This window comes from Accipiter gentilis, chromosome 18 (assembly GCF_929443795.1).
Source record: "Accipiter gentilis chromosome 18, bAccGen1.1, whole genome shotgun sequence".
NCBI lineage: Eukaryota > Metazoa > Chordata > Aves > Accipitriformes > Accipitridae > Astur > Astur gentilis.
In genome coordinates this window covers 14,886,923-15,130,715 of record NC_064897.1, presented here as the reverse complement: position 1 = coordinate 15,130,715, position 243,793 = coordinate 14,886,923, and the positions used below count along the sequence as shown (strand labels likewise).

Here is a 243,793-nt window from a genome sequence, read left to right as displayed (position 1 = left end):
TATTGTGGGAACGTGCAGGGGTGGTAAACATATTTCCTCTTTGTTTCTGAAACAGCAGCTGAAGATGTTGCAGTGACAGTGGTGGGAGACTCAGTGCTACTCGGTAATGGCCACGTGCACAATGTCAAATAAAGAGAAGAAAAATAATTCTGGGAAGCTCAGTAACAAAAAGCGTCTTCATTTTGAAAAGCAGAAGATTATCCCTCCCCAAGTACCCCAAAGACTTTTTCCAGGCAGGGAGCACAGCTCTACTGTCATAGCTGCTTTGGGAAGAAGGCACTCGGAGGACTGGAACAGCAATAATCCAAGCGGCCCCTTTGGCTACTGCTGCCTGCTGAGTCTTGAGGGCTTTGCAGTGCCAAAATGGAAGTTCTTCAGAGTAGTTGTATGCAGCAACCAGACCTCCTTCCCAGGGGATGATTTATAGTGTACTTTCTAGACCACAGACTTACCTCAGCTTTAGATTGTAAATTTTGTAGGAAAAATTGATAAACCTGAGAGAGCCACAGAGTCTCGACAGAGATTTCCAGGTGCTTCTAACATGATTCTTCTGAGGGAGTGACTGCAGGCTTAGGTCTCCAAGAACGCACCAAGTGTCTAGCACGTACAAGCACTTTGGCTCTTATCGCAAGAAGTCCCACCCTTGCCCTGAGTTATTGAGTTCAAGAGCTTAGCAATGAGCACTTGCAGGGCCCTTACTTACCATGATAAAGTATTGGTATTAAAATTGTGCTTGGTTTGGGGGTTTAATTTCTGTGTACTGTTTTTTCTGTCTTACACGTGCAATCATAAAACAGGAGTTGGGTTATTCAGCTCCCCAAAAGGTTTTTAGCTCTGTGCTATGATACAAAGAGTGTCTGATTTTTAAAGTAAAGGGGATAGGAAGGTGTGGGTAGAGTGGCAACCCTGGTGATGAGGGAAAGGACCACCATGATAGTTCTCTAAATTCCTACACTTGTGGATAAAGGCATATTATAACTGCGTGTTTACAGCAGGCATTTACAGGTGTCTCCTAGTCATAGAAGTCAAAGGGGCACCCACTAGAATTTAACTCTGCATTTTTCATAGCTCAGGTTTCCAGTAATACCTCCAGGAAAACTATGGTATCTGTGCCAGTTTGTTGGCTTTGAAGTTTCAAGTTGTGGAATTGAAAGTTTTCTCCAAGTGAAATTCAGCTCAGTAAGAAGGATGCAAACTTTACTTTTCATGATGTCATTTCCCCAAAGCAAAATCAGGCTTTTCTGCAGCATTTTAATGGAAAAGTGACTTGGAACACAAAGAGTTTGGGATGCTTTGACAACTGAGCATCAAACTCATGGTAAGTCTTTCTCAAAAACCCCCAGACAAACAGTTGCTTTTGGCTTTAGGTAGTGTATACTTGCTAGCTCCCTGTTGCAGTGGACGCTGAGATTGTAGGGGTTGATGGCTATGCTGGAACGATAACCTGAGGGTACTTCTAACATTCACTTTTCTGTTCTGACCGTCAGCATCCCTTAATCCCATTTATTTCTCAGCTGGGATTCTTCAATGTTTTATGTTCTGAAAATCTAGGGGCTGATAAGATCCAGTAGAGATTTGTAATTTCTTCCTAAATAATGTCACTATCTCTTTTTATTTGTTCACTGATATATAGGCTAATAATTTCTATAGTTAATGGAATGACTGAGAACAAGGATTTTGTTCTCCCTTGTCTAGTAAACCCTGCAAAACAAAGTTACATGTGCTGTATGTATTACTTTTAATATTTAAAACCATCACGGCCACATGATGGGAGATGTCTGGCATCAGAAGAAGTTTCCAAAGGGTTGTTAAAATGAAGAAAAAGAAGGTGCCTTCCAAAAACAAACACCACTTTTTACTTCATCTAATAAGCTGTGAAATTTAAAATACTAGAATAATTATGATTGCTTGCTGTAAATCTGCATAGATTTAGCTCTCTTTTTTTTTTTTTAATGCTATAAAGATAAGTTTACTGTCTGTGGACTGCATCCTTCTTGCACTACGCATGTGACTAAATCTGTGGGGCCCATTCAGCTGCTAAGTCATCTTACACATATTTTCCTCCTAACTGGTTTTGCGTATATTATTGTCAAATATGAATCTGCAGAATATCTCCTGGTCTGGAATCCTGTCCTCTTAGAGCAGTCAGCAGTTCTCCTGCAGCCTTGCTTAGAGGCTGGTACCTGCACATGTTAGGACCTATGTACTGTGCTGTTTTCCCAGGCAATAATTTTCATATATATTTTCACACTTTCTTAATTAGTTTATGTAACTCATTTGTTTCCGGCACCAGTCTGCATCTGTTCTTTTATTTTTTAAGATGCCTGCATAATTTGGAAAGTTATCAATAGCATGTGATCACTAAAGCAAAACAAACAAAAGATAAAAAGTAATCTAAGCTTGCTTTTATCTATGGTGTTCAAAGACAATGAAAAGTATTGGTCACACTATGTAAATGTAGGGCTATCCTCACTGTAAATGAACCAGTTTTAATGTCTAGATAAATAGTTGTATACCTATAAACTAAACCTGTGTATCCGACTAGTTCAACTTGCTAAGGATCATCATCAAAGTTTTGAATCCCTTTAAAAGTTATTTTTCAGAACACAGATATTCTGTATGTAACTTCTGTTGTACTATTTGAAATGGAAACGGGCTGCAAAGCCTGCCAACTCATCTTTCATGTGCCTTTCCCACTGGTGTCTGTCTCTTTCTGCAGAATCAAGCTTGCACAGCACAGCCTTTCTGTTCCCTTTTACATGTGGTCCTCGTTAAAAAAAATACAATGAAGTTTAGCTGTGGTGAAATTATTTATTTGATTTTTTTTAAACTGGTGCAAAAAGTAAATATGTTTACTGTGTCCCATTCCATTCAGTGTATTTCCTTTTTTAAGCTCCATTTGTGTTCAACAAGACAGCCTCTTTCTCCAAGATTAACATTTCTTATGATTGTTCCTGACAGAGGATTTACTTTCAGAGGCCCTGCTAAGGATAACCAAAAAAGGGCATGTAGCAAGACAGTTTTGGCAGCTTGCATGAATTTTCGGAGCTTTTTAGGTCTTGGTTTTCTGATGAGTGGCTTCCTGAGCATGCCTAGGGAATGACAGGCATCTCTGCAGGCAGGCTGAACCCACCTTGGCTTGTGCGTAGTCATTGGCTGCCTATTAGAATAAATTGAGGACAATGCATACCGCTGCCTGCCAATTGTAAACATAAGGGATATGTATTCACTTAGCATTGACTTTTGGGAGGGGCCAAGGAAAAGCTGTAGTTTTATTGAATAGGGCTGTGTGTGAGGCTGCTGGTGTGCCTTTCTTGCTGTGCTCCTGCCCAAGCAGCCAGTTATTCATTTCCTTCCTACTAGTTGAAAACTTTTCAGCCAGAGGTAAGGGCTTAAGATATGTATTTGTTCGGGAGTGAGCTGGTCTGACTGCATTTGCGTTACGGCTAGAGATTAAGCAGCATGCGAAATCTAATGAGCTGTGGAAATAGTGCGAAAGTGTGGGATACTATTTTTCCTCCCTTCCTCTCTCTGTGCCCCCCTTTCCAGATGTTTGTGGTGAACTAAGGGGGATATCTGTGCCGGGCGGGTGGAGGGGCTGCATGCTTGCCCACCCCAGTGGACCCTAAAAAGGAGGTGTGGGGGCAAGGCTTTGGGTGCAGAGCAGGGTCTGTGCTGGTCCTATTCCATTTGAGATCCTGCAGCAGGCTTGTTAGGGGAGCAATAACCTATGTGGCTGGTTGTTGTGGTTTTTTTTTTTTTTTTCTCTTCTTTTTTCTTTTTTGGAAAAGGAATTGCAGTGAAAAAGTTTTTAGCGTGGTAACGGCTGGTGAATTGCTTTTAATTTTGCAACTTAATACCTGGGCTTTCAGAGCAGCCTGACTGTTAAGGCAGTCTCCCGGCGTAACTGATACAGCTACAGTAAAGCTCTGGTTAATGTAACTGATCTGATACTTGCTGAAGCAGATGTCCGTCATGGCAGCCTTTCATAGAAGTAATGTTGACAATAGATGGCATCCGTTTTTGTCTTCAGCCTTCAACATGCGCAGCAGCATATTGCCAGAATGTTTCTTGTGAAGTTGTCTTTCCTGTTAAAAGGGGGAGAAAAAAATGCACTTGGGTGGGACCGGAGCTCTTAAAAGTCTGGGTCTGTATTTGTGTCAGTCAGAGCGCTGCTGGGGAGAGCCAGTGAGCAGGCTTTCCTTCCCAGCTCCTTTGACATGCTCGGACAGATTGAAAGCATTGTGCAAGGCTGGCTGCTGATAGCACGATATTCTGCATAGCAGGGAATTTCTCAGAGAAAGAGCTGGGAAAATGAAGGGAGGGATGAATTTAGCTGCAGATGGATACATGGGAGCAGCAGACTTTGGCCAAACTAGTAACCTCCGGCGAGACCTGCAGCAACAGAATTGATTTTTCTCGTATATATTGTTTGGCATAATGGGCGAGATAACTGTTTTAAAATGACTTTTTGTGGAGTATTTGTTTTCAGAGGAGTACTTATTTTCAGAGTATGCAGCTTTTATGCAATTTTGCCTAGCTGAGAAGGCTTCTCTTGCTAAAAGGCGTACAGGAGAATTATTTGTGAAAATAACACATTCCCTCCTTGGCAGCGGCTCAAAGAAAATAAGGAGGCAGAGTGTTTCTTTTGTGAGAACTGTGTATTTATTATAATTTGTCTATTTTAGGTACCATACTGTGAATGACTGTGCTTGTATGGTTTGCTATCAAGGAACCCTGGGACCTTGCATCCATTCTTTCTCTGTCTCACTAAATGTAGCAGTAGGTTCTGTGTGAGTGTACGCATCTGCAAACAAGTTTCATACCTTTTTTTTTCTCCTGCCATGGAGAGGCAGGATGGGGTCCTAAAACTACATACACCAAAACCAATGAAATGTGCTGTTTTAACATAAATTGCAAATAGAGTGATAGTTCAAGTAAGTGGTCCATTTGCTTAATTAAGTTGCTTTTAAGGTAAAGAGGGTCTGAACTATTCTCAACATATTTGAAGAAAGTACAGGTCTGTCTTTCTTTGGCAGATACCTTTCTGATAGGCAGGGATCTTAGTCAATAAAACCTGCACATGTTAATGTAATATCTAAATTATGATGGCAGGGGAGAAAGACCGGATAAGATGCCTGTGAACAAGAGACTAAATTGAAATAACTTGTATTTCCTGAAAACTCCTCTTTGTTGCAGCATGTAATGACAAGAGGATCAATTCCACAGCCTTCATTCACAGGATTAGTCTTGGTGAAACCAATACCATCATTAACAGATGCAGGATCTGATGCGAGGGGAGTCCTGTGTACTCTGAATACGCTTTGACAGTGAGTGATGTAAGCATGTATTAGGAGAATAAAGGATTTTCCACAATTGTTACTTCTTATGCTCACAGCATTATTCTGACACGGAGCAGCCTGAGAAAAGAGTGACTTCCCTTGTGCTTCTACTTCTTGTCCAACACTGATACACAATGCAATAGTGACACTGAAAGCTAGGCGATTTGAAAGGAAAGGGGGGCTGTAAGTTCCTCTGGCTGACGTTAGAGGGAAAATTAAAGTGCCTTAACATGGGAAGATTTCTTATTCCTCAAAGTCTCATTCATGGGCCCACATGTGGCATGGAGGCACGGTGGTCAGCATCCGTCTGGACCCACATGGGGTTAGGGCGCAGTGCTACTGATTCCAGATGGTGCGACTAGAAAAACAGAGCAAGGCTTTTTTTGCTGGCTGCCTGCTGGGTGGTAGCTTCTGTCATATGAAAAGAAAGACGACAGGGAAGGTCTGTCAAGAAGTCTTACTTGTTTCACCCTTCCTTGTGTGCAGCTGGAGTGGCCCTGCCTATGGGGGTGATTTTTTTTCATTGCAGAGAAGTGGGAGCCTGCAGGTCTTCCCTCCTGCAGGATAAATAGCACTTGAATGCCCCGGGACTGTTTAAAATATTCTTTCTCACTGGTTGCTTACATGAGACCTATTCTGTTGGCTGCCTGAATTATAATTTGTATTAAAGATTGGTGCAGTTGGTAACCCCTATCTGCCAAGGGTACAACTTGGTCCATTTGATTGCTGAGTGTGAACAAAGAGGGACAGGAAACCATATATGCCTACGAAAGAGAGGACCAAGTCAGCGGCATTAGCTGTCCATCTGCAGTGCTTGTCTGGACTCTTCTGAGTATCAGAGAAAGCACCAAAAAAGGTAACAGGGCAGAATGGCAAGCACAATCCTGTGAACCTTTCGTTGCCTTTGAGAGGAGCTTTATGGGGAGTTTGCAGGATTGGGCTCCAGGTGTACAAAGCCTGAGGCAGACAGGCCTGTGAATGCAAAGAGTGGGAGTCTATCTTCAAAGCAAATTTCATTCTTTAAAAATTGTCTTTTCTTAGTAACTACCCCCTGGCAGCTTGTAACAAGAAAGCTACTTCCTTACTAGAGCTCTCACCCTCAGAAACGTGCATGTGCAGAGGCCAGTTTGCTGGTTTTGTTTGTAGCTCCTGGGTGGTTTAAAGCCCCGTGACCTGGTGAGAATGGCTTTTAGGGACATCTGTACTGGAAACAAGGCACCTACCTACATGCTCGCACTTACTCTCTTGATGCTGGCATTTGCTGGGAAGCTGTAGCCGTTGCATGCCTCCAAATGCTTTGTCAAGGATTTGGCTAAGGCTGAAATTTGACTCAAAGGCATTTGAGGATCAGATTAGGTCTGACCTTTCTGGATGAAACACTGAGGTCATGGGACAGTTGAACTATGTAACAATTTCTTTTGGCCTTTCCTGATGCTCTTGTACAGTTCAGCTAGCCCAGTGGGGAAGGATGCTCAGTACATTGCGATTTAGGATCCCTCCCACCCCCAGGGGAGCTTGCTCCTACTTTTCTTGAAACAGATTTGATTAACCAAAAAGGTTAGGGCATGTAACACCGTTATTTAGCTGCCAGCCCTGGTATGTTAGCTGCATGGTTTACATCCTGCGTAAGAAAGCGCTTCTTCTCATGTGTGGTTTTTTTTTTTTTTTTTTTTTTTCTTTGGAACTGTGCTTAGTGCTGGTAAACAGTGTGGAGCTGGCAGCCTGGCTGCCAAGCAGATAACCAGCATTAGCAGCATGGTCCCTATCGTGTCCCTCTCCCTGAGCATCACTAGCTGTCCCTGTGAGGAATGCAGTCTTCTGGACTGTCTCACTTGCAAACCTCCTGGCTACCGCTTTGTCTTGCAGCAACTGCTGTGCATCCAGCTACAGCCGTGACCAGCCTTGCTGGGCTACCTGGCGGTGAGGCAGCTGGGCTCTGAGCTGCGGTACCCACCTCTTCTGTCTGTGGTCAGCAACCACCACTGCTAACTGATGCCTCTTTCCCCCTCCCTGCCCCTTGTATCTGCCCCTTGAGAGAGGAAAATTGTCCACGAAGCATAGGGGCACCTCCTGATCAGAAGACCCTGCCGACAGCGGTGTTTATGGGACTTTGGGTTGAAGCCAGGAATAAGTGTTTGCAGGGTCTGCCCCGCTGGCTGGCAGTGGGGGTAGGAGCAAATAACTGAGGAAGCAGGGGGAAGAGAGAAAGGAAAGAGGCAACCATATCTTAAGCCACTGGAGTAATTTCTCCTTTGACTTTTTTCCTGTGGTCATAAGTACCTAGCGAGTCACTTAATGCTGTGTGTCTGTTTCTGTATTTTCAAGTAAAGAATAATCTGTGCCTTTTTGTATTTAGCCCATGGGGCGGCTGGGCTTAATTCATTGGTGTTCATGAAGAATTTGTAATACCAAAATGCCAAGTTTAAGCACTGGCCAAAACCTTATTTTTGACTGATTTTCCAGCAAGAACATACACTTTTTCTTGTTTGTTTGTTCACACAGATATGTATTCTACTAGAAAGTAAATTCTTCTAGACAGTGGGCATAAAACTGCTGAAGCCCAGTGAATGAGGTGCAAGGTGGGCCAGGCTCAGTCGTGACACTACTCTGCCATGTCTGGAGGGAATTTCTTGGGTGTTTGCTGCATCTGAGACAGAGCCTTCCTGCAAAGTTTTCATGCGTGTACCAAAACCGTGGGATGACAGCTTTTGCTTACAGACCCGCCATAGTTTCCTAAGCTCGGAAGATAAACTACTAAGCGAGCTGCTGAACCTTATCTGCTTGTCCAGTTTCACGTTGATGAGAGCATTTGAAATTGTAACTCCTGGGGCCAGGCCAGGCTGCAGTGGGGAAAATATTAGGGAAAGATTTCAGGCGATGGAAACAACATTACATGTTTCCACACCCTCTTGTGTACAGAATACAAATAAAGAGCATTTCCCTCGAGACTTGCTGTGGAGGGTGTGAAGCAAAGTGGAACCCACCCGTTTGCACATTTTCTGGTTTATGTCCTTAAATGGCAAAAAATATCTTTGGAATTTATCTCATAGAAGGGTTATAAATAGATCTGTGGAGATAAAGTTTTGCTGTAAATGCTCTGGTTTTGGATCTATTTAGAACAGTAACTCTGTAGGCCAACAAATATGAAAAGGGGTGGTATTGCTAAATGCAGGAAGACAATTTCATTGCACATAGATGTACTTGTACGTGCATGTTGTGCATGCACACCCCTCACCACCTGCACGGACCTTCCCAATTTTCCTTCAAGTATGTGGAAATCTAAGGGGCATGGAAATCACTGTGTGCACTTCTAAATGTTAAATAACTTGGGGTGAGAGAGAACTAGCATTCACGATTCATCAAACTGTTAAGGGAGCCTGAACCCATGACAGCTCTGTAAACAAAGGTCCTGAGATTTGTTGGCAGCTTGTTTTATGTCCTTCTCTGAAGCAGCTGGTCCTGGCGAGGGAGAAGCTCTGTGGGGCTGGATGAACCCTCACAGAGCGAGTGCAGGAGCAGTGGTTCCTGTGCTCCTTCAGAAGTCAAGGTTCAGTCCTGCAGGCTCGTGCCAGTTGGATTCCAGTCATCTTCAAAGGCAGCTCTGCTCAAGTGAAGGAGTCTGTGATCAGGCCCTTGTTTGTTTCTTATTTGCAAGGCTTTGATGTTCCCCTTGTCTTTCTGACTGCCACAGGGCATGTTACTACCCTTTTCCCACTTCATTCTTTTCTTTGACAGTGAGCTCTCTAATGGTGAAATGGTCCTCCTCCCTTCCCCAATTTTTTTTTTTTTGGCCACAGTGTTCACCCTGGTAAAATCTCTCTCTCATCCTAGAAGCAAAGGCAGGACCTTTTCTAATTCTTCACTGTTTCGGAGGACATGACAGTGCTCATGTGATAGCCCGGATCATCACTCTCTGTACAACAGCTTGTATTAGAGGAAAACTTCTGCTCAGTCTTGTGGGATCAGCTGAGATGGAGCATAGGCTAAGGACTTGCTGTCTGCATCTTCCTAATGACCTAGTGATAACCCGCTTTCTCTCAGCAATTTCAAAAGCCACTGAGCCAGGGGAGAATCTGGATTTGCTCTGGCCTAGTTAAAGCTGGTAGGTTTGGAAAAGAAATTCCTAGAGCTTGGCTACAATGTTTGGAAATGGGAGCAGGCTGGGTTAGCTCTGAGATCTGGGGGAGAGTTTGGTCAGCTCTCATTTACCTGCATAGCTTAGCCTGCTGGTGCTGGAGGATGCTCCCAGTCAGCATCCTTCATGGGAGGCTTTGGAGTGCTGCACCCTTGGGTCCTCAGAGAGGAGTGAGTTTGCTTTGTATGGCTTTAGGGAACAGCTTAGCCCCATACACAGAGCCACACCCCTGCTATGAAAATGAGGAGTTTAATTCAGATGTCTGATAAGCCACAGCTGTTGCTTTGCCACTTCAAACAAAACTTGGATTATAAAGACTGAAGTGCAGCGTTTTAATTGCTGTAAATATGAATAAGAGTGTTTAGGCAATCCAGATGATACTGAGCCAAACGTTTCTGTGGCTAATGTATATTACACTGACAAAAGCAGGCCAGCTGAGAATTTCCCCACCGCTATCCCAGTAACTTAAAACATCAATTGTCTGTTTTCTGCTGCATTGGTGAAAATGAGGGAGAAGTTTTTACCTGGGCATTAGTTGGCCTGAATCTGATCTTGCTTTCAGCAGCTGTACAGTGATGTAAACTGTATTGTTTAAAAAAAAAAAAAAAAAAAAAAAAATTGGGTCTGATCTCGGTTATCTTTAGTGTAAATCTGTTTGATTTCCTTGAGTTACTCAGAATTCACAGTGGGCTGCTTGCTATCAGAAGTCGGTCCTTTTTGTTTGGCTTTCTACACATCCCCTGAAGGACAACGGCAGCAGGAAATGGGGTCAAAATCCCAGTAACGAGCATGCACGGGGAAATGATATTTCATACAAGAGAGGGCACTGCAAACCCAGAAAGCCAGTAAAATTCCACTGCTCGTTTGCTCCCTGGTGATTAAAAGGCCCTGCCATATATGGGAAAGGTCTGAGCTTCATTCACTCCAACCACAATAGTAAATGGCTTATTCACTGGACACAGTATGCAATCAAGGAGCAATGCCTTATGACAATAAAAATGAAAAGCAGCAACTTTTGCTTGCAGTTTGTTTGCAGTTTTCTCCACTGTGTGTTATTAAAAGCTCTGTAACTATTTTTTTGTTGTTGTTCCTTTATTTAGAGCCCTATAAACTGCAGTCAGTTTGGTTTGCCACTTAACCCTCCCCCATAAAACCAGACACACCAGCCTATTTCCTCTCCTTCCCCCTATATAACCCAAACAAGAAAAAGACATTTCCTATACCAGTATATATATATAAATATAGCTCCTCTGTCTTCAGTGCATCTATTGTGGATTTATATGACTAAAGGCTGGGATTAGCAGACAAAATCTTATCCTCACCAGGTATAAAGCACTAGCTTTAGCAAAAGCAATGATTAAATGCCAGTATTTCAGAGAGCGTGATGGGACCACAGGAGTGAAGCAAATAGGAAATGTGTGTGTGAATAGGGATGAGTTTGGGGGGGGGGGGGAAGGGAGCAATGTGCTTTGGATGAGAGTTGCAGAAGGGGTCCCTAGTGTTCCACACACCCATCAGATTTTCCTTCCACCACATCAGTTTCTGCAGTGAAACCCTACACAGATGACATTAAGATGTGAAGTCATTGGAGCACATTTGTGTTTACATTCTTGCTTTTCAGTTTATTTTGTTTAGGGATCAGTACTCTCTCTGCCATCAAAATCATGGGAATAAAGTCGTTGGTCTAGTTGTGTCTTGTTTCATAAGGAGAAAGACAGTTAAGTGACTGAAACAATGGAGCTACATAAGGTTCTTTGCTTGCTGGAGAATTTCTAGAGTTTTTATTGTTCGTTTGTGTTACATAGAGTACCTTAGAAATATGCTGTTTGTGTCATATTGTAGACTTAGAGATTATGTCTGGGATCCTACCCCTGTGTAATTTTGATGAAAACCCACATCTCTGTGGCCAGAAGGGCTGATGGATTAGTCTGATCTCCCGGACTACATGCCTCATTGCACACCATCCAGTTACTCATGTTTTGAGGCCACTTAAACTGAGGCAGTTAAACTGGATGTTGCAGTCAGCCACAGGACAGGTTGGTGGGATTTGAAGCCAGTCTTCTGCTCCTCCAAAATGCTGTTGTGCCTCCCAGGAAGGACCACAGATCTGTGACAGAGGTGTGGTTCAGCTTCTATTTTCATATACATCTGGGCGCCTCCACAATTTTCAACAAGTGTATTTTTTTGTCCATGTCAAGAAAGCAGAGTTTCTTGCAGGTGACCTGCCATGGGGTGATAACAAATTTATGTGGCGGTTTAGGTTAGCTAGACTGGCAGCCTTCAAGTGGTTTGGCTTCTCAACACCAGAAAATTGCTTTTTGACACATGGCAATGCTTCTCTTTCTAGTGTTAGGGAAAACTGACCTTTCTGTTTGGGTAGTCCTTTATGTCCGATACGTCTCTTCAGTGAGAAGAGGTGGGTTTGGGTTTCTTTAATTATTATTCTTCTAAAGGTGAAACTGGTTCCCTTAACTGCATCTGAAAGGTCCAGATCTTTTAAGTCAGAGAGGGAGGGTGTAAATTAGGCTGCCTTTGAGATGTTGCTGCTTTTCACTTGTGGACAGCAGTACTTCTGAGGAGATATCATTTGACTATTACCATGAAGTCATACTAAGACATGCCCACTGCAGGACCCTAATGTGGCTGAAAGCAGCACTGTCAGGTTGTGATAGCTGGGTAATGCAATAGTAACACATGCAAATACTTCTGTTTTCCAGCTCTTGGAAGGATCAGGGATAGCAAATTTGGACACCAAAATAACTAGATATCTAATCGCCTTCATATTTTTTTCATTCAGGATTTGGTTTGTGAAAAACCTTGCATTATATCAGCTTCTTAAGTGGTATCTGGAACCTCTGGAGAAAGTCCTTGAATAATAAGCACATTGAACGCAATAAATATTATTGCATGGTTGAAAAACTTTTTATTTCTTCTATTTTTGCTATCTTTGATCTTCCTGAGCCCACATGGAAGAAGTGAGACTGCTTTGTTTTTCTTTTTCCTCTTAAAAGAGGAAAGTGTAAATTATGCATGCTTTGGAGTAATTTTTCCCCGGCTTTTCCCTCCTCTAAGTGATTTTGTGGCCAAGCTCAGTGTTTGTGCAACCTCCTTCTGGCTACCTGTAGAGAAGTTTTGCAGAAGTTCATGATGTTCAGCTCTGCTGCTCCACGCAGGCCACAACTGGGAGCTCCCCTTCCCTCTGTTTGTTGGGGTCCTTCAGTAAAGGCTGTCAAAGTCATCATTTTACAAGATAAGTTTTGATTTCCATTAAAGTTTTTTAGAACAACACCCTTCCCTATTGTGCTGCTTGTGAACTGCCTTAAAGCTTCAGTCTATTGTCTAATAAAGGACTTCTATGGTCAGTAAAAATGTTTGCTGCTTTACTTGTCAAACAAAAAGTTTGTTGGGCCATCTGCTCTAACCGCCCAATTGTTTTTCCAAAATAAGCAGCATTTCTTCTTTCTGTTCACTACCTTGTGTAATAGATGTGAACTCCTTTCTTGGAATCAATATATAGCAAACTTAATATTAACAAGAGGGGAGGGAATAATGCTGTGTTTGCCTTCTGGATCAGCATATCTGATAAAGATCAGTTCATCTTAGTAAAAAATGAAAGGAATTTACTATATGTGTAGGAAATATGTTTCATTATAAATGAACAGATTGAAGTGGTGACAGACTATGAATCTGTCTTATATGACAGAATACAGTTATACAGTTCTGAAAGCCTGGAGACTGGTGTGATTAACTGGAAAAAACATTATAATCAGAGTACGTTATTTCTGTCTCTCCTGTGACCCTTCAAGGCAATGGAAAGTCACTGATGGAAAGGCTGTTGGCATTAGCAGGCATAGAATCGGTTTCATCAATCTTGGTTCAGTGCTTTCAGGTCACTGAGGCTGAATTTAAATATTTAAGTTCAAGGTTTTTCTCTGATTTAGAATTAAATACCAGAAGCTATAGGCCACCCCCACCCCCCACCCCCCCCCACCCCAACCAAATCCAAAACTAAAAATGAAAACCTGTGAAAGACCCATTAGGTCATCTTGTCCCTTTCCTCTAGGCAGTGCAGGATGATTCCCTAAAGTATATTCACACATGTTTTGTCCATAAACACTTCTGTTTATTAACAAAATACAATAAGTTGTAGTTTTTCAGCGAGGATTGGGATAGTTTGCTGCACTTTCTAGTTTTTAGCAAGGGGAAATAGCTATCATTCTAAAATGTGTTTCTTGGCCCATGGACATTGCTCATGTGAATTCGAGCAAAAAAACCCTAATGAATGGAAACTTGTAGAAGAGTTAACAGCAGCTGGTTTTATTATGGACCATGGCTCTGACATGATCTCACACGAGTTTAATACAAGTGTTACCTCACTGACTTCAATGGAACTGCTTTTCATTTGCAAGGGAGTAAATGAGGCCAAAATGAGATAGAGACCTAGGGAGACTCTCTGAGAGAGGCTTTTAGTTTGGGGAATGTGCTTTACATACATATAAAATACACGGGCATATCTGCACATTGCAGTAAATGTGTCAGCCTGCCTGGGAGAAAGGGGCCAAATTCTGCTTTGAATAGCACCTGTGTAAATCCAAAATGAACTGTAGGGCTAATGTGCCAGGGAGGGCCAAAGAAGAATCTAATTTTTCCAAGTGCTGGGCTGAGTTCCCTTCTCGTTGGCTTTCTGATGTTTCCTTGAAATATGGCAGAATAAGACTGTTTTGTAGGGACCTTCAGTTTTTTTTGCCGCTTAATTTCAACCATACAAATTAAAAGAGCAGTTGTGTTGACTATTGTGAAGCCATCTCAGATGAAAGCACCACACGTGCCATTATTCTGCCTTGAAACTATCAAAGGAAGCAGTGAAATAAGAACCGTACATTTCTTGAGTCAAACCTCCCTTTAGAATTGTGCAATATTACATCTTCTTTCAAGCTCAGCCTTCAGCTTAGCTAAATCTTGCAAAATTGTAGGAAGGTGGCTGTGCTCTATTGAAAGTATAGCTTTGGTCTCAAAAGGGAGAAGAGCTTTAAAACTTCTTGAAGTGCAGTAGAGGTGTCATTTGAAAGCAAGTTGCTTGGGTGCTACAGCAATAGTCCCAACAGTGAGATGGGCTTTGCTGTTGCTCTGGGTTTGAGGAAATGCAGCTGAAGATGTGACAGATATTGATTAAGAGCGAAGAAAGGCCAGGAGCGAGGTTTTGTCATTTTGGTTTCTTGCTTCTTGTGTTTTGGTGGTTCGGCTTGCTGTTCTCCTGTACAGCAGCACCTGAGGTACAGGCACATCTGGAACCAGAGTCTGCAGCGTCTTTGGTGTGAGTTTTGAAATGTTGTGGTTTAGAATTAAACACGGCTCCCTTGATTTTAGCAGGATTTCCCGCCAGTGTAAACACTGGTTTCAGATGCTTTTTGCTTTGCTCTGTCTTTGAAATGGTGATGTTTACAGGCGTATGGCTTAAAGGTTCATTGTAATGTCGTTTGCAGTGTGATGCTGTGTACGCCCAGTGATGGAGGGAAAACTTTTTAAGACTATGACGTTATGTAGTATTAACTTTCATTTTCACTTGAAGTCTTGAAGGAGAGCAGAATGATGGTAATTTAAGCTCGATCTGTAGGCCCAAATTGAGGGGGGGAAGGCAGTAAAGTATGGGGAATGTTTTAAATGGCCCTATCCACTTGTTTAGAAGGGAGTTCTTATGGAGTGGGGTTACAAGTCTCTTCTCAGTCTATTATAGGGTTCTTGCTGTTCACTATCTGAGCCAAAGCTAGTTATATTGTCCACAGAAAAAGTGCAGCAGAAGCTAGTGTCCCTGTGGTGATACAACTGCTAATTATTCCCAGTGGTGATGCAGAAACATATTCTTACAGAACTGGTCTGAGATCATCAACTTGTTTCACATAGGATGCTGTTCTGCCGTCAGACAGAAATGACTTCTGCTAGCTGCAATGCTTTGCCAGATTCACAGTGGTTAGCATGAAGTAGAGGCCCTGTTGCTCAGAGGATTTGTGACGAGATTTTTAGTTCTCTCTGGATCTTCCTCCTAAGCAAATTAAGTGCTGCTGAGAGAGAGAAACTCCAGTGGGAGAGCTCTCGTTTGAATACAGCACAGAAAAGTTTTCTCCTACTTGCTTCCAGCATGCTTGTGTCCTAAAAAAGCTATTCCTATTCCTGTTTTAATACTGTCTTTAGCTGAACAGAGCTTGCCAAATTCGAACTGGCCTGTATATGTTAAAAAATGTTGTGCATGTTGTAGGTCCCTTCACTGAGACAAAAATGCCTGAGGTCGTGTGGAAAGTCAGTGAAGGAGGTAGGGGCAGAGAGCAGGACTTCTGTCTCCTACAGCAAGATGCACATATCTAAACTATGCTGTTATCCCAGGGCATAATATTTGTAGGCCTACTATTTACTTACCTTTTTTCATGTAGTTCCTGGGACTACCGTACTGACCACAAAGGAATAGATAAGTAAGCAGGAGAATTTTTGCCCGTGAAGAATGATTAAAATTTAAGAGCAGTTTAAATACATTTAGAGGTGTTAGAGGAGGAAAAAAAAAAAAAGCCCGATACTGAATCTACTGAGCATTCTTCTATGAGAAGAGGACCTAAATAGATGTTGTCTAGTGACTTGGATGTCATGAGATGTGATGCCTTTCAATATATGCTGAATTTCCCCTTTGCTGTTTCATTAAGTATAAGGCTATTATGGAGTGTTACGGTAAACCTGTCCAAAGTAGCCTGGCCACCCTTGATCAGTTTTATTTTTGATCAGTAAAAGTACAGGGTAAGAGATGCTGAACCGGATTTCTGCTGCTGGATACTTGCTGCTGCTGGGAATACTGAGGTGGTCTACATCCATGGAGCTGTATTAGTACCACACTTATTGTATTGGATGCTTTTAAGAAATTCTTTTATTCATAATTTCCTGGAGGTATTCTCAGCAAATGGGCAATAGACTCTGTTGGTAGTGCATCTGTCATGCTGGTTTCAGAAAGCAGAGGTGGCACAAGGTTCTCTGGTGCTAGAATGGGACTTCAGTGAAGGAATGAAAACTGTGGGATGGAGAGATAGCAGAAGCTCAGATGGGTGGTGTTGCATCCATTTTTGCCATGTCTAAAAGCATCACCTTAGTTGAAACGAGCATGTCAGAAATGAACAATTGCAATTTTATGCTGAAACATGTCTATGACAGAGATGGACAAGAGGCTACATGGTAATAGCTGTGTTCTCCATACAACTTCTGTGTTGCCTGCTGCAGAAGGAGCATAAAAGTATCTTTCTGAAATACCAGGAAGAAAAGCTTTCTGTACCAAATGTGACTTTGCATTTATACAGGTGCAACTGGCTTCAACTGAAGGGCCGTTTTTGATGAGAGATGGAATGTCTCATTTATATCATCGATATAAATTACATTTTGACATTTACGCCAGTGGTAGAAAACAAACACACACACTTCACTTGTGTTGGTGTTCTTGTTGTGTGCATAAAAGACGACCTGTCCTCCTTACCCATATATGTTTTCTGTAAGGACATAATGCCCCTATTCATTATTCATAAACAGGGTAGTGGCTACCCAACTTGGCTGCTTGATGAAGAGAGGCAGTTGCAGAATTCCACCCAGCTGAAATCACTGATTTTTGCGAATGGAAATTGTTTATACATTTTTTTCTTCATTAAAAAGAAATGCAATTAGTGGTTTACAATGTTTATATGGATAGCATCAGTTGAATCTTGTTCCAGTCCATTGCGTGCTGTTTTAATGTGACCTACAATACGCGTTATGCAAAACATCTGACTGGGATGCCCAACGTTAAGTGCAAATTCCCAATACAAATATGAAGCTTTGTCAAGCTGAATTAAGCTCTGTAGTAAAATCAGGAAGGGCTTTTTTTGGCTGGTGTTTTTTTTTTTTTTTTTTTTTTTTTTTTTTTTTTTTGTAAGGAATAGGAATGGAGGAGACTGGATAGAAGTAATATGGTATGCTGCAACTCTGAAGGATTAGATCTTGAATTAGACTGTTGTCTTAAATCTAAAGACTTAAATCACTGCCCAACGTTCACCTTCTCAATTCACTGATCCCTAGAAACTCTTTTGGGGAGCTAGTCGTGCTCTCAGCAACTTTCTTCCTAACAAGGCAAGGGTGTCAATTCAAAACTTTTGGGTGTGCCAGCAGTACTAAAAGGGCATGAACCCTGAAACGGGCCGGTTTGTACAAAACTGAGTCACAACGCTATCCCAGATTACTTCCTCTCTTACTGGATTTTTTATGTGTCTTGCTTCACTTCAGCTTTATTGATCAGATATTATTTCTGGTTTGATAATATCAAAGCAATATAAAGCTTCTGGACAACTTATTTAAGTAGCTTTTGGGCAATTCTACTGTAGGGTTTTACTGCTTATTGCATTTGAAACCTGAGCAATCTCAGGCCAGGTTTACCTCTGTCGAAGCTTATTTCGTTTCTAACTACTTATCACACTACAGGATACATCTCTGGAAGTGATGCAAAAAAGCAACTGTCTCCCCTCTCCCTCAAGATTAAAACAAGCTATTGCGTTCACTAGAGTACTAAAGAAAGAGTTTACTAAAGAAAAATGCCTGTTCTGAAAGTCCCCAGCACATTATTCAGGGATGATCCATACAGACAGTGAAATACCTTATTAGAGGTGTTGCACATCAGAAGTGATAGGTACTCTCCTATTTATACTCTGAGGCATGGTATTTCCAACAGCTTTTGGAAGTAGTCATTCCAATTTTGGGGTGTCCCCATGACACACGCACAATAAAATCTGAATTGCCCCAATACAGTACTTTTAGCAACTTTTAATTGTCATAGTTTGGATTGGGAGTTACTCTCATAGAAGAGCAGTTCTTTTGCTGTTGTGGGGGTTTCATCAATGCCTGTTCAATTCTGTTTCAGCATTTCTTCTACAGCTGATGCAGGCTGCCCAAAGAAACATGTGCCTGGCTTTGACTTTTACCCATCTGAATGTGGTCAGTGGCTTTATAGTTTCTAGTTTGTAGGTGTGCTCACCACTGGCGACTGAGGGGAACAGGACCTGAAGTTTCATTTCGAATGCTGCTTTGCCATCAAGTAGTTCAGTCACTGCTCTGTTGCCAGAAGTACCAGATTTTGTTAGGAACCTCAGGTATTGACTCAGAATAATGTCATTGCTTGTGCATAAAATTATGTGGATTGAAAAAAGCTTCATTTACAGGAGACCAAAGATTTAGACATTTAGGTAATTGCTGTCTAACTGTCATAGCCTTGTTAATGTGATGAGGAAAGAGAGAAAGGAATATAAGGTACTTTGAGCTAGCAGATAAGAAATATAAATTCTCTAGTACATGCTAGCTACAGTATTTCACTTTTTAAAATGTGTGTATGGTTAGCAGCTTTAAGCACTGGATGCTGTCTTTGATTATAACAGTGCTGAACTTTATCTGCAAAATTGAAACCTCTGATTTTCTAGTGCATCAGTAAGTGAAACCTAAGCACATGTAATCTGTAAAAATAAATGTAATTACTTTAGCAAATGTATTACAGCTGGCCAGGTTTAACATTAAGGTACCTGTTTCTTATAGCTGACTAGTGTTAGAAGACAGAGGTGATGGCTTGAGCTGTCCTATGCAGACAGAACGGAGGAGAAAAATTATTGCCTTGTATTCTTCTGCGTGTACATTAAAGTGAATTAAACTGAGTTGCAGTTCTGACCTTTGACATTTCTTCCCACTATTTTTTTCTGTTTAAAGCATCTTGGTGAGAGTAGCTGTTTCAATTTCAAAAGCTCTGGTAAAATTGTAGCTAAGTGGACTGCTTCAAAATTGAACACTTGATAAAATCTTCAAGAACACCTAAGGCATCTGAAAGGTGTCAGCGATCTCTTTCGAGGTGGTAGTATGCTAGAGCAGGAGATGGGACTCTTGCATTCCATTTCTGGTGCTGCTTTGGTTTTGCTTTAGCGGATGTTTTGGCCTTGTCTTGTTTACTTATGTATAAAACATGTTTCAGATTTCTGTAATAGCGGAGGGGTGAAGGACTGACTGCAGCAAAGCACTTCAGTGTTGGTCAGTGATTGCTATGGTGATAACGATAAGCTCATGAAAGGCTGTGGAAGATCTCCTTCTGGTCAGACCACTGGCATAAAGCACTGCTTGCATGGGTGTAGCTCTCTTCATTATTCTCTAGATTCTCCCCAACAAACTTTGGTGTCATTTCCTCTTGTGGGTAGGACCTTACTCATCTGCTACAGAAGTATACTTATTTCCTGATCTTTTGGGAATTTCAACAGCTAGAAATCCTGTTTCTCACAGGAATATTGGGACTTGAGGCTTAATTAGTGTCTACAAAGTGTTTAGAGGTCCTTTAATGAAAGGTGCCCTGCAAGTGGTAAGTGCATTGTGATATTGTTAACTGACGTGATGCCCACAAGAACTAGTGGCTAGATAAGGCTATCATCAGCTGCTAAGCTTTTTCTGTTCCTGCTCTTTGATCTTGCAGGTTTCTAATTCCTCCTTTTCAGCGGTTTTAAATCCCCCTTTGCAAAGAATGCATGTTGCTGAAGTAATGGGGACCAAGTGATTTTGGGTCACCAATACAAACAATTGGAGCAAGTTATTAGGTTTATAATTTCAGTCTCAACTTAGAGCACTGGGTTTTTTCGAATTGCACTCTGGGAGGCTTAACAACATTTAGAAATTACTGCCTTGAGTAATTTCAATTCATGAGCATTACACTGGGAGGGGGAGGCATCATTCCTACTGCGTGGTCCGTACTGAGGCACAGGTGCAAAAAGTTGCAGCCAGTTCATCTCTTACCCCTACAGTAATTCTGTTCCCTGATGAGGCTTCTGTGGCAGTAACGTAAGCAATAACAGTCCTTAGGGATTCTCTGCCTCTGACGCAGGGTGCATAAGTTGCTACCTCTCTGTCTTTTCTCCAGTCTTGGCTCTAGGACCAGGATGGACTTGGCTTCTGGTGCGTTAGAGTTGAGGCAGGTGTGGCTCATCCCTCTTTGGGCTGCTCTGTGTGGAGTTAGAAGAGAGAGGGTACACAAGGGACCTTGCTGAAAGGTGACCTCTTTCTTGTACTCACATATTCTGGTCTTTCCAAGACTCGTTTTCCTTCTGTGAGATGTTACTGGGAGTGTTTTGTGGTATTAGTAGCAACTCTGTATCTTGGTCTTAAGTCCCAGACCTCTCGTGCAGCATCTGGAAAGAAAAGCTGTAATGGAGGCGTAAACTTTGTGGGTGTGTTTTTGTTTTGCTTTGGGTTGCTTTATTTTTTAAGATGGAAAACTGTAGTTTTTGAATGACCTGCAGACATTACGTGGGCAAAATTCCTGCTTTGAATGGTTCCCAGGGTACTCTGCATTGTATATGGCCCCTAACACCAAGCAACTTGTAGCTGAGATTTGTTTTGTTTGCTTGCAAAAGAAAATTAATATATCATGATGGGTAATGAATGCATGGCACATAAGTCAAACTACACAAACAACTGAGGATTTTTTGTGTTCTTATATCTGTCTATGGATAATTTAGAAAACAAAGTCCTTTGAAAACCTTAAAGAATTTTGGCTGCCTTTCAGAAATGGTAAAGTCAATAAAATGCTCAGTAGAGATTGTATGTCCCCAAACATATTTTATCTTGACAGGTTATATACTATTGAGACCTGCAGCCATGACTTGAAGCCAAGTTAGGAAAAGAACACTTCTGTTACAGGGCTGCATTTGATGGGAATCTGAGGAGGGGAAAGGAGAGAATAGCGTGTGCTCTGAGAATGCCAAATGCAGAAAGCTTCTCTAAGCTGAACTCCTGCGTTGTATAAATCATTGTAACTGCTGGCATCAGTAGGTCTTTACTGATTTACATCTCTTGGGCATCTGGTTTGTTTTTTTTTATTTTACACAAACCTAATTGCTCTGGATGCATGAAAGCATGGGTTTTAATAGAAGTTATATTGATGGGTAGTAGCTTGGAGTCTAAGTGTTAAAGTTTCTAATCGTTATCATTTGCCTTAAAAAAAAAAAAAAGAAAAAAAAAGAAAAAAAAAAGGGGGGGGGGGGGGGGGCAAATGGGGTAATGTCTAGCCTCCAAGACCTCTGCCTGAACCAAATCCATACACCCTGTTACTCTGCACTGACTGGCTTTATTGAAGTTTGCTCATCAAAAAGCTTGCTTTTATGTGAGAGTCTGACTGGAAAGAGTAGGCTTTCGGGGTTACAAGGAGTTACTAGTTATGTGACGGTAGAACAGACACTTTATTGCCCTTTGGGTCCTCCCATCTGGAAGGGTCATGAAGAATTCATTCTAATAGCAGGGAGGATAAAATCTGGCTCTCGGTGATACCTGTTAAATGAAGCTCAATACATCTAGTCACACTATTGCATGATTATAATTCTTTGGGCATATAGAAGACAGAAAAGTGGTGTCTGTGTAGCAACAAATGGCCTAATCTCTGTTCTGTTACATCTAGCCTGCAAATTAGTAATGTGAAGGCCTGCTCTCTCTTCCCAATGAGAGATTTAATGTAAAGATAGTAGTCGGACACTGGGTGTTGCATCCATTGATGGGAAGGTGTTCACTCACCTCTTTTTTTAGGAAGATAGAATTCACTTAGGTACTATAGGAAAATTATATGCAGGCAGCATGGCATATATATATGGGCTATAACAGCTTACTGTTGAGGGTAGGGTAACTCTGAAGTAAATTTGGATGGTACCTTTGACCCACTTAATTAGCAGAAAATGGAACGGGTTTGGGTTAAAGTAGTGAAAGAAATACAGAGGATTTAAACTCACTTCTCAGCCAATCTATATGAGCATTGGCAAGACTTTTAAGAATGGAGTTTAAAAAGTTTGATTTCAAGGGAAAACTGTGCTCCTGAAGCCCTTTAGTGCTTTGGGAAATCTTTAGTATTTTAGATCTTGTAAGAAGACACAGTGGACCGTTGGTGGTTGGTGACTTCTTTTGCCTGTCCTCTCAGAAGCCTGACTTCTAAAAGACCCTGAGCACCCTTAATGTAAGGAGGACCTACAATTTGAACGTCCATCAAGCTGAGTGTCTTAAAAACAAGTATGACCATAAGTCACACAGCAGTATGTACTGCCTTATAGGGTTATGTAGAAAAGATGGTATTAAAAAATTAGTCAAATGATATTTACTCTTATAGGCTGAATTGGTTTTCCTTTGTAGAAATACCTTGAGAAGATGTGGGTTTGTGCTGCTACTGTTAAAATAGATATTTTTGACTTTTATACTTCATTTGATTTAAAAGAAAGTTGGAGGAATATTTATTTTTTCCTTCTTAGATGTTCTGTCCTTGAGGCAATGAACCGTGGTTTGAAGCTGATAAGGGATGCAGTTGAAAATGCAGCTGTTGACTGCAGTGCAGAGGCAGCTGTTCAGAATTAAAAACCTTCAAGGGCCAGCGCTGCATCTGGCATAAGATGGCAATAGATTTTGGTGGCTTTGCAATGTAATTCCAGTGCTCAGCAGAACTCCCTGTATTTTCAGTTCTCTCACATTTTCATTTAAAGTTATAATATAATTTATATCATTGGAGCAACTTGGTCTCTTTGGAAATCTGCTGGGAAGAAAGGCCATAAGTTAGAAGTGTCTTCCTTGTCTGCTGCAAGCTTCCCAACAAGTGACCTGAAGATTACTAAAGTGTCTTTTTTCCTTTTTCTTTCTCCCACACCCTTCCCCTGCGTGGCTATGCGTGTTGGGCTGGTAGAAGGTTTTATCTTTCTCTTGAACTCTTCCTTTATCCACTTAGGTTCAGCCAGATGAATCCTATGGGGGGGGAGAGTGTGCACATAAGTGAGATTGACCGCTGTGAAATTAATTCTCTCCTATGCAAGAGGAGAAAGAAACACATGTGACTTGGAACTGTATCTGAACTAAATGCAACGCATACCCGTTCATTTGTTTGGGGATGGGGGGCATCCAAAGCTGGTGGTGACATTACTTACAGGGAGATTTTAACAGGATGCAAATGATAGCTTTCCCTGCCCTCCCTAAACTCAGCTAGTGCTGTGTGATGTGGTGTGCTCTCTGTGTCATGAGGTAAGTTCCAGATAAGCTTCTTTTCTTCCTTCGAATGCTTATGGAGCGGGGGCAAAACTGGACTGTGCCAAAGCCATTTCACAAGGGCTGGGGCATTTGTCTTGTACTGTATTGTACTGACTTCAGCTAAAGCAGGATCAATTCCTTAAGGTCCAGGAGTAGCAATTATAGAGCATAACATGTTGAATAAAGTGCTATTTTTTTGCTTTGTGGAGTGGTTCTCCATTTGAATTAGGAATTCTCACTAGCCAAAGACTTTATTGAGTCTTCATTGGGTTTTTTTCTTCTGATGATTCTCGATCTTGAAAAATATTTAATTAAGTGGGGTAACTAAAAGACATTAAAACATACCGGGAGCTTGTAATTAGATATTGCTCTTGAATTGTGTTCCTGACCTCTACTTGGATGGCTCATTTTTAGAGAGATATCTGCTGAATGAGACTACATGATCTGAAGTTCTGAGGACTGAATGGCACAGTGTGGTGAAGAATTGTAAGGTTAGAGCCAGCTGATGTCAGAGAAATTACCAAAAGTTGTTGCTGTCTGACAGCTCCACAGTGATTTAAGGCATGCAAAGCAATATATTCCAACAATGTTCAGGAAATGCTTTTGAATTGAGTTCTTAGGACATATTCTTCCACTACACCCATTTATAGTCATTCTAATCATTAGTAGATTATAGCTCAGGATTTAGTTTTGTCTTTAGGGAAGCATAATGAAATCTGCATTGCTTAGCCTCTGCCATAACTTTTTCTGAATAGAGGACTTCACCTTCAGGTCCGTCTATCCAGCATCTTTCATCACCAGTGAATTCACTCAGTTTGTCATGCCGCAGTAACCTCTGAAGCATGCATGTACAATGAGGTTGTTTTCAACATTGTGCTGAAAGAGTGAAACCTGTAGTGCTATGAAACAGCAATATAAAGTCAGGCAGGTCCCCCAGAGAGAAAAGAGTTTATTATAATGCATATACTTAAACAGATATGGCTATGGTTGCATAGGACATGACTGGCTGTTTTACTTTTGAAGCAACTTACTGATTTTTGTTTTCACAGTGCCATTTGGACTAATTCCTCTAAATGCAGAACTTTCCATTGTTGGACAAATTTTGCACTTGGCTAAAAATGTATGAATATTATCTGAGGCTTTCATTCCTTCACATGTTTTTTTCTTCCTAGTTGTTGAGAAATTGCACGATGCTGACTGGCAGGGTAAAGAAAATCTAAAGCAAAAAGGCTGCAGGGAATGATTGGTCTATGATTGGTACAGATTTTTGAATGTGAAAATTGCCACTGTGAGCCAGCTGAAGGTAGTGCTGTTATTCCTGAAAGCAAATGAAACCATCATGAACCAGTTTAAGTGAAGTGGCATTTTGGGTGTGGAGTCAGGGTTTTTCAGAAGTCACACCTCACCAAAAGCAGACATTCTTTTTTTGCTTTCACTGGTAAAAATCCAGATGCATGTTTTAAAACTCAGTTTACTCTGGATCTGTACTCAGATAAGCAAAGACAGAATGTTGGTCCAGATGGGGATGCTTAAATCACCAGCCCGTATCTTCATTTCTCTTCTTTTCCTTCAGTTTATTCTTGCTTTGAAATCCTGGCCACCCAAGAAAGTTTCTAAATGCTGTGATCTGGAATATTCTCTTAAAACAATACCTGCAAAGTTATTTTAGATTGCTGATTCATTGCCATCCTTCCTAGGGTTTTTTGCTTTTCAATTCTTTCTGCAGTGATTCTTGATGGTTGACAATTCCAATGCAGTAATAAAAAGAAGCAGCGAGTCTTTCGCTTAGTACTTGGTTGTCCTGTATACTCTAATTTCCCTCATGGCAGAACTTGCTAATGGCAAGGTACCCCGGTACACAGCATGACCATTCATATCATTTTTCTTTAAAAATACAATTTCATGGAAGCTTGCTTATAAGTAGTGCTGGACGAGCTGTGTTGAAATGAAATTAATTTTCTTTCTAGAAGAAGATAGCCTAAACAGAAGCTTTTATCAGACTTCCCTCCTGCCCTGAAAGAGCCCAGCTGTTAGGAAGAAGGAAAGGATGCGGACTTCATACTCATGCAATGGTTGGCTTTTTTTATGCAGACTGTCAGTAGGACTGCTCATTTATAACAGCAACAGTTGTTTTTCTGGTCAAGTAAAAAACTGTCAGGTTGTGTCTAAGGAAATCACGTTCCATTGGCACAAAGCATCATCAGGTGTCATGAGGTAGGTTAGAAAAAATAAATCTGCAATTTTTTCCAGCCATTTAGCCCTTGACTGTTGTTATAAAAAGACTAAAGATACTCAAAATACACATTCCATTGGGTTCTCTTTCCAAATCTGAAAAAACAAATAGTCTATCTAAAGCCTCTTTAATGGTAAACGATTCCCAAGGGAATAGAAAGCTTCTGGTTTTTTTCCAGTAACTAAAAAGTTAGCATTGAAACAGGAAGTGCATATAAATACCTACTCAGCAAATATGCTACACATTTATATAGTTAAGAGCATAGAGGTTAAGAGTGTCCAGTTGGCACTGGGAATGCTCCAACTTCTCCAGGCTTACAGTTTCATTATTGTGCTTGAAACCTTAGGGAAAAATATAAGTACTTATCAAATATTTGCATTTATCCACCCTCTTGCAAATCACTTGCAAGAATGATATTTTAAAGTTTTCCTTGAGCTTACTTGGTGGTTGTGGAAATTCTGTGGTTTGCCCTGTCCAATACCGACAAGTTTTGGGGTTTGCTTAATTACTACTTTTTAAATTTACAAAATAATTCAGTAGAAAAAGAAGAAAAATTAACACACTGGAACAAGGAGAGAAGCAATCTCCTTACCATGTCCCCTACTGAAAAAGGTTTTTACAGAGTGGGGGTGGCCCACTTTTACAGAGTGGGGAGAAGTGGGGCTTGGAAGGTTTGTACATAAAATCAATGGTGGGATGTATTCCAGGGTCAGCAAAATATACTGTGGATCTACTTCTGTAACCCGTAACTCCTATAAACGAGCCTTTCCAATATGAAAAGTACCACAGCTCTGGTGGGATTATTCAAGTGAAATGGGTTAGCAGGGGAGGCTTGGCTCTTTCTGACAGTAGTTCTCTTTGGTAATCTTAAAGCAGATGGTCCCTCTGGAATTCAGACGTGATTTTGGGAAACATGTATCAGACATGCTAGTCTTTCTTGAACAGTTATTATGATAACACACTAGTACTAGAAATCTCAGGAAAAAGTGAAGTGAGGAGCAAAAGTTAAGGAGAGCTACTACTGGGAGATACTACAGCTGCTACTACTTATGATTCAGATAAAAAGCACAGATGATACCAGGATCGGGACAGTGGGCGGATAGCGAGTGGTGATGAAGATAAGGCAGCTGTATAGTGCAATCTGTATCACTTAATAAAGTGAGTCTCTTCAGATAAATTGTTGTAATGCAGCCAAAAGCAAAATCATATATCCAGGAACAAGAAAAACAGAATGAGGGATTGTATCTTCTGTGTATGAACAATATAGAAGACTCTAATAAAAATCAAATCTTGGTGCCTCCTCGGGGAGGGATATTGGCTACTAACAGGCTCTATGATTCTAGCAGAGAAAATCCTATCTAATAGCTGGAATCTGAAGCCAGACAAGTAAATTAGACACACATTTTTACACTCAGGGTGATGAACCACTGGAAGAATAAGGTTTGGTTGATTCTTCATCTCTTGGTCTTGTTAACAAACTATGACATCTGCTTTATGTTGCAATGCCCCACAATTCTTTTTCTTCTTTCTTTCAGTTCAGTAGTCCCCTCAAGTGTGCTATGTAAAAAACTGATTTTAGGGCTATGTGTGCACTAGGGTCATGAGTCCTGCTAGACAAGTTAGAATCTTTCTGATCACGCCTAAAGTGCGAGTGTGTTGCAACAGGAGTGTTAAGCTTGTTTAATTAAAACCCCGATAGGAATACTTTCTTACAGTGATTAATAAACTGAGTTATAGAGCCTGTCTGGAGGAGTTCTCACAGAAAAGTTGTCCAGAGACATCTGGAAAGACAAGTAACACAAAATAAAACACATGGAAAATAATGAGTTCTTACAGAACAAACAGAAAGGCTGATAATTGGCCTGTTGCAAAATGGCTTAGAGGTCCTGTGCGTTAGGGAACCAGAAATTGGGAGCAACCAGCAAGGTACATGCTAGAGGCTTTTCTGAAGGGGTGCTCTCATGGGAGTTTTTTAGACTGCACTTTATTGTAGATTTAACTTCACATTAATGACTCATATAAATTGGAGAAAGATAACAACGCGAGATGTGCTGCTCTGCTGCATCTCCAGAATGTAAGCAAGCCATTTTAATAACTAATAATGAGATAATCTCTAATTACAAAATGCTTCAATAGACAGTAGGTACCTCAGTGATATAATAGAACAAGAAAATGTTATTTAATACTTATTTTAATCTACAGCTTCTACAGAATGGAATGAATTCACTTTGAGCTATCTGCGCCTTTCATACTAATTTTGCTTTTAGAGTTTTAGGAATAAAGTATTACTATCTTGTACTATGTATTTATCACTAGACCCAGTTAGTGACTGCTGATTAACAGTTCTATAGCACAATGTGGGCGTGACTTAAAACAGAAAACTAAAACCCATTCCTTTTTAGAATATATACTGTCTAACTTTTTTGCAGAAATCAGGGTGGATGCATTTTTTTGGTAGTTTTTTTCATGTGTGATATGGTCAGAGAGCAGGAGTGGGTGGGAAGGAAGGCCAATTCTGCTGTGGCATTTAGAATCCCAAGTAATTGGGAAGGTTGCAAAGAAAAGCAGCTATTAAGAAGAATCAGCAAAGTTTAGGGCGTAGTGTTTTGTTTTAATTTTACATTCATGCTCCTGAGGAGGACTAAGAGAAAAGAAATGTGAGGAAATGGCAGTGGAATTTGGCAAGAGACTGTTGAATTTGAGAGGAAAGGTGAGGAAAAAATGAAGACAACATTGGATCTGCAAGTTTGGGAGAGAGGAAAGAGAGCCGAGCTGTCAGGAGTGATGGAGAAGGCAGGCAGAAACAAGAAAGGTGGGTGCAGTTTTTGAAGAATCAGTCTGAAATAATGCTGTGTAAAAGAGGGTAGGAAGGAACGAATAGAAGATGAGCAGGTGATTGGAGTGATTCATGGAGCTGAGATCAGAAATACCAGCTCTGGGCACTATTGGAGGTGACAAACTAACACAGATTTTGAGGGCTGTTGTATTTCTGTTTAAGTGTGGTTTTATTCAGTATGTCGTAGCCTAGTAGTGGGTGTTTTGTTAATTGTGACACTGTTCCACCTGGTGGAAAATATATTTTTCTTGTTTAGCATGGACACTTTACATATCTGATGGTAAAAAGTGATTCTGAGTAGAAAAAACCTCCATATTTTTATGGACCAAAAGCAAGTAATAACATTTTCCAGTCCTGGGGAAAAAAAAGTGCAAGACACTTACATTATGTTAGCTGTATGTTTTTATATAAATTCCCTGTTCTCTACTCCAGAAGTTCTTGATAATTATACACACTATCCTCCTATTCATCATCAGTCTTTTGGTAATGTAGGTTTGTGTCTTGCACTTTTCTGTAAACTCCAGTCGATTGCCAGTGCACTACAGCTGCATGTTTTGGCAGAAGTGGAGGCAATCACATTTTGTAAGTCCATGACAGCCTTTGCCCAGTGGAGCGAGTCATTATTTGAATGTCAGAATTTCCTTTAGTATCAACTATCTGGTTATAACTTGAGCGTGGCACAGTGGGCTTGCACTGCAATATCATCTCCGGTTCATGCTTGATGAGAGCTTGCCATGCACAAGAAGTTGAAACAGGCTTTCGATGAGAGAAGCTGGATGCCATGAGCTTTGTCTTTGTATGTCCTTAGCATAACAGAGCTGATCCTTGTGTTCAGTGTTATCTGTCATTGTGCGCTTGGTGTATGTAGGCAGCATTAACACTTGCTATCTTCTGTGACAGGTCTGGTTGTAGTTCCCTTGTTTGTGTAAGCTGAGAAAAAACTTGCTGATAACACTCTCTTTACAAATTTTAGGCTTTCCAGCTTTTTCGTTCCTTGAAAAGCACTAAAAGATGTACAGGCTAAAATGTTAAATCTATTTCTATGTATCTGGCCCCAGGTGAGTGTTCCACTTAGTTGATATACTGGGCAGGACAGGTCATGACAGAGTATCAGTCTTCTGCTCTGACCATGACTAACTGGCTAATTGTGGACCTCATGCAAAGTAACAGAATGTGGATCTGCCACCACATGAGACTTCAGAATTAAGTTTCCATCAGAGTGGGTTTGGGTTAGCTCGAGACAGACAGACCCATGTTTAATGTAGAACTTGTCATCTTCTTTGTATCTTCAGAATTTTTGCTTTCATTGTCTGCCCATGAATTTGATGAGGCTTAACTACTCGATAGGACTCCATGACAGATATTTAAATTGTTCACTTGTGACTCGAAGCTGTATTTTTAAATGAGGGCTTGTATAGGCTTCTCTGTTGCATCTTTCATCACTTTTTCTTGATGTCTCCCTGTAAATGTCAGGCAGTTCATCAGTTCTGTGACTTCATGCACCTCCTTGCAGGGCTGGTGACCTGGGATGTTCTACAAATCTGCGTATGTCTTGTCAACACCAGTCGTGCTTTGGACTGGGCCTGCTCCTAAGCAACGTATTCAGATGGCTGGGAGTGATTTCAACAGAGCTCTTGTTCTGTGCCATCCCTATGCCTAAACTTGCCTTGTTTGTTTTGCCTACTGTTGGATCTGACAGTGCTAGTGTCCCAGGAACAAGGACAAGGGGAATATTAGCCCCCTGTGACTGTTAGTTGGATAACATGTTTCCAAAGAAGTTTCTGGCTGCTTCAAGCATGATATCATCTTAACATCTCTGTAAGACCTGTCACTCTGTTGAAACTTGTGATGCATTCAGCTTTCTGTTTGCCCATCTCGCTGTGAACTCTGAGGCTTTTTTCAAGATGATTCATCTTGAATTTGTTGCACGTCGTCCTCTGTTTGGTTTCAGTAGCTCATCACACAATGATTGGCAGGGCTACTGAAGTGGTAACAGTGTGATAAGATCCACCTAGTCAGCGCTGCTTGGGTTCATGTGGTTGGTCACTCTCAGCATTTCACAGAAAGCTTTGATGTGTCTCTGCTCTTTTTGAATCTTAGGTAGCTGCATGGTTTTAACCAGTTACTACTCAGTTGTACTCAAATCAAATTCTCCTTGTTCTCTTCATGTATTGCCAAGCAATACATACAATTTTGTTGCTACCTTCCAGTTTATATAATATGCCTGGATCTATGAGTTATATTACATTGTAGTATATCTTGCATACCTTTCCAAGCTTTGTAGTCTGGCAGAAACAGTACTGCGATGTGGATTGGCTGGCGTTTTGCTGGGCTGGATGTAGTGAATAGAGACTGATCATGCGAGGCAGTGTTCTTCCCTATAGATTATCAGTCAGGTTTGGCAGTGTTGTTTCAAGTTGAAGTAGTGGGCAAATATTTGCTGGACTTGGAGTGACTGACACTGTGGTATCTCCCATTTTTTGTGTACATCTAACTACAAGGGATGAAATGGAGAAAGTAGTAAGTGTAAAAGACATGATTTCCCTCTGCTGTGGTGGTTTTCAGTTCACATAGGAACAGTAGTTGATGCTGACTGGAATTAAGCCTGGCTTAAAATTTGGATACTAACTGCAGTCCACATGCATGGAAAAAAATAGAGAAATAAATTCCTTCGTGATAGCTGATTTTTGCAGAGATGCCTTTTGGTTTAAGTACTACATGCATTTCACAAAGTTCATGTACCTCTGCAGTTTATTTTAAGAGATCTGAATGTATTTGGTGTAGATTTATTTCAATTATCTAATCAGAAGCAGACACATAACTTCTTAGGCTGTCAAAGGTATTCGGGAATGTATGACAAACTTCAAAGGAATGCATAAGATCTTGCTACACATCTTACCATACATTTTTATAGAAAACTTAATTAAATTTTCTCTTTCTGCCCAGAAATTACTTTTAGGCTAAATTAAATATGTGGGGTTGTAAGGCTTTTGAGTGTTCTCTCTCTCTGCTTTAGCTTTGTGACTGATTAAACAGCCAAATGCTTATCTGGATCAAAGAAGTTAATAAGCAAAGGGGCATCCTTAGGCCAGTTATCAGTTGAAAACAATCTTAACTGTCACGTACCCAAGTTTTAAAGCGCATGCTCAACTGAATGGATTAAGCAATGGGGACTATGTGTAATACTATTTACTTGCAATGAAGAAACTTCCAGGGGGAAAGAAGTGCTGTTTCCTAGTGCATGTTTCTGCAGGCATGGGTTTCTGGGAACAAAAGGACTGTACCACCCTTGTGAGTCCTGCCTGGGGTGGCATGTGGTCCCAGTCAGATGAGACACGAGTTTCTTGTTATAGCACAGCCTTCTTTCCTGCCTGCAAATTGGGAATGCAGCTTATTCTTGGGTTAATTCCTGTGGAGACTTAATTTATGTTCACTCACTGAGAGGGAAGGAAAAAAAAAGAGCTCTGGTTAGCTAAATATACAGCATTCAAGCAGGGACAATATTTCAAGTTATTAGTCTTAGCAATTTAGATAAGAACATGTACTTTCCTATGAAAGACAAGGCACGGTGTCTTAATATTAATACCTGACACAGAGTAACCCTATGTGATAAAGTGCTTAGATAGCTCAACAAGGGGTGAATTAGGAATGCCTGGGAAGATATATGATGCCATTAGTAAAACATATGGATTTATGTGTGACATTAACACCTCTAAGGTAGCAGAAGCAGAATTGTACTACTAAAGCTGCATAAATGTTTTGCTTCCCCACAGATGCAACAACAGAGATCTCGGAGAAAGTGTTATCAAACGGGTAAAGTACTGCCTATGATCTGGCAGACCTACCATTCCTTTCAAGTTTTCCTGTGTATCCTCTGGCAAATGACTAGGATTCAAATTTTTTAAATCTATGGCTGATGGCCATAATGATAGTGACATTTTTGGTGTGATTGAACACAAGAGTTGGGTTGCCCTTTCTTGTCATTTAGATATCATTTAGATATCCCAGCACCTGATGGGAATGCCTATGTTCATCGGGGGGAGAGTTAAGCAGAAAGGATGGTCCCAGAGGAACAGGGCTGGCCAACAGTAAGCACCAAGCATAGAGATCTTCTGAAGTCCACTTCTTGAGCTCTTCCACACCAGTGCCAGGAAACAGATGAATATTAACTCCGCTAGTCGGCTTTGTGGCATGCTTCACCTCCAATGGCTGCAGGATCGGGGGATGAGAGAGTTGCTGCATCCGCTCTGGCTGAGCCCTTTGCTATTTTATATTGACTACTGCTGCTGTGAATTACTAATGTTCTTTTTGTCATGCCCAGTCAGGCTCTGCTTTGCATGCACATAGAGTGGGTCAGTAGTGACGCGTCCTCATTCAGCCACGGGGCAATCCTGTACCTCCTGCCAAGAGGGAAGTTTCATTGTCTTGTATTCATTATAATACAGAGAGATGGAGCCACAATTATAATCCTCCCACAGCCCTGGAGTTTGAAAATGTTCTCTTTCCTGTTGGGAATTTCTTGCTGTACAAAGTGAATTCAGTTGAGGAACAACTTATTTTTTAAAAGATAGTTTTTCTACAATGCAGAGAAGGAGTTAATGATCTAGGATTGTAGCTCTCACTTGTTTAGAGCCAGTGTGAAAATCAGTGGTCAATCTGTATGGACTTAAAAGCAGAGGTATGAAAAATTGTCATGGTGCCTTGAGTATGGAAAATTTAAGGAATAGCTCAAGTAGAGAAAGCGGGTTTCTCTTGAGCAGACCATCAGTCTGTGGTAAACTGAGGCATAATTATTTATTGAAACTTTTTTCCTCTAAAAATCAACTGTTATCATTTATATATAAATAGAAATTCTGCTGGTTTTGAGGAAAGGCAGTTCAGTTTTGATACAAAGTATCGGTCATTTGGGGAAAATAGGTGTGCACCACCTTAAAGAGTTTTTGTTGAAACAGTTGTTAAGTGTCCCCAGATATTTGGGGATCAGAAGTTAAAGCTGACCACACCCTTTCAAGCAGGTGGTTAGTTTGCTGAAGGAAAAAAACAAACAAAAAAATGCTGCTTGTAAGAAAGAATAATCTTCTGGCATTCAAATACAGAGTCTTTTTACATTTGGTGAAATGTCATTAATAATACATTGCATGTAAAAGCACTTTTCATCTAAAAGGTCTCAAAGATCTTTACAAAAGTGAATTTTGTGTCTAACCTCATTGAAATTATCATTTGGATTACACAGAAGAGACTGAGGCATAGTGAGCCTGAGGATTTTGTCTTAATTTACACATGAAATGGGAAAGGGAAAACTAGAAACCTGATTCAGGACTAGTAGGCTAGTTACATGGTAATCTTTGGGTGGCTTTTTTTTCTGTCAGCTGGAAAACAACCCTAATATATGCCGCTGCTGCATACAGAAAAGGTACAGATAAGTTGACAAATATCAGAAATGCTGACTTTGTGCATTTCTGGTGCATTTTTCATTTTTTTTAATGAGGAAAGTTGACCAGAAACAGCTCCATGGTGCATAACCCTTTATTGTTTAGGGGTTTGTAAATTCTATTTTATTGTTCATGGCATAATTTTTTTTAATCTTGTAGTCTAAAATGGAACAAAACCTCACTTTTATGATGTGTAAGCACATATTTTACATTTATTTTCATAACTTCCAATGTAAAGAATCTCTCCAAGGAGCTGTAGTTGGGTTAATAGAGCTGGAGTCTGAGGCTCCACAGAGCAGGGAAGTCCTTTAGCTCTGTTCCATAGCATGGATGGTCCTGGCTGCTTTACAGAAACAAAGCTGTAAGGGTGTAATTTGGCAACACTTCTTCTCAGTAGTCGCAGGATGAAGGGCCTGATGGAAGGTCTTCAGTGAGTTTTGGATCAGATTGTGAAATAGTTTGCCTATGAAACATCACAGCATTTAGATTTAAAAATAGATTTTATTGGAGACCAAGCTTTTTATATATATGTAAAAAAGCAACCTTCAAAAATATGGTCAGAATAAGTATACATGATTCCTTTAAAATCAAGAAATGAAACTATTCTAATGATTTCTAAGAAAAGTGAAAGTTAGCATGTAAGAAACAGATGCTGAGTTTTTGGCCCTGTTGAAATTGATGACGAAGCTTCTCTCCTATGTATTTGTAGTCCTTTCTCAGATTTGGCAGTCTCACTGATTTTTGGCTGTTGACTGTTTTTAGCAATAATCTCTGGCTATAATACACCAGCTTTCTGGATGTCTAGTACCCTAGGCTACTAGATGTCTAAATCCTGTATGAATGGTTAGTGCATAAATGCAGAGCTTTTTCATTTCACATCCTAGTATGCCTGATGCTTCAGATTGATTCCAATTGAGTGCAGTGTCAATCAGAGCAGTAGATAGTAATTCTAATATAGAAACGTTTTGGTCTTACTTATTTTGACTTGTCGTTGGCAGATTTGAGAACTCTGCACAGAAATTGCAAGGGTTTAATCAAAAATCGCCATTCTTCTAGAGTAAAATGGGCCAGTTGAACAAAAAAACCCATAAAAATCTTGACCCCACCAGAATGAGTGTACATGCATAATTTAAAGCTCCCAAACAGCCTTGTTAAATTCACATTTTATACTGTCACAGACAGTCATGGGATGTAAAACAATAGTCTGGCTCTTGCGATAGGTCAAAGGTCTGTTTGCTCTTTCATATTTCTCCTTACTTAATTTGGCAAGTGGACACTCTTTCTGTCAAAGAGAAGAGACCAAAACAAAGGGCAGGTTTGTTCCAAGTTATTTTTGAAATGCCTTGATTCTTGGATGTCCAATTAGGATATTTTAGACCTGGCTGTCATTACCCTGGAAATCAAATGCTGTTACAGCAGCTTAACACAAGCAGCCAAAATCTTCAAAAACTTTTGAAAAAATTAATCTTAACATACTCAGGTTTTGTTCAACAGCACAAAACAAGGCACTAATAAGCCTAAGAGAGGATTCGTATCTTCTCTCTTACATATAAGTTTTTAACCAAAATTAAAGTGTGTCCTTTAAAGAGCTAAAGATGGAGTCTACTGTGTTCTCCTTTCAGTTGTTCTCACGCACATCCATACACCTTTTTCTATATCAGAAATACATTTTTGTCCTTGGGTTATTTCCTCTTTTATGTGTATATATAATAAACCAAATAATGAAGAGCTGTGTACTATGCTTATGTGACATTCACACAAGACAGGGCTTGAATTCTGTAGGAGCTTGAGCTGCAGGATCTAGCCCACCGTAACAAGCTGGGCTGTGTGCTTCCCCCACCACCCAATGACGAGGAGTATTTCCATGGGGTAGAAGCACCTTATTTGATGTAAAATTTTTTTAGCATTGTCAGGACCCTAATGGTCTGGAAGTCTGAGGAAGTGAGCTCAGGTCTGTCTGATGCTTGCAACATGGATCACTGGGTGACCCATGAGCAACGTTGTTGTATTCAAAGGAGGAGATGTTTGACAGCTCATTTGCTGCTTTTTTTATGCTGGTCCTTAAAATTCAACTTGGGATTATTCATGACTTGTCACAGATCTGACAACATAGTTGCTTCCTGTGTTTTAAAGCAAAGGTTGCTCTTTGAATACATTTTTCCATAGACTTTTTTTCCCCCCTCAGTATTTCTGCAATGTTTTGCTTTCTGTATCTGCCCTTGGCATAAAAAACATGAAGCTGAACAACTCTAATCGGAATTATTTGTTGGGGAACTGACAAAACAACAATTTATTTGAGATATAATATCAAATTCTTTTCGTCCCAAAGCAAGCATTGTTACAGTGAATGTCTTTGGGTTTAGAAAATTTCCTGTACACTGATGCCAATTTATCTCACTTTGGACTCCAGTAGGTCATCTTTCCTGGACTCAGGTTATCTACCTGCAGAGAATAGGTGGTTATTCTCAATAACTTTCAACCCTATGTAGCTATAATATGCTAAATAGCTTTCTTATTATTTATTTTTAAAGAAACCATTAAAAGATACCTTCTTTCTGTAGTGTAAAATGGCATTAAGATTAAGCTGTCAGGCGTTGCTTTTTCTGTATTGATCTCAAAGTTCTTTACAAAGCAGCTTGGCATTGTTTTCCCTTTTGTCAGTCTGAGAAGTTGAAGCACAAAAAAGAAAAATGACTCCTGTGACAGCACCAGGCTGGATTTGGTGCCAGTCAAGTGTTTTGTCCACTATGACATGCTGTGCTTTGAAGGGCACTAATCCAACAGTCCAACTAGTATCAAACATGCTACTAAAACCATTGAAATATTGTTCATCAAGGAGACGGATGGGATAGGAAAACAGGAAAAATACTTTTTACAATAGTCCATGGCCTCATAGAGCTGTAGCAAATAACAAATCTTTTGAAAAATCCAGCAAAGGACAGATTTAGATTAACTTTTTAAAAGAGATTCAAGTAATAGCATAACTTGTGCTCTGTCACATGACATTTTAGTGTGCACAAGTGAGCCAGACAACTATGTTATTTTAACCCATATTCAACATTCCTATCAGTAGATCTGCACAAAGGGCCCCATATCCCTATCTTGTGCGGTACTATCATTAAATCTCTTTCTCTCTTTTTCTCTTTTTTTTCCCTACTGCCTGGAATTTCATTATGAAGCATTAGTGATGTAATACTAAACCTATGGAATCTTAAACATGTCTTAAAATCTATGGAATAACGTAGACTCCTACCAAATAAAAAATGCAGTACCAACAAAAAATGCTGCATCTTTTTCAAATGGCTCATTCCAATTTTTTCCTAAACATGTCAACTAAGATGTCTCAAAATAAACTTGCCTCAGTAGATCTGTTTTCAAATAAATGTTGTTTCTCTTATCTTCCCTCCCCGGTTCCCAAGACACTATTTGCTGGTTCATTTAAATACAAAATGTCTGTTATATGCTGCCCTCTCTTGCATAAAGAGTGTTTGAGTTGCTTCTGATTGCTGTAGGTGCCTGTCTTTGGACTTTTCCTGTAATTGTGGGATTCTGTGAGAGAATCTTTCTCTCCTTATGTTCTGAGATCTCCCAACATTTCATTAATAAGTTATGTGAACCATACTAGTCTGAAATGAACAGAGTGAAATTTGTGTCTTTAAGAAGCTCCTTGGCTCACAAAAGAGGGTATGATTTACACCATAGCCACTGGTAAAAAGAAAAAAGCTTTAAACTCTAAGAATGTACCTTTAATTATATGGGGAGCGATTCAAGGATGTTCTGGATCCTCTGTGAAATATTTAGCTGGTACAGAATCATGCATCTATCAGAAATAGGAGTCAAAATTTAAGGGTGTGCATTAAAAGCAGCAGATCTTCAGCAGCCAAACAAGAAAAGAACTGCCTGCTTCTGATTTTTAGTCTATAGAAAGGCATGTGCACGTGTTTTTTCTGGAAGTGCTACAGAAGCTGTTCTGCTGGAGTTGGTGTTTAGCATCGAACCAGTGCTGGCTAGAGGTTGAAAAGCGGGATGGGGGGTACTGGCAGGAGTGCAGCGTGCTTGGGGGCTGTCGGGGTCCTGCTGACTGTGGGGAGATGCTGCTCCATGGACCCTCCTTGCACTGTAGAAGGATGTGACGAAGGATGGACCATTGGGCAAGGGACTGTGCCCTGCATGCCCACGTGTATACTTGACTGCTAGGATCGATCAGCAGCTATGCTTAGGAAAAAATGACTCACTGCTGGCTCCCTTACTGCAATGTGTGGGAATGAGCTGAGGGCCAGAGTGGTCTCAGCCAGCGTGCGAACATCCATTAATACTCTGTCTTCAGTGCGCCCGCTGCCATATCTGCTTGTCTAGCTGTCCTCGCTCCGGAGCAACAAGTTGTAAGGCTTTGCCATTAGTTTGCTGCCTTATCTTGGGATGTGCTTTTATTGCTAGACGTGTGGCTTTGACAGCTTTGTGAAACTATTATGCCTTCGTATTGTTGACACAACTCTTAGCCTGTCCTGAAGCTATGCTGGGTGCCTGCTGTCGACACAGCATTTGTTAAAATTAAGTATTTGATGCTCAGTGCATTCCCCACTTGTAGAGCTGTAATTGTCCTACTGATGCCTGTAAGATGACCTTTGCTTCAAAAACCTTACACTTTTTTGAACAAAAGCTAAATTTCAGCACTGTAGCATGGTCTCATACTAGGTAAAATGTTGTTTGGCTTGTATTTTATTCCTTACATCAGCACAGATTGAAACTCCAGGGAATTAAGTTAAGAAAATGAGGGATGAAGTAAAAATTATGTGTTTTATCATATAGACTGCTAATGGTCGGTTTAAATGTGCAAGGAGCACTCATTAGCTCTGCCAGTGTGTACCAAAGTAGGAGTAACCCCAGGGACAGGAGCTGGAGTATGGGTGAGGTGTTCAGCATGGTGTGAACATGGGTGCTAGAGATCTTTCAGAACAGATGATGCTTTAAATTCTACTCTTCCTTTGTGAGCCTGATGACAAACTTGTCAAAAACAGCTTTGCAGATTTAAACAACAAAACCAAACAAAACCTTCCTCACACAGACCCCTGTCTCTTCAACATTTTCTTTCCGTTGAGCTATAAATTCACTGCTGATATTGGCTTAGGAGTTGGCTGGCTGCCCAATACTGTTGTCCCACAAAAATGCACAGAATCTCTATCTTTTGGTCTCTTATAAAGAAAAACATGGAACAAAAAAGTCAGGGGAAGAATGTGTAAAATAGGACATGACCTTCTTCAGAGTAAATATATGCAAGACATAAAGGATCTTTGAAAAAGCCATTCTTTTCTAAAATGCAAATGTTTCTGTTGATGATTGATGCCAGAATTGATAGAGGCAATATGATAGAAGGGTGGGTGGTGAGAGTTTTAACCAAAAGTATCTGATCAGAGATTTTAAAACAGGGTTCTGTCTACACATGCAGCATTTGTGCGTATGCTGTGTTTTTGTAGGCTGACAAGGAAACAATAGATAACCTGCATTGCTTTTTTCCTGTTATGTAATTGAATATCACATGTTGAGTTGTCATCAAATTATTGTTAACACAAAATTGTCAGAAATTAAGCTTTGTGTTTGAGTTATGAAAGGGACTAAAAGCTGTACTTCAAGCAAGGATATGGCTAACTGCTTTTTCACATCAGCGGTGAAAAATACTGTGAAAAAGTGCTACTCTAGTTCAAGTAACAGGAAAAACTGCTTTAGGTCTCTTTCAAATGCTGCTAGAGGAGAAATTAAAGGACAGACTTATTTTAATAGGTAAGATGCACGTGTAAAAGAAGTTACCTTGCTGTGGCAGGCAGAATTATTGTTTTGCCACTTTAACTATGTCCCTTTAACCAGTTTATATATATATGTGTGTGTGTATATAGCTTGTGAAAAATGAAATCTTAAGGGAGATTTTCAAAAGCACCTGAGAAGTCTAAGCTGTAACCTATTACACCTTGCTGTCACACTTCTGTCTTCAGCCTGGTCAGTTGTAAGAGTTGGGAATTTGCATCTGAGGATGACTATCAAGCATTTCAGGTGTGGTTGTGTATATGTGTGATTCTGTACTCTGGATTGCTTGCTATTAGGACATCAAAGAGGAGCTGCTGTCTGTGATGGGTGGTGGTTTTCACTTTGTTGCTTCAGGTGGTCATAAGTGGAAGATGGTGTTGCTGTACACTGAAAGATATTTTTGCCATTTGTCTCCTTTAAAACGTCTGCAGCCCAGATCCACTTAGGATGTGATGTCTTTTGATCTCAGGATCTGAATAAAACCAGGCCAAGTAATCCCTGGGAACTTCTGCAGCCAGAATTGCTAGAAAGCAGGGTAATTCAGCATATATAATGCTTTCCTCTGAATCAGCGCTATACCTGATATGCTTTCAATGAGTTGCTTGGCAGTTGTTCATGCCTTCTGCTTTAATAACACTGAGTCAGGGCTCCAAAGATGTTAAAAAAATCGAAGTTTGATTTTTATAGGTATTTAAATATTTGTGCCATTATGGAGGGAGTTGTCCTCAGCACTTTGGCCAAACAAAGCTTCAAAGTATATGGCATTTCATGGGTGTGGCAATGAAGTAAGGCATTTTGTTTCCTTATTTAGGTTATAGAAAAGAGGATCAAGCCCCTTCCCCTACTTCCAGAATGGAAGTAGGTAGCCCTTGGTGCCATTGCTTTCGTTTGCTAATGCAGGCTCGACTATCTAAGTGTTCCCACTTTAAATACCATGGAACAGGCCCACCAGGATTGCCCTACTGTGAGAGACTACAGTGCCTCAACCCAGTTTCCAATAGGCATGTAACATCCTGGCACTAGTACTTCCTCGTGTGGGAAGGGACCAGTCTGTAGGCACCCATCTTTGTGAAATGGGATGTGTGCGAAGCCTTGCAGCTCATCTTCCTCAGAGCTCAGGCCTGATTCGACAGCTCCTGTGCTCACATCACCTAGGCTGACCTGATATTAAATAAGCAGCAGTGTAGCAGTGAATGAGATCTCGTGTTCGTTCATGTCACCAAAATGGCCTAAATCATTGAAAAGTTGTGCTCTAAGTTGATCTAGACAACTTACAGGCAGTCCAGGTTTTAAGGACTAGCTCAGAAAACTTACCAATTTTTCTTGTAGTGTGCCATTAATTTTTGAGGAAGAGGAGAGTTAGACAATGTATACTTGGTTGTTTCACTTGACCTACAAAGAATTATGGTGCTATACCATGTTTACACAAAGTTTATTCCAGTATGCAAAAGTGACCCACAGAATCTAGCTTGCTTATTGTAGCAGTCAAGTTAAATTGAAGGGAAGGAATATCTTGAAAATATTAGACTAATGCCTTATGGTCTAAGCTGTAATAAGTTTATTTTCTGATAATGTTCATTTTGCCCTTCCTACGGGGAACAGAATTTCACCCTGGAAAAGAGCAATGGAAAAATATGTTTTAGTTTGCTTATAAAAATGTAAATGGTCTGTTTGTATGTTTAGAAGTAGCCCCCTCTAGCTATAAAATTATGAAAGAAAGATAGTACTGACAACTCGAAGAGGAAGAGAAAGTTTGTATTTCTACAACTCTTTGGGTTTGGTACCCATACCTCCATTTCCCCAACCTGGTAATTACTTGATCAATATGTAAGTAAATATAATGATGAGATGATTTATAGGAAAGATTAAAGAAATCCATTTGTATCACTTTTTGGCCTTCTTTAGGAAAGAAATGCAAGATAATTAAGTCTCAGCTTTTCTTTAGGTGTGGCATCCAGAGATTGCTTGAGTATGAACCAGATAGATTAGTTTTATACTATCTTTTTAGTTGGTGGTTTGCCTTGACTTTGATATTTTGCAGGCTGCATGGTATAAAACGGTATAAATGTATATCAACAAGTGGATGAAACACTCCTCTGGCTCAAATCCTGCCTACTCATTAGTGTTTACTCATATGTAGTCTTTCATTTCATAGATGTTTCATTATTGTTTTCGTTTAGGAGAGAATTCAGGTTTTGATAGCTTTGAGGGCACAAATACAGATTTTACATGTGGAAAATATCATTGCAATTAGGAAATAAATGGTGTAAAATACATTCATTAATTTTGTTTCACTGAGGGATTCTTGACGAGATGTGGTATAAAGGGTTTTGGGTTTTTTTGTTGGGTTTTTTTTTTTTGGTACTGTGCTTTGGACTACAGAATAAAAATCAGCCCATGAAAGAAAAACATGTCCTATGTGTGTGCATGTATGTTTTGGCTCTGCCTCAACACGTGTGTGCCTAACTTTAAGTAGGTGAGTAATCTTGTTTGGTTGGTGAGGAGCATGCTTAAGTATCTTGTGAATGTTACCACTTAAGAATGACTTGATGTTAAGGTACTGCAGGAAACAAGACTAAGTGAAAGCCTTAGAATGGAAATGAGATGTTCTTCTGATTAAGACTAATTTTCACCTTTGGTAGAGCTTTATCTCTAAAATAACTCAGCAGTGAGGAAGTTACAGAATTTAATGCTGTTTGACTCTACTATATTGCACCTTTAAATTTTTATTTTCCTCATCTTATGTAAATTATAGTGTATTTCTTTTTTTCATGGCTATGGTAGTTTATGTAGGGTGAGCAGTGTAAAAGCTGAATTCCTACTTGAAAGAACTAGGTCACCTCGTGTAGCTACATGACCCCTGAATGGTGTGTCAGTCATTGGATTTTATTAATGGCTGGAGCAATTTTGAGTTTTATTAATGCAAGGATAGATCTAGATTTTTCTCTGGATAAGAGCATTCAACTGCTATTGACTTTAATAAGAGTTTTACTGAGGCTGAGATAGTCCAGAATCCCGGATCTCTGCAATGCTCAAAGGCAATCTGTATTCCTTTCACCAGATCTCCCGGATTTGGCAAACCTCAGAAAAAATGGAACTCTTCAGCACTTAGTGTGATGCAGTCTTAGGAAGGTCCAGAGTAGAGTTTCCTGCAGGGACTGACACCTCAGCTGGACACAGCTGTGATTTTCCGTCTTGGTAGTTCTTGGGCCAACAAAGGTGTTGTTTTTGTAAAACAACAGGGTACAAGTTGTGTTTAGCCATGGTGGAGAACAGTATTGTATGTGTTGTGGAGACTTTGACTTCCTCATTGTGCCGTCACATGCTGTCTTCATAAGACCTCGTTTGGCAGGCAGTATAAAATTAAAACAAACCCCTCAAAAATCCCCAAGATAAGCACACCCCCCACCCCCCCCGCCGCCAATACTACTGCTTAGGGATTTAGACGAAATGGCACAAAAATGCAGTGTCACTTGCAAAAGCATGATGTATTTTCTCAGAGCTCTGCCAAACCTTCTGTTCAACCCAGTTAGTCTACTGAAGACTGTTAAACATGTCTGTTGATTGTGTTGATTAGGTGGAGAACAGGGAAGGTAAACTGTGTATTTGTCTAATTAAAGGCTGATTGTGAAGCCAGCTCATTTTTGAGAGATCTTTCTTCACCTGGTTTAACAGATAAATGAAGTTTCTCGGGCCTTGTGATACCAGTCTTTTGTCTTTTGTGAGTATATAGACATTTGGAAGTTTTGTCTTTTCACTGCCACTGTAGATGAAAGGGGATGGGAACCACCGGAGCCCCTGAGCAGCTTCCCAGTTGGCTTATGTTACTCCAAGTGGGATATCTGAGCCTGTTCTCCCAGGAACTCCCTCCAGTTCTCCTGTTGAGGGATTGCTCAGAGGCAATTTCCAGTCTCACCACACACTGCCCAAGCTGCCATCATTTATCCTGGCTATTACTCAGAGGTGGCTGTTCTATTACTCTTAGTCAAAAAGTGGCTAAGTACATGTAAATGCAGACAAACAACCTGTCATCAAAAACTGTGTAAATGCACTCCAGCAGCTATGCAGAAATAGCCAAACATTTTTGCATCTTTGACTGGAGGCAGCCAGCAATCAAGGAACCGTGCTGGTCTACAGCCAAAACAAATAGGGAATTCCCTCAGATATTTTTTGTGAAGTGAATCATGAGGACATAATCAGGTTTGGCTCCATATTAATCGGTGCAGTTTGGCTATTAAAATTCTCAGTTCTGTGGCTGATGCTTCCCAGGCTGTTCTCAGGATTTCATTACACTGATTGAGTTACGGTCATGGCAGCAGGATCAGGTGAATGGAGCAGTTTTCCCTGCAAGTGGAAGCAACTCTTTTCCCTTAATGGGACTTCGGATGCATAGTGCAGTCTGCCCTTTCTCACTTGGGATTTTCTTCCTCCTCACGGAGGAGTCACTGGAAAAGAAAAGGAGCTGCTAGTCAGCTTAGTCAGTGGTGCAACAGTACCTAGAAAATGCAGCAAGGATAGAGATCTGGTCTGCTTTCTAGATCATCCTTACTCTAAAGATGTTCCGTCTTTGGTGCCCTCTTCATTCCCACCCATAAACATTTCTGTCTTTCCAGTGCCTGTGGTAACCGTTTGGTCATTCAAAGAATCCCTTGGGAGCTGAAGACGCAGCATCTTCCAGGCTCAGGGCCATCATAACTGGTGAGATATGCTATTGATGCTTTTACATATATATGTATATAACTTTTTTTTTTTTCCTGGAGGTATTTTCTCTTCAGTTGAGAGAATTGCTATCATAAACAGCACTTTAGTGTTAGCTCAATTTCCTTTGAAACTCAAGGTCTGATGTGGAAAGACGCCATTCGGGGTGGTTAGTTTTTGGTTTAATTTAACACATTGGGAAGATACTTTATGGCAGTCTGTGACTGCACTGACTGTCAGAGGTTGCTTGGGTATTAGGGAGTCTTGCACCTTGATGTTTCCTTTTGTTAGTGTTTTGCGTGCTAAGGATTTATGAGTAAGTATGCGTGCGGTAATCTTTCCCTCTGAAACACTGGAGAAATTCTTCCACGTTGTGCCTCCCACGGTCCCTGGACATTACCTGAATGGAAAGGGAGCATTTGTTCCCTTGAGAGGCCTAACTCTTATTTGTCTTTGTCATTAAACCTACATGTGGTCATCTCTGCACACACACATCAGTTGTACACGCAGGGTACAGGCTGGGGTAATTATTTCAGCTCAACAGCCATACTAGTCTGTCTCCTAGTGAAAGGTTATGAATATGGAGACTATTATATGTCATTAAGATAATGTTGCTGAGTATGTCAGCAAAATCAGTGACTCTATATTCCCTAGGTGTTCTGGTTTTAGTTTGATAGGGACATGAAAAACACTTCTGCTTGCCAGGTGGGAGGAAATTTGCCTTTCAAAAGACTGTTGCTTCAGCACTTGATAGGAGTCTTGCTAAGCAATGATAATAATAAGAAGTGTTCCCAGGTTACACTTGTTTTATAATTGCTGTTTAGCACAGATTGCTCCGAGTGAGGGAACTCCATCATTCTGACTACACAGGTGGAGGTTATGACGTCATGTGTAGCAAATTCACTGATCCAAAAGGATGGGGCATTTATATAAAATAGTAATACAATACAGAGTTATAGTAGTGAAGACTAAGGAAAACAATTAAAAGGGATTTAAAACTTAAGTGAAGAAGCCAACCTTGATGAGGAGGTGAGGAAGGGACTTGCCTTGAATGGTTACCCTGTTTGTTGAACACCTCTCTGAAATGACTGGCCACTATGAAGGGCTGTGTCTTTGAGGGATATCACAGATCTGATTTTGAGTTTTCCCATGAGGTTAATGTTTTTGTAAGTGTCCTAAGAAGTCATGGTCATATACATGGCAGAACTGATGGGCTATTGTGTCTGCATTAACTCTTAGTGAGTGAATAGCAGATAAAGGCTTGCCTTTGAGTCGTGTTGCCTGTCTTGTACGATTTTCTAGTCTGCCTTTTATGACGACTGGTGTTCATCAGGCAGATATAAGAGTCCCAAGCAAGGCAGAGTCCAGAGTAGGTACTGAGTTTGTGTGATCAGCCGTAGCTTGCCTGGTCTTCTGGGCTGCGGCTGTCACACCTTGTGTCAGGAGATGAGGGAAAGGAGAGGCAGAGTGAGCTGGGCTAAAGCCAGGAGTAATGGAAACCTGGAAGTGATAGTTTGTTGAACAGTGTTGGCTTCCAAACACTTTTTTTATTTGCACGTAGAAGTGTAAAGGCTCCAGTTTCAGTCCTTGGGAATAATTAATCCTTAAGCAGTGGAAAACAATGTTATATGCAATTGGTGAGCTGTCCTGACAAAGGCATGTCAGAGTAAAATGATTTTTTTGAGGCTGTTAACTATGCTGACTAACAGAGTTGGTTAATTCTGTAAGGATAACATTTTGGGTAAATTCCCAGCCTCCAAATGCCTGCAGGCAGACTTGTCCATATTTGTGGTATATTTGAGGTCTAGTGTTCCTCCTTTGGGCTATATATTTTAAGAAGAAATTTTAATGGAAGGAAACATTGTTGCAGAGTAACAGTCTTCTCTAAAGCACTTTCCAAAGAAATGTGAAGGTCAAAGGTCTTGTTTTTTCAGGGCAAAAGATGTGAATCCTCTAATATTTACTCAGTTATAAATAGCGACAGGCAAGGCTCTAAGGATGGATTCCTGGGAGATTGTATCAGGGGTGGTTATTCCCCGAACTGAGCAAAGGCAACAGTTGTCTTTAATTGTTGCATTCTCTTTGGCACAGAGAACAGCATTATCATTAAACAGATAGCAAATAATTATAATAAATTTGTGGGTTTTTCATTCCTCTGCTCAGGTGCCTCTTTTTTTTCTTCAGTCCCAACAAGAACAAAAATGTGTTGTGTTTCTAATAAGAGATAGCAGTTTGACAATGGGGGAATCTTCTTTCTAAATATTTTGGTTCTCCAGCCACAGCAGCAGTGATGCAGATAATATTAGTGTTCGGACCATGCAGACGGTAGGAGAAAGTGCAACCTGGTGCGGGGAAGCACTTAATTAGGATGCAGGAGGTGCTGCTGTTGAACGACCGATTGGGCTTGGGCAGGTAACTGCATTTATCCATGCCTCTCTTCCCCCATCTGTAAACAGAAGGGAAGATTATTACTTTTCTTTGAGAGCTGTTATTTGAAAGTGTTCTGTTACTTTCAACAGAAAGCCAAATCTGCTAATATTGCTAATAAATGGATGGAAGTTAGCTAATTCAATTAACAGATCAGTCTGCCTCCCACAGTGAAATTCAGCCTCTTACAGTGCAGGTCTTATAAAGCTCAGCATGCAGTATATACATCATCAAAGAGTTAACATGAAACCCAAGTGACGCATAAGCCTTGCTAAAGAGGCTGAAAGCCGGGGCCTTCATGTAATGCCTTCACACTTCCAAACAGAGTTACAGCATCTGAGGTATGTTTCTAGACTCATGGGTCTGTCTGGAACTGCAGGGCAGTCCTGGTGCATGTGAGGCATCTGCCTCATTAATATGCATCACCAGAAAAATAATGCCTAGATGTAAAATTTTAAAAAATAAGACAATGGACAGCATTAATTCTTAGAAAAGGAATGCAGTTGCTGGTTTGCTTTCTAATTTTCAGTATCAAGAATGAATGTATGGTAACTAAACTGACTGGAAAATTTGTTTGGTAGGAGATGCATTAGCTAAGACCTCAAATACAAAAAAAAAAAAAAAAAAAAAGTATTTTCCAAGCACTGATGTGGTTTTGTGTAGATGTATGTTTTTCTGTTAGTACTTATTGGAGAAGAAACATAAAAATTGGCCTTTAGTTATTAAGTATCATTCCAAAATCTTACAATGTAGCATTATTTTTTTTTTTTTCTACCTATGAAGACAGGTATTTAACATTTTCTGAAGTTGTGGCTAAACTTTGCAGGATGCTTTAAAGTTTAAGGAACCTAACAGATATCCCTTTGTAACCTGTTGTGTGCTATTGACACCCAGAAAATTACAATTAATACTCAGTACTCTTAAAAAAAAAAAAAAAAAAAAGAAAAAAAAAAAGTCACAGGGATTAAATGACAGAATTGCTGCTTTTTTTTGGTTGTTGTTGGTAGTATCATAAATGCTAAAGGCATTCCAACCAAGGGCATGTGGCTGTGATAGAATTTGTTGTACAATCAGTTTTAGGGAACAGCCTGTGCCTTGTTAATATAATCCATAAAAGGCTTCCAAACTTCCTAAAACCAGTCCTTTCTGTTTCCAAGTCTGCATATGATCTCATAGGAAATGATCTGGGAGAGGCCAGCTAACCCTTTTGCATAATCAAGGTGGCATTGTTCTTTTAATGCCTAAAGTGACTTGTTTCACTGATATAAGCTCAAGGATCCAGTTTTCCACTGTTGTCAAATCCCTGTTATCAGACTTCACAATGATTTCAGTGGCGTTAGATTAAAGAGTGAGAGGACTGAACTGTGACTTAAAGACTGGCCTTGATAATGTCGTTCATTTGCTTTGTGACCCTTTTTTGTCTTACTTTAAAAATCCTAAATCACTTGCTGCCCAGTGAAATTTGAAAGATGGAAATGCAAATACATAACATGAGTGGGCAAGGCTTATTTTTCAGTGGGCTCAGAGGCAGGCAAGCAATCTGCACCTTGCCAAGTTTCATAAATGGCAGTAGTAGTGAGACAGTGAGGAAAATACCTGCCCTGCATATAGATTTGATATTGTAAAAACTCATGTATACATTAGCAGTAAATATAGAAAGCGTGTATTCTTGTATTGGAGCCCTTTAAAACCTTCATTTTCTGGGATGTTTACAAAAATGCAGAGTGCCTCATACAGTGTATGTTCTTTTGTATCCTCAGGATGCCCGGGATTTCCTTAATATATCTAGCCCAAGAAGGGAAACACTCCAATGAGCGTCTATCTCTGAAAGCCTTGTATGGCAGCTAGCATTAATCTTCATTGGCAGGGAAGAGAGAACAAAAGTATCTGGGTTTTGTAACTGTGCAGAAGTACAATTATGGTCTAGCTTATGTGAATAGGTAGTAACTGCACCAAACTGAAATTACAGTGAGCCTAAGCAGAGGGCTCTGTGGCATTCTGCTTACTGCAGAGTTGTTAAATTTGGCACTCTGCTCTGGGCTCCAGTCAAACATTTTCTTACCCATATTAGGTTATATGGAAATTGGCCAACCAGCAATAGGCTTTTGATGTACTTATTGTTGTGCTCATATTTTATGGAGTAGACAGCCACTGTTTTTCTTAAGAACTAGCAGGTTTAATAAAATAAGACAAATAGAACCCTTTAAAAATTTTCATTACAGTTTGGTAGCAAAAAAAGAGAGCATTTCCCAAGACAAAGGAACCCAGAGTTGACATTATTATAACACAAGTTTGTGGTTCCCTTGTGCTTTTCATCCATAGATCTTGATCACTCTGTAAATCTGATTCCAGTGAAAGCCCACTAGTTAATTATTATGCTGTTATTCAGGTGAAAAAGAGGAGTGGAGTGAACCTGACTGGGTAAGGCGCAAGCATACCCATTTGCTTTGGTAGACTCATCCAAAGCACGATAACCCCCGGCAGAACAGCAGGGTGAACAAGTGGATCAATGACTCTCTAAACTGTTGCAACAAGATTTGCTTGAGTTTGGCAGATGGAGTCTTTTGTGTTGAGAAGGTTCACTTTTGTGCCTGTCCAGTTTCCTGGAGAAAACGAAGAGGAGAAACAGAAGATACTAAATATTGAGTTGTTTAGTTCCCTCATAATTGCAAATTATTCCGAAGCCAAGTAGAATAGGATCTGGTGTTTATTTTCATGATTGTTCTTCAGGATGGTTAGATGAGAGACAGGAGCCGCTGCCCATTTGGGACATTGCTCATCAGTACATGCAGGTGGGTCTACTTGTGTCAGGGAGTTCCTAATCAGAGCTGTAGCTTATACCAGGGGTAGTGCAAAAGCAATGGGCCTGACATGTCTGTGTTGCTTCAGGGTTAAGGATGTGTGAAATTTCCCGAACCAGGGATAGAATATTCAACTAGGAAAATTTCAAAACTCGTTTTCAACCTAAAATTTCTAAGTAGAGTGTTTTCAGGATTTAGCTGACAATTTTAGTGTTCTTAAAGGACAAAAAGTTGAGAAGCAGTAGTGTTGGTTAAGCATATTATCAGGTCTACTCCATACTCTAGTATAATTTGCTATTAAAATGACTTTTTTGATCAATAAATGTTTTCATAATTTTTAATTTCCTACTGCTTCCTGTAGCTGTAAACTCTTGTTTCACTAATATTATTCTTTGCCCTTGCTAATCCTCTTCTAATACTTGCAGACAGTTGTCACGTCCCTTTCTTAAGTATTTAGTCGGTCGATGCATCCTTAGTTCTTTAAATCTCTCTTTGTAAGTCAGTCCCTCTCTGCTTGCTTAACATTTTTATGGTTCTCTTGTGATCTTCCTCCAGGTTGTTATTGTCATTCAGGAAATGAGTTCTCCAGAGCTGAATGAAGTATTCCAGGTGTGATCACCACAGAGCTGTGTTAGGGATATTACCTTTCTGCCTTGTGAGGTTGCCTTTGTATTTAATATTTCTTGGACTCTTTTTGCTTTTGACCATATCATGCATTATTTGATGTTACTCCCAAGAAATGGGATTAAATGAGGTCAACGTTACACGCTTTGAGCCTTTTGATTGTGAATTTTGGTAACATCTTTCAAAGATGCAAAAATGGCTGAAGCCATGGCTGTGGTTTGTAGCTAAAGACAGCACTGTGCTGCCAGGAGGCTGGAGTCTTGTGAGTTCTGACCCTGCTTTTTGCTGATGATGTTTATGATCTTATACAACTCATTTGACTTATTGACCCCTGTTTCTGTATGAGTTAAAGGATGATAATGCTATAGTAGCTGCTTTTGGTAAGGCTGCTGTGAGGGTCGGTTCAAGTTTGTACATGATCTGGAAAATATAAAGAAGTGGAAATGTAAAATATTTGGGCAAAGGCCTGCAGCAAAGCACATTATGTGACCTGTAAGCTTATGTTGTCCAGGCTTGTGGAAACTGAGGAAGACCATCATCAAAAATTCTGTTTGCACATAATAATTTGTTACCTTGTTTGCTAAAAGAAGAGGGGAACTGAATCAAACAAAAAGGGTGAACTTTATATTGAGTGTAACCTCTGCAAAGTTCACTAGAGACCTATTGAGAATATAGTTTTAACATGTCCAAATTTGCTTTGTTGTTTTGCCCAGATGTTGATTTTTGAGAGACCTGCACAAGCAAGTATACAATCAGCCAAAAATCTTGGAAAAGGAAGTGAGCCTGTCTTTTGTTTAGGTGTGTTTGTATCAGCACAAAATGAATGCAAAATCATCAAAAAAATGTAGCAGAGCTAGGAGTGTAGCATGGAGAGAATAAAATATTATTTTTACATGTACTCTGACCTCATGTGAATGATGACACATCACAAATGCTTCTTCTGAACCCAGGCTGGTAATCCGCTCACTGGCACAGCATACGGATTTACTGGATTAAAGAAAACTGTGTCATACCCTGCTGCATGAAGGGTAGATTTGTCTAACTCTCCTCTGCCCATCATCTTTGTAAGATACAAAGCTGGTGAAGTTTTCACTGCAGAAACATCCAGTTGATCTTCCTTTGTGAGGAGCTGGTGTTTACTGGTGGTATATACCTGGTGAGGGGTTCTCAGAGTATTGTAACATATGTGAGATCCAGACTGACTCATGGGCAGTCTTTTTAATCGGGTCCAGTGCTGATAATGTGAGTTGAGAAATTTGCAGTAATGGTCCCTGAGGTTTATAAATACATTCATGATTTATAGTTTTAGTAAGCTAAGTTTATATTTGGAAGTGAATGCTCTGAGGTGGTTAAGGACAAACATAGCTGAAAAAAAAGTTTTCTTAGTGATAGCTGAATTTTTCACTGTATGTAGCTGCTTATAGTTTGGTGATTGAAAGATTACAAAACCACTTGTGTGAAAGTTACTACTCAGGTGAAGGCTTTTGCCATAGACTGGAGCCATGGGTGAGGACTGAAAGGTGTGTGAAAGGTTTGAAAAGTGAAAGGAGGTTGTGCAAAAGCACGTGAGGTCTTGGGGCAGGAGGGAGGAGACTCTTGGTGACCATTTGTGTTCTGCATTCTCACAACACATTGGACTAAGACAAAATAGATGTAAATGCAGCCTCAGTGCTGAATTCACTCAAGGGAAATGGGGGGAGGGGGGACTAGAGAGAGAAACACTTCTGTTGGTTCCCATTTTAGATCCAGTACAGAGAGGAGCTCTGATGTAGGGCTGTAGTTCAGCTCTTGCAAGAAGCATTTCTATGGAATTTTGCCCTTAGGTGGACTTCCCAAGAACAGCTACTGTCCAGAAGATATTCCAGCTAAAATCTTCTGAGAGCAGTTTGAAAATGTTGGCACTGTTTCATCTGAACTCTGATCCAACTTTAAGTGTGAGAGGAACATAAGAGGGTCTGATTTGAATCTAAATGTATCCTCTCTAAACTGTCCAGCTTGCACATAAAATGTGCAAACAGAAGAACACCCCAACCAAGCAGCCCCCCAAATGGCCACTTATAAAGAATATGAAAGTAAAACACATTGTAGAGAATTTATGTTTGACTAGACTAAGGCATAGTTTTAACTACGGATAGTTATGAGCAGAGGACAGCATCTCCTCAGCAGTGAGAGGGGAGATTGTGGCAGGGTAACGGGGCACAGAAACTAAAGTGACCCACACTTGCTGAAAGTGTAGCCTGTGTTTTGGCTGGCTTTTAGCAGCCTTAGCAGAAATCCTTCCTGCTATAGTTTTGTTGTAGTCAGCACCGCAACTAATTCAGTTGTAACTGGCATCTGCATGTGGACCTTTCCTGGCTTAATCCTAAACTACCAGGGCTGGGCTAGTGGATTGAGCTGTGTGAGCAGAGAGAGGAATTCAGCAAGACACCTTGTTTTTCTGTACCTCAGTTTTCCTTTTGGGAATAACCTGACATGGCAGAACCAGTTTAGGCAACATATGCTTTATCAGGAGGAGTATTGGTATGTCAGTGACACTCTACAGCTCTGTTCGTGTGAATATTTAGTGAGATGCAATTCCCGCCTGAAGTGTTTCCAACCTAAACCAAACAAAAATAGGCATGTGCAGAGAGGGAGCAGAGTTGCAGACTGCCTTGTCTAGGGGTCATAGAGTCTGTTTAGAAGAGGACTGGGTTTGGAGCCTGGTCCCCAGAAAGGTCTTCCAGTGGCTGACTTGGTAAACCCCACAGTGGCCTAAATATTAACTAGCCTGATATAGGCAAAAGACAGTTTTGATTTAAGTTGAGGGGATCTTGGACCCTCAGACGTGGTCCTTTTAAGGCCAGGTGACTTTGCTAAAGGAATCACCTGTATGAAATGAATATGCCTGCGACAGCAGGAAGGCTAGGGTGGCTGGGCTTACAGATAATGCAGGTCTTTCCCAAGCCTGAGCATGAGTCTGGATGAGCTGGCCTGGACCCAAACTTCAAAGTCTTCAATGAACTTCTAAATAACCCCGTAGGAGATTTTGGGGTTTGATATGTTTTCCCAGAGGTAAGCCAGCAGTATGAAGCTGAGATCTGGATGTGTTCTGGATTCAGCCTCCTATTCTATGTGTATAAAAGGCAGCTATTTTGAAATACTGATTGATTATGGCCCACCTGTGTTCTTTTTGGGACAGAATCATGGTGTTTCTTTGGATGTTTTTTTTCCCTGTATGCCTCCTTCCCTATGCTTATGGCATGTAACAGAGTGAGTTAGAGTTGCTACTACATTTACTTGTGTTTTGGGGAGAAAAATCTTCCTATTGCTGTTTTCCCCCCTCCTATCTGTTCCAGAATTTTAGTTAATAATCTTGCCAAGAATTTGATTAAGTAGCTTGGATATAAAAGAAGATTTTGTTTTATGACTCTTGATGTGTAGATGTGCCCGTGAAGTTAAAGGTAAGCAGATCTCATGCTCCAGAGTGTAAGCTGAATGCTGAGGGATTCAGAAAAAGAATTCACCTGTCTTATCCTGCTTTTTGTTGTGTGATTTGATAGGTGAATTGTGGATTTGTTTCATCTTCTTCTGAGAATCTCATAGCCACTGTTGGAGGCAGAATGCGGATGTTGGTAGAGTAGCAGCTACAGCTGGTATCACTGATGTTATGCTTATGATCCAAACAAAAATAACAGATCAGAGTTCCATAATAATAGGAAAATGAATTTTATAAACAAATTAAATACATGGGGAAATCCAAGTGAAAATAGTAGTGGTTAGGGGGAGAGTTTCAAGGACAGGAAACAGGCACTCAGTGAAAGTCAAAGCTAGTAACTGTCCATTGTATCTCTTTAAAATCTCTCTTTAAATTTTCAGGTTCAGATTTTTTTGCTTTAAGGAAAAGAAATTGAATTAATGGACTTTAAAACTGTATGCTTGGCAAGAAAATGTCTGCATCTTGAGTTCATTATACTTATACAGCTATCCCAATCTGGCTTTAGATTGGGGTTTTGTATGTTGATTTGATTGTTATCTATGGTTAACAGAATGGCCATAGTCAAAGTATCTTGAGTTCTGGTTTTGTTACATCTGTCATCGATTTTTTGATACCTTTTGGCTATGAGGATGTGCTGAATTGCCAGTTGAATCCTTCGGAATCTTTCTCTGCAAGTGCTTCTGTGGAGAAGGTAATGACTGTGCACTTCCTCCTCCTTCCTGTGGTCTTCTGATGAGCTCCAGCTTACTGCAGTTCTTGTTGAAGACACACATATAGCACTTATGCTGAAATTGGCAGGTTGTATTACAAAATATAGAAGGTAGGCTAGAAAAAACGTCAGCAAGTAATCCAGTCCATTGTATTGGACCAAACCAGAGGTTACTACTTAAATAATTTTTGAGTGGTGCATTCTGTTCTGGAAGTGTACCCTGCAGAGCTTAGCAGTTTGCCTCATTTGACCTGTAACAGTGTTTATCCTTCTCTTTATGTAGTTTCCATAAGTGTCTTAATTGATAGGGAAATTACTCGTTTCAAGGGAGAAAATCAGTCTCCATTGCTCCATCTTCAGCACATTGTGTCTTGTCTTGCCCTCAGTGGATATGAAGAGGTTATAATTCTCTTCGTTAATATATGTGAGGAGAATTAGCACGTCTTTTAGGCTCAGCAAACCTGACCTTTCCAACCTCTCTGCGGAGACCATGTTTCCTAGATCTCTGAAAACTTTTGTCATCTTCTTCTGGACTCTCCAATAGGCCCACATCTTTCCTGAAGTGACGTATACCTGCAGATGGACTCAGGACTCCAGACAGGAACTGACCAGTACTCAATAGGAAGGGAGTGCTGTTTGCAATTGCTGTGTTTCCAACCATATGACATTGTTCCTACAGTACGATCCACTGATACATATCAGCACTGGCTGTTGGGTTTTTTCCCCTTTTTATTTTTAAGAACTGAGAATTACTGCCTCAGTTAGTAAATCACTATCTAGTATTTGTGAAAGTAATTATCAAACCACTATCATGTTTTTTGGAGAGATTTAGCATGCATATTTAGAAAGCTCAAAGTTGAAAATTGCCTGGCTTTGCATGTATTTGTACTAGTCAATAGTGCTTTCACTTGCAATTCCCAACTTTTGTATTTTTTAAGCTATTAATAGCAAAATATGTGTCAATGAAGAATCTTGATCTTTTTGATCAATGATTTGGGCTGCCTAATATATTCGGCCACTTCATGACCAAGTGGCTTCACGGGATAGGTCAGGCTGAAAAACAAACAGGCTGAAATAGGAAGGCAAGCCCTAGAGCAATGAGAGAAGTGGAAATGCATGCATGAAATGCTTTAATGAGTTTTTGCAAGTGATTGGAACAGCCATTAGAGAAACACTTTAGGAGAGCAGGATGGATCTGGAGCCAAGTTTCTTCAACACATGTGGGTGTGCTTCATATTAATTTTTAATATCTGGGTTTAGAAACCTTGAGAAAGAAGAGGCAATGCTATGACAGAAGAGCAAACATATTTTGTTGAAAGTAGAGCGAGTCCTGTGGAAGATGTCATGTTATTAGAGTGGAAGCCATGCTCCTTTCATATAAAACGAACACTTTAAGGTGAGGTGCTTGCTCCTCTAATCCTCCTTGCTACCCCATGACTGAAAGACTTTGGAGTCTTTGAAGTGAATTTACTATAGCAGTGAAAGAATCATCCAGATCTCCTCAAGCTTGGCCTTCTGGAGGTTTCCTAGATGCCCAAGATGATTGTTAATGAAGAGGACAGCTCTTATCACATACATCTAAAGTAGTAAAATGACAACATCTGCAATAGTAGCAAAGAGATTGTCAGTTCCTAACATCCATTTGCCACAGTTCAAATATGCTGAATTCAAACCTTGCAGTGGAAGGTCCATATATGTTCCTGAATGGTACTGAGCCATCTGCTCTATTCAAGCCAGCTTTTTCTACTTTGTAAAGGAGGGGGTGGGGGGGGGGTGGGGGATGAAAAAGAGTGTCTGTCATTATAACTATGCAGTAGAGAAAATGCTTTGGAAATACAAGGCTAAGGAAATATAAAATTGGACTTGTTACTGTAATGAAGCATAATGGTAAGAGTTCACAATGGGTCTGTTACTATAATCAAGTAGAGAAAAGGCTCTAATCCTTTGAAGAATACAAGTTTTTTACATTATTTGCCCAGATGTGGGTGTGATGGATGGGGCCAGATGTCCGTGGCGCAACTTTGTGGGCTCTGTGTGGGTCAAGCTGAATCTGGCCAATATTCTCAGAAGAGACTTAGCAAAGGGATAAGCTTTCTTGCACTGGTGACTGCCTAGCTTACAGTATTCACCTTTAGAAATAGCAAAATTTACTTCTTAGGGTGATAACTGATACACTATAGTCTTTCACTCTGCTAGGAATAGGAAATAACTTCTGTTTCCAACTTTCCCATGCACTGAATGAATAGCGACATATGGTTTTAAGCTCACTACCTTGTCTTTCTTTTTGAAACTGTGCTGAAAGTTTTCTGTCTGAACCTAGGAGTATCTTGTACACATTACTGTGGTACGTACATATGTAGACCTCAACTGAGTGCTAGGTCTTTTTAATAAAATTCCATTTGTGTATTAGGCACACTTACAAAATGTTAATTGAAATCCATGGAAACATGAAATAACCTTTTTCAATAGGCTCTGAATTAGAATAAACATATTGGTAACAGTCAGTTGTGTGAAGGTAAATACTTGTTTTCCTCTTCAGTGTAACAGGAGTGTAAACACATCAAACATTTACTTAGAAAAATCAAATGTTTTCCTTTTCCCTCCCCACCCTTTCCTCTGGGGCATTGTTAGACCGTGTGCATATTTGATCTGACCCAAACCAAGAGAACTGAAACAATTTTTTTCCACTGACTTGATAGGTTTTGGTCATTTCCCCAAGGCTCAGGCATGTTAGTCGTGTCACTTTTCTTTCCTCAGAGCTGCCTTTTAAGAGTTTGTGTCTGTTACAAAGGCTGTAATGGATATTCAAGGAACATTTAAAAAAACTGTGGAAGCTGAAGTCCCCATCTTACCAGTAGGTCATGGTTTAGTGATAAAGTTAATTGTGCATTAGGGTTCCTAGTAATTGATAAGAAACATTGTGGTTGGATGGTGTAATGTAACTGTAACACAAATTCTCTCTGTTGATTCCCATTACTAGCAAGCAAACTCACTGGTTAACTTCATACTGGCAGGATTTTTGGTGGATTAGGTATTGCCTTTGCATGCAAAGCGGGCACAGAGTTGGTGTAAAAGTGTAATGCTAGTGTAAACTCCATAAGATAAAAGGACAAACCTGTGATCACAGATGATCACATTTGCAGGATTTGGTGGTATGTTTGTGCACAAACCTAGTGGTTATGAAACCTCAGTCTAAGTGTAACTGGTCAACTGGTTATGAATTCAAACTGCCTCAGTTATCCTTAAAATTACAGGTGAACTAGTGCACTTTCAAGGAGGAGTGTGTGAATGAAAAACTAACTGCTCGCCATTACCATTTTGTATGAAAGCTGCTTCCATCTCTGCCCTTTAAGCACTGTAAACACCCATTAAAGTCTTGCTGTATGATATCAATAATATATTTTTAATGTTATTTTTCATTATATATCATATGTCTACTCTTGAAATCTGGTTCAGATGACTAAACTACACATGTAAAAATGTAAAAAGGGTGAATCATTTAAAATATGTTATGAATTATAACAATGACACCTCAGATATTAGTGTCCCTGTTTTGTAACTTATGATCTTGAAGTTTCTAGATGTACCTATTAGATCAGGACCTCACAGCGTTGACATAAGTGATTGCTTTTGTCATACTGAAAGCTTTGTCTGTGCTCTGCAATAGTAATGGTGCTAGGAAAAACAGGATGAGTTGTTTATTGATGTTTACATAAGGCTGACATTAGACTTGAGTGTCATGGCTGCTGTAGATGTGCCTTGGCCACAGGATTTTCCTGTCTCTAAATACAAATAAAGTGAAGTCAGCTAAAACACACGGCCAGTTAAAAAACCTCCAGGATGGAGTACAGCTTGGCAAATAGAGAGCTGAATTGCATCTTAGAGGACCAAGGTTATCTTCTCCCTCTTTCAGACTTTTTCCATCTCTCAAGTGGGAGGGCTTTGAATAGCTTGTGTTAATTCCCTGGGATTTGATCCTGCAATGTGTCTCGGTGAGAAGCAGCTTGAAGCAGGTTTCAGCACATCATGTTACTGAGCTCTTAGTTTCTGGGTGGATTATACAGTGCTGGAGGGATTCATCCTGAAGTTTATGTTGCAGTTAGGCAACCTTTTGGTTAGTATGTTGGATGCTGCATATTTCATGGTTGATTTAGCTGGGTTCACAGAGCTTTCTGTAAACCATGAAGTTCTAGAAAGAAATTTATGGGTTTGAATGAGTAACCAGTTACATAGGGCAAATGGCACTGTCTCCGATTACCGTATGAAAGGAAGTTTGGGTTTACCACTAATTGCAGATAAAAATTAATATTTGCAAAGGAGACATATATGATTTATTTATAAGTGTGTTCTGTTTCCATAATGAAATTTCCTTTGGGTTTAAGTACAGTCATTTGGAGGAAAAAGCGGAGGTCTGTGGCTCATTAGTTTCTGGTGGTTGTCATAAGCCATTAATCAATTGCCCCTTTTACCAACATAGGTTCTAATTCAGCAAAGCATTTAGGCACATGCTTAACTGTAAGCATGTGTTTCAAAGCACTTTGCTAAATCAGGGCTTTAATGTGATTCAAGCTTGCTGCATTTCTTTCCAAATCTAAGGTTACCTTGAAATGACAGGAGTAGCTAATACATCAGGTAAGGTGCCATGTACCTTCCTCACCTGTCTTTCTAAGAAGTCATACACAAGGGGAAAAAATGGGTCAGTTTTTCCCTCTGCCCCCTTTCCCTCATCCTCTTCAAATCCTACCTCAAATGGGGGCTTCTGTACTGAATAGTAGGGCATGTGAAATGGTAACAAGTCAGGAGCAAGGAGAGTGAAATGAGGGGAAAGCAATTTCCACTTGATTGTTTTGAACTCTTTGATCTCTGTTTTTGCTAAAGCCCACTTGACTATGTGGAGGAAAGGAGAAGGCAGCAGAGCTATATTCTGATATGGCAAGATGAATCCTGGTATGCAGGATCTTATAAGTCTAGGTAGGGTACACATACACCTTAATCAACAGAGGAGATGTAGAGTGGGGGAAACTTGAATTGAATTCTCCTAAGCACTTCTAATCTTGTGAAAATTACAGTGGGACTTTCAGTAGTGATGAAAGGTAAAGACTGAGCATTATGTTCTCAGTCCCAGTCTTGTCCAATTTGGTGCAAAAAGGATGCAGTCCAACCACAGCTATCCTGCAGAGAAATTCCCTGGCAGAAGTAGCACCCCAAGTGGCACAATGCCAGTGTAACTGGCCCCCATGTCCACCCTTCCCATTTTTACTCCAGTAAGAGAAACCAAGGGACCTGAGGGTTTTTTTTTTCCTTATGTTTATTTATACATGGTTCATAATTTAGTAGAGACGATTGAGAGCTGTCAGAAATTGCAGAAGTTACTAGACCAATATGATTTTTATGTATCAGCAGGAGGTTGGATGCCTTGAGAGCAAAGGCAACCAGTCTTACAGTCCCTTCAGGATTTGTTTGGCATGGGGGAGAGTATAGTCCTTATGCACTTTTTCCCCTTTTTTTATGAAAGTTAAAGCTCCCCAGCAGTGACAGCCATGTATCACACATAAACCTTGATTCATTACGGACTTCACAGTAGGGATGCTGTCTGTTGATCATCAGCACCACTTTTTGATGAACATAGGTTTCCTTTGGATTTTCTCCTCTTAAATGTTGCTGCCACTCAAACTTGTTTTGCTTGTGAAATCTGGCATCACCTCAGCCTGAGGTTGTATGTGGGAAGGAAAATTACTTCATTGATTCATGTCTCCATTTTCTTCCCTTTCTGTATTTGGCAGCAACAAGAACACGTGATGGGACGTCGCGCATAAACCTTTGCTATGCACATTACGCAGATGGAAATGAAAACTGCACTTTGCCTTTCAGACTGAAGCAAAGCCTCCATTGCTCGTAATGGACCTTGACTATGCAACACGCAGTCAGTAGATTAGTGTGGAAAATTTTGTGTGCTTCCTTTGCTTTCTATTGGTATTTTCTCTATCCCAGAGAAAAGAAACCAAAACACTTTCTATTATCTGTATTAATAGTTTTATACCACACTTGTGGGGAGCTCAAGCACTGTTTATGTTGAAAAGCATTCCAAGATCTTAAAGACTTAAAATCTAACCAGATGAGACTCAAAGGGCAGCAGGGGAAGAAGAAGCACTGAGGCAAACCCCTGCCCCCAATCTCACCCCAAATCACGTGGCAGAGTTAGGCAAGTCTCATCTTCAGTCTCAGGTCACAGCTTTCTCTTTTGGTGGAAAAAAGGGTGTCTTTCAAAGGCTCAAACTGTTTTCTGTAGCTTTACTGATAATGGTGGCAGTGGCTGTCTCCTTAGAATGCTTTTCCTCCGGGACCCTAAATAGAATTGTCACCTATGCCAGTGGTGGAATCTTTTTTATGAAGATTGTTTTGTCACCCTAGCATGAGTTACTGAGGCAGGTAAAAGCAGAGACTCTCTGTGGTGCTTTGTTTTCAATTTGGAACACGTTTCTTTGAATGATTTTGGTTTTGGAAAGTCCAAGCAACACTTATGGAAGTTTTAAGACAGTTCTGAGTTTTCCTTCGTGCTTTGATCATGTGTTTGCTTAGAATTCCTACTTGCCTTGTGCTTTTTTTCAATGTGCAAGAGGTTTAGGGTGCTTCACATCTGATACATCTGCTCTATGGTTTGCTAAGCACTGTGTGTTTGGGTATTGCAGATCCGCCAGTAGCGGAAGCTGTGGGCTCTGTGCAAAACTGTGCACAGGGCAAGTCAGTCCTTTAGCCTATATGTGTATACAACTTTGAAGCAATCACTTTTTGCTATTTGAGAATCCTTGCTCTAGAGAAAGCAGCATATCTGAGGAAAGGGATCATTAATAGTGAAATGATTAATTATTTGTCAAGATAAACCATCCAGTCCTGACAGATGCTGAGCAACTATAGGTGGCACCGGAAAGTGTGAATCCTTAGACATCCACAGAAGACACTCAGTAACAGCAGAGGTGTGACCTTGAATAATTAAATAAAATGCCTGTATTTGTTTCTGGTCCATGAAGTTTAACAAAAAAAGAAAAGTGAAAGGATGGAAGGGGAACAAAAGGAGAAATGGTGGGATATGTGTGATTAATACAGATTTAACTTTGCTGTCTGTGATGACGCTATGCAGTGATGAAGTGGATGTGTTCCGTGATTTATTTTCTTCTACTTTAAAGTAGTGGAGCTTTAAAAATGAGTAATGAACCTCCTTTCAAGGTTCATATCTATGACGTAATTCATATGTGCAGGAATCTTCTCTTCCCCTTAACTGCAGCAGAAAGTTGAGGGTTGCTCATCCAAAGAGCGCTAGAGGCCAAAGCAGAGACCCTGGACAAGATCCAGCACAAATAGCTGCATTCCAGTGAAAACAGGAATCAGATGTACAGTGCACATGATGGTCTAATTGGCAGATGCTATTTACCATATGTTAATTGCAAGTTGTATTGTAAGTTATGATGTTGATTAAGGCAATAATTAGAGCAGTTGTGTGTAAGATGCTGAGTCGTTAAAAATAATTGTTCTAATAGAAGCATTTTTATCAGGATACCATTGAAACTTATTCTTTAGAACAAAACCTTGTTAATGTGCGTTGTTCATAACTTCAACTGATGCAAATTGGAATAAATAAGACTAGTTTCCACAGAGAAGTTATTACCTAACCGGCCTCTGTTGTACTTTTATGTCATGGAAGATAGTATGGTTTGTATGTTTGCACACTGTACTTTTGTGCTATGTATATTGCAAGATGTATCAGTGTATAGTCATCATGAAACTCTACTGTAAAGATGTATTAGTGTATAGTTATAGTGAAACTCTACTGTAAATGCAGAATCACAGAACAACTGAGTTTGCAAGGAACCTCTGGAGATTTTGTAGTCCATCCCACCTCTGCTCAAAGCAGGATCAGCTAGAGTAAGTTGCCCCTGCTTGTGTCCAGTTGGGTTTTGAATACCTCTAAGGATGAAGACTCCATGACCTCTGTGTTGAAATCATAAGGTTCCTGTTGGACCATTTCTTCAGCTTGTTGAGGTCCCTCTGAATAGCTGCACAACCATGTGGTGTATCAGCCACTCCTTCCAGTTTTATATTGTCTGCAAACTTGCCGAGGGTGGACTCTTCCATCAGGCAAGTCATTAATGAAGATGTTACACAGTGTTGGTCCCAGGGTTGACCCTGGTGTACACCGCTAGTGACTGGCCTCCCACTGCATTTCATAAGACTGGTATCAACCCTCTGGGCCTGACAGTTCTTCCAGTTTTCAATCCATCTCTTTGTTTGTCTATGCAGATGTTGTATGTTATGAGACAGGTGTCAAAAGCCGTACTAAAGTTGTGATAAACAACATCCACTGCTCTCCTGATCTCAAAATAATCTAAAAAACCATTAGACTAATTTGTCCATGCTTGGAGTGTAATGTCATCTTTAAATGTAAATATGTGTAACTGGGAGTAAAAATTAGGTTATCTAAACCTGATTCTTTTCAGTCTTTGTTGAAGGACATAGACTTTTTTTTTCAAAGAAATTTTCAAAGATACAAGGTGCATAAATCCTATTAAAACTTATAAGGTTTAGGCACTTAACTGTTACTTATGCCTTCAGAAATCTCTATTTTCTGTCTCCCTAGAAACATGCGTGTTGGCCAAGCCAAGTGCTTGTCTGTCAGAACTCATTTTGGAGCTTGATAGCAAGGCAAGGGTGGGCTGCAATCTTGAAGTACTTCTTCCAGGGCTCTGTGATCAAAGCTTCTCCATGAAGACCATTTCAGTACTTTATTGCCAAGTTTATTTTATAAAGGGCTGGTAAATGATCACAAGAAGTTACAGTCAAGTTACTGATATGAACAATGTATCTTATAGATATCAGTAGAAAATCACATTGCTCATTAGTCATGGTAACTAACAACTCATTAACATGCTGATTTCTCTTTAAGAATATATTCTACCCCATTGTAAACTGCTTATGACTAGAACACTGATAATTCTTAGTAGCTTGTTTATTAATATTTAATATTAGCATTATCTGTGTTTTGCTTTCTATTATACTATCCTGCATCAAGAACAAAACTCTTGACATTGAGAGTTTGTATTTACTTTGGTGAAGTAGGTTGGACTCAATGATCTTAAAGGTCTTTTCCAACCTAAATGATTCTATGACTGGTTACCCTGGGTTTGGACTCCTTTAAAATAACTCATTACTTGATGCAACCATCTGTAGGCATAAACAGGGATTGTTCTCTTAGTTACTAGGAGCGAATTTTATAATACGTAGAGCACCATATCCCCAGTGGGGATGCTAGTATATAAATGGAGATCAGGTTATGTCTTGTAGACAAACTTCATTTATGATGTGGAGGCTGAAAATCAGTCTTTGAACTGTGCAAAGAGTGTGACAAGCCTCATGTTTTGTATTGTCTGTGTGGTGTTGGGTATTTCATAGTAGAGGAAAGAGTAGGGGAAAACTGTTGCAAGAAAAGGATCAAAATGGTGTTGTCATCCTTCAGACCAATCCAGCAGGCACAGTGCTGTAGCTGCTTTCTAGTACATAGTGGTCCTAGGATTTCTTTTTGTGGGAGACCAGCTGCAGCTATGGCTGTGGTAGTTTCTATCATTAAGGTTGAGTGGTGCCTCAGCTGTATCTCACTGCTCACACTCTTGAAAGGACTTCTGTTCAAGGAGCTGGGCTGGCCACCTTCACGTGGCACATATAAAGACATCCCAAAGGGAACAGAGCTAGTCATCTGATTGCACTAATGAACATAGTGGGGAAGTAGCAGAGAGTGCAGAGGCAGAAATCTCATATGACTTTTAGCATATCGTCTTATTCTCAAAAACGTACTGAAAACCCCACTGTTGGCACATGCTTGTGGGTACAAGAGTACTCGCCATGTGTAACCACACTTCCTTTATACCATAGTGCTGAGGTTTCCCTTTGCATTTAAATTGGAAAGAAGCTGACTTTCTATGTTCTGCAGTCAAGTAGTCACCCAGCACTCTGTCATTATAACAAGTTTTTAAGCTGTACCAGCAGAAATGAGGAAAAAGGCTTCTTTTTCTCTCCTTAAAAAAACCACCAAACCCAAACAAACCCCCAGTACTTCCCACAATCTAGTGAACAGTGTGTATTGCTTTCAGACACTGATTTATATCCATTCTATCAAAGTGGAAGGAACTCCAAATAGGGGAAATCTCCATGTTGAAGGAGAGGCTACTTTGATTTACGTCATCTTCAGAGTGTTTGGACTTCCAGTCACACTCAAGCTCTCAAACTGAAATAACTACATCTACCCAGGGATTTGTAAGGGCTTAGCTGCATCTGTTCAGAATTGTACCTGTCACTGAAGTAGTGCAGCTTTCTCTTCCTAGATGAACCTGTTTGCATATCAGCTAAAGGCTACAGTTGTAAAGGCAAGATTGAACTAGTGAAATTTTATGTGGTTTTTTTGCTTTTCTGCTGTAGCAGGAAAGTTTACTTAGATGGTGTTGAGGATTTCTTGGCTGGGCGAGAGCATGTGAGCAATCCAGCTGTTAGGTGGGAACGAAGCATAAGTTTACAAGTGCTGAAGCGGACAAGGACGCTGTGTCCTTGTACGCTGGGAAAAAGGAAGATAAGACGAGCCTGACAAACAACTCCTGGATGCCGAAGAATGAGATGCGTAACTGCTGGACACCTCGTGAAGAAGCTTGCACAGCCAATAGAGGATAAGATAGCGTCGCGTGAAACGGGGTATTGTACCAATTAGAGTATTGTATAAGGCACGTGCACAAGTGCATAAGGTATATAACTGCTAAAAGTTGTAGTAAATGGGCTTCACTTGATCACATTGGTCTGTGTGTGATGTCCCCTGTGGATCCTCCGCAACAAGATGGTGTGGTCCATAATTAGTTGGCTGTGGATATGTTACCAGGGAGGTGATGTGTGGGGCACCAGAAGAAAGCCAACAATTCTATGACTTCTATGTAGGACCAAACACTCTTTGTATTGAGGCAGGTATTTGCAAACGGTGACAAATCAATCCACAGAGAACGGAGTCATTTTTATGAGTGGTTGTCCGAAAACTGGGAAAGCTTGGTTTGCAATTGGGTGGTCTGAAGTGCAAACAGTTCAAGAAAACTTGAAAGTTCATCTCAGAGTGTAGATGTACATACCACATACTACTTCCGAATGTACTCAGGGAATATCTTCCTCTTTAAAAGAATGAAGAAAGTAGATAAATGGATACTTTTTAAGCTTTGTGTCCTGATTTCAAGAATCCCAGTGGGGCAAGAACGCTTAAAGTCTGTTTGAAATTTTATTAGATCTGTCTTGAAGCAAGAATATTGCACAGTTTGGGGGCTGATAAATCCCAGTCTCTACATTAACTATATGTAGATTTTTGACCATGTATGATCTTTCAGAGGTTTGGTCAATTACCAAGCACAGGTGATCCTACTTGCAGTTCCAATAGGGCACTAAAGATATTACTTCTGTTTTGGATGCTTAGAACAAGACTACTTGGGGCTTGCCTGAAGCTTCTTCTCTTTTCTCTTTCCTCCTCCTCCCATTATTTTTAATGGTTTGAATGTCGTGTATGGATGTATAAAGAGGCTATTCAATCTGTGTAAAGTGTGTGCTTTGGTTCTGGCTCAAACAAGGAAGTTGACAGCAAGGGAATTGCTATTTCTAGAGAAGACAGCAGTTTATCATCTTCTGCCACATTTGCCACTGCCCTCTCTCCCTTTTCAGAGCATACTATTGAAAGAATTTGACAGAAACCAGTTTTGTGTTTCTAGCAAATGAAGCATTTGTTTCTTTCAGAGAAAGTTGCTCCCCCCTCCCATAAAGAAAACCAAATGGGGGGAGGAGGGAAGCTGGTCCACTGTTTGACACACTGGGAGGCCCCCATGTAAGGTCTTCATTCAGAGAACATGTCTGTGACTGTGCAAGTTATTTATTTTACCTTTGTTACAATCAGTTTATTGTAAAATGAGAACAGAAATTACTGCTTTCTTCATAGGTTTGTTGTGAGATTGAAAACTGTGATTCACTCAGTATTGCAGTGGAAATCATATGCATACCATAGACAGAAACAAAAACTTTACTGTGGTTGAATGTTGACTAAAAGTGATTAGAGATCTACTTGTGCTTGTGTATTGCAAGAATCCACACAAATTTAGCCAGGGAAAGAGATAATGTATTACCTGAAGCCTTCCCTGTGTGGTTTCAACCATGTTCCTCTCATGCTGGGATGCAGCTCTTTTGATTTCCCATAGATATGCAGAGGGCAATGCTGTGTACAGAATCAGTGATTTGCTACTAGAAGGATCAGTAAAGCTACTTTCCCGCTCTGGCGCCCTGGATGGAAAATGTGAAGTAGCCAAACATTAATTGGGAGTCAGTCTGTGCCTAGCTGGGCTGACATAGCTGTCACTGGTACTCCATCAGCTTTGTAGATCAGTGAAGGTCTTCATTCTATGACACTGCTAATCCAACATGACTTAAAAATTTTGTAATTACTTAGTTGCCCGCCGCCACTTCAAATTCATCTTAGAAGGAAGTTATTGCTCAAAACGAGAAGTGTGAGCATACTACTAGTTTTCACAGTCTTGCTGCCAAGTGATTGAATTTGACGTTGTTGCACAGAAGGCTAGTTTCTGCAGCATGGAGCTGGCATTCCAGGCATTGCACTGCAATAGTGAGGTCTATGGGAAAAAGTTGAGGAGCACTGTCTGGAGGAGTTATGTAGGCCAGTCCAAATTCCAGCTAAGGAATCCCTAGATGATAATTATTTAGAACATTTCTGCTCTCTAGTGGGTAGAAGTCAAAAGTAGAAAAATATCTGAGATGATGAATGGCTTGGAGGAGAACCATCTAATTGTTTTGACAAAAGCTGTTTTGTAGATCAGACTCAGAGCTACAACACTAGCCATCTAACTTCTCAAACCCTCATTCTTCTTTTTTTTTTTTTCTCCTTCTTCCTCCTCTTCTTCTTTGATTATCTATTTTTAATCTCCTGTTTCTGGAAAGATAGGTAGAATGAGGCCTGCTGCATGAAGTATTTGTTATCATAAGGCTTTTTATGCAGTCCTCCTATCTGACAGTAAATCAACACAGATTCCTTCTCTGTTGGTGTGTGGGCCTCCTTTCTAGATGCAAAATCAAGCAGTGCAGATCATCTGTCTTTCTGGTGTCTATAGAGGAAAAAGCACCACTGAGGATACTATAAATACAAAAGAATAATGTGATAATATCTTGAACATGACACCGTGTGGCTGCAACAAGCCCCAGCCTTAAACTGGAGGAGCTGTAAGAGTTGCTCTGGCCTCTAGTGTAATGGACCTAGCTCAAGCCTATTGCTAAACTTGTACCTGCTAACCAGTTCTCAGTCTGGTCTCATTCCCCTTGTGCCAACTGTTCTCCCTATCTTTTTCATTTTCTTTGATGCTTCTGTATGACTGCTGCTCTTCTATTTTTAACATCCTCTTTCGCATCACTGTAATTTTCCATGTCCCCTTTTCTTCCCTATGTTGTGTGTTTTGGGTGTGTGTTTTATCTAAAGCATAGGGCAGATTTTTCTATAGCTACTCCGTCAGCTTCTTGCACTCAATGACCAGTGGTAGTGTTATTTTTAGTCTGCATAAAGTAGGTGCAAGTTGTAATAGGTAGGGTCGTCCAATAGGTTTAAAAGCATTGGGACTGCAGAGACCAGAGTTTGTCTCTCTGACTTATATCAAAACAAATGAAACTAAACTGGTGCATTGATGGTGTCATCACTAAACTGGTGCCATTGCATGATGTGACATTTATTCTGATGGTGTAGGGCTCTGCTATTCCAGTTAGAATAGTTGCTCTCTGAACTGGGAGAATTCATAACTTGATTTCCATTGAATGGATGAAGCTAGGCATCATTTCACATACAAACTACTTCATTCCCAGATTTTCAGCAGGATCAGGAAAAGATGATAGAGCATTCAAATGGGAATGTTCTTTGAACTGTGGTTTTGTATATTATGCGATAGCTGAAGTTAGTGGAGTGGGAGACTATTGTTTAGATTTGTATATTTCTACAACTTAAAGATCAAGGAAGTACTGAGGCTGATGAGGGTTCTATTTTAAAATAAGAAATACATAAAATTTAAGCATCAGTCTTCTTGAATTCCACTTAGTAGATGAATCCTGACGTCTATATGATACTTTGCTGTTTATTAGTCTAATGTGACCCTTATACTAAGGTTGTTTTGGACAAATGGCATCAAGACATAAAATTAATAAACTGTCCATGAGTGTTGTTAACGATGAGAGCTGACAATAGACAACATCAACTAATTTCCCGTGAGAAACAAAGAAATATCAAAGGGCTGTAAATAGCATTCCATTTTCTGCTTGCCAGATGAAGATGGGACATGTGGATGGTCTTAAATGTTTTACCCATTTTGGCATATGCCTGCATTTTCAGTAGCGTAGCTTCTTGGTCTGAGATTTAAAAGACAAAATAGTGCTATTATGATAAGAAGAAGCTTGCAGCCTTTTAAAACACAGCGGAATCATTGAGTTATTCTTCACTGATATGACTGCTCTTCTGAATAAGAAGGCTGATGGCATTTCTAAGTGACTTTATTGCAGCTCTTTCCCACTAGACAGGTTTGCTTATTTTCCATTTGTATTTTTTAGTTTCATTTTGGTTTCCCTGTCCTCCTCAGTATTTGTGTGATTGTACATACCTCCCTGCCATTTATACTGGCAATGGAACAAACCTCCCAAAGCTTTTGCTTTGTTTTGGTTTTTAGATTGAGCTGTTGCAGCTATTGAAGAACAGCAAAAATAGTGTAGGAAGGATAATAGAATCCTCTTCAGTAGTCAGAATTAGGAAGTTCCTATTTTGGTAGTCAAATAGTCACCCTATCTGGAAAAGGAAAAGTTTAACTGAGAAGTCTCTTTGACTTCTCTATTTTCTCTCCGACTTCTTTATTTTCATGTAAACCTTAGACTCAGCAAGTGGCCATCTGAAAGATAAAACCATTCCTCCAGTCATGTTTAATTCAACTAAATTCTATTCTTACATGGAAATCGATGTAAAACTCAAGGAGGCTGAAGCATAGTATGTTTAGGTTCTGCCCGTATCAAGCTATTCTTCACCCCCGTATTATTTTCTAATGCTGAGTCCAATTTTGTGTTGCCACAAAGAAGAATTAATGTTCATAGAATGTTTCAGCTATGCTTCGATGCTTAATTACCCAGAAAAGTAATTCTCTGTTGTGTGCTGTTGGTCACTAAGCTGTTGATTTATTTCCATTTGGTTGGGATGAGGAATAACATTTGAGTTCCAAAGGCTTTTTATTTTATTTTTTTTTTACATGGTTTGGGCAACAATAACTTGAACTCTTACTAGTTGCAGCAACATTTCTTTGTGAGCCAATGTCCTTGAGACAAAACAAATACATTGCTTTGCCTAATGTGGTTTTCTTTTCTCTTCAAAAAAATATGCAAAGCATAAAGAAAAACATTTTGCAACCCAGTATCCTCTTTCTCCTGTACTTACTGTTGCATCGCAAATAATATGCATTATGCTATTTAGTTAGCTAACCTTATGTTCTGTGGTAAACCACAGATTTTTCACTGGAGTCAATGGAAGATTCAGATACTAGAGGAATCTGGATGTGAGTCAGCAGATACTGACCAGAGGTGGGTGAAAAATTATTTCTGCCTTTATGTTTTCACAAATTCAGAATCTTTCTGGAAATGCAATGGGATGCATAGGAAGACCTCATAAGGTAGAAGAGCAGATAGAGAGACACTTTCAGTCTAATCCATTGGCTAGGTCTCCTTGCAAGATTGAAGGTTTAAATACCACTTTGTGCAGCTGGGATGGAGGTTGGGTCTTTCTCTTGTGAAAATATGGGTGCATTGACCATCCTGTACTGTATTGTTCTGGACTCTTTCTTTTTAGAGATGCTCTGCACTGCATAAATAATTAAATATTCTATTCCCTTTGTCAGTGGACTTTTAAAATGCAAACTTGAATGATTCCAGAAAGATGCAGGCAAGTCCTACTCCAGAACAGCTCTTAGGCTGGTGACTTGCTCTGCGTGATGGCCCTTATCCGATGTGCAAAGATATATGCAAGTATTTTTACTTCACCTGAATTCTCTTTTCTCACCAGTCAGCTAAATGACCAATCATTAGAGAGATCTTTCTTTGATTCAGCCAGAACTGATTCCTTTACTCAGTTGAAGATGGAAATTTCTATAGAAAATTTAATTGATCTGTTTTGGGGGAAGTTTTCCCCATCAGGTCTTATATATTTTATCAGAACAATTGCAACTGTCTCTGGAAATGTATTTCACATGAATTATGGCCTAAAACATCTTAAACAAAATGTAAATAATCAGTAAAGCAGATGGGGAGAGGGAAAGTAAAAGTTGGTTAAGCAAGATAAGATTTTGAAATGTGATATGGAAGCAGTGTGGAGAAATAATTGCCATAAGACTCGTCTGTGGCTAAGACCTCAGTAGAAGAAAGCTTCTCTGAGGTCAGGCATAATAAAAGCACATGAAAAATGTATAAGGTAAATGAATGAAAAACATAGGTGGGAGAGGCTAATGAGGTAGTCAGCCCTTAAAAGTAGTTAATCTTTGAGCCCTTGGAATGTCTGAAAAGCCTGAACTCAATCTTTGGAGTCTTTGGTTTTTCTTTGCTAGTGACTTCACACTCCTGTTTGTGAAGTGAGGACTGCAAAGAAACAGTGTAAAACCTTTAGTGGTCTTGGACACAAGCAAATTCCATAAAAACTAGGACAAACCCCTATCCAGGCATGAATAAAAGCTAGTTTAGTATTTGATTGAAGAGAAGCAAGGCTGAGCTTAGAAGGATTAATGTGGGTCTCCTGAAACCTTCATTAAAAGGGCTGTCCGAAAAGGGCCTTTATCATTTACACATGTGCAGTCTCAGGCAGTGCAGTCATGCATAATTGTATTGCTAGCAAGGAGGTCAGCAGTGAAGATGAAATAATTAACAAAATCAAAATGATAATCTCTGACTATTTTTAATCAAGGAGGCATTCATGTGAGAGAAAGAGAATGCCTTAAAAATAGGTGGCTCTGTGCAGTGCTGCACGCTGACCTAAATTTTATGACCATGTTTTTTTCTGCAAAATCTATAAATACTTGGGGGGGGGGTGGGGGGGAAGGAAGGGGCAGAAGAGGGGAGGGAGGTTAGGAGGGGAATGAGAATGAAGTAAACCAAAATTCCTTCTTTTTCTTCCTTTTTTTTTTCTTTTTAAATGGAATGCTAACCAATCCCTTGGCAACAAAGCCCATGTTTATTTTTAATTAAAAAATAACATAGCTGGGTTGACTTCAGTTTTCCCAGCTGCTATTCTTCCATCATAACAGCTCTCTGGCCTCTTTTCCCTTGCTGATTTCTTTCATCATTTGCACTTAGCTTGTATGTGTTACATGGATTTTATGTAACATTTCCTACCATTGAAAGTAAGGCTAATAGTCTAAACAAGTAGCTGGGGCTCAGTCATCTAGATTCTCATCTACAGTACCTGAGCATGCCCTTCCTTTTGGAAAAGTAATAGGTGTGACTAGGATAACTTTTTTTTTAAATATGCACATTCCTTGCTGTTTATATGGCTGCCAAGCGAGGAGAGATTTAAACTGCATATTGAACTTGTGAGTTGTAGTTCATTAAAATAAATGGAGTGGGTTTGGCAAAGCTCAGGTATCACTGAACGCACAGGTACTGTTTGAAGGTTGACAAGCCGCCTTGGTGTTTTTTCTTTAAATGATCGATTGCAAACTGCCAGTTTTGTGTTTGCACGTTAGGTGAAAAGTTAGAAAATAGACATGCTTGCCATGCCTTCTCCAGCAACTTCATTTCCTTTGTCTGTGGGGCAGAACAGGAAGAAGGCAGGGTGATGATCCATTTCGCAGCATGTCGTGACAGAGCTGGTTACTTATAGAGTGGAGAAGATGGTCTTCATCTGTAACAACCAGTCTGGTTTCCCGAGTGAACTAAAATTTAAGTTTTTGTGTGGACATTTAGAGGCCGTTGAGTATTCAAGAGCATCTGGTACTTTCTGCAAGCATTTTTAAGCTAATTAGAGTTGAGACAGTAATGCTGTAGCCTTAAATGTTCACGTACCAGACAACCATGCTAAATGTTGCCAGCAGCAGTGGGAGCTGACAGCATCAAAGCTACAGCTATTCCCAGACAGAAATGTAGTAGCTAGAATAAAAGCAGTGGTTTGTTGGGTCACTGGAACCAGACCATGAAAGAAGATATAACTATATGTATTAATCACCAATAATGTTACTGCTGGGACAGTCTTTGCGATGTGTGAATTGCAAGCTTTCCATATATAATACAGCCACTTTAAAAACCTGTTATTTGCACTGGTTATTCCTGAATAAGTGGCAGCTTTCTGGTGTACTGTGGTATTTTTCCTCTGCGGAAGTTTAGCTCTGCTTATCTTGCCTCAGTTAAAAGCCAGAAAGGCAAAGACAAATGTATATGAATTATCAGAATCTGAAAAAATGATATTATCCAACCATTTTTAAGGCCGCAAAAAGATTTGAGAGAGGCTGGAGATTTCTGGAAACACTTCTGTGATGACTTATTTTATCTGGACCAGTTTGCTCTTCCCTTGTATACTTCTTGAGAAATGCATAAACAGGTGAAATATAAATAAGATGGTATATGCCAGTCTGGGCTGAGGTGGATCTATCCTAATACATGGAACAGTTGACAACTGTTGTGATGCTACTGTGAGCCTTATGATGTTTGTTCTGAGAGTTCTTAAGAAATGATTCAAGACTTCTCATTAATTTCTGATTTCTGCCTCATAGTATTTGCAATTATTTTCCCTGATCAAAATGACCATGGTGGGACTGAACACGTAAGTTAGAAAAAGATGTTTGCCATGTTAACCTCTCATAGGTGATAAAGTTTGGTGTCATGATGAACTATGGGATCAGGACAAGAAACTGAGAGGTAGCAGATATCAGAAGGCTAGCAATAAGGAGTAGGAGGAAGCAGAGCAGTGGGATCTGGGGCAAAAATTGGCTGAAGTCTGGTATAGAAAGAATGTGAGCAGGAGTGAGCAACAAAGAGAACAGTACAGTGGGGGAGGCATGATGGATGTGAAAGCAGAAGAATAGTGGGGAAAATATGGGGCAAGAAAATGAAGATGATATGCAAATGAAGTGCCTGAAAATTGCTGGGAAGAAATTGCTGCATCTAAATTACTTTGTTATCCTGCCTGAGGAAAGTGATTGAGAGGGATGGAGTAAGTGGAAAGAATCACATTTTTTCCTTTCCTTCTTCCATTTCACCTATTTCTGGGAGATGGTTCAGCAAATTGGTGGGTGCTTTCTGTGTGAACTGGCATGCTGTGGTCCTTCCCTTGCTTTTGCAATGGAGTGGCATTGGCTTATTTCCAGTTTCTTGTTTGGGCATGTGATGCTTTACCCCTTTTAAAAGATGGTTTACTTGGGTTAGTACTTAAAGAATTGACAATAATCAAATAAAATTAAACGCTTGTGATCAATTTAATAATTTGTCCCAAGTCCTTATAAGAGATTAGAGCAGTGAAACTGTGTTTTGGACTAAGTGTCACTGGGAGAATACTAGAAGATTATCTTAATAAGAAGGTGGTATGAATTGGAAAACAAAGAAAAGGTATTCAGGACAAACCTGAAATAAATCCCGAAGCAAAGAAAGTGGAACCAAATGTTGCCCTCCACGAAGTTTGGGAACATTAATTCTTAGAGTTTCATTTTGGCTCCTTATAGAAACCTTCCCCAAGGACTAACCTAGAACACTTGAATCAAGCATTCTGCACCCAGGGGAGAGTGTTCTCCAGGGACATCTTGTTATCCCATTTCCATGGAAAAACCCATGTGAAGGGAAGCCACAGAAGAGGTTCACATGAACCTTCCCTGCTGAGGGAATGCCTTCATTTGCACAAAGCTCTTTTCTGAAGTGCTTTATTTTTATGGGAGCTGTGAGCTCTGGGATCCACAAATAGTAACTTTTAGTGCTGGCACTAATCCTGTCAATCAGAATTCTTCTCAGAAACACCATTAATTAAACTTCCCTGAAAAGGATACAGCTCGCAGTATTTTCCCTGCAGCTCCCTCTCTCCTGATACCCATCCCAGCACTGTGTTTACGTTCAATAACCGAAGAATACACAGAAGAGGAGAAAACTGAGCTTTCACAAGAGACAACCGTTTTGTTATTATAGACTAATTTTAGCTGCCCTACTCAGCTTGTTTTGAGCAAATTCTTTCATTTGCATGTTGAATGATGCTAGCGGCTGTCAAAATATGCTTTAAAGCAGCCAGTTTCCATTTGCTGTCTGTTGCAAGTGACTATTTTCTTAATTATTATGCAGTTTTCTTGATGGATTATTAATAATTTGGATTAGAGCTCCAAGCTTTCTGTAACCCTTTTCTGAAAGGGACAATGAACTTGCAAGGAATTTGGGATTTCTTATTAGCAGTAAGTGGTTTCACTCAGTAGCATGTTCTGTAGCAGACATGTCTGTACCCACTGCCAGTGATGTAGGGAAGCTTATGTTCAATCTCCAGATGTTCAAAAAGGGATATGGCAAGCCTTGGTTTTTAAGTTTTAAAAGTTTGTTCTTCCAGGTCACAATTTGAAAGGGGAAAGCCCTCCTTGAATTGCCTTTTCATTGCTGTGCATGTTGCTGTTCTATTGGGGAGATAGGTTTACATGAGGACAAATGGCTATCCTGGAATAGGCTTGGCCTGTTCTTGCTGCCATTGATGCTCATGTGAAAACAGCAGACCCTGCGTGGAGCAAGGGAAGAACACAACCCTCTGTTTATTCCTGTGGGCAGTAACTGCTGATCAAAGCAGGAAGAGACGAGGAGTCTGGTTTTCTGCTAATGTGAATGCCACTGCTGTGTGGTTAGCAAATGGGTTCTGCTTAGTAGCATGAACGTGTCCAAAGAAGGAAGCAAGTGCTATATTTGCATGGCTGAGGATGATGTTCCAGCCCACAGCTGCTCAGATGCACACATACTTCGCCTGTTTCTTGGCCTTTACTTTCAAGAATAACCATGCAAAGATCTTGCAATCTACTTCCACTCGGTATGAGCTGTATCTAGTCCTCCTTTTGGTTGTCTTCAATCTCAGGAAGCAGTTCTCTTTCTTTGCTCTCTCTCATGCCAAGACATGCAGAATGAAAGCCGGTGTGTAGGGCAGTCATTGTATCCAAAAGTTGTTCACTTCTATTGAGGGAATATCACTGTGCGTGTGAGAGGAGTGACTGTTCTCCAAAGTAGTAGTGTGCTGTACTGCTGAGATCAGTGTAAATATAACTGGTGTTTGAAGATGGCAAACAAATATGCCATTTTCTGAAACTTTGTAGGTCAGATGAGTTGCCATTTAGAAGGATATTAGCAGCTTGGCTGAAGGGAAGGTACAGATCTTTCTCCTTCACAGACTTTCTCCCCTGATGTGTGTGGCTGCCTGGCATTACTTTAAAGGCCAATCATTATTATAATCTCTGATTCAGATTTGTAATAATGAACATTAATTGAGCAGCTTAGTACATGGAATGGGGTGTTCTCAGGGTGCCACCAAGTCCTTCTATGGAGAACCATTCTGTGTTACAGCTACACCCCTGGCATTGGGAGTGGATTGAAAGTGAGGTCCAGTGAGCCCCCAAGAAGTAGAACTGCAACGTGTGGGTGGATGTTGGAGGAGGATTTATTTCCTCCCTGCTCTTCAGATTTCCAATATATTCTGCAGGTGGGCTGGAAGAAGCACTGCCAATGGCATGCTTTTCCTCTCCCTGACTCTACCTCCAGACCCTGACCACATGGGGACAATCAGAACTGTCGGACCTGTACGTAATGCAGCCTGTGTGGTTCAACCAGAAAATATGATGGGGTGGGAAACTTTTTCCTAAAGCTTATAGTCTCCCTATGAATCTGTACATAATGATACTTCTCTGCATCACTGAAATCCTCGTCAGATGAGACCACAGAAACATGAAGCTGTAACGGTCCAAGTGCTTCATAACATTTGAAAACTAACAAGGGTATATACATGTAGCTACGTGTTTGAAAGATGAAAAGTATTTCCTTGAAGACCTGTGGGCTGTGCCTTAATTGTCATTCTTCAGCTGAGATTAAGATGGCCTTGAACTCTAAACGCTTTCTTTAATATGTTAACATGTATAGCATGATGTTATATTAAGTTCATTGAGAGTAGCTATTAGATTAGTTTCTAATGTGTAGCTTCATCCCTCTTGTGCCTGGATAATAAAGTCTTTGGGATTAAGAATTACCTTTTTGTCCTACTGTTTGTATAGCACCCAGAAAGCTGGGTCTTGGTAATACTACCACACTCCTAACACTGACAGAAAAATTGATAATTAGGAAATGGCTGCAGCCCTCTGGGAAATAGAGCTCAGGTACTGCAAACTGTCCATGTTCAGCAGAGCGTGTAAATGTGTGCTTAGCCTGAAGTCAATAGGCTTTGACTACAGTTTTTAAATTAAACTCTAACTTAAGTGTATTGCTGTGTGAGAGGTGGTTTTATTTATTTTGAATGCTGATGTTTTGTACTGATAAACTGCTTGTAAGTGGTTAGGTGAGGAGTTCACAGGAGACAGCACACCTCCCCTTTTTAGGTCATCCTAGAAAACAAATGCCTTGGGTATCTGTTTAGACAGTAACGGATAAGTTCAAGGCTTCCTGTTCCCCTCTTCTGTTGGCAACACTTGTTTGCCAAATACTAATAAAAAGTCTTTATTTGGGTGCATAGCACATCTGAGGAAAAGTTAAAAAGTTTTATTTCGGTGCTCCCTCTGTAATGTCTTCATAAGTAAATAAACTACATGGCAACCCTGACAACATAAATATCAAAAGGAGAAAAGGAGATCTGGAAGAGATGGGTAAACAAAGAAATAGTTCACCTAGACCATTTTTTAAAGAGGTGGTTTCCTGCTCTCATTTTCATGACTCAAAGAAAAAAAATAATTTGCACAAGAGCAAATACTGAAATCTATGGGTAAAAATTCCTAGCTGTAACTGGAATGAAATTCAAGTTTAACAACCACTCTATGGCTGTCACACACTGTGACTATGAGAGGGGGGAAGGATGATGGCAAAAAAGACAGAACTAGACTCTTCTCAATGATACCCAGTGAGAGGACTTGAGGAAAGGGACACAAATTGAAATACAGAAAAATCCATTTAAGTGTAGGGGAAAAACTCAGTTACTGTAAATGATCAACAATGGAACAGATTTCCTAGGGAGGCTGTGGAGTCTCCATCCTTGGGGATATTTAAACCCCAACTGGACATGGTCCTGGGCAGCCTGCTTTGATCAGGGAATTGGACTAGATGATCTCCAGAGGTGCCTCTTCCAACCTGAACTGTTCTGTGATTCTGTGAAATTATTTGGTATTTTTGAAGACTGGAGGAGAAATCCTTCTTTTAATCTAATAGATTACTAACTCTGAACCCATTAGGTAGACTGGGTTGCCTCCTTTGTCCAAAACAACTGTAAAGTGCACTCTCCAGCTATTCTTTATGGTGCTCCCACTCTCTCCTACTGATGTTATTTCACTTTCCTAAATGATTAAATATGTAATTGGGAATGAAACCCAGGTGTGCTATTTCCAAAACAGCTTCTTAACCACCTTGCTGTTGGATAATTTGGGATTACTCCATTATATGTGATGCAATGAGGAATACTTCCTATGTGAATACCACACCTAACTGCATTACGTGAGTTGAGCCTTCAGCTGGGAAGTGGCATAGTTGAGTCCTAGTGTCAGTCTGAAGGTTTAATTACTTGTCCAAAGTGAACTATATCTTCACATAGCACATAATTAAGTTGTGTGACTCTGTTACGGGATTTTGCTGAGTGTTGGCAGCTACTGGAAATAATAATGGAAAAAAGCTGCTATGGAGATCAGTAAATACACAGATTCCATGTTTGACTCAGGCATTCTGGAAGTCATAAGCCGTTGTAGAGTATTTGTGGGAAGCATCATTATATACTTTCCCTGTTCTTATGTTCTACCCTAAACATCTCATATTGGCCGCTGCCAGAGACAGGATACGGAGCTAGTCAGACCTTTAGTCTAGCATGTTACAATTTCCCTTATACTCTTGGTACCAGCACTGGTAGGAAAGGATGTGGAAGAACATCCTAGCCTTGCAGTGTCTTTTGGAAAATGTAGGGTAAAATCCCTGCAAAAAGAGATGAGATCTGAACCCTGTCGCAGACCTAGCTGTTGAGTGATTGGATGAAATGGAGCAGCATGTAGTTTTGTTAACTGGGTTCCATAACTTTATTTCCATTCAAAGCTGTCTGGTATAATGGAACTAATTAACAGAGTAGAGGGGAGTGAAACCATGCTTTTCTTGTGTGTGCATGCATATATTTTTAATCAAAAACCCACATTTAAATGTCACAGGTCAACTTCTGAATGACCTTGGATGTGATTTGGTTTCCCTGGTTTCCGTAATCAAGATATTAACAACTTCCTCATTTCTTAAGCCACAAAGTACTTCCGATAAAAGCACTTTCAAGAGCTTCTTATAAAAGCATTTCTGTTATTAAAATTGCATTTAATGGATACTGACCTATGTTAGCTGAGAATCTAGTACCTTTGTTAGCTGGAAATTGAGTTCCACTGAGGGCTTGAATGTGCAGTGCTGGGTGTGTGCCTAGGTCTGCAATGCTGTTAATGCCATTGTGTGAATAAGAGCAGAACATGAACCCAATGTTTATGGTCAGGGGAATTCAAAGGACTGAAGAATCAGTAAAAATTGTGCCAATTTTACCACTGAAGATTACAGCCCAAAATGTGTCCAAACCCTAGTGATGTTTCTTGGATTGGAGGGTTTACATTTATGGAGTCTGGTTTTCGACCTGAACCTGAACTTCCTTCATGCTTAAGTTGTCTGGAAATTTCCTGTTCATTAAATTGTTCTTAGCCCTTCATAGTCAGCTCACAATGGAATTGTGGTGTGATAGATATTCTTTTGGATAGCAAACAGTGAGAGAGCATATTTCAGTCATTTCATTGATATTACAAATTATGTTGATCTCAATTCAGAAAAATGTTTCTTTAGGACAGAGCAAATACGAGGAGAATAGCGGAAGAGGGCTTTGTGACTGTGGGAAAGAAAAGGAAAATCTTTTGGGGGTTGTCTCCATTTTTAAAAAAAAATTTGAAGAGATTGAAAGAGAGCGAACAGTCTGAAGCAGAAAAAGACTTTTAGACCCAGGATCCTCCTGATGCATGATCTGAATGTCATGAAGTTACGCCTGCAGAGAGTCAAGTGGGGCACACTAAACAACAGAAATGGGCAAAGTCAGCTTTTCAAGTTATTGAAAAAGTTTGAATGAATTCAGTGACCTGGAAGGACTTTCATACTACTTGTGAGTTGGAGCTCTGTGGACTGATAAAACCCAGCAAACTCTTGCTGTAAGTGGGAGTAACTGATGAGAGGAAGATGACTTGAAGCTTGGTGGCTCTTTTCAGACTTTGATGATTAGGAATGTCCTCTTATGTTGCTCTTTTCTGCTATGCGATACATGCTTAGTAACACTAATCATCAAAAGGGGATTGAGATCTCTTGAATCTAATACTGAAACTTCTAATGGAATGAATCAAAATCTCATCTTTGGCCTCCCTAGGGTTTTCAATAATATAAATCACTAACAGGTGTCTATAAAACCTAGAGATGAGACTGTAGAATTGTTTTTGAAATTGCTGAATAGTCATTTACATCAAGAGTCCTCAAAAGTCCGTGAATTTCCAGTGAATAACCAGAAATTAATACAAGTAATGGCCCTGTACTATGATCTTAAATTACTGAAAATAGGCTTCAGTGGTTTTTAAATAATCCATTTCCTCTTTTGGCATCAGGATGTTCTGTATGAAGATCCTTGGGTCTAAAGAGGATGGACCATTCAAAGCTCTCTGAAGAAAGCTTACGGTTTTTATTTTTACTCTGATGGGTCTGTACACTACCTAGTGGTAGCTGAATGCAGAGTGAGTCTTCAGGGAAAAAAATAACCCATTTCATTGAAGCTCACTCTTACTGTATTTCCTGGTATCCATTATGAGTTTCTACTAGATCACCCACAAATTGTTGTACTCTCTTTGTATAAAGGTGGCACCTTATTTGTCCTGCACTCTGAATTGACATTTATAGAATTTTTGTCATGCTAGGTCAGAGCAAGGGCCCACCTAGGTTAATATCCTATGTCTGACTGAGACAGTCACTTACAGTAAAGCAGGTGAAAGCAGATGAGTGTGGAATGACTCTTCCTATTATGTGCTCTCCCAGAGTCTGGCAATCTTTGCTTTGGGACTTTCTAAGCTAGAGGTCACATCCAGACTATGATATCTCATAGATGATGAAAGTATCTTCCTTTTTTTTTTTTTTTTTTTTTTAATTCCTTCTTGAATCGTAGTTCTTGTACAACAATAAACAACATTTACTGGTTAAAAGCTATTCAGGACCTTTCTCGTATCCTGCCTCAATCATCTCTCTTTTTCAAATGGAAGGCTCATACTCTAGATAGCCTCCTAGATGGGAACTGTGCCATAGCTCTGATTGTTATTGGTGTCCCTTACTGAGGCTCTTCTTGAGAAAGGGTAACCAGAACTTCATGCAAAACTGAAGCATAGATATACCTTATATTTATATGTGTGACCTAGATAGAACTTAGATTTTTCCCTAATGATTCTTAACTTGCCTTTTGACAGCTGCTGGCTAGTCAGCTAATATTTTCAAATAGCTCTTCTTCAGGCTCCAATATGTCTTTTCTGAGTGTTATTGGCTCATTTAGAGTTGATCAGTGTACATATACAGATATAAGGTTTTTCCTCCCTGTACCTTTACTTATGAACACTGAATTCAGTCTGCCCATAGAAATCCATTACTATGAACTTTCCCTAGTTCTTTGTATTAACTTTAGATTTTATGATAATGAATAGTTTTGTATCATCTACAGACTTTGTCTTCTCACTGTTCATCTGGTTTTGCAGAGTGCCTTTATGAATATGTTGAATACTACAGGTCTCGGTATAGATCCTTAGTGAGGTACTTTGGAAATCTTGCTCTGTTATGAAAACTCACCGCTGGTCTGATGCTTTGCTTCATCTCTTACTAATCACAAGAGAATGTTCAGTTTAGCCTGTATCAGCTTCACTTCTTAAAGAGGTTTTAGTAAGTGACTTTGCTGAGAGATTTTGGGAAATCAAAGTCTGCTTTGTCAAACTCTAATTTATAGAGCTGTTTGATAGTGGGTTTTGTCAGTCTCTTGCAAAATTTTTCTGGTTTATTCCATACTTTAAAAAACCTTTGTAGGAGTGTTGTTAAAGATGACTTTACCAAAGAAAAACGAAGAGTGCACAACAATTATGCCATTGGTAAACAATGTCTTTTATTTTCTATTTCTGTACAGTGATCTCCTCTGTTTTCTGGAGTCATCATTTTTATTTCATCAGCAGCTGGTTTGTTACTGAAAAGCTCCAAATATTTCCTCTGATTGCCTTCCTGTGAGTATGATCAAAGTAGTTACCTCAGATTTCCTTGCCTGTGGTATTCAGAAGGTTTTTCTGTATTGAGGTGGTTTTCATACTGAGGCTTTTATATTGGATTTTCCTAGCCCCCCCCCCCCCCAACTTGCTTGATTTTGGGGGGCTGATCCAAATCCCTCTGAAAATCAGTGGACAGCCCTGCAGTTAGACTTTTGACTCCTATTCATCTGGGACAACTGTCACCAGGGATTACTTTCTTCAGAAGTAAGAGTAGATTTAAAGGATTTTATCTTGAATTATATCTTCAAATCAAATAAAAATCTTTGAATTTCATAATAATAATTTTGTGGGTGTGTGGGCATTCTTCTAATAGCTATATGTATTTCTCTGCTGGATTTCAGAAAGTTTTTTGCTTGCAACGGGAGTCTTAAGTCATACTTACTTGTGTTAAGATCATGTGTTTGCGTGTTACTGTCCTGCTGTGTCTTCTGTTCTTTTTAGAGCAAGCAGGCTCTGAGGAGTCTGTGAGAGTTCAAGTAACGGTGTTTACTGACTACTTACAACGTGCAAGACTTTGACGTTTTTTACAAACATTGTTCTTTCACTGCCAGAACAAGTGAGGACACACAAACCATTTAAAGGAAGTGTTTATAATGTGTATAAACTTTAGCCCCTCAATATACGGAAATTCCAGACTGGAGACAAACTGAGGACTGGCTCTACGTTTAAGCAGTGCCTATGACAACAGACTGATGGGGTCAGAAATATTGCACCAGGGTCAAGGCAACTGCCTTAGATACCATCATCTTCAGTTAATTCAGGGTACAGCGAACTGCTTATTTTCACTGATGAGTGACCATGTTTTCTGTGTGCCTGGACCTCCTTTGTACCTCTGCTCCATTTCCCTTCTTTTTGGCAGGAGCAGTGTGGAGGAGAAAGGCATGGTGGCAGGCTGAACACTGGTTGCGTTGCCTTTCATTTCCAGCAGCCTTCCCCCCCACCATCAGAAATGCTGGGTCTGGGCCCATTTTAGCTGTTCTTGTTATCATCCTTGGGGAAGCAAATTTAACTTTGCCTACAATTCTGAGAAGGTTTGTGCAAATGCTGAATGCACTGATAATTGTTGCAGGCTGTTCTCTGCCCTGGTTGCCGTTTTGGAGTTCTGCATTGCTTTTGAGCCTTTGTGGGGGGAGTACTTAAGGCTGAAGCCAGATACAATCTGGGATTTCCAGTTTGTAGGAAATGTTGATATTCTATAATCAGGATTTCTTCGTTGATCAGAACCAACCTAAATGTTCTAAAATTTCATGTGGAACACTTCTTCCAGTGACATCACTGAATTTATGTTCCCACATGCTTCCTTGCGTGGTGCATTTATGAGGTACCTAAATGCCTTAAAAATTTGACCCAAGGAGAGGGACGCCATACTGTCCAAAAGCAAATGGGATCAGAAACGCAAGTGCTCTCCCCCTGTGCTTAGGACAGGATATTCAAAGAGAGCAGTGACTGCCCTCCAGAGTTTTTCTGACAGCTCAGCAACTGGAATTATATTTGTAGACATGTCTGAGCATGCAGACTGTGGTGTTGAAAGAAGGCACTTCAGTCTCAAAACTGAGACTGTGCTTCAGTGTGTTTCTGAGCTGGTGCTGGTGTCTTATCTTGATGCATAAATTGCATCTGAAAATCTGTCCTTCAGGGACTCATTCATCTACTCCAAGTGTAGGATGCAGGGCGAGTGTCATCTGCTCACGCTGAAGTCTCCATGGTGCTTGCATAGCACTTGTCAAAGCGGTGGAAGAATTATGTCACAAAGAAGGAAAGGCAAAGTCTGATAATACTTTCCACACTTAACCTCCTCTTTCACATTGTAAAGCTGGCCGAATAGGAGGATAGTCTTCAGGGGACATGGATGAAAATACCATGAAAAAGGCCATTAGTTGCCTTTAGAAAATCTAAAGCAAATGGTGTGGACTAGTATGCTCATTTGGAAAGGGGAAAAACCAAGCATTATCTCTGTAAAGTACTGGAAACAAGGCACATGTCTTTATCTGAGTATAAAAAGCAGTAACATAGTTTAGTATTATCATGACAGTCTTGTTACTCTTCTGTTAGTTCTTGAATACAGCCAAATCTGACTTTGGAAGACAATCTGAGACACGCTTATATAAAATACTTCCAAAAATAAATGGTACCCTATAAGTTAAGGTTCAAAGTCACTGGCTAGTGGTGATTGTTTTTTATCTTCCTTGGAAACATACATTTTGTTAAGTCAAGATGTTCACCATTAGGAAACATTGAGTAAGAAATGCTTTGACCAGTTTTCTCTTAAATATTCAAGAGTGAAAGCATTTCTGTAGAGTCTCTGAAGATATTTTTCTATGGCTTTAATGTGATGAGTTAGACTGAGATGAGCGTAGGGTCTTCCTTCTCTCATCTGTCCTCTCTGTTGCTTGGAAGAGGAGGTGCAGCACTCAATCTTGCCTGAGTTTCCCTGTAGCTTCTGGGACTTCAGGTGACCTGTACATGCAGCTGGGGCACTTTTTGGTAAAAGCTCTTCTGTGAGAGATGAGAACCTGGTGGGTTTTGAGTTGCGTTGCATTCTTGAAGAGGTGTTAAAGACAACTGTTTGGAGTTTTGTTAAGTTTAATACCAGGGGATCAAGCATGGGAAATAGTAGCGTTGATCTTCCTGATGCAATTCACAGTCCCATGAAAATGTGATGGCTGCCTTTGGCTGCCGAGCCCAATTGGTGGACATCATTTGCTAGAAAAGTCTAATTGCTTTTAAGATATTTGGAGCTAACAGGCAGGTAAACAAAGAAAATTACTGCATCATTTAGATATAGAGATTTATGCTTCATTTAAGGGTGAACAAAAGCAAGTAAACCTGCTGTGATTCATCCAAAATTTTGGATGAAGAACATTTTTTATTTTCCAGGAATTACACCACCTAGGAATTGTAAAACTGACACACTGAGTAGTTGAAGAGAAATCTGCTTCTAATAAACCATGCTTTGCCAGACAGAGGTTTAAGAACATCTTAAAAAAAAAAAAAAAAATTAAAAAAAAAAATCTGAACAAGTACAAGGATCATGTGTAGGGGCAGAGTCACTGCTGTGCTCAGAGTGAAGGGAGTGGAGTTGATTATCTGCATCTTCCCAGTAGGTAGAGAGCAGATATAGCTCGCTGGAGAGGATGTGGCAGGAGCACGCTGTGCTTTGGCTCTGTTTGCTGGCAAGGACTACATCAGACAGCAGTGCCAAGCGCAGCTTAGGCACAGCAGAAGCTGTATCTTACTGTCTTCTGCGCAATATTAACCTTCTAAGGCAGGAAATGCATGTGCTGAGGGAAAGATAGGCTGGGAGCTGGGATCCTTCAGTCTTTGTTGACAACTGCTCTTTCTCAGCTCCATTACAAAAAGCTCTCCTGTCACTTTAAAACTGTGTTGCTGATACTGCTGCTTTGAACTTCCCAGGGATGTTCTTTGCTTGGTGTATGTAAGTTTACGGAGCAGACCGATCTCTTTCTGATAAATGGGGCCAATTGCTCAGAACACTGATAATCATTATACTGTGCAGCATTAAAAAAAAAAAAAAAAAAAAAAAAATTCTTTACTTCCCAGGATGTTGTGAGATTTTTCCTTGCCTACCTTTCAGTGATGCTTTCAGATCATGGGATGAGACAGCCTTGGTCAAATACTTCTAGATGATCTGGACGTGGGAAGTACCTAAAATCTCAAAAGAGTATCTTGTCTCAGCTAATGTTGTAGACTCAGGTGCTGAGGAGGGTAGTCTCAGAAGTGCACCAGCACTGTTAGATGTTTATCTGAACTGAGCTTGAACTTCCAATCTCTGGAAGTTCCCCCATGCCTGTTTTCCAAGAAGAGCCTGATCTTTGCAGCACTTTCTCACAAGAGCACTGCGGGTTTGGAGCTGTTGAGTCTTTGGCCTGGCTCACACTTTCACTAAAGTCCCTTTATACAGTTCAGGCATTCTGCTTCAGGGATCTTAAAATGAAAGTAGATGACATTTAATAGCATAAATGAGAAACAGGTCCCTTAAAAAAAAAAAAAAAAAAAGAAATTGGTCTTCCGTAAATTTTTGAGTGCTGACCTTGAAAAAAAGCCCTTAAATTCTGTGCAGGCAGACTGAATTTTTTTAGGTGAGCAGCTACCCCAAACTGCAAGAGATTACCTGAGGCAAGTAAGCTGTGAGTGTTTTTTTTTCTTTTTAAGAGAAAATTCTTTTCCGTTACACTTGGTACCCACATGTCTGTCTTAAAGCACTATTTATTTTTCACAGAACTTCAGAACTGCTGGTGCAATTGTCTCAACCTTCTTTAGGATTTTTTTTTAATTTAGTAGTTTTAAACATTTTCCTATATTCTGGTTATGTGAAACATGTTAAAGATTCCATTTGTATTTTGAATATTGAGGGCTTTTTTAAGTGGGAGGCAATCTTTAAATATGTTTTGAGAAGGGGGGGCAAGAAAAGCTGTCATCCATCAACTGGTATTAAGTCCAACTTTGAAAGTTTGATACAAACTGAATCTGACTGTTAGTGCAGACATGATACAAATTAGCTGTGACTTTATGATACCAGCTGTTTCTCTGACAGGGTAAAAGGGCACATAGCTAGAATAGCATCTTTTGTTGAAAGCAGTGTTTCCCTTTGTTAAACGTGGGAGCCTCAGGCAAAAAAATCCTAGTCCTTAGTTATGTGACATGTGCAGTCTGCAACATGTTCATGGAGCTTGGGGGGCTTTTTACTGTTTTTCAAAGACAGGGTTATCATAAGCATTCTATTTTTGCTCATTTTATCACTGAAAGACAAATCTCTGTCATGTCTTTGCCTTGTGTTAAGACTGAGGATAATCTAAGTGCTATTTTCCTTACAACTACAAAGAAAATACTAAATAGCAAAACCTGAGAGAACTCTGCAAAAAAAGAAATCACAAATCTCAAAGTAAAATTTAATTTCTTTAATTGTTTTTATTACCTGATTCTCTCCAGTTATTTTTTTCTTACTAGAATTTTCAGGGGTTTTTATTCCATCCAAACTAAGTCTACATAGTCTTTTAAGAGACTAAGAATCAGTGTTAACTGAATATTTATTGAGGCAGCAGATTAGTCCTGACACAGATGAAGGGACGCTAGAGCCACATCTCTGCAGTCACATCTTGGGTCTTGACTCAATTCTGGTGCTAGGTGGCTGTGCACAGCTTCCTTACCGCATCCAGTGCCTGAGTGCGGAGGATGCCAGGAGACTAGGGGATGGAAACGCAGAGTTGATGCACCTGGGGAGCTTTGTGTGGAAGCAGCCGGGGGGGTTCCCTTGTTACCAGAGCTCATAAAGCCTACTCATAAACTGAAAGGGCTCTGAGCAAAGCCATTTGGGTGACTTTACATCACTGTACATCTGTGTCCCCACTGTGCATCTGTATGACCTTAACATATCCCCTGACTACCTCTGGCAACTTAAAGTTGGCTGTAGCATGTAACTAAACTGAAACAATGTGATTTATTAAGAAATCAAATTAATCTTACTTCTGCCACTTGACTAAGAGCCAGTAAGATTTCAAAATTTATTACTACAGGTAACAGACACACTCCATTTAATCAGTTAGGAAAGAGGCAATATTAAGAATGGAGTTCTGTTATTAGTATACTAGTGTCTAACTGGGAGTACTGTGGGGAACAACATTTAGGCTAGAACTACTAAGAGAAGCAAAATTTAGGCTGAATATCTTGTAAAGTTTCTTAGATTAATGGTTATCAGTGCTGATGCTAAACTGAAAAAGGAAGTCTCTCAAAAGAGGTACCTTTCGGAACTGGATTTCTTTTTTTAAGATGCCATGCAGTAACGTTAGGGCTATGAGCCGTGTGAAGGACATTGCTCCTTCCAAATTTTAAGTGGGACTCCACAAAGGAAGGAAGGATGTCACTGCTAAGGTGATGGTGGGAAACTTCTCTGCAAAGCATAAATTCTATTTCAGACAAGTGAAAGTTAGAATGACTTGATGATATTTTGGCTGTGGCAGAAATGACCACACAAGTCCTGTGTGTCTTCCTACATGGAGAAGCCTGTATTGTGAGCCACTGTGTGAGATGGTAGAGCAGACAAACCCAAATCCTACTGAAGATGCAGAAGAGAAAAAAATATGTGGACATAGAATTGTAGCAGGCATATGGGTGAAAGGGCAGAGTTAAGAGTGTTGAAAAATACTAAATTCCACTCAAACTTCTTGGAGTAAATTTTAAAAAATAAATACATTTCAAAAGGAAAGTTTAAGATGTAATAGTTGTTGTGTTCTTCATGCATTGCTAGTGATAATGGGAAGCACAAAATAGAAAATTCCAAGCACTAATAAATAGCTCTTGGCCATTTCTGTTGCAAACATGTAGTTTTACTATCTAGCATCTGTTTCTGAAATTATGTGAAGTATTTATTTAAAATGTTTCACCATGATAGTCTAAGTGACTAGAGAACTTCTTGCTTTCATGAATGTGTAGAGTCGTATGTCAACAAACAAAGGTCCATACATGACACCTGAAGAGCAAAACCCAAGCACAAAGTTCTAAATTCTGAATTGATTTTTTGTTATGTAAAAATCCCCTTGGCCATCTTTCTGGTTGTGGTTATATCCCTGCAAACCTGGACTATCTCCAAAGAGATCTTAACGTATCCCTTCTGTTCATGCAACCATGCTGAATATGGGAGCACAGGGCTGGCTATAGATGCAATTGAAGTAAAAATGTGTGGGAGATGCTGGAGAACATGTTTATCGCTAATGTCCAGTAACCATCAAGAAGAAAGAGATGACATGGAAAACTTAAACCTGTAACATTATAGCAAGCAAATGTATGATAGCTGCAGAAGCCATCATCACAGTTGAATTTTATGGCCATGATGTCAGAACCTCTATAGTCTCTTGCAATATCATATTCAGAACATCTCATGATAATTTCAATAAAAGAAAGGATGCTAGCCGTCAAATCCCAGAATTTAAATTAATCTTTTTATTCTCTGAAAGTACATTACTTGTAATGAAAATGACATTTTTCCTCATTTTGTATTCTAAACTATTGCTTTATATTGTTCTGAACTTCAATCAAGTTTCCATATTTCTCTCCAAGATGATTACATTCAGTAGTGAAATGATGTTGGCTCCTTTGGGTATTTGGGAGAGAGCAGACAATATATTGTCCTTGGCTGGGCCAGCTGCCTCATATCCTCTGAGGGGAGAGGAGTTTGTGCAGTGACTGACTTACAGTCAGATACCTGGGTACCATTTCAAGAACTTAAGGAAGTCTGGGACCACTGGAGAACCCTTCACTCACATGGCAGATGGGAGGGTATTCCTCATGTTGAGTTGCTCCGGGATTCATGGTTTATGGTAAGGAAGGTCCTGTTACTCTAAGTGCCTGCTGTTTTGTAGATGCTAATTGTGTAAATTTACTTACTGGGTGTGTCAGGCCATTACTTCTCTGGCTGGCTCACTGCTACTGTCATATTCCTTTGTGTCTCAACTTGATTAACTCATAAGGGTCAGCAACCATTTACTTTCTATGGTTATTTAGTACCACACTCAGACTTGTCTCTTTGGAAGACTCTGCAGGCAAAAGCCCTATTCTGTGTGAGTAAAAGGGGAAAAAATCGACCTTGAAAGTGAGTAAACATTAAGGACTTGCTTCTTCCAGACAGTGGCACACTGAACATTAGGTTAGTCCTTTTATAGTTGTGTTGATGATACGCGTTCTTTTCTATTTCCCTCTTTTCCTTTCTTTCCATCTCTTTCTTTCAATTTTCTTTCTTTTACTTCCTTCCACCCAGCCCAAAGCAAAGATTTATAAGCAATGATCTTGTTCAAAGTACGGAAGCCGGCTCCAAAACCAACCAGATCTAACCTTGCTTCAGTTTTAAAACCTTGCTTGAGGGAGCCAGAATCCCTTTACTTAAATAACTTAATTTTCAAGCAGTATGAATCATGCAGCAACTGTACAAGTTCTGGCTAGAATATATTGTACATATGTTTGTTCTTTAGGCAGTAAGAAGAGAATACAGAACTGGAGGTCATTTGAGTTACAACTACTTTGGGGGATATTTTTTTTTTTTTAGACATTCCTTCTAACAAATACAGTTTAAATGGGTTTGTTTATATGGCGTGGAATTGGAAAGGCCCAAACTAACCAGGCTTCACACAATATGGCCTTCTTCCAAATTAATCTAAAATATTTTAATCCCTCTGGAGTTTCTTTATCCTCTGCATCTGTGCTATAGTGGAGACACATTTTTAACATTTCTTTGAGGAAAATTACCTTTCTTTCCCTCCAACTGTACTCAGCAAGGTCAATGGAGCACTGTTATATGCTATTTAAACATCTGAGATTCATCATATATCTGCACAACAGAAAGAATCATCATAAAATGTCTAATGAATCCCGACTGCTAGCCAAGCAAGGGAGTCCCCTTATGGATACCGGGTATTAGAAACAAAGAATACATGCAAAATACAGTTTTTACACTTTAGCTTTATACAATTAAGAATTAAACTGCCCCTTAAGAAGTGGACAGAGAATGTTTGTGACCCCCAGAACAATTCTGGCAAATCAAACTGAGCCAAACTCTGAAGCCGTTGCATGGGCCAAGATGGTTCCTGGGAGTTAGGGGCCTGCTCGCTCTGTGGGACCAGACGGGGCCTGAGAGGGAGCCTGGAGGGGCTTCTCACTCCTGGGGAGGGAGATGCTCTGAGTCGTGGTCAGGCTCCAGAGCTGGCTATCTCAGGCTCTGGCTGTGTGCCTGTACTTGGTTTTAAGGCCTTTTTGTTTTCTAGTTCAGTAGCAGTTTTATGGGACTGAACTCATTTTACTACCTAGGAGCTGAAATACCGAGGGAGGCCTAGGTGGTGGGTTTTTTCTGTTTCAATTTTTATAAAATTATTTTCCAGGTATTTGAAGAGCCAGTGCTCCTCCTTCAGCTGCCTGTAGTTCCAGTCAGTTTGGAATTGCCACAGGGAGCAGATACAACTCTGATCTTTTCGAAGTTTTATCTGGAAAACTGTTGTAGGGGGCATTTTTGTCTGAAATACTGTTATATAACTGTTATACTGTTATAAATTACACCAGGGCTGGTTTAATACCAGAGTTTATTCTAGACTCATTCTTCCTTTGAATACTGCTAGGTCATGAAGTTCAGATAGCTTTAATGAAGTTCAAATAAGCTTTTGAACCTCTGAAGGAAAAATGATATGTTGAAGGGCTCTGTTTTGTGAAGGCACAGGGTTTTACCAGGGTTTTTTTTCTCATCACTGAAGTCCTGCAGGGACTGCAGAGAAACGAGCTGCTTTGCCAACCTGCTCCAGGTTGGTCTTGGTCTTCTCCTTAATCCTAGTGTGTTCTGCTTTTCCCAACTGGAACGTGCAGGTAACTGTGCTTGTCTCCTGCACAAGGGGCTGCAGGGCATGGGTTGTGGGGTGGCATGACGGCATAACGATGGTCTGAATGAAGTCATCCACTAAAATCAATCACCCCAGGCTGTCCCTGCTTTTGAATGAAGAACCATATCTACCCCAAAGACACTTTCCCTGTCTTTTCATGTAGGCAGGGGTATTTTGGGATCGTTGCAAGCCATACAGTAATGGAATAAATTCCAAGTGCAGCAGGAGACCACATCGGAGGAAAAACTCATTAAATGCCAAGGGCATTTCTTTTACTTTTCTTACTGGGACTGGAAAATATTCCCTAAATAATACATCTGGATGTAGAGGAGTAGAGAGGGAAAAGATGAAAAACAATCCTTTAAATTCAGTAGGAGCCTACTTTAATGGCTTGTTTAATCTGCCAGCTGGCACAGCGTTGACTTCTTGCTACACATACTTTAAGGAGACCTATGTAGTTCTTGGAACCAAGTGCATATTAAGTTGTAGAAACTTAAATATTAATAAATTGGCAGGACTGCTTCTTGGTACTTAATAGAAATCGAGAAACTGCTTAGTCATCTCCAGAGATATTTCTGTCTCCTTTTTAATGTGAATACCAAAATAATATGGACTTAAAGCAGTAGAAAAGGTAGTAAAAATTCAGATCTGTTCCTGATACATGCCCTGTCTGAAGTATGTACGCATCCTTCAGACTTTGCAATCATATGTATTCTCTGTACAACACTGCTTTGGGCAGAGTTTTTCTAAGGTCATTTGTGACACCATTTTGTTTGAAAGAAGTACATTATGAGTTTGCATCTTCTTCAATGCTCCTTGGCCAGGAGAAGAACGGGTGCCATTTTTATGTGGTTTTTTATTTGGGGTATCTTTCAAGTGGTATCACTTAATAGTTGCTTTAGGGTATATTGCATATGTATTTTAGATGACTGTAAGTGTTCATGCTTTTCTTTTTTTACCTGGATTTGTGTGAAGGTATATGGGTGCAACAGAGTACAAACTGGAAGTGCAGTATCAGCTATATAACTAACATTTATACTTTCGGTTCCTAAAAACGTTAGGCTACCTCAAGAAGCACGTCTTCTGTTTTCAATTACTTTCAGCATTGGAAAAGCAAAGGAGAAAAGATTTAACTGCAGACCAACCTGTCTTTTATATTTAGGGAATCCTTTAATAATATCTTAAGTGACACTTGTCAGTATTTACAGGTTGTAAAGGTTTTATTTGGTCCAGGTAAGCACTGAAAAATCTGGCTAGTTTACTCAAGTTTATTTATGAATTTCAGATCTGGCTTTTATTTCCTTTGTTCACCTTAAGAGTGCAAGCTATTTTCAGGATTTTTATCTGGGGGTATGGATTGTAAAATTCCTCCAAGTTTGCAAGCATTATGATCTGGGATTTTAGTTTGATCTTTCTCTGTACATCTTTTCCAGAGTCCATTTCTTTTTTCAGACCTCTTTTCCCATTTTTGCCTCTGTTCCTTTTCTTTCCTAATGCTTTTTTCCACATATTTAATAGCATATCTTTGGAGAGGTTGTCTCCCTAGTTGTACTCCACTCCTGTAGAGCCATCAGATCTAGTGAGTTGTGAAGCATCACCATCGGGAGTTCTCGGTGCACGCATGCCAGTCACAAATACAATTATTTCTGCTTTATTTATTTTGAAGAAGGTGTAAGATTTGAAGGCTGAGTTCAACAATTTTTTTTTCTAGCTAGCCCATAACTAAAGATGATGTGACGGAGTTATGAAAAACAGTTTGCTTAGTAAACATAGGCTGCTTTCCTATTTGTAGAGCATTTACAAACAGATTAGAAGTTGTCCTCCCTTCCCTCCCCTTCCACCTTTGTATTTCTGTTTTTGGCCAACACTTTGTACACATACAACCCTGCTCTGTGGGTTGACTGTGAAAAACGTGCTTCATGTGCCTTTGGTGCCCAGAATTTAGACTGTGACTAGCCATGTGTGCTCTGTGTCTCATTCTGAGCTAGGTGGACCTAACATGGCAACAAGGGAGGCTGGAGGAGACCCCATAGGAGTTTTGGATCCTTACAGAAGAGGACTTAGGGAAAGGTAGCAGATGACGTGCAGTACAGAAATTTTTTTTTTCCCATTTATTTTTTGAAGGGAAATTAGACATTTTCATTTCTGGACCACACAGATATTGTCTGAGGCACTGTTCTTAAAAAAGTTAAAGAACTGCAAAATATATTGGCTTGATATAGTGCTCAAGTGTAACTTTCCTTTGTCAAATTAATACAAAGTAAGTATGTATGTCTGTGTGCTCTCAATACTAAGTGCACAGGATACTGTCAGGTCTCACTTGTCATGTTTAATTGACTCTGAGCCAGGGTCTGTTGAAAGTTTTGGTGATGCTGTTGCTCTGCAGGGTGAAGCAATGCACAGTCACATACGACATTACCAATGTACCCATGTACTGCTGTCGTGGTATTTGCTGGCAATAAGTGTTTGCAGCTGAATGTCTAGATAGCAGTCAGATTATTGTCAAGACTCCCTGTGTGAGTCTCATGAGGGGAGCTGGCAATACCGTAATCTTGCTGTGTCAGGTTTTACACTGACTCATGTGCAGCATGCGAGTGTGTTATCTTGCTTATTGCTTTTGTTGTAACAAAGGGCCATTGCTGTTGGGTCTTCTGGTTTGGTGACATTGTTGTGTTAGTGTTTCCTTGCTTTCAGCTAAACTCAGCATAAAGTGGGGTCTATGATGTAAACTTCAAATATGGAAAATAATTTGAGAAGCATCTATTTTGTTGTACCCTGTTTGAGTTGTCCTCTTGAAAGGCTTTACATTGTTGCTGCCCTGCTTTAGCTCTTTAAAGCTGGCACTGACCTCATGCTTCAATTTTGAACCAAAATCACACAGAATTGCTGCTCATTAGAGATAAATTGATAGAGCTACTTGGCAGGAAACAATCTGGGTTTCATTGGTAAAGATGACTTTAAAAGTGTGAGGTAGAAAAGTCCAGTAGAAATTTCTGCATCTAGATTCATTCCTGGTAGAATTTCACAAATTTCCTTGATGCTCTGTCATTGAGTAACTGGACTTACAGCTGCAATGTATCTATCACGGTGACACGCATTGTGTCTGTGCAAAGTAAGTGTACAGATACTGGGAGGGAAGATGAATTCATTAAAGTTCAAGAGCAACAGGCAAGATCTTGAAAATTTATCATTCATTTCTTCTGAGGAACTGGTTGGATTCAAAATGCTTAGTGTCTCTTTGGGAACAACTAGTAAGATCAGTAAACCAAGGAACGTAGGGGTGTGTTTTCGTAGCATTTCTTTTATCTTTAGAAATGCAGGGATGACGACTAAAACTTAGTGTTGTTGCTTATTGCTGGTTCAAAATAGAGGAAGTGAGACCCCTTAACTCTCATTAGAGTTTATGATGCTCAGCGCTAGGCAGAGCTTGATACTAGGGCTGCATGTTTTAACAGGAAAAGAAAAAGGGTTGAAAATACAAAAATGAAGCCACAGTAAGCTGGCTGCATTGTATCTCCATATTATTTTCTATTACTTTTTTATGACTATGTAGCTTAATATATCATGGTTTTGTATTTTGAAATGCGTTCCTGAAAACATGTGGAGTTTGAAGTCTGGCTGAGTGAATGTTGCTGTTGGAACCTTACCTTAGACTTGCTTGAACATTTTATTATTTTTAGCGGCATTACCTTAGCTTTTTAATTCAGGACCTGAGAGATGCAGAGAAAGAGTGTGAATAAAGTGCTGAAACATTCATAAAACCTGCTTGGACACAAATAAGTTCAGACAACATGTTGTTGAAATATTGCATGGGAGCATGAAGGTCAACAGGGCTGGTGCAAGGGTAGGACAAGAGGGGAGCACTAAATGAGAGGGATGGGAGCAGTGTAGAGGAAGTCAGGAAGACAGAGGGGCAGATGCTTCCCAGCCTTACTGGTCCCTGGCCCTGATCAGCTCCTTGCCTGGAGGGGAAAACCCTTCTCTCTAGCAGAGAGGCAAGTATGAAGAGCTGCACTGCTACTGCTGGCTTCCTTGCCAGTTCTGGTGCAGAAGAAATGCTCGTGCACTTGGACAGAGCAACATCTTCCATGGCTGATGCCTGCTTTGCTCCTAGCCCAGATCCTCTGCCTATTGCCAGAGCTGTGACAGCTGCTTCCAGTGTGAACCTCTGCTTGTCATGATGGACACCAGACCACTGTGTCTTGTGTTACTCCTGCCTGCATCATTGGGTGACTAACTTCACTAGGCAAGAGTCCCCAGCATGCTTTCTGATCCTGTGGCTTGTCCTGCTTCACTGTGGTGGTATCTCGTCACGTGGGCTCATGGTGGCTTTGCACATCGAGAAGGGACTAACAGCACCACAGTGATTAGCACTCAGTGCATGGTTAACAGCTCCTATGGGCATTTCTGTCCCGAGCTACATCTCCACTGCACCTAGCTCCAGTTCAAGGTCAGGCTCTGCTCCTCTCCCAGATGCTTGCTGTCCTGGCTGACACTTGTGTTGCTCCATGTCTCCCCTGATGCATGTTCCACTGGGCATGCTTGCAGCTATGCCATTTCCCTCAGAGAGGTGGCAGGTAGTGGGACTAGGGCACATGGTGCATCTGTGATGTCTGCCAGCTGAGCTCCCCCTCCAGAGGACTTGAAGTTAGATGAGAGAGCATTGACAAGAATAAGTAATTTTTCCTTTCCCTGTTCCTTTAAAGGCACAAATTGAATGGATATAATGTGGCAGTTTTATTTGCCTGGGCCAGAAGCTGAAGACTGCCTTTTCCATAGCCATGGCAGCTTCTTCTGCTTGCGTGATATTCTTTCCCATGCTCTGATTTTTCGCTAATAGATATCAATGGGAGAGTTGGCATAGGGCAAGAGGAAATGCATTCTCCTCTTTAATATGCGTTGGTTGTCTAAGCTGGACTTAACCTGTTTTTTAGTGATGTTTGTCTGTTCTCTGCTATTATTAAGAAACAAATAGCTCCTGACCAGAAGGTGTTGGCATGGGCACTCAATTTCTGCTCTTAGAGATTTCAGCGAGAGATGAAGCTGGCCAACAGCTGGAGCATTGCCACCAGTTTCAACAGTCAGGCCACAGATTTGCAACAAAGCATGCAGGAGGACTTAAATGCATGATGTGGGCATTCCCATGATTAGATTAATGTGATGGAGCTGAAGGTCTTTGCTGGTAGAAGCAGACAGAAGACAAGGGTAACTGGTGAATGATATCACATGAGCCTGCTTCCCAGTGTTTGAATGCAGAGAAAAAGTGAATGCAAGTCAGAACTCATTTTGGGACTAAGAACTTTTTCAAACTGTTTTGCAGACTATGAAATCCCTTTGATTTCAGTGTGTTTTGTCCTTTGAGATGGCGGCCTCCTTGTCATTACCTGGGATATATTCACTTATGATTAAACAGTAGTAAGGGGCAATATAATTTTCAGCTGCCCTTTGTATCTGCAGCAAAGGCTAAATATTTCCTCAGTGATAATGATATGAGTAATTTTTCCCACAATTAAGCACTGCAAGAGGAAAAAAATTCTGCCTTTACGTGTGTGTGCACAAAAGTATGAGAGGACGAAATATATTGGCATAATCTGAGATCATACCAATTTCTGACATGCAGGGTGAGCTCACTGATCTTTTGTAGTGTACATTAGATGAATTTGACCTGTGAGGGTGGAATCCAGCCCTGACTGAAGGCTCTGGGAAGTCTGCCAGGGATTCCAACAGGACCAGGATTTCAGCTGTACTCTGTATATGAGTAATATTTCAGTATCTTCTGATCTTTGGGGACAGCATATTTGAAATACTTCAGAGGACACTTGAAGGGGAGAGTCAAGGGTCAATCCTCCTAACATGAGAACCAGTGTCTGTGCCAGCAGCTTCCAGCTACGTCTTGTTTCTTCCTCTGTCACCAAGATCAGGGGTGGGACCAGTATACACAAATCCAAATGTCAAGAGAAAGCTCTGCCTGGCCCTTATGTCAATGTGCAGTAGGAGAAAGATGAGGGAGGAGTGGAAATGGCATACCTGCACTCAGCCTGCCCAAGGGAATAAAGACAAATGGAGACTTTCCATTGCAACTGACTGGCTCTGAGATGATAGGTCCTACAGCTGCATGCTTAGAAGTGTATTGCAGTGTTAACAGCAGCACGCTAGATGTTTGCTAACGCCTCTGGGATGGTGCAGCTCTGTAATGCTCCTTCCCCAGTGCTGAATTAGGTCATGGATATGAGAGATGGACCTGAACAAGTATTTAAAGCCATGGATCTTTCAGTTGCAGACCCAAGGAGTGAAATCTGTGGCAGGGTCAATGTCCGATGAAAATCTCCCTGCCAACACTTTCACGTGGTTCATGCTGCAGCAGCAGGAGGGCAACACAGGGCCTGGCACCTGCAAGGACATGTGTGGTACTCACTGTAGCCAGGGTGGGTGAAACCTGTTCAGCACCTCTTTGAATCAAGGGCCTGGACCATGGTGTGGTCCTGTGGGCCATCAGTAATCTGCAGAGCACCAAATGGGATTCTCTATTCTACGTAATCACTACATAGTTTTGCTCAGGATGCCACAGAGATGTTAACTAATATGTTAATCAGGTTTAAAAATGCCCCACCAATGTACATGAATTTTTTTTACTCCTGTGAAAGATGCAATTGAGAAATGTACCTTATGCCACAGGCAGAGATTTTAATAGATGGGTTTTTTGACTTCCTTGTTGAAATTCTAGGTAATTCTCTGCCTCCTTTTCATAGAGATGTGATTTGGACATACACATGTAGATGGAAGTGAAAGGTTCTGAGAACAAAAATTGGGACTGAGAAACCTCCAAAGTTTGATTTTTCTGATGCTAAGTATGAACCGCAGTTGGTTGGTTTGCCATTGATGAATTTTCCTTGGAAGTCCTAAGAAGCATGGTCAGATGAAACAAGGCTAGATTGGAATAAAACCATGTGTTCACATGACCCAATACGTTTATTTTGCCTTGAGTCCCAAATGAGCATTCTGTTTGGGAAGGAATAAAGCTGCTTAATAATGAGTATGTGTGTTTGTGTATATATATGTATAAGAGTTCATTATCTGCAGTCAACATGAATACTTGGCCAAGCTTATGGTAATAATTGCAGATGTGGTTTTACATGAAAGGAACATTAAAAATGAATTTATGGAGGAAAGAAGATCCTCTTTAAACGTAAGCCTTACTATTGGTAATATATGATTGCCAGTGATATTCAACTTCTCAGATTAAAGAAAGAGTATGCATGAGGTATGACAAAGGACAAATCAATCCATTGAACTCCACCTTTTGACTTCAATGAAGTTGTGCCTGTTTCTGAAAGATCTGAGTGGCACTGAATGCTTCTAATGCAGAATTAAAAGGGGAGCGAGGAAAATAATTTTCAAATGTTTTCTGAGAGATTTTCAAATGTTTTCTGAGAGATTTTCATAGAAAACAGATTTATTTGTTTTGACTGAAGATAGATTAAGGAACTCTAATTCTCCCAGATATTGCAGTAGAATGCTTGTCATACCTGCATTTTGTGGGTGCCAGATTAAACAGGTCACATTTAGACAATGAGTGTTGCTTGCTGAGTTGCTCTCAGCTGCAAAAGGGGCAACGAAGAGGTTCTGTTTTCACTTCTGAGGGGGAGGAGGTAGAAAGAAAGGGCAATGGTAGTCCTAGGGATACAGTGGATGCCATGGCATGTAGCCAGCTGGAGCAAAATATTCTTTGTGCTTCTCACTGACCAGTCCTTTACTGACATTTGAAAGGTCTATATTTCCCCACCAGGGCTTTGGGACAACAGAAGTGGAGACAGATGGGAAAATGGGATGTTTGGATTACTGAGCTTACAACTTGCAGAGCTGCCTGTAGTATCAGTTTATGTCAAGCTTTAATAAGACATTTGATCCTTTTAGTGGGAGAATTAAAAAAAAAAAAAAAGAAAGAGGGCAATGACAGAATAACTTAGGTCTTGTGTTACCACCTGATCCTGCAGTGAGGACAGATCAGAAGTCAGAGGTCCATCTGCATGCATGTAGAAAACCTTTGTGTAGTTGGACTTGGAAGCCTTCCTTTTACTGTGCCTCTGTAGGAAAGGTTCAGAAAGAATTTCCCTTTATCACCTTTGTTCAGCCCTTCTCTGCAGCAGACATTTCTATTTGTAGGATATGGCTTTTTTAGTACTGATGTTACATTTAGTGGCTGGGACTGAACCAGGGGTCTGGTTGTACTTTAGCCTTCTGCAAATGCACAGTGAGAAGAATTTACAATTGGTGGAGATAACATAAGGACTAAGAGGCACAATATTGACTGAGGTTCGATCCCTTAGGCCACACAGTAAATCAGAGGTAGAAACAAGCAGGAGTACCCCAGGCGCTGGGCCATGATATCTCATTGGCCTCCTTGTTCTGCACTGTGTTACTTGAGTTCTCCTGGAAATCCCGAAGCCGTTTCTCTTTGCACTGTTCTTGCCTCCTGCTGCTTGGGATGAGGGAGGGAGGGGAGGAAAGACTAGGAACTGGTCATGGTTTCTTTCGTGAAGAAACCTGGTATTGTCCTTTTAACTACTTTAGCGTTTTTCTGTGCTTCCTGTGAGTGCTAAAATTTCCACCAGCTCCCACAGAACAGGGGTCCTACAACAGTGCAGGATGGGTCTGTGCTGGTACCCACTTCAGTCACCAGTGTGAGACACTTGCTGGGCTAAGTAAGGAAGGCGAGCTACCTGGTGCAGAGTGCATGCGGATGTCTTTAACGAGATAAGAAAGGAATTTAGCAGAAAATCTCTCTTGTTACAAGGCCGAATCCCCTTGCTCCCCTTCAGCCCTCATTCTTTAATGACGAGTAGGCCAAACTGCTGAGAAGGGGGTCTGGCAAGAGCTCTGATCCACGCTCTCTTGCATGGGCAGTCATCAGAAATTGCAATCTGCCTAGCAGTTGTCTGCGTGAAGCTTGCCCTGGGCATTCATGACACCGGGGCGGTGAGCGATCCCATGTTAAGGAAACAGGCATGACTTTCAGGCTCTTTGGGCCTGAAGGTCACCAAGAGGAAATCTGCAATTGTTTCATTGTACTGGGAGGGTACAAGATGGCTTGTGCTCACAGAATGCTGTCACCAGATGTGGCCAGTGTAGAGCCCTGTGCAATACACAGCTGTGCTATATTAGGGAATATGCTCTGCCTGAAGTTTCTTGGCTCAACTAAGTTGAAGCTGGTGCAGAGACTCAGCATAAACATTGCAGTCTGGGAGCTCATACAGTGTAATGGAAAAGTGACTAGCAGGTCTTGAAAGACAGATATTTTTGTTTCTTAAAGACCTGAGTAGTAGTTTGCATTTTCACTTGCTTGTTACCAGTCTAGCTCATCTGTTTTTTTTTAAGGCCCCCTGGGTACTGAGTTGTCTCTGAAATCAGTGCTGGGAATAGGGTGAGGACAGTATTAAACCTGAGCCAGAGCAAGAGGTTATTTTGCTCTCCATACAGATGGATACAGATTATACAGATATGTGGTTGTGTGTGTATTTCTACCTAGCCAATTTATTGTTTGCTTTCAAAGAGCATATTCCAGTTAATTGCTGTTAAAATATTTTGTCATATATTTACAATTACTGTGCGTTCCTATGATTCTTCACCCTGACGAAAGCTGACAAAATTTTAAACTCTCTCATGGGATGAGACATAAAGGGGAGTGGGATTTGCATGCATGTGTTTTGTACCAGGAGGGATTAAATGTGGCTGTCTTTGAAGGAAGCACTTTTTAGCAAGACAATGAAAAACTCAACAAATTTTAGTAATAAGCCAGTCAGCTGAAGATCAAAGGCATTATGTGAAGTGCAGAGATGAAAACGAGAGAGACTGGTACTGCTTTCGAAATTAAGAGTGTTTTTGTGGGGAGATGGTATTTGCAGGGCACATTATTACTGTGATTCTGATTCAAGTAATGTGGCAATGCTGGTAAATGTTGTAGGTAAGTTACTTTGCTTATCTGTTTTCTTTTAGTCTTAGCATGTCTTCAGGAAGACCACAGGGTTCATCAGACATCCTGTGATCTAAAGGTTCAGTCTCAGAATCAAAAGAGGTAGGGACCCTGAGAAGACCCTTGTATGTGAGGCTGTGGAAAATCTGAGGTCCTCAGCAAGAATTATCTTCAGTAGTTTCTGAGAGGTATTTTTTTTTTTGTTTTTGTTTTTTTTTTTTTTAAAAAAAATAGGCAAGCAAGGTCGAAGATCTTGGTAATATTCTTCCATAGGTCCCTTTTCTGAGTCTGGGGGTAGAAAACTCCCGAGAGTTCGCTTAAGAGTCTTTCAGTATTATTTCAGTTGTGTAAAGGTTGAAAAGATGCTGAGGGTCTTGTTTTAAGGTAGGAGCAACAGAATGATAATTTTTGTGGTGTACCCTTTCACAGTGTAAGAGTAGCCCATACTCTAGTAATTTGCATACATGTGTGGATGTCAGGGGAATGGAACTGATTAAATAGTTTGACATCTACTTCTATTTGCTAAAAAAAATTTTATATATTTCTGCTTCTTTAAAATTTATTGATGACTTCTCATTGAATTAGGTGAAAAGCATACCTGGAAATAATTCAGAGAAAAAAATTGAGATATCAAAACATTTTCCATCATACTTTGAAACCCAAAATTTTTATATTTACAATAAAATGAAAGAATTTTTTTTTGAGGTTGAACGAAACATTACTCTTGATTTGAAACAGTTTTCTTAATGACAGTTTTCCTCACTTCAGAAAAATGCAAGTTTTTTGGTATGACACCAAATTATTAAAAAAGTGTAACAGGAAAAAAGAAAGATGCAATCAAAGAGTAAAAAAAAATTTTTTTTGCACACCTGGGAAGGTCACACAGAGAGACATTTTCAGATTTGGTTCTGAAGGCAGGCCCTGGAGTGGAGGTCGGTGGAGTGTTACATTTTGGCCCAGGATGTTTTCACTCATGAACAATTTTCATTTTAAAAAAAGTAGCATCAAAATGTGCATGGTCCCAAAAATGGCTTGTAGAAAATACTTCAAATAATTGGTACCTTCATCTATAAGCAAAGCAATTTTCAAAACTTCTGAGAGGCAAGAGCACTCAAAGAAACTCTCTTTTTGTAGAAATAGGAAACATTTTTAGAGAGATTGATGAAGTTATTTTCTAGTAGTTTTCAGAGGCTGAAAGATAAGAACCCTTTCGGGGAAGACAGTAAACAGCACTGAATAGTTGACTTCTTCAAGTGGACCTTCTAGGTGATGAGTCATTTTCATGCACTGATATGACTTTGCTAACTAAAGGTTGTACTGTTGACCCGACCCCCATTTCCCAAGTGACTTCCTCATTTTTGAAAAAGGGATTTGACTTGCAAGTCATCTGAATGCCATGAAGTGGCTGGACCTCAGTTCTTTTAGAGGAGACACTATACTCTAATAAACCCTAGATACCCTCCCGAGATGTCTATCCATCTGAACTTCATCGAACAACAGAAAAGCACCCTCTAGGTGAAGACAGGTTGTTGCATCAGGGAACTTCTTGTAACTGCTGTGTAATCTCCCCTATGTTCCTGGGAAGGAAGGAGGGGAGAAGAACAGAAATAGTTCTGGGTTGTTGTTCTTATCCTCCTCAGCTTTCCTCATGAGGAAGACAGCTTGAGCTTTTGGAGATGAGAGATGGTGCTGAGGCCCATGTAAGAAGGGAAGGGGTAGAGGTATTGGCTGGGACATTTGGAAAGGGGATGGGGAAAATGTGGGTGCACAGAGTCTGGAGCTGGGGGGTGGGAAGGAATGTACCTTAGTCAGGAGATGTGGAGAGAGAGATATACCTGGCTGTGTAGGAAGTGATGAAGGTGCAAATAAATCAGATGTCAAAGAGTGTCTGCTAGGGGGAGGTAGAGTGGGGGGAAAAAAACTTTGGGATTCTCGGTACTAGCACACAAGGTGTCAGCCTAACAGTCAGCTCTTTATATTTTAAATCCCTGATGGTGACTGTGCTCCACGGACTAAATACTGCTAGCTGGTGCAGTCTTCGTTCCTGCAGACGCTGTCATCTGCCCTCTGTACACAGAAGCCCAGCATGCTGCTTCAAACTTGCTCTCTGTAGTGTACCATTCCTCCTTTGATCATCGTCTCCCAGCTGGGGGGAACCACATCAGTCCTGCAACTCAGGGCCCTCTAGCAAAGGAACTGAGGCAGGATTTAGCTGCACACGTAGGCTGAGATGAAAACACTTCTCAGGAGAAAACAGCAGATTTGCTGTTCTGTGTTCTTCAAGGGGTTCATAGTGGTAAGAATAAACACATGATTTGAAAAAATGTCTTGTTACAACTTGCTTTTTATATATATCATCTAATTGTGCATTAAAAAAAAAAAAGCAGCAGTTGCGAAGTCACTGTTAGATTTGCAAAATTAACTTTCCCTTTGAACCTCCACAAAACAACCCCAGCCAGCCAAACACGAAGAAAGTCACAACAACAACAAAAATTTAAATCATTTTAAATCCCCCAATCCAGGAACAAATCAGAAAGAAAAACACCCCCAGGAAAAGTAAACTAATAAAATAACCTTCGCAAAACCCCTGCCCTCAGCAGTGTTTTAATACAAAGAAGGGGGCAGAAAAAGCCACGGATTCCCTTAAGTCATGAGAGGCTTTGCTATTGCCAGTGATTTTACGGGGAGGGCACTTGGACGCTGCACCAGCGGGCAGGAATATAAAGCCGCGAGACAGAGCTACATCTGCAAACAGAGCACTTCAAATAATTTACAAATGCACCTTGGCTTTGTTTTCCTTAAACGGCAAGCAGTTCATAAGCCACCTTTGAAAATTTCAGTTTGCATCTGCACGCTGGCTTTCTCTGCGGTGTAAATGGCTGGTCTTGTACTAACGGGCTGGAAAACGTTTTCTGGGGGGGACGTGGGGGGGTGGAAATCCTGGGAGTGCTGCGCCTAGGCTAGGATTGCAGAGGAAGCTGAGGCCTCCAGCCCTGCACAGGAAGCAATCTTAGAGCAGGCCTTAAATGCCAGATTCCAGGCAGAGTTTAACTAACCACTGACAGCTCTGTAAACAAAGCAGGGACAAAAAGAGAACAGCTTTCCCTTTTCTGGTAGTCATTTTTGGTTTGGGGGCTGCCGGGGAATTCTGTAATACTCGGCTTGATGGGATATAAACCAAGGCTGGAAAGGCTTTGTATATGAAGAACTGTAAAGGGGAAAATATTTCATGGACTAAATCATAAAGAAGAAGGTAGGGCACAGGAAAACGCGTGGATTAAACTACAAAAAAAATATTGCTGCTTCTGGTTCTTTGAGTAGGATTTATACATAGTTTGGCTCCTCCTGGGTGGTATTTAAAAGCTGCGGCTTATTTTCCTTCTCTTCTTTTTTCCTTCTCTCCTCTCTTCTCTTTTCCTTCTTTTCTCATTTTCTTTTCCCCTTTTTTGAAGGGGGGGTGGGAACGGACAGACAAGAACTAACCTTTGTAAAACTTTTAATTATCTGTGCAACTAAAGAAAATAAGAAAGCTCTTGTAGAGCGTTTTTGCTGCTTCCAGTAAAAATTGGAAGCTTAAAGTTAAAATCCTGCTCAACTGTTGCTTTTGTTTGTAGAAAAGACCTGTGACGTTACAAACAGCTAGCTAGTCTGTGGCTAGCACATGTATACAGTCCTTACTTAAAGCATGTTGATTTAGTTTTAGCTAGGAAACTAAATGCAGGCATGGGCTACGTTTATCCTACAAGGCATTTCACTAATTTTGTTTATCTCAACAATACTGAGGAAGCTAAATTTTTTGATGGAAAAAGAAAATAGTTACAGTGAAGTTAAGAAAGCAAAGCAAAACTAAATGGACTCGGTTAAACGCATCCATTGTGTTTTCTCTCTCACCTAAGTGGTCATCTCCCTTTTAGATTTGGATCTTTCCAGAGCTCTAAACGCTTGAACACCCACCATGGATGACTTTGAACGCCGCAGAGAACTCAGGAGGCAAAAGCGTGAGGAAATGCGCCTTGAAGCAGAGAGGTGAGGTATTACGTATGGAAAATGGTGCCGGTGGCTTGCCTTTGATTAGCAGTGGCTTTGAGGACTTCTGTCCTAAATTCCAAAGTATGCTGTAGCTAATCAAAGAACCATTGCTAATGATATGTGCCGTAAAATAGCTTTAGTTAATATTGTGGGAGAGGCTTGAAGTCAGGGGCGTCTAGTGTCTAATTTCCTCAGGCTCTTTTAAATGCCCTGGCTTCTAGTTATTTTGTTATATGGATAAATGTAAACAGTGAAGGTGGACTATGGCCACGTGAGATTATTGATAGGAAAACTCATGCTCAGATGCCATGTGAGTGCTGTGCAGAAGGGATTGTGTTTGTCTCTTCAGACATAGAGCTAAAATTATAAGATATCAGTTGAAAGCTGAGATACACTTGGTATATGTAGTATAGCATATCTGTGAATTGCCTGCTATTACTGTGCAATTACTGTTGTATTTGTACTGCCTGTCACTTTTTATTCATTTACAGCTATTTTATGTGGGCAACAAGGGCAGTGTTTGCTATCAGTTATTACAGGTTTACTTTGGTGCAAATGAGAACAGAACTTGATGTGGGTATAATGATGTCAATTTACGAAAGAAGCAATATGAAAATACTGGGAATAACATTTCATTAACTAACCCCATTTTACACCTGTACAGTTCCGTTTGCTTTAATGGAATTTCCCATGATTTACACTGGAGTAAGCAGGGAGAAAATCAGGCTCCATTTATTTTTGTAATGTCTTTTCTGATATAAAGATTTGATTTAGTTTATTAACACTGCAATGATTAAAAAAAAAAAAAAAGGAACTTAGGTTTAAGCACATTTTGTTCTCATTTTTGTATTTAATTTTGAATATGGACTTCATTTTTGTTTCTGGTCTTTCCCACATGCTGACAAAACCATGGTGTTTCAGTTCCTAAATGCTGTAGGAGAAAATACATTTTCAGAGCAGTTTTAAATGGAAGTCAGCAGAATGTAATAGCGAATATATTTCATATACCTGCTTTGAGTTTTTTAATAAGGCCCTGCTACATAAGCAGGGCTCTCTGATGGATGTTGATCAGGCTTGAGGGGGAAATCCCAGGTAGATGAGATGCAGTAGCTGCCTTTCTGAAGGAAGCGTTGCCATGCAGAACTGGGTATATGAGCTCATCAGGCTATAAGCTGAACCTGTGAGCTCTGCAAAGCAGCAGCAGTGCTGCCTGCAGATAAATAAACTCATGTGAAGTGTGGTGGCCAAAAGGAAACGAGGCAACAGTGTCCCTTTGCAAAACGCAGCTGTCACTTGGTTTGTGACCCCCCAAAAAGCAGAGGAGGAGTGTGCCATGGCACTAAACTGCCTTCTTATTCCAGGTCTCCCCCTAGGCCTGAGGCAATATGTTTTTGTCGGGCAGCATGGGAGGGATTGTAGAGCCAGTGCTAGTGCATGGTATAGCACGTGGTATTTACATAGTTCTAGTATACTTGTGTTTTAAGAAAATCTTTTTAAGGAAAGGCCAAGATTTTAGGGTTTGTTGCTAACAGAGGCCGCGGGTGGCCTATGGAGGATCCTGGGGGCTGTAGTTCGAGAATTGTTTTCTACTACAGAAAAACATCACTTGAACTTCCCTGTGAAGGCACCCAAGCTCTTACGTGAGCGTGCAGAGGCTGTGGGGTGTTCTGGGCATCAGTGATGTGGCGTGGCCGGCTTGTGGAGGCAGTGACAGATGCAGGGATCTGGGGATAAGGGGCTCTGCCCTTGCCGCCATGGAAGCTGAAATCCAGGACTTCAGGTGTATCCGTAAGTTACCGTGTGGCCTGCAATTTTAAGCATGGGCCCTGATCCAGTCCCTGATCACGCACTGTGAAACCGGAGCCCTGGGGAGGCAAAAGCTGCAGTTAGCAGCTCACCGGTGTCCCTCGAAGGAGCTGTCCCGGGGGAGCGCTGCAGGCTGATGGTGATACCTGCCCCTGCCTGATGGGGAAGCCAAGCACCTGGGCCAGAAAGTGATGGCTGTTGACATGGGAAACAGCCTCCTCCTCCCCACCCACCCACCCATGCCTGCTTTTGGGAAGTGTTTTTGTCATGTCTGTGGTGGCTTTACTGGGATTTTGTGCGGTAACCTTTGTGGAGGAGGTGAGCTCGGTGGCAGCCTGGCCGGAGGAGAAGGGTTTGGGTCCATGTCCCTGCTTTCTGCCAAATTGCTGCAGAAGCGCGATTTCTGCCCTTTCCCACACATTTGAAAGCTTTTAGCAATAAATTGTTGTATGCTAAATCTTGCTGTACTCCCTCTGCTGCTGCTGCCAACTTCAAGCATTCAAGTATCATGAGTCAGACCCCTTAAAAGTCACAAGACTGCTTTAAAAATCTTGAGATCTTAAAAATAATTTAGTCTGGCCTTTTTATTTTTGGTTTGCCTTGACAATAACAGAGCCTGATTCTCAAGTTCAGATGTGACTCTGGGAGCTGGGACCTCCTAAAACCTGCCCCAAGAGGGGCAACAGAAGGGGGGAGTTGAGCATCTGCCCCCGTTGCGTTGTGCCACTCATATCGAGCTGAGGGCAGCAGCACTTGGGCAGTTGTTAACAAATGAATCTGTCCTGCTGGATTGTTTTTGGTGAATTCAGATTTTTAAGGATTTGGGGATCATCTTCACCTTTAAAAATACGACTACAATGTGTTTGTGTACAGACCTTAAACCACAGCAATCTGCTTGCCAGACCTCTGTCTGAATACTTTCAGGTGTTTTATCAAGTGAGTCATGTGGTCTTAAAGAGCAGCGTGGAGGCTGAAAGTGCTCCATCAGCTCTGAGCACTGGTACTTGCTGCTCGGGCACAGGGCATTTCCCTGTACCCTCCCATCAGTGGGCTGTAGCCTTGCTTTTGGGAAACCACTGCTCGTTGCAAGCATTTCTGCTGGGAGATGGAGGGATGGATGATTATGTGTAGGCTGTAACATGTTTGCTAGGTCTCCCAGACAGTGTTTAGGCTTCTTCGAGTTGAAAAGTAAACCCAGAAGTGCAAGCAGCCATGTCAAACAGCAGTATTTGTAACTCAGCCAGCTGGAGTGACGCATTTTGCCGTTTCCTGGGATAAGGGTGCACAGAAAGCCTCACTTTCCAGCCTGCCGCCTGTGCCCAAGGGAGATTGAGGGGTGAAGGTGCCTTGTAGCAGCATGGACTCGTGCACCATGTGCCTGAGAGGGAGTGACTTGACCTTATTGTCTCTGCCCCAGGAGCCAGAGGCCATGTGAGGACTGGTCAGGATACATGTGCCATCATCTTCCCAAGTATCTGTCATGCTGGAGCCACTGATGTCCAGCCACTTAAGTCTAATCTTTGGAGACGCTTAGTGCAAGTTTGGTCCTTGAGGGCTGATGTTAGACTTTGTGTTTCAGGTTTTTTTTCCATTAGAAAGCTGTTGGAAATGATGGTTTGTTGTGCCGTGTAGCCCTGGCGTTCTGTGTTGCTACGCTTAGGATTGATCCTGAGGAGAGGCTGGCTCTGTCTTTTAAAGACCAACAGTGCGGTTCACCCCTGTCACGTGCTAGTAGTTCATGCTGTGGCAACTCAGATATAGATTGCCACTAACTCAGCAAAGCTAAGTGTTTTTTTGGTGGTTTAAGCTCTTACTATTTCAAGGTATCCTGTATGTACTGGATTGCTCAGAGGGGCTTGCTGCACCCACCCAGAAGTTTTGTCCAGCCAGAATTTTTTGACTATTTGCATTTGTCTGGGATCTCTGGAGGCCTATCAGCATGTTTGGAGTAGCAGTGCAGACCTGTCTAGGGGGCATGTGGCCAACAGCAGGTATATGGGGCTTTGTCCAGCTTTCTCCCAGGCTGTCAGATTTATAGCACACGCTCAGGCTGGCAGGGACCCAACAGCTCTTGTACCTCATGGGGGAGCAAGGCTTTCCAGGCATAGGCTGGGAAACCCAGGACAAAGTACGGCAGTGTTAACTGTACCTGTCTGCTAGCATTTTGCTTGTGGTTTGTACTGATCAGGTGTGACGTCAGGGAAAATAGGACCCTACCAGCCATTTGGGTGATGGGATGTGCCACACCTCTAACTGCTCTGCGGCAAAGCCAAGTCTTTATCCTGCCCCTTGGAGGCAGAGGGAGTCCTGTGCCTGGGATGGTGGTTGTATAAAGCCCTGAGGTCCCAGTCCAGAGCTGGCTGAAGTCAGTGGGAAGCTTTCCACTGATTTCTGTGGACTTTGGATTAAGCCCTACCTGAGTTATTCTAGCCAGATGATTTATGAGACTATCTCAGTGGCAGCCTTGAAGGAGCTGGATGAATGTTTTGCCTTCCCAGCCACAGGGTACATACCGTGCTGGAGTATCAGGACTGTCACAGAAATGGGTTGCACTCAACTGACGGGAAAAATCCCATATGTAATTGAAGCACAGGGGACTGACTTCTTTCAACATGGGAAAAAACAAATGCCACCTGCTGCTTTGTGCCTCTTCCTAAGCAGTAAAGTATGTTCTCTTGAAAAAAAAACCACCAGATTTTGTCATTCTGATGTTGTAACTGACACTGGAAGAATTTAGCCTGGGGCTGGGTAGACTCGGTAGACTGTGTGTGTGTGTGTGTGTGTGTGTAGGGGTGGTGCTTTGTGAACCTTGCTGATGCACTTTGGTCTGTCACAGCTGCATGCAGCTGCAGTCAAAAATTGAAGTGAAGTACTTCTTGAAGTGACAATAGACCGACTTCCTTGACTTCAGCATAATTGAGAGCAAAAATTGGCCCCTTGAACTCTCTAAAGAATAGCTCTCAGGTTAATCTATTTAGCACTTCAGCCACAATTTTATGACTGGCTGACTTGACATTGCCCCAGCAATGTGTTTTCACCTCTCCCTGGTGTTGAGGCTCTTTTAAAAATTATACTAGGAAGCTGATCCAATTTGCTTTGTTGCCATACCATCAGTACTGCAGACTTCAGGAAGGTCTTAGGGTCATCGTCAGAGTGGTCCTCATTTAGCTAAAGCTTAACTTTGAACCTGAACCACAACTTTGCCCTGAAAAATGCTCTTCCCTAAGGGACTGCAGGTCATTTCACAGGGAAGGAGAGGTATTGGTCATCCTGTTGTAAAAATACAGCAAAGAGAAGTGTTTACCTAGAATCAAATCGCAAGTCACTAAAAAGATTCTCTAAAACCACCATACTACTTTGTAGGCAGTGTAGGATCTTCTGACAGGGGCCACAGTTCTCATGATTAAAGGGCTCATCTTCTTGCAGACCAGTCAGATATTACTAATCATACCCTAAAAGGTATGTGGGTAGGGCATACAGAAAAACACTGCTATTAAGCTTTATGGTTCCTGATAGCATTATTAAAGGTGGTAGGTAAAGATTCATTTTTTTAAAAAAAGCTTCCAACAGTCCAATCACAAACTCTATCCAGACTCTCATTTAGACAGTTTTATAAGGCAGTGTGGTTCATGTTCATGGACGTAGGTTGGAGAATGCTCAGAGAAATAACCCAACTTGCAGGTTGGGGATGGCAGCATCCTGCAGCAGGCTGAAAGACTCCTGAGGTGGTAACTTACCTTGGTACAACTGAACAGTCAAGTGAATTTCAGTCCAGACCTGTGAAGTTAAATAGAGAACCAGCAAGGCATTTAACATGCCTTTTACTGTTCTAGTGCTCCTGTTGATGCTGGTGTAGCTCAGGTAAACATACAAAGGGCTGATTCACCAAGTTAAGAAGGTAAAACCAGAAGGTTCAGACAGGGTACATCTTTTCAGGACTTAATGGCAAGCACGTTGATTATCCTCTGGATGGGTAAGACAGGACACATTTGTTGCCACAGCATTTTAATGCTTCTGGAAAGCAAGGAAAGGTCATCCTTGTCAGCCACAGAAAGAGGACAATTTCCATTCTCCTGTCCAGGACAGTTGAGGGTAAGTGAGTGTTCATGTTAGATCAACATTGAATGACCACAAATAGCTTTTGAAACTGCTTCTCATTCCTGTAATGGAGTTATCTCTGGTATAGAGTGTACATAGTGACAAGTGTTAAACTGTGAAAGAGTTTAGGAATGAACTTAGATGGTTCCCTTTTAATTATCCCCTATTTCTTGAAACACTAGGGCTTGTCCATGTCTTGTTCCCAAATGTCTGGTTACATTTTTATTAAGAGTTTTCAGAGACCATGCTTTGATTCAGGCTTATGTAATGGAATGAAGAATATGATCTTAATACAAGTTTTTCGAGGGGTGCATATTTAAACATAAGAGAAGCTGGATGCATATTCCTAACATGTCATTTCCCAATGTTCATGATTTATTTCAGAATAGTACTTCCAAAAATGTTGGGCCTCTGTCCTCTTGAGGGCTGCGCATTGTCTGATCCAAGCCTCTTTTGCTATGAAAACAAGATCTACAGTGGTTTTATCTCTCCATGAACTTCATATGTCCTGAAATTCCAAACACTTTGAGGTTTTCTGCTTGTCTTTCCATAAAATATACACCTTCTGATAGAGCTGAGACATGACATCTTCTGCCTAGGAGTTAAATATGAATACAAGGAATAAATAGGATTAGAAATGCGTGAGGATTGAGAACAAATTGAGGCAAAGTGCTGCAGCTGTTAACCTGTCTTTACAGCTACCTTGAATTCCCAGACTGACAGGATATTATTTGGGTTGTCGAGGTGAGTTTGGCCCTTCACATTGCACTGATGGCTGTTCCTGCAGTTCTTGTAGCTCATTCTCAACCCAGACAGAAAAGCATGACCCAGTGGCTCATTAAAGCATGCACTACTGCTGTCACTCTTAAGTGAATGTAGATACTAGACAAATCTTTGCTATTGTAGCATTTCAGATGCCCTGGAGGAAATAACCAAACATATACAAAGCTGATTAAAACCTGCCACTTAATTTTACAACCATTGTGTGTTTTGCAGATTATATTTTCTTTAAAGTCCTTATGGAGAAAAGTTTTTTAAAAGAAGCTTTGTTCTTCCAAACATTTAGACATAGAGAATATAAAGTTTACTGAGCCAACCTTACTGCAGCTCCTAAGCAGACAACAAAATCAGCTCTTTACTATTTCAGATATTAATCCCATATGTATGTAAAGATCATTCTGTAATCTCTGTACTACATCTACTATACCAGCCAAGCTTTTAGGAGCACAGCCCAAATCCAGCACCCAGACAGCTGGCGAAGTGCCCTGTCTTTCACTTCTTTCAACAGAGTGGCAGGTTTGCTTTGGAAGCACCAAGGAATTTGGGAAATTCTTGGGTGAAAAGCACCCCCTCTAAGCCTATAACCAGGTAACCCACCCAGCGCCAAAGGGAAGTCTGCCCTTCTGTTTCCTACTGTATTTTTATTAGCTTTAACTAGACCGAAGTCCTCAATGAACATTAAATTAAATGCCTAATAAACATGGGCATTGAGGCACAGCTTTTGCTGCTTGTTATTGACAATTTTAGCATGCGTATTTAAAAGGGCACCATATGAGGAGTAATACAACATGGTATTTTATTATGATTTTCAGGAGTAGATTGAAGCATAGGCACTGCATAGAGAAAATCATGAAGCTGAAGGAATGTAGCCAGGATAGTACAAATAAATGTCAATGGCTGCCCTGTGACATTTATGTTGAAAAATAACATCTCTTTAATATCTTATGTGCAAATTGACAGTATGCAGTCAATTAAGCTAGCGTAGCCCGCAGCGCTCTTGCAGCTCTGTGCATCTGTCATTGTACCTTTGAATGGTGTAAATCATATCTGGCATCCGAATTTTCTCACATGAAAGATTTCAGAAACTTGAAATGCAAAAAGCTGCATTAACTGAACATTGGCCTAAGGTTTGTAAATGCACAGAGCCTTCAAACTTCCTGTACCACCCACAGCGGAGCAGCATTTTGCCCGTGTGTGTCCCTTGGAGGCAGACACGGCACCTCAGTTTCTCCAGCAGCATTTTCTGTCTCTAGGCAAGGAGTACATCAGCCCTTCACGTAGGTTACCTTCGGTTAATTAAGTATGGCAGAGACCAAAGACACTGTCCTAAAACAAACCAGAATAAAGGAGGTTCAATTCTTGGTCCCCGGATCTACTTCTGTCAGACTCTTTCTTAGGCAGGGTAATCCCCCATCTTCATTGACCTGGGCAGCCAGCGTCAGTTGTCAGAAAAACCTGCATGGACCATTGCTTAGTCTTATTAGATTCCTAACCCAGTCTCTCTTCATAAACAAACACAGTTGATCTCTATTTCTTTCTAGACAGTAAGTGTATGATTGAGCTCTTGGCTGTTTACTCACTTCACATGTGCCTGATAGCCACAATAGCGCAAGAGGCAGGGTTTAGTTCGTTGTGTAAAGCCTTCTCAGGCCATAGGATTGTGCATACCTCATCGCACAAACATATATGCTTACTAATGAATTGGCTGAAAATTCTACATTAACCTTTCTTGTCTTGATTAAAAAAAGGCCTTATTATTAATAGTGCTCTGCAACAAATCTCATTTAAAGAAAAGCAAAAGGAATAATGCGTTGTTCCCATACAAAAGCAGCTGATGGTTCAATATCCCCGTATCTTAAAAAATGTTCAAAAGAATATTTTCAGGCAAATACATTGTGCATTGATACATTCACCTGCGATAATATATTCTATACCCTGCATGTGCTTGTTGCAAGTGGCTGAAGGCATACATCCTGGTGGTCCACCCTGCCCACTGAGATGGGCCTTTTGGGGTCCTGGTGCTTTTTCAGGCAGAGGGTCATCGAGTGTTGCTCAGACAGCTGAGGAGGTTGATTGCTAGTGCAGCCCTCTGCTGTTGCCTAAGAGGCAAGGTGGGAGCAAAGTGAGCAGGGCTGCCCTGCGCTGCCTCCCTGCCACAGCACCCGCACCCTGGACCCAGAGACTGAGCAGCTCCTTATGGGTAGTGCATGGGGCTGGATGGGGGCTGGGGGTCCTGAGCCGAGGTCTGAACTGCCCTGCGCTCGTGGTAATACAACATTGTGTCTGGAGGAGGTGTTGAGTGGAGGCTGCTGTGGAAGGACAGCGTTGGTGGTGGTTAATTTGCTCTTTTGCTCTGAACGGAAGAGAGCAACTAAAAGCAGCCTCTAAAACTGCAGATTTCTAGGCTTGGATGGGTATGAACTCTTAGCTGTTACTTTGCAATGCCTTCTTTTTAGTGAATAGGAACATTGTTGAACTTGTTTCTTAATTGTGTCACTATTCTTCAGGGCATTCTGGGCTCAGAATGGTAAAAGTCAGTCGGCACGATAGAAATTGCAGTTACTACCCTAATGTGAGACTTTTTAAGCAGTGACATGAAAATGAGTTTAGCCAGTGGATCTCTAGGAGCATCTGCTTCCCGGTGTAGGTTTGCATTTTATTAACATCTTTATGATCTAATATCTGAAATTAAACCAGATAACCAGAAGATTAGATTTCCCTTTAAAAAGCTGAGGCCAATTTGTTTGCAGGGATAATAGATTAAATGAAGTCAAATGCTACAAGTTTTAAATATGAATAAGCATAGTATGTAAACACTATCAAATTGCTGGCAGCCTGGGCAAAGTTACCCTTTCACAGCTCGGTTCAAAGAACTATAGAGGAAAAATGTGATTTGCAAATGAAACTCCAGACTGATTTTAACTTGCAGAAGCATCTCATTTGGTCAATTAGCTCCTGCATTTTTGGCTTCTGCCTTTAAACAAAGCTTTAATTACTGACGACAAATGTTTATAAGTGGCTTTATTTTTCTCATCATAACCTACATATTAGCTCTTGTTAAGCAAAGAAAATCCTCCCTGACAGCAGATTGTCCTTGTGTGATCAGGGCCTTTCATAGAATGGAGGCATCGGGTCGCTGTGCTTCTCAGGCAACTTAATTCATCATCACACAGCTCAAGAAATATTCCTGCCCAGAAATAAGGTCAGTAGGAAACTGCTCCTTAGAAAAGAAGTCTGGTGACAGCCCAGTCCCTGAGGATGCTGGCATGCAGTGTGACCAGAGGGTCAGGTTAACAGAAGTGATACAGCTACAGATTAGAAGGAGTAGTTGTGTCAGCCTTGCAGCTGAGCCCTTCTCTTCCTGGGGAACAGCGAGGGTGATGGGAAGTGGAAAAGTAAGCAGGATGCTTTTCGTTTATTGGAAAGTATAAACCAGTGGGTAGTGTATTTGACAGTTAAAGGTTAGCCTCAACTTGGTTGATATTAAGAAAATGTGAATAGATGTTGGTTTTTTCCTCTTTATGTCACAACCTGTTGGTTGGACTAAATAAACTTGCTTATTAATAGTCTTTCCTGGATAGTCTGTTGAAAAAAGGCCAGCAAGTTTGTCATGCTGACATAGAAAATCAAGGGAAGGCTGTAACTCAACAACTAGTTGTGACTGTCTTTTTTTTTTTTTTTTTAAAAAATATTTATTCAGTTGGGTTTTTTTCTCTGACATTTGCTGAAAACATGCCTCAGTTTCCTTTAAGATGACCCATGACCCATTTTCAATGTGGATATTTTTTTAGCTAACAAGGACTGCTCTAGTATGAGGTTATCTTCTAGGCAGACTGTGTTCTTCTTGTCCTGAGGCCATAAAAGAGGTGCTGAAAATTGGTACTTAAAAGCAGGGCTTCTTCAAAGGTTTTATTACTCCATACTAGTACTTCCCTCTTCTACCAGCACGAGACAACATCTTGTTTACTGGTATTTAAACTGATTCACTTGAACAAGCACTCTGTTCTTTGTAAGCCATTTTTATATGATTTAAACCTGATGTATGTAATGGTAAATTTTTAAGTCAGTTAAGTGCACAAGGCGGGAAGTAACCAAATTACCATGACTGGATTTACTGCTTGTCAGCTGAGCCTCTTGCAAGGGAGGTATCCTATTGTTAAACAGTGTGGGAGGGTAAGCCTCCATTACATTTGGACTGGGAGGTTTGCATAGATTTAATGCACTTGGTTTCAAACCAGGTTTGAGGTAAACTTCTGTGTACACACAAGGGCCTTGTGACTATGCTGAGGTGCATTGGTGCTGGACTCCTGGATGAGGAATCTATGTTGATCTTAATTTTCCATGCAATTCCTGTCTCTTCTTACAGCTGCTTGTTTCTGCTCTTAATGTGGCTCTGGTGGAGAGTTGGGTGGCACAGGTGATGATAGACAGGGAAGCTCAGACACTGACCTACCTCCAATCCCTTCATGTTACATGGTCTATGGGGTCAGGTACAGATCAGGGGAAGGCTGGTAATTAGATGGGTGAATCGGATGTTATGCACATCCACCAACTGTTACCAAGCACATGTCAAGAAATGGAGAGCTCAGGGACTCACTGCAAGCCTCTGTGGAGTCAGAAAATGGCTATTCCTGGTTCCGGCAGCTGGATTCCTGCAATAGCTTGGACTGTTACATTTAGCTGTTTCAAAGGAGTATCCTGCAAAGATGAATAGAGAGAGACTAGAAAGAAAAATCTGAGCAATGTCACTTTTAGAGTGAGAAAAGCACTGCAGGAGTGACTGAGAACATACACACTTGTTCACAAGACATACAGCTTCTTACCACAAGAGGGGTTCCTATGTGTAATAGCTTAATTCTCAGAAATACATCTTTTTAGGTTGGGTGTGTGTGTGTTGAACAAATTTCTGACTTCAGCAAGCAGATAGTGCTTACAGGAGCACGCTGGTTTAATTTATAAAATTGCCAGCCCTCTAGTGATAAGGAGAAAGCCAGATACTCTGTGTAGCAATCCTGGCTATTTCTGAAAGGTGTCATTATAATACAGTGATGAGAAAGACACAGGGGTCAAGTTGGCACCTGAACAGAATGCTTCCTTAATATAAAAAAATAAAACTTTTCCATTTGTATTTTTGAACAGAGAAAAGGAAGGAGATAGTATAAGTGGCTTCTAGTGGAATGGACCTTTTGGTGAAAAAAAGAAACCTCATAAATTTCTTTGTGGCATTCATGTGAATTCAAAAACTGTTCAGCAAAAACTAGCTATCAGAATTTCACAAAAATGCTGCAGTCAATAGATACTCAATTACCGCAAGAGACTGTCTTCACTCCTTCCACTTAGTGCTTATCTTGTGAGAGGACCAGAGCACAGCAGAGACTGCAAAGACCTGCTGATTATCCATAATACAGATGATTTTTGTCCTTATGCCCCCTTAGGAGATGATTATACTGTTGCATTTGTATGGCACATCATGCTATCCCTAGAGATGAAGTTCCCAACATCCAGTCTGGTTTTCTACCTTTTCGCCATGCAGAAAACTTTTATAACTGGATTGAAAGGAAAAAAAAAATATCATATATATTTGCACAGGAATAGCATGACTGTGGTTTCTTTAGGTTTCTTTTACTAGCCTGCAACTGCTAAGCTGAATGGTCCTTACAGCTTTTTCAAGTTCATCTTCGGCCCATACAAAATGACGAGCTTTTTCTGGGCACTGTTGCTCAGAACATTCCTGAGATTCTCCAGCAGCTATTACTTCAGTGTCTTAATAAGGCAGCACCATAGCTGGGAAAGACAAGGAGATGGCTTTTCTAAATGCTGGCTACACATGGATTCCTTTTATGGTTCAGCTTGCACAGTGGGGTATTCCTCTGAAGGTCAGCAACATGGATAACAAAGTGCTTCCCACTGCAGCTTACTTTTTGAGTGCAGGCATCATGTGTCTGGTGCCACATGTTCAGCCTGCTCTAAGAAGTAGGAGAAAGAAATAGTTGGGTAGGGAAATGTAGAAAGAGGGGGAAAAAGCAGAACATGAATTGCTGTGTATTTTGTAGTGATGCTATTGCTGTGCTCACTGTGGCTGCAGGATGTAGTTGTGAATACCATGTACAGAGTATGTGTGCATGTGCTGGCTGATATTTTGTAAAAAATGCCCCTAATAAACTCCTCAGTAGGGCTTCAGGGTTCAGGTCATCCCACAGCAATACCAAGGGCGCATGAATTTGGCTTTTCATTCTCCCAACAAAATGGGATAGAGTACCAATGACCTTTTCAAACCAGTGAGTTATGATGGCTGGAGGGGTTGTCTGTACTGGAATGCCACAAGATTAATTTGTTTAAGCGAAATGTTTAATTTCCACCCCCCTTTCTCTCTTGTACAAGCTAGTGAGTCTTTTCTCTCATTAGCATGTAATCATCTTCTTATACTAGAGGTTTGCTTAAGTTCCTTCAGGGTTATTGTCTTATTTCTCACCAAAATTTATCATGGTATGGATAGGTCATTTCAATATTCTAAAAAGAAGGATTACATTAGTGATTAATTTAATATGAGAAACCCCCCTACTAAGTAACGAAAATCTCATTGTGTTTTGTCAGTCCTGAATATATGTACAGGATATATATACATTGAATGAAGAAAATATATCTTCAAGGCAAACCAGAAATGTTTAGGCATATTCAATGGGTCTGTAATCTAATTTTTCATTTACTGATTATTGTCAGATGGACTAATGCAGTACCTAATAAGCCATGAAAACAATGAAAGACTTTAACTGTGTCACCAGCTCTGACACTGAGAAAAGAGAAGCGCTTGAAGGTGTTGTTTTGGTGACTCACATCTTAAAAGTCTAACTTTCTTCATCTGTTTCCCTGTTGCTTCACTGGCTCCATCCTGATTTCACCTATCGTGCTCACATCATACTTACAATGAGATCCTGATGTACCGACTTTGATATCATTATAGCTCTTGCATGCTTGTGGTTATGCTGGCTTTGGAGGGAATGTGAGTTCTCAGTCTGTTGGCTGTATGATTTTGCTGGATATAATATCTTGCTCTGAGGAGATGAAGGCATAAATGAACAGAAGTGGAGCAAAGATCACAAAACATGCAGTTTGGTTGTTGAAAGCTTTTGAACTTTTGTCAATGCTTGCTGATAACAAAAGAATTTTGAAATAGAAACTATTATTAAAGAATATGTTTTAAAGCTGGATAGATCTAGGAGGAAAGGGCTATCCCCCAGTTAAACTCAGAGGACCCATTTAACAGGCTGTGTCATACCTTCATAGCTGTTCCATGTTATGTTGCATTCAGTGTTTTAAGGCTTGCTTTCGCTCATTTCTGTCTGAATCCTGCTTTCAGTGGCTGTGTACTTTTAGCAATTACTCTGGATTTAAGGAATTGGTATAAATGATAGCAGAGATCATCTGACCTGTCCTTATTATACTGCTGGAAAAAAAATATTGGTAAGATGTCTTGGTGACTAGGAATTACTTTTCCGTCACCAACCCATCTTCCTTTATTTATTGGTTGTTCTTCCTTCAACTTGGGCTGTACCCTGTCATCAGTTTTTAAGCCAAATTCTTTATGGAAGTCAATAGGGAGTCCTGCGCAAAGGGAAATGACATAATGTTGCCCTTTAGTCCTACCTACAGAGAAACAGACTTGGGAAACATGCACATTTTCCTAATTATCAAGCACTGAATTTACAGCATGTGTTCAATTTCTATCAACATCCGGCAGCTACCCAACATATTGTAAATCGGGCCATTTGTATTCAAGACAATTGTTTTCAATAAAAAGAATATTCTGAAAGTTGTCTTTATTTGGACTACATATGGTAAACGTTGAGGTCTTCACTGCTCTGAGGTAAAGAATGTGCCATTTTTATGGGCGACATTGAGTGTTCTTAGCTAAAATGTCTCCTTGTCCCACTGGAGTACATGATTTTGTAAGCTATCACCTTTTACTCAAACAGTAACTGCATTTTGCTAGACGTGTGTCTTTATAGTTTGTAAAGCACTTTTGATACAAAAGATACTTGTGTAAATGTAAGCTATTGTCATGTCCACTGTCAGCTTTTACAGGGGATGGGTTGCAGGTTCATGGCCCACTTCTATAGTGCCTTCAAATTGTTCTGCAGGGTAGGATAGAGTTGCAGAAGGGGTTTAAAATTAAGACTTTTTAAATAGCATAACCTCTTTGCTGGTTAGAATTCAGACTTTTTAAACCTTAATTAGATGGAGTCAGGATGTAAGCATAAGGGCATAAACATAAAGAAATTTGGCCAGAGGAGACTGCTTGAAAGCTAGCTGAAAAGGTGATTCCTTCTGTTGGGAATAGTAATGCCATTTTAATTATTTTTACTCCTTCCTTTAGCACTGTAGTGCCTCTCTTATAATACAAGCTGCTTTGTACATCCCCATAACCAGAGCATCTGAGATTTTGTCAATTATTTACTAAATGTGTATATCTCTGCAACATCCTTGTAATGTGGTAGTGCTGTTTCTTTAGCTTTGCTGATAGGGGGTGAAGAGGGACTCAGTGGCATGGCCAAAAACCTATCAAAGGGGATGTATGAATTCTTTCTGCTTGCCTATTTTTTTATTAGATCTTCTCCAAGGTACAGGTGCAGAATTTGGAGAATGATGTAGAAATTGCCCAGGCCCACACTTTTTAGCACCATCATTTTGGTACAGGCCAATTTTAGAAGGAGAAGCCATGAAAAGCAGCTTTGGCAATATGCTTCAAGAATCTTCTTCCATAAGTTTTAAGGCCTTTAGATTGGACGTTGGCCCACCTCTGTTGATTACATTTAATAAGAGCTCCATGTATATTTTATTGCATGGAAAATTGGATGTGGAGCCTTTTGTTTATTGCTGCCACTCACCTACTGTTGACACTTGGATGTTGATATGGAGAGATTGCAGTACATGTGCTGATGATTTCCCCTGGCAAGAGAGGATGATTAGGTTGACAGCCTCATAATAACGGACTCGTTAGCTGTTGGCTGGCTGGCACTGAGATGGCATGACCTTATTTGCATAGCCTATAGGGTTTTTGCAGAGCAGCTCTGTTCTTAAATCAGTAAACACTTCCAGAAGCTGGAGAGGAGTAACAGCACCTCCTTGTAGCCCTTTTCCACTGGATTTTGTGGGATTTCACCTGGTATAGCTTTTATTTGAGGGTAGACTGAAGAGTCTTTCAAATGCCCGTGCAAGATTTAGAGTCATGTACTGAATGGCCGGTGGATAGGGCACTTCAATATGTTGCTGAGTATCTGTGTGAGAGAAGGACGTAGAAGACATCTGGAGACTTATTCTGGCCAAAACTAACAAACATGATGCTGATTTTTTGGGAAAGCGATCAGAAAATAGGGCAGGAGCAATACCAGACCCTTTGACCAAAGGTACTTCTCTGCTATTTGTGAACTGGATTCACCATCTGGGATAGCAGCTATGGCCATATCAGATTATTGGTTTTTTCCCTGGTTTTGTCTTCCTCTTTTATTTATTTTTTTCCCTTCCCTTAAACCAGAACCATGTCCCTGTTTCTTGTAAATATGCTTTTGTCATCACGGGTTTAGGCTGTCATAACACATTTTACCTCAAGCTCCATCTTTAATCACTTAGTGGCAGACCTGGGAATAGAAGTCATGTCTGAGCCACAGGACAGAATCGTCTCTCTAAGAGAACAGCTGTGAGCTTTTTTACAGAGCAGCCTGCTCTGCAGTTTGCTTGTGAGCTGTATTTTGGGCATCTCATAAACTAGGGCAAATGCAACTTCACCTTTTAATAAAGAGTGGTATGAGTCTCAGAAGGCACAGAACTGCCTGCAACCTTGTTTATGCAGAGGAAGGGAATGTGACAGTTGAGCCTGTACATTTAGTGAACAGATAATAAATGAAGACTTTTAAGAAAAAAAAAAAAAAGTCACCTATGTAACTCAACTCCATTTGCTAGACTTCCTCCTCCCTAGCCCCGCTCCCCATTATTTATCAATTAAATATGCTAGGAGTAGTGAGATGCTGACCACAGAATTGGGGAGGGGGTGGGATAATAGTTATTATCTTGTTCCAAAAGCCATAATACTGGATACCAGAAAGAATGAGAGTCAGATGTAGATGATGCTGTTGAGTTGCCATTGGTAGAATAGAACATACTGTACTATCTAGCTGTGGTCGTTGCTGTGTCTAAAACCATATACTATGACTGAAATGTGGATGTCAGTCTGTAGCACTTCTGTGGTTTATAGGCTCCTCATTACGTCGCTAAACTGTGTGCAATAGATTAAACTACCATTAAAATTCCATGTCTCAAAACAGCTTATTTTGCTGCGCTAACTTTCCTCTGCTTCCACAGAGAGTTGTATGCAAGGGAAGGAGGGTTGTCTTATTCAGGCAGGCAAAGGTTCCTGTTTGTTACTCCTTCTGTGGGCAAAATTCTTACTGATTTCATCCTTACAAAAAATGGATTGAATGCTTATATGTTTGTTTTTCATAAAAACCTGTATTGGTAGAAGCTTTTGGTGACAGTGAGCTAGAAAAGACTGCTGAAAATTGGGAAAGTTTATGCCAAACCCTTTTTTACAGATAAAATTGTGGAGGAGGGAAAGTTCTACATTTCCTGCAAGGTGTCAATGAGCAGCTCTGGTTTTCTGCAGATGGAGAACACTCTCTGAAGTGGTAAATTGTTCCATTAGAAATAAGGGTAGAGGCCTTCCATCCTAGTGCTAAGCTGCAAACCGTGTGTCCTGAGAGGGCTGGAGAGCAGGGCAAAATGCTCTCTGTTTCTGGTGGAGGGCACAGGGGTCGATGTTATCACTGTGAAACATGCGCTGCTGCAACGTGATTTTCATTGCTGCTTGGCTTCTCTCCTCTGCATTAGCTAAATCATGCTTAGCAACTCTGTTGCTGCTAGGTGTACTTAACTTCAAATCAGTGGTGTTTCAGTACTATCTAGAGTCACAAATTAGAAACCAGCACCAAAGATTTAAACTGAATGTGAACTCAAAACTAGTTTAAGCTGTTATTCTTTTCTTGAACTGCAACTCAGTCCAAATCATTACTTTTAAAAGTCTCTTTTTAATTCAGATCTTAACTTGAAGGAGCCAAACCAAAGCTGAGCTGAAAAATACACATTAGTTGAACTTTACGATCAGAACTGTACTGCAAAGTCCCTTACACAAATGCAGTCATGAGAAAGGCCTCTGCTCTGAAATTCTTGCAGTCTTAATTAACACAGGGTATGCACAGCTGATTGATAGAGAAGTGGCAGAACATACAGTCAGGCAATTGCAGCTAATGCAAACTGTGGTCACAACTAAGCTAATTAACTGTGGAGTCATTAGCAAATGTGACCTAGGCACAGTGATTGCATTGAAAGACAAGCTTTATAGGGAGATCTGAAAGGGACAAAGCAGGATCTCTCTCATGTACCTTTGCACCCCAAGCAACGGCTTACCTGAGACCAGGAGATGAAAAAGAGGGATGCCCTTCCTGGGGGGAGTTAAAGTGGGCTGTTGGTCACCCTGTTAGACCCATCTAATGGGACACATGCACTTTATCACACACAGGTGGTGGGGGTACAGGCTTCTTGCCCCATTACTATCAAGGTGTACCCTGCCCTAAAAAAACAGACCAGCAGTACCTGCAATCTGATATCATGAGTTATCTCAGCAAAGCCTCCCATGGATTTCAAAAGTATATTCACAAATTGTGTTTTTGTTTTGGTTTTTTTTTTTTTTTTTTTTTTTTAGCTCGTTGAAAGCTGAAGGCAACCAAACCAGGAAGTTGTTGGCGAGTACTAGGAGTGATCAGCCCCCTCTTTCTTTCAAGCTCTACATGTGAGCACTAGCTATCCTTCCCTTCCTCTCTGTTCCTATTCTGTTTTGAACATCAAAACCACTCAGTACTCCCAGGACTGGGGTCAAAACCCTCCATGTGAGCCAGTGACTGCTTACTTTTATATGGCCATCTTCACCTTTCTGAAGATGTGCGGTGCTTTGGGTTCTGTTTTCTTCTAAATTAAACATGTTCCACTTATTTCTCAGCCCCCTCCCCAGATTTAAAAGTGGAAGAATAGACTAGGAAAAAGAATAAATTTTTAAAGCATCTCTCATGAGATGAGTTGCTGGCCACATGACTCTGTCCCAGATGGTTTCCCAGTGGTACAGGATTGTACCTGCAGTGCCTGGCTCACGTGGGGGCCCTGGCACAGTCCATCGCTGGGTTGTCCCAGGCAATCCCAGCTCTGGGCTCTTGCTGTGTGGAAGCCCCTGGGCAACCATGGAGGTGTTGAGCAACTTGCACACACGTTGTTTCAGCTCAGCACCTCACCTGTGGGTGCTTAGGAGTTGGCCTTTATGACAACGGGTATTTGGCTTGTGATAAATGTACCAAGTGTTTTTTTTCTTCCCTTCTTTTAGTACTTAATGCTCAATTGTCAGCATCGAGGAAAACCATGTTTAGACTGCATTGGAAACAGGTACCAATATGGCTATCTGACGCAAGAGTGGTTTATTTTCCATTTTAATAGTTCTTTAAACAGGTCCTGCATTTGTATACAGCTCCTTTGTTGGAATAAAAATCTTTGTCGTAGGCTACCAGACAGCTATAAATAGCCATCATGAGTATTTATGCTGAGGATAATCTCAGGAGAAGGTATTTTTAACTTTGCACATTGTTTAGAATAGGAAATTCTTTTAATGCCCACATTTTCCATTCCTGGTGCCATTAGCTTTTCCCCACCCCCTCTTGTGATGTGTGCCTTGCTCTTTCTTTCTCCCTCTCATTTCCTTTAAGGTTCAAGGTTACAGCCAATCTGTTCCAGAGGCAGACTTGAGTTTATTATTTTTTTTTAAGGAAAATGCTAACTTTGGCCTTTTGCGACTGTGTGGGAATTCAGTTCATTTCATGGGGCTATCAGAATGTAAACGAGATATCTCACTAGGCTGTCACCGCAAATTGGGTAATGAATGAGCACTTTATTTCTCTTGCACATGGAACTAATGCGCTTGTTAGAATAACAGTGGCCAATCTGTTTTATACTCCCACAGAAAGTATTCCACTTTTTTGGCAAGTTTGTGAGAGCTGCTACTTGTACCTATACTCAAGTTAATGCTGACCAAAAAAAAAAAAGAAAAAAAAGAATTATGCTGAACCATACTTGTAACTTCAAAATATGGTCCCTAGCTAAGCCTGTTCTCACCAATAAATAATTGCAATCTACAAAATTGTCAAATATTGTGTTAACTTGAGAGAAAGTGCTGTGTAGACTGTTGTCCAGATTCAAAGCAGGTATAAACGGACACAATTTGAAGTGCAGCCTTTGAGAGGAATTCACAGTTGACTCATGAATATTTGTTCAATCTAGTCAGGCCTTTTTTTTTTTTTCTTAAATATTGTTTTTAATCTTAAAAGAGACTGACACATGTGAAGCCTCACTGTCAATGGGAATTAGGTAGCTTCTAGACTGGGGAAACCTAGATCATCAGCATGAAGTTTTAGCTAATTATTGAAAAGTGAAAATTAGGTGCCTGGAGAGTCAGATTTTAAAAGGTATTTCAATACCTTGTGAGACTGTCTTTGAAATCTCTGTTGATCTCTAATGGGGCTCCACAGAAGCCAATCTGTGAAAATGTCACTCAAGATCCCTGTCACTGCCAGCAGCCCCAGAGCATCCTTTTAGCCCCTATGAGAAGGGGTGGTGTTTTTGGAGGCGAAAGATGGATGTTTCAAGCCTCGCTTTCCCTGCGGAGTTGATAAGGATAGTATTTGTGGCCTGTAACTCACCCTGTTTGTAAAATGGTGCTGTTGACTTCATGGGAACCGTGTTTATGTTTTTGACAGCTCTTGTTACTGTTAATGTGGCTATGATATTTGTGTTTGCCACAAGTATGTAGGTAGATGTGTACACATACCCTGCAGTTTTGAAATGCTGCTCTGGCTGAGTCAAGGGCTGGTAGCCATACAGCCCACTCACTGTGCTAATGAGAAGAAAAGAAATTGAAAGGACAGGAAAACTCACGCAAACCCTTTTTGGTGCAGACTGTACCTGGATGTCACCTACCGAGTGAGCAATGTAATGTTCACAAAGATCAGGGCTTAATTTCCCATCTGTAATGTTGTTTGCCTGAAGATCACAGGTTATTAAACTTTTACTACTAAGCAGAAAATTTGACCTTCAAGACTATGTAAAAGTTAGGGAAACATGCTTGCTGCTTGGTGACTGGAGAGAGGCTGAGTGGTTAGATACATCTCGCTGGAGAAACTGTGGTATATGTCAAGCAGACAGGCAAAAGGGCTGGCATCTTCTGCCCAAAGGCAGCTGATGACCTACCGCAGGCAGATTTTTGTAGTCTTGGAGGGTCTTTGCTGAAAACCATCAATGATCCATCTGGGCAAGAGCCCTGGGAAGTACAATAATGAGTATGCTCTAAGCTCGGCTATCCTGGGGGGACTCCTGCCCTAGGCAGGCAAAACCCAGAGGGAACAGTAGCAACTGGATGGATGCAGGACTCCATGTCATGCCTTACCCCAGGGTCAATACTGGCCATGCTATTCCAGCAGGAAGGCCAGAAACCATTGGAGGTCAGCAAGAAGAAAGGTGATGGATTGCAGCCATGTTGATGTCTCGCACTCCTGGGCCAAAGATGGCAGGGTGTGTCATGAATGGAAATTTTCTGCATGTGCCATAGCCCTGACTTTGCTGAGTTAGCTTTCAAGGCTGCCAGGTATAATGTGTCCACTAAAACCTGGCTGGAGACCACCAAGTTTCTGACATTCTCAGTTTATGGGATTTAGTCAAATGATTTCTTTCACAGTTACCTTGCCTTTCTTATCTGATGAAACCATGGCTTTATACAATCCTAGTATTTTTCTCCTTTCTCTGTTGTCTAGAATGTGACTAGATCAAATTTCCTCCTTCTGTCATGAACATTAGTAGCTTAATTTTTTTTTTTTACATAAAGTTTTTTTCAACAATAAAATCTCTTGCAGACTGCAGTTACATAATATTCAAGGTCACAATAATCATAACAGAATCTGTCTCATTTAGTAGGACTGCGCTCATGGAAATGAAAATGCCCAAGCAGGATTTTTTGCAGGATTTTTCTACTGCACACATAATTTGTGAGACTTGATCCATGAAAGACGACGCCATTTTTAGGCCCATTGCATTGAGTTGTTTCATGTCTTAAATTTTTTAGTTGTGAGGTAGAAGTAAAAGGCATTTGGGCTCTTCTCTCGGAGCATAAGGGACAACGTTGTAACTGCAGAATTTCTTTGATATTGCTGTTCTACACATATTCTTAAGGGACTTTGAATCCAAAGTGGCATGAAATTAAAAACTGGCATATCTGTAGGGGTACAGGGTCTTCCCAGAGATGTTTTGTGCTCTAATTCTCGTGTTCCCTCTATTTCCTCCCCACTGCCTTCTCAGCACCACAGTCTTCCATCTCTAGTTCACAGTCATCCTCCCAGGAATTATTCATATCAGGTGAAAAGCTTTAATGTTCCTTTGGTGGCTTTGCTATGGGTGGAGGCATGGTGATCTAGGACAAAGCTGACTGGCTGTAAAACTCTCGGTGTTTTCTTTGTTCGTATTTTTCTCTACCTGATATTCTTTGTTCTCTATCCAGGGTGGATAGGAATGTATTTTGTCTTTGAAAATTGTGAGGCCATACATGACTATTTTTGCAGAGTGTCAGGACAACGAATTTGGTGCAGTTTCACTGAAAGAAGAACCTGTTGTTAAATGGACGTCCTGTTCAAGTGAGACATGGTCCTCTGGACATGAAAATACAACTAAGTCCTCAGTATTGAAAAGTACATTGTATACAAAGAGCTCACTTGCTGCTTATGGGCTCCCCTCCACGCAGTAAACACAGGATGTGATTGCCTGGGGACACTGTCATCAGTGAAGGTGCACAAAGATTGGATTTGGCTTGATCTTTGTCGGGGTCAGTCTCGCATAGCTCTTTGCTAAAGGTGACTTCAGCAAACACGTAGAAGCTCGCAAAATATAGCCATTGCTTGATCAAACCTTTTGTTTAGAGTCTTCAAGGGCAATTAGGGCTGGTAATGGTTGATGTAACAGCTGCGGGGTAAGAATTTGTGCTACAGACATTCTTCTGTGCCCAGTCTGTATGGGGAAGGGGAAGGAGAAGTCCTTTACCTGGTTAGTGATATCTCTTTAGGATGAGATGTAATAGCGTGTGTGGTTATGCCTGCAATCCTTTGTGTTCCCACTGCCAACACGGCAATGGTCCCTTCAGCACAGTCTAGAAGTCTGTTAGAAGTCTTCCACTGCTGTTGCTAATCCAGATTGAGCCTTTTACTCTTGTAAAAATACCAGTGCTTTAGTAGCAGAAATAGATGCGTGCATCTTTGGATTGCAGTGTGTCATGAAATGTCAGCACCATTACCATGTTTTCCCTGGTAAGGATGCCTTCAAAATTTATGTGGTGGCTTCTAATTCATCTATGTGGGCTACAACACTTGAACATGTACATGCTCATTGCTGTCAACAGGATTTAAGGAAGTTTTGAAGAGGTTTGCTGTGTTGGGGCCTGAATGGTTTTGAAGTGCCCCCTTGCATTTCTGTAGGAAATCTGCACAAGATTAGAGTTAAGTTTTAGTCTGTTAAGCCTGTCTTGATCAAAACAAGCATTATTTAATTCCACTGATGAACGTATGGGGGGCACATGATTTCTGGCACTGCAAAGGTGTCCTAGAAGAGGCATAAGGTGTGGGGAGTCTGAATACAGCAAGGTGACAGCATACTCTGCAGTGGATTGAAATTACTAGAGAACAAACACTGCCAGAACAAAAGAAATTTTGCTGACTGGTCTGTGTTGAAGGGATGCCTGGCTATGCCATCCTAGTGCATTGGGGAGACATTGCAAATTTCTTAACATTCTTGGTTAAATTCTGAAAATACAATCTTGGTGACTACATTTGTTTATAATGTTCTGTGTAATTTGATGGTAATTTAAAAATTATACTAAAACCATGTTTCACATCAGTAAAAATGCTTGGGTTTAGTCTCCCTTCAAAACTTATGGGTAGCTTAACTTCAAAATTAAATGCAGGATCTTGTAAATATGGACAAAGGTAAAGGCACAGTAGAGTGTCACAGTAACAGACTCAAGACTGTGCCAACAGTGGTTAATTTTGAAGGAAGCATTAATTTCCTTTTCCTGTTTTTCAAGAATTTTTATGTGTAAGAGAAATGCCTCTGCTGCATAAACGTTTTTTTTTGAAATAATGGCTTTAAAGGGCATGAACGAGAGCTTGAATCCAAATGTTTTGTTAGTACTTTAAGAATCTTTGTTTAACTCTTGCTTCCTTTTTTTTTTTTTTTTTTTTTTCATGCTGTAGTATGGCTGGAGCAAGATCAGTATAGGGGAGATGGGGGAAAAAACTGATGATGATGAAATAATATCATCATAAACTAGTCTGTTTGTCTGGCTAGTACTTTAGTCAAAAAAAGAGCTAAAGAAGCAAAGGGAAGGATGGTGTTCTTTTTCTGCTGCAGATATAAGAAAACGAATGAACACAACCAGCTCTTTGAGATCCCAGGTTTGGGTGCACTTCTCAGAATATTTACTCTGGGTACATTTGTCATCCAGCTTCACGGGGAAGAGAGACATGAAGTGATGTTTGTTTCTGAGAATACCATTTGGAGGTAGCAATCACGTGCTGGGTGTGTGGACTGCATCTGGTTGCCTCGATAAATAGTCAGAGGAGCACAGCTGGTCTAAACCAGGGCTAAAATAGACCTGTAGACAAGAGCTGGAGCACCTGATTACTGCAAGGTGATTTGACACCACTGGGTGTGGAATATAGACCAAACTGGAGTAACTTTCTTCACTGTTACTCTTCACCATCAACAACACCTTCTTAAAACAGACCAAGAGAAATTGCTGCATTTCCTGGAATAAAGGGAATTTATAGAATTAATAAAATCCTTTATGTGATCTTTCAGGCTAGCTGTTGGGAAGGTGATAAAATCTATCACCCAAAACAGAAGAACTTGATCTACCTGGGACTGCTCTCAGCCATACCATTGCTGGCGGCATTCGAGCTGATGTGCATATTTGTGGGTGATGAGGCCATCCCTCTGCTTTCTTTTGCTGCAACTGGCAGCATTGCTCTTCCTGCCACGAATGCAAAGAGCCGGAGAAACCCAGTTGCTATTCTTAGGTCTTAGTCTGAGTCTGCAGAGTGGGTAGTGGACTTTAAACATGAGCTCTGGGACTGATTGGGATAAAATGTCTGTGTGTGTAGGTATGCTAACCTTTTAGTATCATAAATTTATTCAGCTGGTAAATAGTCCAAATAGTGTGCTAAGTTGTGAGATGTATTGGGGTTTTTTTTACCTGCACTAAGTATGTTGTTCTTGAGGGGGACTGTTGTCAGATACAGTAGTGCACATGTAGAAATAAGGCATGGCAACTGACTGATTATCGTGGCTTTGAGGAGAGGTGGATTGGAAATGCCTTTATCCAGCCTGTCTTTTAGGGAAGAGCCACACCACATGGAAGGGGATAGCTGGTAATTTGTTTTGATTTACTCCAACAGTTTGTGTTTTGCAGCCTGTATTTCTGAGTAAGCTGTTCACAAATGAAGAAAGGTAAAGCAGAGTATAGAGAAATGAAATGTTTAAGATCATTTTAAATAATGGACCTTTTCTGAATTTATATGACATGTATAAGCCTCTTATGAGAAAGCAGATGGAGGGGTTCTTAACATAAGGTACCAAAGATTATGCTTATTGTTTAGATCTTGGTCCTGTCACCTTTAATCCTACTTCAGTGGCACAATTCCCACAGCTGAGGACACTTATAAGTAACGATCAAGTGACCTCTTCATTGCAGGCAGTTCTCAGGGTCCTCTGCTTGGCTGTGACCATATGCAGCCAAGATCTCAAGGTTTAGATGCTTTCAAAAGATGGGAACAAATTAGGTTTTTTCCATGTAGAGTTCCTAGTTTTCTTACCAGAAGTTTAATTATATTGTTAAAGAATTTGATAGGTTTTCCCCATTTGCTTTCAAGATCTCTGTCTATCACTGTTCAGACTGCATTATTTTCTCATCCCAGTGTTGTCTTAAGGTCTATAGGAAAAAAGCTGTTGTTTTGAGGTAACTTCTGTGAAAGAACTGCCCTAAATGACACTGCCATGGAAAGAGAATGGATGGAGGAATAACGTCTGCAGCTGTGACTTTCCCTTATTACTGGTTCTTCCAATTCATCATGTTGCGTACATCTGGGTTCATCAGGTAGCAAAGGACTGTAATGCATAGGGCCAAGACTGCAGAATTAAGAATGCTCTGGCAGTCTGATTTTGGCATGTTGAAGCTATATTCATATCATAACAGGTTTTTCTCCTTTGCTCTGTGCTTGACTTTTGTAGACAGGCATGTACAATGACATACGCCAGGTTGACACAAAGTAATATGGATTGTATGTGCAGGGGCTACTATTTATAAGCATGGATCATGAATATGTACATGAAAAGAACTTGTTATATCTCTAGCCAGCCACACCATACGATTATTTCTGATCTGTCTGATAGTTGCACATGCAAATTGCACTTGATCTTTGTGTGTTTCACCTCTGGATGAAAGCTACCCTTCTTTATTCAGTATTAGTAGGCTCAAAATTACTAGCCTGTGCTTGTTTTGCTTTTGGTTGTTTTGTTGGGCAGGGACTGAATACTTTTTATAACTCACAATTCTTGCCTGGAGAAATTTTTGGACAGAAAACCGTTTTATAAGGTTCTAAGTCCTACTTTTGAAACAGTGTTTCACTTCTCCAAAAGCACTTACCTCACTTAGAATTTCACATAGGTAATTATCCTTTAGTTTATTAAAAATAATAGCAGAGAAAGCTGGAAGTAACTTGTTGGAAGTGGTGTAGGTAGAGCATGCTGTAGGTTGAAGTAAACCACAATGCTTTCTCTAGGCCCTTCAGCTGCTGTTTACTTTTTTAAATAATGTTTGCTCTTCCTTTCATTGTGATATTTTGGCACATCACGCTGATGGGGACCACAATAATTACTGCTTAATTTATCAGGTTTAGGTTATAAACTGTAGCTTATAAGATGATGGGTAGAAAAAGTAGTCTTTTGGCCCTCTCTTCACCAGGGGAAGGAACTCCTGAGAATAAGGGAAGAAACCACTGCTTGGTTGATGCCGAGCATATGGCTGGGATGCCGCCTGGTCTTTACATAGACTGTGTAAGATTGGGCAAGGCTCTGAACACCCACTCCTTTAACTGTGCTTTTAAGGAAGGATCATGAAGCATCTGGCCCTCAGCTAGAAAGTCAGAACGCAGGAAATGCCTTTGCGCGTAGCATTTGCCAACTGTGGTTTCTGGTATGTTGGTGGGTGGGTTCTGAACATGGCCATCTTGATAAGAAAATGCCTAAAGCCAGACCCTGTTCACCGTTTATCAAAGGATCATTTTCTTTATCTCTCCTTTAAATTAAATGTATAGTTTCTAAAGCCAAAAACGCACCGTACTCCTCTCAGAACTAGGTTTAACCTCTTAGGCCTTGTCATGTGCATCGGTAGTAGCCAGGTCACAGTTAAGGATCAGGCTTATCTTCCCAGTTGAATCAATTTCCCTTGACTTTCTCCAAAGAATTTTGTATCCCCTGAAATTTTGCATGTCATGTCTTATCATAATGAGAGTTTTTTCTGGGAAGATTTTAGAGGAAAATATAACAAAAAAGGTTATAATATTTCAAAAAGTGTCCCTATTTTGATTTTGTAAATTATAAAAATGTAAATATAAAAATATCCCCCTGTCTAGGGATTATTATTATTCATGTTTTTCCTCCTAAGGAAGAATGGAGAAAGAAAACATCCCATAATTTGATTGGGTTATTTGAGAGGTATATTGTCTAGGTTTTGGTTTTTGAGAAGTACACTTTTAAAAAATGTATTTGGGATTCAAGTATAAGGGTGTGGACAAAGTTGGGTTTTGGAAAGGAATTACATTTAAGAGGAACGCATGTTTAAATAATACTGATAGGAATAAAATACAAGTGAAGGATCACACTATGCTTCTTTTCTGTACAGTTTCTTACACTTCCAAAATGTTTGCTATCTATGATTCTTTGGGTTCAGAACTGGTCTAGGCCAGTTTTTGTATAAGATACCAAGTGTTGTAGATGTTCATTTAAATTCCATCACGTGATGCAGAAGGAGTCTTTGTCCGTGATGGTGTTTGGAGAGGCAGGACCTGCTGGTGGTCCCTTCCCCATTGCTGAGGGGCGGCATCTCCACTGGGGCTTGCTTGAGGACTGTGGAGCCACAGTGCAGGGTGAAGCCCGCACAACCCGCAGTGTTTCTCCCAGCTGTGTATTTCCCATCTGCCTTAGTTGCATAAATGCCCAAGCTCCTACTGTATGGCATCAGGGTGCTGTTTTCCTGCCCCGTGGGCTCCATGCATGGGTTGCCATGTGCTCCTTGTACGTATGTGAGGATAGATGGCTGGGACACGTGGGTGAGCAGGAAGGGAGCAGGATGTCCTGTGGGCAGTATCCCCTTGGCATCACCACTTCAGCTACACCGTTGCCCTTGGACAGGCTGGCCAACCTAGCTGTGAGGAAGGAGCCTGCTTGCCTGTTAACAAACCCTGTGCTGCCACAATGCTGGATGTGAACCAATTAAACACCCACCCAAGATCTGTTTGGCCTCGATTACGCCGTATACTTTGCACAAGTATCAGTGTCCTTGGTGGCTTTAATGAGCATATCAGAAGTATGCATCTTGGCTCCCTTTCCCCTTTTTAAACACACTGGGAAAGCCCAAAGATCTGTGATTGATTTCGGAGATCTTTGGTGCCTTTAGAAGCCCTTGCTGAGATAGCATCTGGCTTATCAGAGCCTGAAACAGTCTTTTCAGGAGCTTCAACATTAAAAAAGTGTGAAGCTTTATCACAGAACATCTCATCAATAGTTAGCTTACTTGTTGGCAGACTGCAACAAATTCAGTTTAATGCTTCCATTCTGCTTTTAGGTTCTACCTTGGCATTTGGAGCTGATGAGATTTTTCTTCTTTCTACAGGGCCAAATCATGAAGTCCTTGCTTAGTTTTAAGCTCAGAATTTCACAGCAGTTTCAGTGTAAATGAATGAATGGTGATGAAAAAGCTGTAAACCTTTTTAGAAAAAAAAAAAAAAAAAAGTTCTCAAGTATTAGAAGTGTTTGAAACTCTGCCAAGTTTCTGAAAATACTTCTGATTTCTCTCTTTCGTACTTCTCTGAAATGTTTATTGGAAACATGATTTTAATAGTTTTGGAGAGTTTTAGTGAACTAAAATTTTTAGTGACCGTTTTGGTGACATGTTGCTAATTATTTACTATGAAAATCTTGAAAAGTTGGTCATAAGCTCTCTAAGTGCAAAGATAGTGTTCTAAGAATGGGTTTGTCTCCAGTTGCCTGTGCTTTGGAATGATAGAAAATGCCCACTTTCCAAACGCAAGTTGTTTAGATTGGAAGGGTAAGTGCCTCTTATAATGACTTATTTTAGGAGGAGGGTTGTAATACTGCATGTGCATTAATCTCTCCAGAACCTCTAAATCCCGTAAGAGCCCATGGAGGAGGAGTTCCTGGAATCCTTCCCATCCCATGAAGTTTATTCATAAAATGTGATGCTCTGAAGCCTTCTCTCAGGGCACAAAATGTCATTATGAAACTACAGACACAGCTCTAGAGCTCAGGCTGCAGGTTTTGGCAGATCTGGAGGGGAGGTTTGCCATTTGAAAATGAAAATAATTTTTCTTTGTAGCCAGTGGTCAATATTTCTCTATATAAGTTGGAACGCTACCAATTCTTTTGATAGCTACATTATTTAAATCTCCTTGAAGACAAGTCTGTCAGCATTTTTTGGGAAAAGGTTACATTTGTCTTAAGCCACTTATTGACAGTTTTACCATCTTAATATGAGGAATTGAATGGAAAAGGGAGACTATTGGTTAGTGGCAGATTGCAGAAGATGCAAGACCATCCCAGCTGGTGAGAGCTGATAAGGGCTTTTTATGTTCAGTAGTGACAAAGGGGATTTGCCTGTTACTTTGCCTAGTGAAAGAACAGCTGAGGTTCGGGACCTTTCTTCACCATCTTGTAGCATGTCAAAAAACTTTACTGGCTAGTGCAAGTTTGGGGAAGGTGTATTTTCATAACCAAATCAAGTCCCAAAGAACACTGTGCAGTCGCATGGGAGATCCAGGACAATTGTAAAGGGATGCTGATCCTTGTGAGAGTGGTCCAGTAATTGGGTTTTAAAGATTGTGGGAAGAAAATAATTCCGTATTTATCAGTTTCCCTTAAACACAGGTGAACACTTACATCCGCTTTTCCTACTATCAAATCTATGAGGCTTTTCTCACTCTGTTAGCCAGCTGGCTGACAAACCGCTTGGATGCTTACCTAGGCACATGGTTGAAGTCCTCACGCAAGCTTCTGTGTAACACCCACAGAAAAGAAGAGCTGGGGAATGCATGCTACTCCGTCCCTGCTCAGGTGTCTCTGAGGTTACCCTCATTGTACGATCCATCTCTCCAATCAATGTTAAGAAATCTTTAGGCTGTTGTGATGATGGGTAGCTTTTGAAGGAGGGACGTGACCCTGCTGTGACAGGGAACCATGCCCAGGTTGCAGTCGTTCAGCCTGGAGACTTCACCTGTCACCCACATGGTGCCGCTTCATCCTTCAGTCACGGGCTGCTGGACTGACGGGGATGATTTCCCAAGTCTGTGAACAATGGTGAAGAGTTGAGACAGACTCTGTCTTCAGACAGAGAGCACCGTACAGATGTTTGTTTACAAATGCATTTCTTCATGGATACCATAATGTATAAGATGTTTTAAAATGAAAACCAAAACAGACCTAGCAAAATAACAAAACGACCCATGTACAGTGTAAGGGTTGCAGCTGCCCCTCTCCTTCCTTCCCATGGGTCTGCCTCCTGAGCAGCTCACACTTTTGTGCTGACGGGGGGACACAAGGCTACGCATAGGTGCCTGGGGGCTCGAGCGTGCTCAGCAGACCAGAGCTGAGAGGCTTTCCTAACACGCCGTTACCTGTGTGGATAACGGTTCAGATGCTAAAGCGTTTAGGCCTGTGGTCCAAGGCTTCCCGTCCATGGTGCCTGCTGCTGGCCGTGCTGGGCTGTGCTCAGGAGGGGCTGAGCTGGGGCAGCTCTTTGTAATGGTGCTTGCACTTGTCTCCACCCAGGGCATCTGGGTAGCATGGGTGAGGTCTGGAGCCTCAAGCACATTGGACTGTCCTTTTGCAGACAGGTCACGCCTCTTAATGTGGGTTTGAGAGCGTACAGTGTAGATGGGAAGAAACCATGGCCTTGAGAGTTTGCTTAGACCTGGCCTATCCTGATAGTGTAAGGTGTGACCCGAGAGCCATTTTCCAGGAGAAGCTAGGAAGTAGATACTCGGTGCCTTAGAGTTGTTCACATGCCGTTGCTACTAAGTTAAAATAGATTTCAGGTACTTCAGTACAGAAATAAGTATTAGCGCTTGGGTATGCAGAGAAATAACAAAGAAAAAATATAGTTGGGTCTTTTATTGCACTGGAGTAATTTAAGTCCCCAGATCATTGTGTCCCAATGTACATGCTGTGATGTGAATAATGATCATTTATGATGATTTCACTTTAACTCCTTGATACCCTTTTATGTGTATTACCCTGCAATAAATTACTTTTTTTTTTTTTTTTTTTTAAGACCCTGCAGTGCAGACAGCAATGCCTGTACATGGCAGAGCCCCAGCTGCCTGCCTGCAGGGGGCAGAAAGGAATTTTGCTGTGCAGGGAGAGCTTTGCTCAATGGACCAGGTGCAGTGTGGTTTGCCTTTTTTCTTTTCCCATTTCTTTCCTCTAAAACATTAGGTGTGAGCCATGGCTGGAGGCAAGAATCCAGCCTTGATGGAGTGCTGTCCTGATCTGATATGACAGGCCTTGTGAAAGTGTTCAGCCTTGACCCTTTGTTGCATTTGAGAGGGAAATCCCATTAGATAACAACTGTACCAATGAGACTGGAAGATTTTGTGTTTAGATTTTTCTCAGACCTGAAGAAAGTGGAGAAAGAAATGTTTTCTATTTGTTGGAGGTTTTTTTGTTTTGTTTTGGTCTCCTTCAAAAAAAGGAGAACTATTGGAAAAATATATGTTAGATATATCCTGTTTCTTGAACAGTCCACATAGCGTTACACTTCTAACACTGTTAAATTTCCTCTTCAGTTCCTCCCTGGAAGAAGTTGGAAAGGCTTGCTGCACAGGGAGAATAAGTTTCCTGGGTTGCTAGGTCATCTTGGAAAGTGAAAACGTATTGGGACAGGAGTGCTAAGGAGATTTATCAGACAGCAGGAGTTGCGAGTAAGTCTAAAAGTTAGGATAGAGATAAGCATGCTGAAGAAACCTCTGTTGTGAACCACAGAAGTGAAGGGATAATGGGGATGGTTCAGATCCACTCCTTGCCAGTTTGCTAAAATGGATTTGAATGAAATTGAATGTATAACTAGCCCCTAATTTCCAAAGCATTTTTGTGTGGGTTTAGCAATCTGATTCCTGTCAAACCCAATGACTGTCATATTGACGCAAATACCAGGCAATATTTAGAAAATTTGGGAAAGGTATTTTGCCAAGCAAGAGGAAAAAACCCCTCTCTCTTAACATGCATTCCTATAGGAATCAGAAATACAGAATAAAGGGAAGAAACATACCGATGTGTTGACCATTCTAACAAAAATCATACTGTACTGGTCTTTTTTAGGAATGTTTTTTTAAGTTTTCCACTGGCTGGAGGCTTTTGAAGGAAAGAAAAGAAAAGACTCATCTTCTGTCTTGAATTAACTTTGTTAATGATTAACAGAGCAGTGCAGTATGTGTGGTGTGTTTTAATTAAATCAGAGGAGACATGATTTGGACAAGATTTTAGTTTCACTTTGAAAGTTATTAAATAAACTGACACTGTTTGCTCTCCGAAAGTTCCTGGGAGCATCCGGTTAGTCGGTAATCCCTGTGTAGCTAGTGAAATAAAGCCCCTTCCAAAACACCTAAGGGCCGTTACCAGATATTAAAAATGAGCAGTCCAGTCAGACAGGGGTATAACTGATCATTAATCTGCACGAGGCAGGGTCCTCGTCTGAGGCTCTAATTTCATATTTTTAAACTAAGTGCAGGGGTATGAAAGGCCCAAACTAGGTATTTCTAGCGGAGGTTTGCGTTTTGAATACCTCTGAGCCATTCAAGTGGCATAAGCTGTTGAACAGTCGCTGCCTTCGGTGGAATTCGGATGGCTTTTGCTAGCTGAGTTTATTGGGTTGTTTGTGAAGTCGAGATCCCGACCGGGGCTTGGAAGTTGTTCACCAGTAAAATTCAAAGTATCATAAGATAGGAGCTTTTGGTACAGGACCGTCTCCATAAATTGGCCCAGCAGGAAATGCTCTCCTCTTTCCAAAGCTACGTGCGTGTGTGCCTGTGCACACATTTATGTAACTTCTTCCAGCAGAGAAGGATCAAGCCTGAAGCCTGGACTCACACCATGGCTTCAGACTGAAGTGAGACAGTGGATGATCCTTCTGTTATGTGGTGGCACACAAGGGCACATAGATCCCACGCTTCACACTTCATGAGTTTAGTGTTGTTTACTGGGGTTTCTGTTAAGGAGCTTTGGCTTAAGGCATCTACCCATGCCCGCTCAGCAGTAAAATCAAGGCATAACCTGTTTTGGCTAGAGATGCATCTATCCTCAATGTTTGTATCACACCTACCACATTGTGGCTCTTTCTGGCTTTTGTGGCTAAGTTTGAAGTGAATAGTAATGTTTGGAGTATGCCTGTTAATATATTAAAAATAACATTAATAATTTTATATAAAACTTGTTGAAAGTGTTGTTGAAATTAACTATTGCCAGAAACAGCTGGGGTGGAGAGAACTTGCATCTACATCATTGGCAGCTTATTCAGCTTTCAGTTTTGTGGACTCTGCAAGTATTATCCTACAAGGCTGTAAGCAGAAGTCCTACAAGTCCAGTCGCAGGTTTTCTGGGCTTTGAGTACTATCTTTCATGCTGCTAAAGCTGAAATTTATTAATAGAGTTATTGCTCCAAGCAAGCTACAGTTCAGGTATAAATGAGAGAGCAAATTTAAAAATTGGCCAGCCAGAAATAATAGATTGCTTTTTATTGCTGTGAGAACTGGCATGTGTCCCTGAAACGCATAAAGCACAAAAGAATGGGTGCGGAATGAATGGGGAAGCGGTGGCCCTTCTCTCTGCTTTTGCTGGCAGCTGGAGAGAAATGGGCTCCTGCTCAGAGCAGGAGGGGACCAGAGTCTGTCCCTCGCTAGTGACAGTGCCAGGGCATAGGGAGAGGAGGTAAAGATAGCCTTTGTGAATGCTTCTCTGATATGGTTTCCTCCATCACAGTTGTTCAAATGACCGGAAGGTAGCTATATACTGGCTCTTATATGGAGACTATTGTTTGGATCTTAGTGTTTATTTGAAAGCAGTGAAAACATGACATAAAACAAAAGCTATGCTGTGGTGGAAATAGTCTATCACACCCGTGAAATATTATGCTGCTTCATTTCTGGATTGTGCATTGCCCCATAAGTAACTGATAGAGAATGCAAACACCAGCAGATATGTTTTTCTAATCAAGTTTCAATTTACAGTGGAAGTTCTCCTTGGAATATCATTTTAACACTTGTCTTAGAGTTTTTGTTTACTGCTACAGCCATACATGCAGTCAGTAACTTTTCCATGTGAAAAGCAGGATAATATCAATACCTCAAGAACTGAGGATAGTCAGAGAAAATTCTCTTCCCTGCAGAGGACCAAACTTCTGCCTGCGATACCCAAGGCTGGCCTGTCCCAGCAAAGCAGGCATCAGATAGGATTGAGTGCTGCATGGGCTCTGTATGGGTCTTCAGGATCTGGAAGTACATTACTGAAAATATTTACAATTTCAGGCTTCAGGCTTTTGCATTTTGATGTACAGGGTTGTGTTCCCAATCCTGCAGAACTTGTCTATGCAAATAGTTCTATTGTCTGCTAAGGCATTAGCTACATGATAATGTATCCATGTGAGCATGCAAACTCTGTTTGCATGTGACTCCATGATTTGCACATGCTAATGTCCAAACCCAAAACTACATATTCCAACCTGAGTATGTATTTTAATACATATATGCACTTACATGGCTGGGTAAGTATTACTCAGAGGTTTCACTGAACATGTTAAAATTTTTGGCACTGCTGCTGTTTATAGGCATCCAGTTAGATATAACTGGAGGATACAGTTAAAATATAAGGGGAGGAATAGATGTCATAGCCATAGGATGGTTTCTTAGTGCTGAGCCCTGTAAGAGTGCAGAAGACTTACCAGTGGGAAAAGGCAGAATCTCTGTTACTTGAGATATGTAAAACTGGATGGGAAAAAAACCCAAAACCAAACATAGAAAGAGACAGTTCAGCATTATTTGACGATGAAGTACATAGCCTTGTTTTTATGAGTACTCAAGAGATTTACTCCAAGACCTTATGTATGGGTTGCCAGACTTTACCTACTGCATATGATTTAATACGCCAAGTGTTGTTCATCTGTGAAATGAAGTCCCTGCTCACATGCTAGTGTCCTAGAGTGAAATCTCATGGGAGGGTGAATGCAGATGCTTTTTGCCCTGTGAGATGCATACACTGAGTTCCCTGCAGTGAACTGTATTGGGGCCTTTCAGAACAGACCTTAAAAAAAAACCCAACAGGGTTTGTCGACTCCATGAGAACATGAAAGAAACTGTGGCATCTTTAATTTTCCCAGGGAGGGAACAGTTAAAAATATTCTTCAAACAAGGAGCAGATGTTAATGTCATTAGAATAGATTTTCATAAAAAAACAGAGTTCTGTTTCTCTTGCAAAATGCCAGTAGCTTTGCAAAGTTCTCTACAAGTCTGCCTACTTATTTGAAACTAGTGGCACAGAGGAGAGGCGGTGCAGGATGAGCTATATACTGTCTCTGAAACGGATCAGATACTTTTCTGTAAATTATTTGCCTGCCCATTTTAAAACTGCCTCAGCTTGGAAAAGGACTAAACAAAGCTAAAAAACCATGAAGGTATTTGAATAACAGGACAAGAACAGTAGGCAGCACAGCAAATCTGCTGTTGACAAACATGTATAGAAAGGAATAGGCTACATATGGAAAGGCATAGTCTGGATGGTGCGTGTACCTATGTCAGGCTCTAAATTCACTATAATCTTAAGAGAAAAAGGATTCATGGGCTGTTGTGATCAGCTCACTGAAAACTCTGCCTTGCATGCAGGAATGGTTAAAGTAAAAATAACAAACAAAATATTAACTGGCTCTCTGGATGACCTCTGGACATTCCTATTGTTCGTATGAGTAGACATTGGAACCTCCCAGTAATAATTTCCTTTTGGAAAGCTCTCGTGTCCTTTATCCTCCTCATTTTGCTGCTTTTAATGTTGAGAAGCTAGGAAAGGCCCTGTAATTCCTTTCACTGTTGTAATAGATGAGCCTACGCTCTTATAGAGCCATTTGACTTGAGTTCATTGTTGTGAAAGACACCTCTCAAGTGCCCTAGTTTAGTTAGGGTTTGTTTACTTAGTTTTTTCTCTTTCTAGTGTCTTCCTTGGGGGTTTTGGTGTCCTAGAGCCAAGTAATAATCTCTAAAGCATCAGAACATACAAGGAAAGCAGGTTGAGACATGCATCTCCTGCCCCCACCATTTTTCATGCTTTAGATGCCCATGTGAATTTTTTGAAATGATCTAGGGGAAGGTGATTTGCCTCTTCCTACTCCATATGCAAGATCTTCACCTCAAGGCCACAGTGTACCAAGAGTATCCCTCTCAGGTTACTGAAGTAAACAACAAATATTTGGCTTTGAAATAATAAAAGGATTATTAAGTGCAAGGATCTATAACTGACTCAGATCCGCCTCCCACTTCTTTTTAAAGGGGTTGCAAGCATGGCAAAATCTTGGCTGTTAGCCTCTTTCTGGAGAACCAGTTCTGCATTGCTGTAAACTTATGGAGCCACTAAGTCCGCGCTGAATGCCTGGCATTGCACACGTTGGCCTTGGCGGAACCCTCCTTTGTGTTGCAACCTGAATCACAAAATGTCCCTGTAGCTCTTGTTAAAACAGTGATGTTCTGCAGCTGAATGTGCCTTATGACTTAAATGATGGGCATAGCTCTGAGGACAGCTGAAGGTGAAGCCTCCTGGGCACTCACCAGTGCATCAGTATGCTGCACATATGATGGGTTAGCCCAGGTCTGCTTAGCAGTATGCTCATTGCCTATACACAGTGGATTAACATGCCTGTGTCCAGAATTGCACGTTTGATCTTGCAGCTTTGCAAGGGTGACAAATCATGGTTGTAGCAATTTCTGGATGGGGGAAAAAAAGAAAAAATCAACTCTAGTGCTGTCAAATTAAAAATTAATATGTGGGACACCAACCTGCAGAGTGCTTTGAGCAGTTGTTGGCAAGGGCAGAAAGGCTGATACTCTTTGGAAATGGGATTTGCTCACCTTATTTATCTTCAGTTCTTCATTTGCAGGCAAAGATGACGCATGTGTTGAGGATAGACCTGCGTGACCTGTGTTGCTTATTGTTCAGTCAGTAAGCAAATAATATCTATTCTCAATAGTGCTATAGAGGTATGGGCAAGAAGATGCAATTTGGTGTTAGAAGTCTTGCTCCAAAGAAAGAATAGGATGACTATGTGAATCATTGTGTTTCATCTAGAGTGAAGGTCTCCTCCAGACTTTTATAGTTCAAGACATTATATGGAAAAGCAAAGAAAAAGAAATTGGGATTCTTATGACTGTTCTAGTCTAAGGGGGACATTTTAAAACAGTTCTGATGTCTACTACAAGTGCAAGAGGCTTCCCCTGTTGCTAATGACCCAACAAATAGGTCAGATTTGCCATCTACAGCCAGAATCTGCATGACAGTAGGGGCAGATTTTTAAAAAATCTGGAAGTATTCTTCGAAGATGTAGAGTGTAATGTTTTAAAGGATAGTCAATTTGCTTTTATTTTTATCCTGTGTGGAAACAGTTTTGTTTGTGAGCACTGCAATTCTAGGATGGATTGAAAAGAGTGTAGAACTCACTCAAGTGGAAAAAAAAAATGTTTCTGTGACACAGTAGTAAATAAAGACCTGTATTAGAAATCTGTAGGGCTGCCTTGGAACCCAGTTTATAGTTTCATAAACAGCAACTCTTACATCTGGCATCTGATTAAAATGTACATTTTGGCAGAACAGCGGTACAATCTTTGTTTAACTAATGCTTTTCCGGAGGGAAGAATTCTGCTTCTGTAATTCCCTAGTAGTAGTAGTAGAAATGCATTTTCCAGGAAAAGCAAATATGACTCCCTTCTCACCAGCCTTTTTTAAGGACTCTACGCATTCACACTGCTTTACATGCCCTCTTTCCCTTGAGTAAAAGAAAGGGAGATGGCCTGCCTGCTGCACCCTCATCTCATTTGCAGATGTCTCTGCAGTGACAGAAATGGAATCCATGTTTTTCTCCCTTCGCAATCAGTACTATCGGCCCTTCCTTGCTCCAGACCAGAATTCCTGTATATTTTATACACTAAAAGATGGTTTTTTTACATGTACGTTAGAACAATGGGCTGGATCTGCAGAAAGTGTAGGTGAAAAAGTAGCAACTTCTTGGGATATCGCAGACCTGTTTCTGAGTGTGCAAAAACCCCTGAGCTTGCACGGTACATTCTTGCATGGGAATCATTCACCTATCTATAAAGCACAGAATTGTTACCTTTTCACGAAAATCTATCTCCTTGAAACTGTAGAGGGAGTTTTGAGGAGGAAAAAAATGCACTTATTGACTGCAGGATTTGAGCAGAACGTAAATGAGTATCAGTGCCCCGAGCAATGTGCAGCCATTGGTTTCTTGCAAGCTCTGAATAAAAAACCAAACTGTCAAGGTTGATGCCTCCTTGGACAGGCAGCATTCTCCATGTCTTTGTGCAGAGCGGATTACCTCAGTGCTCGCTCCAAGGTAAGAGTGCCACCTACTGAACCTAGACACTCCTTCCCACAGAATGGCGAGTTTGCCGTAGAGATTTCCCTTTGGAGTACTAATCCATCCACACCCACTCTTGTAATTTATGAGGTTTAACAAGATCAGAGCCTGGGGTGGAATGGCTGCAGGACTGCACAGTAAGCTGTTTCAGTTTACTCACATATGCGGGCTTAAAGGGGTAGGAGAGCCAAGCATGTGAAATCGTGGTAACTGATGGTGCCTCCATTTAAATCACTTTGTTTGCATTCATATTTCCTGCCTCGTTCACTGGATTAGACGGAAGAGCATTGAGGAGAGTCTGTTAGGTTGGCTTTAGCTCCAGCCCTGTTTTTAATCTCTTTGCTAAACACAAGATGGTCTTACCTTGACTGCAGTTGAGCTTGCAGCTACTTCCCACCTCCCCCGATTTGTTCCTGTTTGGCAATCAGCCCTCCAGTCTTTTGAGCTATCTGATCCAGCTTGACCTTTCACAAGTTAGACTGGATGCAAGCGCCTGCAAAATGCTTAGGCAATGATTTACGATCAAAAAGGAGGACTGTTTCCTGGACCATGGTTTTATATTTGGGTCCTCTCCCCTCATCATCTTTCGGCAGGCTGGAATGTGACTTTCCTACAAGCAAATACTTGTGAAGGCACTTCTGTGCAGTGTTCAGGCTGCTCGGTGCTCAGACAAGCTTGCTAAACAGAAGCTTGTCTTGTGAAAGCTGAATGGGAAGCGAGCATTTGTTGGTCAAGTTGAGCAACTGAGAAATCTGCAGGAATTTCTGTAACTGGGGTCCCAGATATAGCAAAGAGGATATATTAGAGAGAATACAGTAAAAAAAATAATAATCATATGATCACACAACAGAGGGGGGTGAAGGGAGGGGAGGAGGATATAAGATAGATAATGAGCTTGACAACAGGCAAATAGAGTGTGTCATTACAGGAGCTACAGGACGGACCAAATGGTTAACCTGTGGGGTGGAAAGAGCATCCACTGAGTCTCGCATGCCTGAAAGGATAATGGCATTTTTATTATCTCATTCCACGCCCTGATCATCCGTCCATTTGCTCCCTGGAGCTGGCAGCAGTTTGCACTGATTCATACGCTGCAGACATGATCAGCAGATCATACTGCAGGCAGAACTTGTCAAGCCTTTCCAAGTGAGTTGCCGATTTATTATGATATCTGTATGGATTTAGCCTTTTGGTGTTGTGTAGGAAGTGGTGGATGGTGGCAATGGGAACGGGGGACAGAATGGTGTAACAAGTTGGGAAGCTGGTTGAACTGGAGAAAAAGCATTGAATGCAGACCGGGTTCTTTTGCTCCTCTGTTTGCTATATTATGCTCTATTGTCTAAAGGAAAAGTCTTTGCATTTATGCATTTCTCTTACCTGAACTGCAGAATTTAAATTGCCTTGTTCAGTGGCAAAAGAATATGTTGGAAGGACTGGTTGCTAATTGGAGTTCTGTTAATGGGAAGTTTGCAGAAGTTTCATAGTTTGTGTGAAAACTTTCGCATAACTCAGATTGCTTAATTCACTGAGGAAATAAAGTCCTCATGGCACATTCATCCCTGAATGTGGGAGGGAAGCAAGAGAAGAAAATCAATTAGCCTGTGTAATACTGCCAAAGAAATGATCTGCTTTATTTGGGTCCTGTGTTGTTGTTTTATTTGTCTGCTTTATGTGTTGAGGGGTGGGAAACAGGACACTACTATGTTTCTAAAAACCTGTGATTTATATCAGGGTTTTGTTTAAAATTTGGGAGAGGTTTTGAAATGCAACTGGGATTTCTGGGTGCCTGTTTTTGGAGTTTCCAGCATGAAATCCTGTGCTCTTGGAGGGAGAGGGAGCTCAGGGATTTCTGAAACTCAGCCCCTCCAAGAAGTCCCTTCCAGGAATCTGAAGTCCTTCATTGTGATTTCAGAAATTGGGCAATAAATAGTAATTTAACTAAGAGCGTGTCAAATGGGTTTGTTTTGTGTTGGTCCGTGGTGGAATACAGCCACAAGCCATGGTAGCCAGCCCTCCCGTACTGCTGTACAGGAACGGGGAGCAGCTGTGGCGAAGCACCAATTTCTCTGCAACCAGTGTGAGGGGAAAGCAAGGGAGGGGAGAGGGCGAACTGGGTGAGATCTGGGCACTTTAGCACTGATATAACTGGTGGAAACCTTGACTTTTGATACCTATTGTGGGGAGCTGGCCTTGAGTGCAGTGACCCAGGCTGCAGCCTCTGAGGTGACTTTCAGACCCTTTCATTGGTCTATATTGGGGCCAGTTTAGCTAGTTGTCAGGGTCTGGCTGTTTTGCTTAAAAAACTAGAAAATCATTGGTTATCCTTGCTGAGAGAGGCTCTCCTCCACTCCCCTTTGGGCAAAAAGAGGGAACCAGCAGTGTGCTAACTTTATGCCTGGTGTATCTCCGGAGTGTTGGGCAAGTGCTGGGAGGAATGCCCTAGCTTGTGTATGTTGTAGCACCCACAATTATGTTATGTGAAGTGAGTTCACTGAAGTCAGTGAAATTATATCTGACTGAAAACAATTCAATCCTTTTTTCTTGAAGCATGATTAGCTATTATACAGTTGGTTTCCTGTATCTTGGGAGGTTTGTGTCCTGTAGCAGCTTCTAAACAAGAGCAGACACACCTTGACAACCAGACACGGATTTTCTTTTGTCAAGACTCACAGTAGCATATTTGGGGAAGAAAAGCAAAGCTCTCTTTGATGAGGACTCTCAGGAATCAAATGTGTGGCCGAAATTTGGAAACTGATTTATTCCCTTTTAACAAACATCTCCGTGACCTCAGGCCACAAAGCGAGGAAGACACCTTTAGCATTACCCACAAAGGCTTCTTCAAAGCATTGCTCGGTGAAATACATGATGAAATACTGCCCTTCCCAGGCTGAGGCATAACGTAATCATTCCAAGTGCTCATGTCTTCTCAGGAGATTGCAATGGAAAAGAAAGAGAGTATTAAAATCCTTATAAATTAACCCTCTGGAGACTTTCCAGGGAAGAGGAGGCAGCTGTTATTGCACTGTTTTGAATGAGGTACAATGTGATTTTTAACTTCTTGCAAATGTCCTCTAATGGCCCCTTTATATGATCGTCTCAGCTGCATCTTTTAAAGATACCCTTTATGCTCTCAGTGTACTTGTAGAATTTGTAGAAAATTTTGTAATTGCTAAATAGCTGAATATAATCCTGTTAGCGTATGATACGCTAGAAATTAAAAGCAGAAGCTCTCATCGTAGCCAAGAAATCATTCCGGTTGGCCTGAAAATACAAAGACTGCTTAATAAATGTATAAGGATTGAATTGGCTCACTTTGCTGGAAACTAAAGTGTTTACTGTGCATGTTCCTAGGGAAAGCAGAAGTCATCTTTGCCAACAGGTAGAATGTTTTCTTCCAGCAAATTATAGCTTTTGCTCAAACTTCACAGACAGTTTGTGGGCAGTTTGGTTGTTGGAAGTTCACTCTTTCACAACATTTTCTTCATATTGTAAGTTATCTTTTCTGTTTCTTGGCTGGATGTTCAAGACAGATAAACAGCTAGTTTTGTTAGGAGAAGAGAAGGGTTGAAGAGGACACTTCTTCACAGACAGGACAGCAGCAGTGTTGGTGGCACTATGTTATGTGGTTAATTCTACTCCAAAAATCAATGCTCTTCATTTTCACTTGAAGCTATCTCTTTCCTTTTTTCTGGTCTTCTCTGTTGGCCATGCTTTTCATTCCAGTTCCCCAGTGGACAATGGCCTGAAACCTTAATTTGTAACAGCCTTTTTATATTACTGAGGTAAAATAAGGTGGACGAAATGTAACTAAAGATGAGATGCACAAAGATGTTAGCCTGTAGTGAGCCTATATGTCTCCATTTTGAAAGCTAAGAATCCCAGTCAATTTCTGAAAGTGGCTCTTCCCCAACAGTGACAAGTGTACTATGGGCCAAGAAATAGGTACTTTTCTTACAATGTCCTGTCCATTTGTGAGCGCCAATGTTTATATCCAAGTTGCAGGTCAGTGCCTGATGTTTAGGAATGAAGTCCAAAACACTTGGGATGGTGAGTGAGTGTTTTTGGTGCAAATACGTTTATCTGTGGTGGACCTGCATATTTATGTTAAACACTGTGGTAACAATACTCCATGTATATGAAGCATTCTTGATGTATTAGTTGTCACCACCTGAATGAAATACATGTGCTTTGGTGTCTGGCTTACACACGAACAGGGACAGTGGCTACTGAAGACTGTATGCCCAGTTCAAGATTTTGTGGCTAGATTTAGGAACTTTCGTCATGGTGGGTCAGAAGAAATTTACTGGAAGAGCTGAAACATTTTTGAGTGAAATTATCTTTGGTGGAAGAAACATTATGGCAGAGAAAGGACAGGACTACAAGGAAACATCTCTGAGATTTTGCAGCGTTCTTGCCTTAGTGAAGGATGCTTTTCTTTTTCTAGCATAAGGAAGGCATTGGGTGTCAGGAGAACAAAGCTGGATTAATCTGTGTGGAGTTTTGGGCATCCACCTGAGTCTGAAGTCATGACTCTGTGAGAATCAAATTTCTAGGATTTTGTAAGAAAGCGAGGAGAGTTGAGTAACTCTGGAGAGTTTCATGAAAACCCGGAGCTGAATTCTCCACCCTGCCCAAGCCTTGGCTCAAGCCAGGACAGTAGTGAGAGGTACCACACTCAACCTGGTGCTGCTCTCTGTGAATCCAAATGCCTGCAATGAACTGTGAGACTTGTTTCTGATTAAAGGTAAATTTAGCAAAACCAAGAAAAATTGGGAGGGTTCTGGGCAGAGCAGAACTGGTTGGGAGTTCATATCAGGTTTCTGAGATTAGCTTTGTCTAAAGGAAAACAAGAGGAAATACTTTTTAAAATTCAAGTGCTGCTTTTTTTTGACATTTTCTAAATAAGAAATTATTGAGCTGCATCTTTGCAATATTTTTTTTTTGAAATAAAACATTCTGATCTTTTTTTGAATCTTTTGATTCAAATTGACCTACATTTTAAAGAAAAAAGTTAAAGAAAAAAAACTTGGATGAAGGATTTGCCATCTTGTTTCAGGCTGAATTAAAATAGCCCTGAACATTTTCCATATCATTTCACTCTGACAAGGGTTTTTTCTTCTGCTTCAGCAAAACTGGAAAATTCATTGTTAGTGCAGATCTTAAACCCAGATAGCTCCTCCAAAGCCACACTGTTGGCATAGGTGTTCAACCAGTGTGGGATGGAGGTGGCAGAACTTCATCCTGCTTCTTCATGATCCTGCCTTTCCCTTTCCTGCCAAACCTGCAGTCCCAGGCCTTCCCATCCATCCTGTTCCCAGTTCAGAGTAAAACAAGAAGGTTCAAAAGAATAAGGAAAATTCTCTGTGATTATTTTAGGTCCTCTGTGTTCTTCTGTGCGTATACATGCATACATGTCTATATAATGCAGATGCAGTAAATGAGATAAAGCAAAACCATACATTTAAAAATCCAACCAATAAAAACACTTCCATCAATTGTTGAAACAATTGAAACACAGAGACTTGACTGACTGTAACTTTTCACTCCTTTTGCATTTTATTTTGTTAAAGAAAACATTAAAAAGCCTTTCTTTGCACTGTTTTCATGTACAGACACTTGATTTATGTTTTGAGACGTGTAAGCACTTAAGTATAGTAAAAAAGTCTCCTTGACTTCAGTAAGGCTGCTTACGTGTATAAGTAGCTGCAGGGCCAAGTTTATAATTATATACTGTATAATGTTAGCCTTCATACATTTATCCATTCCAATTTTAATTCTCCATTTCATAAAATCTATGATCAAATTTTGGAGCCTGAACTAAGCTGATGTCGTCCCTTTTAATTTAGGACTCAGCCCTTTTATTCTCCTCCTGTGTTTTATTTTTATTAGTTGCTTTCTTTTTGTGCTGATGTGCAGCACATATTGTTAAAGCCACTTATTAGAGCCAGAGTTTTACAGCATGGAGACTGTCCTAATAAGGGAAAAAAACTTAGCCCTTTATTGGTGAGGTAAGAGAAATCAGGCAGCGGATGAATTTTGCTGATTGAGAAGGATAAGGTGCGGTTTGGCAGGTATCACATTGGTTTGGCATTTGCTGACATGGTTCCTCTTTCCTGCTGTTCAAATCCTTTGCAGAGTAGACAGTCAGGGAGGGCTTCCCCCACACCTCCCTTTGCCTTTCCCTCCCCACTTCCTTCTCTTTTTCACAAGTGTTCAGCATTGCCGTGAAATCTCACTCTGACACGCAAACTGGATGTGGTAATGAGAACTTTTTGCAAGTCTAACAGTGCCATACTGTAATCACCTTTTTAGGGAACAGCAGGCATGTTGGAATACAGTTTTCTGTGTGGGTTGTTCTACATCTAAAGCATTTAAACAGGTTGTGAACTTGTCAGAAAAATCATACTTTAGTCAGAGATATTGCAATCCAGTATCTCTCTTCTCAAAAATCTGTCATTGAAGAAAAGTACTAACTACAAGGTTTAGTTGATGTTTTAAATTGCTCAGCTGTTTTTCTTTCAAACTGCTTTGAAGGCTCGTATTGAATTCCAGAGATGAGTAACATGTCCCAGGCTCAAATATAGGTTTCAGATCTGAAGTTAGTATACTTCCTGGGATTTTAAACTGAGTTATGATGAGTAAAGTTTCAAGTGAGGGCAGAGGCTGGTATTTAAATTCTTCCCTTACTCAGTCTCCGTTTGTCTCTTGGTAACTGAAATATCAAGCCAAGTATCAGCTCTGCTTAAATTCACTCTGTGCTGCACCAGGAGACCAAAAGTGATGTAAAGCGGCTGCCCCCTTCCCACCTGGTGCTCTGGTGTGGTTCTTTGAGTGTCGGAGGAATAACATTAATGTAGTCACTAAACATCCAGTTTTCTCCATCACTCGCTTATTTATTTTCTTACAAGTATTATAAGTTTGACTGTCACTTGTGAAGCAATTTTTTCCTTCCCCCCCACCCCCCACCATAGAGTAGGTAACCTGTTATTGTTGAGGTTAGCTTACCATAGGCAAAGGATGTGAAAGATAAACTTGGATGATAATAAAGCAGAAAGGAAAAATACACAGCCTTAGTAGCAGGGATTGGATGTACCACTTTGCATTAAAACATACAGATGCACCATTAGGAGTAGGCTACTCCCAAAAGCTTGCTGCACAACCACTTTTTGGGGGGTTGGTAGGTGGTTTTTTTCTGATGCCTATTTGTATTAAGGCCCTTCTTCTTCAAAATCAGAATCTCTCTTGAAGATCAGGGACTTGGCTAATTTTGTTGTCTTCTTTTTTTAATTTCCATCCACCACTTTTTCATATACCTTGACTAAGCAACAGTGAGAAATATTCAGATTCTCATGAAGAGCGACTCCAGCAGAACCTGGCATGCCAACCAGGGAGGATTAACTCTGTGCAAGCAGTTTTGATTCTGAACTCTGAATCTTTTTCAGATCACTTTCAATCTGCTTTACACTTCTGCTTAGGAGGATCCGCTCCTGCTGTGGGTCCTCCAGGTAAAGGTTGCTGTATTGCAGAACAAAAAAAGATGATTCTTGTTCCAGACAGCTTAAAACCTTGTTCAGAAAGTATCTGCTAACTGGCAAGCTGTGCATTTCAAAAAATTGAGAAAGCAGTGGAAGCACCGATGTACACTTGTTTTCCTTTTCCCGATACCCGAAGAAATGTGGACACCTGTCCTAGAGGTGTGTCCTTGAGACCAGTGCACTTGTCACTACAGTATGTGAGTTTTTGGCTTCTGTTCAGTTTGTTGTAGCCAAATTGCCTGCAGATTTTTTAACCATAAAAATATATTACATGTTTCTGAACAGGATTTTTGGCTTGCCAAATTCCATCTGCAATACGTTCAGCACTGAAGTTGCTTCAGTGTAATTACACAAGTACTCTGTAGCATCCCAACTGTTGCTGTCCTGGCACAATCTTTACTACAGATTTTTGTTGTTCGTTTTTTTGTGTGTTTTGGGGGTTTTGGGGTGGGGGGGCTGGTTAGTGGAGTTCGTAACTCAGCTGTAGCATCATGGCATGGGTGAGCCTCACAAGGCTCAATACACTGTACATTTCAGCATCTGCAGAAAATGTGGATCATCATCACACACTGACATGGCCACGGTGGAACCTTTATAGTCTGTTCATTTGCAGGTTGTTCCTGGCTTTCCAGCTCCCGTGGGCTATAGTAGCATCTCCTTTGCCATGTGCTTCCTTTCCCTCTTTCTTAGTTCTTTCCTTTCACCTCTCTCTTGCTGCTGTTATAAGATACTTTGCAAAGCCCGAATGACATGTTCCAACCAAACTGTGTTCTCTTGCTTACTAATTTCTTCAAAAATAGCACCGCATTTTTAAACTAGTGTTGAATAACAGCCTTGTGTATTTTGTGTAACACCCATCTTTCTTCTGTAAAGCAGGACATTTTTAGGATTGCGCTTCTGCAGGAGGGAAATCACTGGCATGGATTCTGGGTGTGTACGATGGTGTTGTGCAGCTTGGCCTTAGTCATCTGACTCCTTCTGGAACAGGAGTGGTCAGACACATCATGTCAGCAGTTTTCTTTCTCAGGATTTGAAAAAGCCCCAAAGCCCAATTAGCAGAGGTCACATCTGCTTCCAAAGCTAGCTAAACTTTTACTTTAGTTAGAAAGATTAAGGCTGAGGACTAACTTTCTTCTAGTTCCTCTGTTGCCTTTGCCATGAAGGCTGTAGCAAAACAGTTTTGAAGTTCTCTGTAAATGCAGCTTTTCCTCAAGACTTGCCAACATACTAGAAAGCTCTCTTAACACTGTAGCAATGCTATCCTGGTATTCCTGCCAGTCCTTATCTGCATGGCTTCCCACTGACAGCATGTGCATTAACAATAATCTGCAGCCCATCCAGCTGAGGACAAATATTCCTGTTTTGTGCATATCTGAGAGCTGCATTGGGTCCTTTGTAATTTTGGGATAACCATGGGGTTAATTCCTTACTTGATTTCCTGCATTGTTCTCTCTCTTTCAAACTCACCCAGCACCCTGTGGAGTGATCAGGTAGGAGACAAAGTCTGGCTTGGTACCTCCCAGCCAGTCCTATGCTTATAGCCCCTGAACTTAGAAAGGTGGGTGCTCTGAACCTAAGAAACAATATTTGATTCTGTTATATTCTCTGTGTGCTAGTTGTTTCTTGTGCTGTTCTGCCCTGGCAATCATACCCACGTGTTTTCTTTCCCCCAAAAGGATATAATTATGGTTTTCACAAAATTATAGCAAGCAGAGATTTTGCTGTTTAGTGCCTAGTGCCTGGCTTTCGGTCCCTTCCAGTACTTCTCAAGACGTGTGACATCATTTCAGTGAGAGCCAGAGTCCTGAAAAGGCTGATAGTGTTGCAACAGTAGGCAGTAGGGAGGTTCAGGCTTGGGAGAATTTAAGGTGCATAGCTCACAGGTCTGGAGGAAGAAGATGGAGACACCCATTAAAATGCCATTAGGTAAGGAGTGACAGGGGCTGCCTGGAATGTGAGAAGAAATTGGAGAAGGAACTGGAAAAGCTTCTGGGTAGCTGAAATAGAGAAGAAAACCATTTGGAAGTTTTCTCTGTAACATAGGAAAGTAGGCAGTGGGGCCTTCCTGGGAGCTTCCTAAATCTTTGGTAATTTCATGGGAGTATTTTGAGCAAAATTTGGGCAAGGGTCCAGAAAAACTGTATATGCTTATAGCTGTGCACTGACACTGACAGTTACGCTGTCTCATACTCATCTTGAGCTTTTGGAAGCACCCATAAGTACATCCAAGATCATCTCATTGGCAGGCAATTGCTAGTTTGAGTTGAGTTTTATGCCTGTGTTTGCATTAGACCAACTGGTCTTATAAAACCTTATTGATGTAGGTAACACTCGTCATGCTAGCCTCTGGATCCCCCAAATGGATAATTTTTTTCACTGAACAGTCCTGTGCATTAGTCAGATGGGAACTGAAGCACGAGGGATTTTAAGCATCTCATGCAGGAATCTGTAGCACAGAGGGGCCAAATGAAGTCTTTTAAATCCCATATTTAGCATTTTAACTACCAGCATGTTAGCTTGAGTTAAAAGCAGGTTTAACTTATTTTTCCGATTTGGAGGATTGCTGATCCCCAAACCCTTTTGTTACCTCATAGCTGCTAAAGTTTATTTTCTTCAGACAGATGATTACCATATTCTTATTTATTCAGTAATCTCAGTGAATTGAGTGTGGTAACAGGTTGGGCCATACTCTTTGTGAGCAGGAATTCAAATTCTTTTATGCTTGTCCTAATTCTTTATTGTGCTAAATATTCTGCGATTCACATTGCCAAATACTCACTTGCCAAATGTGATATTTTCACAAAAGTATATTAAATATAGATTTGCTATCCAGTTCTTTGTTTTTGGCCCCTCCCAGTGCCTTTCAGGATGCATGACTTAAATTCAGTGAGAACTTTCATAAAAGGGTAAATTGAATTGCATCTCCCTTGCAATGGGCTTGGTGTGTGTATACAAATAGTTATTATGGATTGCTGGGAAGAGGATACTTGGATGAACCATGGCATGTTTGGATCAAATCTAAGTCTGTTCTCTGGTGGTGTTACTTCCAGGGATTCATCTGCTGTGCAGATACCTTGTTATAGACTCTCAGTGACTTCCTAAAACACTCTTCTGTCTTGCAGTACAGATGAGACAGGAAATATTTTGACTTTGAAACAAGACAAAGTCCTGCAAAAGCCAGTGTTGGAAGGGTTGGCTGACATTCAGGTCAGTCCCATCTACACTGTGGGACTGAAGAGGGTGCAGTGAGAGTCATAGTGCACAGAAACCTTCCCATGTGATGTCTTCTACAGTTTCTGTAGGTCTAAAATCTCTCTGGTGTAGAACTGGTGTTTTCTCAGTCACCTTTGGGGAGTCCTACCCTACCAAGTTGGCTTTCTGCACCTGCTGAAGCTTGAGAAGCAGAAGTGTTTGGCAGCAAGCTAACTCCTTGTTTCCCAATGGTAGGGTGAGGACCCTGCACCCCATTTTCCATACTTTCAGGCACTTAAGTATATCTTGGTTCACAACCCAGTGCTTCAAAAAGGTACCAGGCTGTGTTAAGGCATGCTGACCCCTGTGCAAAGCTTGAGGTGCTTTCGCAGTGACATGGCTGCAAGATCCCTGGGGCTAAACTAGCTTTTTTCCTTTCCTTTCCCATTTCCCAGTGGGCACAACTCTTTAAAATGTAAACTACTGATTTGGAAGTACCTAGCAACAGAAGGCATTACGCAGAGGAGAGGCAGGCTATCACTTGCTCAAAGAGAGCTCAGGGGAGGATGTCTCTTTGTTCAGTGTGCCAGCAAAAAAACATTCCAGGATAATCAATTCTGCCAGTGGCTTTCACACGCTTTCAGGCACAGCAATAGAAGTCAGCACGGTGCAGCTGTTAGAGATGGTCCTTGGAGGAAGGAGCGCACATACCTGCAACAAATCCCTTTGGAAGTTGCTGGAAAAGCTCCTGGTAGCATCAACAGGTTTTGGAGCAGGCGTGAAGTAGTGCAGCCAAAGCAAGAATCTTATCTGCTGCGTGGTTTAGGCTAAAAGTAGTACATTCGTCTATGTCTCTGGTTTTCCATTCCATAAACTGGCATTATAGTAGTAATAATACCCACCATGTGGAAGTCAGAAGGGGTTGCAAGGATTAATTAACATTTGTAAAGCATGTTGAGATCTTTTGATGGAAAGAAGTTAGCAAGTGCCAAGTACTAATACAACAAGGGGAAAATAGCCATCAGTCTGCATTCACTCCTGGAATGTAATGGATTATACCAGAAGCCTTGGCTTAAACAGTTGCGTGTGTGTTTAATGATGAATTTTTCAATTACCTTTTCTTTAAAGATGTCAGTTGAATCGGTAAAAAGGCTTTGCTTCTTGGTAATGGAAACTTACCATCTCTTGTCTCTTCTCGCATTTGGAATTAGACTTTCTTTTGCCTGCACTTGCAGTCTGTTCCCATTAGCCGTATTGCTTTCTTACCATGGCAGCCCTTCGCTAGCCTCCCCACCTTGTTGCCTGCCTCTTCTCACTTTCCTTCTACTGTTGGTCACACTCCTCTCTTTTATAGTTCCATCTGCTTTGCTCCTTCACCTTTGCTGCCCTGGACTCACCTGCCATTTCTTTTAGCACTATGATGAAATGCAGATAAAAGAAAGTATAAGTTGTGGGACATCAAACTGATGCTTTGTGGACCAGTGCTTTGGTCATGGTATGCAGAGGCAAGGACAATCACAACATGATGTAATGCCGTGCTCTCCAACAAGAACACACTCCCTGCTGTCTGGAAGCAACCCAGAACTCGTAGGTCCAGCCCAGGTTAGTGCTGCTCACCCTCTCCTGCAACCTGGGTTCCAATGTGGGAGGAGTGTGAAAGTACTTTTCCTGTTGGACAGGCTGGAGCTGAGACAACGACTGGAAAGCTTGGGGCCAGGGTTTGTACCTGTTGAACATGAAACACAGAAGGGGCTGGGGGGAGGCTGACCAAGTAGGGCAGAGGATAGCTGTTTGGCTGTGGAAGATTTGCCAAAGAACCAACAGGACCTGATCAATAATTTGCTGTGAAAGTACAACTGGCACTACCACTCAGCAACCTGTGTCCATGCAGAGTTCATCTGTGTGGGGATGCTACAGTATAAAACATTTTGCAATAGTTATTACAGACTGGTTCCTTATGTGGAACTGCCATTCTGGAAAGAAATTGAAATAAAAAAAAAGCGCACCATAATTTTTGTGATTTGGAAACTTGCTGTGTATTGCAGAAAAGCCCCTTACTCTGGCACAGTATCTCCACGGGGCAGTTTCTCTGTTAGGTGTCTTATGCCTCTAACAGCTGCATATGTCCCATTGGAAGTTCATAGACCATGGGCATTTAAAGGGCAAACAAGTTGTTATTTTCTTCCATTTCCTAGTTTTTATCTAGGTATTTTCTGTGAATAACATAACTTGTAGATAATTTATTAGTGAATCTTTGAAATGGGAGAGGTTTTTCTTGGACAATAGAGTTCTGTGAAAAGGGGTTTTTTACCCTTTTTAAAGAACAGTGGCTTTTAGATTTGCATTTTCAGTGTGATTGATCAGCTCTCATGAACTCAGTCAGCTTTCCACAGACTTTCTCCAATAGTTTACACAGAGTGAGTTGCTTGGTAGATTCTTACAAGTAACTTCTCCTGGAATAAGGATCAGAGTGGAGCAATGTAAGGGGAACCAGGCATATCTAAGGGAAAACTAATTAAAAAGATAAACCCAGGCTATTTTATTGTGTTTATGTGGGTGTAGTTGCAACGGCTGCATTTCAAACTTCCAGCTGTTTAAATTGCACAGTGCTGTTACACGATGTCTGCAAATCATTGTAATATTAGTGTGCTGCTCAAAGTGCTGTACGTGACCTTGCATATCTGTACAGGCCTGTTTTATGGAAGGGTTTTTTAACTTCCATGAAGGTGAAAGACACATCAGGATTAGCTTTTGGAGAGATGCATGGAATGTATCTGCCCCTAATCCTGTTAGCAAATGACAGGATCTGCACTCATAATTCCTCTGCTGTCTCACTGAAAATGTCTCCTAATCACCTTGGCTGTTGACAGTAGGTTTCTTAAACACCTGAGAAAGAGACAGATGCTTGTCCATGTTAAAAGTGAACAGCCATGAATTTCCCTTGAAACCAAATCTGCACCTGCACAGCATCCGTGAGTTGTGTGCATGGTGAATCGGTTCCAGAAAACTTTGAGACATCTGATTTTCATTAATTTTTTTCCCATTCACCATATGCCATATCCCTCCTAAAGTGGTTTATTTCAGTTAGCATAAGACTTCACAGTCCACTCTGTTTTGGAGCGTGTTCTGCTCTTACATTTCAGCTGCTTTCCTGTTTGCAGCATTTATTTCAATATTTAGTCTGCTGGGGTATGTTAAGGCTGTGTCCTCCTCTTGCATATCTTGTGTCGGGAAGAGTGGATGAAAAAAAGATTATTCTATGATTATCTGAATGATTATCTGGAAAAATTATTTTTCCAGGCTCCCTGTGTGCAAATATATGCCTTGTACTTTGTTCGTGCAGCACAGTCTTTGCTCTATTTCTGAAAGCTCCAGCAGACATCTTCAGGGACCTGTCTGGCTCTGAGCAATAGTCATTTAGTTAAAATCTCTAACTGGGAAATACAGAGGAGTTTTGATGCTTCACAGAGCCCAGGCTAATGCTAACACCCGTGCTAGGCTAATGTTAACACCCGTACTTTTGATGTATTGAGCAATAAAAATAGCGGCTTCTGACCGTTTGTAGGCATTTCAGATCACATAACGTTTCAGGCAAGGCTGAAGAGTTACTGAGTGACATGTAGTCTAAGTAATCATGACCCGCTATCTTACAGTTTCCATTCTGTCATGGTGTTTTGGCTTTCCAGGCCCTGGACAGCTGTGTGAACCTGGCTCAATGCTGGATGTTGACAGCAGAGGCACTTACCCAGTCCTGGTGCTTTTGCTGTCCTTGCTATTCCCCAACAGATCTCTTTCCCTCTTCCCTGTCCTCCGAATATTTCTCTGTCAACCTTTCTCCATTCGCCCTCTCATGCCCCTGCAGGGACTGAAGGTCCTCGCTCATTGCTGCTGTCTGTCTTTCCTCCCTTCCCCTCCCCAGCCCAGGGAGATGTCTCAGTCCAGGCCCTTTCCTACAGCCCCAGTCTGAAAGGATCAAACTCCCAGGACAAGGGAGATGTTGTAAATTCCTTAAGCACTCAACCCAAACGTATGTTCCTTTCTGTTCCCTGAGAAGATGATAACTTTAAGCCTTTTTTCAGATAAATCAGCCTGATTTGTCAGTATGGATCCCTGCTTCCACATTCCTCCTTCCTGCCTCACTGGTTCTCTGTCCCAGTCTTATTCAAATCCATAATCAGTTTCAGTGTCAGTCCTAAATCAGGGATGGATGGTTTGGTTACGGAGCCATAGCCGTAGCCTACATGTTGATCCACCTACATGGGGCTGCATTTCAGTGATAGGGGAACTAACTCCTTTCAAGATGGGTCCAGCCCTATTGGTGGATGTTGTTCCTGATATCCATCAACATGATGCTGTGAACTTTTTTCCCTTAGGATTCGCTCAGTGTAGAGTCTGGCCCCTGGTTCCTTATTACACCCTGCAAAACCTGGCAGGCAAGTGAAGAAAAAGCATGAGTGCAAAAGGGGATTCTGCTCATAGAGAAGATTTGTCATCTTCAAAAACTGAAGCCATGCTTCATCTCAAATTTCACATCTTGTTTTGGCAGGGTGGGTAGTGAGTAGATACATGCTGGAAGTTGATTTTGAGTAGATTGGGCGTGGTGATGGAGTATTAGAATGTATGACTGACATTGATTTGTATGTTAATCAATCCAGTGATTCTCTGAGTTAATTTTTTTAGTGTTTGTCCTTATATGATATTCAGTGGAGCAAGTACCAGTTCACACTAAAGCAGCTTCTCATGTATGAGACCTATCCTCATGGTCCTGCACTTACTTTTAAAATTCAATGCTCTTAACATGCAGCAATCCTATTAATCTTTGTGGAGGGAACGAAATGTAAGCATTGGTTTGTTAATGGGTTCGCTATTTCCTAGTGTGCTGGATTAAACAAGCCTTCAAACCAGGTAACCAGGGTGAAAGTAGAGAAGCTGATGAAATTGAAGGCTGCGTTTCCAGGTTAGCTATACATACATAATTTATAATAATTCAGTTTGTGTTTTCCTGAAAGAGTAGCTTTGTTCTTTGCTAATTTGGGAGGATACAGCACACTGTTTTGGAATAAAAAAATAACACCAAAAAGAATATTTTTTTAAAAAAAGTTTAAACATTTTTCTTCAGAAAACATTAGCTGCTGCAGTTATAGGGCTAAACAGGACACTGAGCACAGAGGAGTGAAAGCCAATTCTCCTTCCATCCAGTCTCCTTGCCTTTGTTTCCATAGTGAAACCTTGCTAAATATCCCTTGTTTCTGTCATTGGTGTAGCTACACTAGGGTGGAAGCAGTCTGTACTCTGAGCACCATGTTCTGTAAGTCTGGTTTTAGCTCACCTAGCTACTCTGCTTATAGTAGCTAGGCTTGTCTGGAAGGTCTGCTTGTTGCCATTGCTGCCCTCAGAATTGAACCATTAGGAAGAAACACTGGGATGCTTTAAAAAGCCTGGCATAAAAAATGTTGAAGTTGCTATTGCACCCTAATCCCAAGTACAAGAAACCCAAAAGTGCAATTCAGCCGGAAGGTACTTATATCAGTCTAACAAATAAGCTGAATCTATTGTATTTTGCCTCCTCTTTTTTCATTAGTTTACCCCTCTCAAAGTATATCCTTCAGGTACAGGACTAAGAGGGACCCTGTTCTGCTTAATCTGCAACTTTGAGTTGCATTTTGGGAGTCCAAGCTGGAGGAGATAAGGCTTTGTTCAATAACAGCACTCTCTTGCGTTTAAAGGGAGGTGGTTACATCAGAAAACTTGGCAAAACCAGACCATTGCTATAGGTATAGGGAAAGTGAACAATAGTAATTGGAATCCTCTTGAAATGGATTGTAGTTATTGTGCTTGAATAAAAGAAAAAACTCCACTTCCTAATGACAACACAATTTCCACTCCAGCCTCTGGTGGAAAAAATATATTGCATGTGATGTGAATTTTTTATTCTTAAATAGAAAGAAGAATTCATTGCTGAGAATATATATATATTATATATATGCTTATAAAATATATATAGAGAAAAATTGCTGTTGGGCCATGAAAAACAGTCCTGTGCTCTTGTTCAGGTTCTTCCCCATAAGGCTGCAGAGTTCCTTGTGTGTTTTTGCTCCAGATTCCCCACAGGCTGTCTGATGGGGTGTCCATCCGTGCCTATACCTACCTCATTGTCATAGTTTAATGACATGACTAGGTAGGATGAGAAAATGGCCCAATAACAAAAGTCCTCCTCAAGCCTTCCTTCCCTCCCTTGCCTTCATTTAAAGATCTCTGATAGATATCGTAGATGGCAACATGAATTTCGTATGTGTTAAAAAGATGTTTGGAGGAAATACAGAATTTTGTAACTTGAACATGACACATTGGAGACATTAGTTTGCCTAAAGGTGCCTGTAAAGAAAATGTAGGTTTCATTCCTCAAATCTCTTGCATATTTTCTAGGAAGACCACAATTCTCAATATGCAGGGGAGCTTTTCTAAATTACAAATGCTCATGTCTGTCTTCATTTTTAATTCCTTCTTTCTTGACTAAATCTCTTAGTCATGTCGGTTAGGGTTTTTAACTTTGCGTACATTCAGTAAGCTAGCAACCTGAGGTATAAAAGTGTCTTGAAAGGCACATTGAGTACAGGGGCCCAAAACCACAAGAAAGAAAATTTCTGATTTGGCTTTGTAGCAATTGTGGATTGTATATTCCGGGGTGAATCCTGTAAGTCGTTATTTATGTCTCAGCTGGGCAAAAGGCCCATTATTCTCAAGTCATATGCCTGAAATATTACTGGATAAGGCTGTGGCATAAATTATTTTGGATTTTATATACAATAAAGCACTAGAAACTAGAGGTGGTGGCAGCAAGCAGAAAGCAATTTGCTACGGAGTCAACAAATACCACATCAACCACAGTGGTATGCACAGTGACTGGGGTTTTTCTCCCACTTTTTTAAGTTTGAAAAAGTAAGCTTGTTTTGTACACTTTTTTGCATGTTTGTCATCCACCAGGGAAACAGATTTCTGGGTGAATTCCGCTAAGTTTCAAGGAAAGCACTAAAAAAGTGATAGTTATCAGCTAGAAGGTACTTGGCCAATTATTGTTTTCTGCCCTTTTTTTTTTTTCTTTTCATGTGTAACTTCTAAATTAAAACAGGTTAAATATACCACACTGGTCACTGACAGGTCAGTGTCAAATCTATTGTGGATGAAGTAAAACTGCAGAGCATTACAGACTTCACATATTGAGAGAATTACGTGCTTTTCCCTGGGACATTTCCAACAAGCGCTTTTATCTAAATATAATATGTTGGAGGCAAATTTGACATTGTTTCAGTAGCTGAAGGTTTTTACCCTTCATGTTAGCAGCCCTGCATGTGATTTGTGCTGAGGTACGCGGAGGCGATTTACCAGTGTTATTTGAATGTGGTTGGAGAATCTGCTTGCATTTCATATTATGAAACAGATCATCAGTTTTCAGCCATGAGGAAAGAAAAAAAAACATAGGCGCGTGCATGAGTCATTCTGCCTTTGTGCAGAATGACGCAGTGATGTTACAGACTGCCTCTAACTGCAAGGCCCAGGTTTTAGGGCTTGAATCTAAAACCAAAGGAACAGTGCTGTTATGAGCAGGGAACTGCAAGAAATGAGACAAGGCTTTGGAAATCCTGGGCATCTACACAACTGAAACTTACATTTTCAGCAGAAACCAGTAATTTGGGAAGCCGAGATCTGTCTTAGAGGCTTCAGTGCCATCTTCAGCAATGAAATAAAATCCCTGGCTACTTTTGGCAAGAATTACTTGGTAGTCACCAAGTATTTTTGTTGTCAGTATGGAGTCATTTTCCCTTGTGGTTGTTGGCTTGCATATCACTTTTTATTACTTCATTCTTCGATGTGGATTGCTGGCACCTTAGTTTTTTAGAATCGGACTGTTAAAGGGATGAGTGTACCTACTTTTTCCGTACCTGTGAAGAAACCTAGATGTCAAAAACATCAAAAGGAAAGAAATCATAAAGAAGAATGTACACAAGCTGGACCTCTCAGAAGACCTTTTTTCCCCCATAATTAATTGTTTTGTCATGCAAACATAATAATCTCACAGCCAGATCCTTAACCAATGTAAATAATCTAAAGATTTTCCTCAGCGGAAACAAAAAATTAGTTGTTAAAATGCGTATTGTTTTATCTTTTGGGTATTTTAGATCAATGTTTAAAGTACGAGAAAGGCTTTTAAAGGTATGGTAGGACATTAAGGATGCCTGATCTGACAGAAGGAATGTTCTTCTGCTAACCCATTGAATAAGTGGTTACCCAGCAGAAAATTTATAATCCTTTAACTCTTTGGAGCTATGAAAATAAGGAAGGACATTAGAAACACACAGTATGAAAATTATGTAAATGAGAAGGGAATACATTGAAAGGTGTGTTAGTCTCTCTATTTTTCCCAGAGAACTATGTGGATATCTGGGTAATTTGCCTGCTCAGGAGTATAGGCTGTGTAGCTCTGGAGAATGTGTGGGTGAAAAGAGTAAAAATATTTGTAAGACAGAGATAAATTATGAGCAGAATGAGAAGGCATGTCCCTTCTGTAAATGGAAGACTGTAGTGTGTAAGTCCAGCAGGTGCTACTGTATAATATAGTCTAAGTTTCCATACCTAAGAGATAATGGAATTTCACCAAGTTATGTCTATAATGAGCCCATGAATTGGTATTTTACTGTAGTATAACTTCCAAAAAAGCATCCTTCTTAATGTGGAGATGCAAGAGATGGATGCTTCATCATTTCTTTTATATTTAATCACCCTCACTGTTAAAAACATGTGCTTCATTTCCAGTTTTAATTTGTCTGGGTTTAATTTCCAGCCATTGGTTAATTTTATCCACTTGTGTCTCATACATTCGATGTGGAAAAAAAAAAGGTGCATGTCAAATTGAGAAATATGTGAAAAATATGGGTGTTAATATGAGCATTCATGCACAACGTTGGACTGAGAACTGTGGTGGCATGTCTGCATGTCTCCAGCATAATCCCCTGTTTTCACTCACTACATCTTTTTGAAGCATAAGCATTTTGGACTGAAATTCTGCTCGTTGCCTCATAAAAGTGAATCTTCTTGAGCAGGTCTGAGCAGAATGCTGGCAGCTCTTGTTGAATTATGGAGAAATGATTAGAAGAAACAGTTTTTCCCACAACTGACCCCCACCATTCACCACATTTTTAGATATAACTTGAACAAAATACAGCTGACATTTGACATGCAAAGCTTGGCAGAGGCATAATCCTCTGGAAGCATGTGCATTTGTTATGGTTTTTTTGAGGTGAAGATAGATCAGTTGTTTATATCCACGTTTTGAAGCATGCCTATCATAACACAAATTAAGTGAACAATAAAAAAAAATTAAAAACATATGCAATCATAAATAAAATGGGACTGAATATCAACAGTGACACAAAGAGCACTCCTCAGTGGGTATTATAACAGGCTCCATCCTCACCCCACCCATCCTTTCAGGAAGAGCCTGGGTAAATAGAAAGGCTTTCTAAAAGCACAGAAGGCCAACAAATGCAGCTTCTATAGACCTGAGTCTGGCAGTGAAATTTGTTATCAAGGATGTTTTACTAATGTCCTCCATCTGCCATCAATTTGGAGATACACAAGCCAACAGATGTCACTTCAACTGCTGTGGTGTTAGGTAATGAAGGGCGAAGATCTTAGAAGTAGGTTAGGTTGCAAGTGGAGGTGCAGCAGTTTAATACAGGATGAATGAACTCATATCTTGGGGTGGGCCACAGAGAAAATCAATCTGTAATAGATGTAAAGGCTTCTAGATAACAAAGTGGTGTGGGAAAGACCTTGCTGAATAGGTACAGTTGCATCTAATTGAGGTATGTGTTGGGAGGGCAGTGCTATGGATGCAAGGTAGTTTTGCAGGCAGGAGAAAGGGAAGACAGACTGGCATCTGAGTGAATCATGGGGGAAAGAAGAGGTAGATCTGGGCTGCATGTTTAAGTTAAAAATCTAATCTTAAAAGATTTTGTCCTCTTTGGAAATTTTTCACCTATTTCTGACAGCCTTGAGATGGAGTCAAAGCTCAGATCCACAGCTCTCCTTTCTCCCTGTCTCCTGTAGAATGGAGTAATGTGATCCAGCTTAAATTAAGCATTTTTTTCTACCCCGTGAGAAATTGAAAAGAATTTAGGTTCATCGAGTTTAGCCTACGACTCACTGAGGGCAGATAGTGCTACAAATTATGAAGTTTCTCTTTAATCAGAATATACACTGTTTAGAACACGGACCAGACCTTCCCCTATCTTTATAAAATGCCTATTGTAGCAAGCCCCTGAGCTTGATCAGGAAATTTCAGTGCTGTCATAATTCAGATAATAATGTAGTAGTACTGGGCAAGAAACTCTAAACCCAAAGTGCCTTAGATAATGTTTGAACTGATTTGCGGTTTCAAGTATAAAACAGTTGACGTTGGATTGTATGAAATGGTTTCAGCCCCATAACCATCCTAGCTATTACCAAGTTTCTTACTGGGTTATAACTTTATTTAAATTCAGTGCTTGATGTAAAGTAGAGTGGGTGCCGAACCTCTCTGAAGAAGTTCTGAGGCAGGTGGCCTTATCGCCTATATTTCCAATCCAGCAGAGTTATTTTGCACTCAAGGCTGTAAAGTCCCCCATTCAGTCTGAGGGTAATGTTTTAGACTTACTCAAATAATCAGGAGATTTGTTGTTGACTTCAGCAGGTTTGGTATTTCAGTCCTGGAGATATAAATCTGTCCTACCCACTCAACAGGGCAGAATGACTGTTGTTACTTGCTATCCCTGCGTAGCGTGGTGGGAAATGTCCTCTCACATAGATGAGATGTTCAGTCTCCTGTACTTGAGTTGTGCTGCGTGGGAAGTATGATAAACTCAGCACTAATGCTTTACCAGAACAACTTACCAATAATGCAGAGGTTACGCTGCTTTTTCTCATATCAGAAACATAGAGAAGGTAACAGGAGAAGCAGCCAACACTCTGCTTTTTTCCTTTTTGTTTGTTTTATTTGACATTTAGACCAAGAGGGTGTTATCTTTGGTAACAAGGTATAGAAATGGTTTCCAAGTCATCATCTTTTCATCTGAATATTTAATAAGAGGTGTCGTGTATCAGAAAGCTTGGCATACGTCTGAGATCACACTGTGCCATGCTCTCATTGCCTGAGGTAGCTGGAACAGCTAACCGTAGAAACAGACTTGCCTGCAAAGACTTTGAATAGTATGCAGAAGGTGACAAATGGATATAAGGTTAGTTTAATTTAGTTGTGGGGTGTGTGTGCCTGCTGGGCAGCAAGGCTGTTCTCCAAGGGTGGAGAAACAACACAGGGCAGTGTGGAACATCAGATTTCCATCTGTCTGATATACAGAGCTGAAATCTTGGAGTCATATTTTTTATTATTTGTTTACTCTTTGTCTAAAGAATGTCAAAAGATGTAGGCAAGTGGAAGACAAGCTCTGAAGAGTTCTCAAATTGATTTTGCTTGTGACAGGTAGCTAGGGAGAGCTGTAACAGTGGGAGAATGAGGGTTAGTCTTCCCACTCCCAGTGGAGGGTGCATGAATTGATGTGTCTGCCTTTCTGTGTGAAATTAGTTTGACACCCTAGGCAGCAGAGGAGGCTGCAGCTCCTTAGATAACCAAGGAAAAGAGAGTGATCCAACCCAAACCATTCTATGATTCTAGGTGTCAGCCAAGTTAGGGTGAACGAACTCGGTGCATGAGGATTGAGAAAATGGTAGGATGAACACTGTAGTCAGAAGACTGTATTTTTCATGGGCAGAAATGGCCGTTGTACCATCTTTCCTATGACTGAATTTCTCATGGAAAGTCGATGGCAGTTAGGGTGACTGTTGAATCATTTCATAAATGATCCTGCTGTCAGTTTGCTCACACCACGGCCATCACTCATTAATTAACATAGCTGACCCGAACCTGCATTTTCAGCCTACTTTTCTGTCAGTCTGTGGTGGCTAGTCAGGCCCACTCCAGCAAAGCTTGTATTTCCGAGGCAAGCAAAACAGCCTGTAGAAGTACAATCTGGGAAGTAGCGTTAACATAATTGTAAAGAAAACATAATACCGATCTATAAAATACTACTATTAGTTGTTGATATGACTGTTTCTAGATTATTGGGGATGTTTCATGCATCCATGCTGGTGAACAGAATTGAATACTTAAAGGTGATCCTTAGGGGTGGAGCCCATATCTGGTGTACTTGCTTGCTGTAGGAAACCACTGTGATATGCAGTGGATGTACTTAAAAGGATATTGAATGGGATTGTCAGCTTTCTTAACAGATGATCTATGTGATAAGTCCAAGGACAGGAAATACATATCTGTTTTCATTTGACTTATTTAATGGGTACCATTTTGTGGGAGTTTTTTTGCTTAGGGTATTTTTTTTCTTTCCTTTTTTAGTTGTCTGAGCAACTGGTGGTTTTAAAAAGGCATTTTAAAGAGGCTTTTAAAAGCGGTTGTTCTCCTTGCTGTGTAGGAGTGTTCTGTGTGGGTACAGAGAGCAGGATAAACTACTTCATCCTCCTGTGGTCTCACTGCAAAGACAAATCCTGACCCATAGACACTGGGAATCAACTCAGTCGTGGCCATTATCCAGCTGCCACAGGCTAAGAGCAGCATGCCCTCTCCTGTGCCCTTACATTTGGAGTTCAGAGCTAAAAAGATCATAGGCTTCTTGCAGCCAGAACATCTTACTAACGAGTGGGCTTTCTGTGGTCTAATGCAGTTTTATTCCACGGAGAGTCTCTTTCTCCTGCAAATTAAAGACCCCATTGGTTTATTATTGTATTCATATGCTTTCTGTTCTAGACCTAAATGAAATGTTGATCCCCCTTTAAATTGCTTACAAATGACAGGAAGTGTTTTTCCCTACCTTCCCTGTGTCACCTCTAGTGCTTTTAATTTGTCTCCTTCCTTTCTTCCTCTCCCTCCTACTGTGATCCTTTATGGCCATGCTGCTCATGGTTTTCACCCTCTTTGAGAGGAGCTGTTTCTACAAAGAAAAGGTTGCAAGCTCTTGAAGTGGAGCATGAAAGTAGCTAATCAAATCCTTCAGTGCAGTGAGGATGAAAATGCTGTTCTAGGTCTGGCAAGTGGCTCAGCCATGTTGGGATTTTAACTTCCATTTTTAATTTTTAAAGCAAAATTGGGATAATTGAATCTCTGCTGAACCTATACTTTCACCCTTCTTTCGGCAGAGAAAAGTAATACTGGAACAAGGTGATGGGAGAAGCTTGGATCCAAAGAGTCTCATACATTACTAAATCAAAATGTTTTAGTTGCTTTTAATGTTAAAATATGCCTTGAAATGCAAGCTTTAACTGTGCTTGTTTTTACTTGGCGGAGAGCTATTTTTTTCTCTATGTGCACAGCTGTAACTTAAATGCATGGCCACGCAAGGAAGGGGGACTTCTTAACCATTATGTATCAGACCATTGCTGTAAGCAAAGTAAATAAATGTCCTGACTGGGTCTGGCACGTGTTAGCTTCCTATTTCACTTTCCATGCACAAAAAGATAAGAGGAATGCAGGCCTTTTGCTTTATCTCACACAGTAATAATGCACCTCAGCAAAGATTTGAATGGGCCACAGGATTATTAGGATTGTAATGTCTTGCTTTCCTTTTCAAGTAGGATGAAACTAAATGTAATCATCTGTTGGGTTAGATGAACACAATGGGTTCTCAGCTGTAGGCTTTCATCACAGCAGTGATCTTGTATGATTTGGCCTGGCAGGGCTCCGGGCTTACAAAAATTTTGTAGGTGTCAGATGTTTGGCACTCAGAACTGACCACTGAGAGCTGGTGTCGTACTTGTGTCTCCCTGCTTTCTAGTCTTTCGACTTTAGCATACTGTCACCATTTTCAGCATGTGGTATTTAGGGGAGGCTAAAGAAAACCTGCTTGGCTAAGTCCAATTTCAGTTACGTGGGCTTGAGGGATAGTCTGCTCAAATGCTGCTGTGTGCATTCTGGCAGGATCGTGGTGCAGTCTAGTAGGATGTTTGCTCAGCCACAGAGCTTGGGCTTTTATGCGCTTGGTGTTTTCTAGGAGCAAACTGACAGGTGGTGTGGCTGCTGTCTCCATTATGACTCTTGTCAAGTTTGTTTCCAAAAAAGAAAACAAAACCAAGCTTTGAAACTATGCATCTCAACTTCACAGCATATTTTCTAAACAGCATATGGAGCAGCCACTGCAGCCATGCTTATTGTGCTCTGGTCAACTGTTTTTTGTAATTTTTCAGTCACAGTGTCCTATATGCTATAGCCCCTTTGTTTCCCTATCCCCAATGCTCTGTTGCAGGCTGTCCTACCAGAGAAATGATGACGATGAAGAAGAAGCTGCCAGAGAACGTCGCCGACGGGCTCGACAGGAGAGACTGCGGCAAAAGGAAGAAGGAGATCTATCAGGAGAAGTAACGGAAAAATCAGAAGTTAATGCCCAAAACAGGTAAATATCTGATGTTGTTTACTGACAAGCCAACAGTTATTTTTGTTCAGAGTAGAGAAGTATCTTGAAAAGGTCTGGTTTACTACTTAAATTTTAAGCACCAGGTTTGGCCATCCTTGCTCTGAAGAGGACCTAACACTGTGAGGAGTGCCACTGGCTGTGTCTACACAGTGGGGTGGGAGCATTACTGAAGTTGGGCTTGAGGCTGTGCTCACGACCCATTCCCAGGGTGGCCTCAGGGCTGTCTATGGGGTAACTCAGCTGGGGCTTATGGAGGGAAATACCTCTGATGCATCCTGCTGTCCAATTCCCTCAGGCATGACTGCATCTGGCCTCACAAACTTCCACATATTTTGTCCTGCTTACAGGGGCCACGGTGTCATGGGGCCAAGGCACATGGAATTTGTGGGCACCCAGGCCTCAAGTTGCAGCTGAAACACGCATGCAAGGTGCCTGGATGTGAGCACTAGACCTCAGCCCTCATCTGACATTGTCAGGGTCATACAACTATAAAGAGCAGAAAAGCTTATGGAGTGAGGTGCTACTTGTCACAAGCTGAGTGGGCAGAGCTGGCCTTCCAGTCTGTCCATCATTTATTCAGTTTCACATAATCACAAATAATATATCCAGATTTCCATTAGCCATAACACAATTGATAGAAGAGACCAGAAATAAACATTGTGATACCAAGCTAATAGATACTGAGCACCAGTAGCATTCTATTAAAGACAAGGAGAATGCATATAGATAGGAAAACAACAGCATTTCTGACTGTGGATTATAATATTTTTCTACAGTAGAGGAAAAAAAAGCTAGAAAGAGGGAAGAAACCTGCACATAGGAGAATTAAAGAGCTGAATTTTGAAGGAGTCAAAAACCCTCCAGGGACTGAGAGTGAGATCCAGTCCTGATGCCTACAGGTGTTGAATAGCAGGTCTTAAATTAGGTGCTGTGCTCACTCTGTTTTCTAACAGATTATTGTCTCTGCACAATCACAACCTCACAGCACCCTTCATTGCCAGGCTATCCTATTATGGACTGTATCTGTGGATGTTGTTGCTGAACAGGAGTAGCTTCTTGTTCTAGAGAAGTTAGCTGAAATCAAAGTTCCATGCTTGTGTACCATCTTCAAAAATTTTGCCTGGTGGGAAGCCATGTATGCCTCAGGCCAAGCTGAAGGAGGCCTTAAAGCAAGCTAAGGTTTTCCAAGTATTCTGCTGCAGGGTGCAGAGCGGGAGGGTGAATTTTCAGGGCTGTTCATATTTCAGCTGCTCCAAGTGTCAGGGACTGTTCCAGTGCCTACTGAGGTCAGTAAGACTCCTGGGGACTTCAGCGGCTGTTGGAGCTGGCCTGGAAGGGAACCTTTCCAGGCTCTGACATTGTGAAACACTGCATTCCTATACATGTAGAAATGCCAAAATTAATCCCCAGAACCATTTTGCTAAATTTTGAAGTATGCAACGTGTTGTGTTTTCAAACCATGGAATGACGTTACAGCAAGCTTTTTTTCTAGAAACAGTTAAGTGCATGCATTGTTACAGAGTTTTTTAATGCAAAATTGTCACTTTTATGTAGTGTGGCAGAAGAGGAAACCAAGCGTACGACAACCACAGGGGGAACAGATGATGAAGCTGCATTGTTGGAGAGACTGGCAAGACGGGAGGAGAGACGCCAAAAACGTCTACAAGAAGCCCTGGAACGTCAAAAGGAATTTGACCCAACGATCACAGATGGGAGCTTGTCACTGCCCAGCAGGAGAGAAGTAAACAATGTGGAAGAAAACGAGACCACAGGGAAAGAGGAAAAGGCTGAAACACGCCGAGGACGCTATGAGATTGAGGAAACGGAAACGGTTACCAAATCATACCAAAGGAACAACTGGAGGCAAGATGGAGAAGAAGAGGAAAAAAAAGAAGAAAAAGACAAGGAGGAGGTACAGGAGGAGAAACCAAAGGAAGTCCCCATAGAGGAAAATCAGGTAGATGTGACAGCAGGAAAATCCACAGATAAAGAAGAGGTAGTAGAAACAAAAAATCTAGCTATAAATGCAGAGGAACACAAAGCAGAGAATGATACAAATGCTGTGCCAGAAGGGGAGCAGAGTATAACTGATGCTGTAGATAAAGAGAAGCTTAGGGATGAGGAAAAGGCTGAGGAAGAAAGGGAGAAACTTGAGGCAGAAGAAAGGGACAAGTTAAAAGCAGAGGAAGAAAAGAAGGCAGCTGAGGAAAAACAGAAAGCAGAGGAGGAAAAGAGGGCAGCTGAGGAAAAACAGAAAGCAGAGGAGGAAAAGAGGGCAGCTGAGGAAAAACAGAAAGCAGAGGAGGAGAAGAGGGCAGCTGAGGAAATAGAAAGGGCTAAGGTAGAAGAGGAGAAGAGGGCAGCTGAGGAAAGAGCGAGGGCTAGAGCAGAAGAGGAGAAGAGGGCAGCTGAGGAAAGAGCAAGGGCTAAGGCAGAAGAGGAAAAGAGGGTAGCTGAAGAAAAGGCTAAGCTAGAAGCAGAGAAATTAAAGGAAAAACAAAAGATGGAAGAAAAGAAAATAGAAGATAAACAGGTAAAAGAGAAGAAAGTACAAGAGGAAAAACCTCAAGCAGCTTTCCTAAGAAAACAGGTACAGTAAACATTTTGCACCAAAGAAAGACACCTGTGGTTTGTGAGAAATGTAATGCAAGAAAAAAAAAAAAAGATTGAATTGGAATTTCCTCACAGATCTATTCCTGCATTGAAATGACTAATACTCGTGCTCTCTCTCGCTCTCTCTTTTAAAAAATAAAGCTCCTTACTTCTGCTTACCAATAGTGCAGTGCACAACATGCCTGACCTCACTCCATCGTTCAAAGAATACCTTGCATGTTCAGACATCTGCATGTTTTTATGCTGCCTTTTTTTCTCAGCTGCTATAAACTGGCTTAACGCAGTAACACATGAGGTGGAGGAAGACTCATCTTGGCGCAAAATATAATAAGCACCTGGTAAACTGTGAGGAATGTGTGTGTTAAATGCAATCACAAGAGAGGGCTCTCTGCTGGGACATGTGAGCATGATGCCATACAAGGGAGAAAGGCCCACATGGGGGAATGGGAGCATTTGGAGAGGGTGGAGGGAGCACAACTGCACATGGAGATGTGGGCACAGCAGCGTATGATGGAGATGTGGCTGCACACAGGATTGGTACGTGAACACAGCATGGAGAAACAAAAGTACAAACAGATGTTTGTTTTCATATTAAAAAAAAAATTAAATTAAAACCCCAAAAACAAAGGGGGAAGAAAAAGAGGTTAAAGTGGAAGCTAAAAAGGAAAAGTTGCCAGATGAGAATCTCCGACCTACCTCCAAAAAAGATCAGGTAACTTGTAAACCATTGATTTAGATGTTGTAGGGAAACTCGAGATAAGAAAATAAATAAGGGGCCTATAACTGAAAGTTGCTTGTTCAGCAAAGTACTTAAGCATGTGCTTCACTTCAAGAACGTGGGTAATCCTGCAGAAATAAATAGGGATGAAGCTACTTATGTGCTTAAAATGAAGTAAATGCTTAAGTATTTTGTTCTTTGGGGGCTTTAGAACCAAGTCCTGTTTGTCTTAGAACAAATATTTCAGGAAACTCAGTTCAGTCAATAATGCAAGGATGGTTTGCACCCTGGGGATGAATTTTTCAGGACTGGATCAACTAATCATCCTTCCCTGGTTTCCTCCCACTTTACTGTGAACTTTTTCCCTATGACTGAGACCTACTCTTACAATAATAATAATAATAATAATAATCTAGGCCCTTTTGCCACCTGACTGCCTTAACTAATTATTCCCCCCCAGCTGCAATGCCCCATGATATAAACTGTGCATACCCAAGATTCTTCTTTTGTTTTAAAGAGAAAATCTACAAAATTTACTGCATTGCATTTCCACTGTAAACACAGGAGCTGGTGCCATGGTGTTTTACTGTATGGTAAGTAATTAAGATATGGGGACCATTTACTCTTCAGGTTACAGCTGGACCCAGGGAGCCATGTTCAATGTTGTGTAGCAACTGTGCTTTTGGTTCAATGCAGAAAGTATCAAAATCCCCCCTGATTCTAATCAGACATTGAGACAGGTCAGGGACTTGGAGGTTTGGATCTATTTGGGTTCAGCCAGGTCCATGTGGCTTAAAGGGCACCACAGCACAGAAATCTAGTAACAGGCAGCTTGCTGCCTGTCTAGCTGCTTGGGAGCATTGAGAGTTGTAGAGGGTCTGGTCCAGGGTCCTTAGTTGTTGGATTAATTTGGAACATGCTTAACTCATCCTCAGAGAGTGATGAAGGCAAATCATGTCACAAGGTTTTATGTCCAGTTGCCTAGCTTGATCATCCAAGGTATCACATTTTGAGTAAGGTACACATGAGATTGAAAAGGCAAATGAAGTGATGAAGATGGTTGAAAGAAAGGTTCCTAATGAACAGGGAGAGAGAATGGCAGTACTAGAATAAGTTACTCTAGAAAGGATAAGAGTTAAATGAGACCTAATGGAGATGCTTCAGAATAATGCACTAGAAAAACTAAACAATCACTCTAACCCCATTGTGAAAGCAGGGGAAACAGCTTCGCAAAAAATGATGGATTATATTAAAAGTTCTATGTAAGACAGGATTGGCTTGTAATATTCATTGTTGCACAGTCTTTGGATATTACAAGTAAATGTAAAAAGGAGGCTGTAACTGACCACAAATGTTGATTTGGGGGGGGGGGGGACTTGAGAGACAGTCATCCTGCTTGTGTTTACGTGGAGCTCAGTCAACTCTTACTGGAGCTCTCATCATGCTTCTAAACCATAGCCAGAGGGCTAGAATATTCCACGAAATTGGTAAGACTTTTAAAACTGACTTGCAATTTTAGTGCTTCCATTTTTGAATGCTCAAGCTGAGACAATTTAAGAGACTCCAACTTTTAGCGTGATGCTGAATACCCGTCCACTGAAAGGTAAATCTTTTGCATGTGTATCAAGCTGAAAATTTCAAATGTTTTGCTCAGCTTTGAAAATCTCAGTTGCTGCTTCTTGGCTTGGGAAGAAAAATTGGCAATCTCAGACTCCAAACCAAGTCAAGATCAGGCTTCCATCTCCACTCCTTCCCCCTCCCTTCAAGGACATACAAATTCAATGAGGCCTATTTCTGAACCATATATGCAGCTAAGAGGATGGCATGTATATCACGAACAAGATCCTGAAGGAATACAGTGTATTTACATAATCCGATTTTGCTTTTGCATTTGCGCAACAAAAGCACGTGTTCTTTCTTAATGTGACCAAAATCTGGCCCTCAAAGTTCAGGTTTTGATCAAATTAGCAAGCAAAATCTGTCTTCTTTTCTGAACTGCACCACAATATTTGGTTCTCAAAAGTGGCCTGGAAAGTTCATAAGAACAAGCTTTCTCATGATGTGAGACTCCTGGTATTTCCTGCTTCCAGTTTGGCTAGACATGCCGCAACAGTTGCTTTTCTCATGGTATTTGGGTATGGTAGTTGGCTCTAAATGGAAGTCCTAGACCCAGATGCCCACAGCTTTTAAGTCACCAAGTAATTGAGCCCAAATAAGGAATCAAATTTGCCAAATGGCCCCAACCTCAGTAACTGATTCACTGTGGTCTGAAGGTGTTCAATTCTGAGTTTAGAAATCTTGACTCTCAAATATTGGCATAACACCCTAACAGGAAAGAAGCAGTGTAAAGAAAGATCAAAATATAAATAAATAAAGCTGGAAATCAGCTAAGCATGTTTTTGAGTGTGTTCTGTCTTGACTTGATGGTCAAGATTTGCGAGAGCATGTGAATTGTTTTCCGTTCAGGTAATAACATCTGTATAATCCACCTGGAGTCAGTGTAGTCCTTTTTACTGAATTCATCAGAAGCTGAATTAGCCTGTAATATAGGGAAGCACTGAGACAAGCCAAAGTACTTTTTCTGTTGCCTGCCTTTGGAATGGGACATAATGGTTTCTGCCTCTGTGCTAATCAATCTCTGTTTTGGCATTAAAATTAGTAGGAGAAGGATTGGGCCCAAAAGCTGTGAAATGTTTCTGTAATATCTTGTTTTATCATCTTTTTGAATAAAGAGGCCAAGCTGTATTAATCGTTTTCTCAAATGCAGACACATTACCATAAATCCTACTGGCTTCTGAAATGCTATTTCCTAACCTATTAATTTTTAAACTATATTGTTTTAATATTAGTTTTCTCAGTGATTTCAATTAAGATCTAAGAGATATGACCCTCCCCAGTGGACTTCAGTACATCAGACAGCTGGAAGTATTGGCTTTTTAATGAGACTTAGAAAGGTCTTGATGAAAATCTCAGCAAAGGAAATCCTATGCTCTCAAAATCCCAACACAGACATCCTGGCATGTGAAATCTTGCAACAATCAACATTGCTGGTTTCGGTATCACTCTGACTGGGACGGAAGGGTTAGGAGATTGCTAACAGGCAGCAGAGATTTTTGCTGTGAACATGATCACTAGCTACAATCTTGCCCAGATTTGGGAGCACCCAAAAGATGTTACTGTCTGATGGCATTCACTAGGCTCAGTGAATGGGCCTGGTTGTCTCAGCCCAGCTCCTAGAAAACAGAAAACCATTCCTTGAGGCTGCTTGTAATAATGGGGGGTTTTTTTCCTAGCAGTTACAGCATCATGGCCAAAGAATGTATGGTCATGGAAACTGAACTCCCCCCTTGTCCACCAGGGCACTTCTGCCAGGTCGTGGCTAAAGCCTGTCAGCAGGAGAGGATAGGGAAAGTCTGCACTGTCGCTGCCTGCCCTCGGGGCAGAGCAAATGCCTCTGTGGGTTGTGTCCAACATCCCTCGCCACTGGCAAATTCGCTCGAGTAGTTTAACCACCCAGTACTCACTTGTAGCGTGTGCCACCTTGGCGTTGTCCATCGTATCAGTTTCTGGGAGCAAGCAAACTGGCCTCAGGTAAAGTCAGAGGCTGACTTCGGGACTTCACTCAGCAGCTTAATTCAATGCCTTAGGAGGATCTTGACTTTGAAGACTCTGAACTCACCCTTTATTGGTAGAGATACTACATCTCCAGAAGTTGTTCTTTGATAAGGAAGTATAGAAATTTGTTTTGATTTAGGGGTGGTTGGCTGTATTAGTTTTTTATTTCAAGATGCAGCTTGGAATGCCATAAAAGCAGTTGTGTTGCAGACAGGACTGTTACGGGACTTCTTTTTCTTTCTGGTTAGCAAATGGGATGGCAACAGACTTCAAGGGACAAAAGTATTTTTTTTTTCTAAATGTCTTCATATGAATTTTTCACAGAAGGTATTTCTTGCTTGCCAGAAAAAAAAAAAAAGAAAAATTATTTTGGAGGTAAATGTTTCATCTGCTGTTGTTGAAAGTTTATTTAGGCTGGTAGTCTAACTGAGTGGGAATAATTCTACCTGAGGATAAATAACTTGAATCAACCCATATCCTTCTCCTCTTATCAGTACCTAGCCATGACTCAGCATGCAGGGATCAGGCCATCTGTGGCATTGATAAAGCTCAAAACTCTGAAGTAATACTGGAGAGTGAAATCTATGCACTAAATATACTTGATTTCTATCAAGAATTATAGGACAAAGCTTTGTAAGGATAGAGGGAATTTTTGCTCTAGTGTTTTTGGAAAGAACATTTGCTTCTTCATAGGATTGCATATTTATGTCTGATAACACTATCCATGACTAGCCCCTGGTAGGACTGTGCTTTTTGTCAGAGTAAATTTTACTCTGATATAAAGATAATTTTGTGGTTTAGCCATTGTTCTTGCAATATTGAAGTATTCATCTGCTATGATACTGGAAAGAGCATGAACTTTGTCAAGCAAACTTGACAATTGGTGAAGGTTATGTGTTATTTTTATTGCGTCAGTGCCCTAACCATTGTAGGAAGAATGTATCAACAAGCCTAGTTCCAAAGAGTTTGCAACCCAGAATCTTGATAGGCAAGAGGTGAATGATGCTGCAGTGGGAGAGAGGAGGGTTGGGGTACCTCACTGGGGTGCAGTTGCAGAATGAAGCAATGGTGTACTATCGTCCCATGGCCACAACAAACTATCACAGAAAACTGATAATTTTATTCAAGATGTTTTCATCCTGAATTCAGATCAGGACAGCAGATTGTTGGTTGGTCAGAGTTTAGAGCTTTGCAGACTACTTCTGCCATAAAGCACATAAACATTTTGAAGGCGGTTGCTTAGTTAATAATACCAAGAAATCTGTGTTCCTCAGCTGTTATTTAGAATGCCTCATTGTGACTTCTTTTTTTGTTTGTTTGTTTCTGTGCTATGATTTATGGTATCTCCTGAGCAGGTAAAAGATGACAAGGATAAAGGAAAAGCACCCAAAGAAGAAATTAAAAGTATCTGGGATCGTAAGAAAGGAGTTTCTGAACAAAAGGCACAGAATGGAGAACGTGAACTCATTGCCCCCAAACTTAAATCTACTGAGAATGCTTTTGGGTAAGTTTCAAGTAAGCACTGGGCTTGCTTACGTTATGCCATCTCTGGGTCTCTGCTTAATAGCCTTGTAGCAGCTGAGAAGACAACGTGGGTTGGCAAGGTCAGCAGAGGCTCTAGCATTCATTGGGTTGTAGGTATGAATTAAGGCTCTTGGCCTATTTTCTAACGAACTGCCCCCACATTGTTGCAGTAACAAAATGAAGTACAGAAAGCAGATGTAAATAGCCTTGCTCTCTCAGTAGAGACAAGTAGCTTATTTTTGCTCTGCTCTGTCCTTCCTTGAACAACATTTATTTCTAATATCTGCACAGAGGCCAATAACGACAGCAGCCCAGATCTTGTCTTCTCTAAGTTTTTAAGTCAGATCTCAACCTTTACTTGAAGTAACCTACTTCCAATTACTCACCTGCTTTTAATCAGACTCTGCATATCAGTATGGAGCACAATCCAGCTGGTAACTCTTGAAAGAGCATCTCTCTTGATTTCAAGGCAAACCTTGAAATGAATGGCTTCTCTATAAAAATGATTTTTCAGTTAAGTGAAAACCTCTCCTAGGCAAAATGTTCTATTTTTTGTCTTTTTATAAGCTGTATCACAGTTTGATTTTTCTTTTTCTTTTCAAGGAAATATTGGCCTTATGGCTATATTGGGAAATTCAATGAAGGCAACAAATTTCTAGTGAAAAGTTTATTAAAAAAGGATTGTGCCTGCTAAAAGGAGGGGATACATGAAGCAGAGTGGAAGTTCTTCCTTTTAGCAGAAAAACAGGAATGAATAGGTTAGAAAACTAAATTTTTTTCCTTCTCCACATCTCTTCTTCTCTTACATTGACACAGGCAAAGAAAAGGTTAAGCTCTCCAGGCACTTTGAGAAATCTGTGCATGGCAGATGGGATTTGCTGTTGTATCTCAGCATTCCCCTCATGATTCTTCCGGGAAAAACAAACTTTCTCAAAATAAAGTGCAGTTTAAAAGTCCCCGGAGACACCCTGGCCTAAGGCCAAAAGACAGGCAGAGATGGAGATGGAATAGCAGGAAATTGGCCTTGCTCAGAACTGTTCTACTTCATGACTTGGGTCACATCATCAATAACATGAGAATGGTTTTCTAAAAATATTCTTGTTGTGTTTTCATTTGCTTACTTCCTGTGGGAGACAGGCCTTAGTGGCAACGTGTAGATTTGAGTTTCCACTCCTTTTTTAATTCTTCTGTTTTTCTTCTGCTGTTTCCCAAATGTGGGAAGAAGCCTGTTTATTAGCCTTTTATCAGTGGAGTAGAAGACTTGGGTTGGCAACATCAGCAGAGGCTATAGCGTTCTTTGGGTTGTTAGGTATGAATTAAGGCTCTTGGCTTATTTTCTAATGAACTGCCCCCACATTGTTGGGCTTTGTTTGGAACTATCATTCTTCTTGTTTTTACATGAACATATCAGATACTAGTTAGGAAGCACGTAACTTGGCTAACTCTCAGTGGTGAGGATTAAGAATAAAATAGGGTATTGGAGGCTAAAGAAAAATCTTATCTATGTCGTCTTTGTCTACGTCAGTAAGAGAAATACAGAATAAAACCCCATTTTATGGCTTCCCCTTCCCATCTCCCCTCCTGCCTGCCTTCCTCCCTATTCTCATGCAGGACTGCAGAAGTCCTAAATATGATGTAACATGTTTTTTCACATTGTTCTGACATTTTTGGCTTCCACAAACCACTTCTTTCCTTTTCCTCCTTGTCTGAAAGCTGGCAACCAACTTCATTTCTTAGCACCAAAGAGGTGCTTACGAAACTCTTTCTCCACCCAGCATCTCAATACTAGTTTCACAACGTCAACAGTAGGGAACAGAGATTCCCAGAATCTGTTGAAAACAGAGGAGTTTGGGAGGTGGAGGAAAGTAAGGAGAATTACTGCCAGTTTATTGTCTGCTATTTTGGATTATGCAGAATCAGTAGTGGAAGTCCTGTAAGCTGCATGAGAATAAAATAAGCTAGAAGCTTTAAATGTCCTTCTTTGTAAGGAGGACAAAATAGTCACCTGAGGTCTCTAAACAAAAATGTTAAGGCTAGATTCTACCTTTGACTTTTATTGGTTGAAAGCTGAGAGTAGCTGTTAATTTCATTGAGGCTACCTGCACTGAAGTCACTGAGGACTAACCTTTATTCTGTGCTGGTATAAAACAGAGTGACTGTTTATTAAGAGAATCTTGGCCAAAGTTATGTTCTTAGTTCTCTTAATTCTGAGGGCTGAGTATTTGCCCTTGCCAGGGATATCATTATATCTGTAAGAAGTGACCTCTTGCATCTTCTTTGGGCCTGAAGCTTGCAGGTCTGGGTGGGCTAGTGACAGAGATTTCAGAGACCAAGAGGAAAAAAAAAAAAAAATAGTGACGTTCCTGGGATGGTTGCTATAGAGGCTACAACCTTGCAATGAAGCAGGAAAGCTTTAAAATAGCCAGGGATTTCTCATGGCCTGTGCAGGATAGATGCACTGGATCCTTAGAAATACTTAGTGCCTTATGGAGGCTTGTGGAACATTTTGGGTTCTCAGTACCTCTGCAAACCGAATCAGAGGTATTTCAGGCTGGACACCCAAAATCATACCTCACACCTAACAACACCAGGTATTGTTCTTCACTTTCTCCTTGAATGGGCTAAATGAAATTTCAAATAAAGTTTTCAATGTTTTCTCACAATGCTTTAGTTAATTGTGTATGTATTTTTCATTTAAAAAGCATGAGTTCCTTTCTTTAATTACACATCACTACCTGATGCAAGCCCTTATTTGTGACTACTTAAATTAACTTGATGCTTATGATGGAGGGTGATCTTGTGGTTCTACTTTCATGGTTTAAGTGATTCCGCTGCAAAACGACATTCAGGAATAGGGCCTGGAGCAGAAAAGGACTGTGATAAGGTGGTGTTAGGGAAATATGTATTATATACTTGTAGCTCTAGCTTAGAAAATCAGGTATGAAAAAGTACTGCGGGTACATACATTCACAGATCTCTGGGACTTCTTTTTTTTCTTTAGTTTTGCTTTGTTATGTTACACTCTTGCATAGAAAAGACTTTCTAAAACCAAGTAAACACATTGCAAAATGAGTGCCAAGTCCACTGCTTTAGTGTTGAACTTGCACAGATGAGGTACAGCAGCTGAATTCACATAATAGTATCAGTTTGGTTATACTATTTTGCCATAAGTTTTTAGTGATACAATTCTTAAATCACGCATGCCATGCTAGAACCAAATTTCATCCAGTTTGGTAAGGTCCTGTGGGGGCAGAGAACTCTGTGTTAGTAGATTCTGTTGTGATATTGAAACCACAGATAACTCAGGTCTGGTCCTACAGCCTGTTTTATATGGTTAACTCCATCTAGATGAGGCTCTTCAGAGCACCTTTGCAGGATTTGGTGTGATCTACCAGATTGCAAATTTATATGATATTTGTTCTTCATGTTGTCATCTCTAATCTGATCATCTCTAACAGTTATTGTTATTGTTGGAATGCTTGATTTGTACTGTCTTGTGGTACTCTGCAACACTCTGCATTAATGAAATCATTAATATCCAGCTTTTTTAAATGCCAACAGAACAGAGCAGAAAGGCTTTTTAAAAAAAAAAAAAAAAATCATAAGTACATTCCTTTTCTGTCTGTCTTTTGTGAATAGCACACTGGTACCTCTTACGTATCTATCTCCTTGTCAGCGGTAATATTAAATGCACTCAGGGAGCAGACATTTGTCTAAACACTGGTGTGGTAATTGTTTAACTAGGTGATGCTATCTGATTCTGTTGAAAGTATGCACTTCACCTATGCAAACTCTATGTGGGGTTTTTTTTTGTATTCTTTCTTTCTGTCTCATCTATTACAGCTATTTGGAAAACTTCTGGTTTTCTTCTGTGGAAAGTTGCCATTAATAAATAATTTCCAGTTCCGTAATAAAAAGTCGTACTTTCCCTGGAAAATGTCAGCAAAAGATCTGATGAACCTTTCTGTTCATATAGGCTGGGACAGTTAAAGTGATACATGCTATAGATGAGATAGGAACCTTTTTAGGTTTTTAAAACACTGTTGAAGCTGTAAGATGCTTTCTCCTCTCTTACCTCCTGTTTTCCCCAAGTAAAGCAATATGTTCTGTCCCCAAAGATGCTTGTCAGTTTGTAAAGGGTTTATAAAAAATACTTGCCTTTGAAAACAAAGGATTACTGCATCTTTTATTACATAGAACATGGCATAATATTTTTGCTATGAGTTTTTTATATGTAAATTTATCTCATTGAAAATCAACAGAGAGGAGATAGTTATGGCTTTCCATTGCTTTGTTTTCTGTATGAAGTATAATATGTTTTTGGAACTGTTTCCTCTGTAGACAAACTGCAGAGCAGAGGTGTGAAACTGTAACAATTTACTGTATACCATAGAGATGCTGATGAGATATGATACTCCTTGCTGAAGTTATGAGATGCTGAATATTTCCAGCTCAGTTACTGAATTCTTTTAAAAATGGAGGTGGCCTGAGTTCTCAGGCGGGGTGGTGCAGCTCCTGTGCACACAAGCACAAGAGACTCCTTCCTCGCTGGCAGTGGATGGGAAAGGTGCTCCTTGTAGTATCCCAGCCTACTAACTCCTGATGAAAATGTTTTAGGCCTGTCATAGTTTACAAGGAGCAAAAGGTCTTATAAGGCAATGTTTTTGAGTGCCGGGCTCTCGCATTGCTGGTGAGCACATGGCAGTGGGTGGCTCTGGCCAGGAAGGGAAAACCCATGGTGCATCACCTTCCCTTTCATTTCTTTCCCAGCCGCTCCAATTTGAAAGGGACCGCAAATGCCGAGGAAGCAAAGCTGGGGTCTCAGGTCGAGGCTGGAAAGCGGCTAGAAGACCAGCGCCGCCGCCGAGGTGAGAACGAGGAGTTTGAGAAGCTGAAGGAGAAGCAGCAGGAGGCGGCGGCAGAGCTGGACGAACTGAAGAAAAGGCGGGAGGAGCGCCGGAAGATCCTGGAGGAAGAGGAGCAGAAGAAGAAGCAGGAGGAGGCTGAGAGAAAAGCCAGAGAGGAGGTAAGCACAAAAGATGAAGTATTGGACTGTTTTTGGATCTGTTTTTATTCTCATGTTGTTACCACTCTACTTCCACTGGCCTTGCGTTAGCTGATAACTCTTTACAGCAGTGTCTGCACAGACACTTTTAGGCAAAGAAGTTGGTGGGGCTGGAGGTCGATGGGTCTGTATTTGACAGAAGGACACAATGAGGCCATGGGAGACTGGCTCATAGATGAGGAAGGAGCGTGTAACAAGGAAGATAAGACCAAACACAAGCATACAGGCCAAAGTGTGCTTCTCCTTCTTGGATCCGGTGTTGCTTTATGGGGAATTGCTGCTGTGACTTTGCTTCAAATTGTACCCTTTATCTGGGCCCTCCGAGTTGTGTGCTGTTCTGGGTGTCACTGTTTCTTAGCATCTGTCAGGAGATGGTCTGTCACAACAGACCTTCATTTCAAATATGCTACCCAGCATTAAAATCACCCCATTTTCTAACCTTCAGATTTAACTGCAAGTATGCTATATTTGTTATCCAGTGACTACATCACATAGATGCTCTAGTGAGGACCCGAGGTAAAATGTGCAGTCATCCAGGGTAGAAAGAAATGTTACAATTCTAGCCTCAGGAAAGACAGGGCTCTAATATATGTCTTCACGAGTCAGGATTTAATCTGCGATAGTTGCTCATTTCTTATCTTCTTGGAGATGCAAAATGTTGGGGGTGGTGTTACAGCCACACAGTTCTTAATTTATTTGTGATGTCTTTTTGACATTGCACAAATTGAATTGCAAAGCGCATGTCAAAATTCGTCTGCTGCAGATGAGCTGGAATGTTAATGCTATATATACTTATGGTGGATCTCATTAGGAAGATATTCTTGTCTATTTAAATATTTTCATTAGGAAGATGTTAGGAGCTCATTAGGAAGATATTCCTGTCTATTTAAATAGTGAGTACCCAAGCACATCTGTTTGCTTGTACTGCCTCTGCCAAGGGACTCTATAAATAGGATTTCAAAATCTCTGGTGCATCATTTAGGAATCTTAGTTGTTTGGAAAACAAATGGTAGATGAATAATAATAGTGTTTGGCAGTGTTTTGGCCAATTGCTTTAATATACTAAGCTCTTTACAGTAGAACTTAATAGGTGCTGAGATTGCACAGTTCCTTGCTGGACAGACCCTGCTAACCAGTGCTCACAATGGTTGTGCTTTGAGGGCTCCTGGTTTGACTTGTAGCTTACGAAGTAAAAACTCATGTTACCTCTTTGGAGGGAGAACTGTAAGCACGTAATATTTGCTTTTTTGGGGCACCTATTGATTTTTCCTCATGAAGTATTAACATTGGAACAACAAACGACAGAGTAGATGGACAGAAGAACAGTACAAAGATGATACATGAGGATACGGAGAAACTGAATTTGCATATTTTTATAAATGTGCTTTAAGTGGCACTATATGGCAATAAATCTGGTGACCTCACTGTGAGGAGAAACTAAAGCAGCACAGACTAGCTGTCTTCCCTACTTCCTTAGCACTGTGATGGATAAGCAGCAATACATTGCTAGTTTTCAGATAGGTCACCGAACTTTTTTGATTGGCATAAAAATCTGTTCTTAGAAAATTTGGTAAATGTTTGAAGGATTGCAAAGCCCTGTAATGATGATGTAGTTTCTGAAAGAATAAGTGACCATTCATATTTTTTAAGGAGGAAAAGAGGAGGATGAAGGAAGAAATTGAAAGGAGAAGGGCTGAAGCTGCTGAGAAACGTCAAAAGATGCCAGAAGACGGTGTATCTGAAGACAAGAAGCCATTTAAATGTTTCAGTCCTAAAGGTTCATCTCTCAAGGTAACCTACACACTAACATCTATATAGTACATAAAAAGTAATGGGACTTGCAGTCCAAACGAACAGCCAAACACCAAAGCTGTGTGGAAATACTTGACATCAGACCTGGGACAATGGTCTGAAGCAGACCTTAGCCTGAAACCTTTAGCTGAAAGACTTCATTCATTGGGATGATTGAAAATCAGAGAACCTTTCTAAAAATAGAGTCTAGACTGGGAGTTACCTATTCTTGTTCATGGAAAATGTCCAAAAGGGATCTTCTTCTTCAAGAAAAAATTATTTTGGAAATTTAGAGCTGTATTACTGTGTTGATTTTCAATGTTAATTTATTATAGGAGTGCTTTGTGAACTGGAGTAGATAAAGATCACAAATATTCTCTCTCTCCTTCTACATCCACAATTACTTTCTTCCTTGTCAGATTACTTTGTCTTTAATCATATTTAGCCTAATCATCATTACTTGAAACTGCTCCATATGGGAGTTCTAGTTTATGTCTAATCCCCCTAAAAATAACATCTAGAAGTACTAGGCTGGATTTCATTTTCTTACGTAACAGGGAAAAAAAACCCTTCTGTTGCTGCAGGAATTTCTAAGTGGTCTTCTGTGGCCCATATTATATTGCAAGTCAGATAAATCAATTAAATGGCCCTTCAGCATGGAGGAAGAACCCCCCCCCCCCCAAAAAAAAAAAAAAAAAATAATTATTGGGAGCTTTGTTTTGGTATTCAGTTCAGTTGCTTTCTCATCTCAAGCTCAAACTACAGATCTATTAATTGTTTTCAGCTATCTTCTCTTTTTCTCATTTTATGTCATTAGTCACTTAAGAATCCAAAATGTTTGTCCAAAAAGGCCCCTTAGTGGGCACTAGGAGAGAAAAGAACCACACAGGAGGTTATCAGGTAGGAGCTCATTGAACCATGAAGTGGATCTTCATGAGATTAAGAACTGTATTTGTTAAGTGACAAACTGCATTTGGTCAAAATTACATTTCTGGTCACGCTACACTTTGAACCGATCTGGAGCTTCAGCCCTATACTGTTTTGGGTCCAGTTCTAGCAAATACAGTGTCCAAATGCTTTTGACTGGACTTGCCTTTGACTTCTCGGACACATCTGAACCTGAAATACAAGGACAGAATACCTACAGCTGTAAACAAAGATTGCCAAGCTTCATGACTTGCTCCTGTTAGATAAACCTGGTCTTGCCATTTTGGTTGCAGAAGACCATGTCAGTAACAGACACTATAAATGTACAGCTTCTTCCCAGCCCTCCTGGGAGGGCTTCCTTTTCTTCTTTCTGTTTATTGAGATGTCTTTTATGACATACATTTGGAGCTTTAGTTCACAGATGACTCAGAAGAGAGGAAATTATACTTGAAAACACATAATAGAAAGATATAGATCATAATTTTGGGGAGAGTGAGAAAAAACACTGGATTTGGCAGGAGGTTAATAGCTTTCAGAGAACTTTTGGACTGATGCTACACTACTAAGTGTATTTTTAGAGGAAAGCTGGAATTTTCCAAATGTCGTTAAGCATCCAAGGTCCAATTTTTTAATGATGATAATTGCTGCTGGATTTTATGGCTTGTTAGGTAGAAGTTGTTTGTTACAAAAACTGATATATGCAACTCTGTACATGTTTTTTCTCTTCCTCTGGTGATACTGTACATATTCCAGTCTGGTGTCTGTGGGTGGCCAGAGTAGATACGTAATGCTGTTGAACTTTCACACCCTAAACTGTTTCTTGGCCTTCTGTGGTCAATAGCTGAGGAGAGATTAATCTCTTTTTAATAACCTGATGTCAAATTTGATGTCAAACTGCAGTTTTTAGAAGACAGTGTATTTTGTTACCTTTCATTTGGACAGACTTCTCAGGCTGGTCTAACCTGGTTGGGACACAGCTTTCCCATTGCCTGTTATGCACTGCCCAAGTTATCTTTTCAGTTATAAAGCATCTGGCACATATTTTCTCCCTTGATGAATGTATCATCTGGTTAGATGTGTCATGGGTCATGTGAGAACCCTAAATGCACAATTGTGGGTGGGAGGTTGGAATTAATAATGAAAAAAGGGAGGCTCAGAATTAAAATATTGTATGATATATGTGCACATTCTGACTTCTCCTAGATCACAAGGTGGCACAGCATCTTTTTCTCCTTCCTTGTCCTTCCTGATGCGATAAGTTTTGGGGGAGAAAAAGAAGTTCCTAGGAGTGACTTAGATGAGGAAAGTAGGGCTGTGGTAGAAAAATGAGATTTCCTGCATAATCTTTGTTCATTTTCCTTTTTAGACAAGTTCATTCCTCATGTGTTCTTTGGGAAGGAGTATTATTGACTTCTTGTATAATTATTCTCTAGGTTAATGAGGAGACAACAGAATATTTCAATACTGAGTCTTCTCTTGGGGGTGAGCTCCACCACTACAGAAATGCAAAGCAGTTAGACATTGAGGGAAGGAGGCAATGGCAGGAGTCTGGGAGCCTAGGATATCTTCTGTCTTTGCAGAAAATGTCTCCTGGGAGGCATGGGCTGATGTGGCAGCCTGCACTCTCTGCAAAGCAATGCTGACAGCTAAGCCAGAGGATAGGACTTTCAGGCTTTTTTTTCTTTCTTTCTTTAAAGACCTGTCTTATCCTATCTCATTATTGCTTTCAATACCTGACAGCTGGAGCAGTGACTGGAAAGAGTTAGAATCCACACAATCAGTTCTTCCTAGATGAGCTACTTTTGCAGCAGAGGGAAGATAGAATGGTAAGAACAGGCTTTGTGACATTTGTTTTTCCCCCATCTTTGATGCTGATGGAAGCTCTCTAGTCTGGCAGATAAACTGGAGTAAATTGGTGCACTCTGCATGGATGCTGCTGACAGCAGGAAAAAGCCTAACTGTGCTTAATGAAGCAAAAGAGCATGTGAGCCACTCGGGAAGGATAAGGAGAAGCCACTTTACTCCCAGGGACTACAACCCTAAATGGATTTCCACTAGGTTCTTCCACCTGTTGGATATGAGGCAAAATTTTAATGCAGGGATTTCTGTTTTCTGTGTGCATTTCTTATTCCCCTTCCTCCTTGACCCCCCCTTTTTTTTTTTTTTTTTTTTTTTTTTTTTGAGAAAAGCTTTTATATATAACAGTTCACAACACTTTGTGTTGCATGATATCTAATACACAGTTTTCAATTCTGAAGAATCATTTAATACCTTTGTATGAAACAAGTTTTACTGGACATATCTTGATGGGTTTTTTCCCCCCAAGTCACTGGCTCAAATTGTGTGTTAAATCATTGCTCTTCCATTCTGTTCTTGGAGAATGTGCAGACGGAAGACAGTACACTGACATCCACAATTTAACTGCATTTTTAATAGGCGAGACATTTCTTGCACAATTAGTGAACAAAACATGTCTATATAATATTGAATGTGGATAAATGCATACATATATCTCTGTGTAACATCTTGCTTAAGTTATTCCTTGCCACCTGTTTGTGCCGACTCTGTTGAGTAACGTCCTAATAAGGTGTGAGAATCCACATGGTTTTGATTTATGTCCATTGGTATCATTTCATCTGACTTCACCAGCAGAAGTGTAGGTGTCCATCTAAGTATTTCGTTGCCTAACCTGAGCTTCTTTGGTAGTTAATAGAGAGAGCGCCACCCTCAGTGGACAAGCAATCCTACCTTTTCTAGGGTGAGCTCCTCTGCCTTTTCATTGACTATAGAGGGAACCAAAATGAGTAATTTTGACTAAATGCTTAATTTTCAAGCAGCTGAGGTTAGGTGGGAGAGATGCAGCCTGAGATGTTGTGTTCTTTCTCTCTGGTCATAATTTAACTGGAGGCCAGCATGTTGCCTTTTTGGAGTATGTGTGTGTTCTGCGTCAGAGGCTTTGGAAAGTATTCCATGTTGACAAAACATAGCCCAAGCTATTTAACCAGATCCTCTTAAAACGAATGCAGCAAAAAGATTATTCTTATTTTCTGGTCTCAATTTGAGGAAATATCTTGCATTTTGTACTAACCACCTTGCTTTGCCTGTTTCTCTTACAGATCTATTTTGTAATACTGTTTACTGTATGTGCCAAACATTTTAAATTCTTTGCATGGACTTTTTGTGTGGTGTGCAGTGGATAAACGGTCTTTAGATGTTGCTGTGCAGTCTTAATGTATTTGACCTGTATGTCAAATACACGTGTGTATACAGGTGTGTTTGCTTTGTTTGCTTCAAGTGTATTCAACATATGCTTCTGTTTCATGCATGCTGTTTTTGAGGAAGATGCTCTAGAACATATAAATGTGCAGAAAATGCGTTATCTTGTAGAACAGTGATTGGTAGAATTATCAGATTAATTAGTGGCTAATATCTGGACATTAACTCCTCATATCCCAACAGTTCAGTGATCCTCTTTTTGGAGGGAAAGGGGAAATACACTGTGTAGAAAGGCAGTTGCCTATAGAATTTAATTTTCAGTAGTGACTACGAGAGAGAGATGGGATATCCATCCACACAAGGCACCTGCTTCCGTGGGAAGAGGAGCGTTTTCAGCTCTGAGGGTCACTTCCTAACTGCTTTCCTGTTTAACTTATTTTCTGGGTTGCTTCCTCACTCTCCTGTTCTGAACAATCCACGACTTATTCCTGATACCACAGTGGGTGCTCTGAGAAATGCTGTTTCTGTGGGTAAAGAATGACCCCGTGCCTTTTTACTACAATAATGTAGTAAACCCAAGAATACATGTCCCTCTTCCCCCCAACCTATCCCCCTCTTACGCCAGTGCCTACTGAAGCCAAGCTTTCCTGCAGTGTAGAAACATGTCTCCTTCCCGAACGTAGGTAGACTATAAAGAGTCTACTGTTGGTATCTTTTAAGGTCTGTCCCTTTTGTAAGATTTCAAGTGGATTCTCAGTTCATCTGAACTAGAAGAGGCTGTAAATTAATTCTTAGATGGTTGCCTTGAGTCCCAGTTTTCTGAGATAGTCCATATCATTTGTCCTTGCTGCGCCAGCCAGGGTTTCACAGATGCGGGGAGGGAACTGCCCGTTCATACAGTGCGGGGGAGAAACCAGCGGCTCTTGTTGCTATAACTCATCGTTTTGAAGCATTGCTGGTTATGACCCAGAAATCAGCGTTGTGGGAAACTTTTCCTACTATACCATAGTCGAGGAGAAGCGACGTGTTTTAAGTTACCATCGCAGATCTGTGTCGTCACTTTTAATCAGATAATTTATTTGCTTGTTTTGTGGCGATGCCGACTTCTTATTTCCCCGGGTGGAACGAGGCGGTGCGCCCTGCAGTCTGGGCAATGCCGACTTCTTATTTCCCCGGGTGGAACGAGGCGGTGCGCCCTGCAGTCTGGGCAATGCCGACTTCTTATTTCCCCGGGTGGAACGAGGCGGTGCACCCCGCGGGCCGTGCGCGGCTCTCCGGCTCCTGCCCGCTGGAGTGCTGCCACCGTGTGACAGACAACAGCGCGTTGAAACAGTTGGGACCTCCCCGAGCAAAGCCCATCTTTCCACTCGGGACCGTATTTAGATCGTGTATTGGCCACTAAAACCGTTAACGTACATTACTCTGTAAATTGTACGTACGTTTTTTTGAGCTTTAGAGGCGCATTTGAGCCGGATTGATGCTAGCTGGAGTTCCTCCAGTGAGCTGCTTTGGCAAATCCTGCACTGAAGTGAACTGGCTGACTTTTTGCTTGTATGCGCTTAAGAAATAAAACATGCGTGCCCTTTGATGGGATTGCTGTGGGATTTAGTATTCCGGTACAGCCTGGATGCTAAGGGCACCGAGGAGAACCATTTAAAGGAATGGCTGTCACTGCCTTATTTTAATAAGGCGTGAATGCCACAGCAGTCACTGTTAAAGTAACTTGAAAATGGATGACCCATACGGAGATGGGAATCCCCAGGAATTCAGCCAGGCTTGATTAATAGTCATCTCTATCCCATGGAGCTGCCTGTGTATATTTTACTCTTAAGTGAAACTGTAGAGCCTGGAACAAGAAGTGGAACAATGCAATGTGGAAGACACTTGAGGATGTTTGATTAAAATATTTCTTGACCCAGAATGCAAATATATACCCCCCCTTGCATCGTGAAATATTTTAAAACTTTATTCAGGGATGCAGTCTTTTTGTTTTCAAATTATCAAGAGATTTGGCATAAGTCTTACAAGACCTTCATGATTCTTTTTCCCTGGAAATATTACAATATTTCCATACACACAGAGTGGGAATTAATGATCAAATGTAAGATACCAGTTTGTATAAAATAACAGCTGGTAGATATAGCAGTGATCCTGCTTCAACATGAGCAGAGGACAGTCTGATTGGTCTTTTGGAGCTCAGATTAAATTGTCAGTGTCCTACAAAAACATGCATGAGATAGGGTATGTGGCTGAGCTCCAAACATGGCCTAGTCTGATGTCTCAACTCAGAAAAACCTTATTAAATTTACTGTCTGTCTCAAGAGATACATACTTGCTCTTTTGTGGGAGATAGGAGGAAATTTGACATAGATTTTGTGAATATCAACACCTTTCATAAGACGAACTTCTTCCCTTTTCTTCTTTCTGTATTGGTGGTTTATTTTCTTACATATGCCTTACATACGCCTTACAAATGAGGCATTGAAGAGATATTCAGGATGCAAACATTAATGCAGAAAAGATATCCACCTTTATGTATATGTAGCGTAATAGGCTCCTAACTATAAAACCTCTGTGTGTGTCTGTGGTGATTTCTGTTGGAATGCATCTCTTTCAGATTGATCTTTTGACATTTAAGATGAGATTTTAACCTGGCCTTGTACAGACTGCCTTTTTATTAACTTTAAACTTATAGCTCTTGTTTGTCTCTTTTCTAGATAGAGGAGCGAGCAGAATTTTTGAACAAATCCGCTCAGAAGAGGTAAAGCAATAAAACAGTAGGTTCAGTCAAAACAGCAATGTTTAACTGGAGGGAATAATAGTTTCTTTCTCTCTTTTTTCTACTTCTTACAGTGGTATGAAACCCACCCACACGACAGCAGTTGTCTCAAAGATTGACAGTAGACTTGAGCAATACACTAGTGCAATTGAGGTAAGTTAATTCCAGGTCACAATTGCTCTAGTTACTAATGGCTTTTGGGACTTAAATCAGCCTACGTTTTACTGTTCAAGAATTGCAGGGATTTTTGGTCACAAACTTTTTTTATGCGACTTCAAGAACTTTGTTCTTGAGGCACACCCATAACCAGCATCTAGATATGTATCTAAACAAAACCTTAGATGGTATCTTCCCTTTCATGCTACAATGTACTCTGCTTTGTAAGCTTGGAGTGGCTCTTGAAGGACTCGGTCAGCATCTCTTGAGTGACAGTCGCATCCTCTTCTTCTTGGCTGATGAAAGTACTATCAGCAGAGAGCTGATAGTCATCCTGAGCAAAGCTGACTTAGCAGCTTATTTAGCAGAGCAATGAACTGGGCCTGTGTTCCTGGCTGCCACTTCGGAGTGAAATTCCTTGGCAAAGACAGACACTTCAGTGAGCTAGGGAGTTAAGTAGTGACAAAGGAAAAATAGAATCAAAATAAAATCCAGAATTTGACCCCAGGTGATGTTGACAAGTAGTGGCTAATAATGTGCCTTGAAGCCAGAATTGAGGGTTTTTCTTTTCATGGTCCAAGGAAGAATAGGTGTTTACTTTTATTTGGGGGGGGGGGGGGGTTTAAGTCTTTTTTAATAAATCAATGAGTATAGGCAATGTGAAAGCTACTGGTTAATATAGCAGGCCAACTGGACTGGGTTGGTAAGTGTCATGGGAATAGAATAGTATAAAGAGGGATATTATCTTGATAGCTGTGATTAAGGTCTGGCACTTCTTCATTCCCTGCTGATTTTTTTTTTCTCCTCTTGTTCACATATAGAGTCTAAGCATGCTATTCTATTAAGGTATTAATTGGTTAGGCTTTATTATCCTTTAACTTAAAGGAAACAAGTAATTAAAGATCAATTAACAAAAGCTTTTTTTCTGTGACTGCCGTTCGTTTAACCTTTCTGCTAGGAAGCCTATCAGTGCTGGAGAGTTTTATACTGTGTGTCAGTTCCCGATGAAAAAAAGCGCATGCATGACAGTGCTGAAGGCTCAGGCTTGCCTCCAGTGCCTATGTCAAGCTGAAGGTAGCTCAAACCCCTCCATTAGAGATGAATGTCAGCATGGCACCCAGTAGTCCCTATATCATCAAAGTAGGAGCATACAGCTTCTGTCCTCCTGCTTCACTCTGCGCCTTTTCTGGATGAGACGTAACCACCCTAGCATGACCAAGGACTTTAATTTGGCACTGGGGTTTGGTGTTAAACTCCTTAAAAAGAGTGGATGGGCTGGAGGTACAGCTCCGTCTGCCGTAAGAAATTTATGTAATAGTGAACTCGGGGTTTGTCAACCTGTAAACACTGGACCAGCCCACCCAGCAGCTTAAATTAGGTATTTTCAGTAGGGCTGTGCTAAGGTCCTGAGTCTTTATGCTCCATTTAGATATTAAAAAGCATAGCTCTATGGCAAGGGGTGGGCAGGCTGTGCAGCTTCAGAACTATATACAGCTCTCATCTGACCTGAAATTATTCTTTTGCTGAGTTTCTGATTTTTCCAAAAGTTGCCAAATCTGCCTTGCTTTGTAATTAGAGAGGCAAAGCCTTAGCTCATACAGGTTCTTATTCTCTTCAAATCTGTCTTTTGTAAAATGTACAAAAATTTTGAAAAGAAGGAACAGAAGGAGTTTGGTCCAGTGTTTTTGGTAACAATGCAAAAGACACACTGCCAAAAAAACCCGGTCCCCCACTCTTTAAAAAACTACCTCATTCCAAATATACTGTAATTGCTGAAATTTACCCCTAGAATCCTGAGTTGTGAGCTTAAGTTGTCCGAGACAGATGGAGCAGAGTCTGATGCTGAATGACAGGGCAGCCTTTTCCCCCTGCCTCCGCATAAGGATTTCCTTAGCTGTGTCCCTGAAGGAGCCATGCTTACATGATGCAGATGCTAAGACTTGAGGGAGGACAGATGAAAGCCTCAGAGCAGTTCTGTGCAGAGCTATGGTTTGCCATGAGCTTTAGAAATTTAACAAATGCGAAAATCTAAACAATTGCCGTTTTCATAGCCGGTCGTGTCAAGGGTGCAACTGCAAATCAAAAGGGGGAGACTCTCAGTGGCACCTCTTGAGTTGGGTACTCCTTTCTGTCTTTGCATGATCATTGCTAGAACCGCTTGCAGCTGCTGCATTCCCCAGCACTGCCCCAGAGTCAAACCACCCTGCAACTCCAGCTCTTAATGCCAAACGCCAACTGGCCTCAATTCTTCTGCAGGGCACAAAGGCTGCAAGACCAGCTAAGCCAGCAGCCTCCGACCTGCCTGTTCCAGCTGAGGGTGTCCGTAATATTAAGAGCATGTGGGAGAAAGGGAATGTTTTTTCATCACCCTCTGGGACAGGAACACCAAATAAGGTACGTGTTAAATTTTACATAGTGATTATAAAGAATTATGTTATAGACCTGTCCTTGCTATTCATGTTCCTATGAGTAAGCCTGGCTGATCCTGTTGACATCACTGGTGAAGAATATCCCCAAGGATCTTGAGGTCCTCAGAAACCCACAAAAATGTGTGGCTGCAATATTGAGTATAGCAGAAGAATTTAGTGACATACTGAGCTAAGTTATGAGACATTCCAGAGCCACATCAGATATCTTGGACAAATATATCTGGGTAGTTCAAGCAGAGTACAAAGAAATTCTTTATGTTGGGAAAGATTCTTTTGTGGGGCAGAGGAGGGCAAGATAATGATGGTGTTTTATAGATAATGCATAGAAGCATTTGTGAGATGTTTATCTTTTCTACGTAAATCCTTAAGGCAATATTTCCTTTCTATAAATTGATGTAAGTTGATAAGCATTCATCATAGCCAAAAAACTGAGCCATGGATTGAAGGGGATTATTACAGATAGCCATGAAGTTTCAGTAATTTGTTCTAACCTTTTAAAGTTTTATTTTAATGATTTAAATTGTAGACCACTTAACTCCTCTGTTATGTGCTTTTTTGAAAGATTTTAGCTTAACATAACAAAGATGTAGACTTAGACTGGTGTCTCTTCTTCTTTTGGCTAAAGATTTTTTTCTCCTTGGAGTTTGGGGTTATGACAGAAACAGCAGGTTTATGTTTAATGTTTATTCCTGGGTTAGCACTAAAGTGGAAATAATTTTGTCAGCCCACTTCTATCATTATTGAGCTTGGTAGTACTGTGTAGTTCATAGGGACAATACCTTCAGAGCACCCGGGATGCTTCTTAGCTAACCCTAGTCTCAGTGAGGACCTCTATATTAAACTCAGGCTTGGCTTTGTTTTTAAATCTAAACTGTGGAAAACATAGCAAAAGCTATTCTTAAAGTCTTCTGATTAGATTTTATTATTTTGCAGGAAACTGCTGGGCTGAAGGTTGGTGTCACCAGTCGTATCAACGAGTGGTTAACCAAGACCCCAGAGAGCAACAGATCACCTGCTCCAAAACCTTCTGTAAGTAAACTTGCAACAGCCATCTCTTCAGTAGGTGGGTTCTCTCCTGGGGCAGAGGTGGTGGTGGTGCTGCCTCAACCAGCTGATGGTCTTTGGAGGAATCTTGCTGCGTGTCCTCTCTTGGAAGCTCACAGAGGCCCTCTGGCTGCTGACTCCTGGGTAGTCAGAAAAGGGGGAGATGAAACAGGGCAGTTCTCACCTTAAACCTTAGGGTTGCTCTAAAAAGAGAGTACTCAGAGAAGCACTTCTCTGGTAGAGAAGGACATTAATTTACCACCTGTGAAAGGCCTACCATTAATTTAGAAATTACCAGCCATAGCCTTGGATGAAAACAATTGTGCTTTGTCCCGTGCCCTGTAAAAATCTTCCAAGTATATTTTTAAACACAGCTGAAATACGTTAATCCTTTAATAGCTTAAATGTCATTTCTAATGAAGGCCCTTTAGCATGCCCATTACTTCAGCAAGAATCAGAGTAGAAAATGCAATCAAAGTAATAAGCTGGGAGTATGGGAGGTAGCAGTGTGGATGTGGGAAGGAGCAGAAATAGGTAATTGTGGAGTGGAGAAGGCTAGAGGTGAGGAACTGGAGCTGTAGGTGTCCATATTGGAGGATGGCAGGGCATCACTCGTGGTGTTTATGATTCAACTTTGGGATTTTATTAAAGAACTGGTTTCTTCCCCTATCCTTGTATTGTGTTTTTCTGCCAGTCCACTTGCCCTTTATAAAAGGTGCAGCCTGAAAAACACTTTCTCAATTCACACTCCCATTTGTCTCAAATTGGAGCTTGAAATTTGCAATGTTGTCTCTAATGTCAGTATTTGCTGGTAGCTACATGGAGATTCCATCCTTATGGACATGAATATAAACCCAACAAAAGTCATTGTGGCCGCTGTATTTAATCACAACTGCTGAAAACCAGCACAGAATCTGCCTCCAGATTTTCCTCTCTTTCTTCTAAGTTGCATCTTTTAGATAATGTAAAACTAAGCTCTTGTTTTCCCCTCAGCCAACTGTTTCTATCTATGTCTTCATTTCCCTCTTTCTCAATAGATTGTTCTTTCTTCTTTCAATGTATCTGCTTGAAGGAACCTGCCCTCCTCCTATTCCTCTCTGGGGGTCTGTTTGCTAAGTTGGTCAGGTAAACCTGTTTATGATTGACTATGAAGAATGATATATATCCATAGGGTATGATGTTTTACCTTTTTTTTTTTTTTACCAGGATAAATCGAAGAGAAACCTAGAATTTCTTTGTTAGCAAATAACTTCCTACCCTCATCACATTCTACCAAAATAAAGAATTGTTCGAAACTTCTGTGACCATCAAGATTCTTGTGGGCTTTGAACAACATTCAATTAAAAGTAGAGGGAGCAAAGATCTCAATTAGTTTTATGGTGAACCTAAATCATAGATCCCAAATGATTTCAGGATTATGGAAGTGGTTTTGTGATAAGGTCCTCTGCAGTTTTGCTGTTTTGTTCCTTCCTCTGTTATTGCTGAACTCACTTTTTGAAGTACAGAATTGGTTTAAAGTATTAACTGTCAGCAGCCCTGTTTAGCTATAAATTATGATCAGTTCTAAAGCATCTCTGCTGAGTGCAAATACCTCTTGCAGAAATCACGCTTCCATTCATCACTGGGCATTTTTCTATCCCACGTTAGAAATTCTCATGTGCAGAAAACTATCTATCTATGGATGGCAACAACAACATTCTGGAAACTGTGCAGGACTTGAACGCTTCTTGAAAATGAGAGTACTTATGTCCAAAATTGTTTCAAAAGTCTTTTGTTTGGCAACCACAGAGGTACATACCAATCTATCTGTCCTTAAGCACGTGCATTGCTACTAGCCTAGCATATGTCGTCTTGATTTGTAGTCCTGCTTTTCCCCAAGAAACAGCTTGACATTTTTATTGAGTTTTGCTTGAAGTCTCCATGTATGCTCATTTTCAGATAATATTGTTATTTTTTAATGACTTTACCTCACCTTTTTTTTTCTGTTGGACGATTGGTACATGCTAAGATCTTAAAGGATGCAATGGAAATTCAAATGGCTATGAAGGACTACAGTGTTAAATTCTGAAACCTATATTTAAGAATGCAGAGGAGGATCTGCTTTTCTGTTGTATTAGAAATCCTAGTCTTTTTTTTTTTACAGTTTTTTTAACAAAATATTTTGTTCCTAGTCTAAACTGAGACAAGCTACTTTGAATTCCTCCCTAATAGAAATACTATTTCTGAAAAAAAAAAAAATTTTTCTGCAAAAATTGGAATTGTCCTTCTTAAAAACCTGATGGTGCAGTAACTTTTCAATCCCTAGGACGAACAAAATAAATTATGGCCAGTCTGTGCAATACTAAATAGGTACAGCAGGATTGGTTTTTGTCGTAAAGCACGTATATGTGTGGAGTCATTATGTGATGTGTCATTCTGAATAGCTTTATAATTGATAGACAATGTAATGTTTGCCACCGGTGGATGCTCCTCAACTTTTCTTATGAGGAAGTCACATTCTAATGTTTTCTCTAACAAATTAAAATAAACCTGAACTAATGTTGGTTTCTTTTCTCTGCCATTAATTTAAAAATACAGGACTTAAAACCAGGAGACGTATCCAGCAAGCGTAATCTCTGGGAGAAACAGTCAGTTGAAAAGCCAGCTTCTTCTTCTAAGGTAACAATTCAGTCCATTGATAAAAGGATAATATCTCTGTGGGAGGCTTTCTAGGGGGAAGGTACCGTTTGCCTTCATACAGTGGGTCAATTGGAATTAAGCCTCTACATGTCTTTTGTTACTAACCTGCCTTTTAATCTGTAAAAGAAAGTACAATGAGGCGCAGAAAGCCATGGGCAGTGTGTAACTTTTATATTCCTATTTGGCAGAGCTGTGTTGTGTGTGGAAATCTGTCCTTTGCATAGAGTTGATTTTTTTTCCTGTTAGAAATAGCTATGTTTTCCCATACTCAACTTTAATAATGGATTATTATTTTTTCAAACAGGTATCAGCTATGGGGAAAAAATCAGAGACTAATGGTAAGTAATTCTAATAATACACCTGCATATTAAATAGAACTATTGCCAAATTTTTGCACAGGCATATCTGTGTTTAAAAATTCTACAGCTGTTAATGTTGATGCAAAAAACAAAACCACTTTTTGCCTTTGCCTTTCAAAAGCTGCATTGCAATATCATCAAAACATGAATGTTTGAGAAATAAACCTAAATCCTCTTTCTAGGAGGACTGAGGATGAACAGTGCTCCAGCCGTGTTTGCAAAGCCTTGTTCAAGTGACACGTGTAGCGTGTTTGCTGTAGCTGGAGAGTATCATTAAACTGTGTGAGATCTGAGGAATGGGATGGCCATTTAACTAATTACAGTAAATGCAAAGGATCTGGGAAGGGCTCTTTTAAAGGCTGCAGCGGCAATGGATATGCCTTTCGTGAGGGGAGAGGGAGACCCCCAAACCCGAGACTGTTGTAGCAAAATTATTTGAGCGGAAATAGAAGATTTCAGTACTACTGAGAATGAGTCCCGCATCTGATTTTAAACACTGCCACTGGGTAATGGTGAAGCCTGATGAAAATTCAGCAGTGTTGATTTTTAAAAATAATTCCTCTGGCTGGTTGTGAGTCTTATGTGCTGCTGCATACCCAGACTGGGCTGGAGTTCAAACACACTCAGCGGCAGCACTGCTTTTGCTGGAGCTGTGCATTGGTGTCTTCTCAAGGCAAAAAGAGTCTAACTACTGTCATTTTGAAACTACTAGCTTGGGAAATACAACCTAGTTGTACAGAAAGAAATCAACAAAATTACCCTCCTAGCTTTTTTTTAATTTGAATCTAAACCACTCCAAATAAAACCAATTAAAGGAATTATGTGCCGAAGGACCAGTGGGGAAGAACGAAAATTCACTGATCAATTTAATAGCTTTAAAGATGCCTTGCAACATCCCTTGACTCTTCCCTAGGAATGAAATGATCAAATATAGAAAAACTTTTGCTTTTCTACACATTAATATGTGCATACATTTTCCTTCACATTCGTACGGGAAGCCAGAGGAACGGTATGCCTGTAAACTTTCCGTATCAGTTTAGTCACACAAAATGGAATTGTCTTCCTCCTGTTCTCCTTTTTTAAACCGAGCTGTTAGGACAGGGGTTTTCAGACTCGCCTAGCGTTGGCACGGCTCTGCTCCCTTGGAAGGCGTTAGCACTCGCGCATCTTCGCCCGCAGGATCAGACCCCGCTGAGCGGTTCGGACGCTGCCGAGCCTCTGCTTCAGCAGAGGGGTTGCAGGAGGAGGGTCTCGGGAGCCACCTTTCAGTCTTGCTCTGGACTTGGTGCGCAGGCACCAAGCACTGCAGCAGAGCCTGCCTTAGCGTGGCAGCCCTCCACGCGTGGCCGGGGAGAGGGATGGGTGCAGCACCCCCGGCATTTCTGGGTGGGAAGCTCCCGAGCTCTCCCTGAGCTCCTTCCCGGGGCTGTCAGAGGCAAGAGAGGGGGTATGCTGCTTGTCCTCTTGGAGATCACCTCTGAGCAATCCCAGTATACAAGCACAGCAGTATACAGCTTGTGTCCTGCCTTCTTACAGGCTGTGTGTTTAGAGCCATGTTTTCTCTATTTAGAGATACCTTTGGGTTATTTCAGGCCATCTTTAATCTTTCTCTTTCTCAGCAGGTTTGAGACAATTTGAGAAAGAACCGTAGAAGGCCACTAAAGACGCTGGACCAATCGGGGGAAAACAAAAAAAAAGAAAAGGAAAAAGTGCTAAATTGTTCTTTTTATATTTATGTTTATTTACCAAAATGTCTTTTTGCATTATCCCAGTTAAAACCATGTATATTAGCACTGTATTTAATAATCAGTCTAGACATTCATCATAATAGTACTGCCTTTGCACAAGAGCCTTTATTCCTAAAGAAACCCATGCTGTGAAATATATAGACTCTTCTACTGATAGTCGTAACTAACTATGTATCTGAACAGTGATTTCAACTGGCATAAGAGGTCAACCCAAAATGCATGTAAAGTGAAGTTACTTAAGAAAGGTGTGCAGTAAACCTATAAAAACAATGGTTACTTTTGTAATACAGAAGTCTTTCTTTCTGCACTTTAGACTAAGGCATGGAAGAAATATCTTTAGTTGACAATGTAATATTTTCTGTAAGTTGCCCATGTCATGAGAAATACTGCATCAATAACGTGTTTTAATTTTTTTGTTTTATACTTTTTTTAAGTATCAATTTTTCCATTCTAGTTTAAGTTAATACCTGAATTCGGATGATTATGTTAGCTGACAGCGGTACTGATATTTCTTTTGTTGTTAGTGACTAGTTAATTGAATGCAATTTAGAATATATACACACATAGCTTTACAAAGTTTAGCCTAAAGGCACTACTAATGGTAGAATGCTTTAATACGTGCTAGAGTATTATATTTAGTAATAAACATACATAACTAGCCAATATCACAGCTTAAAAAAATAAAGACAAAATCACACACTTTTCTATAGTAAGATTTCATAAATGCCATTAGAGGTATGGTGAGATAAGTATTAAAAAATTTTAAATGTCAGTTGCCCAGTAACGGGTAATTAAAAAGAAAGTATAGTTTTTAAAAGAGGAAAAGGTAAGGGTATAGAGGGTCAAAAATAGGTCACTTGTATAAAACATTGTAGTTTAATTTATATAAAACTACCATAATTAAAAAGAAAAAACCTAAACACAGTTGGAGCTTGTTTCAAATGACTGTACACTAAATCTTGCCATCCATCAGTGCCGTACACTAAGTCCACCTAAAATGAAGTAAACCTCTATCTTTATAGTGCTTCTTTTTAACTCTCTCTCCCGAATATCTTATTTACAGATGTTTTCATTTGTATATAGTAAACACATGGCTATAAGACGTCAGCTTGGTTTGAATTTACATGCCATACAGTTTAGCATTTACATCCTACAGTGTATGGGTGGCATAAACTGAGCAACTAAAGTAGCCCCTGAGCATGTTTTTAACAGCTTTGGTGTGCATCGGAACTACTACAATCTCCCTTTTCACCACTTCCATCTCTTACAGCATCTGACTTCTTCCTAAAGAAGAATAATGCTATATATCAACCTAAAGATGAGCTCCCTTGCTTGGCTGAAACATCTTGTTTACATACAGAGGTGCACATAGTTATCTGTAGGGGGTGAAATTGTGCCTGATATTGTCTGTGAGTTGTCATGTTTTTTGTTGGGGTGTTTGTAAACACTCCCCTGAGTCTTTCAAATACATCCCATAGCTGCAATAAAAATGATTTGTTCAAACAATGTATTCTGAAACTGCATCCACAATAAATGGAATATTTCCGTGAGCAGCCCCCTGTTTGTTAATGAGTAGGAATGAGCTGGTTGCTGTAACTGGGATAGGAATCATGCTACCGCCGTATAAGATAAGGTATCATTGCAAAGAATCTCGAAGGATGTCTCTCCTGATGTACTGTCTCTCCTGACGTACTATCCTACAGTAAACAGCCAAGTCGTAAAATAAGCAGCTTTAACCTACGTATTCCTAAGCGGGCAGGGGGGAAATCTTAATTGGCATGCCTATCAGTACAAGATGGGAGCTGTGCATCATCCAGAAGTCAGCGTGCTCAGCAAAATAGGTTCTGACCTAGCGGTACAGCTGTCTGGTCCCCTGCTTTGAAAAATGTTTTCTGTGTGAGAGCCGTTGTGCTGCTTCTGTCTGCCTCGGTGGGATGCGCTTCCAGGCTTGGATGATTACAGGGACCGAGCCTGCGGAGCTGCTGACTCTCCCGTCGCCCTCCTGTCTCCTTCATTTTTGCTCTAATGGTCTAACCAGGTCATGGTCATCGGAAAGAGGCCCCCCCAGGCTGCTGCCAGCTCCACGGGAAGCACAGGGAAGGTTGCAGCAAGCACAACTTTCTGAACTACCGGAGGAGAAATAGTCAGATGCTGCCTAATTTAACCTGAGAAGAGCTTGTATGCTTGAAAGTGTGCCTGTTCTCCTGCCTCGCATTGACTGACTGCGTTGCTACATTTCTCTGCAAGCTTTGCTGAAGTGACGCTTTTCCTTGTTGATGTAGATAAGTTTCTTTTGCTCCTGGTTATTGCCTTTCCTGAGAGCGTGGAAACCTGCTGGGCATGATCAGTTTTACTTTTCGGGAAATACTGTAAAGTGGTGTGGTTGTGGTTTGTTCCCATCAGCTGGCACCACCTCCTGGCAGAATTTGCCAAAGACAAATGCTGGTGGCTGACTTGGCAGTGCTGCAAGGTTTTTTGGTGTTTCAATACCCTTATGAGGTGATGACTTTTCAGACAATACCAAATTGTCACCTTAGCGTCTGGTCATGCTTTCCTGCAGCTCACTCGGCATCCTAGCCAGACTTTCTCTTGTCAGCGTGCAGAATGCCACAAAAGAGCCTTTTTGAAGCCTGCCTTTGGTTTGGCCTAGTGTTATCAACATGAAAGTACTTTAAAGCAATTGTGTGTCTACCTCGGGGTTTGCTTTGGTTTTTTAAAAAGTTTTTCTATGTTTTCCTTAGATAAAGCTAACCCTTGTCTGGATAAATTGTTCTGAATGCCGCCAGCAGAGTTGCAAAAATAGGATTTTGCGTTTGAGACTTCCAGAACAAGTCAGTCTGATTTTGGAGGTAGCCCTTATGTTGGGCTGGGTCAATTTTGATATGTGTTATCACCGCATATGATGCTATCTTCAACTTCTCACCACTAATCACACAAGACTTCAATTTCTAGATGTTCAGAGGGAGGGCTACGTGAGGTAATACGTACAACTTTGTTCTTAGGTTCTAGCTAGAGTACGATCCTGTTTGACGCATAAGCCACAAAGTAGTCTCTATGTATTGTCCTTGTACAGGAATTATAGCAGCTCATTTCTATCTCTATCAAAACTTAAACAGACTTCAGGTATGCTTTTATAACTGAATGTATGAAACAATTTAAGCACCACACTGATTAAGTGTTGTTCTTATTCAAACTTTATGAATATAAAATTTTAAAGCATTAGAAATTCACAGTATAAAAATCACAACTATGTAAAAAGCAAAGTAATTAAGGACAGCATTCCTTGACAGCAATTCATGAGCCAGTATGACTGCACTGGAAATAACATATAAAAAAAAAAAATCATGTGAGTAACCAGAGTTTTTTGTTAAACATGTCTTTAATTAAGGAAAACAAGGAAAAAAAGGAAATTAAGAGACATTGTCTTTTTACTATTAATCAAAACCAGATTTCTGCTAACCATCTTTACAAAAGACCCATCTCTATTGATGCATTCTTATACCAGCTAGTGGTCTCCTAAAAAAGGAGGACAAGTAACTGCGTGTAATGATTGTCAAGTATAGAAGAAGAAATCAAGACCATGCTGTAGAATACATCTTCTAATCTGGAAGGAGTTACACAGAGGTCTTGCTGAAACCACTGGTATTAATATTCTGCTTTGAATGGGTAGTCCTTGTGATTGACAGCTCTGAGAAGAGAAAGAAATGGTTATTTAAGTATTGTAGAAAGTATCTTCAGCAGCATATTTCCCTACTGCAGTGTCCCCTACCACTGCCGATGTACTCAAGATTTGCTACTGTCATTAATTTGAACAGAGGCTTGTGAGAAAGCACACGCAGCACCAAGGTGCTGAAGGGAATGCCCTGAATGAGTCTCCCTCCTGCTGTCAGTTCCAGGACACATCTCATTACCTAGGATCCAGGGCTTAAGATACAAGCTCTCTCTGGTTTTGGTCATGTGTGTTTTCAAGATATGGGGGATGAAAAATACAGATAGAGATAGGCCTAGTGGATAGTAAAGAACATACTTGAGCACTGGAACTGCCCTCCAGTTTCTGTTAAAGCTGAGGATGACATCCATCTCCTTTTTAGACAGTTCAAAGTCAAACACCTAGCGGGGGGGGGGGGGGGGAAAAAAAAAAAAAGGCAAGCCCTTTTTACTTAGGTTCATAAATAGTTAGCTACAAAGTGTACTTCATGCATTTATGACTTGAGGTAGGAACATACTGCATCCACACTAAGCATACTTAAGAAATCCTCTTATTTCTCAGCCAAATACCGATTAACCCTTGAAGTTATCAAGATAGTCCTTTTCCCTCTGAGGTGCTGTTCATAGCAATGTCTTACAGTTCTGGGTGGTTGAATGCCAACACCACTGCAGTTTGTGTTGTAATGCACAGACAGAAAACTTAAGGTGCTAAGGATGGATTACTTGATTTGTCACAAACACTGGAACTAGCAGTAAATATTTCTGGTACGACAGAGGACTGCTGGGTACCAACTGCAAATAGTTTTCTCACAGTTAATCAATCACCTAAGAATTCTTGCTGGTGGTTCATAGGAGAAGTCAGTCCAAAATGTAGCAGCATAAATTTGAAAGTAACACCAAGATATCATCTAAGATGCTAGGCCTTATCAGCAAGCATCTAGCTGAATCTCCCTGCCAAGGGGAACCACAGCCTCCAAGTGAGACATGAACCCTAACAGGCCTGGTGTTTACAATTTGTTCTTTTACACCCTAAAGAGGGGCTCACTAAGCATTTCCCAGAGGGTAAGTCCAAAACTGGGATTCCCTTTCCAGGGAAGCAGAGCTCAGACCATCCTGGTGTAACCCCTTTCTCTCCTGGCAGGAACAAAATGCTTTTCCCCAGAGAACAAGCGTGGATGATTAGGTAGTGCTGAGCTCCAATCTTTCCATCTCTGTGCTCCCCTTCCAATGCCTCTCAGGTGCTGCTTGAAACACGGAGGAGATACGGGTGTGGGTGCCTATCCTGTGTAAAAAGGTGGCAGCAGTCCCGATGGAAACTTCACCTTGATGTTTTCCTCAACACGCTGTGGTTTTTCAGACTTGGGAATGACAATCACATCTCTTTGGATAAGAAACCGGATCAGAATCTAGGAAAGGACAAGGAGGAGCATGAACACAGGGGTACCAAGGATTCTGTTCAAAGGCATTTTGTGTTCTCTTACCTTTTTTTTTTTTCATGCACAAACCAATTTCTTTTTCTACAACTGTGTTCACTCTTTGGAAGGCTCTACCAGTTCACACGCGGGAGTTTGATGTGCCAGCATTTGCTTGCAGTCTACTGACGAACTATAATTGTTTCTGGCCTATGTTGTTTCTACATCCTTGCTTCTCCTGGATTTGTTTTGTTTTCCTTTATGGTAGGAGGGGAGGAGAGAGATGATGATGCTTCTGGCTTGCATTATATAGGTGCTCAGACCAAATGAGCATAAAGATACTGCAGATTATTTTGGGCTTACTGGTAAGTACCTAACCTAAGTTAAGTTTTGTGAAGTCCTTAAAAGGAAAAAACATGTTTATAGATTTTAAAAGTTTCTCTCCCTTGAAAGAGGACTGTTGCATACAATTTTTGGTGCTGCTCTGCCCGTCTTAAAATATGACTGTGGGTGATTGCTTGTGAAGATGTGGGTTTGAAGTGCAGTTTCTGCACACCCTGGGCAAGAACTCATTTGTGTGACTAGCAACTAACAGAGAAAAAAATTCATCTTGAATAATCAAGCAACTTTCAATGATTCTTTATGAACATGAGCAAACAGGGAGCAATCAAGTAAGTCAGCAAATTACAGGGCTTCTCTGAAGAATAACTTAGCTAACTTAGCTGGAGAAAGGAATAACAAGTTGGCTTGATGATTTATAAGTAAATCTCAGAGGAAAGGGTTTCTCCAGGAGCAAGCACTTCTCTCTGGGAGCAGAGGAAATCACCCTAGGAAGGGGAACACTTCAGGTAAGCACGTATCACTGCTGATCAGCCCCCCCCAAAACTCAGCACTCGAGACCTCTTAGAAAATACCTGATAATTTGTATGAATGCTGGTAAGAAGTGGGGCAGTATGAAGAGTCAAGCGCAGTGCAGCCCCATTATACTGTATCTCTAGAGAGGGCAGCATCTGCTCAGACTGGCCATCAGCCTCTAAAAATGTCTGAGGAGGGGGAATAGTGTGCCCTGACAACCCCACTTACCTGGGCAGGGGTTTTATCATGTCTAACTGCAATCTCTTTAATCCTGGGATCATCCAGCAGCACAGGTTCCCCTGGCGTGGCCCTATTAAAAACAAAAGCTAGGATATTGATGGTAGAAAGATATTAGTTTCCCTGCAGGAAGCCTGACATTTTGTGTGAAATAATCTGCAACAAGGCAACAGCACTTTTCTCATTATTCCTGCATTATTTGGATCATTTGCCTCAAAGATTCAAGTTGCAAATGTGTTGTTTTGTGTGCAGAAAGGCTGCAATGCTTTCTTACCACGGGCGGTTAGGAGAGCCAAGGGGGCTATATGCAGTCACAGCAATCCCTTTGGATTTACAGTACTCGATCAACTTTTCCTGGGTTAGGTATGGATGACATTCGATCTACAAGCACAGAAACATGAAGGTTGATACAGAAGCAGACTGTACTGGGCTCCAGAGCATAACATTTTAATTCCTCTTGGGTCACAGAAAATGTGAAGAAAAGACTCCCAATACCGTGACTAAAATCTATCTTATAAAAGTTATTCACATCACAGCAATATCTAGAAGCCTAGCACAGAGAACAGGGCTTCCTCATACTACGTATTACACAAAGATAGTGAGAAACAGATGAGAAGAGTGGAAGGGCTGTGTCAGGAATTGGGGAAATCAGTCTTCCTGGACTATTGCAGAGCAGGACTGCATCTTCAGAGGGGCAGCTCAGAGTACCTGATGTTTAGTTCCTGCTCTGAGTCACCCGACCTCTCCTCTCCTCAAGGAGTCTCCCTGATTACTGAAGAAGCCTGGGGAGATGAGCTTCCCTAGGTCAGCTCAGATCATGTTGTGACCAGCCATTCGGGCAAGACATCCTTTAACTGGAAGCAACAGGAGTCTATACGGGGATGCTGCTCAACTTGTCACAAGCCATAGGATGACCACAGGGCTATGTCTACACTGCATAATGTGGCATCATGCACATATCCAACCATTTCTAAATGCTATAGCTTTGCTACCTGGCATGGTGACATGAAATCCACGTACAGTAGTTTATTTAGACCTGAGCTAGATTAGGCAACTACTGTAAAAACGGCACGTGGCACCGGCACACCCACGGAGACGCAAACTGGAGTCAAAGCCTGAAGTTCTTCAACCTGTTAAAGTTGGTGCAGCTTTTAATGTGGGGTTAGTTGGGTCCATCCCCACCAGAATTTTATAACCCTCAGTAAAACCTTTCCAAGTTCTATGTCTCCCTTGTGCTAAGTCTGGCTGGCGTACACACTAGTCCCAAGCCCGGCACCGCAGCACAGGCAGCACTGTGCCTGCACAGGACCCAGTGTAGAGATTTCCCTGGATATTCCCAAGCTGGCAGAGATGTACATTCAGCACCCAAGTGCAAAGAAGTCACATATGGAAGAAAGTCAGAAGATCCCGATGCCCCTGCTGTCCTGTGATTTCATTCACGAGAATTTGTTAAGTAATTGTATACTTCAACCCTCCTTTCTAAAATGAGGTTCAGTGAAATGGTTTATTTTATGTTGAAAAATAAGAAAGTCCAGCAAATCAGTTGAAGCATTCTTGTACATTCTTATGCCGTGCAGTAGCTTGAAGTGGGGATTTTGCTGGTTATCCCAAGGCTGGAAGAAATGGGCCTGTGGCAACTTGGGATGTGATATCCAAGTCAAAGTAGTGCTTGGGAATGTGAAAGAAGATGTGTAGCAGAAAGTGACAAGGTCCTATACAAGTTAATGGATACTTTCGCTGTTTTCCAATGTCTAAAAATGAAATATTCTCTTCTGTTTCATATTACTGTGATATGCATAATCCATACTGTTTTGTATGATAATGCTTTCAAATCTCCACTGCATTTATATACACACAAGTCTACAAAAAATGTTTCTGTCGAGATTCCTGTCAGATAAAAACCAACAAGACTGACACTGTACCAAAGCCTTGCATATCACAGGCAGCACTGGCTTGAAGGGTCTTCCAGTCAACCAGAGATACCTAGCACTTTGTGAGATCTTTCCATGGCACCAAAACTATTTAAAGGTCATGGCAGAAGTCAGTTTTAGAGCTGAAGTGTAGCATGAATATATTTGGGAATATTCCAAGCTTAGCTGACACCAATGGAAACAAAAATCTTACCTGGTTATTTACTGGCTTGTATTTCAGTCCCGGCTTGTTCAAGATTCTTTCAATCTGCTCATGGTTAAAGTTGGAGATTCCAATGGCTTTTACCAGACCAGCATCCACCAGCTCTTCCATGGCCTAATGAGTAAGGACAACCAATGTATGTTTATGAGGTGGTATTAATACGAACTATACTATTTTATTTCCCTAAAGCTAGTGGTAAACCAGCAGACAACTCACACTAGATTAAATAACCGTATCTCAAATAATTAAAAAAAAAATAGTCTTTGCAACTTGTATAATCTGTATGCTTTATGTCCTACTGCAGATGGGAAAGTAATATAAGAAGAATAGCTTAGCCAACCATTTCGTAGTAGGAAGTAAAGTTCTTTCACTTTGGCTTCTTTGGGGATCGTTCTACCAGAGCTAAAAAAGCAAGGGAGACCCCTCCAACTCCTCCCCTACCTTCACACTACCTCTGAGTTGGCAGAACACAGCAGGGAGGATGGTAGCTTAAACTCAGTTACCTCAAAATACTTTCTTGCAACTGTAATCTGCTATTGTAGACAAAACTATTAATTCCTAGAGCTGCAGCATCACAGAGGTAGAGGTAGCAGGAGCAGTCCCTGAATCCTCCCAGTCCATGAGGAGAGGAGGATTGAAAGACAGCCTGAGATGCTGATGCCCAACACTGAAAAGTGTGACAATTCCCTATCTGTATGAAATACTCAGTAAATTAACAGCCACACCTGGATTAATCCATGCTTCAGTTCTACCATTGTCTGTATTCATATATTATTTTAGTGACAGCACCTCCTCTGTAGTCTTAGTGAAGTCATCCCCCTCTTTTTCCCCCAAACAAGAGGTAGCAGCAGCTCTGCTCATTCTGGTCATGAAACGCCATTTTATGTGACTATCCTCTGTACCCAAACCTATCCCTTAATTTCATTGTGCGCACAGATGTCTGCTCCATCTTTAGTGCTGACACCTGCTCTGAAGAACAAACATTAACTTACCTCCCATGTGTCCAGGAAATCTGTATCACTGGGGACACTCATACCCTTGTCATCCACAGGATGCAGTTCTTCACCAGCCTGTTATTTCAAGGCAGATAATACACAGACCTTCTTTAAGAGTTGAATTTCCTACTGTTTACTAGCCCTTCTGACTGGATTTACAGGCAGCAAGTTAGCAGATTATTTAAATACATCATGTAACTAAAAATTATGCATGTTCCTCCATATTCTCTTTTGGATGAGGGCCGTATTTCTACAAATCAATCCCTGCAAACGAAGAGCCGGGGATTAGTAGTAATTATGTAACTTAGGCAGATCTAGAGAGGAGGGAGCAGACACCCCCCTACCTTTATTCTACAGTTTGTATTTATTTTATACAGGTGTAGATTGGGGTAAAAAGAAGCATGTTCTTTCTGCACTGTGCTTCATTTTTCACTGTTGGTTACTCTAGATCAAGCCAGCATCTCCAAAACCTGGGATGTTCATGTTGTTCTGGCCCAGCAGAAGGCCACGATCCCAAACTGTGTTGATTACAGTCTCCCTGAACACCCAGCCGGCTCCTTAGCAGTGCTCGTACCTACGACTATCTCACTCCCGCAGGCATGGAAAGCCAGACCCACGTGCTGAGACATACCACGACCTAGTTAATGCCTGAGTGCTTGCTACCACCAGGTTCAGGGATGAGCCAAATGAACCATAGCATAGCCCCGTGCATAATGCAGATGCTCGCAGCATAGATGAGCGAATGCACCGTGTCTCTAGCCAGGTAAGGAGAAGAGGGATGTAGAGCAGGACTACCTTGAATCCCATAGGGAAGTGTATCAGGTAGAGGTCAAGGTAGTCCAGTTGCAGTGCAGCGAGACTCTTCTTGCATGCTACCTTAACCAAGGACCTCTCGTGAAACGTGTTCCACAGCTGTGGGAAGAAACCAAGCCCAACCGTGACTCTACAGCTTCCGCAGGCCAGAAGCTTCTCCCTCAGTGGTCTAGGAGGACAACTCCCTCCCCACCTACTCAGTGCATGCTGAAGACAAGGGTGCCAATATTCTAATGGTAAGGTAGGACAAACATACCACAAATCAGGGAGTCAGTCATGAAGGTGGACAGTCAGTATTCCTAGTTACGAAAAGAGATTCTCAGAAATAAATGTAACGCTCTGCCAGCTGTATCTGGCACAGCAAAGCTGTTGGTGTTAGAATTTAAATTTTTGTTTTCAGCCTAAATTTTGAGTATTGAGCCGCTCATAGTTACCCTCCTTCTGTCCCTTTTAACTAGCCACAGTGAGAACTGTTGTCAATTTTACCTCATTTTTGAAATGAAAATTCAAGTAATTTAAATAGAACTTGCAAGTATTATTCAAATTAAAACCCATTCTTTAACAAAAATGAAGAGTATGTGGAAAAGCTTATCAATGTTTTCTGGTTTTGCTAGTGAAACCCCCAAGTCGTAAGTTTTCTAGTTGAAGTGTTCTTACTTTTTGGTAAAAAGCATTGCTGAGACAAGTGGGTGAGGTAAAGGAATGGAGTAAATACATGTAAAATACTTCAGTCTAAGTCCCATGCTTTAATTTCCGTTCATTTTCAGGCTTACATTTTATACATTACACCATTTTCAAACGTCTTACACACCAGTAAGTAGTACAGCACCTTTGAATTCAGACATCTGTCTTGTCTTTTTTTTTTTTCTGATCTTTCTAGGGTGTGTGCAAATGAACCTTCAGTATAATTAAGTGACTTAATAGATGCAAGGAAATTATTATATCAGCAACAGCCACACTATCTTTCCTAAGTTGTCAGTGTTTCCTGACAAAGCTCAGTCCAAATTGCAAATACAGGATGGAATTTATAGCACACAACAAGACAGCCACCAAGTGAACGTCAGAGAAGGGAACAGGACCTTGTGTCACTTTACAGATGGGACAAAGGTTTCTCTGCAAGAAAAGCTAAATACCCTAATAATCCTGCAGCCTTGTACCTTAGTGACAATGAAGAGGTCTTCCCGTTTCACAGCCCCTTCCTTGATCTTCTGCTGGATTGCATTCCCTATTTCTTTTTCATTCCGGTAGAAATAGGCACAGTCAAAGAGGCGGTAGCCTGCATCAATAGCAAACTTCACCACCTCTTCCACCTTTCCCGGAGGAGCCTGAAAGCAAACACAGTTAACCATGAGCTCCTCCGTGGCCTTCTGCCAGCACTCGCTGCTGAGATCGCTCCACAAAGTCCCCGTTTCCAGCTGCAGCTGCAGTTTCGCCGTCACCTGCATTTAAAGACAGCTTCGGCTTTCCAGGCAAACAGCATTTTTGCAGGGAAAGGGAGCAGAGCAGAAAGGACTTGGTTCCTGCGAGACGCTTTGACTCTGCCATTTCCAGCAGCGCAATGCCCGCTACCGTTTCCCCTTATTCGCTCTCAGTGTTCCCAACCAGTTTTGCCAGTTTACCTCCCCCAAACCCTTCCCCAGGGAGGCAGCTCCGTGGCACAAGGTTCCCACCAGTGACCCCATCCCTCCCAGGGCTGCGAGCGCCGAGCCAGGCAGCCTTTCGCGACCTACTTTCGGTCCTTTTGTCGTTGTTGTTTCTTCTTTTGCAGCCCTTCCTCTTTGGTTTTTTTTCTTCTTTTTTTCTCCTCTCTCCGCCTTCTTCAACCCCTGTTTTATTTTTTTGCCTTTTTTTCTCTCTGCTTTTTGCTCCCCGAGCCCTCTTCCCCCCCGCTGCCCGGCCGCCCGCTCGGTTACACAAGCGGCCGCCATCGCGGGGTGGCGAGACCGACCGACCTCCCCCGGGGCCCCCACGCAGGGCCGTGGCTTGCGCAGCAGCCCCGCTTTGTGTGGCGGTTTTTCTTTTTTTTTTTTTTTTTTTTTTTTCTTTTTTTTCTTCTTTCCCCCTCCTCATCCCCGCACTGTCCGCTGGCCCAGCGCCCCCCGGCCCACCCCGCCCCGGTACCTGCCAAGTGCCCAGCCCCAGGGTGGGCATCTTCATCTTGTTGCTCAGCTCCACGCAGGGGCTCGCCATGGTGTCTGCGGGTGTCTGTCCGTCTGTCCGTGCCCGCCCGCCGCGGCCAGAAGGCGCTTTAAGAGGCGGGGCCGCCCCCCCCCCCCCGCCTCCGCCGGGGTTCCCTTAGAGGCGAGACCCGAGGTGCTCGTGATTTTGGGGTTGCGGGAGGATGGATGGTTGGGTTTGCACCGGACAAGCTAAAAGCGACTGTCTCGGTGAGGAATTTGGCCCTTTGCGCGTGTTCTTCTGCCCTGGGGAGAGCCTGCGGGGTGAACTGCTGCGTGGGGCAATGGGCGTCCGGCCGGTGAAGGGTTTTCTCGGTTACTCTCGAGTGGTGACAAATGGACTGAAATTTCCATCTTTTATCCTAGAAACTATTAGGCTCACCCGCTGTTTGCAGAGGAATTCGTTAAAAGGGAACGCGGTCTTACCTTCCCGTAGACTCCGCGTTCCCTGTGGTTGCAGAGGGGTGGGCTGCCCTGCTGCTCCCCGCCGGCGTCGGGCCCTGCGAGGGCATCGGTTCCTTGCGCTCTATTAAAATATCAGCCAGCATCAGGAGGGTGTCGGCGGCTGCAGAAGGGGTTTGTGACCACAGCTTGTCTGCAGCTAGTGCTTTCGTCCAAATAACCCCCCTGCTCGTTAGTTTTAGGGTCAAAATGCATTCAGAGGGCTGACTTTTAAAGGCTGCACTAAGACAGAGTGCCTCAGAAATCAAGAGCCCTGCAAGGGCCAGGCTACTTAGCTCTCAGCTGTCTCAAGGAAAAGGTGCTTCATGTTAGAAAGCTAACAATTTCAACACCCTACCTTAGGCATCTCACAGGTCACAGAGCTTACGCTTTGTGTCTATCGGAGTAGGGATTCTCTGCTTCTTGAATCTTCTTTTTTCTTTTGCTTATATTGCTATAAACTCCTTCTTGCTCGTTGTTGACCCCTGACTACCAGTTTCCATGTTGTGCAAGTTCCACTGGTGTTTTCTTGTGAGTTGTACAGTGTGAGTGAGGGAGAATCAAATATTTTATGCTTGGACTGATAATGTTTGCCTATCAAAATATACAGGCAACTGTGAATTACTGTGCCACTAGTGCATTCTAACCACAATGTTTGATGTGATTTGTTAAAATTTTTGTTTGTGCACTTGCATTATTTAAGCTGCTTTTACAGGACAGTATTTTCAGTTGATTGGCAGATTCACGTTCTAGGTTTATGTTCGAACAAAATCTCTTCTTGGTCTCCTTGGCCTGGTTTCTAAACCATTGGCTTAACCAAGCTTTACTGTCATCTTCCAGCTGCCTTGGATGTCGTCAGACTTTGCAGAATGAAAAGGATACCAAATTGACATGAAGCAGAGAGAGAGAGGCAAAATGTAGGCAGGGAAACAAATTTTCAAACTGACATGACAACTCCTGTATGCTCAAGGTAGAGCAGTGCGAGGAGGTCTCTTCTATTGAAAACACATATGAAAAAAAGACCAAACCAACCCCGCAAAAAAAAGAAAAAAACAAAGCTACTGCAAGAGATTGGAGGAATTTGACAGAAAAGAGAGAGCAAGATTTACAGAAAAAAAAGACAGAAACAAATCTGTATGGATTTTATAAAATCGATAATGGTACATTGATTTTAAGGCCAGAAACAACCACACTACTCTTCTGCACGGACCTCTGATTACATTGATAAACTTTTACAGCAAACCTATGACATATACCTATTGCTTAATTTATTATTAAAGATGCTTGAGTGCTACAGCAATACAGGCTGACTAAAATCACATAACGGACTAGAACAGACTAGAAAATGTTGAGATTGAGCTATAACTTACCTTTAACTACATCAAATCTTGGTCTGAAAGGTATAAAACCCAACCATAATTGGCCTTTTTTTTTTTTTTTTTTTTTAACCAGGTGCCTAGGCAGAGTCTTCAGCCTTCCTTTTCCTTCCTCTAAACCTTTCTTCTAAGACCTTAACAATTTTGGAGTGAACTTCCTGGGGCCCAAGGAGGAGCAGGGAGTGATTTTGGCAACTCAGCCGCAGCATGGGCTGTCAGGGCAGATCTGCTGGAGGGACACAGTTATGTGTACAGGCTTTTTGTTTAGGCATTTCTGTTCTGTTTTACCAGATTGCTTTATCTGCATGCAGAAAGATAACTATCATAATTTATAGCCATATAAAACCTGACTTCATGGGAGTTGAAAAGTTTTTTGTTTGGTTTTTTTTTTTGGATGCACTGTGGGTCATGACTGAGGCCCATCCACCTCAATGTTTTAGCTGAGTCATGGTGGTTTTCTCCCTGGAAAGCCTGGCAGCTCCCTGGAGCACCCTGCCATGCTGTTGCATGAATCAGGGGGTGCAGATGCAGGATGTGACTTGCCTGTAACCTTGTTAAACGTGGCCGTGGTTTTCAAGCCATTCACCCACGTCCCTGTCATGCCTTGGGCAGCCTGGCAGCTCTCCTGGGGCACCCGGCCCTGATCACCCGCAGGCTGCAGCATGTGGATGCAAGCGGGGACCTACCCGCAGGAACAGCAAACACGGCAGCGGTGTTCAAAGCGTGGCTGTCACTCCACGGGGTGCTCACCAGCAACTGGTTCTGAGCTTGTTCTCCTGGAGGATGGCTGCTGTAGTCCCTCGCGGCTGGCATTTCAGCTGTACGTTCTGCAGCTGTGTGCCTTGTGCTCGTTTGGAAATGATGATTACGTTTTGCTAAAGTGACAAGAAGCAGCCTGTTGCAAATCCCTTCTCCTGCAGTGAGCGTGGGGAGGAGCAGCCATGGACCTTGGGAGCGTGTTTCCTTCTGCTGTTCTCTGGCCACGCTACCTGCATAGGAGCTGGAACAGTGCTGAACCCTTCCCTGGGCTTGTTGGGGGCTTCCTTTGAGCAGCTTTGTGATGCAACCTGTGAGGTGTTTTGGGGTGTCTGGAGGATATCTCCAATAAGTAGTGAGCAGTTCTTTCCATCCTCTCCCCATGTAAGATACATCCCTTTCTGGTGTGTGTTCAGAGAGACCTGGGGGTGCAGATGCAGGATGTGACTTGCCTGTAACCTTGTTAAACGTGGCCGTGGTTTTCAAGCCATTCACCCACGTCCCTGTCATGCCTTGGGCAGCCTGGCAGCTCTTTGACCACGGTCATGGTCAGCCTTTGACCATGGTGGAGATGGGAATGCAGTTCTCTGTGTGGTTTAGGGTTACCCGTTGCATTGCTTGAAGAAGAGCCCGAGCTGTGTGGAGGCAGGTGGAGCTGGTCTGTCCCTGATGGAGGTTTGGTGGCTGCTCAGCTGGGGCAGGCTGAAGGGGCTGCAGGGCTCTGCTGGGCACCAGTGCTGGGCACGTTGCAGCCAGACAAGACTCTCAGGAGAAGCAGAGTCTGGCCAGCAGCTGGCCGGGCCTTGGGGATGGTTGAAAGTGCTTCCTGGGGATGAAGGTGCAAAGTCTAATGTAACTCAGAAAGCGACTGAGCTTGCAGGGAGTGCCACAAACTCATTTACAAAGCTTTTACACTTCCGTTCTACCTAACCGCTTGATCTCTATAGAAGATAAATATTGTTGTAAATACCCTAATAAAACCTGGTTTTATAGGAGTCTAAAAGACTTCTGGGCTTTTTTTCAGTGCTCAGTACAGGTGAAGAAGATCAAGCCAGGTCTGCCTCTGTGCTTTCGCTGAGTCAGGGTCCTGTCACGCCCTGGGCAGCCTGGCAGCCCAGTGTGGCCACCACCTTGCTGGAGGTGACTGTTTTGCAGGTGGCCTTCCTGTAGGATGCCTGGGGTGATCAGTGAAGCCAAATTATTGCCCTTCTGTGTTACACTCTGACGCTCCCAGTCTTCAGCGTGTTTTTGAATTGTTGTATACTCTCAGCCTTTCTCTAAAAACAAAAGTAAGCAAACACCAATAATTTATAGCAGGAAATGTCCACTCTGAGACAGAACTACTCCCATTGGTCTTACTTGCACTGTGTAACGTTTATCAATCTGGCAATGTCAGTATGAAGCAGTACATTAGCGGCCATGAAAGTTGGGTACGTGAGACAGACATATCTAAAATGCTGTGATTGATTCTCACCTCCTCGAGTGCAATGGACAGTACACAAATTTAGCAGCACATCATGGATTTTCAGTACTAACTGAAATCATCTACCTGCAGCAGCTGCCTTTGGGACGGGTTGCAAGACACCAATTTTACCAACACTGAAGTGAAACTTTTCACCAAAACTTGAAGACCAGGGTTAGAAATTCATTGGGCCTGAATCACCAGAACTCCACTGAATCCCAAGACAAGTATGTTGTGTTTCTCCAGAAGCATGTACTTTAACTGCGTACAGAAGAGCCTTGAGTTTAATCCTATCAAGGCTTTCTTCAATTCAACAACTGTGCAGTCTGATTGCTGCGTATTCCTTGCTTGTACGGCCTTTCCTCTCTTCCTTTCCTCCTTTAAATTTCGGAGCTCTTCCATTACAGTTCACTTCAGAAAAGAGCTGAGACAGCATCTTTGATCCAGATAAATATCCTGACAGCTCTGATTGCCTGAGCTGAGCAATATGAAGGGAATGGAGGCGGCTGGCCGTGGAGGAGAGTGTAGGTAAGTTGCTGTCTGTGAGGACACATACTGGTGTGGCAGCGATCCGTCTCTTCGCGCTCTGAAGTGTTGATAGTGATTGTCAGATACCTGTCAGCTCAACCTCATGCAGTTATTTCTGAATATGAACAAAATCAGATATGCCTGGGTGGCATCCAACAAATTACCTGAGAAGATATTTACATTTAGTAACTGAAAAGAACTACTTTTTAAATGCCTTAGATAATGGTGCATTGCTGTCACAAGAGAACTGTCAGTCTTTTATGTAAAGACCTTATTAAAATAGATGGACTTGTGTCAAGAAGGAGGTGTGCTTAGAAATGGGAAGCTAACCATCTTTATGTAAATAGAGTTGTTTGCTTTTATTTCACTGTTGCACTCAATTTAAATTTTTGTTTTCTTGTTCATCTTCAGAGACATTTTAAAAAAGACTTTTTAAAATCAGACTTTTCTAGAGTCTTAAACATGATTGGTGGTCATGGGTAAAGAGGAAGGGTCCTGTGACTCTGCAGATCAGCTTCCAACTGCAATTTTACAACCTCATTTGGCAAGAGAACATAACCATGTGCTGGAGTCAGTTCAGCATAGGTATTATGACAATTTTATTTTCTTTTATTCAAGAAATCAAATTATTAACAAAGCTGGACTGTGCTAACAATCCCATTACCCAGAATCCACCTTTAAATAGCTTTAGGAAGAACAGCCAACTTCACCATGTTTTAAGTAAAGAGAGAAAAATTGGGACTTTTTTTCTAAGGAAATTATTTTACTTGGTCACTTTGAGTGGCTTTATGTTTCTTTTCTATGTCAGAAGTATGAGACAGTTCGAAGAACTCTCTGGTGTTGAGAAGGAATGCTGATCACAGACCCTACCTTTCCCTAGATCGTTGGCAGGAGATTCTGCCATTCTTCCTTCAATTTTGGCATAATTTATTCTTGATCTTAAAGCTATTTCTTTAGCTGGAAATATGTTCAAACCTTCCTAATGTATTTATGTGGCCCCTATAGGCTGCTAGGATTACCTGGATGTCAACTGTGAACTTTTAAAAAGAAAGTATTGTATTGCTAGGTCTTTTGGTTGTGAAAATTAAATTGCGATGTTTACACCTAGACCATACTGTCTTCTCAGTTTTCTGTACCTTGAAGGCACAAATAATGAATTCTTCCTTAGCCTGATAATCTATAAAGCCTGATGACAATGCTTTAAGAGAATGACTTTACTGATGATCTTTAGTAAATTGGGAAGGAAGGGGAAGTGTAACTGGTGGGGAAACCAGGGAAAGACTTAGGAATATCTTCTGTGTAGGGGGTGCAGGGCATGAGATTAGACATGCAAAATGAGAGATGCAGAGAGAAAGGAGAGAGGGAAAGTAGGGTGGTCATACTCTTAAATGTAAATATGTTTTTCATCTGAGTCCCACTGAAAGCAACAAAGTACTTTAAAAATAAATAAGCAAAAGCACAGTTACTCTTAAAGCTCATCATATTTTATTGTAGATCTTTTGCTGACATTGTTTTCTTATTGACGTCAATAGAGGTTTCAAAATCAATTGAAAGCAGCTGTCTGTTTTAAATACACATTGAAGTCATCAGGAGAAGTGGTATACTGTCTTTCCCTGGCATACACTTTATACTAGTCCAATATGTCTTTTCATCACAAATTTTTATCATCAATCACTGACTTTGTTTATATTTGCTGCAGTGTAACATGTAGTAGGGCAGATGTATCAGATAAGGGTGCACTGTAATATATAGCTGGTTTTACCAAATCCATCAAAGTCACTTACATCTTAAATACAATATTATTTATTTTGCTCTTTTGTCAGCCACTGTCAAGATTTTTCTCTTTTAATATTTTAGAGGATGACTCTCTTTTGAGGAAATAATATTCAAACTCCATTGTTTTAATTTCTTATGTCTATTCATATTGACTTTTATGCTAGTCTATTAGGTTGAATGATTTTTACACAGTGAATTTTCATTGCATGATTACATTGATATGTTTGTTAATTTCCAATATTGACCCCTTTTTTTAGAATACGGAATATCTTTGTTGAATCCTTCCGCAGTGACACTGGGAAAAGGTGTGCTTTACCTGAAATCATCTTATCTCTACAAGAAATTGTATGATTGCTGCTTTTTTTTCAGTCTTACCATGTATGATCAAAAGTGTCTCATGCAGAAAAGTACAAAGACTATGAACTAGTACATGAAGAATAAAGACTGTCAAATATAATGAAGTACAAGGTGATTATGTTTAGGTGAGGCTAAATATGTTGTAGGTTTTGGTCATTTTAAACCCCTTTCTTCTATTTCCAAGTAGTGAACAAAAGAACTTTGTCTAAAGAAGGCTTGTGGTCACTGCAAGTGCCCTGAACCCAGCTAGCAGGGTAGTGCTCCGTACTTGGAGCGTAAAGGGAAAAACAAAATATCATACATGGTTTGATTCTTGAAAGAGAGTGCTCAGGAAGGTCTGAAAGGGGGAAAACAGCCATCCCTCTGTAAATACAGCACCCACAAATACTGCATTCAAAAGCCCCACAAAATCCTCTGTTGCTGGAACTGGAAATTATGCCTATAGCTACTGTATTTTATTACAAGATGGGTATATTTGTAGTTTCTTTGTATCTTCCTGGACCTGTAGAGGGCGCAAAATCTCCATATAACGTAGCTTAGAAAAAGCTGATTTACTCCTTCATTCTCCTTGTTTATTTTGCTTCTCTGCTAACTTGTAGGAACACTTCAGCAGCAGCAAGATCTTTACTAGAAACTTAATGGTAGAAAAAATGGAGATAAAAGCATTTATTGTTGCAAGCAGGGCTGTTGCCATTTCATTTATTCTTTGATGTCTAAGCCTAATGCCCGAGCCATTCTCTCTAGCCTACTGCTATTCAGTCCCTTATCATCTCTTTCCCTAATAATATAATTTCCTCTGCATCATCTCTGTTTTTCTTCTTTCTCTCCAGCCTTTTGTTTTAATCTCTGTATTTATTCTGGCTAACAGCTCGTGTTTGAATGCTTGCTTCCAGCTCTAAGCTGTTTCATTCACACCATGAACACAGTGGAGGTAAATGGCCAACTGCATGGCTTTGGCTACACATTTTATTTTCACGAGATCTCAACAGTACATAGAATAGCAGAATAAAATATCTGAGACATTATTCTGGTTTCACTTCATTGATTTTCACTGATTTAGCAGAGCTCTTCAATATGAGAAAGTATGAAACCAATGATTAGGGGAAAGACTTCTTTTAAAGTATTGGGATTTCTGGGATAAAGCTTATCTGCTATCAAAAAAAGCCATTCTCTTCTGCAAAGCAAAACACATGCTTAGCTACCATTCAATTAGAACAGTATTACTAAGAAAAAACCCCTCAAACTTAAAATACCTGGCAATGGAGGTGCAGGAAAGTTTTTAGAATATGGTGGTAAAACTTGTCTAACTTTCCATTTTCATAAGCAGCTTTTTTTTTTTCCTCCTGTTTTTTTTTTTATTTTTGTTTTTAACTTTATAGTTGGCACCATTCCAGCTTTGAAAGGGTTGGGTTACGATATGGTTGAGTTATACAGCAGCCTTTCAGATTGGTAAGATTTATGTGATGAGCTTTTGTGTAGGAATGAATGGGCACATAAATTCGGGTCTCTGTATTTGGTCAAGGAGAGACTTCTGTGTTGTTTTTTTTTAAGCAAGTCACATTAGTTTTCTGGCTGTAACAAAAACATCTTATATGTCATCTTTGGGTTGATGGAAAAAAATCAACGTGGATGTCAAGAGGCAAAATGGGTATCCTTATGCTAAGGCCCAGCGCAGCTCCTCACGTTCAGCGTGGCTGTGGATGACAGTGATCCCAGAGAACAGAAAGAGCTCCTTGAGGCTGGTCCTGATCCCGATCCCAGTGAAAAACAGTAGAAGCTGAGACGTTGCATTTAAGGGATGGAGCTGCACAAACTGATTTTAATAGCAAAATGTTGGGAGAAAGTGATAGACTTTTTTGTGTCTTTTACACAATAAATTCTGGTAACAGTTGTTTGATGTCTCTGGCTCGTGTCCTGTGGAGAGCAGTTGAGAGGTGTTTTATAGCTTTACTGAATAAGGGTGAACATGTACTTGATGGTGTGTTTCAGCTCCTGTTTTAAGGACTGAGAAATAATTTGTTACATGCAGAAGAATATTTACCTGTCTGAGACCTAACAAAATTGTTCTTATGAAACTATGAGTTGGTGTGAGAACAGCAAACTGGCAGGAAAATTTCATCTTGCCTCTGATACTTATCCAGTGCAAGTAATTTTGGTCAGAAGTTTCAAAAGTAGTCTCTTGGCATAGTATAATTTGTATTTGAAGATTTTTAATAACTTTGACTAAGTGTGTACATGCAGTTCTCTAAGATGAAAATGATTAATTGTAAATAAGGGGTTTGATTTAAAGATATCATTAGGATAACATCATAATAGCTGCGTTAATATCATAGTGACAGACTTGTGTTCTTTGTTTCCAAGAACAACAAGATTTAGATCTGCTAGAAAGAACACAGCTTCAGTGATATAATTTGGTAGGGAAGAGGAGTACTACCGTTCACAAATGAAAGATTAAGGACCTGAAGCCTATTATGTGCCCATCTGCAGTTTTCTTATAAACCAGTGATATTTATATTTGAATAATGTAGAGAAAGATCTATGAGTAGATGCCTACCCTTTGGGCAGGACAGTGGCCTTCTAGGATTGGAAAGCCGGGGGCTCCCAGTTGCCATAACGTGCCATTATTCAAAGGGGCAGGCAATGCAAAGTGTCGCAGAGGAAACACTAATGATACAGCTTACTGCAATCCATGGCACATTCGATAATAGAGACCTTAGGATCAGGGAATTATTTTGCAGACTTCCTTGTTCATTAATCATAGATACAGGGGAGTACATGAGAGAGCCTATATACAGCCTAGGAGAAAGCTACAAATGATGAAGAATAAAATAGTGCCTTTAGATTTATTTACGTGCTAGGCTGAGATCATAGGAGAATCACCTTCCTGAGCAGCAAAACGTTTCTTTTGGTTTGTGCCCCAAATGCGGGTGGCAGGGGTGACTGGTCGGAAAGGACTGGTGCAGCATGGAAAACTGGCGTGGACGCCAGGGCGGTGGGATGTCGATACCTGGGCTGGGTACAGCTCCAGGACATTATTTTAAGGACAGCCTGGCCTGAGTGGAGAAGTTTAATGTGTGGGTATTTCAACAGTGTATTAACTAATACTTTATTAAGCTCAGAGTGGTAAGAAGGAAGCCATAGGGATAATTTTCCCCCTTGGGAAAATTTTCTCTGTATGTAGGACAATTTATTGTTTCCAAATATTATCATAACATCCTTCATTATCAGCTGACATTTTTAGAAATCTGGCTGCAGCATTAATTTTATTTTACATGTATCCTAGGGCATGAGAATTGATGGAAGGCCTTGCCAGGAGGAAAAAAAAACCACATTAATTTTAGTCCTTTTTGCTGATGCCTTTGATTCTTTCATTTCTGTATTCAAAACTTATCATTTTAATAAAGAGACTGATAGACCTTCATATAAATTTGGCAACCTGACGTCTATCAAAAGTGGAATTAATAACAGGGATAAATAAGAATTTTTAAATAAAAATAGGTGTATGAGGGATTGCTGAAGAAAGGCAGGGGAAAATAAATTTCTTAATTTGCAATCCATTCCAAGCATGCTGCCTCCAAAGGACTTAATTATCTACATAACAAAGCTCTTTTTACAAGAAATGATTTATAAAAGCAGCAAGGTTTCTGGTACTTTGAGTGGTGTTCCTGCAATGAATTTACCACTTGAAAAAACAGCCATTGTTTGACATTTACTTGTGTTTATGAGGCAGAATAGATAGGGAAGGACCCTGCAAAGACAACCTTGTGGTAAGACAGGTGCTGCTGCCACTGCAGCCCCGGTGTTATTAATGGCAGCTGTAAACACAGGGGTGGAGCAGCGTGGATAGTTAAGCTCATTTTTTAAAAGCCCATTGACTGAAATGGGAGTACGATGGGGCTCCTTAGGTACAAGATTTTTAACAGCTTTCTTGCCTGCGTAGTTTATAATGATGCAGAGAAGCCCCTAAGCTGTGATGTTCATTTCCAGAACTGGATTTGGGCACAAAGTCTTTTGGACTCATGGGGGGCAGTACCTCCGGGACTCAGTTTGGTAGGTGTAAAGCACAAGATCTGCACAGGGTTTTAAACACTGTGTTTCCCTGGTAACTGGCACTGTTAAGAACTTTTTAGCTTTTGTGTTTTCCCTCCTCTATAAGCTACTCAGCTCTGTATATGGGCTCTTTCGTATATGCAGATAACGTCAATTCTTACAAGGCAGTAGAATCCAGTGAAAAGCGATTTCGCTCCCATATGCAACTGCTGCCTGCAAATTGCTGGCTCTGTGAAGAGAATGCAGTTTCACATTGCCTCCACCACACTCAGGAATAGCTGGTTTAGAAAAAAGTCTGGTTCCATTTGTGGCAAGAAGAGCCTGTGCAATATGCCATGACCATTGGATAAACGGAAAGGATTAAATGGCCAAGAGAATGCATTTAAAAACTGACATTTCTTCTGGATGAGAAACGACAGAAGCTCTAATATTTTATAATTAGGCAAAACCAGGCAAGATTCGAACCAGGATCCTGCATTCTGCAAAATGAATATATGGTCAGAATGAGAGAAGGAAGATTTTTGTTTTAAATGCCATTGCATTCTCACTTAATTTCTATTAGCAAACAGGACACTGTTAGTAACTTAAGCAGTAGGAAGCAAATACTCCCCTGTCCTTTCTAGACTGCTGCCTTCCATATGATGATTAATTTTGGCCACCTTTAATTTTCCTCTAAGGTTTTAATACCTATTAGGGCAAGGGACATTGTATCAGTGATTTAGCCTTTTATCAAAGAAGTTGTGATGTGTTTTGAAGATTCGCTGGCACACATGCAGTTTCTACATTAGAGGGCGGATCAGGGGATCATCGTTTCCAGGCAGAAAAAAGGAGATCAGCTGCTGTATTTTAGAAGTGAAGGAGTCCAATTCAAAGCAGGATTGCCTCTTCTGTTTGGTGTAGCTGCTGTGATTAGCTTCTGGCTTACAAATGGTACTAATAAGTCACCATGTTTCTAGGAGCTTTCAGTTTCATTATCTATTAATATTAAAGAAACAGAATTCTGCTACATCCCTCTTCTTCTTTTTTTTTTTTTTTTTTTTTTTTTTTGTAAACAGCTTTTATTGTCTGTGAAAGAAATCATATTGAAAGCTCTAGAAACCTGAAATCCTTTCATCAACTTCAGATCAGATATATCAGGTCACCCTCAGTGTGAACTTCCAGTTCAATCTGGGATAAGTTTCCTACAATGATCCGACTGGGCAGAGGTAAGTGTATTCCTCAGCCTGGTTTTGTTTGGGAGCTCAACACATTTGGCACAAAACAAAGAATTTTGGGGGAACCTTTTATGCTGTTTTTGTGATAATCATTCAGTCATTACCTTTTTGCAGTTCTTTGCAAATAGAGATGAGAGCTTTCGTCAAATTCTCATTCAAGAAGGCATCATCTTAAATTGAAATATAGTGGTTCTTTCTGCAGAAAAGAACTGAGTGTAGAGAAGGACCAATCTCCTGATTTATCTCTAGAAACAGGCAGGGAGAGAAAGAAAAGAAAAGTTTGTCTTCTCTAAATGCAGAATGCTTCTCTGGCTATGTTTTTAAGTGAACTAATAAGTCCTTATAAAGAGAAACTGAAATCCTTGTAAGGTGTTTCTTACACACAACAAGCCTATGAATTTTAATAATATCAGGATATACAGATCTCCACCAAATAAAAAGAGGACTTAAGTGGGGTTTCTCATCAGAGCTACAATAATATTTTTCAAAACTTTCATTTTTGCTTAACTTTAGAATCCAGATGTTCTCTGAGACACTTCTTGAAAAACAGATTCACAGGTATCTAAAGCTGAAATACAACAGCTCCTAAACACCTGCATTGCATTTATTATAAGGCTTATCTGAAGTTGAGTTGTAGTTCTCCCTGGGCCTGATTGAAACCCTATGAAAATCAGGGCAAATGTTTCCACTGTATTGAGTATTCTTTGGATCAGGCCCAGAAATTTCACTTGCTTGTTGACTGTAGCATCAAAGATGGCTCAAACCAGCTCAATTCTGGGCTAATCCAGTCCTTTAAGCTTCTCTCTCCACCTGCGCTTCTTAATGCACAAAAACATAGTGCTGGTGAGTTACATCATGGTGCCGGTACTGATGCCCATAATGTGCCAAAACCCTCTGGTGCAATTTGACCTTTTATTAGGAAAACTTTGGAGGGAATAGTCTCAAAAATAAAGATTGGATTATGCTAGGTACCTTTCCTCTAAATGTAAAAGTGCTTCAAAGAAGAATTTAATCCTCATGATCTCAAGCCTCTGCCAATTTGGAGACCTCTTGCTGGCCTTCTGCTGTATGGTCCATGCACACTGATACATTTTGGTTTTAGAAAAAAGCTGTGATGTATTGGGTGAGGTATTTTCAATAAAATTTGAGGGAACATTAATGCCATTAAAAAGCACAGCAAGCCCTTATCTGAAACACTACATACACATTTAGTCACCCATGTCTAGAAAGGTGGAGTCCAAATGGAATCAAGTCGGAGCAGATATGGGGAAGCATGGCTTGTATTACTAGAGGAGATTACAAGGGCCTGTCTTTGAAGTAATCCAAAGAGAGACAAATAAAATTAAGGGACATGCCAGGGAGGGATTAAGAGCTATTAATTGAAAGTTGATTTGAGGACAGCTTTCAAACAAAGTAAATTTTTCGGCCCCTTTTCAACAGCTAGTTCAAAAAGGGAGTAGCCCAAAAGCAAGTAGTTGTCAGTTTAGTTGCAATGATCAGCTGCACTAAAACATACACTCAAATGTACCAGCCATTAGCTGTTTGACAGACTTGGCAGAGAGGAAGTAAACTGGATTAGAGCAGACAGAGAGAAAACCCCTTTGGCAGTGGATTTGCTAATGAAAAAAATGACTTCAGAATGACTGGGTGGTAAAATCCTAATGCAGATCAGATGGTAGTTTTCATTTCAGTTAAGGAGTTAACATAAACTCTCATGTGCTTTATAGATTTTTATCCTAACTAAATAGCTCACATAAAAACAACACAGGTTTTAATTCTCACTGAATTTTCACACTGAATTAGCTATCTACATGAAGCATATTTTACCTCTTTGTGAAGATAAACTCTTTGCAGTGCCGTCAAATAAGGACAAGAGATTTGGCATGTTTATTTCTAACTATCACACACAGTATCTTTTCTTTCCAGCAGAAGTAACTACCACTATCAACGGAGTATTCTTCTAAAAAAAACCAGCGAGAAAACTTTAGCTATTGAAGGAAACTCCCATTACCTATGCTGGTACTTTATGTCCTCTCTGAATAACAGAAGTTCATGGCTGAAAAGTTTTGAACATTGTATAGGCGCTACATCTTAAAAATAGATTTCTCTTATTAAAAGGGTAATCATCTTTCTCCCTTTCACTCTAGGAATTCCAAAGGAATAGACTATTGTGTGAAAGAGAAGCCATTTACTTGGTCACTTCCTGTGCAGCTCAAGGGGAAAAAAATCCCCCAAACATAAGGAAAAGCAGAGTATATCTACTGCAAATGGTCTTAATATTTAGACCTGCTCAGTGTCTTGCTGACACTTGGGAGACCAAGCTGAAGGGGAGATTTCAGTTGCATGTTCTGGCAGGGCTGAGAAGAACTTGTCTCTACTGAGCTGCTGCCATAGGATGGCACTACAGAACTCTGTGATGGCTTTTCTTATATGATCTTGCCTTTGTAGTGGTGACAGTAACTTCATCAACACTAGCATCCTCATCAAACTTCCATTTTGCTATTAACAATTATACCAGTTTAAAAAAATCACAAGCCTCCTTACTATCAACTGCTGAAATTCTAATGACTTTTTAAAAAAGTTTGCTGGTTTACACTTCAGCAAGCTGAAGGAAGGTTATACTGTTCTTCACATTTTATTAGAGCGTTACAAATGCTGTTTTGCTGAGTTCTTGTGAAGAAGCTTGTTTATCTTTTCCATAAACAATTAGTTTCCCCAAACACTGGATGCAGTTTCATTAAAGCTTTGTTATACTGTCTCTTTTATTTCACACTAGTTGAGTTTACGTGTGGAATTCATTTCTTCTATGCTGCTGATTTGCAAACAAAACAGATTGCTAATTTGACATGGACAAGAAAATTGGAATCTGAGCTGACATGAAATATTTGACTGCTTCCAAGTGTTTTGTTGTACATGCTAGAAAACATCTGTACAGTAAGGTGTGCTAATCAGAGACTGGTGTGTCATTGTGGAAATGGAGTCCCTTTTAATGTGATTCTGAAGTACTGACCACATCACCACAACCATGTTTGTTATTTTGCTGTTGTAACTTACCTGTAGTATACATTACTACATTTTCCATTTCACTGACTTTCATAGCCTGGTTAGCTGACTCCTACTCATAGACACATGAAAATATACACACAAAGGAAGATTTTTGATTTTTAATTTATGGAAACTTTTGAAATTGCCTTTTCCTTATCTTCCTTTCCTATGATTCTGGTGGACTTACTGTTTGTAAATTCTTGCCATGTCACTATAAATCACAAATCTTCTTTCTTGGCTAATCCATATGTTCTTTGATTCGATGGCATAAAGTATAGTTTTGTAATATTTATATAGTCTGCCTTACAACAATCAGCTTCAGAATAATTTCTCTAATGCTAACATCTCTCACTTGAAAATTATGCCAGGTTTCTCCAGCACTGCCAGCATGTGATTATTATTATTTTTCAGTCTGGTCTGAATCTTTTCAGGCTCTCCACAGAGAGTAGAAAATATAATTTCTGATGGTGCCAACCTCTATTGTGCTACCCCACACAGCTATTAGCTATTTGAAGAGATGATGACTATCAGTGTGGTGGGTGGGTGAGGAAGATGAGGAAAAAAATGATTCTTAACTAGCTGAAGTCAGTAACAGTCTTTCTTGACCTCTAGATCCATGGTACTACAGCTCAGCCTGTAGCTTCCATTCAAAGCATTTTCCTTTTACACAGAAGGGTCCCCCCCCCCCCCAGTCTATTCGAATTTCATTTCAGAGGAGAGTTGACTCTAAATGATCTTTGTGATCAGGGTCCTTCCTTTGTGTTCTGCTAGGAATACAAACCTTTTTCTTGCCACTTAAAATAGGCTACTTTCACCCCAGTTTTTAGCATTGTTTTTTCCTGTTGATTCTTTCTCCAGCTTAATGCTCTTAATTATGTACTGTTGTGAAGATTACACAGCAAAGTAACACAGAACGACCCGCTATCTGCATTTTCTATTAAGTAACAGCAATCTGCAGGAGGTGCAGCCTATAATTGCTATGAAGGAACTGTACCAAGTGCTGAATGAAGTATTAGTCTAGTTTGTTAATGACTAGGCACAGAACGTTTCTCTGTCTGGTTATCTTCATAATTTTGCATAAATACCAGACTACAATCTGATGACCCTCATGTAGGTTATTGCCTGCAGGCAGTGGCTGGCCCCACAGTTGTGCGTGGCTCTTTCTGTTGTTTTATGTTCCATGAGATGCATGGTTTTGGTCCAGGGAGAGGCTTTTTGAAAGCTGCCACAGCTACAACTGAAAAAGAAAGTCTTCCAGCCAAAGGACCTTCCTACGTAGAGGATTTCACAAGGGGGCATCCAAACCAGCCATGAAGAGCTTATCAGTTGGCTGGATTAGATACTTTTGGAATTAGACTCTCTCTTGCCTGCACTTGCAGTCTGTTCCCGTTAGCTCTATCGCTTTCTTACAACTGCAGCCTTTCGCTATCTTCCCTGCTTGCTGCCCACCTCCTCTTGCTTTCCTTCTTCTACTAATTGCACTCATCTCCTCTACAGTCCCATTTGCTTCACCTTTGCTACCCTGGACTCGCTCGCTGCTTCTTTTAGCTTTATAAGGAAACACAGTTAAAAGAAAGTATATGTTGCATGGCATCAAACCGATGCTTTGATCATGGAGTCAGTCTTCTGTTCCTACCCGCAATGGAAATCTGTCATACGCTTTTCCACTGATTTAATTAAAAGCAGCAATGCCAGAACTGGATACACCAGTTTTGTTTTGTTGTGTGCTGTTTTTTCTCTTTTGCCTGTTTTCTCCTTTCCCATTATAAGCTCTTAAGGGCAGGGACTCTGGCATACATAAATTTGAAAAAATAACAGCAGGGAGATGGTCATGTTGTGAGCCTGGCTGTGACAGAGTAGGTTCGTGCTCGGAGGACTCAGGTCATGAGGAGACTAAGCCCTGTTTTGTCTCCCTGCTCAGAGCAGCCAGCCAGTTCTCCTCTTCTCTGCCATTTCTTGTTCTCCTTCTCTTCCCGCACTTCTGCAAACACCTGAGGAATTAGTCACTTTTTAGGTCAAATTTACTTGAAATGCTGAATGTTTCTAAAGATTAATTACTGGCCTGGTTCTCCAGTGGGTATCACTTTCCTTTCATTTGGCTGCTGTGGCTCTGAAGAGCCAAATTGCCTCAGTATATGTGTCATTTGCAGTCCCTGTTGCTGTGAGTCACCAGAGCTGAAAAAGTGACTTAAAGTGTATCATGCGTGTTTTTTCATATAGCACAAGTTAAAATGTGTTCTTTTCTAACTGTGACGCTCAAGTAAACTCCTACATAGGGAGAACACAGGAACTTCTCTGCTGTAATACAGAGTGGATTTGGTATTTCAGAAATACAAGGGAATACACTACTTGTTCCTTTGCAATTATCTTAGGATCAGCCAAATGGTGGGAGAACTGGTCTTTTGAGATATTTAGGTCAGAGCCCTGCAGGCACAAATAAACCTTAATGGCTCTGATCAGCCTCAGCTTGGGCCTTTCTTACACCCCTGCCCATTTAAGCATGGGTCTCCTGGGGGGCTAAGGATGGTTAGGGACAGCAAGGTCTACTAGTACCATCAGGATCCTGATAATTTAGTAAGTAATTTTGGTTTTGTTTTTTTTTTTTGTTTTTTTTTTTTTTTTTGTTTTTTTTGTTTTTTTTTTTGTTTTGTTTTGTTTTTGGATTTTTTTTTTGTGTGTGTGTGTGTGTTTTTGTTTTGGTTTGTTTGTTTGTTTGTTTTGTTTTGTTGTTCTCCTCTCCAATAACAGTTTTGAAAATAGCTGTACATTTCCTATACTGTGTGCTGACTTACTGAGTTTAATGCCTGCTTCCCTTCCCCCCCCCCCCCCCCCCCCCATCCTCTCATGCATGAACTGGGTATTGTGCATGTCCTAGATGGTGAGCTTTTGCAACTATTGCTGCAGAAATCCCATAATCAGAAAGTAGATGAGTCTTTTCAGCTTATATTGGACAGTAGATAAGTCTGAATTGCTGCATAGCTCAGGGAAGGTAGCGTAAATAGGCAGCTATTTTTCTAGTTAATGCTGGGTTTTTTTTTCCCTCTATTGCTAAGGCCCATAGATAAGTGTATCTGTTTTGTTATGTACAATCTGTTGCAATAAGCTTATGAAAACATAGGTTAGTGTTAAGAGAACATTTAATGTTAGAGTTAGCAACAGCAAATGTAATACTCAAATTTCTTTGCATCCAATCTGGGTTTTAAAAAGATAAGTAAGCTATCATGTCATACCTGCAAATAGTTTTTTTCTAGAATTTTCATGGACTATGGTTAGTGTGACTATTTATTATGGCACTTATGTAATCGTGGCATGATATCTTCTGGCCACAGCTTTTGTATTTTAATGCTTTTTATTTTCTTGTCTGTAATTTTACCTATTGGACTTTAAAGTGTAGACACTAAGGAGTTGGTGAATTGAAAGACTCTTTTTGGTTTTGTGTTTACCAAGGTGTTGCCTGGTATTTTGGAGAGGGCATCTCTTTCTCAGTTTCTGTGTTAGGTGATGCAAGGTATCAAAAGAGAGGATGAAGTCTGAGTTTGAAAAAAATAGTCAGGTTGGAGGAGAACCTAATAAAGACTCTTCTGTGCTCCCTCTGCAGTTTTAGCTATTTTGGTTATCCGGTAGTAATGGTAAGACTGAGACACAAGGGAGAAAGTGGGGGAAGATGTGTTGTTACTATGTGTCTGAGGCTCAGAAATTAAAGTCTCTGTAACCTTTCCAGTGCCTAAATCAGGCTGTAACAGTGATACCCTGTCATTAGCTCCTATCTAGCTACAGAGTTGCAAGTTTCCATGTTCTACTCGAATCAAAGTGTACCTGTTTTGTGGTGGCTGTTCAAACTAGCGATACAGCAGCAGGTGTCTGGGATGGTTTACTACTAAAATCCATTTTCACCATTGTCTCAGTCTCATGTGCTATCAGCCCTGCTCCTCCGAGTGCTCCTGCAGCTTCAGAAAATGGTAGGCAGTAAAACTATCTGTCCTGTCAGAGACGGCTAGGAAAAACTAAAGTGACAGCTAGAGCTTACCCCCCCCCCCCCTTTTTTTTTTTGGTGTGTGTGTGTGTCTCCATGCCATCTGTTGTCAATTGCTGTTTCTGTTTCCTACCTCTTGCCTGCCCTCCTAGATCTGTAAGTCTGCGTGTTGTACTAGTTATACTGGTGTTAAGTGTGACTTAGCCTTAAAACAGAATCAGCCCTTCTCCTGGTAAATAGCTGGCCTGATCTATTGTTTAATTGGATGCATCCCATAGCACTCAACTTTTAAAATTTTATAATTTTTTTATTAAAAGGCATCTGAAAGCATCTGCAGTTAAATTCGAAGTGCTGATCTCCACAAACTTGGAACCGCCTACAGCTTTTATTACAAATACTTGTTGGGGAAAATTATTTCCACTGTTAATGGAGGTGGGTAAGAGGCAAAGCTGTTGTCACAGTTCAACAGGCACAGCAAATTGCTTGTCTGGTTTTCTTACTGTTGTTACTTTCATTAAAGCAACGCTCTCAATGGAATATCTAAGTAGTTGTAACACTTGCCAAAGGAATGATATTTCTTTATTACAGTGTAAATCAACTCTGAGCACATTTCTGAGTATAAACACAAATAAGATGCTAATGTAAGTTGAATTTTCTGGTGTTACGCTTTGAGCAGAACGTATGTGGAAGTCATAAACAGGGGACCAAATTTTATTCCAACTTCTCCTCTGGCCTGAAGCCAGAATTGCTCCTCATGCTGGGGCTACCTGTGCCTCAGCTGCTTGGGCTGGTGGTGGGACACCAAGGACCTCTGAGAAGGCACTTCAAGAGGCCCGATTATGAAGGATGGTTTGGGGAATGGGAGGAGGGAAGTCTGCTGGGATCACGCAGCAGCAGCTCACTGTCTTACTCTCGCAGGCACCATGTTTTATAAAGCCTTTTATGAACTTGCTGTGAATTTACGAGTTTATATGCCTTTTATGAACTTGCAGAAATTGCAAGCAGGCTTTTGGATCCCAAGGTTTCTGTGTCTAGTTGACAAGCCTGGTCCATTTTATTAGCTGGTACTTTCAATTTATCAAATCTCCCCTTTTGAAACAGAAAACTCTCGTTACCAGTATTAATCCATTTTATTTATCTTTTCCTTTGAGAAATTTTGAGTTACTGGCTCCAAAATTATCGGGCACGGGCTCAGGCTGGCTCCAGGGCTGTGGCAGGGCAGAGTGGCTGGGGACCCTGGGAGCTTTCTTTCCTTCCAGCACTTGCTGTGCAAGGCTGGGAGGGAGGGTGTACTCCCTTTTGCTCCAGGAGAGCAAATTGCTGGGATCTGTGTTTCTACTCTCCTGTGTTCATAGGTATTCTCCAACTGATATAATTAAAAACCTAATCATGGGAGTTCAAGATAAAAAGATAAATTAGATAATATCATTCACTGCCTTGGGGCCAGCACAAGATTGTTTCCTGTAAAATAGTTCACTGACTTCAGGGGAAGTTGAGGTCTATAAGCAACATGCAGGCTCATGCACTTACTGAAGAGCTGCAAGGCTTGTGTATATATATATATCTTTATTAAAACTTTTATTAAAAAAGAGAAAGGCATTTCCATGCTCACTTGCTCTTGCAGACTTCAGCAGTGCTACCTCATTTTTCTGTGATACAAAACTAATAAATGTGTTTTTATGTTCAAAGAGAAGTAGAAAAAAATCATAAAATAACAAAAAAAAAAAAAAAAAAAAAAAAAAGAAATTGGAAATTGGGAAATACTTGGCATTATTAAGTCAGTGGAAGCCTTCAGGTGGCTTGGAGTTTCACCCAAAGCCTCATCCTTTTTCCAGCTTATTTCACTTAGACGTAATAGCTGTAAAAGGGACTTACTTTGTCTATCTTATCTGTAATCTTAAAGAGGTGGTATATAATCTGTAAATATCTTCATTTTCAGGGTAAATGAGTCTTTTCAGTTATGACCAACATGGAGCCCCAAGCTGTTTTAGTAGTCATAGCCATAGCAAGAAACAATAGACACTGGCTGCTCTCTGAAAATCCTTTGGAGTTAACCAAATGATTCTTTAAAAATTTATTTTCCTCTCTGTCCTTAAGTTACAAATCTTCAGGAAATACACTTTGTCTCCCTTTCTGTCAACCATGGTGTAAGCTGTGATCCTATATCAGTCTTTACAGTAAATATTGCTGTGCAAGCTATCCTAGATCTTGCTGACGTGGAGTTGTGCTAAAGCTATGGTATTGTGTCACTCCAGACTGAAAAATATATTCAAATCCCTATCGAGTCTTGGCAGTCCCAGGTGCTCTTTCCACATCTTGCTTCCACATCTACCCATTCTTGGGTATTACAAACTGCCACACCACCTTCATGCAGCAATGGTGCTAAGACTTCTGTATAGCCATAGTCACCAATTAATCTCTGGGCTAAAATAGTGAGATACTTCTCTTTTGTCCAGATGGAAAAAAGATTTCACGAGGCATGTGTAATCACCCAATGCAGCCTGTAAGTCACATACTGAGAAGTGCTCTCTCATACCTACCAAAGTTTGATTGTTCCTAAAGTTTAAAAAAGAAACAAAAAACAGTAAAACACCTCTGCTCTGAGCAACACCAAGGCATCTTGCTGCAAAGACTGGATTAAATGGGTGCAGCCACAAAACCCTTTCAGTACCCTGGTATTGTCAAAGTCCCTGGCTCTGTGGTTCTGCTGAGATGCTCTAAGCAGCAGTGCTATGTAGTGTGGTGTGGGTACATGAGGGCAAGAAGTCTGAGGACCAGATTAGGGGTAGATGTAAGAAAGTCATAGCATGTGTGAAAATGAGGAGGATTCCTTCTCCTCAAGGAACCTGAAAAAAATTAGCAACTTAAAGTATCCATCTTTCTATGTGGAATGATGCAGGGAGAATAGTATGTTTAAAACTTTGCATATTCTCAGTCTCACTGAAGCTTAAGAATGATAAATGATTTGCAGTAAATTACTTCCATCTCACTATGAGGCGAAGCCAGCAAACTGAAAGTTTGTCTCTTCTAAAGTATTATTGTGACTGGGATGCTAAGTGCAAGGCCAGAGGTTTCAGGTAAAGTAACATTGTGGTTAAATGCTGCCTCTAAGTGCTTGCAATGAGACTGTCTTTGAAGATAGCAGTAGGCAGACCCAGTGCTCCTATCCTTTCCAACTTGTATGATGCAATTTGGCGTATGGGCTCTGAGGCTCCATCATACAGCAGGACCAAAGGAGAGCTGTGGCTCCCCTATGTAGTACAACTTGGACTTGATTTCTTTTCATGTTGAGGTAGAGGGTTTGTCTGCTGGTGGAAAGAGTTCATCTGGATCATCAGCCTGTAATTTATATACTAAGCAGCTTCCTCCCATAATCAGCAAAGTCTGATTGTTACGAAAGTTAAAATAAATGCCTCTGCTGTGAGCAACAGCAAAGCGTGACACCGGAATGGCTTGCCACTTACTAATGTTTAATCCGCTATGCGTCAAGGGCAAATTAAGGCTTAGAAATCAAGCCTATTAACTGAGAAAACTTATCTTATTACCTGGAAGAGGTCCTGCAACCTGACAGACCAAAAATATCACAATGAAGCAAGGATTCATGACCTTTACAATTTGTTGTCATTGCATGAAATGAATAACCCCGGTATACGTACAGCACTGGAATTACACAGAGGTTTTCCCCCTTTTCTTTTCAATATCTTGAATCTCTGAGCTAATTAGAGTAACTTGATTCAAATCCATTTACAGGTTGTGTACGAAAGGAGGGATTAGAAATTACTGCTGTTTAGTGTAACTTTAGCCTAAGTAAGTCCCTTTGTGGCAGTATAAATAGTAATGGCCATGCAAATGTGTTACGAAGTCACTCTCAAAACTTTTTGAAAATACTGCCAGTATCTGTTGGAAATTTTCAGCTTGCTTCAGTACTATTGTAAAAAGTAGCCTGAAAAAGTTATTTATTTCTTCTCAACTAGGAACTCATAGAATATTTAATATTGTACTTTGCTTGTAAGGGTTTTTTCTTTTGTAAATATGTTGAAGAAATGTCTCCTCGCTGATGAGGCAGCGGTATGCTGAGTTGTATCAGCTAGGACTCTGGGTTAAAAGGCTCCTGGCTACTTGCATAAGTTGCCTTTACAGATGGTGGCGATGAAAAAGCAGAACTTCGAGATGCTACAGTACCAACAGAACCAAGTTAGAAACTTTGAGCCATATCTTAATGACTCTGAAAACAATGGAGTCAACATCTATGTTTGTTCCAAGACAGAAAAACTCCAGAAGTTTCCAACAAGTCTTACTGGGTTCAAAATGTCTGCTGTTCAAATGGGCACACTGAAAGAATAAAAACTGGCATTCACCTTGCATGGGTTATAGTAAACCTATATATTGAGGTTGGCTTAAGGCAGACCCTAACTGAAGCTGTGAAGGAACATTTTACTATTAAACTTTACATTTTTATTAGCTTTAGTAAAAGGATAAAATGGGAATAATCTGGACCAAAAAAAGGACTGAAAACACATAATTGCAGGATTAGCCAGACATATGAGTGAAGTCTTCAGTTCTGTTGTGAACCTCTTCTTCTCTATGAAATATCACAGTGCTGCTAGAAGCACAGCTCTAATGGCTGTGTCAACCAAGAAAAGGTATGATCGAGTCTTCTGTGGTGATGGGAAGCCACAATGCTCTGGGAAGTCCTTGAGGTTTCAGGCCTTCAAGTGCAATGAAGGTTCAACTCGGTGTATTTGTTAGTTGTTAATGTTACGCTTCTGTCAGGTGGTAATCTTCGGCTGTAGACCCTGTCCATGCCAGCTGGAGCTCAGACTGTACATCCCAAAGCAGGTACAAGTCGAGCGTTGCCATTTAGGGTTTAACTATGCTGTTGAAGTTTAACATGAAAGCAGAAGGACCGAAAATCAATTTAGGCTAAGTTTTATTCATGAAGTACTGTTTTTTGGATTGCCCCAGCAATTATGTTTCCTGTGCCTGCCTCTATTTCCTTTTCTCATCTTTGTAAAAGACTCCCTGACCTGTTTTGGAGCTGACCTGACGTGTCTGCTGGGGTGAGAAGGAGGTGAGTACACAGGAGAAAATGCAGTCCCAGAGGAGATGTTGGAGGGGAAGGGGAGTGAGAGAAGGGCAGGCTTTGAAACCACATGAATGCATCATATAGTACTGAACAAATTGCCATTTGTTTTGGCCTGGGAACTTTTGAACTTTTGAAATACGGGCACGTGGTCTCCATAGTATGCGTTTGAGTCTAATATGAGCGATCGTGTAGGTTCCTGCATATAACGTGCAGCAAACCCAACATGTGTATGTCTTGACCATCCAGATGTGGCATGTGCAGGAGATGGTAAGCAGTGTCTCATTTCCTCTGTGCATGCTCTACATAAAAGAATGCGTGTATAGGGAGCTTCTGGTTGTCTTAACACCCTATCAAAGGTAGCATTGAGAGTGGCCCAACACTGAGGGAGGAGAGGAAAAAGCTTGGATCCATCAAGGTGCTGGATATCCTACCTTTGAGCTTCCTACTAAATCTGTGCCCACTACATTGTTCCAGCCTGAGGAAAGAGTCCTCGTGCTTCCATGCAGAAATCAAATATCTCTTACCTAGTTAGACCTTGTAAATCAAATCCTGTGTTTTCAAAGTGTTTTGTCATTAGAAACTTTCCATGAAAAATACTTCTGCTTCAGCCACTTTAGTGTTATATTTTTTAACTAAAGTACTCGCTACGATTTTTTTCAACACTAAAAAAAGTATGAAGACAATAAATTTTTAGGAGGTCTAGAAAAGCTTAAATGATTGAAGAAGTGGTACTTGGAAGAAATCAGATTAGAGGCACTTGGGAAAAATTGCCATAAAAATAATCTGAACCATGCAGTAGTGTGTAGATTCTAGGTACTACAAACTGTCAAAATCCTGCCAACACCTCAGCACACTTCTGTCCCTTGCATGGTCCGCACAGTCAGTAGGAAGGGTTGTCTAGGGCTTTGCTGAACCCACATGGCTCAGTCAGATTGTGGGTGGTGTCAAGAGCTAAGAGATACCTTTGAAAGGAATCACAGAACATTTCTGTCTATTACATACAATACCTAAAAGAAAAGGCTTGAGTCTGTAAGTGCTACTATAGCACCAATCAGTAACAACAATAATAAAAGCAAGTCTTTTAGAAGTAATGAATATGTAAGAGCAAGGAATTAAAAAGAAAATCAGTAGGTAAGCCCAAATACAACCAACTCTGCCATATGCATGCTATAATTTACACTCTCCAGGATTTGTTTACATATTTATCAGCTTACGTTGACACTTAGGTAAATATATATACACACAGAAACATATGCAAATAATCATACATTCATTTAGAACTACGAGGGGGACTTTCATTATGTAGAATAGACAAGAGAGTCATGTGCTGGCAATCAAATTCTAAACCCCTGGCTACCACGAAAATATAAAGGAAAATGAAATCTGTAGCATCATGAGGAGTTGGGACATTTCTTCTGAGTTATCTCAGCAAGACAAAAGCTGTGGACATGGTGAGACCAGTGTTGCATAGGATCTAGGATTTGCACATCTGGGTTTTGTTGCTGTTGTTCTGAACTTAAATTAAATTCAGAAATAAAAACATCTTTCTGGAAATTAAAAAATAAAAAAGATTTTGGGAAGGCCAAGGACATCTTCTGCACTTCCAGGTTGTCAAAGGAGACAGTGAGTTTGTTGCATGCCTAGCTTGCTGGTTAATTAGTGGTTTTTCACTTTCAGTAATGTGTTACACTGAAGATCTGCTGAAGTGGAGACTTAAGCAGGCTGAGGATGTGGGATGCTTACAGCCCATGAGATGTGCAGCCAGGAAGCCAAAGGCTCTAGAAATAAGTATGTTTTTGCCTTAAGCTATAAGCCGGTTTCTGTTATGCAGATCTGGCAGGGTTAAGATAAAGCTTGAATACTTTCATTCCTCTGTGCCCTCTGAAAATGAAGAAATAATTGGATGGGAGTAGATTTGAATCTATTACCCTTCGAAGAGTACCAGGATTTGTGCATGTGTTTGTTTTACAGTGAGTTCATACCACTAGTCAGCTTTCTTCCTGACCATAAATTCTTTTTAGAAGAAAGTGTATTGCAGGATTTGTTCTGAGCCTCAAGATGCTGGCTGTGAATAGATCATAACAATTCAGACCTGGCACTGAGGCATCCTGCTTCTGCCACCTTCTATGTTTGGATTTTCTGATTTTCCATAATATCAGTGGTAAATATTTTACTGCACGATATTCCAATGAAGCATCATCATCAGTTCCTCCAAAGGAAGAAGATATGTCATGCCATGTATTACTTGTATCTAGAGCTATATGAAATCTGCTGCTTTATTCAGGAAAATAGTTACCTATTTCTCAATAGGTTCCATAAGCCATTTTACATTTTTGAGGGTTGACTTTGTGGGCCTTTGAACTTTGGCTTTTGAAATGTTGAGGGGAGAAGAAGTTAAAACCAGATTTCACAATGTTGATGTGTCATAGGCATAACCCATTTGCACTTAAGAGTAGAAGTGGTAAAAGATATGAATAGTAGCTTGTTTGTTGTTGTTTGTTTGTTTGTTTGTTTTTGTTTGTTTTGGTTCAGGGTTTTTGGTTGTTTTTTTTGCTGGTACTCAAGGAAGAGACAGTATGCAACTCCTAATGCACTGAAATTTTAGTTTTGGCTAAAGCCACTAGGTATTGCAATGTTATGACTGCTTTCATGCACACACCTTCACCCTCACTAACGCCCAACTTTTGTGAAATACACTTACTGGTGTCACTTAACTGTCAGGTGTAGTCACTTGCAAGATCTCCAAGAGGCAGAATGACTAAGAATAAAATGTAGGAATCAAGGCAGGAAGAACAACAGAAACACAGAAAAAAATCAGTTTTTTTCTACACGGGAAAATATCAGTTTTTCCACATCTCTGCCCCCCACCAAGAATAAAGGAGCATGGAGAAAGAACTTCACTTCTGAAATGCTTGAGGTGAAAGAAATCAAGGCAAGATGAGCACTCATTAACATATATGCTCGAGAGAAAAATCTTATGTTTTAATAACCAAAGGGACAATTATCATCACCTACCTTACACCTTACAGACTACTGGCCGAAGTGTTTTGTGGGACAATTTCCACACTGACTCACTGTTTCAGAGTGAAATAACTGATTTTTTGAAAGATGTGCAAACTTCATTTCACAAATAAGCTTGTAGCATCAGTGACTCCCAGCTACTCTTCGTGAACCTATGGTGCCAATATCCTTCTCTAGTCTAATGTCATACCTATGCTGGCCCCTGTAGGTATTCCCAAATTAGCTCTAGGTTAGGTACTACGGTTATCAGACTTGGACAGTCTATAGCAGCATGGAGCTCGGTGTGAAACCTTTGCACCGTGTCAGGAAGCAGGGTAAAGACTGCAGGAGAGCTTTGCAATTGCTATCAATTGCCACAAGCACCTGGACCTCAATGACCTATGGAAGTTGATGTCACTAATCATTGGCCTCTTATTAGTAGACTTAGCAGCTGCAATTTAAAGACACATTAAGGCAAATACCTCATATCTCTATTGTAATTAGCTTAGCAGCAAAATTGGCTGAGCGAGAGGAGATAGCAACAAGGTCACATTTGTGATCAAATTTCTATGCTAACAGCACAAAATGTAAATAAAAATAATTATAAAGAACTCTCTTTGTCAAAGGGTGGCCAAAGATTAGCTTTCCAGCTCACATAATTTGGTCTAAAGTTACAGACTTGGAAAAAATAGGCAGCTGGTTTCATTTGGGAGTCACACGATACAGTTCTTCTGCAGCCTTTTCCCTGCCACAAATTTAGGCAAGCTTTGCATGAAACAGAAATAATACTTGCACTGTGCTTTTGAAGAGATTGTGGGCCAAGCCAAGAGAGCTGGAGTGGAGCAGGAGAGCCAAAGGATAGCACAAACCAATAATGAAAGCAACATGTGATATCATCTGGCCAGAGAAAGATGAGAACGGTGGTGGGATTTAATGGTTCATTTTGAAATACCCCTTGCAAAGAAAGGAATGTGTTCAGGGATTAGGATGGGGTCCTAGGAATTAGGAAAATGGGGTTTTATTTCTGACCCTGTCACGTCCTATCTGTGTGCTTTTCTATCTGTGCCTCAGTTTCCCAGGCCACGTAAGTACTCACTTCAAAGCTTTTCTGTGGGCTCCTGCATGGAGGCTTATCGCCTTTTCTGGGAATGCAGCTGAAAAGCTGAATGAGAGGATGCCACGATTTTAACTGACTATTAAATGTTTTGTATTTCAGATTAAATGAAAAGCTAAATAGAATGAGAGTTCTGTACAAGCCATTGAAGAAATGAGAAGGAAAAAACCCACCCTCTTCATTTTTTAAATAAATTCACCTTTCATAAGACCTCTCCTGAGCACATCTAGCTCAAACATCTCTGACAAGCAGTCTGTAAAGCTTGATTTCAGCTAGCAAGTGTGTTGGGAATGGATTACCTCAGATCCATTAAACACAGATAATGTGGTGTTTGAAGTGAGCGTTGTCATTACTGCTACACAGCCGTGTCAGTGCTTGGCTGGTTTTGGAGCCTCTCACGGTTCTGAGGCCTGGTCTTTGGGTCTGAACTGGGGAGGAAGGGAGGAGGAGGAAGAAAGAAGGAAACCATTAAATGATTTTTGGAGTTGTGTAGCAAACAGACTCCTGTTTTAGGTGAGAATGACGTCAAGGTCGGTAAGAGAGAAACGATGAATGGCATCTGGCAAAGAAGCCATTAAGGTCTGACAGTATATGCAGAAGGTTTTCCTCATGCGTGAGGAAAAGTGCATATACTTCCCTCACCGGAGGATAGCATCATGCTTTTGAAATGAACCTGAGGAATATTTAGAAGGCAGCTTAAGTAATGAAGTTTAAAAACACTTCTTCTGTGAGAAAATCAGACTCTAAAACCACCTTTATGGCTGCTCATCATTACAGCATGGTCAGACTGTGTTCCAACAGTATTGAAAGTTAATCTATGTTTCTCCATTAGGAAAGACCATTCTCGGATTTCTTTTCCACTGGATCAAGAGTGAGGTTGAGCACACCTTAAAACCCATAGACCCTGAAGACTTTGAGAGAAACTTTAGGAAAGAAGAGCTATTTTTTTGTCACCAGGATGAAACCTTAAGAAATACTAGGTAAGAACTTAGAGTAGCTTGTTGCAAAAAATTGGAGAGCAAATTAAGTTGTTTCTTCGCATTCAAAGAGTCTATATTTGTCATCCCAAAGTGTCAGCTATACAAGAGCTTTGCTGGCCAGGTCTTTCCCACCTTTCCTGTGTGAGAGAGTGGGAACCACAACTCACAACACGAAGTTTTTGTTCATAGCCATCACCGAGTTCCTCCACAACAGCTGGGAAAGAGGGAAATGTCCCATTTCACACAGCCACCACTAGAGGCCACCAGAAACCTCAGTAAAGAACTAAAAAGCCTCTAATTTCCAGTATAGTGCAAATTTACAAGAGAAAACAGAAATAAGGCCGTAGCCTGTGTCCCATATGAGCATATGTTTCATGTCTTCTGTAATGAAAGAAAATGTTGCTGAGCTTATATCAAGCTCATGTATCCATCAGGTTTTTAATCTTTTTCTAAAGGGAAATATTCCCTTGACTGGAAAGAGGGATTGGGTATAAGTAATATTTTTCATCATCATAGTGATTTTTATGAGGGTAATACACATTATCTATGTTTTGTGGTGGGGAAATATTAGGTCCAGAGAGGTTAAGAGATTTGCACAGATTATTAGGTATTGTTATTAATTCTTGCTTTAAAAGCATAACCTACTCTGTGCCAGAGATTTTTTTTTTATAGCATTTTTATTCACTAGGCTCAGATATCAGATGTTATAATGAAGAAAATGGACCACAACTCTCTTAAAATTCAGTCTTTCTTTAATACAGTGAGCAGCCTTGCACTGAAGTGCTCTCTTTTCTAGAGCTGGCTGCTGACACCAGTTTCCCAATGCTCCCTGAACAACTTAGAAACCACATTCACCTGTAATGCTGAAGCTGTAGGATCACAAGGCCTCCTATAGCATTTTTCCATGGTTGCATGCAGGAATTTGGCTTAGCTAGAATAAAAGGCATAATTAAACAAAACCTAACTGGAAGGAGATACCCGTTCCACCTCTGGCCTCATTTAGAAGTGTCCCCAACGCAAAGTATTTTGCTGTGTCCTGCATAAGAGGAAAGAGATTATATTCAACTTTGAGACAAATTATGTCATAAGAAGTTGGCTTGTCTCCATAGAAAGTCTCTATCACTTTCTCCAATAAATATTGGCAGCAGCTACCCAAGGTTGTCAAGTCAGCCTTCAGGTTGCCCTGCACGTTGCTTTGCAGTGTATCCTAGGACACATTACTCAGTAGAGTCCCATATTGGTACCACATACAGGAGACATGTCTGGCTGAGGCGTGAGCAACAGATCAACACCTTGTTAGGTGGGCACAGGCTTTTATTTAAAAGTGAGTAATAGTGCTGATCTGAGTCAGTAATGCATGTTTTAGATGTTACCAGTGATCATTTCTTTTTCCTCACTCCTTCTCGTTCTCCATGTTGTTTGACATTTCTGATGGGACATTTTAAATGTACATATCTCTGGCCTGCAACTACGATGACAAAACCGCATTGATTTGGGAGGTACTTGTGCAGTCACAGAGGGTGTGATGTGGTAGGAAATACCAAAAGGAGGCAATGACAGGACTACCAATGCTAAAATAATTGTCCCTGAGAGTAAGATATTTAACTAGTGGACGGAGGAGGAAACTGTTGACTTTCAGTGTATTTGGATTATGTTGTCCATCCCCATCGCTGCTATTATTGCTGACCCTTCCACCTACTCCTCTGAGGTGGAAAGACCCTTCTCTAAGCAGAACAATGTTGTCTTACTATAGAGAAGAGGAATTGCTTTAACTTTGCCATGTCACTAGCTGCATAAAAATCCACCAAGTAGATGATATAGCATAGGGAAGGCCTGTGGTTTGCATCAGGTAATATTATGTACAAGAGGACTGTACCAATGCAAAACTTTCCGTTCTGTCAACCATGTCTGAAGTGAAGAGTCTAGCGTTTGGAAAGCAGGTGTTTTAGAGCTAAGGGGCAGATTTCATGGAGATGTATTGGAAATTCACACCAATGGGGTAATATTAGGGGGTTTTCTAAGTCAGAAAGGAACCAGGGTTGGTGCTGCAGGTGTTTCTTCTTTTCATGATGGAAG

At 40.8% G+C, this 243,793-nt stretch overlaps 2 protein-coding genes across 13 annotated transcripts; one reads left to right on the top strand and one right to left on the bottom strand.

The window, feature by feature from the left end:
• The first annotated feature begins 3,206 nt into the window (after window positions 1-3,206).
• Window positions 3,207-201,779, top strand: CALD1 (caldesmon 1). Of its 10 annotated transcripts, none has more exons than XM_049822542.1 (17): window positions 3,207-3,384; window positions 44,458-44,542; window positions 82,039-82,132; window positions 105,433-105,544; window positions 169,399-169,545; window positions 171,121-172,156; window positions 172,808-172,891; window positions 177,868-178,016; window positions 182,807-183,062; window positions 184,752-184,892; window positions 191,753-191,796; window positions 191,889-191,967; window positions 194,227-194,364; window positions 195,333-195,428; window positions 198,021-198,101; window positions 198,427-198,460; window positions 200,104-201,779. In XM_049822542.1, exons 4-17 carry the CDS (start codon window positions 105,474-105,476, stop codon window positions 200,130-200,132), a joined length of 2,385 nt encoding a protein of 794 aa, XP_049678499.1. In that variant the 5' UTR covers window positions 3,207-3,384; window positions 44,458-44,542; window positions 82,039-82,132; window positions 105,433-105,473; the 3' UTR covers window positions 200,133-201,779. The 10 variants fall into 10 exon arrangements, 9 of the variants coding, with proteins under 9 accessions (XP_049678499.1, XP_049678493.1, XP_049678495.1 ...); XM_049822536.1 differs by having other exon boundaries at window positions 200,101-201,779; XR_007508781.1 differs by lacking the exons at window positions 198,427-198,460; window positions 200,104-201,779 and adding an exon at window positions 196,481-196,568 and having other exon boundaries at window positions 198,021-198,107.
• An 844-nt stretch (window positions 201,780-202,623) lies between these two features.
• Window positions 202,624-212,597, bottom strand: LOC126048071 (aldo-keto reductase family 1 member B1-like). 3 transcript variants are annotated; one of them, XM_049822547.1, is made up of 10 exons: window positions 212,504-212,597; window positions 211,540-211,707; window positions 210,365-210,481; window positions 209,567-209,644; window positions 208,566-208,688; window positions 206,716-206,822; window positions 206,433-206,514; window positions 205,260-205,343; window positions 204,257-204,339; window positions 202,624-203,917 (listed from the first exon to the last, which is right to left on the bottom strand). In XM_049822547.1, the coding sequence occupies exons 1-10, from the start codon at window positions 212,570-212,572 to the stop codon at window positions 203,875-203,877; spliced, it is 954 nt and encodes a 317-aa protein (XP_049678504.1). In that variant the 5' UTR covers window positions 212,573-212,597; the 3' UTR covers window positions 202,624-203,874. The 3 variants fall into 3 exon arrangements, with proteins under 3 accessions (XP_049678504.1, XP_049678503.1, XP_049678505.1); XM_049822546.1 differs by having other exon boundaries at window positions 202,624-204,339; XM_049822548.1 differs by lacking the exons at window positions 210,365-210,481; window positions 211,540-211,707 and having other exon boundaries at window positions 202,624-204,339.
• Window positions 212,598-243,793: the final 31,196 nt, after the last annotated feature.

Bases quoted from the DNA above. Each gene is read 5' to 3' on its own strand.
- CALD1 (XM_049822541.1), top strand. From the start codon at position 105,474: ATGGATGACTTTGAACGCCGCAGAGAACTCAGGAGGCAAAAGCGTGAG. The intron at 172,157-172,807 runs GTACAGTAAACA...CCAAAAACAAAG, and splicing joins CAGCTTTCCTAAGAAAACAG to GGGGAAGAAAAAGAGGTTAA. The intron at 198,461-200,100 runs GTAAGTAATTCT...TCTCTTTCTCAG, and splicing joins GAAAAAATCAGAGACTAATG to CAGGTTTGAGACAATTTGAG.
- LOC126048071 (XM_049822546.1), bottom strand. From the start codon at position 212,572: ATGGCGAGCCCCTGCGTGGAGCTGAGCAACAAGATGAAGATGCCCACC. The intron at 206,515-206,715 runs GTAAGAAAGCAT...TGTTTTTAATAG, and splicing joins GGCTCTCCTAACCGCCCGTG to GGCCACGCCAGGGGAACCTG. The intron at 204,340-205,259 runs GTGAAGTTTCCA...CCCCCCCGCTAG, and splicing joins GTGTTGAGGAAAACATCAAG to GTGTTTGACTTTGAACTGTC.